The sequence below is a fragment of the Mytilus edulis genome, chromosome 4 (genome assembly GCF_963676685.1).
Source record: "Mytilus edulis chromosome 4, xbMytEdul2.2, whole genome shotgun sequence".
Lineage (NCBI taxonomy): Eukaryota > Metazoa > Mollusca > Bivalvia > Mytilida > Mytilidae > Mytilus > Mytilus edulis.
In genome coordinates this window covers 55,464,483-55,731,730 of record NC_092347.1, presented here as the reverse complement: position 1 = coordinate 55,731,730, position 267,248 = coordinate 55,464,483, and the positions used below count along the sequence as shown (strand labels likewise).

The following is a 267,248-nucleotide window of genomic DNA, read 5'->3' as shown; positions in this document are numbered from 1 at the left end:
TGAATAAAGCCCACGTTTAAGGTTAATTTCTCTTTCATGTACACGAAGCGCTTTCGTGCACACATGAAAGCGCTTACAAGACCGCACGGAGGGACACATGGTCGTACAGACGATAGGAAGGACGCCCGGTATTTGTATTTTTATTCATTTAATAATAATAAGCATCCCCAAGAAAGGTACTGACGGATGAGGGACACATTAGATCTATTTGAAAACTGTTTTTGCATTTGTTGTACATGGTTTTCTGACAATAAAAAGAACTAAGAAACTGTTCTGTATTTTAAGCAGTTATACATCAACATGATCCGTTACTTAACGAAAAACTTACACTATTTGGATTATAAATGATGACAAAAGAACAACAGACGCAATTGTAATGACTGAGCTTGTGCTTCCAAGCATCAGGACACATTTGTATTATATATTAGATAAGATGTGGTATGTATGAGTGTCAATAAGACCAAAACAGTTTGAATGGATCTGATTTTTTAAGATTTATTTCAAACTAATTTCTGCTACAGTTTAAATTCAGTTAATACTGGTATGTCCAAACACAAATAAAAAAAAATGATTATAGCATGAAAGCTTATTTTATCCAATATATATAATAACTTACGGAATATTTCAAAATACTAATACACGGCTGGTAATCTACACACGCAGAACATTCGGTTCTGCAATGAAAACCGTGAGAGGATTTTCCGGTTGTGCTTGAGTGGAGTAATTGTCACCGCTTCAAAAGGTATGTACATTTCTAAATCTCAATTTTCTTATTCAACTGATCAAAATATTAAAAATCAGAGAATGCTATGCTGTGGTGAATACTTTAACGAAGAAATACATGTATCATTTACTGTTGTACGTAGAGTTGAACTCTTACAAAATCAGTTGCCCCACGAGAAATCGCCTAAAAAAGTGACATTTTAATTTTAAAATGGTTCTATTTACAGACCTACAAGTTCAAATTTAGTTTTTTTTAGGGCAATGGGTATGAATGTTGTTTTTGGCGGCGCGTACGCTGTCCGGTGTTGATAGACGTCTTAATAATTCCAAAAACTACATTTTTTCATTAAGTCATGCGTGAGGGGATCGGTTCTGATTGAGGACATCGTGAATGCGTGAGGGGAAGTACAGATTTTTTTTTTAATCTTTGGCTTTGTGACTTTTGTTGACTCAATAAATGTGATCAATGCTGATTAAAAATCATCACAAATTTGTCCTTATACTTTAACAGATGTAAACTGATCACTGATTCAATGAAATCAAACTATATAAAATTGTTTGCTCAAATTCAGAAAATGCCATTATTCAAAGGTAAAAGGAAAAGAGGACTAAAATTGACTCTCTACAAAAAGCCATGGAGATAAAAGTTTATCCCCGCCCTCGAAGCGAACTAAACCCTGTGGGAGTAGTCCTGTCGTCAAATATACGTCACAGAGATCACCACATATATTAAAGAAAAGTATATCGCCGATCAAAACTTCAACACTTATATATATATTAGACGTAATATGTTCACCCAAAATCACGAAATTTCCGAGATATACAGAATTTATTATTCACGAACATCGATGTAAGCCAAGATAATCTCGAGGAAGACCATAAAGAAGAGCATGTATTAGACAACGAAGAAGACATAGAAGAAGTCACAGAAGAAGACCACGTAGTAGACCACGAGAAAGACCACATGGAAGACATTGAGGAAGAACATAAAGTTTTTCAAAGTGCTTTAGATAAACTCTCAGACGAAGGGAAAAGGGAAAGATTTTTGATTTTTTTTTTCATTAGTGGACGTTTTCCTTTAAAACAACATTGCATTCGACCTGTTTTTGGACATTGTTGAGTGGTGTGAAAAGGACGAATCAAGACGAATGAGATACTCCCCAACATCTCTGCAGTATTTTTGGTTATCGTTGACAACATTTTTTGTTTTTATTCTTCGTGAAACATATTATTAAACCCTAGGTTCCAACAATTTATTTCAATATCAATCTCAGTGATTTTTTTAGCACACATTATGTGTTTTTTCATTAACAATGTAGCCTTATTTAGGTAAGTTTCAACGACTCATAGCTTGAATATAAAGATATGATTTGTACTTTCCCTCACGCATTCACGATGTCCTCAATCAGAACCGATCCCCTCACGCATGACTTAATGAAAACATGTAGTTTTTGGAATTATTAAGCCGTCTATCAACACCGGACAGCGTACACGCCGCCAAAAACAACATTCATACCCATTGCCCTAAAAAAAAAACTAAATTTGAACTTGTAGGTCTGTAAATAGAACCATTTTAAAATTAAAATGTCACTTTTTTAGGCGATTTCTCGTGGGGCAACTGATTTTGTAAGAGTTCAACTCTACGAACAACAGTAAATGATACATGTATTTCTTCGTTAAAGTATTCACCACAGCATAGCATTCTTTGATTTTTAATATTTTGATCAGTTGAATAAGAAAGTTGAGATTTAGAAATGTACATACCTTTTGAAGCGGTGACAATTACTCCACTCAAGCACAACCGGAAAATCCTCTCACGGTTTTCATTGCAGAACCAAATGTTCTGCGTGTGTAGATTACCAGCCGTGAATATTGACATACAATCCAGCGTTGCATTTAAATATCGGGAAGTTTGGCTAAATATTATTTTGTCGATGATTGCTTTAGTAAAATTGACCAATGACCGCATCAAAAATACAACACTCGTATATCATTTACTGCATATTCAATCTTTCCAGTATTACATTGCTCTGTAGTTCATTTGTGCATTTCCTTATTCTTCAAATCTATTATTTTAAATTGCTACAAAACATTTACATTTGGCTCTCTTAAGCAAACAATGTATATGTATAAATCATATGTAGTAGACCATTTTTTTAACGAATTTTCTAGTTAATTAATTGAATTAGAAATAGGAATGTGGTTTTTAAAACGTTTCACAGCCTTGCTTGTTCTTGGTAAGTTTATTTTTTCTTGGTAAAATAACATTTTAACACAGTAACTTTATTCAATTGTTTATATGCTGGAGCATTGGTCATTGTGATTTAAAAGCAGCGGTTTTTGCACACATCTTTAAACTTAAAAAAACTCTTTAATGAAATCAAATCGAATGTTAATGAACATCCCTTTTGATAATCGGTTCAATTTTACAGATATGTCAGCGGAGAATATTTGAAAAAAAGATTTGATAATTAATACCCTTCGACTAGCGGCTCAAGGAATTATTACTTTCTCTCGACTGATATTTATGTTGCAAATATCTCTCCTTAACATAAAATATCTGTTCAATATTTTGGGGAAAAAAAACGTTGGAATACGAAAAAGTACGATGGTTAAATTTTATATTCCATAGTCGATTCCCTGTCATTAAATTATACGAAAAACTCAAAATACATGTATGCTTTCAGGTTCAGTAACATGCCAAGATTATACACTACAAGGTATGGTGAACAATTCTTTTTATTTGTAGTAATGTTTCTGAATTGAACAGTCGTCTGAAACACTTCGCTGGTCAGCTTTTCATATCTGGATTTTTTTCATGTCAAGAGACTTAAAATGTAGTCCAGGAATGTCAAGAGACTTAAAATGTAGTCCAGGAATGGTTCCGGAAAAGTTGTTGTTCTACTTAGGCAGTAGTTAGTGCTTTGGTAATTGATTTTGACTGTTATACTCTTTGTTTTGTTTGTCTTACTGTTTTATAATACTTCATAGTTTCAAATCTACTGTGGAAAACTTGTTTAAAAAATATATTTTCATGCTTTTTACTTACAGCTTTTAATTCTGTTCTCCTGTTGATGCATCTTTTTCTGTGTTACAAACTTGTGTGTTCGCTGATATGCTTACCTTATTTTAGTAAAGTTGCTACATTGCTGCTGTTTTGAGATATGAAAAGCTGACCAGCGAATTGGTAATTGGGCTGATTTATAGGACCCGAATGCTCTTGAGTATTGTGCATATTTGTTGGCGATTTGTGATATCTTTATTGATTCCACATTATACTATTATATCTTACGGGTTTTTAGATTCCGAGTCGAGTAAATGTATATTATTTAGCGTTGTTTTTGAGAATTAAAAAAAATAAATTCAGATATAGTGATTAAGTTCAAAATCATTATATATAGTTTACATTTGTATGCTATCTTTTACTGTGACAAAATAACCTTATTATTAACGACAGTCATGCCCTAAAAATGGTGTATTCCGTTTTAATGTATGACTTTTACGCGGGAAAGAATTCAATTGACCTTCCATTCCCCATTCCTATAGACAACTTTCGAGTTCGTTGCAAATCCGTCAAAAACTTTGGTTTTAGCAGAGACATATAATACAATTATGTGTCTCTGGTTTTAGTGAACAGCATTCGTACGTTCATGGGCGTCGTCACTTCCGTTCCTTTGTTGAGCGATTGGTGGAAAAAATCATAATGCTATATTGAACGAATTATTCGGCAAATTAAATTCTTTTAATTGATATTCAGCACTGCTATCATAAGGAAATTGTAATTAGGTACTTACGGAACAAATGTTATTTCTAGTTTATCCTGCACAACCGATAAGAGAGGGGGGATAGGACCTTTATCGGGACTCCGGGATCAGGTGTTTTTAAGCTCGGGATTTCGGGATTGACCCTTTCGGGATCTGGGAATCCTTTTTTTCGGATTTCGGGATGTCGGGATTTGCTTTATTTAAATTCGGGACCTCGGGATTTCGTTTTTTTATGTCCGGGATTTCGGGATCAAGACCCCTCCTATCCCCCTCATAAGACGCTTGACGAACGTTACTAGTGCAGGGATACAGGCGATCCCCTACATCTGGTAAATGACGTCATAAAGGCACGATTTATTTTAAATTGTTTTTGGAGTACAATTTACCGACTGTCCACCATCTAATTTGATCTTTTATAGTCATGGTATCAAAACAGAATCAACATTTGACGTCGGGTTTGTATTTTAAGAATTGAATGCTTCTTTTTGTAACTTCATTGGGGTGTAAAAGCGTTGACCTAAGTACATTTTGTATGAAGCGCAGAAAAGCGCTTCATTCTAAAAATATGCGCACGGTCAACGCTTTTACAACACTATGAAGTTACAAATACTTATAATTACATTTTTTAGCTATGATCATGAAAACACGAATTTTACATTTTTTATATTTTTTTTATTTAAATCACCTGTGCACTTTATTGTGGGACCACGTGTTATCATGAAAGAAAAGTTTTATTAAATAATACAATTGCTTAAGTAAGCCAATCATAATAAAGTATTATAATGAAACATACATCTAATGTAATTATATATATATATATATTAGATTAATTTGTAGGATCCTTTACTATAGATAATTTAGCTGATCTGTAACAATAACATCTTCATGCCTTATATATCATGTACTGTAGTACGCCACTAGATTAAAACTGACGAGGAAAGGTAACACACGGCCAGCGAAAGCTCTTTCTTTGAGAGTCCAGGTGGTCGTGTGGTCTAGCGGGACGGCTGCAGTGCAGGCGATTTGGTGTCACGATATCACAGTAGCATGGGTTCGAATCCCGGCGAGGGAAGAACCAAAAATTTGCGAAAGCAAATTTACAGATCTAACATTGTTGGGTTGATGTTTAGACGAGTTGTATATATATATATATGTATTTGTGAATATTCATGGACTTCAATCGTCTTTTATATTATTAAAAATAAGTGGATCCCTCTTTTAGAAAAGTTATTCCAGATATTATATAATTGATTTTCGCCCTTTTAGCATGTTGGGATCGAACCCTCTATATAGTGTTTATACCTGTATAGAGGGATGATCCTTCTATAGAGAGATACACTTAAATCCTTCTTTAAAACAGGAAGATTGCAAAATATAAAAATCAAAAACTCAATACTGCAAAACTATTGATGATAATGATTGTAATTATTCTGATAATCATGAGTGTCATCATTAGCAAATACCGTGAATATTTGTTGATGTTAAAAAGGAACAACTCAATTTAATGTTACTCAACGACCATGGAAGGGAATATCCGCCAACATTATACAATTCTTAATTTGTGAAATGCAATTTCTTAATTCGTTACATGCAATTTCTTTATTTGTAAAATGTAATTTCTTAATTTGTAACATGTATTTTTTCCATCCGTTACATGAATTTCTACATTTCTTGATTTGTAAACACAATTTTTTACTGATTTGTTAACGTATTTTCTTCATTCGTTACATGAATTTCTACATTTTTTAATTTGTGAAATTTAGTTACTTTGTTTGAGTCACGTTTTGTGAGATGGAAAATATTGGGTACGAGTTTACATAGCTCCACAGCGACCTCGTGTTGAATAATGTGAAACTATTTTAATATTCTAGATTTGTAATACTTCTAGACTTGTCAAACTTCTTGATTTGTAACATCTTGATTTGTAACTTGTATTTTTTCTTTAGAAACGGAACTTCTCATTGGCTGGCAGTGGTAACAAAACGTGACTCAAGCAAAGTAACTTCATTTCACAAATCAAGAAATGGAGAAATTCATGTAACGGATATGGCACGCCGTTATTATATTTATTCAATTTCGAGATATGTTATTTAGTTAAATAAGATATCTTATAAACTAATTAAGATATCTTAATAACAAAATGAGATATCTTATATATTAATTGAGATATCTGATTTATTAAATAAGATATCTTATTTATTAAATAAGATATCTTATATATTAAATAAGATATCTTATTAAAATGTTTTTAAAGATATCTTATTAAATATATAAGATATCTTATTTAAAATATAAGATATCTCTATTAATTTATAAGATATCTTATTAACTATATAAGATATCTTTTATATAGTTTATAATAGAGATATCTTATTTACTTAATAAGATATCTCCATAAGTTAATAAGATATCTCTATTAGTTTATAAGATATCTCTATTAATTAATAAGATATCTCTATTAGTTTATAAGATATCTCTATTAATTATTAAGATATCTTATAAAGTATGTATTTAACAGATATCTTTATAAAGAAGTAAGATATCTTATATACTTTATAAGATATCTTATTAAATAATAGAGATATCTAATAAACTAATAGAGATATCTTATAAACTTTTAGAGATATCTTATTAACTTATAGAGATATCTTATTAACTTATAGAGATATCTTATAAACTAATAGAGATATCTTATAAACTTTTAGAGATATCTTATTAACTTATAGAGATATCTTATTTAATTGGTTATAAAGATATCTTATTTAAGATATAAGATATCTCCATCAGTTAATAAGATATCTCTATTAGTTTATAAGATATCTCTATTAATTAATAAGATATCTTATAAAGTATGTATTTAAAAGATATCTTTATAAAGAAGTAAGATATCTTATAAACTAATAGAGATATCTTATTAACTGATGGAGATATCTTATAAACTAATAGAGATATCTTATAAACTAATAGAGATATCTTATTTACTTTCAAATTAAATAAGATATCTTATAAAAATTAAAGATATCTTAATACTTAATAAGATATCTTGTTAAATAAATAAGATATCTTCAAATTTGAATAAATATAAAAACGGCGTGCCATAAACGGATGGAAAAAATACATGTTACATATTAAAAGAAATTGCATGTTTCTTATTTAGAAATTGCATTCACAAATTAAGAATTGTATAATTATGGCGGATATTCCCTTCCATAAATGACCTCAATGTATTTTCATCTTAAAATAAAAATAAAAAGATGCGGTATGATTGCTAATAGACAACTATTCATCAGAGATCAACTATAATACGTCATTGAACGTCTTTTAATAAATTTGAATTTGAATTTGAATTCGAATAAGAGAAATCCAATGAAGTTCCCAACATGGCAAAATGTAAACCAAAAATGCCAATAGCTGATTTATGTACAAAACAATAAACAAAAAGCAAATATGGAAGACAGCCCCAAAAACAACCACTGAATGACTGGCGACTGACTCGAGTGAGGCACATAATGTAGTAGGATTAGACATATTAGCGAGTGCTCAACCCTCCTTCAAACAAAAGTGTAACATAAAAAATGTATTAACAAATTGTAAAAACCATTTTCTCTTAGTCTGAAAAATTATACAAAGAGGGTATAATATGTCAAATTGAAGAAAATAAATATTTTAAAACTCTTGCCGTTTAGTACATTTTATATTGAAGTGTGACTCATCATCGAGTCGACTGTAGATTTCTATAGACGGCATTATCTGTTTTCTACAGCCTGTCCCTTTCAATTATCAAACTACTATTATCATGTTCTGTGAGACTAACAAAGTTAGAAGTATCAAATATGTCAACATCTCATTTCAAAAAAGTTTTCTAAGCTTGATTTATTTTCTTTCAATTTGTTTTCCTTTTCTCCATTAATGTTTACAAATGATTCTTTTCCCAATTTTATGAATTCAGTTCCGCGGTTTTTTTTAATATCAAAAGATAACGAGTTGAAACAAATGAACTTTCATTTTTCCAAGACAAGCTTAAATCGAACGATTTCAAAAGACTTCATATTTTTACTGGAATAAAAATACTCGAGACTACATTCTGATATTGTTTTTTCAACTGAGTATCCGTACATAAAAAATTCTACGATAATAAAGAAAAAAAGATTTAACCCATGAATCAAATAGTTTAAGCTGGTGAGATATCCAATTCGTTCAATGTTACTGCTTTGCAACTGTCAAATCATGCTTTTCGAACATTTCATACACAACTATTCATTTGCTTTGGTGTTAGAACTATGTTCCAAGATATATCTACTCATAAGTTAATTCTAGTTGAATACTATAAACTTAGATGTGTTACAAAAAAAGTCATGTTTGATTACTAATTTTAGATATGGATCCATGCAACATCCACACAGAAAACAAGGGTGATATGAGAGATGAATTCTTGTTGTTATACAAACAGTTGTCCGACAATGTATTAAACACCACAAATCGATCATTTATGAATTTTATGATAAAAGCTTGTAGTAATGTTTACGTACAGCACTGAGTGAAACACAAAACTTTAATGCACCAATAAACTACTACAAAGTTGTTATTGGTTTACTTAATGATGGCGTTTCCCTAAGGAACCTGAGAAACAGGGGTGAAGTTTTTTTTAATAGAACGAACTCACAGCTCATGGACTGTTTAAAATACCGACAGTTCTGGATAAGTTGGAAAAACGGACATTTAAAACTAGGTGGAGGCATATATCTAGACAAATATATATTAGCAGACTGGATCGATCAGCGCCCATTCACAGTAAATGCTATTGGCTTAATGACTAAACATGGATCTGTAGGAGATTGGAAGATATTTGATGGTAGGTCTATATATTGTAAATAATACTAACATTTATGGTAAACGTCAATGACACTACAGAGAAACACCAAAAACACAGAATAAATCTACAGATGTGTCCAAAGTATAACCTACAAATAGAAGCAATTACTTAGAACAACAAATAGAATGTAAAAAAAATCAAGACAATTAAATGTTGATCGCTTCGTGAACCCTGATGAATGGAAAGAGACGACAGTTGATTAAAAAATGCCAGCAATAACGAACATGGTTTATAACCAGTGAATAACAGCGTCATGTCGGCAGAGGAAAAGACCTGTCGCCAAATATTGTTTTTTTCATTTTTTGCATTCAAATGTCAATTTATATAATTTTTCGCTACGTTAAAAGGATGTTAGTTAGCCAACGTTTAAACTGATTTTTGTAAAAAGTTTATGCATTTGCATTTATCAAATATGTAGCTTCATAAGAGGGACCGGGCCCCTGTCCCCCTTTTAACATGCCTCTGACATACACACTAAAGCAAATTGTAAATAGAAATTACAGATGAAACCACTTCAAGCTTTTATATTGACACATGTACGTTTAACTTAAAATTGGGACCAATAACCATACTTCCATTTCAGTTGCAGGCACCTTTGTTGGACACTTCAGCACGTGTAATACAAAAGATATCAGGGCAGTTGAAACAATACTTTTGGCTACTGTCGTTAGATCTAGACTTCAATGCACTGACAAATGTAGTACCCTTGCGGAATGTACCGGTTTTAACTACAACGCCAACACAAAAGAATGTGAACTTATTTCTTCTAGTTATAATTTTAAATTGTCAACATCAAATGGATCAAACTTCTATCGAAAATGTTTTCCTAGTAGTTGTGGCAGCTGTCCGGCATGTTTGATGTAATTTCAACTCAATTGGTTACGATTTACAAAATAGGTTTAGCAGATACATGTATGAGCCAATGGTATGCTCTAAAATATATTTGCACTCAGTTTTTGGGAATAAATGGATAATAACTTTTCACAAAAAGATTTTCAAGCAGTATATAACAGTCGGAAACCAGGTTGAAATAGAACAAAAGAATCGCAGCTCTCTATTAGAGAAGGCGATAAATGTTTACTGTATTGTTTACTATAGTGACAAATTTTTAAAAAGTTAATAGAAACAAACAAAACTGCAATTTTCTTCTCAATTATGAGGTGTTTTATTTCAAAAACACCATTTGCATAAGTTTTCAATTTATCTAGTACATAGTTAAGCAGAACAATTAGATATCAAGTCGACGACATGGGTATCTTTCAAGTTGGATGACAAAAATGCATTACCTCCGATTTTTTTGAAAAAATTACCACGGACGGAAAAGATATCAATCTATTAGTTCAGTAATTTTCGTGTCTGCCCTTCCATTATATGACTGAAGAAAAAATTCCAAAAAATAGGTAACAATTGTATCGAAAAGAGAAAATCGAGTGCACCCTTTTATGTTAGGGCGTGTTTGAGTTGAGTATTTTGTCTTGATATCGTTCAAAGTAAGAATATTTCATACATCGTCTCGCTTCAGATTCTATCATTTTTATATATTAAAGCTACTGGTTGACTTTATAACACAAAAAAATAACAGTACTAAAAGATGAAATATATGGGTCAAGTGAAATACCTATCTAATGAGTCACAAAAACAGGGAAGGTGTGTTCGAATAGCTATTTTTTTACTGAAAGTACTTGACGACAGTCTTACAAGTTGGATGATGAAAATGTATATCTTCGAAAAATTCTAATTTTTTGTGTGTGATAACTAGGGTTTATAGTCTTCAACCACTAAAAAAATCTAGTCTGCCCTTCCACGAAATATTTAATTAGATTTTTTTTAAATGTTTATGATTTTTCGAAAATTCCACCTAACAACCGATCAGACAATAGTTTTAAGTTGAATCAATGCAGACAATATCATTAACTGATGCTCATTAGCTAGTTGATACATTTGTCTTTTAAAATATAACTGACATATAAGGATCGTATTGGTGCAATGTGGATAAATTTATCGGTTTCCAAGAGCAAAATTGGTATCGCGTCATCGCTACAATGGCTTCCATTTTTACGATTGTGAAAATGAACTGGCGTAATGGGGAGATAATTTTGACGAAGTAGGATCCTGACTGATAAGGGCAACAGTAATATACCACTGTTCGGAGGTCATAAATCAATTGAGAGAAAACAAATCCGGGTTACAAATTAAAACCGAGAGAAACTCATCAACTATTAGAGGAAAACAACGAAACAACAGACGTACTAAAGTGGAATAGAATAGAATGTCTGGCTGGAATGTACAAAAAGATACGAGAAGTTAATTAATAAACTACCAGTAATTGTATGATAACTTCACCTCAACAGTTCACAATTAATTTTTCGATAAAGAAAATGAAGTAAATGACGTGACAATTTCAGCACACTTGATTCGGGAATTTGAACGGGTCTTTATAGATAAATAAAAAGAAATCAGGACGACAAACCAAGCCAGATTATGACTATAAGAAATGAATACAGTTTTATAAGGAAGTTTGTTGTTGAATATGAAAAACAACGAATTAACCGATGTGCTATATTATTAGTTACATAGTGTGTTAGTGACCTAACATGATATATACAGGGTAAGTAAATTCCATAAGCTCGAACCCCATATGGAATTTACTTACCCTGTTTATATCATATTAGGTCACTAACACACTATGTAACGAATTTATCTCACCGACTATCTTTATTTGTTGAATTTGGACTCAAGTTGTCTTATTTGCTATCATAACACATCTTCTTGTTTCTGTATTAAAGTGTTCAAGTGTTCAATTTTAAGAACCTTCTTCAAATGGTCTGCACTAAAAAAAACTAATGTAAACGATCTATTATCAATAACCTTGATATAACAATATTAAACAGAAACTATCAATATTTTTAAATAATCAAACAGTGCCTAAGTCGTAAATCCCCTACTATTGAAATAAGCCCCGCCTCCCTACTAACCTAATATTGAATATACACGGTCTTCACGAGGTCGCTTTTAATCAATCATATTCCTAGAAATGAATAGGAGGTAAGATAAATTGAAATACATTGGCTTTAGATAATATTTAAAAGAACAAAACACATAACATTATAACGAAGAATTCCGCGCCATTTAATACAATTGTAATGACATATCTGAATGAAGTTATATATTTTAAAAATAAGTTAAAACATTGTAAATTTCATCTACTATTCTTTCGGAGAACAATGAAGAATATAAGAAACAAACAACGTATATTTATAAAAAAAAAACAAAAAAAAACATAACCAATAAAGATGAACGATCAGTGCCATAATCTCTCTTTTTGGGAGCAATAAAGCTGATGATAATACTGATTAAAAAGACTTTCAAGTCCAAATAACACAAGTTTATGAAAAAACCTATACGAAACTTTGGTACACATATACCGTGAACGACGAAAGGTCATCAAAAGAACAGGCGTACAGTGAAAATGACGAAAAGAACATATGAAAAATTATAACCAATTATGAATCAGTATTTGAATGATGCATTTATAACAATATTTACCTTGTATTGCAAAGTTTTAAATAATTGATTGTTAAAAACCACAACTTAAAACACTACCAAGGAGTCGAAATGACATCCGTTATTCTATACATTTGATTGGTAAGAATTACTAGGGGTAGACACAATTTACTCGGGACAATTAAGAGATTGGCATATAATATACATCTATCTATTGTTCATTTAACATGTCCTCAACAGTGGACTAATTTTTTGATAGAAATAATGCAAATAAGGTGACAATAATTTTTGCACACTCGACTATGTAATTTGAGCGTTTCATTAGAATAATCCACGGAACAATAAAAAGAGAATTATTATATACAAACCGCTACAAGATAGAAACAAATATTTAATTTTCAGTTAGTTTAATTGTAATCGTTTAAGATTGTTCACATATAAACCCGTAATAATTTCCACACGCTCGATCGTTCCATAACCCCTGTTCCATTTCTGATGTTGTCAAACAGTCTTCATTTCCTGTGAACTCGTCAGGTTCACCGTGGTTCCAAAATGTTTCATTCACAACTTCATTGGACGGCTGCCATCTCCAATCCCCCTCAATAGCATCATCTTTCCCACCAAGCCAGTATATTCCTACAAATAAAATGAACAAAACTGTAAATGGAAGTTAGCTCGTTAGTTTGATAATAGAAAAATGTGATACTTGCTATAGATGCGATGTTATTTATTATTTGAGCATTTGATAACATAAGAACAAACCAAAAACAAAAATGCAAAATAAAAATATCTCCCAAAACCTGTTTTGATCAAGTAATGGTCAAATTAAGTACACTGTACACTGCTAATATCATTGAAAGGGAGGCTATTATGTACCCAGTGAAAATCAATTGATAATCAATAATTGAAGGTTAACTTTATTAAAGGGTTTTCTAACCGATGCCTACAAAATGTCGTTACGCCAACAGCGTTCTTTTTTATTAATATTTACATAGATATAGGAAGATGTGGTGTGAGTGCCAATGAGACAACTCTCCATCCAAATAACAATTTATAAAAGTAAACCATTATAGGTCAATGTACGGCCTTCAACATGGAGCCTTGGATCACACCGAACAACAAGCTATTAAATCCAAACGTTAACAAAATAGGTATAAAAGTAAGCTGGCAGTTTTATCTTCAGTCTTAGAATACATTACATTTGGATAATACTAATAATATAAAACCATTCAAACGTGAAAACCAACGGTATAATCTATATAAAAAAAAAACAAGAAACGAGAAACACGTATAAATTACATAAACCAACGACAACTACTGTACATCAGATTCCTGACTTAGGACATGTGCAAACATTTTGCAGCAGGATTAAAAGTTTTAATGGTACCAAACCTTCTCCTTTTTTCTGAAACAATAGCATAACATCACAACATAGAAAAACAAACCTTTATGCAAATAGTGTTAATGAAATTATGATCCTATAAATAACAATTATGTTTTATTTCGCACTTTAGTCAGTGCGTCAGAAGTAACAAATTTAGTAATTAATTAGTGCTTTATCGGTATGTTAATGTGAAGACCTTGAGTTAAACATAAAAAACAAAGAAGCGTATCATTCACTGATCCACTGATCAAATGAACCGACCTATGGTCGTTCAAAATTAATTTGAATGATTGTATATTCTATTCCGACAGCACCAAACGATGAGCTTTAATCAGATCATAATATCAAAATTCTAAAGTGCAAATTGCATTACCAGGCAAATCTTGTTCAATTATATTCTGGATCAGACTTCTTTCTTGTTCTGTTTCTATTTTTACAAGATGTGCTCTACGAGATCGACAATAAACCTGAAAAGTAATTTCAATGTTATAAAAACAGTGGCGGATCCAGAAATTTTCATAAGTGGGGGCCCACTGACTGCCTAAGAGGGGGCCCGCTTCAGTCAGGCTTCAGTGGTTCCCTATATTAGCATACAATTTTCCCAAAAAGGGGGGCCCGGGCCCCTGCCCCCCCCTAAAATCGCCTCTGAAAAAAGCAGCTGCCTTCAAACCTTAATTAACTCGACAAGTCTGTTTGGTGGGATTTTGATTTATTATATATTCGTGTATCTAACTGATTTAGAAGAGTGCGTAGTTTTGTCATTGTAAAGGAGCACCGCGATATTTGTAATGTATTAACAATGTAGATTTAAATGGAAAATGTAAGTGAAGTCCTAATGTAGTAAATTGATCAGCAAATGCAAGTTCAATTACAAATTTTTAAAATAAAGTCAACAGGATAACTTGAAAACACAAAATCAACACACACAAAATTGATTGATTAATATGAATTGCTGTTGTTCGCCTTACGCCCATCGTATTTTCGAAAGCTCTTGCGCAATTACATTCAATACTTTTTTTTTTTTATCTTATATCAACAAAAGGGGTACTTTATTTCCCGTTCTCGTTCTCTTTAATTTGTCTATAAAATAAAGCTAGAATGAGCTATAGACTTGCACCGTGAAGCTGCACTTTCAATGCTAGTTGACATATATATGGTATTAAAGTCTGGTTGAATATGATACGGACTACATATTTGTCATATTTTGGACTTCTCCAATTTTCTTATCTTAATTCTTTGATTCTTAAATATTTAGTTGCATTCATTATAATTTCTGCCTTGGTAACCTGCTCTTTGAACTTTAATTTCCAACGTAAATGATGAAAAGATATACTTATATATGAATACACAATACTGTTTTTTGTACCATACCATTGCATCTTGCCATGTTAAAGGATTTTGGTGAAACAGGTAGCATTCGTCGTACCCTACAATCCAGCCAACTGGACAATCAGGAGCACAGAAAACATAAGCTGCAATCATAAAACCTTCAAAGCTGTGAGAATACTCAAGCAACGTTTGTACACTTACATTACATTCCACCGAATATGTTTTCCTAAATTTGTTTGTATGTAAGTGTGTGTATGGTCATTATAATTGATTAACTGTATGCTGGCTATTGTCAAAGACTGATGTTTCTTTAAAAGAGGAGACTCTTAAAAACCAGAATCGCTCCGCTGAAATTGCATATCTGATCATTTTAGCTTCTGCCTGTTTATTAAATTTTTCAAGATTATATAGGCAAAAACTCAAAAATTAGACAAAATATCTATTTTAACGTAACAACTCTATGGCTTTAAGGAGTCGTCCAATGACGTTTGTCATTTGACATTTTTTGCAGATATTGTATTACTGATCAAATATGCTTATTACAGTTTCTCCATATCTATAATAGTTTTCTAGACTATAGACAAAATATAAAACAAATTGTGTATCATAGATTTTGAGGTAAAAGGAACAATTCAAAGTTAATCAAAATTTGAATAATTTAAGGACAATATTTCCAGTGATGAGTCATGAAATGTTATCCGTCATCATAGAATTTTATAATATTTTTAAGGCAAAGTGTCTACTTTTGGGTTATATATTTCGATATTATAAGCATCAATTAAGATCATAAAATTTAAAATCCTCTATGAAGGAGCCAACCAATGTTGTTCGTCATATTTAAATGTTTGTAGCTCTTGCATATTTTATTTTATTTTTAGTTTTACCCTTTCTATCCTAAATTAAATGTTTTTGTATTTAAAGACAAACATTTATCTACGAACTCATTCAATGATTTCCGTCATTTGAATTTTGTGTACATCTTGTATTTTATATCAATTTTGCTGTGTAAAGTTTTAATCTTTCCATGAAAGTCTTCGATAAAATAAGCAAAGAATTGAGGGGAAAATAGCCAACAGCATTGTATCATGATCATTTAGTATTACCCCTCGCGCCAATGTTTGTTGTCTGGAATAAAAGAAATAAACCTACACACTTTATACTGAAGGAGGATAATCTATCCATAGTTTGATTGGATTTGATTCATTAGTTCTCATTAATTTAGGGGGATATCTTTGGGAAAGTAAATACGACGACACAAACGACAACGACTGTCACAATGGATGACGAAGTGATGGCAACAACTCAAGTGGGCCCTTGGACAAGATGAACTATAAAAAAGGAATGAAAGTTCCTCATGTTTGTGGAGTTTTTTTAAACGAGGAGAATATGATAGTTTATCAAGTAATGAAAATATATAGTTATGAAAACACAGCATACTTACAAATACAAATCAACAGATACAATGTAAACAATGATGAATTCGAGGATACACTCATCGCTGCACTTATGCGTGTACCTAAACAGTAGATCATAGACAGCAAAATTGCGTAATAATCAAAATCTTATCATCATTAAACTGACCTTTGTCGTCTTTGAAATTCATGGGGTTACACAACTTTGATGATAGTATAGTACAGTGATCATTTATTATGAACTTAAAAAGACACTGAATGAACTTGTTCTAGACATTTAAGTTAGACTAAACTAATAAGCATACATAGGATAGATTCCCACTTTCTTACTGCCAACAATTTAAAAACTAAAGGATCTGAGGAGCCTGGCCTACGAGTAACAAAAGGTCGAATGACCTACGATCAGTCGTTAACCTAAAATACCGTCATTCACTTTATATTGATCGTTAAATCTGCAAGACATTTTTAATAATACTATATATCTAATGTTACTTATAGATTGCATGAAAAATCTAGATAAATGCAAGCTTTTACAAAGACGCCAAACAATTTTTATTTATCAAATGCTTCCATGCTCTTAAACTTCGTACTTTATTTGGACTTTTTAACTTTTTTGGATTCGAGCATCGCTGATGAGTCTTTTGTAGACAAAACGCGCGTCTGGCGTAAATACAAAATATAATCCTGGTATCTATGATGAGATTATTTCCATACCTAAAACATGTTTACATTCCGTAATTGTGACATATTCTTCATTCTCCACTACAAACTGAAAATTTATGATCATTTGCGAAAATGTTAGATGTTCCTTTGATAAGATAAACAGCCTTTTAATAGCAGTTTTTTATTTTCGTACCGATCTATTTCTTTGAGCTTATTGCAACACATTGGTATAGGTTGGTCTAATGATGTGCTGTTACACTATTGTCACAGGTTAGTGTGGCTTGAGCGTTTACAAACATGTTCAACGGTAAGACATTCAATGTTGAGAATGCATACCGTATAGTCGGTTATAAAAGATTCAAATTTTATACAATTCAAACGAGAAAACTAAAGACAAAAATATTACAAAAATGATAGAAATGAACAAACGACAACAAATGAAAATCCAAGATCATGACTGGTAAAAAACTACTACCGCTTGTAAAATGCAGACATGAAACGACACATACTAATGAAAAGTCATACAAGACATTAATTCACTTTATTGATATATTGATCCTTACCAAAATAAATAGTATAATATTAATATCTGATTTGAAATCATCGACCTCCAATTTCATCTAGTTCGTCCTTAGTGAATTGTGTCTGCATTTTCACACATAACAACACATAATTTATTATTTGACACTAATAGTTATCAAAGGTACCAGGATTATAATTTAGTACGCCAGACGCGCGTTTCGTCTACATAAGACTCATCAGTGACGCTCATATCAAAATATTTATAAAGCCAAACAAGTACGAAGTTGAAGAGCATTGAGGATCCAAAATTCCAAAAAGTTGTGCCAAATACGGCTAAGGTAATCTATTCCTGGGATAAGAAAATCCTTAGGTTTTACAAATATTTAAAGTTTTATATTCAGGAAATTTATAAAAATGACCACATAATTGATATTCATGTCAACACCGAAGTGCTGACTACTGGGCTGGTGATACCCTCGGGGACGAAACGTCCACCAGCAGTGGCATCGACCCAGTGGTGTAAATAGTTATCAAAGGTACTAAAACAGCACAAATTTCTCTCATTGCCTTCGATAAAATATATATAAGGGAATGCGTAACTTTCAGTTTGCACGGAGTCTGTTTATGTTATACACTTTATTTTATCACAAATGCACGGCTGTGTTAACCTTTACCAATATTTTATCCGGGAACACAGTTATCGTCCTTTGATTTTAATTGTCTGAATAAAGTCCCTAGTGTGGACAGTGTGTTACTTGCAAATATTTTGGATACCCCTTCGAAATTGATTTCTTTATGTTTATTATCTCAAATAGCTAGTAGGGGAGTGTAATTACACTGTAAAAATGATTGGGCCATGAATTTCAAAGTAAAGTAGTGATTTGGTGTAACTGGTTAAAAGTTATCCTTTTGGAAGCTGTCAAAAGATTTCATGACCCCCTTAACATAAATATGTCCATATTTTGAGTTAGAGCTGATGAAGATTAATGTAATTATGATATAATTTGTCAATCATAAATCGAAAATAAACTGACAACGGCATGGCTAAAAATGAAAAGGACAAACACACAAACAATAGTACACATGACACAACATAGAAAACTAAAGAATAAGCAACACGAACCCCGCGACAAACTAGAGTGATTTCAGGTGCTCCGGAAGGGTAGGCAGATCCTGCTCCACATGTGGCACCCGTCGTGTTGCTCATGAGGTAGCAATACACAGTTAGGAGTTTAGTTTCGCATTTTGGCCCCTGTGGATTTTTCAAATAGGAAAGTTATTGTGTAATAAAATTCATTTTTAGATAGATGAGTGCTAATTTAGCCTTCAAAGATGGTTTATAAGTGCATCAAGACTATTTTTTACCTGTTTTATGGGCTGTTTTCTGTTTGACAATCCGTATTTTCATAGCTAGACCGGCCATCGGTCCAGAAATTAATGTACTGTTTACAAACACTCTTTTTCTACACGAAGTTTTTGACGCAATTTTACAAAAAAATGAGATGAAAGACATATGATTTTCATTGGATTTGCTGAATGATATATGTACACAGTTTCAGAAAAGGTATTACTTCAAGCGATTGAAATTCTACTTTTAGCCAAATTTTGGGGAAATATGTGACATCTTTCCCCCCCTTTTTGCAATATTTTATAACAAAAAAATGCAGATTGTTGCCATGGATACACCAAAAAGAAATTATATTTTACCATTTTATATACTGGATATAAAATCTATGGAAGATTCTGATTACATACATATGCCCATATATGACACAAACAGTAAGCTTGATATTGCAAGAAAGCAAAGAAAAGGGGAGGGTAAAATTCATGAGCGCAAATTTTAGTATTTTTTCCTAACTGTTTATTGCTACCTTATGGCATACTTACCAAGCTCAGAATTGTATAATTTAAGACTTTTCATGCCACAAATCTATTGATATTTAGATTTTAAATCAACTTCTGAGTAAATTAAGTGTTTAAGAATGACAATATATGTCAATTTTATTGTTTACAGTCCTTAGCAACCAAAATTAGACATTTTGACACCAGGCGTATATTTGTACTCTATCGGCTTAACTCTTGCTTCTGATGGATTGGGCTGCATGTAGTAGCCTAAGTATTGAACGCGTTGTTTTTTTTCTTGCGAATATATCAAATTATTGTTTTTATCCAGATTTCATGTTACATTTTGGCATATATTAAATGTATACTTAAATCAGATGTAAGAAATTGATTCCCTATCACCAAGTTTTTTAATCAAGTCTTTGGTATGCAATAAGCATAAAGATTAACATTTTTATGCTTGAAATTGCTAAATTTTATACAATTTTGCATCATCAGAGATCTTATTATGATATGCAACATTAAAAACCTGACAAATTTTATACAGTTTTAAAGATTTGGCTAAAAATTGAGGTAGAGACAAGATTTTACACTTTGACTTGGCAACTTTCTTTAAAATCAGTTTTTGTCGCGTTTCAGTGTCAACTGCTAACCTTCATAAAATATTCATTACTCAACCAATTTTCAAAAATAAAAGGCCATTTTACTCGTATTAGCTAGCAGAACTCAGAAAATAAGTTAAAAGGGAGAATTTGAAAAAAATATTTACTATTAAGGTAGCAATACACAGTTAGGAGTTTAGTTTCGCATTTTGGCCCCTGTGGATTTTTCAAATAGGAAAGTTATTGTGTAATAAAATTCATTTTTAGATAGATGAGTGCTAATTTAGCCTTCAAAGATGGTTTATAAGTGCATCAAGACTATTTTTTACCTGTTTTATGGGCTGTTTTCTGTTTGACAATCCGTATTTTCATAGCTAGACCGGCCATCGGTCCAGAAATTAATGTACTGTTTACAAACACTCTTTTTCTACACGAAGTTTTTGACGCAATTTTACAAAAAAATGAGATGAAAGACATATGATTTTCATTGGATTTGCTGAATGATATATGTACACAGTTTCAGAAAAGGTATTACTTCAAGCGATTGAAATTCTACTTTTAGCCAAATTTTGGGGAAATATGTGACATCTTTCCCCCCCTTTTTGCAATATTTTATAACAAAAAAATGCAGATGGTTGCCATGGATACACCAAAAAGAAATTATATTTTACCATTTTATATACTGGATATAAAATCTATGGAAGATTCTGATTACATACATATGCCCATATATGACACAAACAGTAAGCTTGATATTGCAAGAAAGCAAAGAAAAGGGGAGGGTAAAATTCATGAGCGCAAATTTTAGTATTTTTTCCTAACTGTTTATTGCTACCTGAGATAGCAAATCCGGTAAATAGTATAATTCGGTAGGTCACATTCATGAAAGGGAAGGGGATTGTAGTTACGACATAAGGAATATATCCGATATCATTTGTGAAACGGTTATTCCATAACGGTCAACCAACTCGTGATGGCGTCCGTAAATTTTACGAAGTGATGATTTCAACTTCACCATTTGGAACTCTTGATTTAATAGCTTCCTTGTGAGCAACAGCCCTCTATCAAGAAAATCATGATAGGAAATGCAAGCACGGGAATATCATATCAATTTGGAGATATATATACCGTATGCAGGTGCTGCTGGTATGTATCTACTTAGAAATGAAATAGTACAACACACTGTTAAAATATAAATGAGAAAGCGCAGGTGGATTTTGTTTTAACATAAATATATAATTTTCATTTATTGTCTAAAAGAAATGCACCACGAAATAACTGTGTTATTGGACCAGAATGCACGCATGTGTTTCTGTGTTAAACTTTATCACGAATGCACTGCATGTGTATGTCTTAACCGTTATCACGAATGCACAGGTAACATTTTGGTTTCATTTATAACTTAAATCACGAACGCTGGGATTTATGAAGACATATACACAAACCATTTGTTAGTTTCAAATCCAAACGTTAACAAAATAGGTATAACAGTAAGCTGGCAGTTTTATCTTTAGTCTTAGAATACATAACGTTTGGATAAACACCCATCGTAACATCAATTTTCGATCATTCAAATAGTACCACAACATAATGTTACAAACATAACATTCTTTGTTGCTCATATCAAGTCTTATCTGACATCACTGCTATTACAGTTTTTAACATCTACAATGTACATTTGAGCACTAAGGAAGAAAAAAGAATTCTTGTTTTATAAAACAAAGTTTACCACAAAGAAGGGATAACTATTTAGACAAAAAGATTTGGTGTATTGATTCTAGCAGACAAATATGAGTATACGTATTCTGCAAATATACATGGTGGTTATAGTTTTTTAAAGACTAATCCTATAACGAAGTTGACCGCGATTGATTTTTGAAAAGAAAGGTTGAATGTATATTTACATTTTAAATTCTACACCGCTGTAAATAAATTCATCATAGATACCAGGATCAAACTTTTGTATACCAGACGCGTGTTTCGTCTACAAACAACTCATCAGCGACGCTTGAATACAAAAAGTTTCAAATCCCAAATAAAGTACGAAATTGATGAATATTTACCAAAAGGTAAATACAAAGAGTTAAGTACTAGGAAATAATTCTAAAAAAGACAGAGGCGAAGGATACAAAAGGGAAAGTAAACTCATTTTTTTTATATAAATAAGGCCGTTAGTTTTCTCGTTTGAATTGTTTTACATTGTCTTATCGGGGCCTTTTATAGCTGACTATGCGGCATGGGCTTTGCTCATTGTTGAAGGCCGTACGGTGACCTATAGTTGTAAATGTCTGTGTCATGTTGGTCTTTTGTGGATAGTTGTCTCATTGGCAATCATACCACATCTTCTTTTTTATATCATCAGTCAAAAACACACTGGCGATAATATGGCGATAATATGGCAAAAACCTAGGAAAAACGACGTAAAGACAAACAGTGCACAAAACATAACAAAGAAAACTAACGTCTTCGAAATGTTTATATTCCCTTCAAATTGACTTTAATGTGTAGGAATTATGTTTGAGGAAGTCACGAACTAAATAACTCAGGGAAAATTAAAGCGCGGCATACAGCAATAAAAACAGTTCAATAAATAGAGGTAAATGAAGTTTATAAATGGTTTTCTCTAATTCTTTGTCAATTTATCCCTTTCTGCACCCATTGTATAAAAGAAAAATTAATCAACGTGTGGTTCGTTTGATCTCAGTACTTCATTGGTTAAAATCCGATTATGACGTCGAATTTTCTTGCTTTCCTCTGAAATTCCTATTGTGACGGCATGAAAAAAGGCGACCATGCCTGATGACGTCACATTGAAAGAACACATTTTTTTGCAGATCATTGGAAAAGAAGGTATAAGTTTACCTGCATAATGTTAGAAAATCATTAGAGAAACAGATTCTACCACCAATTCTCGTGTAATACGATATTTATCCACTCTCCACAGTTAAATTTTAAATATTTAAAATGCTCGGGCAAGCATCGCGTTTTAAATTTAAAAATTTAACTGTCTCGAGTGGATAAATATCGTATTACACTCGATGCAGTGGTAGAATCTATATATATATATATATATAGTAGTGTAGATACTCAATCAACGGTTTGTCTGCGATAGACTTCTTCTAGCCATTCTGCATAAAATGGATTATTTCCCTTACAACATGCATGTCAGCAGACAACAACTATATAATATATTAAGCTGTTTTATTTGCAATAAATAAATATCCTAAATGATAACACTATTTACAATGATTATACTATAATTATAATTTATGCAAAACACACTCCAAACCATTCTGTACATCTTAATACTGTTCCCGGTAAAAGCATGGTGAATCTGCAACTCTGCAGAATCGATCCATACCCAATTTGATTGGTCACACACACTCAAAATGATGTAATAATACCACTCATGTGCATGCAGAACCTAAACTATTGTGAATTATTTACAACGCTTTAAATTAAATACAACAATTAATAAATAATAAATTCTTGAAAAAGAAAAAAAATAACTACACATACGATTAAGATAAGACTAGACATAAAGTGTAAATAGAAACTTAACAGTACAAGTTTTAGAAAGCCATCTTGGATGGTCTAATGATTGCACCAATGAGAACTAATGAAAAAAAATCATGCAAAAGCTTCAACAATTATTCAACATACAGGCAGCAGAATTATAAAAATTCTATTTTTTTTTATGTTCTTAACATTTTAGTATCATCGTTTACAGATGGGCATGATGAAATACTTTTCTTAATTTTTAAAATTAAAAGGCTTGTGTTGCTCTAAAACATTATGCATTCAGCTTTTTGAAAATAAACTTCTCTACATTAAATTTATTTATAGAGGTAACTTCTGAGGCTGAGTTATCGAAAAACGAAATTATGCAATACTAGACATTGGAGACTCGGAAGTAGTATCATTTATTTACATGCCCAATCTTCCTTTCAGAAGACAAATTACCATAGGTACTTGACATGTATAATTTTTAGAACTTTACAAACCAATATTAAATGTATATGCGTATCACTGACACTCTCCATACATACTGTTCAATAAACTAGAAGAAAATGGACGGATTGTTTGAAAGACTGTTTTGGTGAAACACCATATTGGTACATCTTTGTACATATATAAATTATAAACACGCATTGAGCAATTTTTTGCCTCATCATACATGGCAGTTTCATACATGATTGTTCGTAATTCAAATAAGACTATTGTGCATAGTTTCATGCATTTACCAGTAGTGATTTCACTATTATTGTTTTGTATTTTGGAATTAATATAATATATCTGATATATATGTAAATTTTGAAAATATTTGATTTTTCAACAGATTTTGTGTTTCCAAGAGAACAATATGTTTACTCTTTGGCTAATGCCCTTAAAGCAAATGATAATTTTATAACTTTTTGTACTTAGCTCTACAAAAATGTAGTTGTACAACAATATTTAAATAGGCATGATAACTAAAAATCAGATAAAACGGTGGTTTTTGATTTTGCAATAAATTATTGATTAACGTTCTAGATTTCATGCGGAGTTCCATAACGTAGTCCATTTCTTGAATTTCCATTCTTCTTTGAAGCAAAAAGCTTTCGTTTCCCCGATCGCTCAGAAACCCAATCAGGGTGGATTATGAAGTGGCCTGTACATGATGGCTGTGTAGTCTAAAAAAAATTAATTAGTTGTTAGAAAGAAAAAAAATGTATAAGTAATACTGAGTAATAATTCAGATCATACATCATATAACAAACATGAAGTTATAAAAAGGTTTCTAAACAACATATGTATAATTGGATTATGATTATTATTTTCCCAGTCAGTTTGTTATAACTGTCCATTTTAACTCTAGATATGCCTTGTGTTACAAGGCAATACCACGACTATGACGATTGAAGTGGTTTTTTTTATATAGCGGGTGTGAACGAGTGGTCTAGATCGCTAAGCGATTGGTGCTGGGGTGTATCATAGGTGAAAGTTCAGATCCCGTTGAAGGACAAAAAATAGTATCAGCATAACAATCTATAAGTCTAACACTGTTTGGTTTTATTTTCAACCTATACTAGAATATATATATATATATTGTTTTGAATATTTTATGACTGTTGTAATTTCTATCCTATACATTATTAGTAAGTGATACTTAGTTTATCGTACAATCCGATTTCTATTCAAAGATGTAAGGTGAGCTACTAATCATATCACACAGCTGTGGAGACAAGTACAGGTGAAAGTACATACCGACAGAGGTAAACCAGTATATCCCTCATTTAATTTGATTTGATTTGATTTTTGGTGTTTTAACGTCACTTTTAAGCACAAATTTTGAGCTATTTCGTGGCCATTTTATAGTATTGGATGAAGCCTGAGTGCCCGGAGAAAACAGCCGACCTTCGATATGAAATCTGACAATCCTAGTCAATTAAGATTGGAATCGAGTGCACCCGCACCGGCGGGGTTAGAACTCACATCCTCAGTTATTACAATATTAACTACTAACACCACACGGCCACCGAAGCCCCTACCCCTCATTTAAAGTTGTTAGTATAATTACTAAACAATTGCCATAGTATAGTTTTTTTCTTACCATAAACATGCTTCTTTCATGTACATAATCATCCCCGGCAGGATAACGTATTGTTCTACGTTTCATTGGTTGAAGGTCGGTTTTACTTCTCTGTAGTCCTGGTATCTGAGGAAACGATGGAACACTAAAAAGAAAGCATATAAACTGTTAAATCCTTCGTAAAATCGTTTTTGTTGTTTTTGTTGAATTCTGAGATAGATAAAGAGGGGCGAAAGTTACCAGAGGGACAATCAAACTCATAGATCGAAAATAAACTGACAACGCCATGGCTAAAGATGAAAAAGACAAACAGACAAATAATAGTACACGTGACACAACATAGAAAACTAAAGACTAAGCAACACGAACCCCATCAAAAACGGGGGGTGATCTCAGGTGCTCCAGAAGGGTAAGTAGATCCTGCTTCACATGTGGCACCCGTCGTATTGCTCATGTTATTACAAGCCCGGTAAATAGTCTAATTTGGTAGGTCACATTCATGAAAAAGGATGGGAATTGTAGTTACGACGTAAGGAACATATCCGATATCATCTGTGAAACGGTTATTCCATAACGGTCAACCAACTCATAACGGTCAACCAACTCGTGATGGCGTCCGTAAAATTAACGAAGGGATGATTTCAACATCACCATTTGAAACTCTTGGTTCAATAGCTTTCTTTTGAGCAGCAACCCTCTATCAAGAAACCTTTTGAACCTGTTTCATTACACAAAACGGATTCCTTTTTCAGATTATTTTGAATGCTTTTGAATTTTTCTGGATAGGGAAAACGTAAAAACCTAAACAACAAACAAACAAAATGTGATTTTTAAATTAACAAAACAAACACTTTTTTCAAAAGACCATCCAAAAAACTTTATGTATAACAATATCGCTTAATGTAATCTGCAACGGAATACGCATGTTTTGATCGACTCAACACGTAGTGGTCCTTGTAAAGACTATTCACACCACATAACTTCAATGTAATGAATCCTCAATGACATAGCTAAGGTAAGTTAAATAAAGGCAACAGTAGTATACTGCTGTTCGAAAGTCATAAATCAAGAGAGAAAACAAATCTGGGTTACAAACTAAAACTGAGGTAAACACATCAACTTTATGAGGAAAACAACGAAACAACAGAAACACTGAAGTCCAACACAAAACCAAAACGACAATGCAACACACACAGAAACGAATTATAAGACAACAACCGAGAGTTCACAAACACGCACGTATATCAGTGATATTAATATTTCTCATAGGACGTATTTTGTAGTATGGATATTATTTAAAGTTATGCTTTTGTTCTGACTAATAGCAGTATGATCGACATTTCAAATTCCCGTTAATCATACCGTGCTGACAAAGGGAATTTGGAAGGTAAAACAAAATCATTCAATCGTATTTTAATCCTTAGGTATCTTTACTTACATTTCATGTCTGCTTGGTGGTCCTCTTCTGTCTTCATATACAGGTCGCCAACTTTGAGAATAATGAGTCAAAGGATCTGGCATCGAATTGTACATAGCGTTATTTGATCTTCGACCGCCATATGAAAATGTCATCTGTCTTTTTGGTCGGAGAGCTTCGGCTGGCAGTGGTGGGGCGAGACTAGAATACATGGTATTCATTATATTCTGAGCGATGTCTTTATCTGTAATTAAAACAAATGAATAACTCACTACACAAGTCTTTGTATATAATACACTATTAAAGATCAACTAGTTTTGAATTTAACACTGTTAAATGTTACTAATCCGATTCGATCAAAGATTATTTGTACTCCATAGCAATTGTACTTAACTACAACTTAGTATTGTAAAGGGATCGTTTAAATACGAAAACAAAAACTTTCATTTGCTTGCAATGCATTTTTAAATTCCGTTATTAAAAGAAGTTAAAATAATCCCATTTATATCTCTTCGTGTAACTTGATCTGCCAATAGAAATTAAGAAACTTGTTTACTGCAAATGTTTAATGATGCAATGCAGCGTAAATAAAAGAAATGTTTTTGAAGGGGTTCTTTGTCGTTTCGTAATTGATTCTTGATACCAGTAAGTTCGGTCAATATCTCTGCTAGAGCGTAATAGCCAGTATTTGCATTAAAATTGTGTTGCTGAAATTTGCTATTAGAAAAAAAATATTATTTAAAATAAAAAAAAATATATTTCCATCATGCTAATTCCAATTTATTGTGCTTCTGTGATTGTCCTCTTTTTTTTTTTTTTTTTTTTTTGGTTTATAAGCTCTTCATTTTATTTCTTTTTAAATTTTGGATTTTCAAAGATTTTGGCCTCGAGCATCACTTAACAGACATTTATTATCGAAATTTGAACATGGTGCAGAATAATTGGTACCATATATTATTATTAATTTGAAAATTTAAAAAAAGGATTCTTTAAAACTTTTTAAACAAAAATATGAAAAATGTAGAGGTCGAAAACTGTACTCACTGAAAACAAAAAAAATGTATCTAGAAAGCTATGTTTAAAAACAACACTTCAAAATTCCATCTTGAACTTTTTTTTAAATTTCTAATGAATACCTTCAATATTATAAGTTCCCCTTATTATTCAGTAATACTTTTTTTTTACTTGTTGATCGGTTCAATTTTTTTTAATACAATATCTTCATACATTGCAATTTAACTGAAATTTATGGATAACGTAGTGGACCAGACCAATTGAAAACAAGATATTTTTAACCATTTCCCAGTGAAATAAGTAACGAAAACATTGCAATAAAAAAAATAATTCTGTACATACATGTGAAGTAACGCACAAACAATTTTCTAATAGAGAAGCGTGAAAATACTTCATAATAAAACTGTTTAAACAAAAAAAAATGTATAAACAGAAGAAGTGCGTAGATCATAAATGCGAAACCACCAACAACAATGCAAAACAATCTTACCTAGGTCTATACCTACATTTACAAAAGACCACAATTTAAAACATACAAAACAAAAAAGCCCAACGAAACATGCGAATACATCAAGACAGACAATTGAGAGAGACAGTAATAAGACAAATTAAATTCAGATGTTTTTCTAGTAACGTTAGGTAATTGTCTATATGTTTGAACCAAGATTACCTATTGTCTATATTTTTGTAGATTACCTGTGTTTCCAGAAATCACAGAATGAAAATTCGAAAATCATTGTCTTTTGAATGATGATCTAACATTTGTTTTAAAGAAATGTAATCTATCATGATTTCAACAATACAATCCAAATGAAAGTAAAAGTTTAAGATTGAAATTGTTTGTTTATCTGTTGTTAACTGCAACATTCATTAACGGAACACAGCTAAAATTGTGATGCAGTTGTTAATCCCTCTAGTATGAATTTGGAAAATTCGGCCCATATTTGAAAGAAATAGTAAAATCTTTATAAACCAAAAACATGCTTAAATATTATATTTCAATTTAAAAAAAAACTTCACAAGAAGAGAAAGACAAACATATATTCTCTATCACAGTTTTTGTGGAATGATATTATAAATATTGCAAAATGATGAAGCATTGCAATATACTTTCGTTAAATATTAAAATACATTAATACATTAGCTCAATTAAGCTATTCAGTTAGGTTGCCTTTTAGTCATATAGTGTCTTACGCTTTAAAGTTCTTTACATACTGGCTTTAAGATGTTTAGCTAGTGCATTCTGCTGGATGACGATAAGTCCATATAGCGCATTGGACGCACGAATTTATTTTGTGCTATTTTCAATTTCTTGAAGTACATTTTTCAATTTTGAATTTCATATACAAGTTTTCAGGAAACAATTTCTTTAATATTCCATATGGCTGAGGTATTTGAACTTGTTTTTTAATTGAATATTAATTCAAATGCAATTTATATGTAACTATTTTTTTCATTGGCTAAAAGTTGCCGTCAAATCCACAGTTGACCAGGCGTTACTAAGGAGGGACAACCATTTTGAAATGATTGAATCTCCAAGTGTTCGATTACTACTATATAATCCAAAATAAAACAACACCTACCTCGAATTCGCCGTTTTAAAGTTACTTTTTCCGAATTTGAAGCGTACAGGTAACGTAATAACCCCCAGTTTGTACGTTTTCATATGTATGACGACACGTTTACCCATGACGTCTTTGCGCCAAAATCATTCATGAATTTTCGCGGATTTTTTTTTATTTGTCAAATTTAGACATTTTTCGTATTATTATTTTTGAAATGCATAAGAATCGGAATAACAGTACTGTAGTTGAAGAGTTGCCATCGTCAATTTTGATTTGACGGTGGCAACTCTTCAACAACAGTACTGTTATTCCTTAAATATCCCGTCTTTGAATTGCATTGTGATATCATATATTCTGTATTTCATGTAAACGTTGCTGAATAAATGATTCATTGACATTACCCGACAATAGTATACACTTAAGAAAATAATGACAAAATATAACTAAGTATTACGCAAATGTTTACTTCAAACCAATATTTGGATTTCATTGTTATGTATGCATAGGAATGGCAGTACATCTAATTTAGACACCCGAACATAACAGTGATAATTTTTTGTATCAACAGCTAATAGAAAAGAAAAAAGAAACCGGCCGTGTGAGCTTTTACACAATTTTGAAAAACACTCTATTCTTGGTGTGATTTTTATTTTCATGGTGAAGATGAAAAGTAAAACTATCGTTTTCTGTTCTGAAGGTATTAACATCAGACATTAAAAGCTAGAACTGTCATCTCGACTGAGTTTAAATGAAATCTGGCAAAAAAGTCTTTGAGAAAACGCAAGAAAAACACTGCAATCATAGATAAGGATGACAGATAGAAAACTAATATAAATAAGCTTTTCTTTATTTACTTTCATTGGGTACAGGCGGCATATGCATCATATCAATACCTTTAATATTGATATTTAAAAGAAATAGAGGTGGGTTTTCATCTTTAATTTTCGACTTATTGAAATAAAAGCATAATATATTAATATAGTAAAATTAAATTATTAAAAAGGGAACATAAAATTGATTCAAAGAGTTGCCTAATCCTTTTTTTCCAAATTTTTGACATCTATTTACAGCAATCATTTGACTTACCGTATTCGTTTGAAGAATTAACCCAAGATTTTAACTCCGGCACATATGTCATAGGAGGTCCACGTGTTATGTCCTACAAAAGATTAACAGAAAGGTATCACAAATTGAACAGGTACAGAACAATTTCTATATTTGGGTGTCACATCTCACTGGGACAAGCATCATATCTCGTTGACAATTACACTTCAATCGGACATTTCAAACATTCATAAGTGTATGAGTTAAATGATAAGTTAGTACGTTGTCTAATTAAGGATGAATTGAAATGGTATTTAATTGGCCTTGTCGTAGTCACTTCAAATACCGTTTTAAAAAATACCAATGAAAAACATTCTAACAGTAGTGCTACAAAACCATATTCTAATTCCTCGAAGTTAAATCATGGACAGTTTTTCATATATATATTTAGTGTCTAAAAATATTTATAAAAATAAGTGTTTTCACTGCACATATCAATAGTGTACAGTAGAACCTTTCCACAGTGCGATATAATAAAACGAATAGTCTATAATAAACATATATCGACACTGAAACATGAAATGATATAAAATCATCTTTTTTTTCCCGAATATTACTTTCTAAAAATTTACTTTAATAGAATCAGAGCATTCGAATTTAAAGAAATAAAACAGCTGAATTATTTTTCTTTTGATTTGTTTTCCAAAGGTCTTTTGAATCTGCAGCACCAATATTTTATATAGATATGAAATACACATGAACATGTATTATCTTTTGTATTCGAAATCTAAAATGTGCTATTGACCAAACTTTGAAATATTTGAAAGCGAAATATATTTATTATTTTTCTCTATATGGGCTAATAACGCGTAGGTTATTCTTCAATTATGATTATGTAAATTAAGGCAACAATAGTTTACCGATGTTAAAATCTCATAGATCGAATAAGAAAATATAAATCAAGGTTGCAAACAAACCGACGTAAAAATGAAAGTCATTATTATATCGGTTAATTGAATCAATTAGATTATAAAGTATACAACGCTAGTAACACGAAACCATGAATTAATTTTTATTTACCCACTATCAATTTTAAATTGCTGATTTAACAACAACTATATCCTTCATTAACCTACCGTTAGCATAAAAGGCTCCTCTCCAGTACTGGTAAAACCGTCATCCATGTCAAATTATTATGAAAATTATTCCTTTTTAAGAAATATTGTATCATGCATCTTATGTAGGTAGACAATATTAAATCCACAGTTCTTTATACGCAGTCATGATAACTTTTGAATACCGTAGTTCACAAATGTGATATTCCATTCAATCTCATTTGAGCGTTTGTTATTTAGGTCTTGAACAATTGATACGATAACCCTTTAAAAGGACCTTTGTCTTCCGGGTCACAGACGATATAGTAATTTAATTATCCAGACGAGCTTAGTACAATGAACTTGTTCATACATAGTGACATAAAGAATATATCTATCAATATTATAAAAATCCTACTTATTTTCGTTTCAATTATACTTGTACTTTTAATTTTGTATTGTAACTGAAATTTGAGCGCATAGATACGAGCTGTACAATACAAAATTCAAACTTCACCTATTTTTCTGATTGAAACCGGAAACACGTGTATTACAACTTAGCAAATTGAAATCACTCCATGGTTTGATAAAGTCATAACACCAAGGTCAAAAATGAATGATGATTACACATATAACAAAATATATAAAAATCAAATCAGTCTTCGTCGCAGAACGAATGAAAGCGATACTACACAAATTTTGAGATTGCCATTATAAATTCGTTGACCGATACGATGTGTCTGTGACTCCACCCACAAGTTACATTTTGTCGCAGTCGTAGATCTATCGATATCAGAATAGTCGTCTGATATGTAAATTTACATGTTATGACTTATTCATAAAGATTGAGTTTGCATGTTTTGACGGAATTAGGCCTCCAAGAGTTCTTAAATATTTCCAACAAAAATGGCGGTTGAATTTATGTCGTTTTGACACGTTTCGTTCTACATATTAATATACTATGCAATGAATTGAATGGTTGTTCAATATCATATATCAACTTAAAAACATCGTTATGCAAAAAAAAAACAGACCTCTATGCAAACCTGTATGCTAGATATAAATATTATAAGATAAAATAATGCGACTCAATTACTAATAAATAAATAAGAACTCGTGGCAATCAATGTTATCGTTAATCATTTATTATTTTAAACAGTAATGAACATAACATATACAAGTTAAGGTACACTTAAATAATTCAACTAGTTGTATATTATGTTTTAGTAATACTATCTTTAAACTTTATTCAGGCTTGAAATTTGATCCGGCCAATGATGACAATTTGATGAAAAAAACAATAAAAGGTCATATCAATATACATTTATTGTAAATAAGCCTATTTTAAGATATTTCTGTAAATTGGTCACTATGTTTGATCCAAATATTCTGCCATAATGTACTATGGAAAAGTAATAAGAGCAAAGGTAGGAATTTTCTATTATTTTGACTTAAAAAATTGAAAATGATATGTTTATTTTTACTGTTTTGAGATATTGAATTTGACCATACTTTATTGTCATTCATATCTATATACCTTCATATATGCTGTTCAAACAGATTAATAATGATATATAGTTAAAAATGGTATTTGTTATCCAAGTTTAACCAATAACACACGATTGCTGTCCCATAATGTGCATTAAATTTACATAATGCAACAACATACATATAACATGAACTTGAGTGTAACCCTTGCTTTTCGTTCAAGAAGTTGGTTCAATATATTATTTTAAAAATGTTTCAATCTTTAATTTTCTTATATTCAAAAGTATAACAACAACAAAATACAGCCATACTATAAGTTACATGCTAATGATAAAAATGAATGAATTCATCACTGTTTAACGCAATCATTATTTGGCTGACTTTTACTTTCAATGAATAACGAAAGTCTAATCGGTCGTACTTCTTTTCCAATTGATCAGTGCCTTGCCTTTTAAATTAACCCTGGCTCCTTCTGGAGTTCAAGAGATTCCCCCAGTCTCTATTTGATACCTAGATTTGTCTCTTCTGATTATAATAGATTTACAAGCTTTGAACACTGATGTCACCTATATCTACCAACAAGTATTTTCTTTTTTGACATTTTATTTAGGAAACTTTAGCCTAAATCGTATAACTTTATATATCACAATAATTTCAAAATAAAACTAATGAAGAGCAATATCTATCAGGTAATTTGAAAAATGAAATAATTTTGTTTTTAAAGGAAGCATACTAAGTGACAACGAAATGCACCCAAAACAAAACAGCAAATAAAATTGTATATTTTAAAACCTGTTTCAGTCGGATTTACATACACCTATATATAACATACAGTATTAGTATTTTTCTTATAGCATTATGTACATCGAAAACCAATTGAAGGGAAAAGACTGCATATCATAATGAATAAGAACTCGATATTCAGACATTGCTTATAGTTGATATCAAAACGTTATTATATCGGTTTAATATCCCTTTTATCACTGATAAAAATATATATATTCTCACAAATGACATTGAGTAATTGTGAGTTTCTTTTCAGTATTATATAAAATAATGACACGTTTATATAGTATTTAGTGCATGTCTTTGAAATCCGATTACATAATAGTTTTCAAATCCGTTTCAATATCTGATATTTGATTTGATTAAGTACTGGCAATCACCCTTATGACATTGATACAGATTTGCTGTAGATTGTAAGCACTTAAATTGTACATTTTCCAGAACCTACGCTTATCCATTTGCTACACGTCTAGACATCGGTCGTGATTTGTTTTCATTTTCATAAAAGTTTGCTCTCTCAATCTATCAAATAAGAGCTGCAGTTCAAAAAGTGCAATACGTGTTGGTTTTGATTTAAAAATATCTGTTAATTAATAATTGCTTTCTGCAATGCCGAAATCCTAGTTTTGTAAATGTTGTGTTGATTTACTTAAATGGTTTGTGTATGTTACTTCAAACATTTTGGCACTGAGTGTTCTTGAAGAAAGTTTACTCAGCATATATGTCGAAGGTATCATATTACATTTAAATTGATATTGGCAAAAATCATCCCTTTGTTTAGATTAATGTGTCTATTGACAATAGGTACACAAATACTTTTTTCTGTGCAAAACTTTGTTGAAGGGAATTAAGTAAGAACAAGTGTTAATTCTTACTTATATACACAAATGTAAGTGCTTTACAATATTGCCATATTGGACGCAATCTTCAGAAGTATTATACATGTATTTGAAAGATTAAACCTATCTCTTCCCTATCCATGAGGCTTTTTTTGAAGTCAGTCAATTTAATATGTTAAAGTGTTATGAGATTTTTTTTTGCCATATAGGTCAGTTAATTATTTCCTTTTAATTGAAATCTAAGCTTTCCCGAATCATTAATCTCAACTACACGATGACTAGAGCTATATCAATTATTCAAAATATGTAGTTACAAGATTAATCAGTTTCCTCTGCTATATCGCACAGACTACAGTAATTGTCGTTAAATGATTTCTATGAACAATTGAAATATAAATTACATTTTAATATGTTCTGAAATTAAAATATCTATTTTCCCCAACATTTGTTTGTAATCATTGTTATCTTATCATTTGTTCCTATCTCAAAATTGACGTTTATTTATGATGACATTTATGTAGAAATCTAATTTTCACACAATAAAAAAATATTGTATTGTTTTTTACTTGTTTTGTTATTTCAAACTTGATTTACGCGATTTGAACATTTGTTATCTATTGTACCCATTTGTTTCTGATTGTAATTTCAGAAGATGCGTATTCATTTATGCCAGTACATAAAAAGTAAAATCACAAAAATACTGAACTCCGAGGAAAATTCAATTTATATGATTGGTTTCAAATGCATTTCTTATATATGTAGATTCATAAATATACTTGATTGAACAATTTATTACCAAAACACGTGACAAAAAGAATTTGATTTTGTAAACCTTAATGTGTATTATAAGTTATTATAAAAACGGTAATTTAACTTGCTATATACAGCTATTGATTGATCCATTGGTATCCCCACTTCTTTTTTATATATATTATAATGTAGGTATCAAAATGGGATTATAAAGTCTTGGAGGAATTCATATAAATATATCACGTGCTTCGCATGAAATGAAATTAAAGCATTCAACATATTTTAAAAAACTTAATGTCACAGTGCATGTTTCTTCTATGAGACATCTTATAGAATAAAGGTCCTCAAAAACCTGCAGAAAAAATTAATGACTGCAAAAGCTAAAATACACGTTGTTAAAATGGCAATTCCGTATAACGATGATGACTAAGGAACACCTAAAATTCCGAAAATGTGCCAAATCTGTCTTCCATCAGCTGTGTCTGGGTAGAAACCCTTTATATTTTAAAAGTTATAAAGATTCAATGATCAATTAATTTAGTGAACAGTAGAAAAACAAAAATACCGAACTGCTAGGAATTTTCAAAAGATGGTAATTCTCTCATCAAAAGCTCAAAATCAAAAGCTCAAACACATCAAACGAATCGACAATTATTGTCAAATCTTGATTGGAACCGCTGGTCTAAACCTGGTTTCATCGTAAGTTAACTAAAAAAAAATAATAGTATGGCAGTTGCATATAATTGTATTATATTCATAACACTATGTGAGCGAAACAAACAGACATAATAGGTGAAAAGGCTGAAAATTGTGGTAGAGCAGTCAACATAGTGGTATATTTGTAATCAGTCAACAAAAAAAACCACAATTATATCAAAAAGAAGAACAAACAAAAGTCATCAATCATATCAAAAAGAAAAACCAAATTAGCATAACGACACTCACGACAAAGCACAGAGGCAAACATTTAAGACTAGAACACAAACAAAATGACCATAGCACAACTACCCAATAGAGGGATGTTTATTTACCACGACAAAAGGATATTAACAAAAATAGACTAAACAGTAAAAGTTAACAGCATACCAATGAAAAGAAGACTATAACACTTAGTTAAGATGATAAACAACATCATAACCTAGAATCTATACTGAAAACAACCGCATCATGGGCATTTCATGTCGGTTCCAAGTATATACAATTGGACTATTGAACGAGAACTTGTGTGTGAACGTGTTCTTAAAAATGTTACTGATCTCCCAGTATTTTTTGCCTAGATTTGTATCTTCTTAACCGATTTATGAATGAGATTTGAATATCGGTAAAAAGTAAGATAACAAAAATACCGAACATCGAGGAAAATTCTCAACGAAAAGTCCTTTAGCAAACGGAAAAAATAAAAAGCTCAAACACATCAAACGAATGGATAACATTTGTCATATTCTTGATTCGGTACAGGAATTTTCTTATATGGAAAATGGTTGATTAAACATCGTTTTATAGCTGGCGTAAGTTAACTTCTGTTGTCTAAATTTATAAGAACTTACCTCGGAGTCTCCAAAAGCATAACCTGGAATGGTACTACTAGGTCGATCTTCTATATCGTCACCTGGTACTCCTCCGTATGGTGTCAGAGCTCTATGTATACCTAGTGATGTATGGGGTCTTAGTGGTGGTTCGTCCTTTGGTTTAGGCTCTGGCCAACACAACCAATGGTAATCCTTAGGCTTGTCAGTTAGTGCGTCTGGTACTGGTGTAGCTACAGTTGGTATTTCGTCTACAAAACAAAATTATATTTTTATGGATAATGTCTTTCATAGAGATATTCGGCTTGCGTCTAAGCAGCGTTGTAATCAAGAATCACTTCACATTCCAACTTTGTTGGGAATTTTATAAATTGTTCTTCTAGAAGCTCCAAATGACGTATAACAGCATGGTACAGATTGACTTTAAGATGTCGTACGAGATTTTGTGTACCCTGTCTATCAAGGTATTCAACGTATTTGCAATGGTTCTAAGAAAGATTATATCAAAGTGTTTGCATTTTAATTTACATTGGTAGTAGATATTAAATCAATTTATATCTAAAACTGTGGTGACAAGCAAGGTTCATCAATTTAACCTCATTTCATGTGGATATAGACTCATGATATTTGGTTGTCAAACTATTTTTGGGCAAACATAGTCTTTCAAATCAATTTTAAACGATGAGTGGACTAAATAAAATACTTCAAAGTATGGTTTAAATTTCTTATTGTTTGACAGGTGTAAGATATTAACAATTACAGGGATAATAAGATTTTTGAAAGGTATATTCGTCGCATAGAACATCACAAATAAGACATTTAAACAGTATTAACCACTACTTTGGTAAAAAAGATTTTAGATAAAATGATTTAAAAGGTTAAAATGTGATTAACAGATTTACCCGATGAAATTTTAAACAAATATTTAAAATTGAAAGGCAATTAAACTGTAGTGAATATAACGTTATTCCAATTACTACTCAATCATCTAGGGATAATACTATAATTTGGATCCATTATAAAATATATTTTAATTTTCAAAACACAAGTAGTTGACTTCAAGATTTATTGAAGTTACTTTTTGAGAAAAAAAAATCACTTTCTGTATAACCCACTTAAAGGAATGCAGGCATCCATGTCTTGTTCTTAACTGATTAAATTTGAATATCTGGTTTCTTAAAATTCTAACATGACCACAGCATAAAAGTTTTTCTAAACACTGCAATTATTTAGAAAATAGCTGGACAAACTTAAGTAGCTTTACATTAGACTTTATTAATAAACAATTGCAGTTAGCCCTTATACAACTTTCCATATTTGATAATAAATAATTAAACATAAGATTCTAACTGAATTGAAATTATAACAATGCTTAATAAAAATTTCATAATGCATTTTTAACACATTCGCATGCACCCTTAATTTTGATAGAAATACAATTTAGAATAGAAAGGGGGACAACTCTACCAAAGAGCAGATAAGCATGAAATGAAAGTTAACGATCACAAGAGGGAGTACCAAGTTGTTTAAAGACATATTAAAACATCCTAAAAGAGCTATAAAATTCTGCGTATTTCCATGATTTTTCAGTTAATACGAAAACCACGAGATTTTCTAAAAGGCACTTTAAAATAACATGTTCGTGAAATTGAAAGTTTTCAAATATTCAATGAAAACGACTAATAGTCTATTAATTTTTCGTAAACATGGTTTAAGCTGGGTCCATAACTCGTCATAATTTATGCACAATTCTGCAAATCTTAACCATGACATTATCATTTCAACAATTCAAAGTTTATTCATCACGTTAACTCAATTCATACCTTACCCAGTATATTTGTCGAAAGTATTCGTGTGCATTAATTCTGACTTTGGTACATAACAATATCTTATCAAATAATAACCAAAACTGAAAATATCCAATGAATATTAGAAACATCTGCTGTAGGGATTGAAATCGATAAAGTATGTATAGATATTGTAGAGATTGCATATACTAGTGTTGTCGCATAAGTTGACTGTCATAATCCTCATCTAATACGCATATTATATCTTTAACCATTGCGAGATGGTATTTATTCTGAATCAGTATAAATAAAATGATTGTAACTTAGGTAGACTGTCATAATCTAGACTTGTTTAAAACTTTATATCTTGTTGACTTCGGTTATGGTTTGGTAGAATGTTATAATCCGGGCTAGGTACATTTATACTTATCATGTCATATATAGGTAATTTAATAGGTGGATAATCACAAAATATTCGTTAGATAGAGTTTTCGTATACTTTGTCAAAATGACGATTTTACCTTGCGCTTTTTGTTGTTTTCTGAATAATAAAAAGTCTGGGTCCCTGTGCTATTTGTCGAGCTACTACTTGTGCTAAAATGGCCATATTTTGCAAAAAGTATTGCTGGACATTTTTGTGAACAATTAACAATTATATATATGTTACAAGTAAAAATTCAAAATGAAGATTGATTTATAAAGAAATAAATATAAAAGTTATCTCTTTTACATTAAAGGGTCTGGATGGGGGGGGGGTCTGTTATTCTGTAAACATTTAACTTTCACCCCTTTTTTCTCTAATCTTTAAAAAAATTAACCCTTTTTTTTCTCTAATCTTCAAAAAATTAACCCCTTTTTTCTCTAAACTTCATTTTTTTTGCCCGTTATTCTCTAATCTTCATTTTTAAGGGCATTATTCTTTAATCATTTAACCCCATCCAAACCCTCATGGATAAGTTGAAAAAGCAAACATCGAAAACATAAACAAACATTTAGTATTTAAAAAAGCAATCTTAATATAACGATAAATCACATATTTTTCTTTAAACTAATAAAAAAAAGTCATTCGGTCACAAAAAATTTGCAGATTCCAGAAAATTAATACTGCTATTTTACGATCAAAGATAGTGAAATACAAGTAATCTACCTTTAAAGTTCTGTCGTTTATTCCTTCCAATATACACCTTTTCAATATACTAAAATTTATTATCAGTTTTGAAATTTAAATAGTAGTAATACTGCACTCAATCAAAAACCCACATTTTTACATTTGAATATAAACATAAAGATGGTTTAACCTAAAATATGAATATACATTACGCTGCGAAAAAAAAAGGATCTGAAGTGGAACTCTTAAAATAATCTTTTTATATTTATCATTTCAATATTGCCATATACTTTTATAATATATAGTCGCTTACTTAACTATATCGACTTATTCGGTTGTGTACACACATAATTTGTAATTATTACAAACAGAAACAGTCAAGAAAATGAAAAATTTGGCAAAAAACATCAACATTATAAATGTGTAGTCCTTTTGAAATTGTGTGTTTCCAAAACTTGATCTTAAATGTGCATTTTAAACGGAACAGTTGGTTTCAATTTTTAAAAAAAGTACTTCATGCCTTTATGACAAATTTTGAGAACTCAATACTACTTTCACTACCTAACCAAAGCCTCAATATATAGAACTCCGCCGCAATTTTGCGCCTGTCCCAAGTCAGGAGCCTCTGGCCTTTGTTCGTCTTGTATGATTTTTAATTTTAGTTTCTTGTGTATAATTCGGAGTTAAGTATGACGTCCATTATCACTGTACTAGTATACATATTTTAGGGGCCAGCTGAAGGACACCTACGGGTGCGGGAATTCTCGCTACATTGAAAACCCATTGGTGGCCTTCGGCTGTTGTCTGCTCTATGGTCGGGTTGTTGTCGCTTTGACACATTCCCCATTTCCTTTCTCAATTTTATATAGAACATTGCTGAATGGTAACCCTTTTAATATATGTATAAACACGAATTAAGTAAACAATAAAAGATATGATATGTTGTAAAGTAGTTTCAAGCATGACCACAAGAATAGAGAATGGCATCATAAAAAAATTGTCCAGTCCTGTACATCAATAAAATACTTTGTATGCCAACGTCCATGCAAGCAGTGTATCCGGATAAATACTATAAATTAATTCTTTATATAAAAAGGCTTAACTTATTAGTTTTAATCATAATAGAGTTATCATTGCCCTTTCCTTACATACAATCGTTCTGCTGTTTAGAACAAAATATTTTTTGATACATTTACTGTAATAAAAATCAATTGTATGCATTTGCACTTTAAGTCTTTTGTTTCAAAAATTGATTGTGTGTACACAAATAAAATGTAAGCAGAAAATGTCTGAAATATTCTATAATACCATTCAAGTGGTGGAGAATGATCAACATTAGTTGTCGGTTTATTTAAAATTCATTGATTTTTTTAAGGGGTTTTAAGTTCAAGTTTTAATACTGTGATAAACAATTTGCAATTAAATGTAGTTATTCTGGTACAAATCGAAAAAATGTATTAAAGGTACAAATCTTTTGAAAGATTATGCTTTAATCTGCTCGAAAACGATCTAGATTAGCGATAAAAATATATCTGACCAATTATCGTACGAAAGACAACTAAGAGCGAAAAAAATTGTGATTTTTTAATAAATGTCGATTGGGTATTTTTTACAACAAGTTTTACCAAATTACATCCTACTTTACTGAAATCAAAAATTAAGAATATCGAGGTCAGTTGAAATAGCGTAAAGTTTATCGATGTTAGTTGAAATATAGTAAAGATTATCAATCTCAATTAAAATATCGTAAAAGATATCGATGTCAGTTGAAATACTGTAAAGTATATCGAGTTTAAGCATAGTAAAGATTATCAATGTCAGATCTAAATATTGATGCTATGCTTCAACAAATACGCTGGAAGAAAACAATAAGCGTAGTAATTTACAGACAAATATGGGAGTGATAACACATGAATTGTGTTGACTCTAAACGGACTAAGACAAAGTTTGACGACAAGAGCATTCTCGCATGTGGTTGCATAACTCGGCAACTACATATCCATTGTCCATTATGAAAGCGAGGAGTAATGATGCCAATAGCATCATGTACTATACAAACGTGGACTGATATAGTCGTTATTGTAGTTATTGTAGACGTTGATAAGTTAAGTGCAATTTGTTGACAACTGTAACGAATTTTTGATGTTTATCATCTTTATGTATATGATAAGAAACCAATTCTTTCATTTCCAAAAAATATAAACTATAAGAAGTGAATGTAAGGAATAAAGGCAACAATAGTATACCGGTGTTTAAAAGTCATAAATCGAGTAAGAATCAAAACAAATCCGGGTTACAAACCAAATCCGAGGGAAACACATTAAATAAGAGAAATCAAAGAAACAACAACGAAGTGCAACACATATAATTGCTCAACACACATAGAATCGAACTATTTGATAACAACTGCCTTATTCCTGAATTGGAACAAGTCATTTTAAGATGGAAAAAGGTATATTGTTTGTTCCTGTTGTCAATGGGAAGTTGACTATAGTGAAATTAAAACCATCGATCTACAAATAGATACGACATAGAAGGGGCATTATTTTCGTTATTTATTTTAATTCTGTTTTTATTGATGTGGAGCATGATTAAAATGCAATTAACCCTTAACGAACTGTTTTATTATGCGTTCCTGTCATGAGTTAAGAATTATTGCTACTTTGCCGAAAATCAATTGTTCAAGTTCAGAGTTGTTATACGAAATAAGAGTAGGTTGAAAGGCTAGCGTGGTTCATTAATATGCCTTCTAACACTACAATTGCTTCATCATACCCGATTTTGAACAGTCAAAAATTATATTTGATGAGTTATAATGTAACAGTAATTACATTTGTTTTACAGACCATAAAACCATAAATTACAATTTACAGTGAAATAACTGGTAAATCCTATATATGTAGGAGATAATAAAATGAAATTGGGTTTTTTCAAATCTTATAGACTAAATCATTTTTATTTTTTATTATGCTTAGGAGTTATTATTAGATATTCATTTCTAGGTTAACCTGAGACATATTTCAGTCTACCTTTCAATCGATTTATGACCTTTGAACACCGGTATACTACTGTTGTGCTTATTTGTCATGATTTTGATTCATAACATTTACACAAATATATGTTTTGACCGAGTGACTTTAAAATCAACACGTACTTTCATGATATACATCAATTAAGCAACACAAACGCAACCTAAATAACAAGACTGCATTTAGGTACTTCTAAAGGTAATATACCTCATGAAAATGAATGCTATGGAATTAACAAATATGTTCAGTATAACTAAGAAAGCATGTGTTTTTGTGTACGCCGGTCTTACTCCTCTATGAGTTCGTGTGATTCACTCGGTTTACTGATAAACGCCATTTGGCCATCGGTAGACTACTGACCTCTGAGTTTATCGTGTGTTGTATTGTATCGAACTTTTGAATTCAATTTGTTTTAGAATTTCTTTTGTCTCCATATAAGTATTCTGATCAACTGAATTTAGCTTTGACCTATACTTTTCTGGGTGCGTCCTGTTTATCTATGGTTCTTGGTGGGGAAATAATTTCAGTGACCTGAAAATGAAATATTGTCTTGACCTACATCTTATCAAAGTGCTGATTGTTTTGCTTCATGTCTTGCTTAGGACTCCTTTGTGACGTCGCAATAACACTGATTTATAGATTTAGAAAATAATCCAGAAGATATTTGCAATAAAAAAAATTAATTTCAATGACTTCCTCTGTAGTTTCATATTAAAAAAAATGAATTAATATATACTAATGAACATTTATTGAAAATTATTTCATTATAAACATACCTGTTTATTTGCTAAGTGCTACCTGAACAATGAGGCACAGTTTTAACAATCCTTAGTTACTTGTCTGGAATTAGCAACTGCACGATGGGTCTGTCTGAATCGCTGACCCTAACCCAGTGGGTGAAAGTGGGATAAACTATGTATGCAGGTAATATAAAATCGATTCCCAGTCATTTATATGTAAATCTTTCACAGATTTTTTTTATTGTTATGTGAATTGAATGGTATATTAAGTTTCTTTTTGATTGCTTTATTGTTACATTTAATCAGGTAACAGATTGGGCACAGGGTCACAGCAGGGGCGCAAGTACGTTTTATTTCATGCTTTCGACTAAAACAAATAAACAACCAATTTTAGCTCGTTGTCAAGTTTCAGATAAGGTATATGAAGTATAAAAAACGATAATAAGAAAAAATAAAAGTCTTTGTTTGACATCGGGAAATAATCTTAACGAGCTTGTAGAAAATATTGGGAAATATATAATTATTTTCCCTAAAGGCACTCAACGAAAGGGTGTTTGAATTAATAATTGACCAGACACAATACAATACCGGGTTTCCCTTCTAATGAAACTAACAAACATTATAAATGTTTGATTATTAATGGGTAATACTTTATATTGATACAGTTCTTTGTACGAAAAACGTCAAACTTCGTGTGGGCCAGAATGAAATGAAGAATTCTAAAGTTTATAAGTGTGGATTTCTGATAACAGCAAACTTTCAATTGCAAACTTTTATATGATTGAAATCTATTCTATCAGCTAACCTAATTTTTATTCAATTTTAAAAGTAAAATTTAATTTGATTTTACTCCATTCTCTTCGTCGTATAATAATAAGTGAAGTACTTTAACAATGTTTCAAGGTCGATATTTTTCTGACATAAATTTGATGATCTCAAGTAGGATAAGCTATGTGACAAATATTGTGTTTTTTTTCTAAAAATAAAGATTTTGTTCAACTTTTTTTTTTATTAAAATGATTATTATTTTTAAGCGTAGGATTTTGTTTAATTTACACTAGAAGAGGGACGAAAGATACCAAAGGGACAGTCAAACTCATAAATCTAAAACAAACTGACAACGCCATGGCTAAAAATGAAAAGGCCAAACAGAAAAACAATAGTACACATGACACAACATAGAAAACTAAAGAATAAACAACACGAACCCCACCAAAAACTGGTGGTGATCTCAGGTGCTCCGGAAGGGTAAACAGATCCTGCTCCACATGTGGCACCCGTCGTGTTGCTTATGTGATTACAAATCCGGTAAATAGTCGGTAGGTCACATTCATGAAAGGGAAGCGGATTGTAGTTACGACGTAAGGAACATATACAATATCATTTGTGAAACGGTTATTCAATAACGGTCAACCAACTCGTGATGGCGTCCGTAAAATTTACGAAGGGGTGATTTCAACTTCACCATTTGGAACTCTTGGTTTAATAGCTTCCTTGTGAGCAGTAACCCTCTATCAAGAAAATCATGATAGGAAATACAAGCACGGGAATATCGTATCAATTGGGAGATATATACCCCGTATGCAGGTGCTGCTGGAATGTTGCTACTTAGAAATGGAAAGTTCACAATTGGAAAGCTGAAATCATCTCTTTTGTCGTAAAGTTTCGTTTTCAACCGACCCTCAATGTCAATTTCTAGATGTAAGTCAAGATATGAAGCAAGATATAGAACCGTGATACATATCCAGTTACATTTTATATCACCAAATATATCAGTCGAAAGTTACAAAATAATACCCTATACCGAAATGATGACTTGTTCATATGCTCTTCAACTTTGTACTTTTTGGCTTTATACCTGTTTTGATCTGAGCGTCACAGATGCGTCTTATGTAGATAAACCGCGCGTCTGGCGTATTAAATTATAATCCTAGAACCTTTGATAACTATTTACACCTCTGGGTCGATGCTACTGCTTGTGGACGTTTCTTCCCCGAGATTATCACCAGCCCAGTAGTCAGTACGTCGGTGCTGACAGTAATATCAATTATTTAGTCAATTTTTATAAATTTCCTGTTAACAAAACTTTGAATTTTTCGAAAAACTAAGGATTTTCTTATCACAGGAATTACCTTAGCCGTATTTGGCACAACTTTCTTGAATTTTGGGTCCTCAATGCTCTTCAACTTTGTACTTGTTTGGCTTTATAACTATTTTGATCTGAGCGTCACTGGTGAGTCTTATGTAGACGAAACGCGCGTCTGGCTTATTAAATTATAATCCTGGTACCTTTGATAACTATCATATATGCGAAAAATGAACTGGACAAACGTGGTAATGATTACACAGGCGCTATATGAAATGAAGCACAACCTAATCTCAGACTTTTAGGCTTGAAAAATTGAGAATGGAAATTGGGAATATGTCGAAGAGATTAAACCCCGTCCAAAGGGCGGAAAACAGCCGAAAGCCACCTATGGATATTATGATATAGCACACAAAATATCACATACATAACTGTTAGGGTTTTTTTTCAGTTTCCTTTTCAAAGTAACAATATATGTTGTATTAAAAAAAGTTTTCACTGTAGTCATTAGCATGATCAAATCTCATTAATCGATTTAAAAGATATAAACCAAGGGGGAAAAAACTAAGAAAATCGCATGAACTGAAAAAGAAGTGCGATCATTAGCCAAAAAAAGAAGAATTTGGAAATTGTTAGCTCCTTTAACCCTCTAAATTCAGTTGAAAATTCAATTTTAATTAATTTGTGAGTCAATATTTATCCTTAAGAACTCAAAGAAATGGAAACAGCACACATAGCCAATCTTGTTTTATAACTTGACACATTAATGGAATTTAACAAACAAAAGACATGATTTTATTTCATTTATTGTGAATATGCATAGCAACAATCAAGTGACTTCTGGATATTGTATTTACATGTATGAGCTGACATGCATTTTTAGTGGGGCTTTGTTTCACATCTGGATTTCTGTTGATGGCTGTTGACAATTATTTTAATCCTCCATTTTCTACATCAAAAGATGCGTGTACCAAGTCAGGAATATGACAGTTGTTATCCATTCGTTTGGTGTGTTTGATTTTTTTATTTTTCCATTTGATTAGGGACTTTCCATTTTGAATTTTCCTCGTAGTTTAGTATTTTTGTGATTTTACTTTTTATTTTAATATAGAGGTAAATGTCAAATGTGAAACTGCTACCTCCTATCTGTGAACTGTTTTCACAGGATATGTCGAATCAAAACCTCATTCCAATTTCTTTTTTAAACCAATTATTATTTAGATCATTTTTAACGTTTAGATAAACAGGCCTTCCTAATTTTTCTGACATTAAAAGGAAACGTCATGTTCATGACCCCTCCCCTAGTTGGAGGCAATTGATGTTCATTCGACTGTTCCTTTGGTTGTCAATTATCCTGTTTGTTTTTTGTATACCATATTCAAATACACAACTATTTTATAGGACCAAAATCTATGAATTAAAATTTCTACTTAACTACTTAACTACTGATCAGTGTATAGCCTTCAATAATGGCAAACCAAATATTAAACGATTAGTTGTTATGGAAATTAAACAAATGATACAATGTCAAGAGAGAACCGCCGTCATTTCGACGTTGGTAAGATATGACGAAGACAATGAAGAAAAGAATATCCACAGGTTTATGATTTAATAGGTATATAAAGTATGTAATGCTGTAATACAAATACTAGTAGGACACTGAAAAATAGTGATAAAGTCAAAATTTTCATCTTCAGCTACTATGGCAACGCATGACTTAGTAGAAGAAGTATCTTTTCCAACTTAAACATCAAGTAAAATTTAGAATGGAAATAGGGAATATGTTTAAAAAGAGACATCGACCCGATCAAAGAGCAGATAACAGCAGGATTACTTAATATGTTCTTAAAGAATAGTGTCGTGTACGTAAGATTTTCAGCTACATAGTTGTTTAGTCTCTTTAAATGGCATAAAACAAACAACTATTCATAAAAGTAAAATCACAAAAATACTGAACACCGAGGAAAATTCAAAACGAAAAGTCCCCATTCAAATGACAAAATCAAATGATAAAACACATCAAGCGAATGGACAACAACTATATATGACAAATAGATAAAGGTGATAGAAGATTTTATTTTAATCTAAACATAGATAATGAGTAGGTGTATATCAATACACGTCTCGATGATAATGCCACATTATTGAATATTTGATGTACCCATAACAATTCTATCATTCATTTAATTGATTTTCAAAATGACAAATATATTGCTTATTTATGAATGTATAATTGCATACAATACCATTTAACATTCATCTAGTTTAATATTTTCTTGCACCTATAATGTAATCTTTATTTGAATTACACTATATATAGAAACGCATATTTTTGTCAGATATATTGCTTGCACGTATTTTTAAATATATTTCATTTCAACAACTGAAAGTTCTATGCATGCTTAACATTTTACTTATTTTCATATTGCTGTTAAAATATATTCCTTAATTAAAGGTGATCAATGGTAGCTTGTTGGCAAATTGATATCGGAGTTCGGTATCTTTGTGATTTTACTTTTTACTTTTTACTTATTTATATAAAGGCTTCAAAATTATAATTCATTTTAACTTAAAGTTCTATGCATAATAAATATAACACATATGTTTATATGATCGATGACGAGAGATATAAACCTGTATATGTTCAGAAATAGGTATACATTGCAAAATACAAAAACATTTGAATTGCTGAAATTTACCATGTTTAAATGTTTTCCCTACCTTAATTTAGCTTGGTGGCAAATTGATATAAAGACATGTTATGATTTTATAATAATCACAGGCACTTATAGATTTTAAACATTTTAATGCATTCTAATTGGTTCAAGTTGCTGACATGAAGATGATTTATTTTCCATTTCCCCTGTTAAAAGTTCAAATCAACGGGATGAAAATTGCTAGAATTATAATAATTATCTAATTCAATGTTATATCTTTGTCCATTATGTGATATCTTGAAATATTGAAATCTTGATAACTGGTCTAGAAATTATACAATAAAAAAGGATAACTAAACATTTAAACATTTATTTTGCCAAAAAAAATGAACACATGTAGACCAAAGAATAGCATATTTAGTCATCAACTGATGTAGTATTAATTTCATATCTTTTAATTGATCTTTAAACAATAAATCACTTGTTTATTGTCAGAAAACCTTTAAATGAGATGCCTTCATCAAGTATTTAATGTAATTCTAATTTATCGTTCAGTAGGCTTTAGATTTTTTATGCAGCGGCCGTCAAGAGTTCAGAATGCAGCTTTACATCGCTGTATCAAATTTTGAACCCGTTAAATAAACTTATCATAGATACCAGGACTAAATTTCATATATACGCCAGACGCGCGTTTCGTCTACAAAAGACTCATCAGTGACGCTCGAATCCAAAAAAAAATAAAGTTGGAGAGCATTGAGATAAAATTTCTAAAAGTGTTGCCAAATACAGCTAAAGTAATATATGCCTGAGGTAGAAAAGCCTTAGTATTTCAAAAAAAAAATCAAAATTTAAAGGGGAACTAGCTGTCAAATTCATTCTCACCGATTTGACTAAAATTATCATACTAATATTTGATATATAACCATGTAAAACATTTATTCAAATTATAAATAGTCTAGAATAAACAATTTACAGTGCATGGTGTCGATAATATGTAGCTTTCGCTTCGTGTGTATATATAAACTCATAATAGATACCAGGATTGAAATTTTATATTTACGCCAGACGCGAGTTTCGTCTACAAAAGACTCATTAGTGACGCTCGAATAAAAATAAAAGTTACAGAAGCCAAAATATGTATAAAGTATTTTAGTCTTGTCGATATCAACTATCGAGTTGATCTCCAAAGACCTCCGATGGTCATATAAACGGTATAAACATAAATATAGATATCAATAGAAAGCGAACTCGAACGATTGGATTTTTCTATGTCTGTTTAATTTCATTTTATTGGGGAAAAAAATATGTTGATTATCGTCTCTACCTGTATGAGATTGCTTTGTTTGTACTCAAATCAGTCAATATGTAACCGGACACGCACACTTCATGCGTTATTCGTCTCTTTCATGTTATGAACAGGGGTTAAATTGAAGTTCACATGAAGACGGATTCAATGAGGTTACCATTAATATTTCTTAGTTTAATTTGACAAAAAAATAAAACCATACTGTCTGCTAAAAGCGAATTATTATTTCACTGTTTCACTTTCATTGATGATTGAACCAAAACAAATAGTACTTTAGTTCTTTATATATCTAGTAGCTAGTGCCCCTTCAAAGAATACTGTATATAAATATAAATACGTGAGGCAAATGAAAATCAATCCTTTTCAAACAAACATACTAGTTAACGAGCACACATTTTATGGCAAAAATATTTCTTGAATTCCCTTTGGTTGATGCTTAATGCAGTTTATTAGTTTGGTTTCCAAAACTTTGTCCTTGGTGACAAGGGCTATTCTATAGACATGGCGTGCTTACGAACATAGGTATGTAATTGCTTGGTTTTGTGATTAGCGCCCATTGTTTACAATGTATGTTATTTCACACAAACAAAGGTAGTTATTCGCCAAGAAAAGTATAACCTTTTAGTTTTAAGTTTTTTAAAAACAGGGATGATGCCATGGGGCAATTGAAATGAACTAAGAGAATTTGGTATCATTAGTATGTTCATATGACGTATTATATACATATATTACCTACTCTCTATAGACTAGTAGTCCAAGACAACCGGCAATGCTTTTGATCTGGCATGTTTGTATTTAAAATTATGGATAAGAAATTATGTAATTTTAATTTAACCCCTTCTGACTTACTCACTTTATAAAACAGGATTTGCTTGTTCGATACTTTATGTTTTATGTTCTGTAATCATTTATGTTTTGACTACCTATTAAAGTCATAAGAAACGATTGACCGGTGAAAAATAATGTTCTTCCAATTCTTGAACCAATGCATACAAACATCATAAACTTAGTGCACGAATTTATCATTTTTTTCGCATAAATTTCGTATGATCGTCATTTTTTTTTTCAATCGGTCAGTGTTGTTGTGAAAATATGGTAGGTAATTAAAGTTCGTGTTTTGAAGCCGAAGTTTAACGATTGTCACCTGTTTGTCAACGATCAACAAAAAATCAACAAAAAAGCATGGAAATTGAGCACGTGTTCAACATGTAAATTCAGATAATAGTTTATTTTAAGGACATTCATGCGTATTGCGATCACCGGATTTTTACGAGATGGGTCACACTGAGGTCACTTTGCATACGGAAAATATGTCGGGGGAATTGCTTCCTGGAAAGGAAGCAATTAAAATAAAGTAAACTTCTTCTGAATATGAATATATTAAAGAATTTTCTTTAGAAAAAAGTATATGTACATAAGTTTTATAATGATAACTATTCATTGAGTTATAAAAAAACCATATGCATTATTTTTTTTAAATTGAGGTTTCTTACACAGTAGTATACAGCTGTTCGAAATTCACAATTCGATTGAGAAAAAAAAACAAATGCGGGTTTCAAAATAAAACTGAGGGAATCACATCAAAAGTAAGAGGAGAACTACGAAACAACAGAAACACACCACTAAAATGTAACACACACAGAAAAGAACTATAATATAACAATGGCCATTTTCCGGACTTTGTACATGACATTTAAAAAACAAGTTGGGTTGAACCTGGACTCTGCTTACCTATTAAAGTTTGTGATTCAGAGTGAAAATATATATACGTAGTTCAAATTGAGTCAAAGTCATATTTCTCAAGAATAACATTTAAGCGGAGAAAGATCATTTTTTCGTGGATGATACATGATGCTCTCATGAATTCAATTAGAAATTAGCTAAATGGGCAACAGTTTCCCCATATCTTACCATAAGTGTATATATCACTTCATCTCATCTTAAAACCAAACACTCCTAATAAAACGTTGACACTTTTTACGATAACTAGTTTTTGCATGTATGATAGATTTTCACCCACTGTACTATAGTAGTTTACGTTTTCGGATTAATAATTAAAACTCTTAGAATAATGTGGTAATTTTTATCAATTTCCTGTTTACAAAACTTTGAATTTTCGAAAACAATAAGGATTTTCTTATCCCAGGCATAGATTACCTTAGCCGTATTTGGCACAACTTTTTGGAATTTTGGATCCTCAATGTTTTTCAACTTTGTTTTTGCTTGGCTTTATAAATATTTTGATTTGAGCGTCACTGATGAGTCATGTGTAGATGAAACGCGCGTCTGGCGTACTAAATTATAATCCTGGTACCATTGATAACTAATTAGAATAGAATCGTGCCTTGAACAATTTTTTACGACTGAAATGAGCAGTCATTACGAGAGTCTTCTAACATTAATTCATTGCAAAAACAATAGCCATCTTTAGTTTATCACCGACTTGTTGTTTCCGGTAAAGTGTAAATGAACAAAAAGTAAAATCACTAAATACTGAACTCCGAGGAAAAAATTCAAAACGGAAGGTCCATAAACAAATGGGAAAATCAAACGATAAAACACATCCAACGAATGTAAACCAACTGTCATATTCCTTACTTGGTATAGACATTTTCAAATGTAGAAAATGGTGGATTGGACCTGGTTTTATAGCGTTAAAGCTCTCACTTGTATAACAGCCGCATCAAATTCCATTACATTTATCACGATGCGTGAACAAATGTGCAAAACAAAAAAGTACCAAATAGTAGTTTTTGTTCTTTGTGTATCAGCTTATTAGACTGTGAAGAGGAAAATTTGACGTGTAAAATTATTGCATTGTTTATAATTTAGATATATGACCCTTAACGTATTATTTTCCAAGTACTATAACCAATATTATCTTTTTCGTCCGACAGTTTTGTTCAAAAGTAATATTTTCTCAATTGTAAATGTCATTCTTAAAGTCTTTACATGGTTTTACAAATATGTATTGAAATATTTTCTTAACTGTTTAAAAGATTACAGATATATTGTATTTATAAAATGATAACAATTCCGTTGTTACAATGACAGGCTAAATATTTCCCGTATCAAATACCTTCCGCCTGACAATTTATATATATATATATATATGTCCTAAGTCAGGAGCCTGTAACTAAATGGTTATCGGTTGGTATCTATAATACTACATGGATTCATTATTATTCGTTGGATACCAATTTTCGTGGGTTTCATGGTCCACGAATTCAAATGTTCAACGAATAACATATTTTCAATAGGCTTTGTATACAGAAATTGGCAAAACCACTAAAATCCAGATGTTTGTTGTGTCTTACGGGCTCTTGTGTACAACCTTTAAGGATTTTGCTCATTGTTGAAGAACGTACTTACACATGCAAGAATTTTCATTCAGCATCTTTTTTTATATAATCTGTATTTTCATTTTTTATTAAACATTTAAATAACATTAACGGTACCAATTTTACTGTACCTGGTGCGGATTTCGACAACTCGTGTCTCCTCGTTAATGCTTTATACAAACGTTAAATATTTTTTTCCCTCTGCATTGAACATTATCAAAATTACAGCTCTGAAATTTTCTAATCACAAAGAGGTCTTCATGCTTAAAATGTCTGCTTCGAGATTTCCATTTTTCTTCATAGAAAAGAAGGTCGCTTTTTAAATTTAAACTTTTCCTGTATTTTTTTGTCTTTGTATGTTTCGACATGCATGCTTGTATCACCATTACCGTGAAATAGACTATTATTTTTAATCTTAAAGAAAAAAAATATGGGACAAGTTTTATGGTGTCAATTTAATCCAATTACTAGCAATTTTGTCTGAAAATTGCGTCACAACTAACATATAAAAAGAGATAATTTTAAATGCTCGAATAAATCAATAAATTATACAATTGTCACTTTAATTTAATATGTTTTAAATTTGAATGCCATTGACGGGAAGCCTATTGATGTTAAGATAGTTATCCAGATGTACGAACTATATTGAATTGAAATTGAAGATTCGAATGAATAACTCATATTATAAAGTTGTAATACTAAGAAATCAGCTGGGAATGATGTTTGAAATCTTCCAGAAGGGTATAAACCAATAGAATATATTAGTATTATCCACATTAACACGTTTCGCATTATTATAAAATTGAGAATGGAAATGGGGAATATTTCAAAGAGACGACAACCCGACCAAAGAGAAGTCAAACAGGTTGATAATAGGTGCAAAACATGTTTTACCCATTCTGTACTCACCTATCCAATGTCAGGAGCTTAGCTAAAATCTAGTGGTTATCGTTGGATGCTGTCTTTCTTAATTTTTTTCTTTTATTGCTAGCACATAAATCTGGCTGTTGTGTATTTTCCTTTAAATTGCTTTACATTTATGTCATGTCGAGGACAGTTATATCTTATTGTAAAGTGTAGGTTTTGGTCATTGATAAAGGTCGCCGTATGTTGACCTATAGTTGCTTGGATCACGTCTTTAGCCTCTGGTGATGTTGTCGTATGCATCGTCAATCATACCTCTTATTTTAATATGTACAGGTAGTTGTGTGATATAAAAAAAAAAAGAGTTACAAATCTGATGCAAAATTGCATTTGATTTAAATAAAACAAGAATGTGTCCATAGTACACGGATGCCCCATCTGCATTTTTATTTTGCAAGTTTAGTGGACCGTGAAAATGGGATAAAAACTCTAATTTTGGCATAAGAATCAGAAAGACTATATCAAAGGGAACTTGTGAACTAAGTTTCAATTTGATTGGACTTCAACTTCATCAAAGTCTACCTCGACCAAAAACTTTAACCTGCATGAAGCGGGACAGACGGACGAAAGGATGGACGCAAAGAACAGAACACATAATGCTCATATAAAAATGAAAAAAGGATTTATCAAAGTAAAAAAGCGACAAAGCCAAAAATGCCGCATCTACATATTGCACTAACAAGTACTCGTCTAGGTAAATCGAAAATAGAAAGATAATACATACATAAACATATGAGTAGGTGGTTAAGTCTGTTTGGTAACAGTATATTTTGAATATAGTAGGTTTTATCAAAGTTACGACAATGTATAAAATTGTACTTACAAAGTTCGGCTAGTACAGGATAATAAACGTCTGGATCTTGGCGCTTAAGAATAGATTTCCTGTTCGGTTTGTCTGGAATCTTTACCGGGTGAATATGCATAATGTCCAGTACTTAGCAGACGTTCGTTATAAAGACGTCATACTGTCGTCTGCAGAATTGCAAACAATGTTGCTTAGTTCCATGATAACTCCAAAGTATCAAAATCTATTGTAGAAGTTTTGAAACTGTTCAACCTAGGTCTAATTTACAAAATCTTAATAAAAGAGCCCGTTTATGTGTATTGACTAGTCGAATGTAGACATTACGTATCTCTTGTTTGTATTTTATCAATTATCAACACAAGCAAACTTGAGCAATTCTTTTTTTCACACTGTGGTATTGTAGAATAACAATTTCACTGAGTACTTTATCAATAAGTCATTCTTTCAAGTTGTCAAAGTATGTCAATAATTCACCAAAGACCCCTTACGACCTTACAAATAAATAAATTTAGATCCTTTCATTTGGGTTATACAAATACTTTCGTGTATAGAAATTAAAAGAAAGTTGATAAAATTAATGTTATGTCGGGTTTATTTTTCTTACGTATAAAATTCTATTAAATGTTTTGGCGACTCAATCTTTTGTGTCTCGTAGTTCTTTATTTACCATTAACTTGTATTTACTAAATTTCAATGGATCAACAAGTTTTTTTAGTCTTATGAAATGATCAATACAATTGAATATCATTTCAATCGCATTATAAATGTAATTTAATAAGCTGGTATAACAAATTATGTATAAGAGAATAAACTAATATCATAACATTTAAGCTGTCTTATTCAATGTTTTGAACTGAAGAACAGTAAGTCTTTATTCAATTTGATATTAAATGTAGCAAACTATTTTTATAATAAAGTAGAAATAAAAGGATTAAGCAGATGTTTTTTACATTATTATAAAGGATACACTTATTATTGGCTTTGTATTAGCTGTTTTTAATACTTCAAACAAATATCGTATATTTCCATATAAATAAAATCTACTCCGAAGTACTGCAGCTGATATTATATTGTTGAACGATGTGTCATCACATCAGCAAGTAAACCATTATTTTTAAGTAACACGTAGTACGGTGTTTTGATTAACGGATTTATTATCCACTATCGTTATATATATAGATACGATATAGGAACATATATATATTATACCAACACTATATAATGGAATAAAGCACTGAACTGATGTTATTGTAAATTTTCTATTTACATTTTGTTATTTCAGTTATCTAGAGTAAAAGGGGAGAATTTGTGTTTGAATACAAGTTACTTTCTAACATAAGTTCCAAAATGGAATAAATATCATATCTTGGAATATTATTTCTTTTGGAAGAATGTTTCAGTATGTTTTCCTTAGGATTATTAAACATTTTCAAACTACAAAGCATTGTTTATAACAAAGTTTCTAGGGGAACTTCTCTTTAGATGAGCGAATATATGTTATGGAAAGCTAGTTCAAGGTCAACTATTTGTCTTCCCCAGTACCACAACCTTGTCAGTTGTTGTTAAATAGGACAATTCTTTATTCTAAAACTTACATTGTAGCTGTGCATTCATTATTCTATTTTTCTTTCAACATTGTAACATGTCAATTTGTGATAATTTAAAACAAAACATCAAACACTTAATTTCATTGATTTCCATTCGCATTTCCTTTTTCAGAGATTACAAATATCAGGTTAGAAATTTTTATATTGAATATGATCAAACACTTAAACATCTGTGATTCGAATAATTTACTCATGTAGTCAAAAGAAATGCCGATCAAAATACATAATGATATGGATTTATATACTTTATATAAAAAAAGAAGGTATGATTGTCAATGAGAACTCTCCACAAGAGACCAAATGACACAGAAATGTATACCTATAGGACACCGTACGGCCTTCAACAATGAGCAAAGCCCATACTGCATAGTAAGCTATAAAAAGCCCCGAAATGACAATCAGTGTAAAACTATTCAAACGAGAAGATTGTTTGTTGTTTAACGTCCAGTAAGAACTATTTGATGCATGTCCAGGACGGTATATAGGCTTCAGAAATAGTTATAAGATTTAATAAAAGATACTCTACAATGATATTACAGGAAAGCTATTTAACCAAAGGTTCGGATTTCCAAGTGGTAAAGTTAAAGTAAAATAAATTCTTTCAAAAGTAAGGCCGCTATCAATAGTTGGCGGATATCATCTAATCATTGTAATCAGAATGATGAAAATTCTGTACTTTTTATTTAAAAAGGTCTTTTCATTCCTTCTGAATTAATGAGAGTTTTCATTAATGAGAATTTTCAACATATCCGTACTTTATGGTCTGATAACAAATTACAAAAAGTGCCTATTTTTCATAACTAACGTTATCAAATGAATAAGCATATAAAAAGAATATTTTGAATGACGACATTATAACTATTCTATATAAAACTGCATCAATTAACTTGTTTAAATCTCGTTGTACAAAATGTGATGGTTAAGCTAAAACAAATGGAAGTTTTTAATGACCTTGACTGGCTATACAGCCCTTGCACGGTCGGCCCTGGCTTGCGCCTTTTTGGGCATTAAATAATTTAATTTTTACCATATGGTAATTGACATAATTTATTAAGCTAAAATTCTGTTTGACCTCATACATATAGTAAAGGGGAAATAACTCTGATCAAATTTTTATACTCGTTTCTTTTCTTCTTCTTTATTAATTTAAGTTTTTGATAATAAAAATTTGGCATCTGGTTGTTGAGCAATGTATTTGTGAAGCGATAAATTCTGCAAACATTTTTTTAAGCATGGCGATTAATTGAATTGTAAACTTATCACTAAAATTGTCGGAATCGTCAAATTAAGACATATATTGCAGTTATAAAATATTTATACACTTCAACCAATGACTATATAGATTATTACTAGTATTTTTCGAAACAAATGCAAAAACATTTACTACACTATCCTGTTACAACAGTCACAAGAATTATTGTCATTGTGTTCTACTATACTCATAGTTAAATTGAAGAAATGAAATAGAATATCACAAATGAAAGTTTTATAACCAGCTTATTAATATCAATAGCAAGCACTTTTAATCGGGTGCTCAAGGGATTGCTGAATTGGGTTTTCTCTCTCGTTTTTTTCTCGTTATTTATAAAATAAAGTCATAAAAGGACAGTTCCAACTCCAGGAAACCTCTACCTTTTCTTAGAACCAAAAAATAAGTAATTTATGTTACCAGAATTTATATGCTATTCCGAGTTAAAGCATACATGTACTTCTAATTAAAAATTATACAAATATCGTTGTTATACCATTATCATGAGAGTAGTGCAGAGTAGAATTCGGAAAGAAATTTGGAACCGTTGGTTTCTTTTTTTAAGATGGACTAATACGTACTAAGTTCTCTATAGCTACGCTAAGTTTTGTTCCCAGCCCATTCGACAAGTTGGCTTTTTGTATTGAAATTCTGCCACACACAATTGGGTAAATGCTGCGCAGAGGTTAAATGATAAACAGATATGCCGACACCACAACATTTCGCGATAATATGTTTTCGGTGATGGCGCATTTGAGTGAATTTTGGAAATTCTCATATATTGACTATTTAAGCAGTGAACCAATTGAACCGTCAAAATAATCATGTCGCGTATAATTAAGCTAACTAAAGTATTAACTCAATTTCTCAAATATTGTTTCTATAATTTGAGGTTAGTTGTATACTTATAGACTTCTTATGTAACGTTTGGCTTGCATTTCTTAAATCTGTACACAAAGATATGAATGATCAAAGTGTTGTACGAATCACACATATAAGAATTTTATAGTTTCTGAATTATCATATGATAGTTAAAGGTCCTACCATGCAAATTCTTCCATGAGGTCAATTATTACAATATATTCGAATCCAATATGCTTTCAAAGTTTCTTACCTTGAAGACTTCAAATGTCTCGTTATAAACAACTGGTTCCTTCAGAGAAAAGCAGTGTGACTTTACATTATGTTTAACTAGCTTTTACGATAGCAATTCACATGCGTCTAAACGAAATTGTAGATTTGTCTTTTCTAAAAATATGCAACAATCCGATAAGACCAAATCAATCAAATCTCAAACTTAATTACAAATTTGGATGAAAGCCTCAACTACATGTAATGATTGATTGCCTTTTGCGGTACAATTTGTCTTTCAAAACTTTAAATGGACTACTTTTGAGTATCTGTATCTTCTAATAAGGACAAGACATAAATGTGTTTGTTCATCCGAATATATCACTATACAAACTGCCTCATTCAGTCTTTTCAATTCTTCATTTAAACCAGTTTTATCGCATATGTTGTTAATTTGTTTGTTATTGTCTTTAACTTCAAACCTTACAGATATTTTAATTTATTGCAACTACTGATAAATGTATACTAATATGTTTTATGTAAGAGTTCATCCTTGGTCAACCTTGTATTGGGGGTAATAGTTAACATATATTACCAAGGACGTCTACAGTAGTGATGAAGTGATAAAAATGTACTTTACTTGGCACCTCGAGAAGTATTATAACTATTTAAATGTTTTACATTATTTATAACACTCTATTGTTCATCGAGGTATATTCTTATCTGAGTGTTCATCGGCCTACTTGGTTGTCCACTTCTTCTTAGCGAGTAAAATGATTTACACGAAAGTCTAAGAGACCGTTGTTGTGACCTTCTATTACATAATATTATAGCAATAATGTTTGTACTTTCTTGTTCCAATACATTGACTTAAAATGTTTTTGAAATATTGGTTCTCAAACTCATCTTCAATAATTTCTAAACAATAAATAAACTCGTCTGCAAAAAAATCATTAGTGATGATGGAAAAAAAAAAGACTGAATAAAGTACGAAGTTGAGAAGCATTTAGGACCCAAAACTCAAAAATGTTAAAAGTTTTGAAGTCTAAAGATATATTAATCAGTGGGTCGAAATATTTAATTCAAAAGAGCTTACTTAAGGGTACTCATAACTTAGTTGGATCCGTAAAGCCAACTTTGCCGAAGAAGATTCACTTTTTTGTGTCAAATGGAAATTAACTAATATGTATTTTGAACTTTGAAACAGATGGTCAAATGCCGGTAGCTAAATTTCTAACGGGCCAAGAACGGATTGAGAAGAACGCGATTGGTAGACTATTTAATAAATAACAATAATATTCAACTTTTTTTTTTTTTAATAAATTGCTTGTTGAATATGCTTTTAAACATACTATACTGTTTTAGTTCATATTACTAACTTCTGGAGTTACACAACGAATTAGAGTTATCTTTCTTTTAAATACAAAAAATAATATGGTTTACAAGGACAAATTACTATACAAATCCTTGGGGTACGAAATAAGAACTATTTGCAACTTGTATATAGATTTGTGCGTCCTCTATCTTTTACTTACTTTAATAATATTATAATTACAGTAACTGTTAAATCAAAGATATAAATCTTTAATAATCTCTTTAGGTAGCGATACTCCAGATAAACGATTCTAAACAACATGAGGGTGATGAAATATGCTTGTTGTTGCACTCGGATTTGTATGTCTTACCTGGTTTATCCACATTGTCGGTGTTTTCTTCCTCTTCGTCATTCTTTTTCTCTTCTTCTTCTTCTTCTTTCTTTTCGAAATTTAAGTCAGTTTTCGGGAGACTATCAGCAGCATCTAGGATCGGTTGCATATAATGGTTTTTATTTTCTCCTAAAATTTTATATGAAGTATTACAGATAGCTTGTATTGGTAGGGAATTCAATAAGACTGTTATGCTTTGTTTTTCTATGTTTTCGCTTCTTCATTTATAGATAGATAACTGTTATGGAATATTTATCTCACATGAATAAAATATTGTGTTTTCTTAGTAAAAGTAATATGTTTCTGTTGTATTGTTATGATTATGAACTGTTACTACGGGAAGATACAAATGTTTATGTAGCTATACTGTATTTTTCTATACCTTATCGTTTTATTTGCACAGTTTGGTCAAAGCAACTTTCTGTTTACCTATTTCCGCAAGATATTACAAGATATTGTGTTTGATAGAGTTATAGTAATGACAACCAACGGCAAAGGAAACCCCATATTGTTTTACAAATAACTTTGTTCAATATCTTTATTTCTTTTATAACAAAAAAGTTGTTTACAAGAGTGTGGCAGGTGTTATTTAAATTTTAATATCATCTGTTTTAATTAAAATATTGACATTAATTTTACAAAACAAATTAACTGGAGAGGAATTTTATCGCGGTTATTAAACATTTCATTGTAGTTGACATTACATGCAACGCAGAACAAAGATGTTCAATATACCATCTATTTATTTGAATGCTTCAAATAATGAATTTTATTGCAGTTATGGTTTCTCGGTGAAATTTTAGTGTTCGATCAAATGAATTCTTAACTATGTATTTTGTATTATGTATTCTGTCAATAAATTAAAAATGCCTTTCATTTCTTAAAAGACATTCAAAAGTAACGTATTTACTGTTTATATGAGACACAAGCACAATATTTCAACATGGTCAACGTCTAAGCTTTATGTGAAGTAAAGTAAGTTTCTGGGCTCAGATCTTGTCCTTTGGCCATTTCTATTTTTTTTCTGATTGAAATGCGTTGATGTCAATTTTGTAGATTTCACTTCAAATTTTGTACATATATGTTGAGTAAATTTTGAAGATTTATGTATTTTTAGAAAAATTGCTTATCATGTAACTCACAATCTGATAGCTGCACATGTGTTGAGTTGAATTTTAAGATGTAAATATATCATGGTCCAACATTTGCTTATTTATGTAACTCACACTTTGGTGGTTGCAAAGTTTTAATAAATTTTGAAGATTTGTGTATTTTTTTTTAGAAAAATTGCTTTTGTTTATTTACGAAACTTACTCTCTGATAATTGCACATGCTTTCCTTGTACTCCAATGTTAACTTCTGGTGGACAACTATATGGATGAACAACGTATCCATTACTATCAAATCTTAGCTGGGTAAATTGTTTGTTAAATTCATCAAATGATACAACTGGTTGAGTTTTTTCGTTGTAAGAAGTCTTTTGTTCTTGTACTACTGAAGCTGTTTTTGGACGGGCTGGTGTTTTCGGTCGTGCTAAAAATTCCTGAAAGAAGAAGAATGTTTTTTACTCTTTCAATAATTACATTGTATTACGCTCAATGGCATTTAAATTCTCATAGGTTGGAGATCTGGAAAAGAAAAAAATATAAATGTCCATTTTGACTTGCAAACGAATCCAATATTGCAAAAAAAAAGTAAAATCACAAAAATACTGAAATCCAAGGAAAATTCAAAACGGAAAGTCCCTAATCAAATGGCAATATCAAATGATAAAAAACATTAAACGAATGGACAACAACTGTCATATTCCTGACTTGGTACAGACATTTTCAAATGTAGAAAATGATGGAATAAACCTTATTTTATCACGCTAATCCTCTCACTTGTATGACAGTCGCATCAAATTTCATTATATTTACAACGATGCATGAAGCAAAAAAGAATCTGCGTAGAGATTCACAAAAACACAATGAACCAAAGACTCAAGAGGAAAGGTTTCGCATATTGTTTCTTAAACAATGGGGAATGGTCTATACTGAACGTTTCAATATAAAGATGGAAGAAATTGTAAATGGTAGGAAACTTAGATATTCAATATTAAACTCCATAATTGAAGTTGTAAAACCAGTGGGTTTGAAGATCGTTCTGATCAGTTCAAAACAAAAATAGGTAACATCTTTAAAAAATGTTCCTATTATTGAATTATAAAGAAACCAAATGTAAACAATGCTTTAAACACTACCAAACAGCAGGTTAAAATGTGCGTTGTTAAGTTATAATAATTGTGTGTTTCTCTTGTTATATCGATATTATTTAGTTAGACTTCGACTGATTGTTTTTTTAAAGTTTGTTGCCGCTCCTCGGGTGAATCAACTAAAAGAGAAAAATGAAGGTTTTATTGATTGTTTCTTTTATGCTGTAATATGCAGTTGCAAATATTACATTTCTAACGTCATCAAGACGAGATCCATTTAACTTAATTGACTTAAAATTGAAAGTCATCAGAGATACTACCAAATTTATTATACCGGAAGATAAGATTTGCAGTGTTATATCAGAGGGAAGACCAACAATGATACTACAACCAGAAAAAGAGGCAAATAATGAAAATATTTGGTAGAAAAATATGTTTTGCATAGGAACAGATCACTTGTATACCACCGGAATATTGCTGAAAGGAGGGTTTTATTAAACAGGAAATGTTAAGTCCTAAAGCGTTTCGACAAACACTGTCTTTTAGTATCACAAGGAACAAATATTTGTTCATCAAAATCCGAATACAAACGTTACAAGAGGTGATAAAAACAACGAGGATCGAAAGTTGTGTCAAAGCAAGGCAAAAAAAATCAGAAAATGCACTAGACTGATGCATTCCTTAGCCTAAATGATTTCTGAAGTTTTACGACGGCATGAATGGTGACACCTATGTATTAACTAACATAAATGTAACTTAGCATATTGAAAGAGTCTCAAATGTAAACACAAAATACAGGAGCTTAACGATGAGATAATTGTGTTTGAAAAGAGAAATACATATTACATGCTTAAACAACTTCTCATAAATGTCGGCACATGTTTGTTTATTCCTAAGGTAAAACGAACAAATATTTATTCTTAAGGGTATGAATAATCGCATGGGGCTTAATTCTATAGCTTTTTGTAAAATTAATTGAATTAAACGATTTTAAAGCTGAAATTCAAACAGGAAAATTACTCGCAATTGAAAATTTAATTAATTTTCAACTATTTGCGCTGATTTTGATATAAATGGATTAAATTTTAATTTTGAAAGAACATTTAATATGTGTCGTTTTATTTGATTCTTACTGATAAACAACATAATTTTCGATTTAATTGCATATCTACATGTATTCTTATATTGGTAACCATACATTTCACGCATCAGCGTAAGAACAATTATTTGTTCAGGGCGATGAAATGTTTTGATATGATGAGATAAAATTAGTAAGAATTTTTGTGACTTTTTTAATGCGGCTAAAGACGCCTATAACTGTTATCACAACCACATACTAATAAGTATTGCATATGAAAGCAAAGTTGTCTACAACTTTACTGAATTTTTCCTTTTTAACTTAGTTTCACGGAGTGCATGCAACCCGTGTTGAAGAGCAACCTTTTGGAAATGCGGGAAGTATAAATACACAGCCACGTCTGGACGAAATGTAGACGGTATCTCCAATAACTCACGTTTTATGCACGTCAGAAGTCTCTTGATTTCCTTTTTTAAGAGGGTTGCCATTGCAAGACAATAGTTCTGCCCAACATTTGCGAATAACAGTGGTAATTTCCGACCATATTGCAGAACCTACTTCAATGATACATTGATATGATTGAATTTCCGTGATATTTGAAATTTGATGTAAAGTGCGCAACAATCGATTAGTTATCCAAAAGTTGATAGACTCCCGTACATGTGGCTTTCTAAATGACATGGTCTAAAATTATAACACATGTTACCTTATATGTGGTGATCATATTACTTGTTTGTTATTAGGAACTTTCTTAAACTTATATTTTAGGATTATGATAAAGTTGTGATCGTGATAAATTACCCGTGTTCCTGAAATATCTATCATCAGGTATGCAAAAGACCAACAGTTTTGAAGAGAACATGCATGCAAAAACATCAAACCCTAAATACAAAATATGATAAAAAGAAGATGATGGCAAATAATTTACAACATTATTTCAAAAATTCTCCTTCGACAAGTTTAGTAACCAAGGTTCCTCCGGGAAAGTTGAACTTCGATTCATTTAGCTATACTTAGTATGCCCCTTCTGGTCATAAAGCTAAAGTATTTCTATGACTTTCACTTTTTGGGGTTGAAAGTTTTTCAAGAAAAGTCTATCAAATTATGAATGTATCTTTTCGTTCATACCAATACAATCATAATTACTGGTCACTGATTCAAAACTAAATTGTTATATTTTTATATTTTTTCAAGTACATGTTTACTAACAAATTTTAAATTCTCACTGTACAGAAGAAATTTTATATATAATAGGTACACATTTTAATTATTTAAAATGATCTAAAGAACCCATCTACTTAGGTAAAACTTTCTTTTACCTCAACAAATTTAGCTTTAATGTGTATTTTATCATATTATTATTTTGCCATAAAGTCTTTATCTTTCAAACCATTTCACAAGCGATATAGATTATTATAAATGGTTTAACGGATGGATGAATTTAACATTACATTATATGTCAATATTCCCATTGATTAAAGGCCATTTAAATTTGATTTTCGTAACACACAAACCAATTACCGACACAGCTACTGAATACTTTAATGTTCGTCTCATAAAAAAAGGTGATAATCTACAAGGGAAACAGAAAGAAAGGTACCAATTATAAGTTGTTCTGCGTACTGACATGGAAATAATGAGCACCCAGGGGGACAATCACAAACAAGGAGCAGAAGAGAGATAGACAAACAACATTAAGAAAAAAGAAGAGTAAAATATACAAATAACAGGTCAATAATTATTTTAGAAAAAATAAAAAATGTCAGGAATAGATCTCGGATTCTTCGGAAGGGTTAGAAGTTCCCGTGCCACCCGCACGTGAGGGTGTTCATTTCATGTAAACATCAGACGATAGTTATAGGCCTTTTGTGATGTATTAAATGAAGAAACAAGTTGAGCATAACCGTTGTCAATAATGAAAAATGTATGCAAAACGGTCAAACAAAACATGATGAAACTAACTAAAATGTCCTCAATATAAACGCTGGATTCAAGTAAATCGATCCTCACTCGGGACCACAAGCTTGGTAACAAAAAAAAGATATAAAACGTTGAAAGCTTAAAAACCAAAAGAGCATTGACATGACAACCAGAACCGTTTAATATCAAGATGGTCATTTAGAGTCCCACTGCTAGTGTTAGTGCAGCTACATATGAAAAGGGGGTTCCAACCAGATGTCCCTATTCAAAAGCATTGATTGTTAAAAAAGGGTACTTCAAACCCCCGAATCCGCCGATGTTGTAATTATGTCAGTATCGTGTTGAGCTCCAACATGTCCCATAATCATTCAGTTTTATAGGTATCAACTTAAAGGCGTTTTAAACGAAAATGTATAGCTTTTTAATGCACATAGTAAGTCCTATTGTATATTTATGCATTTTGAATTAAATCGAAAACGTGGTTTCAAACTATAACTTGCAAAATTTCGCACAATCTTCAGCTATGTTAAATATTAAAGAAGAATCCTCTTATTACTAAACTAATGAATTAAAGAGGGAAAGTTTTTGTAAAGTGTTGTTAACCTTTATTTTTCGTGTGATTGTTAACTAAGCTGACTTACAAAAAGTATGATTCAAGCACGTGAGCGAAATAATCAAAATATTTCAATGAGTACCAATTATTATAAAACTACTGATTTGAAGAAATATTGCTGTTTGGTACGTGTTGCTAACCATCATGTATACTAGTATATACTTTTTATGGCATGGCATAATGTTGAATGTCCTAAGTATTTCAAGTGTTTACTGTTAATTACAATTTAAATATAAGTTGTATATAGTAACAGCTTCGAATAACAATGGTCTATTAGTTGAAACTGTATTTAAATAAATAGGATTAAAGTGTAATTATTTAAAAATATATGAATGAATTGCATTTTCTTACCAAGCGTTCTGATATAGGTTTTCTTTTTGGCGTGTTGTACCTTGAAGTTCCACTAAATTTCCTTGAATATTTCCTGTCTTTGTTGTAACTATCCATATAGTTCGTGATCCACATTTTTTCTCCTAAAGGCGGCATTTTGAATTCTTTGCGTGTGTATGTTAAACTCACTAATTGAAGTTGAACTTAAACTTCCAATACGTGTATATACGTTATTTAGGAAACCTTCAGAATTTAAATTACATTCGATTCAAACTATATATTTAAAAATCGAAATAGGAAAATACTTTTGATATTGTTAAGTATGTAAATTAAGCATATCACATTTATTCAGCTGAGGGGATATTATATCGACGCGATTCATAGCGTAATTGGACGCAATATATACAAACAATATGTACACTGAACACTTTTGGAATTCTATTTCAACCTATCCTTTATATTAATCCGATAGTGAAAAACTTACATTTCATAAACAAAATATTTTCACAAGCTTTGATATCCTTTTCAAAAAGTAATATATGTTTTTGAAAGTATTATATAAATTTTATCCCTCAAGCTACTTGTTAAAAACTCTGGAATCCTTTTGTGTCAGTTTGATCCCATTGTGAATGGAATTATCTATCGATACACAATGCCAGTAAATAAAGATTGAAATGGATTAGACAGTATTGATTTTAAACATTGTCAAATTAATGCAGTAGAAAATGAGTTTACACAGGTATTTGGTTTAAACATTTGACATAAATAGAGTTTATTGTCCCTGTCACGTCCGGTATTAGGGAATTCAATGTTTCTTTTCGGTATTGAACTGTACCAGATAATGTCGATATGCCATGTTAACAAATGGTTGAATGTTACATGTAGACGATGATAGAGTGTTGTCATTTTCAGTCAAACAATAAATTATTGACTGGTTCAAGGTTTCAGTGATTTCTATTGTTATGCTCTAGAATAGACATTAACGGGCTTTAGTGCAATTTGTTAATACATGTATATATATATATATTATAGATTAATGAAAGATTAATATAAATCCGTCTAACGGAACAGATAATGTATGCAGTTACTGCTGTACATGACATATATATGAAAATATTGATAAATGCAATTCATTAACAGTGACAGAAGAGATCAAGTAATAAGGAAAAGTCAAAATTTGGATTTGACCTTGACCTTTGATCTTGACCTAGTTTTCTTTGGACCAAGGTCCTCAAATCAACAGACCCTAGGTATCTATTACCATGATTACATAGGTTTACCAGTTACAAATGTATAGCACACATAAATGCATTAAGGGAAATAACTCTCAAATGAAGTCTTCGTATTGATTCCGTCAAAATTGGACAAAAATCCCGAGGATTTAGCAAGCAATTTGGTAAATAAATGTTCCGCTTTTTCTTCTTTCTTCTTCCAAGTGAGGAACTGCATAAAATAACTGAATGTATTAGGTCCCGCGAAAACTTTTGGCAGTGTCGGCAACCCCAACACAGAAAGTTTTCTCGTGGCTATTTACATTTAAAACGTTCTGTATATATACACAAATAAAACTATGTGCAGGATGTTACTGTCTAGGCCTTAGTAGAACATGCCTTCAGGGCAGCTCTGGATACTTCGACTATGTCTGATGCTGTCGCTGATGTTGGCAGTTGGTTCCAGTCCCTGATAGCCTTTGGAAAGAAGGATTGGTCGTCTGTTGTGACCCTTTTCTGGTAGAATCAGTTTTCGTCTATCGTTTGGCGTCAGATATTGGTGCTGATCTATGTCGATTATATTGTGTTGTATTTTGAACAGCATGCATATCCTGTTTTGTTCCCTGCAGTCTTCACGGCTTTCCCATTTTAATAATTTTACCATATTTGATACACAGCTTACTTTTACGGTTACGGAGGAGATCTCATAACAAAGAAACCAGTTTTTGGGGAGATAACTCTTACAATAAAACGTCTTCAAGTAAACAGGTGATTTTTATTTTATCAGAACATGGATTACAGTTGAAATACTATTGTAAAATAACGTTGAAAATTCTAACTGTGTAACTTAATTCTTGACATGAGAATGCATGTCAATATTGACTTCAGTTATTGCCTTCGAGTGATGAGCCTGGATTCCAGGATACAAAAAAATGATATGCTGTCTAACCAAATGGGTCAATGTTATCATTATGTGGACGTTTGTAGAAGGTTTTCATTTGGTCCTATTTTTTAAACAGGTGATTTTTATTTTATCAGAACATGGATTACAGTTGAAATACTATTGTAAAATAACGTTGAAAATTCTAACTGTGTAACTTAATTCTTGACATGAGAATGCATGTCAATATTGACTTCAGTTATTGCCTTCGAGTGATGAGCCTGGATTCCAGGATACAAAAAAATGATATGCTGTCTAACCAAATGGGTCAATGTTATCATTATGTGGACGTTTGTAGAAGGTTTTCATTTGGTCCTATTTTTTACGGGAGGAATGTTTCAAGCCGTACGATCCCTTCCGTTGGAACAAATCCATCTAACATTTCGTATGAACAGTGGTAAACTTTGGCGGCAATTGCTTTAAACTGTTGCTTTAAACTGTTGCTTTCATTTTCTTATGTTCATATTGACTTATTTCGTATTTTGTCAACCTTTTTCTACTAGCAATCTGGGCTACTATTTCCATTAAAGATTGTAAGAATGAAAAGTGACATTTTGTTTCTAATCTGTTAGGTTAATACACATAGATTTTAATGTTATATATAATAACTCCGTCGTTATGCTTATTTTTAAATGATATTGTTCCAAGGCATTGATGTCAAACATTACAAGTGAAAAGGGAGAAATTGTCATTTCAACGCATCAATATGAGGGTGAATGAATCTTTATATTACCACTACCCTTTCAAGGCGGAAATGTATAAGGGGATGTATGTGAAGTGATCGCAGATAAGGCAACCATTCACAAAGGATGCAACGATTGACAAACGTGCGGCCTTCACATGTATATTTACCTACCTATACAATTTAACCTTTTTGTGATGAAGGGGATCGTCAAAATATTTCGCCTTTTAGAGAAAAAAAATGACCAAGGCTTAACAAGTATTTCACGCTCCCACTGTATTTGCATGATTTACTTGGTTGGTAATATGTAAGATATGCCCAGATTTAAAGAAATTACCAGAAGCAAACAAAATTATTAATTGCAATGAATTAACACTGAAAAACGATGGCGTGAATACATAGGATTGGTACTTTATAATCGTATGGGATAAAGTTTCCCTTTCTTTTCACCAACTTGTCTACGAGAAAAATACCTACTTATAGGACAAATAAATTTAAGATATTTTATGGAATATTTAATAACAGCTATAATTTTTCTAGGCACGCCCTCTAAGCTAGTAAAGAAACTTTCAACGGGCTCTCGCAGGTGACACGAGTATTTCTACAAGTAAAGTCTTAAAAGAGGAACGAAAGATACCAAAGGGACAGTCAAACTCATAAATCGAAAATAAACTGCCATAAACGCCATGGCTAAAAATGAAAAGGACAAAAGGACAAACATTAGTACACATAACGCAACATAGAAAACTAAAGAATAAACAACACGAACCCCACCAAAAACTAGGGGTGATCTCCAGTGCTCCGGAAGGGTAAGCTGATCCTGCTCTAAATGTGGCACCAGTCGTGTTGCTAATGAGATAACAAATCCGGTAAATAGTCTCATTCGGTAGGTTACATTTATGACTTTTAAGACTTTACTTGTAGAAATACTCGTGTAACCTGTGAGAGCCCGGTGAAAGTTTCTTTACTGGCTTAGAGGGCATTCTTCGATTTATGAGTTTGACTGTCCCTCTGGTATCTTTCGTCCCTCTTCTGTATAGAGTTAAAGGATATTGCTAACTTCTTATCTTTCTTCATAAGAAGTTCCTGTATGAAGTCGGCCTCATAATAATAAAGAAACAAGTCTGCAAGAAGAGGGACACAATTCGTTCCTATTGGAATAGTCTGTTGAAAAACACAACCTCCGAACGTAACAAATATATTGTCAATCAAGAAATCAAGCATATTGATAATGTCAGTTTCAGAGATTTTTTTGTTTGAATCAGAGTTATCCTTAACAAAGTAGGATTCCTTCCTAAAACAAGATACTTGTATCTTCGTTGGCCATTCTTTTTTATGAAACAAAGCAATACAAATTCTTTTAATTGCTCGTCTTTTAGTTGGGAATGTTAACCGAGACCGTTTGGGAACGTACTGAAAACGGAAATGCGGTTCCTATTTAACAAATGAGGAATATCATTGCTTGTCAGTAGAACATACTCTGATCTGATCGTCGCTATGTACCATATGGTATGTGGATGTTCTTCTTTTTTTCACTTTTGTGTTTTCAGGAAATATCTTTGATATGTTCATTTTCTGTAAATACTGTGTGGCTACATGCTGAAAGTTTCTGAAACAATGAGGTTTTCCTACCATAAGGAAAGATTGCATATTAAGTCGTTTTACGTACAACTAATCGGAACTTTCAATTTTCAATACTTTAACTAAAACTTCGTGTTTGATTTTCCTTTTTAATAGTTTTGATTGAAGCGACATTGATGAGGCTTATGTAGACGAAATCCTGATATCTTTGATGAGCTTTTGACATTTATGCTTACGTATCATATATGTTTACGTTATTTGCAGAGCACCTAGAAACATATAGCTTGCAAAATTAATGAAAAAAGTTATTTATAAATCATAAATCTCTGGTGCACTAAAGCTGTCATCAGTCTACCTGTATTTTACGTAATTTATCTATGTATACAAACTGTCTCAAGTATACACCTACGGTACATGTACTTGTCTATCTTAAGTAGTAAGCAAATATCATTATATGATATTTACATTAGAATATAATTTTGTATTGAAAGAGAAATTTATAACTATTATATATAAAGATTAAAGAAAATATACAAACTGGGCGTCTAAACAATATTAATGGTTCCTTTATTAAGATATTTTGAACAAATATTTTAAATTGTTAGTTTTGTTTTTAATGAGACTTAAATGTTGGAATAGATTCATCATGATCTCAGTGGAGGTATTCCGTGTCATTAAGCATGGTTAAAGTCCACTTGAACTCTCTTCATATGATAGATAATTAGTCTGTAACATTTAAAATATGAAATAAAGTTTTGGTTTCATTGCGTATGTTTTCTTTCTCTTCAATATCATTTGCACTGATGTAAACCAAGTAGAAACACTTCAATACTAGTTTTTCAAAACTGTTGCAGATTCCAATAATGATTTTCAAAGAGGCTGACTTCTTTACTAGATATATATATTATTTAATCTCCTAAGTTTTATTTAGAAGTACCTCTCTATAAGTTTTATTTAAGTACAGGAAAGGCTATTCAAAGTTGTATTAACGAACATAAATATGTTGCTGCTGGGATGTTGCTGCATATTAACAACGGTTGATGTATAAATTCATAAAAGATTTAAAGGAGCCACCGAGATTGAATGAAGGGGGAGTCAAACAGACACTACACAATACACAGAACATATCATAGAACACCATCGAACCAGATGAAAACTTTTTCGTTTAATTTAAGATAGGTTATAATTATTATTCTGTGTTTTCATTACATTCAATTTGTGACTTGCTAGATCAATTTTATCACTTCTTAATATCAAATTGTATGAACTTTTCGTTGTATTCTCCTTTTGTAATGTCGCTAATTATTTTTTTTGAAACTATGTTGTCTTTGTGACGTTATTTATTTTCTTTATTTAAAGTATTTGATATGTTCAAATAACAGTACATGAGTACCTGAAAGATTTATTTCATATTCATTTCTTCTATCTTCACCTTTCCCGATAAAATATCAAAATTTAATGGTATAGAGTTGTCTCTCCTGTTGTATCAATTTCGTAGTAACAATTCTCTAAAACTGACATTATCAAGATGCTTGATTTCTTGATTGACAAAATATTTGTTCCGTTTGGAGGACGTGTTTTTCAACAGACTGTCGGAATTCCAATTGGAACTAATTGTGCTCCTCTTCTTGCCGACTTGTTTCTTTATTATCATGAGGCTGAATTCATACAGGAATTTCTTAGGAAAATGATCAGAAGTTAGCGATTTCCTTTAACTTTACGTTCCGCTATTCAACTAAATAATTCAAAATTTGGTGACTATGTTGAACGAATCTACTGATCGAACTATTGATAAAGGATACTACAGATACAGTTAAGTCTGCCTCATATCTTGACTTACATCTAGAAATTGACAATGAGGGTCGATTGAAAACAAAACTTGACGACAAAAGGGATGATTTCAGCTTCCCAATTGGGAATTCTGCATTTCTATGTAGCAACATTCCAGCAGCACCTGCATACGGAGTATATATCTCCCAATTGATACGATATTCCCGGGTTTGTATTTCCTATCATGATTTCCTTGATAGAGGATTGCTACTCACAAGGAAGCTATTAAACCAAGAGTTCCAAACGTTGAAGTTGAAATCATCCCTTTGTAAATTTGACGGACGCCATCACGAGTTGGTTGACCGTTATGGAATAACCGTTTCACAGATGATATCGGATATGTTCCTACTGTCGTAACTACAATACCCTTCCCTCTTCACGAATGTGACCTGCCGAATTAGACTATTTACCGGATTTGTAATAACATAAGCAACACGAAGGGTGCCACATGTGGAGCAGGATCTGCTTAACCTTCAGGAGCACCTGATATCACTCTCAGTTTTTGGTGGGGTTCGTGTTGCTTAGTCTTCAGTTTTCTATTTTGTATCCTTTGTACTATTATTTGTCTGTTTGTCTTTTTATTTTTCGGCCATGGCGTTGTCAGATTATTTTCAATCTATGAGTTTGACTATCCCTCTGGTATCTCACCCTCTTTTAGGTATTTGTCAACCGTTTAAAAAGTGAAGTTGATACAATAATTTGGTATTTTAGCACATGGGGAAATGATACGAGTAGCCAATTTTGACGCAATATTACTGGAGCTTTTGTATTGCATCACTGACAACTTTAAGAGCTTTCAGCAAAGGCCCCGTAGTATCGAACTACCCAGCCCATCCACTGTTAGAAGAACTGCTGGTTATTGAACTGCAGGTTACTGATGGATACAACAAATTGTTACGGCCAGAAATCGCCTTTAAATTGTAGCCAACAAAAGACACAAATCAATAGTAAAATTTAACAATATTTAATATACAAAAGTTTACAAAAGGTATTACACAAATATTACTGTTAACTTAACTGTCAAAATATGAGTCCAATCTGTTATCTTTATCTGTATCCGGAAATCTTTCGGAATCCAATTTGAATATTATGTTCACTACTAATGTCACAATCCAGTATGATGTTGTTTGTAGAATAAAAGTGTCAATCCAAATGCTGTGAATACTAATGTCTATCAATGTCTATGTCCAAGTTTAATTATGAGAGTTTAACTTTAGTGTCTGTATATATAGTGTTGTCATGGAAAATTCTAGAACACTCTATAATGGAACATTGTGGAAAATCCTGGAAAGTTACAACGGAAGTTTCTGGAATAACGTAGAAGTTTAAATTACGCATCTTTTATAAGGATCATTCTAGAAAGTTCCAATCATTCTGTGATTGTTCCAGTGATTCCTAAACTGCACAGTTATAAGATTATTTGGTAAACAACTATCAGGCCATACAACACAAATTAGGCCAACATAAATAAACATAATAATTACAATATCATAACACCTCCCCCCTTAAAAGAAGTTTTAGTGTAACAAAAACTTATCATGAATAATATGAACAAAAATACATAATATATACAAAGTGATTTAATAAGCTCTAGATAAAGCATCAGCTATTACATTATCTTTACCCTTAATATGTTTTACAATTACATCATATGTAATGACTTGGCCAAGCGAAATTCCTTGGAAAACATGTGTATTTTCGTGTCGAGCACCTGTTATCGCCTATGATTCGATGTTTGGCTATTTTAAAGTTTGACACCGGTTCTCACCTTTTTAATTCAATTCATTATGTTTTCAGTGTTCTATGTAATCCGTTTTCCAAGTGTAAAACCATTTTTATTGTTGTATAAACGAGATAACTTTTGTAGTAAACTTTCACTTTCACTTCAGTCGCCATTTCCGGCACAATGATTTTTGTGTATTGATTATGCAAATGAGGTGATCTGTGTGTAACCTCAGTGAACTTTATGTACCACTAGCGTAAAACAGTGTATGAATACTATAGCGGCTGTAGATTGATTATTCCAGGATTATTGTATTAAAACGATATTGTTTGTGATTGTAAATGATACTAAGATGATTTTTCTGTTCCGTAAACATGTTGTTTACGTTTTTATGTACTTAATTCTAGCAATCGGGGATTATTTTCGTTCTTGTCAGGCCCGTTCACAGTTCCCCGTTCGTTTCCCCGTTAAGAACCGTTCGTTACCCCGATAGCTTCGTCGGGTATATAAAGCTTGCACCTGTTTGTCAGGGGCTCTTCCTACTTTGTCAGACCTACGGATATGTTGCCAGATTTTCGGTCAGTTGATAGCTGAAGTTTATCATATTTCTATCATGATTTTCATGTAGTTTAAGCAGTTTTACTGCAGTTTAGAACATTTTGGACGTTTTCTGTTCATTATAAGTCTTTGTATTCTAAGACTTAGATCAGAATCAAAAATGGATTTAATATAATTGTACACGTACATGTACATATAAATAGCTGGTCTATTTATTCAGGCTAGATTTTATTTGCTAACCTGTTTCTTTAAGATAAAAGGATTAAAGTTACATGCCTTCCCCATTCCCACTCCCATTGTGTTAAGGACATTTTGTTAAGTATCCTGTTTGCTGAGTTTTCCAGCATTCAGAGAGAATATTTGTAAATCCTGAATATTTGTTAGGTTAGGAATTGTAAGAAGCTAGAATAATTAGATTTCTCTTAAATAATCTCAATCTCAGCGATTGAAGTTGTCTTCCTGTGCTTACTCCAGGAGGCTGAAGTCATAGTATTAAATATAACAAGTTAAGGTTATTTGTAATATATAATTTATTAGAAGATAGCATAGATATAATATATGTTAATGTTATAGCATATTTAATAGTTTATTGAACACTGTAGCAAATAATTTAGATAGAAACTGTGTAATATTGTTTACTGAACAATCTGTGAATTTACTGATAAAACATCTTTATGCTCACATTTATCTTACTTTTCCTTGCTGAAAACACACAATACGCCATTGTTGTCCAACTGGTCTCTGGTTGTTGTCCTTAGACTGTCTCATGAGAGAATAGATCTTCTTGTTAGACTGAGACAAGAGACTATTCGATTGTCAGATAGATAATATTCATTTGTGGAATAGTCTGATGGTACTGTCCTGGAAGTTTCCACTTCTTGAGTGTTAGTTTATATGCGATTCCAGGTTATAGAGGTGCAGCCTCTATTTTACAGTGTAATGCTGTTCTATAAACTACACGATAGAAAGTGCGTTTAGATACACAGACTATTACGTATTTGAGTATTCTTTACCCCTATTGTTCTCGCTATTTGAGTTTCTTGTTAAATATAAAGTAAAGTTAATGTGTCAGAAGTATTTTAACCCTGTTGGTCTAGTGATATAAAGTACACCCGCGTTTAAACCATTCTCTGTTTTAGACTAGCTTATTCTAGTCTATTGAGGTCCCTGTGTACCTGAAACACAGGTGGTGGCAGCAAAGTAAAAAGACACCCGTTTGGCCAGTTATTACATTGGTGGCAGCGGTGGGATACTCAACAGTTACACGAGTATCCAGTGATACGAACCCATACCTAGAAATAGTAATACGAATAAACAGAGATGGTGAAAACAAGATCAACCAGAGACCACAGTGGTGAAGACACCTACGACACAGAGATAAATACTGAATATAGTGAAGATTTTGAGTCATCTGATGAGTGTACAGAAGATACCACAGTCATTCAAAGACCAACCACAAGCCAGAGTGCTCCTATGCTGAGTTTGAGAAAGAAAACGAGAACAGCCAGAAATCTGAGGTTGCAGTCCACAACACTTAGAGAAGCTAGACCACCCTCCCCTACCCTACACGGTGTACCGGAGAGCCCAGACCGATCCAAGAGAACTGAAAGTATGGAGCTCCTGGAAGGCCTCACCAGTGTCATGAGAGGTATGATGACAGAAAACATGCAGGTCATGAGAAACATGACTGAAACAATAATTTCTAGTTTGCAGGGTCAAGCAAGATCCCCAGTAAGGCAACTGACGAGGAAGAGCCACAGAGGTAGGCCCTCTTTCCCATCAGCTATAAAATCCACAAAAAGAAGTAATCGAAACCGACATATTAAGCCGTCCAGTAGTAGTTCTAGCGACAGTGAATCCGAGTCCAGCGGTGATGAAGATAGGAGTCCAAGGGTCTCCAAAAGTAAACAACAGAATAGTAACAGATTACCCATTTTTACAGGAAAAGAAAAGTGGAAAGTTTGGTTTAACAGGTTTGAAGCTGTTGCCCACCTGTTCAGCTGGTCCAAGAAAGAAAAGTTGGCCGAATTATTACCTAGATTGCAGGGGACAGCCGGTGACTTTGTCTATGACCAGTTGTCTAGCAAAGTTACCCAATCTTACAGAAGACTGGTTAAAGAATTAGAAAATAGATTTGGAGAGATAGATACGACTAAAATTTATATTTCTAGGTTCTATGGTAGACGGCAGCATAATGATGAGTCAGTACAGAATTTTGCTGCTGAATTGAAAATGCTTTATGACAAAGGTTACCCCCACAGAGACAAAAGGACCAGACAGGAAGACTTACTAAGGACTTTCCTTTTAGGGCTTCTAGATGAGAATGCCAGGATACATGTTGAACTGAATAAAGAGCCCAGCTCCATAGAAGAAGCCGTGTATTTTACTGTACACTACCAAGAAACTTGTCGCTACCCTAACGAAGACTTTAATTTCTCCAAAGGTTTCAACCAGGTTAACCGAAAGCCCATTCGTCAGATCCAGCTGCAAGATTTTGTACAGAGGCAATTTGATTCCAGGCCTCTGAAAGACAAGAGATGTTATAATTGTGATCAAGTTGGTCATTTTGCCAGGCAATGTCCCCTGCCCAGGAGATTTAGGAATGACCCTGACCAAAATGGAAACAACAGAACTGTATCTTTTAACCAGAATGTACCTGCGCCTTTTCGGCCAAGTACAAGAAATAATGATTTTGGAACTGATACCAGTTTGAATCTGAATGCCCCTGATTTTGAGAATGGTCCAGATCCTTTAAACTGAAGACGGTCAATTCTATGTGCCGAGAGGAGACCCATGATGAACATGAAAATGGCCAGAATATTTATTTTGTTGATGTTAATGAATCAAGTGAGATTTCTTTTGTTGATGAAGGACTCAAGAAACCCCAAATTAAAATGTATGATGATCATAATGTATTGACGCATCAAGTTGAGAATTCTATGGCAGAGACCCAGCCTGAAATGGCCCATATAAAAGTATTGGACCATATCCCTAGTATTGAAATTGATAAATATATGGCAGAGACCCAGCCTGAAATGGCCCATATTAAAGTATTGGACCATATCCGTAGTATTAAAGTTCAGAATTGTATGGCAGAGACCCAGCCTGAAATGGACCATATTGAAGTATTGGACCATACCCCTAGTACCATATCCAATGATTTTTTGGAGGAGAAACAGTTTATTTTAGTGGAGTTATGTCCACCAATAGAGTTAGAAAGTACAGCTGAGATTGTTAATACAGCTGAACCAAGTATTGAGATCCAAGAGGAGATAATTTTGCCTCAAGTCCTTGAAGATATTGATATTCCTGAAATTTTTGAAGATTCTGAAATGCAGAGGTTATTCAGAACAGAAGAACCTAGAGGTAAACCAGTTTTTAAGATTGAAAAGAAGTCCAGACAGGATGGAATTTATATAGATGGGATAATAAATAATGTAACCACTATTTTTACTGTGGATACTGGAGCGGCCAGAACCGTTATATCTGAAGAGTTATATCTAAGAATACCTGAAGAAGTCAGGCCACCTTTGGTGCAGTCGCACTCGCTTTTTGGAGCTGATGGAAACCCACTCAGGGAGTTGGGAACAGCTGATTTTGGAGTGAGACTTGGAAATTTCCGTTTTAATATGGAGCTTGTGGTAGCGCATATTGCGGACTGCGTTTTGCTAGGATTGGATATCCTTGTTATGGGCAAAAAGGGTCCTGCTGAAATAAGGTTGGCTGACCAAGTTTTATATTGGAATGAACAAAATATTCCATTTAAATTTATTGGTGAATTTAGTAGAGTTAGAAAGGTTGTGGCAGCTGACAGTACAGTTGTACCAGGATACAATGAGCTTATCTTGGAGGCATATATAGAGAAAACAGATTTAGACGGTTGGTTGTCTCATCAAGAATTTTTGATAGAACCTTCTGCTGATTTTATGGAGAAGTCATCCCTAATAATTACTACCTGTTTGGTTGATCTTGCTGGTCATGTGATGAGTAAAATTACACTTGTGAACCCTTTTATGAATGAGGTGACCATACATCAAAACACCGTTATTGGTACTGCACGTTTAATGGAATTTGAAGTTATACATTTGGTGAATGTCAAAGATAACTCTAAGTATGAAACTTCCACAAACTTGAGTGTTCGATGGTTATCTTCACTAGATCAGCATAAAGATACCATGTCTGTTGCTAAGATTCCAGCATTTAGTGAATCAGTAACTAGAGCAAGGCCTGAGCCTGAACCTCCTCCATTGCAGATTAGCCTTTTAGTTCTGCTGGCAGCTTTAACATGTTTAACATGACATCATATTTCCACATTTAATATCCTATTTACCACTATTCACCTCCGACATTGTCCGCTGTATCTTCCATTTACTACTAGATTTTGTGCTGCCGGCTCTTTGTGATGATGAGAACTTGATTTGGTACTTCAATTACTTGGAGTTAGTTGGACAGTATCTCAACATAAACCTCATGCTGACCTATTTTTCCAGTCAATACCTATAGACGTCCCTGTTTCCCGCTGATGTAGAAGTTCGTCCCCAGGAGAACTGTATCCTTGTACAGAAAAGTAAAGCTCAGCATTCGAAGACCCCTACAGAAGAAAACCAAAAGATAGATTATATTTTTGTTTTAATTGTATTGATTGTTATATATGTTTTTATGTATTTTAAATTTCAATTACTGCAGTAATTGTTTTGGTACTGTAATACTGAGATTGTCCAGTATTAATAGTTGCCATTTTTAGTGCTAGTAAAAATCTAACACTAGTTAGTCTGTATTTTAAGTGTTTTGTAGGATTAGACATTATGAAAATGTGAATCTTCAGATGGGTAGATTTTTGAATTAATATTGATATTGTTATATGAATGTTGATAGCGACATTAATGTGTTGCTATATTTTTACAAGTTGTATCTTGTAATTTAATTGTGCTTTGCCAAAGTACTCTTCTAGAGATTAAATTATCTGTGTGTAAATGCTGTTGCTTACAAGTAACTTGTTTATTGTTAAATAATTCTAGTTAACCATGTCAACAATGGTCAAGGTTGAAGTTTTAAAGTTTAAAGTTTGTTATTGTTGAAATTATATTTTCTTTATAGTATAAGCATAATGATTCACGATAGTTTTGTATTTTCGTGAGGACACTGAAAACTAAAGTGGGGAGCCAATGTAATGACTTGGCCAAGCGAAATTCCTTGGAAAACATGTGTATTTTCGTGTCGAGCACCTGTTATCGCCTATGATTCGATGTTTGGCTATTTTAAAGTTTGACACCGGTTCTCACCTTTTTAATTCAATTCATTATGTTTTCAGTGTTCTATGTAATCCGTTTTCCAAGTGTAAAACCATTTTTATTGTTGTATAAACGAGATAACTTTTGTAGTAAACTTTCACTTTCACTTCAGTCGCCATTTCCGGCACAATGATTTTTGTGTATTGATTATGCAAATGAGGTGATCTGTGTGTAACCTCAGTGAACTTTATGTACCACTAGCGTAAAACAGTGTATGAATACTATAGCGGCTGTAGATTGATTATTCCAGGATTATTGTATTAAAACGATATTGTTTGTGATTGTAAATGATACTAAGATGATTTTTCTGTTCCGTAAACATGTTGTTTACGTTTTTATGTACTTAATTCTAGCAATCGGGGATTATTTTCGTTCTTGTCAGGCCCGTTCACAGTTCCCCGTTCGTTTCCCCGTTAAGAACCGTTCGTTACCCCGATAGCTTCGTCGGGTATATAAAGCTTGCACCTGTTTGTCAGGGGCTCTTCCTACTTTGTCAGACCTACGGATATGTTGCCAGATTTTCGGTCAGTTGATAGCTGAAGTTTATCATATTTCTATCATGATTTTCATGTAGTTTAAGCAGTTTTACTGCAGTTTAGAACATTTTGGACGTTTTCTGTTCATTATAAGTCTTTGTATTCTAAGACTTAGATCAGAATCAAAAATGGATTTAATATAATTGTACACGTACATGTACATATAAATAGCTGGTCTATTTATTCAGGCTAGATTTTATTTGCTAACCTGTTTCTTTAAGATAAAAGGATTAAAGTTACATGCCTTCCCCATTCCCACTCCCATTGTGTTAAGGACATTTTGTTAAGTATCCTGTTTGCTGAGTTTTCCAGCATTCAGAGAGAATATTTGTAAATCCTGAATATTTGTTAGGTTAGGAATTGTAAGAAGCTAGAATAATTAGATTTCTCTTAAATAATCTCAATCTCAGCGATTGAAGTTGTCTTCCTGTGCTTACTCCAGGAGGCTGAAGTCATAGTATTAAATATAACAAGTTAAGGTTATTTGTAATATATAATTTATTAGAAGATAGCATAGATATAATATATGTTAATGTTATAGCATATTTAATAGTTTATTGAACACTGTAGCAAATAATTTAGATAGAAACTGTGTAATATTGTTTACTGAACAATCTGTGAATTTACTGATAAAACATCTTTATGCTCACATTTATCTTACTTTTCCTTGCTGAAAACACACAATACGCCATTGTTGTCCAACTGGTCTCTGGTTGTTGTCCTTAGACTGTCTCATGAGAGAATAGATCTTCTTGTTAGACTGAGACAAGAGACTATTCGATTGTCAGATAGATAATATTCATTTGTGGAATAGTCTGATGGTACTGTCCTGGAAGTTTCCACTTCTTGAGTGTTAGTTTATATGCGATTCCAGGTTATAGAGGTGCAGCCTCTATTTTACAGTGTAATGCTGTTCTATAAACTACACGATAGAAAGTGCGTTTAGATACACAGACTATTACGTATTTGAGTATTCTTTACCCCTATTGTTCTCACTATTTGAGTTTCTTGTTAAATATAAAGTAAAGTTAATGTGTCAGAAGTATTTTAACCCTGTTGGTCTAGTGATATAAAGTACACCCGCGTTTAAACCATTCTCTGTTTTAGACTAGCTTATTCTAGTCTATTGAGGTCCCTGTGTACCTGAAACACAGGTGGTGGCAGCAAAGTAAAAAGACACCCGTTTGGCCAGTTATTACACATATTCCTGTAACAATAAACTCCACCTAGTCAACCTCTGATTCTTGTTTCTCATTTTATGCATGAAGGTGAGAGGATTATGATCAGTATAAACAAGAATAGGATATACAGTGGGATTCAAATATACATCAAAATGTTGAAGTGCTGACAACATTGCAAAACACTCTTTTTCAATAGTTGAATAATTTTTCTGATGTTTATCTAATTTCTTAGAAAAATATGATATAGGTTTTTCAACATTATCATCTGTCTCTTGATATAAAACAGCTCCAATTCCTACATCGCTTGCATCAACGGCAAGTTTAAATTGTTTTTCAAAGTCTGGAGTAATCAGAACTGGACTATTAATTAAAAGTGATTTGCTATTTTCAAAAGCGTTTTGACAAGTTTCACTCCAGATAAATTTAGAATCTTTTCGTAAAAGATGAGTCAGTGGTTGAACCACAGTAGCAAAATTTGAACAAAATTTTCTGTAAAATCCAATCATGCCTAAATATCTCATAAGTTGTTTTCTATTTGTAGGAGGTGGGAATTTGGAAATAGCTTCCACTTTAGCCATAATAGGTTTTACTTGACCTTGGCCAACTGTATGCCCTAAATAATCAACAGTGGCCTGACAAAATTCACTTTTACCAAGATTAACAGTCAAATTTGATTTTGACAATCTATCAAAAGTATCATATAAATGTGTTAAATGCTGTTCCCAGCTATCACTACATACAATAAGATCATCAATATAAGCATAACAACAGTCTAAATCTTTTATAACATTATTGATCATTCTTTGAAATGTAGCTGGAGCACTTTTCATGCCAAATGGCATTACAGTATATTGAAATAAGCCATCTGGTGTAACAAAAGCTGATATTTCACGAGCTCTCTGTGTCAATGGAACTTGCCAATAACCTTTCAATAAATCAAATTTGCTCACAAATTTTGATTGACCAATATTGTCAATACTATCGTCTATCCTTGGAATCGGATAGGAATCAGATTTTGAGACTGAATTTACTTTCCTGAAATCAGTCACGAAACGAAAAGTTTTATCTGGTTTTGGCACAAGGAGACAAGGAGAGCTCCATTCACTGTTACTCGGCTCAATAATATCATTGTCAAGCATATACTTAATTTCTTTTCTCATAACTTCAAGTTTGAGTGGATTGAGCCTGTAAGGATGTTGCTTAATTGGAGAAGCATCTCCTACATCAACATCATGACAAACAGCAGTGGTTTTGTTTGGCACATCTGGAAAAAGATTTTTAAAAGAAAATACCAAAGTTTTTATTTCTTCTCTACGATCAAAAGACAGATGTGCAAGTTTTGAATCTAAATTTGACAAAAATTCTGAATTTTTCAATCTAACTGTCTCTTCCATAGTTTTACAACTAAAAGTTGGTTCAATTACATCTGGTTTGTCATGATTGTTCTCAAATTTAACCATGCCTAAAGTGGCAACTGGTTTACTATCACATAGTACATTAGTACGCTCAAAATATGGTTTTAACATATTAATATGACACACTCTATTTTGTTTGCGCCGACCTGGAGTTTTTACAATATAATTCAAATCATTAATTTTACTCTCTATTGTATAAGGACCACAATATTTAGCCTGTAAAGGATGTCCAGGGACTGGCAAAAATACAAGTACCTTATCACCAGGCTCAAAAACTCTATCCCTGGCATCTTTATCATACCAAATTTTCATCTTGTTCTGTACATTTTTTAAGTTTTTCTGAGCAATTTGACAAGCAGTATACAATTTTTCTTTAAATCTAGATACATAGTCTAAAAGATTCAAGTCAGTATGTTCAGTAAGCCACTTTTCCTTAATCAATTTTAACGGTCCCCTTACAGTATGGCCAAATACCAACTCAAAGGGACTAAATCCAAGGGATTCTTGAACAGCCTCTCGGACTGCAAAAAGTAGAAAGTGAACTCCATCATCCCAATCTCTGTCAAATTGAAGACAAAAAGTTCTAATCATGTTCTTCAATGTTTGATGAAAATGTTCTAAGGCACCTTGAGATTCTGGATGGTACGCACTTGATCTATACTGAGCAATCCCTAACTGGTACACGACTTGCTGGAATAAACCTGACATGAAATTTGATCCCTGGTCGGACTGTATAGACTTAGGAAGTCCTACTAATGTGAAAAATTTGATCAAAGCTTTGACGATAGTAGGTGTCTTGATATTTCTGAGCGGAATAGCTTCAGGAAAGCGGGTAGATGTACACATGATTGTCAATAAATATGCATTTCCAGTCTTGGTCTTTGGTAAAGGTCCAACACAGTCAATTAGAACTCTGCTGAAAGGTTCGTCAAAGGCTGGAATAGGCAGAAGTGGTGCTGGTGGTATTTTATGGTTAGGTTTACCAACAACCTGGCATGTATGACATGATTTGCAGTATTCTGCAACATCATTTCTAAGTTTAGGCCAGTAAAAATGCTGCAAGATCTTAAGGCAAGTCTTCCATATACCTAAGTGTCCAGCCAAGGGGGTGTCATGGGCAAGACCAATAATTTCTTGTCTATAAACTTTAGGCACCACCACTTGGTACACCACTCTCCATTCCTCCTCTGGGGTAGCATCAGGAGGCCTCCACTTCCTCATTAAAATACTGTCCTGATGGTAATAGCATTCGGCCACTTTGTCTGCTTCCTCCTGTGGTTGAGCCCTCTGGCTGAGCTGAAGAACCTCAGGGTCTTTATGTTGTTCTTCGAGTAAATTATTTCGGTCTAATGAATGGCTGTTTACATCTGGCCATGGCATAATAACATTTTTGTTAACACTAGGTGGTTTTATAATTGCCTTTTCTGAGTTACCAGGACCTTCAATGTCAGCTATGAAAGTGTCAGAAAGGTCCATGTAATCAAACTTGTCTGTTTGCAATTTCTCATCTTGTTGTTTTCTAGCCATCGCCCTAGTAACAACACAAGCTTGATATAATTCAGCATCATCTTCAGGTGATTTAACATCCACCACCGGTTCACTGGTAACAATTGGTTCAGCAACCACTTTGTTCCTAGCTAGATCATTTCCTAGCAATAAGGTAACACCCTCAACAGGGAGATTAGGACGAACACCTACAACAACTGGTCCAGTTATTAAATCTGACTTCAGATAAATACGATGGAGAGGAACATCTATACAACCCAACTCTACACCTTGTAACAAAACGGAGGCACCAACAGAAGTCTTCTCGGACAAAGGCAACACACCTTCTAACAATAAAGACTGAGAAGCTCCAGTGTCCCGTAAAATTTTAATAGGCTGAAGAGTGGTATCATCAACAATAGCAACAAACCCATCAGACATAAAGGGTTTATATTCCTCCATATAATCACAAAAACTGGACTTAAAAGCCTGATTCGCAGGACATTCCAATGTACTGGTAATATAAGGTGTCGTACAAGCACTGGTCTTCGGCTTATTATCTCGTTCATTCTTCTTCTGGAGTCTAAAACAATCAGCCATCAGGTGACCAATCTGCTTACAATAAGCACAAGTCAGTGACTTCTTCTCAAAAGTATCAAATTTTGGACTAGACATATTATAACTGGACTGACTCTTATTCTGTGGAACAGGCTTACTATAAGTATGCTCAGTGCTTTGATTTTTGTAATTTCCACTGGAAGTATTAACATTTTGACCCTTGAAACTTCTTTTATGTGAAAGAGTATAATTATCTGAAATTACAGCCGCATCATGTATTGACTCAACAGTTTTGTCGTCTAAATGTGTTTTTAATTCTGAATGAACACATTGTTTAAACTCTTCTAATAACATCAATTGTCTTAGTTGATCAAAATTGTTTTTTGTTTTCTTTGAAGTAAGCCATTTATCAAATAGATCTTCTTTTTCCCGAGCAAATTCCACATAGGTTTGCGAATCAAACTTTTCATAAGATCTAAATTTCTGTCTATATGCTTCTGGTACTAGCTCATATGCTTTCAAAATTTCCTGTTTCACAGTGTCATAATCAGAACTTTTTCTGATGGAAGTGCGGAGTATATTTCAGCTGCCTTACCCTCAAAAACACTTTGCAGCATCGTAGTCCAATACGGCATTGGCCATTTCAAATTATTAGCAATTTTCTCAAACTGTGGAAAATATTTATCAACTGTTTTTTCACAAAATTTCGGAACCAAACGTATATTTTTTGCTGCATCAAAATAATCTGATTTCGACTGGACTTTAGTGTTGCTTTCTTCTTTGACCATTTCAATTTTCAGTTTTTCCATCTCTAGCCTTTCTCTCATTTCAAGTTCTTTTAATTTTAATTCATCTTCTTTTATTTTCTCCCTCTCCTTCATTTCCAGTTCTTTTAATTTAAATTCATCTTCTTTTTCTTTTCTCTCTATTTCCAACCTTTCCTTCATTTCCAGTTCTGCTTGTTTTAATTTAAATTCATCTTCTTTTCTTTTCTCCATCTCCTTCATTTCCAATTCTTTTAATTTGAGTTCATGTTCTAATTCAAGCTGTTTTAATTTAAAGGCGTCAATATTTTCGACCTTAAGTTCAAGAGCCTCTTCACCTAAAATTTCTGCGTCAACTAATTTGTCTATAACCAAATTTTTTATAATTTGTTTTCTCATAGATACTTTAAAATCTAATTTCAGATGTTTAGCAAGCAACACTAATTCCTCTTTCTTTAAATTATCAAAACTCTCCAGGTCTGGCGTTTTCAAATATTTACCGGCATCAAATGCCATTTTGTAGAATTTTGTTGGCTAGTTATAATAAAAATATTGAATAAATTTTGAATAAAATATTTTTAAGATCTCCCGGACGAGCCCCCAATTTCTGTTACGGCCAGAAATCGCCTTTAAATTGTAGCCAACAAAAGACACAAATCAATAGTAAAATTTAACAATATTTAATATACAAAAGTTTACAAAAGGTATTACACAAATATTACTGTTAACTTAACTGTCAAAATATGAGTCCAATCTGTTATCTTTATCTGTATCCGGAAATCTTTCGGAATCCAATTTGAATATTATGTTCACTACTAATGTCACAATCCAGTATGATGTTGTTTGTAGAATAAAAGTGTCAATCCAAATGCTGTGAATACTAATGTCTATCAATGTCTATGTCCAAGTTTAATTATGAGAGTTTAACTTTAGTGTCTGTATATATAGTGTTGTCATGGAAAATTCTAGAACACTCTATAATGGAACATTGTGGAAAATCCTGGAAAGTTACAACGGAAGTTTCTGGAATAACGTAGAAGTTTAAATTACGCATCTTTTATAAGGATCATTCTAGAAAGTTCCAATCATTCTGTGATTGTTCCAGTGATTCCTAAACTGCACAGTTATAAGATTATTTGGTAAACAACTATCAGGCCATACAACACAAATTAGGCCAACATAAATAAACATAATAATTACAATATCATAACAAAATGAATATGTCAGAAAAGGTCAATACAGACCTACCAATACTGAACACTATATCGGAATGGATCATAACCAGCAATACGGTCCAGAAGTTCATTCAAAATCAAAGTGTACCACGGACACATTATTAAATAAACGAGATTTATGTGGATACTCTATCATCCTCTCTCTACGACAAATTTATTGTTGTTCTAGCAGAAAAAGCCTAGATAACAAAAGAAGTTAAAGATGTGAAAATAATTTTATTCGCAATGTTCCAACAAAGAATTCAAAGCAAAACAAAGAATCCCACTCATACCCTTCATCATTGAAATGAGATTTTAGAAAATCACAAATCACTACATTGGTATTAAATACATAAAAAAAAGGAAAATATCCCGTATTTATACTGAATACAAAATAAATTCGTCAAGATGTTCCACCAAATAGCTTTTCAAATGTCTTTCAACTTGACTTTTTACAGTTACTATTGTGATGAGCTTTTCCAGCAGTGTTTTCCGTCAATCAAAATCTACAATTTTTAATGACACTTTTAATTTGTTCATGCTTTACAATACTGTTCCCCATCAATTTATAGACCAATGCATAGTCTCACTAAACTATTGATTTTATTCTGCAAAAAAATGGAATCGTAGATATTTTTGTGGACAAACAAATATTAGAATGTTGGTCTCTTTTTGTCGACGACTTGTGTGTTGAGCTTGGTAGATTTGTGTGCGTTTTCATATGAAGCAGAAATTATACTAAACTATGCCGAACATGATAATTCAACTTTTGAATGGCAACTTCCCATTCTCAGCAGTATTATACCCTCTGTCACAACTTGTGGCGTTTATATATCTCCATTGATCTTCTTGCTCGTGCATGTTCACACTATACGGACTTCATTAGCACCTGAGTAATTAGGAAGAATGACTTAAAATTGAAACTACAAAAGTTTTACGGTCACATGCACGAACTTGATGACATATACGAAGTGTCTGTGTCTTAACTTACTTGCGTCGTGTTCTGCAAGATCTTCTTATAGGTAATTTTACTGATTATGTCCTAATGCCGAGTGTGTCATTTTGACTAAGTGTGGATGCGTATGGCGGATATTAAATCCATAGCAGGTACTGATTACTCTGTGTCGCATCCAGTTTTATCCTTTTATAGTTCATGAAATCCCTCGGGGTTTTGTTTGTTGCCTTGATTTTTTTTCTTCAAAATCGGTTTATGAGATTTGATCATTGTTAAAATATTGTTGCCTGAATTAACAATAAAATTGTATTTCTATATTCGTCATTTGCGTTTTAATATTTTACTTATATGTAATATAAGTTTTGTTTATACAAACAAGAGTATAAATAATATCTGGTGAAAGATGCTGACATCATTGATACTTTTAACATCATTAACCACCTGTTTTAGCTTGAGAATAATTTCTATGGTATTTGACACTTTGAGGTTATGAAGTCTCAACAGGGAAACATTAATCTTTTTCTAATCAGATATATGTCACAAGCAAATTCTCTTGGTGAGGAAATGCAGATTATGAAAACAGATCTTATAAATTTATTGCACAGCAATTAGTATATCATTCTGAAGGCCAAGTGAGGTCAGTCTCCTCCCCTATATGATTGACATACCCAATCTGTGTGTGAAGCCATATGCATGGTCTTTGTATAATCACTTTCTAGGTTCATAGCAGTCTGACTAGTTGATATAGTTTACAGCGCTATTATTTAATTTATTTATTTAAAGTATACTTGGATTATTTATCTCTGCAAAAATTATGCCTGGCAGAGGAAAAGGTGTTCGTTCTAAAAGGACTCGAGCTTCTCCGTATGGAAATTCAAGTAATTCTGATAGACAATGGGACTTACACAATCCTTCTAACTAGACTATACAAACTTTCAGAGAAGAGTTGGAGAAAAAAGGTATAAAAACTCCAACTTCCTTATCTAAATCAGTGCTTAAACAGTTGTATTTGGGAAATGTGAGTACAAGTGGAATAGCTCCTCAAAACAGGACTAATTCTGACAGTATTGATACATCAGGTCATTTGTGTGCTGAACCTGATGTTCCTCCACAGAGTACAATGAATGGACAACCCTCATCTTCAGTGGATATCAACAATATTTCCTCTACAGAACAGGACACAATTAATGTTGATCAACAAGCGAGAAGCAGTAATCCAGGTGAACTTCACAGTGCAATTCCAATGCAAAACTCTAACTTTAACAGTATGAATCGAATGTCCACCATGTTGGCACATTCAATTGTTTTAGTGGTTTTCAACAAAGTTTAAATCAGCATAACCAGAATTTGAACAAAGGGACTAATACTGACAGCAGTGGTTTCAACCTTCAGCAGTGGTATAAAGCACAAAGTTCTACAACTAATCCTATGGATCGGAATATTAATCCAATGTTTCAAACAGGATCACAACAGGATTCAGTGTATCCATCTTCCAGCATACAGCAATTTGATTCGCGAGCCTCATCTTTTCAACATCGATCCCAAGGAGTGCGTTCAGATTCTTTTTCTAATGTGGATATAATTTCTCCTATGATTCAAAAACAGATCATTGAGGGTAAAGATATTAACTTGGCATCTCTGTTAATACCAAAATATGAATGTCCCCAAACAAATAGTATTTTGGCAAATGGTGTAGAATTAAATGTTTCAGGTAGACCCGATCCACGTTTAAACAGAAAGTTGTCTTTGCAGGAATTCATTAGGGCTTACCAAAATATAAAAGGCTCATGACAACCGCCTTTCCAGATAGGCTTGCCGAATTGGACGCCTATCAAGATGACATCATTGATATCTGCAACTTTTTTGGAGATACATTTTATGATTACCACAAAAGAGGGACAAAAGATACCAAAGGGACAGTCAAACTCATAAATCTAAAACAAACTGACAACGCCATGGCTAAAAATGAAAAAGACAAACAGAAAAACAATAGTACACATGACACAACATAGAAAACTAAAGAATAAACAACACGAACCCCACCAAAACCTGGGGGTGATCTCAGGTGCTCCGGAAGGGTAAGCAGATCCTGCTCCACATGTGGCACCCGTCGTGTTGCTTATGTGATTACAAATCCGGTAAATAGTCTAATTCGGTAGGTCACATTCATGAAAGGGAAGGGTATTGAAGTTACGACGTAAGGAACATATCCGATATCATTTGTTAAACGATTATTCCATAACGGTCAACCAACTCGTGATGGCGTCCGTAAAATTTACGAAGGGATGATTTCAACTTCACCATTTGGAACTCTTGGTTTAATAGCTTCCTTATGAGCAGTAACCCTCTATCAAGAAAATCATGATAGGAAATGCAAGCACGGGAATATCGTATCAATTGGGAGATATATACCCCGTATGCAGGTGCTGCTGGAATGTTGCTACTTAGAAATGGAAAGTTCACAATTGGAAAGCTGAAACCATCTCTTTTGTCGTAAAGTTTTGTTTTCAACCGACCCTCATTGTCAATTTCTAGATGTAAGTCAAGATATGAAGCCGACTTAACTGTATCTGTAGTATCCTTTATCTCCAATTCGATGGGATAGATGCGTTCCACATAGTCACCAAATTTTGAATTGTTTAGTGAAAGAACGTCATCTATATAGCGGAAAGTAGAGTTAAAGGATATTGCTAACTTCTTATCTTTCTTCCTAAGAAGTTCCTGCATGAAGTCAGCCTCATAATAATAAAGAAACAAGTCGGCAAGTAGAGGGGCACAATTTGTTCCCATTGGGATGCCGACAGTCTGTTGAAAAACACGTCCTCCGAACGTTACAAATATGTTCTCTGCAAAAGTTGAAACCTTGTTGAGAGAAAAATTTGTAAAAGTAGATTGGGGCAAGAGGGATCGCGATATATTAAATTTGGTTACAGCTGGGGCTATTATAAACATCTGTAAAAGCTGTAATATGGCAGATCATACAACAGCTTTCTGTTCACTACAAACATCGGTCACATACCAGCCTCAATCTAACAAAAATTCAAGGCAGTTTGAAGCTTCCATTGATTCAGGTCCTATTGCTGATAATACGGACAGAGTTGGGAAAAAGCGTTTATATTCCAAGGGTGAAGAGATCTGCAACCGTTTTAATAGTGTGAGGGGGTGTTCTAGATCTAGATGCCCCTTTAAGCATATTTGTTCTAAGTGCAACTCGTATACCCATTCCCAACAGAATTGCAGAGTTACATCCCCTGCATCCTTCAACAAAAGTGGAGAACAGAATAAAATTCCTACATCCCATTTACCAAGTACTTCCATCAGTAATGTGAAACCTGTTAAAAAATGACTAGTTTTAGAGGACTTTCCAAAGAACGCTACTTCCCCGGTTTATGTAAATAAGCTTGAAATTGAGTTGTTTAGTTATCCGGACAAAGATTTTGTTAGTTACCTATGCAATGGTTTACGGTATGGTTTTGATACAATGATATCCGAAACAAAATTACCTACAAAGGAATGCAGAAATAGTTTTTCAGCAAGGTCTCATCCCGAAGCTACAAATGATTTAATATCAATCGAGGTAGAAAGAGGATACCTGTATGGGCCCTTTAACACACCACCTTTTCAGAATTACAGGGTACGTCCAATTGGTGTAGCAGAAGGGAAATACTCAAACAAAAAACGATTAATTTTAGATTTGCCTTCCCCTCACAATGATGATGAACATGAAAGCATAATTGATTTAATTGATAAAAATGATTGTTCAATGTCTTATGTCAAGATTGATGATGCCATAGATATCATTTTGGGTCTAGGAAGGAACTCATGGCTTTGTAAATCCGACGCATTTAAAATTTGTCCTATTTCTCCTAGTCAATGGCCACTTTTCTGTATAAAATGGGGAGAGATGTATTATTTCTTTGTTAGGTTAACTTTTGGTTGTCGTTCCAGTCCCAAAATTTTTGATCATGTGTCACAAGCTGTTTGCCACATTGCAAAACATAACTACAAAATTTCAAACATATTACATTTGCTTGATGATTTTTTAACTATTGATTCACCATCAGGAGATGGTGAAAGAACAATGGCTATAATGATGATGATTTTTAAGAGACTTAACATACCGGTAGCTAGTCATGAAACATTAGGTCCAGTAAAATGTTTGGAATATCTAGGTATTATTTTGGACACCGAAAAAATAGAAGCTCGTCTGCCTACTAAAAAAGTTGATCACATTTGTGAGTTTATATCAAAAATGTATAGGAAAAGGAAATGCACTAAAAGGGAACTTTTACAGCTTTTAGGTCATTAAAATTATGCCTCAAGGGTGGTTCTTCCTGGCCGCTCTTTTGTTTTATATCTAATTTATCTGTCCACTACCGTCAATGATCTGCACCATTATGTTTACCTTAGTATGGCTTCAATCCCAATCACTATAATGGTCATATCCTACGCATTGGAGCTGCCACTACTGCAGGTAAAGCACATATTAAAGACCATTTGGTCAAAGTACTAGAACGCTGGTCCTCTGATAGTTACTGCAGGTATATAAGAGTGTCATCTTCTTCAATTAAGTATGCACAAAATATTTTAGGTAATTCTTAACACTAAGCATTATGATATCATTGCAAAATGTATTTTTTATTATTATGATTTTATATGTCAACATATGTATTTTATCATTATATTATTTTTATTTTTTTTTTTTATTTTTACTTTCTCATGACTTAATTGAAGGTGAATAAGTCCACTCTCCTAAATCCTTGGGGCACTCAGCTGTTCCATCTGTGTTTTTGGACCTTGATGGAATTTTATCACTGGTCATTTATAAAATTTCATTCATCCCCAAGCATTTCGGGGACAAATTTGATCAAAATTATTCCAGCGCCAGTTTGATAGACCCTGCTACTTACTACTTGTAATAGCACCACATGGGCTATCCCCTGAAGCAGACCTTGCACAAACCGGCCGCAGATGAGATGTCTATTCTCATCTTCTCTGTGGAGACACTCCACTTCCTGCCTGGCGCTTTGTCGGGCAGTCAGGTTCTTCCTTACACTGAAGGTTGCAAGCTGACCTGCTCAGGCAGGAACTCAAAATTTTCTCAAGGGCCAAACTGATTTGATTGTTTATAATAAAATTATTATTATACATATCTTCCTGCTTTAGGCAGTGTGATTTGCAAGAACTATGTTTTGGTTAACACACAGATATCCCTTATGTAAAATTTGGTTGGAGTAGGTCATTGATTACAATGCTAAAATATGTAGGTTGCTGTCTTGACTTTAATTGAGATTTGCTCAACCAGTAGAGTTACTTGAACTAAATATTGGACATTTAGGACTTCTCATCAATACACACAGGAAATAATCAGAACTTCTTATCGATACACACAGAAAATAATTTACCTAAATTACAGCTGTAAAAAACAGGTTGATGTGATTATTAAACTTTTCATTTCATCAATGGAAGGCTTACATTATGAAACCTTTGCTCTTTGGAATAGGTAAATACAAATAACTCAAAATATTTAGTAAGCCTGCCATTGGTGACCTACAATGTTTTGTTCACTGACGAAAAAAAAAGAAAACGAATACCGAGGTGAACTACTAGTATACATTGAATAATTTTTCAACAGCAAAATGTTTTTTGTTTTCGTTTAAATACTTTGTCAGGACACGATCATTCAAAATTGAAGCTATTTGATTTCATGGACAATAATTTGCCATCAGCATACAGCTGACGGGTACGAAAACAGTCGCACATTTGGGTGATCTTCTCTTGAATTATTCTATTCAAATACAAAAGAAAACTATATTTGCATGCTTTAAACAGTTCCATCAAAAGCTTCTTTTTTTTATTAAACCTTCATAATTTAAATTTTACAAATACAGTCTTTGCGTTTTTCGTGAATATCTAATTAATAAGGCATTTATTTTAAAATGTTTATTCCGTAAAAATTTTCTTGTGTTATTATTTTGCACAATAAATTTCAATTATCAATAATTGATTTTATGTACTGAACATTTTCGATTTCGATATTCCGTAAATCAATTATTTCTGTAATCAGTTATATTAACCATATTTCATTATTCAATTTTTTTTCTCAAATTCTTCTTTCCAAATTTACTCTGGGGTATTCAGACATTCATTTGTACGTGTTCTATTGTTAACTGAATTGAATGGGTTCCAGACAAATTTAAAGAAATCTTTCAAATATTTAACGGAGTTGTCTTTCTTTTAGTGTTACACTTTTCTGTTCATATCTGTCAGCATTACTTCTGATTAATGAACTTTACATCAAATATGATGAACCTATTTGTGTATCAAAATTGATGGTTTAAGAAAATCCCATAAGAACAGTACTTCGTTACTGTGAAAAAAGAAGCGAAAGATACCAAGGTTGAAAATATTCCGACAACACCATTGTAACAAAAGAAAAGGGACAACAAACAAATAGACAGACAAACAACAGTGCAAAAACACAAGATAGAAAACAAATGACTGAGCAACACCAACGGCACAAAAATTTGGGAGTGATCTCAGGTGCTCCGAAAAGGTAAGCAGATCCTGCTCCTGATGTGGAACCCGTCATGTTGCTAATGTAAGTGCAAACCCGGTGATAAGTCTATAAGACGGGTGTGTATAGTAACTACAATTGGAACATTTCAGTCGTCAGAAGTATGTTAATGCAATGTGTGTAATTTGATTTGAAACAAAATGACCGACTCATTCTGAATGTGTTCAACAAGATGAATCATCAACACAAATACATTCTAATATGATATAAATAAAGTTTGACATTAAATTTTCATAAATGCTAACAAAAAAGCTAGATATTGGACCATTTTATAATTGGTATTGGATTATATTGAAACTTATATACTTGATACTAGTATATTCCCTTACTAAATAGTTATGCATTATATTTACACCTTTAGCTCCGAACATTATACGAATATTTTTTTTCTCTTTTAAATGAAGTTATTGATAAACATTTTGCGATCAATGTTGAATTCGTTCTGAATTCATACGTAACATTTGCCCTTAGACAATCTGCCCAGAATTCGTAACTCAGAAAAATGAGAATAAAGACTCCCTTTTAGAAAGTGAAAATGTTTTGGTTTAATGAGACGAAACAACAAATAGCAATCTACAAAACAGTACACAAAAACTTAAGACTGAGTGACAAGAACATAAACAAATCTGGATGATATCTAGTCACTTAAAGCAAATTATGTCCCTCTATAGTTGCATGCGGCAATAAGGCGCATGTTCCTCTTTGCAATTCGGTGATACATCTTATTCAGTAATTCGATGATCTCACAATTGAAGAGTACGGAATTATGGCTATGCCAATTCAGACATATTCATGGTCATCTCTGTAACTGATATTATGTAACGGTCACCTAAATAAGATGGCGTCTATAAAACCTTTTGATGAGGTAACTTCGAATACACATTTAGGAACCCGTCGTTCTACTGCTTTCCTTGCAAGCATAAAATCTCTATTAAATACATTATAATAGTAAACGCAAGTTCTTACATATTCAGGCGCTGGTTGAATGTAGCTGCATATTAATAGATATTTGAAATAGTGAAGTCATCTTTTTGTCATTAAGTTTACCGCTCAAACGACTCATTATCAATCTCTAAACGAAAGCCCAGTTGCGTCTGTGTCTATGTTTTCCTTTTTTAAAGGTTTGAATGAATATTTCCGTTAAACATAGCCTCTTGACTTTGTGAATTATTTAATGACAGGACATCATATGATATACAGCAACGACAACAACTGAGTTTCTTACTTTGGACATGCACATACAGAATGTGGCGGGGTTTAACTGTCTCATTGAAATAAAGGAAACAAGCCGACAAGAAAAAGAGCACAGTTTGTGCGTAAATGCCGACTGTTTGATGAAATAAAAAAACGTCATTAAATAGTTATCAAAGGTACCATGATTATAATTTTATACGCACGCCAGACTCGCGTTTCGTCTACATAAGACTCATCAGTGACGCTCAAATCTAAATAGTTATAAAGCCAAACAAGTACAAAGTTGAAGAGCATTGACAACCCAAATTTCAAAAAGTTGTGCCAAATACGACAAAGTCAATCTACTAGTATGCCTGTGATAGGAAAATCCTTAGTTTTCGAAAAATTCAAAGTTTTGTAAACAGGAACTTTATAAAAATTACCATATAATTGATATTCATGTCAACACCGAAGTGCTGACTACTGGGCTGGTGATACCCTCGGGGATGAAACGTCCACCAGCAGTGGCATCGACCCAGTGGTGTAAATAGTTATCAAAGGTACGAGGATAATAATTTATACGCCAGACGCATCAAAACATGACAATATGTGTCCATGAATATAAAGCATTTTTATTTCGTATTTCTTAAGTAAACTGTCTCAGTTATTTCCAAAATAAGCCGTGTATTAAGATAACGCTATGTCATTGCCTTGATTTTGGATTTTTCCCATTAATGGTTTTGGTTTCCCTTTCAAATATTTTATATAGTTTCTTGGAACAAATATCACTTTGGAATTTGCCTCACTTTTTTCTTTCAATGTTTTAAATTTAGATGATAAGTCATCGCATTGACTCTTTATGTTATCAAAATGCAAACAAAAATTTAAACCCTTATCAATATTTTCCAGTTCACTCTTTGTTTTTTCCACTTTACATGTTAGTGTCCCTATTTCTTTATCCGCAGAATTGTCTATTATATATGGAACATGTGCAAGCACTTTTTCCATTTGATCAATCTCAGCCAAAGCATTTTGGTAAAACGATCTTAAGTACCACTTAATATTGTGTAAATCGAGTTTAGTTTTCTGAATACTTTCCTGATGAATTTTCATTTTATGTGATAATGATACAACTTCATCCATTTCTTTTATCTGATTCACAAGTTCCTGTCTCATTTCCTCAACTTTGTCTTTTTTCTTATTGAAACCCTCCTTTAAAGTCACTATCTCGCACTTTTGATACCTATGATTCTCAATCAAGCAGTGTGAACACAAAACTGAATGATCCGTAAAACAATAGAATTCCATTAGTCGTTTGTCGTGAATCCCACAAGACATTTCTGGCGATTCATATAGGTTCACTGCTTGGTTAATAGCTTCTAAGAAAGTACTGACGGGAAATGTTTTCGCCACACCGTCACTGTCCATGTTAGGGTCAATTTCATATCTATTTTTACATACTGGGCACATAAATGAATCAAAAGTTCCCAAACGTCTACGTGCTTCTGCTATGTATTCAGTCAAACATTCCAGACATAAGGTGTGTTCGCAAGGCAATATCCGTGGATTAGTATATGGATCCAAGCATATGGGACACTTCAATACGTCTTCCTTCACATTTTTTATTGCTCGTTGAGCCATATCAGAGTAATTTGAGTGTTCAGTTGATTCGGTTGAATGTACACAAAAACTTGTTTCACAACAAAAAAAATAACTTCCTTGTTTTGATGAATCAATATACAGAAAGTGCGAATCTTGAAATGTATATTTGATGAAAACAAGCAATTAAACTGTGAAAATTTGAATTATTTGCGAACTTATTAATCATGGAATGCTTTTCATTAATGGTACACACGCTATTTGTTTCAGTGGATGGCAAAACAATCGCTTTATTTATTTGCATTCAACAATGTTCAACATTTATCAATTTATCGATTTACGCTGTACGTCACGAGTTATGTAACCTTCTTTACAGCCAACATACATATTGATTATATAGATGGATGTAATTGGTTTAATTGAATTCAAAGTACATTGAATTCTCTGAATGATGGATAAATTCGAAGCATTATGTGAGATTTCCACGTTAAAGCTGTAATTTTAACAAACTATCGTGTTCTTTTTATGCATATAACTAAAACAATAATTTGCATACTTTTAATACGATAATATATTTATCAGTTAAACTGCACATCTTTCATATTTCATGATTAGTAAAATATAAAATTTGAGCATGCCATGTTTTTGTTCCTTTGAATTTCTAAATAAGATAGTATTATAAATCTGTCATTTACATCATACTTCAGATGTTCGCAAAATATTAGTATGTAAGATGCCAGTATTTTTAGGGTATTTGCTTTAAGGATTCTTCTCGTTGCATTTCATGAAAAATTTTATAATTGTGAATAAATCTTTATATTGAGATTTAGATCACAAGGTTTCCCAAAAAGATGTTTTGCTACACGATGTCTAATATACAGATATGATGAAAAAGAGAGATGAAAGATACCAAAGAGTTATCCAAACTAATAAGTCAAAAATATAGTGACAAAGCTAAAAAAAAAAAAAAAAAAAAAAGAATACAAACAGACAAACAACAGTGCACAAAACACAACATATAAAAACTAAAGCAGGAGCAAAACGAACCCCACCAAAATATTAACTGTTGGTCTGCATTAACAGAAAATTGTAGTCAAGCGGTTGCTATTATTATTTTTTGATTTAATACATAAATTAAACTACAAAGGTTTACCGATGTTCAAATCTCATAAATCGACTTAAATAATACGCCAAGCCAACATATAAATCAAATTAAAATTCCAGTCAAAAAGTCATATTCGGACATAAAATAACGATACATTTATATAATAGACAATTATTCCGGTGAGAATCTTAAGACCTCGAAATCATATCGTTGTGGGTGGAGTCACAGATTAAACTCTGATGGTGACATTAAAACTTGCGTAGAGCCGATTCAGTCATTCTTACTCATAAGTTGACATAACTCAGTTTTTTGTGTAAGGAGTCTACTCCAGCTTATGAAATCTGTATAGTGTGAACATGCACAAAAGTAATGTATTAATGAATCATATAAATATGAAACATCCATTTTTTTCTCTTAAAATTGATGCATCCTGAAATCTCTTTAGGTATATGTGCTCGTATTTAATATTACCTAAAACTATGCATACATTTACCAAGTTTGTTAAATTGTAGTTTGTTATGTTATGTATTCATCGTGAAATCCTAATTCACAACATTACGCCGACAGATTATCATTTTATCCTTTAAATGCTTGAAATAGGATGTACTAACTGGATTTTTTTTCTCTTTTTGAGCCACATTACTGCTTTAAAAATTTGGTCAAACCCCTTCACATACAAAGTAAATTCTGAAAATTTAAACTTTCCAATGATTATGGATATATCTTCAGCGCTTTGATGTGTTTCATCATTTAAGGTAGCACAATACTAAGATTTTATAACTCCAACTCCCAAGTTTTAAAATGCTGTAACTTTCTTAATAATGTTTGTAAATTTATAAAAGTGGTAGTTTTAGATAGCTAGCAGATTACTCTTTCAAATAAATGCAATTGTTAGTATCATGCAACAATTATGTAACCAATTATAATGTTAACTGTGTCTAAAATATTTTTCACCAACTTTCCACTTTCAAATGAAATTAGCTTCTGCATAGGTATCCCTAGAGGGTTGATTTTATTATATGTTGTTCCTATGGCCATTATCTACAAAAGGGTTTCTCAGATTTCAGATAGAATGTATAGAACAAATTTTACACCTAATTAAACATTAACTTCTTTTATGTGGTTAGGATGTTTACACTAATTAGAGATTAATGAGAGACTGGAATACAATAGAGACAATCTGAGACACACTTTTGAAGCCCATGATGTGTTGCTTAAGATTTCGTTAAAATTTTCTGTGTAGTTAAAGAGATGATAGAGCTAAATTCATTCAAGTGAACTTACGCAGATTTCCCCACTAATTACATAATAATTGATTACATAATGATTGCATAATGAAAATATTGCATTCATTTAAAAGATTAATCTTTTATCTATCTATATATACCTCTTTTATTATTTTCTATGCATTCGTAAGAAAGTTACAACATTTCAAAGGTTAGTGATTGGAAGTAAAACAATCTTTGTATTGTGCTACCTTAATTTTGTCATTTGACTCTAGGACTTTTCACTTTGAATTTTCCTCGGAGTTCAGTATTTTTGTGATTTTACTTTTTTCAATGAAAACCTAACCACATGCATCATTTATACCTGTTTTAGTTCAATGCAGTACATTCTTTTTATTTAGTGATCTCAGTGATGCTCATCTTTAAACTGGAAGTCCCAAAAACTTAAATCATAAAAACTTCTTTTTAATCATAATGCGATGATTTAAACTGATATAATGAGTTTTGAAACGTGCTCGTCATTACAGCTGGAAAATCCTCTCAGATCTACCAGTGAACTAATACCTCTAATTATAATGAATATCATCAAAAGAATATTTAGCAAGAATGTCAACAGTCTTATTCCAACTTATCAAAAGAAAAAAATAACTGAATAATTTCATTAAAAACTACGAATTCCAAATATCACTGGACTTTGGTGAGATATAAACTATCCTATTAGTTACACAGTGTGCAATTGTCTTTATACGAGAATTCATATCGGGTGGGGCGAAGATAGCGAGAAATTACTATAAATCGGGATAATTTTATTTATCCTTCAAAAATATATGAGATCATCCCATTTTTTATGTGGCTCAGTCTTTATCTTTCGGTTTATTGTCATTGTATTGTCAGTTCATTTTCGACTTAAGATTTCATCAAGCATCTTGCGAAATTCTTTAATTTTACTTTCCGATATATTGATGATGTTCTATCATTGAATAACCCATATTTCAGCCAATACCTACATCTCATATATCCCAGTGAACTTGAAATTAAGGATACCACTGATACTAGAAGGACTGCTTCACACCTTGATCTTTTCCTCAATATTGACGTAGATGGACGACTTCACACGAAAATCTATGATAAACAGGACAATTTCATCTTCCCAATTATCAATTTCCCATTTCTCAGCAGTAACATACCCTCTGCCCTTTCGTATGGTGTTTACATATCACAATTGATACGTTATTCTCGTGCTTGTGCACACTATACGGACTTTATATACAGGAGTGTGCTCCTTACGCAGAAACTCCTCCTACAAAGTTATGAGGAGGACAGATTAAAATTGACACTCCCTAAATTTTATGGACACCATCACGAATTGGTGGATCCATACGATGTGTCTTTAACTAAACCAGCTAAGGACATTTTTACCACATGGTAGATTGTGGTTTGTCATTATGTCGTCTAATCTTTTAATTACCAAACGTGACTTATTCCCGATTGTGACTGTTTTGCGGAGTGTGAATTCGCATTACTATAAGACGTGTTACGGTACTTGTCTATCCCAAATTCATGTATTTAGTTTAAATGTTTAATGTTATATTTGTAATTCTTATCGGATTTTGTCAAATGTGTTAACGTCTTTTCTATTATATTTATGTGTTATGGTAAAGAAAATTAATCACCGCATTCATTTATTAGGTTTTTCCACTTTTCTGTGGAAAGACCTATTGTTTTTCTTCTGATTATTTTTTTTTCTTTCTTCCGCCTAATTTTGTTCTTGTGATAAATATTTGTTTCGCAATATGTCGCTTAGATATTTGGTATATGATATCAAACAGTTTATGCGCTTTTGAAATTTACCCTGCATAACCGAATACTTTTCTTTGTAGGAGTTATCTCCCCAAACACTGTTTTCCTTGTGTCCACGACTCCTTCGCAACCGTAAAAGATTACGACAAATTTATTTTATAAAATTGCTCGTTATATCCTTCGCATGATTTGTCCAATTTCAACCGAAGCAATATGAATGCTCCATATGAGAGTTATTTCCCCTTTCGTATTTGAAATTTTGAAATGTATTTTAAACTGGAACACCATAAGTGATAGAGACCTAGGATCTTTTGATTTGAGGTCCTTGGTCCAAAAAAATGAAAACTATGTCAAGTTCAAAGGTCAAGGTCATCTTCTAATTTTTGAATTAGGCTTATTTCCACTCAATTCCAGAAACCGTAAAAGATATCAACAAATTATTTTCACTAAATTGTTAGTTGTGACATGTCGTAACTTAATAATTTTAGTTGAACGGGTGCGTAGACAATGAATGGGAGTTTTTGCCCCTATCATATCTAAAATTATATGTAAAGTGATATAACTTATTAACCATACATATTAGAGACATAGGGTCTTTTGATTTGAGATCCTCAGTTTGTGACCTTGAAATTGAGGTCAAGGTCATATGTTAATTTGACGTTCTAGATTTTGACCTTTGCTTTAAATTCATATCTATACATCATAAAGCCATATGAACTGACATTTTAGACTGATTTTTAATATTCTAATATCAAAATAGATATTAACTGGTGGAAAGACCTTCAATTGTTCTCTGAAATTGGTTTTTAATTAGATTTGATTTTGTTCAACGTAATCAGTACGATATTTTACGTTTGAAGTTAGATTCAAAACAAACCGGACATAGCTTTATAATAAATAGTTAATTGCTACCTTAGTTTGCTATTTATAAGTATTAAAATATGCATTGTTATTAAATGCAATATCAGTATTTAGTTCAAATATAATCTTGAATTATTTTTCTATCTTATTCATTCAAATGTGACGTCATTTTTCATTTTTTGATGATCTGTTTTCAAATTTCATAAATTCAAATGTGACGTAATTTTTGCGCTTTTTCATCATCGTATGTGACGTCATTTTTATGTTTTATTGCGTTGGGCCTGGACTGAGTCGGGTGTGTCTATTCTGTGTTGGTCTTTGCATTATTTATTCGTGTTTGTTTTCTGTAATCAGTTAATACTTCAATTTCATTATGTATATCTATTATATTCATTTAATAAAATTTACTGTTTGCAATAGCATTAATTGTTCTGAATGATAAGGATGTTCTTATCCCAAGCTTAAAAACATAGCCGTATTTGACGCAACCTTTTTCAACTTTTGATCTTCAGTGCTGTACAACTTTGTACTTTTTTTCACTTTCGTTCTTTTATATCTGGTCACTGGTGAGTCTTGTGCGGACGAGGCGCGTTTTTGGCGTATTGAATTTTAAACCTGATGTTTTTTGTTATCCATTAATCATGCGTTTCTTTGTCTAATACGTTCTCCTATTTATGTGTATTGTAGTCCTGTAATATTATGTTGTCATTTCAATGTTATATTTAACATGGCCATTAAAGTGCGAGGTTTGGCATGCCACAAAACCAGGTTCAACCAACCATTTTTTCTTTTAAAAATGTCCTGTACCAAGTCAGGAATATGGCCATTGTTATATTATAGTTCGTTTCTGTGTGTGTTACATTTTAACGTTGCGTCGTTTGTTTTCTCTTATTTTTTAGTGTAAATTCACATTGCGATAAGACTTGTCACGGTACTTGTCTATCCCAAATTCATGTATTTGGTTCTGATGTTATATTTGAAATTCTCGTGGGATTTTGTCTGATGCTTGGTCCGTTTCTGTGTGTGTTACATTGTAGTGTGTCATTGTTCTCCTCTTATGTTTGGTGCGTTTCCCTCAGTTTTAGTTTGTTACCCCGATTTTGTTTTTGTCCATGGATTTGTGAGTTTGAACAGCGGTATACTACTGTTGCCTTTATTCGTCAAACTTGTGGAACGATGCTGGTTATGTTAGAATTCACATGTCAATGAATGATAAGTTGATACACGAAGACACAATCAACCAATGCGTAATTACGACAATCGAATTTGTAATGAGTTATTTCATTCTTTTCTTTTCTTTTTTTCTCAGAAAAAAAGTTGTGACATTGTATTAGAATGGATGTATTTATAAAAATCGTTTTAGTTACATATTATTTTGATACATCGTTACAGCAACACGGCCGACACTCGGCTAACCGAGAGATTGGTCGGTTAATCTATTTTGAGTATGTGGCTATATGGGCGATTGGTCTGTTAATCGGGTTGGTTATACAATGTACGTCTGTTAAGAGTAAAACGCACAATTTAATGTTAAACTCTATTAAATATACATATTTTTGGCATATTATAAGAACCAAATCAAAAAAAAGAAAAGTGTCTGACAAAACGATATCTATCATAGAACATTTTCCACCTGTAAAAACATTTCATAGTCTGTGCAGTTTTCATTATAAACTAAAAGGCGTCGCGCAAGTATGTAGTATTTATGCTTATACGCATAGCAATTTTTTTATAACAGGCGAAACAAACAATTTTAGATATCATTTAAAGGACACAAAATAGTACTTTGGTTCTAAAAATAAATTGACATTAGTAAATATTTCATAATCGTAATATAACGTGAATAATACCACGTTTTAGTGAAAATTATCGGAATAAAGTCTGTTAATGGGTTGGACAATTGAAATTGTGTCAGTTCAGAGTTATTTAGCCACGACAATAGTTTTGCTACCTTTATATTTTCTTATTGAAAAAGTTAAAAATGAGATCTTCTTGAGTAAAAAAAATGACAATACTTCTAGTAAATATTAATAAAACTAAAACAATGATTCTGCAGCAAAATAATAAAAAAGTAGAAACATCTTTTACAAAATATAAAAATGAAAATTTGTCAAATGTCTCTGAGTATTCATTTCTTGGAATTCTTATGAAATCAAATGGAAACTTATTGCATAGCTCTGAAGAGCTTGTAAATAAAGCAAGGAAAGTGATGTTTTCCATTAAAACTTATACTGGTTCCTTAAATAATCTGCCAGTTAAAGTAGCTTGCAGTCTTTTTGATTTTATAGTTAAACCAATATCCACTTATAATTCAGAAATTACTTATATGGATACTTATGTTTCAAAATTTAGAGCAGAAAAACGTGAAAATATTTCCAAAACAAATAGTTATCAAAAGTACCAGGATTATAATTTTATACGCCAGACGCGCGTTTCGTCTACATAAGACTCATCAGTGACGCTCAGATCAAAATAGTTAAAAAGCCAAACAAATACAAAGTTGAAGAGCATTGAGGACCCAAAATTCCGAAAGTTGTGCCGAATACGGCTAAGGTAATCTACTCCTGGGGTAAGAAAATCCCTAGTTTTTCGAAAAATTTATAGTTTTGTAAACAGAAAATTTATAACAATGACCATATAATTGATATTCATGTCAACACCGAAGTGCTGACTACTGGGCTGGTGATACCCTCGGGGACGAAACGTCCACCAGCAATGGCGTCGACCCAGTGGTGTAAATAGTTATCAAAAGTACCAGGATTATAATTTTATACGCCAGACGCGCGTTTCGTCTACATAAGACTCATCAGTGACGCTCAGATCAAAATAGTTAAAAAGCCAAACAAATACAAAGTTGAAGAGCATTGAGGACCCAAAATTCCAAAAAGTTGTGCCAAATACGGCTAAGGTAATCTACTCCTGGGGTAAGAAAATCCCTAGTTTTTCGAAAAATTTATAGTTTTGTAAACAGAAAATTTATAAAAATGACCATATAATTGATATTCATGTCAACACCGAAGTGCTGACTATACCCCCTTAATTTTACTGATAAATCAAGTTTAGAAATTTACATTTGTCTTTCTGTAAATATATCCTCGGAACAAGAAAATCCTCATCAAACATAGCTGTGAGAACAGAGCTAGGGAGATACCCACTAGAGATGCATATAAAAACTCAAAGTATGCTTTACTTATCAAGAGTACTAAATTCTGAAACGAATCCTTTTTACTTTCTAAAAGTTTAGATAATTCAGGTTGCTATACCTGGTTTACATATGTTAAAAATATTTTGAAAGAGGTAAACATGGACGTATCCATTCTTGAGGGAAACAAAAGAAAGAAATACTCAAAGTTGTTAAAAAAAAACCTTAAAACATCAATTCTTAAATTTCTACACAAATGTATTTGAACAAAAATTTGAAAAAATAGATAAAAAAAAGTAAATTGTATTTATATAAAAGTTTAAAGCAAAATTTAGTTATGGAAAACTACTTAAACTGTAAATCTTTTGAAAAGAGAAGTAACATAACAAAAATGAGAATTAGCGATCATAATTTAATGATAGAAAAAGGAAGACATTTAAAAATTCCTACAGAAAAAAGACTATGCATATCCTGTAATACAATGGAGGATGAAGCACATTTTATTTTATACTGCAAAAAGATTGCTTAACTAAGAGATAACTTTATAGGAAATGTAATTAAACATATTCCAGATTTTATGTCCTGGCAAGAAAAAGAAAAAATTAAATATCTGCTTTGTCCATCAACCCCAAAAGAAGTAGAAAGCTTAGGGTCCTATTTTAAACAGGCATTAGAACTGAGGAAAGGGACTTAATTTATTTATAAAATATATTTATATATCATATAGATATATTGTTTTGCTTTTTTGCTTTTTTTGTTTTCATGGTTTTGTTTGTTAAATGTATTTTGTGTATGTTTATATTATTTGTCACAAACTTATTGTTCAGAGTTTATATGACAATAAATATTTGAATTGAATTGAAAAAAAGTAAAAGCATTTTTATTTTGACTTTCTTTGAATTTTATTGAAGGGTGTGTCACTTCAATATGACGTGATATGGATTAGCCGCTGGAATATGCATGAATTTATTATTAACGTTTTCAATCAGCCCTAATTTTTGTGTCTGTTCAAAGTAACACGTTTTCAAATCGGACTGAATGTGTCTTTCTTATACAACACAGGGTACATAGTACAAATTAAATGGTTCGCTACTGACCCCCTACGGATCCATAGAGGGTTAGTAAAATCCATAGGGGTTGAGGCCGGAGGGCCAATACAGAAAAAAAGCGAGGAAAAAGTCGTATTGGCCCTGTATTGATAACGGTTTTTAATTTTTTTTTTATTAAACAACTAAGTACATTATTGCCAAAAATGACTGTTTATTATAAACCCTAACTGGGATTAATACAGAGAAACTAGACATTAATACAGGGCCATTACATAAAAACAGGACCATTACAGAAAAACAGGGCAATTACAGAAAAAAGAGGGCCATTACATAAAAACAGGGCCATTACAGAAAAACAGTGTTAATAGCAAATATGATAAATTTAACATGGCCGCCGATTTTCAAATATAGGGATCACTGTTCATCCTGTTTTTCAACACATAACTTCTGTCAACTTAATATCTTGGATATTTGGTATATTATAAGCTTTATGATGATGAAGTACAAACATTTTTTTTTAAACTAAACTGTCATTAAAAGAGTAGAGTACATCAAGTTGGCAGCAACACATACACTTTTTGTTCAGTTGGTTAATAAATGTATAAAGAAATTGGTGTTTATAATGGCCCTGTTATATGTCCTCGGTCAGTAATAATGGCCTCGGCGTTGCCTCGGGCCATAACAGACTTCCTGGACCATTATTACAGACCTTGGACATATAACAGGGCCATTATAAAACACCCATTCATTAATACTATAATAATCATTTAATAAAAGTGTTATGAACTGGCTGTTTCTGTACCAGTGCTAATACAGAAACAGCCAGTTAATAACACTATAGTATTCTTAAACAATTATATTTTTTTCTGTCTTTTTTTAGCAATGCAACACTCTCTACTGTACTTATCTATTATTCTATATTCTGCGTCTCCATCCAGATTCTCGTGTATACCATGAGGGTCCGGATTAGGGGTGTTGTTTATTTCTGTATTCTTTAAACTGTTATGTCACTTTTCTCTACATTTTATTTATCTTACTCATTTTTCTTTCTCTATTCTTTATATTTTAGCATCCCAATATATTTTACTTACTGAAATTTAGTTACATTACGACGTTTATCTCTGATTTATATACTGGTTACCAATGTAGATGACAATTTGGTGTCATTCATGACAATTAAATGAATCCACATGATATATGCGACCGTTCTTGGATGAATTCAATATTACTTTCATATTACACTTTTTGAAACCATTTTTATCAATTTTCAATTTCCATTGTCTAATTTTTTCATTGTTCATGTGTTGTTTCCGTATATTTTATGTTTCATTGCTCATGTGTGGTTTCCGTATATTTTAGCCGCTCGTCTTGAGCCTACACATTTGTTCCGATAACACCCCATATTGCAATAAAATTATACTTTTATTACCATTCGTAACTCTTAACAGACCAATTAACAGACCGGGTTTTATACATCCGACCCAATGACAGACCAGGTTTTAAAAAAATATTGATTTATGTCACCAAAATACAGATTTTCGTGTAGATTTTTCACACAATGATATCAATATGGTTAACAAATATAATGCCTGTCTTTTTTCGATGTTCAAAATATTGCATGCAAGTAAACTCAACCAACGTGTCATTTTGTGTACATTTTGTGTGTGTAAAATGTGTATAAATTTATTGCCGATGAGTAACCCGCCTTTTCATTTTATAGATCGTGCATCGAAGCTAGAAAAATAATAATTACACCACTGGATTCAGTACATTGAATTGTTTTGTTAGACATGAATAATTTTTATGATAAACATATATCTAAAAAAGTTATACAATGAAACATGCTAAACTTTCAATGATTTTCTCGATAACACCTGATTAATAGACTTTAGCCAACCCGATTAACAGACCAACCGCCGATATAGCCGCATACTCAATACAGATTAACCGACCAATCTCTCGCTTAGCCGAGTGTCGGCCGTGAGCAAAGATACGGATATTTAATTGGCTGAGATAAAATATTGATGTTGCCAAAGGTATACCGAAATAATCGTGATTTTTACAAAAAGATAAACGTGACTATCTTGATGTTATAGTAAATATAATCATGATGTCTTAGTATAAAAAATATTGATGTCATGCAATAAATAATCTTGATGTGATATTTGAAATAATCGTCAGGTTACAGTAGATTTTAAAATCTTAATGTAAGGGAAACTTCATAAACACCACTTGATTCATTTGGTTAACGACACCCACAGATATTTAAATGATATATTCTTTGCGAACAGATTTTTTCTGAATATAAAAATAAAAGATATCAACATGAACTTATTCTTACTAGATCAAACATTATATAAAATTCACAGACAACCTTTTTGGACCTTTTTTTAAAGATTCAAGTGTTTATATCAATACAAATTTATGATAGGCGGGTTGCATTGAAATGACAGTTGATTGTCACAGTAATTTTATCCTTTTTTACCTTTCCCGGTCCCTCATTAAGTAATTGAAAAAATCAGAATACTTATAGATAATACCGAAGAAGATAACAAGTGTAGCCTACCATATTATATTTCACGGCATCGATACGAATGAAAGAGATTATTTTCAATTAATTCCATACTCTTGATGGGCGTTTCTTGTAAAGTATTCCTTTTATTTCCAGCAGATTAACACGATAATGGATAGCATGTACAGTTGCTATCTGGAACTAACAATATAAAAATAGAAGTATTGACCAGGTCTGATTTTAGTAATATAATGTGAATAAAACGCTAACCTATTTGAAGAAGCAAATGCATATGCAACGAAACAGTTGGTTGTAAGTGGTACCATTATAACATGCTACTAGCAGATGGTTACTGGCTTTGTCAAGGTAAATACCATGCGGTTGATATAAACCATCATCTTTCCCCTCAAGACGTTTGGCGTGTTTTCCTTCTGGTGATATAACGACGATATTGTTATTTCCATAGGATGCAACATAAACATTGGCATCCTTGTCTGTAGTAACACCACATGTGTCCTGCAGAACTGATTTATCGTTGCATTCCCATACCTTCTCCCCCGTGGTGGTATAACATGTTATGGTGTCATTTGTAAAATTGGTATGGTACAATTTACCTCCAGAGGCTGTAACGTGATTCAAACCGGACATTTCTGGTTGCTCCACTACAGTGCAAGCATTATTACCAGTAAAATTAACTGACTGAATACCGTTTCCTATTGAGCAATATATTAGCCTTGCTTGTACATTTGTGATACCATGAGACAGATTTGAAATTTCGATTTGTTTCACTATTTGCTCAGAAAATATGTCTATCATCACGATTTCGAATGGTGCATGATCTCCATGGGAAACCGTAATATTTTGTTCACCAATACAGACGACATCATTAGGCGGTTTTCGCGTTTTTATTTTACACTTTAATGACCAATTTTTATTTGAGATTGCACACTCTGTGAAAACATGTTGTCCATATCCCCCCGGGAATTTAACCTTCTTATGTGAAGAAAAGTGTACACTATTGATTGTTTTCGTTCCTATAGAAGGGGCAACCAAGTTTTGGGCTTGCTTATTTTTTTCGGTCTTTATGGTAACTATAGGGGAACAAGTAAAGCTGGATGTCTTACCATATCCTGCAATGGTCAATATGTCGGACATTTGTCGATCCCTTTCAAAGTCGAGATCAACCTGTTGTAGACTTCCATTTTCCAACAATGACATCATAAATTTTTCTGCATCATTTATATCACTCTCAACCTTCTTCATTCCAACAAAAATCTGTACTAGATCAGATGCATACTTCTTAATAGCAGAAACATTTATATCTAGCTCTTCTGCGATTTTCGTGTGATTGAGAAGTTTTGTACGAATACAACGTATCTCTGAACAAACTTCCTTTTTCAAATCATCCAATTCCTGTAATATCTTTTGTTCGACAGTATCTAGATGTTGATTTATTGATTCGCGCATCGTCTGTATTTCAGACTGTATTTTCATTTTTTGCTGTTGTACTTTTGTTAAGTTGTTATCTCGGTCAGCTATAATTCTTTTCAAATTATTCTTTATGTCGTTCAGACTTTGTTTCACATCATCAAACAATGCGGATGTTTTAGAAATTTTAACCATTTCATCTAGTGACTCTAAGTCGCATTTTTTGTGGTTGGTTGTTAAACAAAGGGGGTAACATGGACTTTCGTGTTGTCAACAGTAAAGCTGGTATTTTTTATCATGCTCGGAACAGCACTGATGCACACTAGCGACAAAAGACGAAAGCTTCCTGTAGTTATCGACAGAGATGGTCTTGTGGTTTTTCAACAGTTTCGAAGCATTGTGATACTTTAAACATGTTGAACACAAACCTTCATCACATTCAGGGCACCAAAAGGTAGTGTTTGTCGTTAAGTGCTGTGATTCACAAACACCACATAGTGTACCACTTGATGTTTCCATAACCTGTAAAACAAAACATTTAAACTGGAACTTTCTGAAATATGTTTTTTTATATCAACGTTAAAATCTTTAACATGAGTCGAGATGAACAACAGCAAAAAAGAACCGTTCTTCTGACATATTGAGTAGTCATTCCTTTATTCCCTTTTCAAGGAGGAATTGTCTCGTGTATATTGGTCTAGATATTTCCTCTAATATAGTCTAGTGAAAAGGTACGTTTGCACAGTGATATCGCGAATTATCATCAACAGATAAAGTTCCTGGAACTTATTCATTACTTGATGGCACTTTTTGGTCAAGTATTGACATATATGTAGAACTCTATGAACTGATATTTGCATCAAAGCTACTCCTGACTTGATTTCTACTTTGTATTTTTATTAGATTGAAAACTGAATGTGGATTTGAAAGATGAAAAATAACAAGCAAAAATTAAACTTTAATAATTCATAGATTTATGCAACGAATTACATAATCATATAATTGGTCTTATTTTGATCACTTGATAAAAATATGACACGTAGATTTTTATGTTAAAATCACGAATATATATTATAGTATAAAATGAGTACTTGCGGTCGTCTTGGAATCATCTTAACTTAATTTCTTTATTTTGAATTGATAGAAGGAAAATTTTAGAAAAGTTTGTTATATATAAATCATGTAAGAACAGAAGAACTAACAACTTAACTGGTGATAATCGGACAAGATGGTCTGCAAGCAGTAGTGGTGGGACGTATGTCGAAAGATGAAAGGGAATGGGGATGTGGAATGGGATACATAGAGATAAATGAATAAAAATACAAAACAATAACACTAACAAAATAAAATGAAAAATTTAATAACAACAAAGTGTTCATTTATAATACAATGTTAAAGAGGTTTTTGAATTTCGAAAAAAAATTTGTGTTGTATAAGATTTAGAGTATTTCGATTTTTTTTAAATCTTTATTGATAGATATAACTGTGCATCGTTTCTCTAGTCGACGGGTATATGTTATCAACTTCGTTAATCCAATTCGGGTTCCTCCAATATACCCCAACAGTACTAGATCTATTCAAACAACAACAACAAAATGATTGAGGTCACAAGTAAAAACGTCTTTTATGTACAGAAATATTGTATATATATGTTATGATAAAAAGTCGTTATATTGCTTTCATAATATTATGAAAGATTACTTAAGTGTAGACTTGTATGCTCGTTATAATAGAGTGACACACAACAATGTATTTTACCTAGATAAATCGAGTCAGTATGAAACCAAGATGAGTATAGCATGTATAGGAAAACAACAGTATAACTGCAAATTAAGAAATTACCTGCTTCTACCACAAGGAAGTTAAAAGAACCATATACACTATTAGTATTTCACACAATCACACAATCACCGGGTCACTTTATAGGTTGATATACTGAATATAAAAAATAATAAATGATATCTAAACAGTTGCATATATTATATTTCGTTCTTTTCTCATTACAATTAGGATCAACATATATAATATATAATGATGCAATCAATTGAATATAACGCATCTTACAAAATGATACCAGCAAGATATCGTCAAGTAACAAGCAGAATCTTACACAAAATGTACATGCACGAGTCTTGAACTAGGTTTCAACCGAAGCATTTACAACAATCCTAAGCAGTTTGACAAGCCAGAGATTAAAAGAGCACAACGGATAAATAATCATTTTTTTTGTATTGTTATAAAAAGTAACAACTGTTGCTGCTGTTCTACATCAAATATAATAAATAAACGTGTAGATTTTTTCCAGTTTACACTGGTTTCTGGCAAAAAAAGACCAAACTGTACGTTCATGCGAAAACTTATTTTATTTCGCTTAAATCAATACAATAGGACAGAATATTATCAAATTGAAATAGTGCACTTCAGTACATGAGTGTTTGCATATTGTAATTGTAGAATGTTCCTTTGACATCTCAAGTATGTGAACTTGCTAATATTAAAACTTCCGTTGTATGTTTTGAATTGCAGGTGCAATAAATTTAAAATACAATGCCGTGTGATACAGAAATTATTTATTGTTTAAACAACTTTGCTGCATAAGTTTTGGCGGTCTCATGATTATTATTTTTATTGATGTTCCACATTTCTAATATTTTGGTATTTCAATGTTTTTGAATACAGTTATTATAAACAGATGAATTTTGAGACCGTAAAATGAATCTTTTTTCACATTGGTTACATCAAGGATTTGCTAGATTACTATACGAAGCATTGGTTCCATCTATATATTTTTTTAAATACATCGCTATAATAAAAACCAAGGTAAATGTGAGAAAAGCAAATTGAAGCAGTCAAATTATGTCCGTGTTGTAAAAAGTAAAATCCCCAAAATACTGAACTTAGAGGAAAATCAATTCGGAAAGTCCATAATCACATGGCAAAATCAAATAACAAAACGCATCAAAATCGAATGGACAAGAACTGTCATATTCCTGACTTGGTACAGGCATTTTCAAATGTAGAAAATGGTGGATTAAACCTGGTTTTATAGCGCAAAACCTCTCACTTTAATGACAGCATACATTGATGCGTTAACTAAACAGACACAATAAATAAAATAGTCAAAAGTAGGTAAATTCGACCTAATGACGGAGATGTGCCTGATCTCTGTGTACGTCCGTTTTGATGTTCCTAAAAAAAATAGTTATTAATTAAACTAATTATTTAATTTTTGAACATAAGTGTAGGTGTTGTTTCGATGAAATGAATATGTTTTGTCATTTATATCATAATGGATGTTCAAAATGTATCTGCCATTACATCCCAGCTCCTTTGTTCTAACAGGGGTGATCTGAGCCGGATCACCCCTGCCAGATCACCCTAGTTTGAGTTTCTTTGTTATGCATGCTTTCCTTTGTTCTGTAACATTTTGGCGGGAATGTCAAATCCACTATAAAACTTATAATTAATTTTACGGAAAAGACTATCTATCAAAATTCACGTAGAAAAAATCCAGTAGATATGCTGGGATTCGAACTCAAGACCTTTAGCATATCAAGCCACGACACATACCACTACACCAGGACGACTTGATACGAAATAATAGTAATTTGACATACTTAAAGGAAGCAAGATATTTTTATTAGTGGGGCGAGTTGTCAAACCTTTATTCTGTGGGGTTTTAACCTTTTATGTTAATTTGTGAGTTTTCAGACTGATTGTTCAATTTGATTTTACACTTTTTCAAAGTGGGGCAAGTCGGTAAACAAGATTGGGACGATATTTTCATAAAGTGGCGATATAGCGTGGGCCGATTGGCAAGTGGGGCGAGTTGACATTGTTTGATATCTACTCATCGTGTTTGGGGGTCAAAAAGGGTATACATCATATAGTAATATATAAAGTATATAATTATGGTTGTGTGGCGTTCTAAACTAGATTATATGAATTGTAAATGGTTTTTCGTCTAATCTAAAACAGCTGGGATGTAAAATAGTTATCCCAGTCGGACTTGGTGTGTCAGTGTTAGATCACCCTCTGGCCTCCGGCCATCGGGGTGATCTTACACTGACACACCGCGTCCTTATGGGATAACTATTAAGTCTTTGTTCACACAAAAAGTGATAATGATATTAAACAATTTGACTTAATCTGAATATATACTCACGGTTGGCCTACAAAATTGTACATTTAGGTAAACCAGTTATTATTGTTTAGTTAAAAAAAATGAATAAAGCAACAGTAGTTTACTAATGTTCAAATCTCATAAACACCTGCAGGTGATACAAATCAAGATATAAACCCTAAAATTTAAAAAAGGGGTGCGAGATCAGGTATGTCGATAAGGTAAGTGTTGTTTGCTGTCCATGCACTATCCGCAATGTGAAAACACACTCAGTCACAATCGGGAATAGGACACATTCGGTAAATTTACATAACAGACGATAATTCTGGTGCAGAAATAAGTCCAAGAAATCATATTGCTAAGAATTGAGATACAGTTATTTCTATGTAATCTGGTCTGTTGTGGAGAGTTGTCTCATTGGCAATCATACTATATTTTCTTTTTATATATACTTCATACCGGTTAACTAGTCTCTGATATTGACCTGAAAACTTTTAAGATGTTGATTTCAGTAGTTAACTCTGTTTCATTCGCTTTTTTATTGTTTTTTGTGTAAGGAGCATACTCCTGTTTGTGAAGTCTATATAGTGTGAATATGCACGAATATGATGTTTTATTCTCAAAATAGATTGTATTTTGAAATCTTGTTTTGGTAAATATGTTGTTCGTATTTTAAAGTATTACATATCACTATGGCTTAATTGATTACGTTTGTTAAAAATGCATTTTGTTGATTGGGTCATCGTGGAATAATAAGTTGACAGATTATCGTATTATCTTTTTGCAATTTTATAGGAAGTAGTAGATATATTTTAGCCACATAACTGCTCTGGTCACACCTCTAAAAAATAAACCAAGTAAATCGTCAAAATTGAAAGTTTCATTTCAATATAGAAATATGTAGAGCGCTTCAATGAAAACCTAATCACATGCATCCATTATCCGGTCTTCTCAGTTCATTTATACCAGTGTTAGTGCATGTAGTACATTCTTTTCATTTAATGAACTCGGTGGTGCTCATCCATTAACTGGAAGTCCCAAAAACTTAATTTATTCTAACATAAATCATAATAAAGTAATCATATTTCAATGATTCACCTTATATATAACTTTTGAAATCTGCTCGTCATTATAACTGGTAAATCCACTCACTACAATGGCCAATATTATCACCCACAAAATAATACTGAGTAAGAATGTTAATATCCTTAGTGAGCAACATCTCAAATGTTCGGCAACTATACTTGACGCACTAAAAGCCCTATCATAAATTAGTCTTTTTTTAAGTAAATGATTTCATTAAAAACCACGTATCCCAAATACCACTGGAACGTTGTAAAAATCTCGCGTATAAAGTCAGTTGTCCGGGGGACGGTAACGGGTAATAAACTTTAAAATACTATGAAAATAACTAACAAAAATCCAGAGAATGTCATTAATAGCTGTGTATAGAAATTTATGAAGAGAGAAAAATAAAACAAGGAAAAGACTATACAACCAAATGAGCCCTTACAGGTAACAAACATCCAGTCAACGTACATTAAAGCTGCAACTTTGTGCTGTTAGCATATACATATTGGGAAATAAAATATTCTATTCTATTCTGAAATATGCTATTCTTTACAAGGGAGTTTGTAACCAGTTATATTTAGTACTCCTACATAACGCTTAGTTCACATATACGGAACCAAGGCGAAGGATTTTCCTTTGCTATTTGTAGCAAATTAAGTATGTACTTTTTTTTCTTTAAATATTATACAAGTAAATAAATAGGAGCTTACTGCTCTGAATATGTACAGACTGAATCTGAATCAGATACTCAAGTCTGTCTAACTGATAATTTTAATTGAATGCATAAATATATAAGGAAATCTAGATACATAGATCTCACTTCAATCATGGAAGTGAACATTCGAAATCACATATTCTCCAAACGGATTCTGACCAACGTCCACAAGGTAGGTTCATCTGCTTTGCATGTATCAGACATTTCCAGAGGTATTTGTGTCTTGTCCAAGATAATCAAAATACGGGTTATATGTTAAGATGTCTTGTACCAAGTCAGGAATATGGCAGTTTTTATCAAACAGTTCGTTTCTATGTGTGTTTGGCGTTTGTTTTTTGTTGCATTTCACAGTCATTCCCAAAAAATGGGTACAATTCGAATGTAGACACTGTTAAAAAATAAATTTTAACTGAGCAGAGAGAGAGTGTTGTTTTCTTCTGTGTCTATATCTAGTCTGTCATTTTTTAATTTTTACTTACACCATTTTAGTTGTTTTCTAGTTTTAGCATTTTTTGTAAGACAAGGTAAGTATGAACGTATCGGAGGTTAGTGTTGTATAAAGTCATCTTAAAAATTGCATTAGAGAAAAACACAAGATTTAAATCCAGGCTCATGTGAAATGGGTTACTTTTATCACCATAGCAAACTGATTTATACGTATTATTCTGTATATATTGAAAGCAAATACCAATTTTAAGGTCTGAATTAACATAGTGTTTTAAAAATAATTCAAATAAGTAGTTTTTACAACTTATTTAGTAATAAATTTAAACTAATGAAATGTTATGCTGTATAATATTTTTGTTTCATAATACAGCTTTCCAGGAAAAACCCTATTATTTATGTTTTGAATCACTTGTATGTATTTTTTATGCTTGTATTAATCCACACCCCCATCTTTGTTACGGAGGTTGATATCAAACCAGCATCTGAATGCTGATACATAGCAACACTTAACTCTTTAATGCTAGCTTTTCTAAACAATTTATTGACATTACAAACTAAAAAACTGTTTTCTATCAAGTCATATGTTTCTTTTAGTCAAATGGACTTGTTCTTGTCAAAATCTCCGTAACGATTCATGAACTTTCACTCAAAAATATGTTTTACCTAAAACGAATACTGTTCAACTTCATTTTATTAGCTCTATACAGATAATGTCATCTTCCTTCACACCATAATGTATGTATTATACTCAACTATGAAGTTTTGGAGTCAAAATAGTTTCATTTCGAAAATTTCTATCCTCCGTAACGACATTTAAAACCTCCATAACGGACAATTCCAGTTCTTACCAACAGCAAAGATATAAATGAATGTAAATATTGGAATTAAATGACAAACAAGACAACAGAATTAAACATTTTTCTTAGTAAATCGTTATCTAAAAAGAGTAAAGTTCTGTTAGAGAAAAAAAAACTTTTTTTCCTTAAATTTCTATCCTCCGTAACGTAAATCAATGATGTCGTCTGTGATTGACATCACCTTTTGATTCTTATTAGTGATAATTGATAAACTGATTTGGTATCTATAGCAATGTACAAGAATTTCAATTGGTATGATCGTGTTTTCATGCATCTTTAGATTTTTTTTATTTGCATAACCTCCGTTACATTGATGAGTCCTAAATAATCTTGAAAATGTTTGCCGTAAACCGCTGTTAAAGTTATGATTGTCGTCGTAATTACACAAGTTGTGTTGAAGACTATTTTAAATCTAAGAAAATGGCTGATATAACGTTTATTAAACGTTATAATGTTGCTCACATAATAGGGAAAAACAAGTTAACCTACCTTTCTCAAAACAACATTTTTTTTCTCAAAATCTGTATTTTGTTTGTCTGTTTTCTTTATAATAAATGATGTCTGCTACAAAAATGACTTTCGGCAGTGTCGGCAGCCGCTGATACTGATAAAAAAGTCTGACAACTTAACTGTAAATAACTGTGTCACGGAGGTTATTTAAACGGAGGTTAGTTTTATTTACATTATACATGGAAATATGTAACAATATTGTTGAGTTGCTTTCTCAAAACTGATTATTGAGAAGCTGTATGGGTGCTTTCAATGAAATAATCATCATTTTGATTAGTTCTTGGTTAGTGCGTTCCAAAATACGCGTTACGTAGGTTGGATTCTTATATGCGACAATCAAAAAAAAAGAGAAAGATAAGATCTTTTTTTATTTTTCGTTTCATTGCAATAAAAATTAAAGGCAGGATTTTAAAATTTGATGTATCAACTTTCCTTAAAGTCACTTTGGGCATGATTTCCAATCATATAAATATGTTTTGACTGTACCTAAAGATACGTTACGGTAGGTTATACGTTTATCGGCGACATTGGTTTAATGGGTAAATCAAAGTGTATATTATAACTTTTGATTCTAAAATATCTTTGTGGATAAAAATCAATATAGTGTCAAATAAAAAAAAGCAAATCTAATCATGATTTAGATGAAATAAAGTTTTTTAATTCACACCGATATTTGGAGTTTTTCTTGGCGACATTCGGAATTCGTGTGATTTCCGTATATTGAATAGAAAATCACACAAATTTATTTACGATATACATCACAAAAGAATATAATTTTATTTTAGTATACATATTAATCACATAGAACACGAAAAAGATTATCTGTGACATATGTTAAGCTTGCATTTTGTGGTTATTTGTCGGCGACACTGACATTTTGTAATTGTACCCATTTTTTGGGAATGACTGTTCAGTGTTCCCGTTGTTCCTTTGTTTTCCTCTTATAGTTATGTGTTTTCCTTGTTTTTGGTTTGTGACCCGGAATTTTTTTTCTCAATCGATTTATGACTTTTGAACACGTTCAACATTTTTTTGAAAGTGTCCGTCAAATGAGTGTTACCTTGACATGATGGACTTATTGAAAAAGGTAATAACTCTATTGTTGTTGTTCGCGGTGTCTCGTTGTTTGGGAAGATAAATATTAATTTACTTATTTACAGCTTGAATCAATATTAAATGTATCATTTTTTTTCTGTATAGCTTATATTGGGCATTGCACAATATCATGTACTTCTAATGACTTTGCGTTGTGAAATATGCAAAACATTTTTAAAAGCCAAATAAAGTCAGCATTGGGAACTAAGTTTCGAAATTTTTGCAAAATACATATAAGGTAGACTATTCCTGGGGTAGAAAATCCTTGACTTATGAACAGTTAATTTCTTATTATGACCATATCAATCTTTATAATGATTAAGACGGCGTGGTTTCTAACCGGAAGGGGGATTGCTTTTAGCACGTGCGATCATTGTTTAAAAGGATTTAATTTGTTATCTATTTATGATTTTGTCAGTTATTATACATACCGTACAGTTGTTTGAGGTAAGGCGAAAGTAGTTTACCGATGTTCAAATCCCGTTAAACGATTAAGAAAACTCATATCAAGGCAACAAACACAATCCGAGGGAATCGCATGACCTCCATAAGTATTTGAATTATTTTTAAGATGACTTTCCAGTACTGGGTTTATTGTATAATCTTCTATAAATCTTCTATAAACGTTGTTAAATCACTGATCAAGATTAAAACAAAAACGTTTAAATCAAAACAAACGATTTTAACCCCGCCACTTTTTCGTGTGCTTGCATCAAATCAAGAACCTTGTAAATATAGTGGTTTTATCATATCTTAATATGTATCGTGATTTTTTAGAATTAGGTTTTAATGGCATAAATGTGGCTGGTCATATTAAACCTGTTTACAACTTTTTTGCGCCCGGAACGATTTAGAACTTTGTGCAGACACGTTGTCCGTTGTCCGTTGTCCGTTGGTTATGTTAGTCATTGGCTTGCTTTCTTATTGACGTATTCTCCATATCTCTTATTATTAAAGTTATATGGTTTTAGATTTTTGTCAAGTTATCTTCCCCAATTCAGATCTAATGTTTGTGTCCATAAATTGCATGTACATTTTCTAATTAGACTTTATAGTTATAGTTTGAATATTTTAAACTGCTAAAATATTATTGTATTTTATTTCCTACTTTTCCTGTTTCTTCTAGTAAATATTCAAACTATAATCAATGGGAGGAAACTCTACTTACAATCTGAATATGTTTTGATTAATTTTTAACTAACCTCCAGTATTAAATATTTTAAGCATATATAGGACAAAAATAAATGAGATGATAAACCTATTGTGTAGGTGGGTAAAGGTAAAGGGTGTCACTGGAACAAGAGACATTCTTGGTAAGGGCAGAAATTCTGATTTTGCAAAATAGAAAATATAAAAGGGCTAAGACAGCAGGCACCTACAGTCGGCATTACATATATAAGTTATGCCAGTCTGTATTATCAACTATCAATTAAAAGTAAACTAGCAAATATAATAACTGGACTTAAACCCCGCATCTTTGATTGACGTTTGAATTTGCTATGGTATATTTCATACATTTAGAGTGTTTTCTAATGTTTAATTTGATATAGTCTCAGACCCTTTAATGAACATTTTTAGTCTGAATTGCTGTGTTTTTTGCTATGAAAAATATCATACCTTCTTGCAAATCTGCATATTATAATCTATAGCTAATACTACACCAAGATATGAAAAGTCATGTATAGAATGAGTTTCTATTACAAGATCAGCCAAAATTATAAGTTCAAGGGGGCATAACTAAGGAAACTCAAGGGATGAAAACAACCTACCACACATGCTTTCCTGTATATTAGGATCTTACAATGTAGTAAATCTAATTTTGATATTACAAACCATGTAGGAGGAGTTGCGATAACAAGGTTCTATCAAAATTTGTAAGATGAAAGGGCATAACTAAATAACCAATGGATCGGAAAATCCTATTCAAATACACATCGACTACATATTAGAAAAAGCAATGAAGTAATTGCATTTCAAACTGATAAATCATGCAGGAGGATTTGCGATGATAAGGTTGGTTCTGAAAAGGGTGATCATTTCTAAAGTGAAAGGGGTACAATTATGGATAAACCGACTGAACAAAATAAAATTCCTTATCATTGAATCAAAATAAGATACAAATCGTGCTCCAGATAGACAGACAGACAGACTAGCTGATTTCTATATACCCCCTCCCCAAAAATATTGTGTAATAGGTATATATTTTCCAACAATAAAAAAACAAATTGGACAAGTCTGTGTTTTGAAACATTGAATAATTGATTGATTGGTATTTAACGCCACTTTCAGTACTTTTAGCTATTTCGTGGCAGTCAGTTTTAAATGGTGTAGGAAGTTGAAGTGCCTGGAGAGAACCACCGACCTTCGGCATGAAAATTGACAATATTAGTCAATTAAGATTGGAGTTGAGCGGGTTGGAACTCCAAACATGAGTGTTGACAGGCAAAATTAGAGTTGTTTTGCTTTTGAGACCATTCATCAATCGATACTGATCATGAATGATTATAAGCTGTCTAGAACTCTGTTAAGTTGTATCATTCCTTAAATAATCCTTTGGATAGAAATTCAACAATCATTGGTATTTCGCTCATATCAGCGAAATTTTACATACAATCTTATTTTCTCGCCAAAATTTTATTACATAATCAAGTAAAAGATAGCTTTAACTAGTTAGCTTTGAACTATGTGTCTAGGTATATACCTGTCTACGAACCTTTTAAAGTCGGATACGTTGAATAATTAGTTAACAAGATCGAGCGATTAAACTATTTGTCATGCTAAAATTGTACTTATTAATTTTCCGAACACTTTAGTCGAAAATGCTAATTAAACTTCTAAATATTTGTATATCAAATAAGACATGTCCCCATAAATATAAACATCGAAATGGATTTTAAATGAATAAGTTTCAACAAAGAAACTTCTAACGGTTATATACCTAATCAATATCCAAACTTTTGAGTTATAAAGGAAAGTTTTGTTATACGTTATACTTGCAATATACATGTGCAAACTGTCTTTATTTATCACATGAAATATTGATTTCGTTCTTTGAATGTAATCTTAATTTTTGAGACTATCATTGTCTAACAAAATGGATGGTTGTGTTGAAATGTCTTTTCCGCCTCTGTTATGCAGGGATAGATATTCAAAATGGCTTGAACAATTGAAAGTGGTAAGACAATTAATTGTATTCTTCTTGTTCTATTAACGAGACAAACTATTACTGTATGTTGTAGCGCTAAAAGACTAAAAGATTATCTGCCATTTTCGATCATTTTCCTAGTGTAGAAAAACGGCACTATTTTTTGCACCGAAAAATATGAATTGCATCTTGTTTTTAATATTTTTATCTTTAGGATAAAGTTAGTTTGAGGATTAAATCTTGTGAAATTATCATACATGTATATATGATCAGGGGTAAAAAGTATAGTATCCGGTTATTCTAATGCTTTTAACTTACATAGGGAGAATGGAACTGAGAAAAAATAATCATTTTGAAATTATAAATACATTTATCTTAATTTTATGTCAATTTTGTTTAAAGTATTTAAACCTAATCTTCAAAGAGTATAGTTTATTCAAAATACACTCAGACGCAGATTTCCTGCGTAACAGGAGCGACAAATATACATACATTTACAAATAACATAGAAGTGAAATGAGTAGAATACATACAATGAAACATTTTTACAAAGCTAAATGTATACTAAATCTATTGACCATACCACAAAAGATTGACTTTTCCGAAAGCTAAACTACCATATGTAGTAATTATTAATACATACAAATGTAACTCGATTCGGTTCTAATATTCATGGAAATTAGAATTGAGATTTAAACCCAAACCATCCTTCAAATAATGTTCTCTGAGCAGCCTATTAAGTTTCTGTGGATGTACTTCTGGGATTTCGCTTTCTGGTGGTTGTTTTGATTTGTTGTCTCAAATATCCCTACGTAGGGTATGTTGTCTCAAATATCCCTACGTAGGGTATGTTGTCTCAAATATCCTCTACGTAAACTAAAGCACAAAAAACCATGTATATATACATGTATTTAAATAATAAATTAATGCTCTCATAATAAATCGATGCAGTTCTTATTTTAAAAAGCTATCTGTTAAATTACTCGCGATACTATAGTTTTTTTTCTGCAATCCATTGATTATAAATAGACTAAAGTATTAAAAATACCAAATTAATGTTCTTATCAGAATGATATACGTCAGAAGCCTTTCAAATATTGTTGAACAAATTATTGAAGGAAAGATTAAAAAATGTAATAAAAAGTAAAGAGGATGTCATCTTCCTTTATTTTCAAACAAATCCATTAGGTATAAAATGAAACTTGGTAAATATTGTTTTAGGCGTCAGTGTGGTAGCCCTACGTATGAGTACCGTATACATCAGCATTTGGTAGTTCTTTCCTTTTCGAAATAAAAGTAAAACTTCCCAAAAAATGATTGACTGGTTAAATGGTGTGTGCTCGGCAGGCAATACACAATATACTTCTACATCGTTATTATTCAGAAGTTGAACGGTTGTGATGCCAAATTTTAAGTGAAAAAAGAACACATTGGTGAAATGATTTATTAAAATTGTTTTGTAAAATCTGTATGCAAGTTATCTATAGGGTGAACCGTTATCTAGATTCTTTAATTTTTCAATTCCACCATATTTCAACAACTTTCTGTTTGTTTGTTTTTTGTTTTTTTTTATTATTTGAGATAGGTACTAGTTTATACAGAGAAACATGTCAACTGTTTCTATACCCATATTATCAAAGAGTAAATAAGTGGTATATATAACCGCTCCCAAATAAAAGAAATAAAAAGATACGCTGAAATGATAGCTCGACTTGATTGGACATTTTATTGAAAATACTAAGAAAATTGCTCCGTGATACTTGGCAATGGCTATAAGCTCCAATTATTTTATCGTAAATCGTCGCTACAAAATATCGTTTAGAAATTTTTCTGGATTAAGTATTTCCACTGAAAATCAAAATTCATATTTATTTTATAAGAATTGATGTCGACATTACTTTCAAACTAAAAACAAGTATTCTGATATGACTACTTTCCCTCGAAGTCGGAGGTCACAATCGTTAACCTTTTGTAAAATAAAATAATTGACTGTTTTGACACTTTTCACATGCAAATGAAAACCAGCGTACTTATTAAAAACTGATGTTCTTAACATATAATTATTACAATAGAGGTTCAATATGTAGCAAGCTGACACATTCAGCAAAGATAGTTCATTAAATACAAAACTTGATGATCATCTAAACCGTGAATTAAAATTCAATCAGTATTTTTCTCCTAACTTTTGATGTAGAATTTAGTGTTCTCAACTCTTTAGCTGTATACTTCATATCAGTTTCAAATTGAAAACGATCCTTTTCAATACATTCATATCTGGTTTTTTAATTTGTTCGTTTATAATGAACTAAAAAAACTGACAGTTGTGTTGAGTATACAATTAAAACTTCAATTAAATGATAAAGATGAAAAATCGTATTAATGTTTTTCATATTTCTACCAAGCCTGCTTATTAAATTTGACGATAATGCTATACCAGATACTAATACTAAATCTATATATATATATATATATATGACTGTAGACTATGTAACGTGAAATTCTTGTAGACCCTTTTTATTACCTGTCATTCTAGATTAATTTCAATTTTGTAGAACCTAAACCATGTAATGCCATTGTGCATCTCTTTTCTGTCTTTGGTCCAAATTATTATTTGGATTTCCCTTTGAAAATCACGGACTTCTCCATGACCTGAGATGTCATTTTGCGAACTTTGCCCGCAGTACCTCTAGTTAATCTAAAATGATTAAACCAATTTCAAGAACAAACCGTTATAAGCTTTTATGTGTCACAGAAAAGCTGGTTTCTAAACATTGTTCGGCATGATTTTAGACACAGTATAATTATATTCCAATTAGTATTCACCACTGTGTATCATCGCCACCGGAAATTGGGTACTAACGAAGCGGAGAGAAATAGAAAAAAAGTAAACAAGTTAAGAATTCATTCATTTTAAAGCATTTCCACTCATTTGATGAGGGTACCGTTTAAGAAATTATTTTCTGATATATAATTCTTTAAATTATTAGGCCGATAAGTACAAAATTAATACAAGATTTTGTGTAATACTCCAAAACTTGCTACTTAGTACCGGAAAATTTCGAGGTCGATCGTCCTCTGTCGACCCATTCTCAAGATATTGAACTGTTTTTCATTATTTTTCCAGACACTTTTTTAGATTATTATAGTGTGGCATCATATTTACTGAAATTTGTTGTCAAAAACATGTATTTTAAAGAATATAGACCATAAAAAATAAAGTCTAGGGTACGGCAACTTGCTCGTGTTGACAAATTTACTGTATGGCAACTTGTTTTCAACTGTATGGCAACTTGCTAATTTTAGAATAGTTATTTACCGTCCTTTCAAAGAAAATAAAGTATTAAGTTCAAATATCTAAGGTGGGGGGTACCCTTTTATTTATAAACTGTTTTTGTCTTTTCAAGGTTTTAATTTGTTTAAAACTGTTATTTGACTGATAAATTTTAAAAACTGTTAACTGTTGTCGACCCACTGTTTGTAATCTGTTTTGTTAAAATTTGCAATGTTGTTAACTGCTTATTAGAAATTGAGATTCCTGTTATCTGTTACTTAATACTTAAAGTGTTCACTGTTTTTGACATTATTTTCTCTGTTAACTGATCTTAACTGTTATTTACAAGAATCACATTATAATTTGCTGTCCATCTCTTTCTTTACGTTGCTTCCGCAAAGGAGTGACATAAACAGCATATATGTAACTGTACATGTCTTTCAAAAATCTTTGAGTATAGTAAATCCTTGATAAAATTGAGAATGGAAATGAGGAAAATGTCAAAGAAACAGAAGTCCGACCAAATAGAAGAAACAACCCAACGGAACTAGAAAAATATGCACTAGGGTGCATGGGGTGTCAATTCACAGATAGGAAAAAAACTTAGAATTGACACTCATAATTTTTAAACACTCTCTTTCCCTTCCTTCCTAAAAAATAAGGCTTACTATTTGAGTTATGCATGTGTATATTTATGGAAAGAGAATCGTCCATAGATTTGATTTCCAATAGTAATAATGGTGAAATATAATCTTTTTTTTTGTGTGTAACCATGGCAACAATCAGCATTTATTTAATACCAAATATTGCAAAATAGGGGGTTGAACATGTCACAAAGATCTCAAAAATTTGGTCCAAAGGAAAATTTCAATCAATAAGAGTGATACATTTCCTGAAACCATAGACATATATCTATCAAAAGGTAAAACAAATCATATGCATTTCTGCTGTTTTTTTCCATAAATTGAAATGAAAAGATCGAGCGTCAAATCTTTGTTGAAAAACAATACAAAATTTCTAAATCTATGGCGGTACGGATAGGAACGTATGGACGTTCAAACTGACGAATGGCTTATAAAACATGCTAAAAACAATCTAAATGTTCATATAAACCCACTAGGAAGGCTATATTATTATTCAACTATCTAAAAATCAATTCAATTGTACAAAAACTTTCATATTTAGAAAATTCACCATGGCTATAATGCGAAACTAAACTTGTAACTGTGTATTGGTATACCTGAAGCTGTCTCCTAAGTGAGCAATCATTTAACTACAAAAAGGGGGTAGAAGTTCAATGTTTGTTTCTTGGAACATATAAATGAACCAAAATTTAAAAAATGAAATAAATACAAGACTATATACAAATGTAGCAAAGTTTACGGACTCAAGTTGGGTCATGCAGGTGCAACAAATGCGGCAGTGTTAAACATGTTTAGGGATGTCTCATGCCCCTCTTTATACGTCTAACCAATGTAGTTATATCTGCCTTCTATTTGTAATGTATCCAGCTAAAACCCTGGTCAGTCCTATAATGAAAATAATTCAGATGTATATGGAATGTTTGATAAGTTTTATTGACCCAGAGTACCTGGACGGAATTGTGAAAAATAAAGTACCTTTTCAATTTACAATTCGTGAAATAACTGAGCAGTGTGGCCTGGTAGAAGAGGCCGAAAAATGAGGACTTGGTTCTCAAATTGATGTCAACTTTGCTAGTCTAAGACTTCAGAAATGTAAAGATGGACCAAGGCTTTTTTTTTATATCAGCTCAAAGTTCTTAATTGGGACTTGGAGATGAAAGAGCGCTTCAACTTGTGACACCTTACATGTTACTTTCCGATTTATACACTGGTTTTGATGAAAAATAAAAATCAGTAAACCTTCGTAATTCCTTTTAATATATAATCATGTAAGCAATGAGTCGCATGAATACCCTGACTGAGATGTAACCATAATTTATAAGAGCCCCCGCCATAAAAAAAAATAATGTTCGCGCCCTATATAGTATTCACTCATTCTATCTGTTTGTTACACTTTCCTACGTCATGACGATAACCCAAGTTTGCTACAACTTATTGACATAAAACATTTACTCAACAATATACATAACCAGAAGAAGCCTCCCTTTTGCTGTTTGAAGCATTTTCGATTATTCATGACATAGTCCTTTGAGTCAATCACTCCGTCTGCTTTTACATCCGTTCAATTGTCTGTCCATGTGTCAATAAAAAAATATGGTAATTGCGTGTGTCTTCTGAAAATTAGTCAGCTTTATAAAAGATTCCTTATGGAGCTTGGCATTTCTGCGACTTTGTACAGTGGTTTTCAAACTTTTGAATACATTGAAGATATGCACTTCCCATTTTCATTGCTTTTGGGTTCGTTTGGAAAAAAAGGGTAAATTAAAGTTGATGTTAACTCTTATCAGCATTTAAAATTTGTTGTTAACTGTTTTTGCCAAAATCGAGGTGTTGTTGACATGTTAACGGACCCCCCTCCCCCCATCTAATTATGCATTAGATAAAATGCATTGGATAGAAATATCATTTGCTTGACAGCATTTAAGATGTATACAAATTATATATTTTCAAAAAGAAACTGACAAGAAAATAAATTCGAAATGCAATTCACGATTTGTTTCTCATTACTTTCGATGAAAACAAAGTATTTTCTGAATTTTGTCTGTCCGAATTCTCGATCCTGTGGTTTCGTGGTTGTCGTTGCTTCATCTCTATCTTATTTGTTGTTTTCATAAATTGTTTTGTTACACTGTATATGAGTTAGGCCGTTAGTTTTCTTGTTGAGTCCTTCCACATTTTTCTGTCGGTGCTTTTTATAGCCGACTATAAGGTACGAGTTTTCGTTGTTGAATGCCGTACTATAGCTTATAATTGCTTGCATACACTTTATTTTATCCTGATGGATAGTTTTCATATTTGCTATCATACCACATCTCCACTGTTTTTATCTAAAAAGAAGCTAGCACCAACAAAAGATGAATGGACGGTTTATGTTATTGAACTTACACAATTTCAACCTAACAACAAATTAGATAACAGCCGTTAGTAGTACAACGATATATAAATGTATTTAGGATAATATGGTTGAAAAAAACCTTTTTGTACAAAAACGAAAAGCGGTACGCAACATGGCCTTCTGAACTGAAATAACGGCATATATTTAATAATATTTGATAAATTAGACATTTTGTATATTTGTAAGCCTGTAAAGCTTTGATATCAACAAAATATCGTCACTTGATATTATCTAAACAGACTCTTAAAATTATAATAAATTGCAAGACGCCGTACAGACAAAAGTTGTTATTTTGCAATTCGCCGTACAACGTCCTGCAATTCGCCGTACAACAAACAAACAATGTTTTTGTCCATATTCTTTAAAAAACATGTTTTTGACAACAAATTTCAGTAAATATGATGCCACACTATAATAATCTAAAAACGTGTCTGGAAAAAAAATGAAAAACAGTTCAATATCTTGAGAATGGGGCGACAGAGGACGATCGATCTCGAAATTTTCCGGTACTAAGTGGCAAGTTTTGGAGTATTACACAAAATCTTGTATGAATTTTGTACTTATCGGCCTAATAATTTAAAGAATTATATATCAGAAAATCATTTCTTAAACGGTACCCTCATCAAATGAGTGGAAATGCTTTAAAATGAATGAATTCTTAACTTGTTTACTTTTTTTTTTATTTCTCTCCGCTTCGTTAGTACCCAATTTCCGGTGGCGATGATACACAGTGTTCACACTTAAATAATAAATACACAACGTCTAGATGATAAAATGTACTTCAGCTTTCTAAAAACTCAAACTTTTAGTGGTACAAATGATTTGAATTTTAATTATTTCAAACGGTAAGAAAGAACACAGCTACGTGATATTTAAGATTTAATAAACATATACACTGAGAATTGTTATATTTACTCACTCTGTCTAACCGTGAGAATAATCCCGTCCATTTTCTGTACTTTGACACCACGAATTGATACTCATCACCAAATTTCTAATTACAATGGGTAGCACAACTTGTGTCACTCAGTAGTGGTGAATGATATGCCTACCCTCCCGAATCAACTGGGATCATCCCCACTTTGGTAGGGTGTGTGCGGTTCAGTCTTTAGTTTTCTATGTGTTGTGGATTTGTTTGTCTTTGCGTCGTCTGTCGTTAATTTGCCATAGTAGTATTGTTAGTTTATATCTTTTTTTGTTAGTTTAGATTATAAAGGAGATGTGCATGGTATAATATTGCCAATGATACAACTATCTACTAAAGTTCCAGCCAGATATGTCCTCTTTAATTCTCCCGTAAATTCTTTTATAGCGTTAATGCAAACCCAAGAGGTTTTCTCTTATTTCATCGGGGTCATCTGATTGGTCAGTTAATTGTTGTTATTTTATCGAGAAATAAATAAATTATTAAGTAATAAATTGTAGGAAACAGGAAATTTGAATATTGTCCAAACGAGCCTTTCATATTGGGTCACGTGTATTCAAATATATTGATGTTTCATGCATCTTCTCTTATTAATACGTAACCGTTAATGCACCATTGTAACTTTGGCAATCGTTTATCCAAGATTTATACCTCACCGGTTTTTATGACCTATTTTTTTCAATTAAATTAATGAACATATAAGTCTATCTTTAAGGATGTTCGCTACTCGGTTTTAAAATAACAAGCTTTTTTAAAGACTGTTATAAATTTATAGTATTTAAATGGGACAACATCCCTAATGCGCCTCGAAATGAGGAACTCAAAAGTCACGTGTAAAGAAAAAATCTCTGTGTAGTGATATTGGACATGTTTCTATTTTTAACAAATGACTGAACTTAATTATTTGTGGTGATTAGGAAAGTAAAGGAACATAGAATAAATGTGTAAAAACTATGGAGCTATTGAATGTGTTCAAAGTATTAAATTTTCAAAGAACTTATTGTGTTTAAAAGGGTATATTTTACCACAAGGAGCCGCATCACAAAAGGATGTTCGGGGTTTTCTAATTTACGGAAAAAGTAATCTCACTTCGTACCCCGAAAATTTTAACCACATATGTGAAAATGTCACAGCTTCGAAACGAGCTATCATACATATCCAAGTTTACGATATGGACTGAGCTACAGGAAAAAACGTTACCATTACCGCCTATGTAAAAACAATTAAAGATATAGAGAAATTAAATAAGCAGAAAAAAATGGAGGGTCCGTGTGCTTGTTTTCGAGATATAATCCATTGAAAATTTGGCGGGAAAGAATTCTCTCTAGATTTTTCTTTCACTTAACATTGGCACTTTTTTTTAAAAAAACTATGAAAAAATAACAAGGATTTCATAAGATTTTGAAATATGGCTTTTTAAACAACATGTAATAAAATATGAAAAGAAAAGTAGGGGTTAGTGGGCAAATTTTTTTAATGTTAATACATGGATAAAACCAGAGGATTCCGAAAATCTAGCAAAAATTAAAAAAAATAGAGGAGCAAACATCCTTAATCATAAATCCAATTGCAATGTGAACTTTCGCTCTTATTTAGATAATTTGCCAATAAATAAAGCAGTTAGAAATATAACAGAACAAAAACTATTGTAGAAAGTTAATAAGATATTCTTGTATTTTGAATTTTCAACATCAAAGTTTATGTTATCTGAAGGTTTCTCATATATTTGGGAAACACAAAAATTTTCATTAATAAAGAAGGGTTAAAATCTGTTATAAAACAGAGATTATTAAATCAATAACTTCAGAATTAGTATTCGCTAATAAAAATTCGTCAAAAGCTATTAACTACAAAATTGTTAAGAAAAACTAGGAATTTGAGGAATATTTTAATATTTTGGACTTTAAAGATGCTGTTGAAGGACACCTACGGGTGCGGGAATTCTCGCTACATTGAAGACCCATTTGTGGCCTTCGGGTGTTGTCTGCTCTATGGTCGGGTTGTTGTCGCTTTGACACATTCCCCATTTCCTTTCTCAATTTTATTGTTGTTCTTTGAAGATTTCGAACGACTAATAACAAGTTGCCGATTGAAACAGGAAGGTGGCAAAACGTATTAAGAGAAACCATGTTTGCCATCGATGTAACAACTGACAAATTGGAGACGAATACCACTATATATTTGAATGTACTACTTTCGATCAAAAACGTACAAAGTATTTATCCTCCTATTTTGTACAACGACATAATACAGATAAATTCTCTGAACTTATGTCGAGTACACGAAACCCAGTCCTGAAAAAGCTTTGTTTATTTATAAAAATTATTAATACTTTTGTTTGTCCTCCTGGCTAGTGACTTTTGTAACCTCTCTCCATATTTTGTATATTTGCTGTATACAGTTATTGTTGTTATCTCTGTACTGATGTCATGCATTGGCTGTGTAAGAATAAACTTGATAAAAGTATTTTTTTAAATAAGTTTCAAGCTTTGAACGAAAACAAGGTCACATGAAACCTGATGTTTAAAATATATCGGTATATCATTTATGAATGGCACTTATATTTTTACTTTTAAAGTGCTAAAGTTTCAAGTGACTTTTAATAACACAAATATTGGCCAGATTGTTGTGAAATCAGATATATAGAAACTGAAGTATTGGTTAAATCTGAAATCATACCTTTTAAAAAATATAAAAGATTTGAAGTTGTCAAAGTGTTATCTTTAAAATTAATTTCTGCTAACGAAACGCGATAAAAATCAGTTATTGTTTGAATGGTAATTATTTTCTATTTATCAAAAATACTGATGCTGTTTTGATAAACTAGTAAATCCTATTTATTTTCCTTTAGAGAATGTCAATACCATGTCAGGAACATGACATTCATTTTATTTTTTTATGAATTTCTTTCGACATGTCAAAGTTATTCGCTTTTTTAATTATTGATTATAACGTGTGTTTTTTTGTTTTTTTTGCCCATGACTTTTCAACAGCGTTTACCATACCGGTATGTTTATGTTATATTTACATGATGAATTAAAAAATTTAAAAATGTGGACAACTAGAGTAAGTGACCCATATTCGCCGCATAGTTCGTTCATTTCCACTTATATCCGACCTACATTCGAATATTTGGAACTTTTTATGTAGGTTTCAGAAATTTTACTATATGAAAAAAATGTTTGATAAAGGAATAATCTACAAAACATTGGTTAATTGTTCTAAAAATGAATGTAAACTCAAGAGGATATGAAGTTGTTCGTGTACCATGGGGGGCACATTTTCGCCGCAATGTATGATATGACCATCCTCATTATCCTGGTATACATGTATTATAAAAACGAAGGTTTGTGATAGAATGATCCTACACAGCTACTTTTGCAAAGGTACTATTGTTGTACTTAAAATCTATAGTACTGGAAAATATTTGTAATATTAAGTACTATTTCTTTACTTTAGAATTATTGTAATATTTAGGTACTTGTATTTTTCAGTATTTGATTTGTACTTAAAATATTGGTACAAAAATAGTACCAACAATGATCACAGTATTTCATGTTTGAACATCATAACTTTATGAGATTTGAAAAAGACAAACATTTAAAATGCTGAAAATGTAACAGTGCAACCTAAAATCTGTAGTACTTGAATTTCTTGTACAAATCAAGTTCTGTAAAATACAGGTACTAAAATATTACAATAATTCTTAAGTAACAAAATAGTACTGAATATTAAAAGTGGATATCCAGTACTACAGAGTTTTGGTACATAAATAGTACCTATGCAAAAGTAGCTGTGTATGCGAGTTTTCTCACAAACATTTAGTTTTAGACTTCGCATGATTGCCATATAAATCTTACATAAAAACTAAAAATTGTTTAAAAACATCTGCATATTTCTTTATATATGCGAACAACCTTGGAAATCGGATACAGTCTTTACCATCTAGTAAGCTAAGTCCTGGGTAAAGGCAAACCAATTTAAAGGGAAAAAAAGAAAAACGGCGAAAATATATCCATGCAGCGAATATGCGCCACCCACTCTATTAAGATATATTTGAAAATAAATGTTGGGTTTTTTTTTCTGTCGAAAATTTGTTTGTTGATCTTCAAGGAGCACATACGTGCATATTCAACGACATAACAAATTAAACACTTTCAATCAATAATTTGGGTTCTAGAAAGTTATACGGAAGGTTGGGAGTTTTCATTGTAATTAGGACTGCCATATGGTGTATAATGGGCGTATTACGTTTCCCCAATTTTAGCAAAAATCCAATTTCACGTTTCCGCATTTTCGTGCATTATTTTTCCGAAATAAATAGTTACCACCTTTCCGCATTTTTGCCTGTACTTCGCCTGTTAAAAATGGTAATAATGATATATAAGACTTTATTTTCGGTCTTAATCAGCAATAGCCGACCAGTTCGTAAAAATGACCGAGAACGAATTGATTTGTTCAAGTTTGTCAAGAATTATGGTAGAGAAGAGATAACTTCATAAAGTCAGTCGGCTACACGTTTTCCGCTTTGAAAAATATATAAACTGTGCTACATTTCCTGTATAATAGTATACTGACGTTTACTGTTTTATCTGTATATCATAAACTTTTAGTGCTGAACATTGACTTCTAATTGATATATGACCATGTATTATCTGCATATATAAACTTTTTGTGTTGAACATTGAATTTTAATTGACATGTATGATTTTTTATTATTTTAAGTTGATGGTGGTGTCATTTTAATCATAAAGACTTATCCTGCTCGAAGTTCTACTTCCGTTTGTGAAAAGGGGGCAACTGATTTACCTGGCAAACACAAGATTCATACATTAAAAATAAAATGCGGAAACCTAAACAACCTTTAACTAATCAATGTAATAAATAATGCGGAAAAGAGTACTATAAATATGCGGAAACGTAGGAACGCCGGTGTATAATGCGACATGCAGGTATAAGAAAAAAATATAAATAAGTGGTTGTAGAATAGAATAAAGTATACTAGTAGTTCAATAAACCTATCTCAACACGGTTGTCGGATTTTATGTTCTTTACTCCAAATTAATGGGAATAGTATTTATACATCAAAAAGCCTACCTGACCAGATGGGTCAAAGGTATCGAACTCCTAGGAAAATTCAAAACGGAAAGTCACCAATCAAATAGCAAAATCAAAAGCTCAAACACACTCAACGAATGAATAACAACTGTCATATTCCTAACTTGGTACAGATATTTTTTATGTAAAAAATGGTGGATGAAACCTTGTTTTATAGCTAGGTTGTGGTGTGTTCTAGCTCCTCACTTGACGACCGTTTTCTTGGCTATAATCATCATTCGTGTAGCTAGTTCTAAAAGAGGGACGAAAGATACCAAAGGGACAGTCAAACTCATAAATCTAAAACAAACTGACAACGCCATGGCTAAAAATGAAAAAGACAAACAAACAACTGCACACATGACACAACATAGAAAACTAAAGAATAAACAACACGAACCCCACTAAAAAACTAGGGGTGATCTCAGGTGCTCCGGAAGGGTAAGCAGATCCTGCTCCACATGTGGCATCCGTCGTGTTGCTTATGCTTAAATTCGGTAAATAGTCTAATTCGGTAGGTCACATTCATGAAAGGGAAGGGGATTGTAGTTACGACGTAAGGAACATATCCGATATCATTTGTGAAACGGTTATTCCATAACGGTCAACCAACTTGTGATGGTGTCCGTAAAATTTACGAAGGGATGATTTCAACTTCACTATTTGGAACTCTTGGTTTAATAGCTTCCTTGTGAGCAGCAACCCTCTATCAAGAAAATCATGATAAGAAATGCAAGCACGGGAATATCGTATCAATTGGAAGATATATACCCCGTATGCAGGTGCTGCTGGAATGTTGCTACTTAGAAATGGAAAGTTAATAATTGGAAAGCTGAAATCATCTCTTTTGTCGTAAATTTTTGTTTTCAACCGACTCTCGTTGTCAATTTCTAGATGTAAGTCAAGATATGAGGCCGACTTAAATGTATCTGTAGTATCCTTTATCTCTAGCTCGATGGGATAGATGCTTTCCACATAGTCACCAAATTTTGAATTATTTAGTGAAAGAACATCATCTAATATGTTTCTGAAAATAACTTGATTTTGGTCAACATGGCCAAAATCATTAGTTGATTTGTTTTTAGAGGCAATTGCCGTTAAATTAAAAAAATTGCTTTTGCTTGCGTTATTGCCTATAATTTTTAAAGTATAATATATAAAGTGAAACTTGAAAAGCATAAATGATCCGCAAGACAAGATCTAAAAATGAGTCAATATTAACAAAATGACAAGCATGAGAAGACTATCTAAAAAAAATTACATTGCCTAAATCGACAGTCAATTTTCGATTTTTTGCATTTTTCGCGCAATTGTAGTGGATTAAGAAAAAGTGTAAGTTAATATAAAAGTATAAGTCAACAGTCCCTAAACTTTCAGTTGAATACTTATTTGAGTCATTGCCTTTAAATTACGAGTTTGTCCTTTTCATATTGGTAAAAAATTATAAAAAAGAGAGAAATTATAATGGTAATAATCATAGTAAGAGGCGGTCAACAAAAAGATATTTAAGTTATGAATTATGTTCTAGTTTCAATGTTGGACATTGTTGAATATGCTTACAGATGCTTATTAATGTCGGTGATCGACACAGGCTCTTTTTTTACATATAGCCTCTAGTTTCAATTCTGATTTGCAGCCACAATGGAAAGTATCCATTTTTATATACCCCAATGACTCTTTGGGTTAAGGACTAATGTTGAGACATTGAAGCAGGTTTTCGTTCCATGAGACAGACTAATTCAAATGTATTTATGATTTAGATACCAAAATGTATAATGATCAAAACGATAAACGAGTAAAGTATGATTTACAATATTGTGATGTTATAATTATTTCATACTACGAAAATGAAAAAAAATGCTGATCAAATGCAGTTTTCCATCGATCTTTCGGTTTTTGACAACATGAAAGTCACTTTTAAGGGGTATCTATGTTACAGGTTTAAAGTCTTGCATGAAATCAAGGACTAAATCGATAAAAATGACATTTTTTTAAGGTCAGATCGTGTAGAGAAGGTTTTATGATGTGAGATTAATTTCAAAATAGACAATTACAAAATTTCGTATAATAACTTCAACAAAGAAACAGAAAGATTAAAAATAATAAATAGGAATAAGATTATGTAATAGTTATAATGACGTTATACTTGAATATATCATGTTTCTTCCATCATATTCCTGTTTATTTTTAAGAACTTGAATTTTAAAACTAATTATACTTAAATACAAATGCTAAAAATTCTAAACCGTAAATTTGTCAGTGATTTCTCGAAAACAGTTATTACAAAATTAAGCGCAATTTTTTACCAATATGTCGGTTCTGTATAAGCATATTTTTACAAGTAGTTATTCCAACATGAAGGGATGTGTAGTGATCTTTTGATATAGAAATGATGGCCGAAAGTGTCTCAGTCTTTTTAATTGCTTATAGACATGCTTGTCTCTTAAAGGGACAAGTAGATCGTGCTTCAACTTCTTACTTGCTTTGGCCTTTTGACTGTTTTGATTCGAGTGACATGGAAAGTCTGATGGAGATTAGGTCACCAATCGCAACTGAACGTTTGATTTTGAATAAATAAATATTAAATTGTGCTAATAATGATAATTCGAATTGTAGGAGTAGATAGAATAAGCTACACCGAATACTTATGTATTAAAAAAAGATGTATTTAAAAAAAAAAGATGTATTAAAAAAAAATAGCAAACAAAAAGTTCGAACTAGGAAAAATGGTTTAAAATGAATATCTGTAGTCTTGAAAAAATGTCACGTTTTGATTTGTTTTGACACCAAATTCCCTCCAATTGATAAATTGATTGCGTTTTGCTAAAACGCTCAGTGAGAACAGTTTAATACTTTTTTTCAGTAAGTAGTTTCTAATACTGTTGCTTATTCGTTAGTTTTCTATGTTGTGCCATGTGTTCTATTGTTTGTCTTTTTGAATTTTTACATTTTTAGCCAGGCGTTGTCAGTTTATTTTCGATTTATGAGTTTGACTGTCCCTCTGGTATCTTTCGTCCCTCTTTTCTATAAACTGGGTCATCTGGGATAAAATGCAGGAAATTAGCACCAACTGGGAAACGAGGGTATTTCAGACAGGGGAGACAATTTGCCTTGCAACTGGCAATGTACCTTCAGAGCTCTTTTTGATACAAAAGTTGTTAACGTGTGAAAATTGTAGTACTCTCCTTGCCCTATGCATAAGATTTGACTGTTTCATTCCATTTAGATGTATCTTCGATTATATACATTCCGCACAGTCAAACGGACGTTCTTTGATAATGTGGATTTTCCTGTTTGGGAATGAAAAGAGACCACATTTCTTTACCCATCCAGTCGGCCCTTAGGCTTGCTACAAAACAAATAGAAAACAATATGTATGCATTGTACAAGTTAAATTCAATTAACAATCTTGAGAGGTCGTTTTAGGGACAGAAAATGTCGTCTTATAACTTATGAGCCCTTGTCATTTATACTTTAAACATAAAAAATCCAGTAGCGGATCAAGAAACTTTAAGGGGGGGGGGGGGCACTGACTGCCTAAGAGGGGGCCCGCTTCGGTCATGCTTCAGTGATTCCCTATATAATCAACCAATTATTTCCCACAAAAAGGGGTAGGTCCCCTGACAAAAACCTCAAAATCCGCCTCTGAAGTCTATCTATCCGACTAACATTGTGATCGAATACTGTAGGAACAAAGTGTTTGTCCTAGATATGGTAAAAAAACAAATGTTCTATTAAACAATCACTGGCGGCTGTGTCCAGAAGTATTATTCTATCAAGCATTTAAAATCCATCCTAGCGTAACTTTACAAACCGTTTCAATATGATTAACTCCTTCAGTAGATCTTGACGATAAATTTTGATTAATTTTCGACTCTTTAATCTTACAGAAAATTAATATATATCTGTAAACAAAACCGAATCGATTTGTTATGTGAAGGGCGTTTTGTCATCGGTAAAAGTTTCTATCCTATTTTGATAATCTCACAAAACTGAACCATGCGTAATGACGTTTTAAGTTATATACATTTTATGTCAATACGGTGATTTAAAATTAAGATCAAATGAATAAGTCTATACGATTTTGAATCCTAACATAAATAGGATAGTTTGTAATTAGTATTCTGGATGGATATACATAAAATTTAACATGCTTTGAAAAAGAAATACATTTTTACATATATTTAAAAATAGTTATTAAACTTGCAAGGCAAACGGAGCATTTTGACTTTGTTGATATCTGAATTGCATTGACGTTTACAAAGTCTTGCAACAGTAAATAATTATCTGTTTGTGTGTTGGATTACTTAAAATCAGAAGAACAAAAAGGAAGTATATGAAAAAATGAAACAAAATTGATCAAAATATGATGTCGGTGTATCGTCTGGCAGAGGAATACCGTGATGTGGAGGTAAATTGATATGCATTTAATGGGGGTGGGGGAGGGGAAGTTCCCAAAGGGGGCATTCAAATCCCACAAGATTATTTTCTGTTTTTATAACGTTTTGTGTATATGTGTCAGTATATGATTGTCCTTTCTCTTGGGACTTTCCTTTTAATCATGTTGGTCATTTGATTTTTTCCTGGTCATTGATACACTTTCTGTAACTTTCATTTGATTGTTAGTAGTCGAACTATTACTTAGTATCAGTCGAAATATTTATAGTATAACTAATCGCCGTATTTTATATCAAAAATAAGACAACGCGTGACCGAACGACGCATGGATTAAACGAGTGCGCAGCACGAGTTTAATCCATAGCGGCGTTCGGTCACAAGTTGTCTTATTTTATATATTCAAATACGGCGATTAGTTATTCTTTTTATTACATTGGCAAATGGCTTTTTTTTTTATGAAATTAATGTAGAAAATGTAAGGAACTATATCTTTTTCCTACGCATTGACAATTTGTTTTGATCTGACGTTATCGTATCAGTCGAAATATTACTTAGTATCGGTCGAAATATTACTTAGTATCAGTCGAAATATTACTTAGTATCAGTCGAAATATTACTTAGTATCGGTCGAAATATTACTTAGTATCAGTCGAAATATTACTTAGCATCAGTCGAAATATTACTTAGTATCAGTCGAAATATACTTAGTATCAGTTTATTCATTTTTCATTTTAAGCCATGGCGTTGTCAGTTTATTTTCGATTTATGAGTTTGACTGTCCCTCTGGTATCTTTCGTCCCTCTTTTATTCGGTATTCTTTCTGGTTTGTGTCTATCCATGCCATCTCCAGTTCAATTTGTGCTGTGATTGCTAATGAGATGACTGTCCACCCTAATCCAAAGAACGTAGATGTTTAACACTACAAATCACAGTATGTGTACTTGCCTCTAAAATTGTGTTACCTATATATACTTTAATGTGACATTTGATTATGCGTGTCATAAAAGCTAAGCATATTAATACCTCTCGTAGCATTATTATGGTAGCTTGTTTATCTTGTACTAAACAAGTTAAACGCGAAATTAGCCCTTTCATTTTTAATAAAAAATTGAAAAAATAACAAAAAAGACCTAAGTTCTTCTTTAACCATTTATCAACTTTTTATTAAAAATCAAATGTTAACAATAATTGAAGCTGCATGGGGTTATTATTTTTCTTCTTCTAACATGTAACAATTGTAAAAGAAAAATAGACAAACAAATAAAGAATAAAAAATAACGGGACGTGGATAGGTGAAGAATAGTGAATAATCGGCAAATATATATACCTCTTTGTACTGTATAAGTAAGTAAGTAATATTTAGGTTTAGAAATCAATAGCAGAGTATCTTAACATATACAAAGGTTCAAATCAACACAGTTTTACCTGATAAAAACTTTAATAACTAGATGTAAGGAATTATATTCTGCAAATAACTTCACAAGTTGTCGCCGTATATTTCCCAATATTAAATGAAACAAGATCCCCAATCAATATGCTATTTGATCTGGTATCAGCTTTATTTGGTATTCTTCTTTGAAAAGTTAATACTAAAACTAACACTACCTGCCAGTTCAAATATTACTGTGCAAAAAGCACAGCAAATTTAACGCAGGATTAAGACCGTCTTTTAGTTTATGACTTTTGCAATTTAAAGTGTCGACTTGTTTGTATACATTTATGATATATACCCTTTAAAAGATATTTTAGATCTCAATTCTAAACCTTTCGAAAGTTGCTACTGGTCATATCATTTTCTAAGTTAAATAATACAGCTGGGAGACTTAACTTCCTTGTTCGGGTTATAAAGGTTTCATGCTCGGTTATAAACGTAGATCTGCATAACTCCTTTTAGTCTGTATGAAGCTGCATTAGTTCTGTACATCAGTATTTCGTTCGGACCTTCTCTTTCGCTTGTCTTATACGTATTTATGAATAAGTCTTCAAATATACTTAATTCCTCTCAACCAATTTATTTCTTAAATTGCCATAACAATGGAATATTGAAGGCCGTACTTTGACCAATAATTGTTGACATCTTATAAATTGTGACTTGGATGGAGAGTTGTCTCATTGGCACTCAAACCACGTCTTCTTATTTATATAAATCAGTTGATGATGGTGGATTTATGTTTAATGTCCATTAGCAATTATTAAAGGCATATTAGGATGAGATAGCATAAAAGCGTAATGAAAACGAACAACTTTTTGACGAGAACATTAGCCCTTCGTTACTGAAAGATTGTGATTTTAGGAGGTTTAAGGGTATTTTTCGCAGTCCGTAGTGTTGTGTTGTGTCATATGGAGTGAGTATCTCGAAGGTAGAAACTAATCATATATATTAAGGAAGGTCTTGGATTTCCAATACATTATTGCGACATCTCTATAACATTTAACAAAATTTTATATAATTAACTTCTGTATTCAAGTTGAGCAATGATTTCAAATTTGAAGGTATAAATCAGTCTTGTGTCAAATTTATAAGTATCCAATTAAAATTATTCTGAAGTTGAAAGTGCTCTCCAAATTACAATATACATAATTGTAAATCTTTTACTCGTGCATTTCATATTAATACATTGAAAATATGTATATGTTTTAAATATTTTATAGTATGATAATGAAGTATGCATTCAATAAATGAACATGAGGTATAACGTTAAGCTTTTGTAAGTTGTCGCATATTGAAAAGAAAATTTAATTTATACTTAATACTTTTCAGAATAAGTGTCTAAGCAACAAGCTGTTTTGTTGTGGTATATGAGATAAAATTGAAATAAAAAGACTTCGATTTATATCCTTTAGCAAAATCAATAGCATATCAAATTTCATATCAAATTCATTTGTCGTTCTTTGTCAAATTAATATCAAAACTAACACTCCGAAACAATGCGATTTGTTCAGTATACATTCAAACTGAAAAACGTACAAGCACGAATATAATATAATATGTTAATTTTGATAAACTTTTATTCCATGAATTTTGTATTTGTATGTATATAAATGACACGACATCTTTAAGTGACTAATCTCAGGTTATTCAAATCAGTATTATAAGCTTATCTTAAAAAATCAATGTTGCAAAGGCTTAAGCAGATGGTCTAAAATTATAATCTACAACCGAAATAATGACAAAAGAGTATTTTTAGCGGTAATGAACATATGACTGTGAAGGAGCAATTCTAAGACACACGAACTCACACATAAACTGAAACTGAACAAAACGGACGTCACAAGACCGTTAATAAAACATTTATTTCGTCATCACGATATCATATACCATCTTCCAAATTCTTAATCGTCGAAATACTAGTCAAGTTGTGTATACATTTAACATACAGTCAGCAGTTTCACCAAACATATGATGTTTTTGACTCATTTCGATAAGAAAATTGACTATATTATTAACTATTGATGAAAACTCTTGTTAACGAAAGTCGGTAAATAACATGGCACCTTAGATTGATTTGTTGATTGAAAATGTACATTTCATACACTGAAACGAACAGTTGCTTGAAAGAGATCCATGAAAGTAGCGATATTCCTACATAATCGTTGGTCATCTGATGCTGGGGGTTAAATACAACCACGATTTTTAATTACCTCAGATAAGCCCCGGAATTTACAATACCTACGAGAAAAAGGTACAATGGAAATTTTCACCAGTGTGTTTAATTATTAAAATCTTGTAATTAATAGTAGTTCGTGTTTGTTCTTTGCCAAGTTTCTATACACTTGAAGAGCTAAGTCAACAACTTATAGTCATTCACAGTGTGGTGTTTTTTTACATGTACTTTTTGGATGCTATTTAAATATTTATTTTAACAATTTTGTGATTTAAAACAGTTTGATTAACGTATTTTACATGAAATGATGGTTTATCCATCTTATGATTGTTGGTCACAATGGGGAAAACGATTGCCAAAGAAGTGGGTAAGTTCTTTTCTATTTGGTTTTTTTATTGTTCAGCAGACTAATTTTGTTTCTTTCCTGTCGTATATCGTTTCCTTGATTTTTATTTTATAAAAGAAAAATTCACGCACTAACTGTCCATCGTTCAATTCTTAATATCGACTCCTAGGAGTCGATAATAAGTTAAAAATGAGAGAAACGGATTCTGCAACTGCATAATTGGAAATAAAGAAATTTTCGAAAAATTAAATAATTAAATAAAAAAAACAAGCCTGAATTTAAAACTTACAATCTTGAATACAGAAATATTGGTTCTCACTGAATTCAATTTCAATATATTTCCATACAGTTCTTTAATTTGTTTTAAAATGCAAAGAAATCAGTGTAAGTTTAGCTAAGTACCATCCTAAAAAAAATAGGTTTGGATATCTAAAAACTATACATTCAAGTTCAAGTTCACGGATGCCCATTGAAACCCCATATTGCGACTTCAGTCGGAATTTATGGCCCTCAAAAATTATTTCAACCCGTTTAGCTGATATATTTGCAACCCCTTCAGAGCTATTAATTGGTACAAAAATGACAAACAATCTTCGACAATGCGATCTCCTAAAAATATAGAAAATAGATAGACATGCTATTCTAGGATTTATTTCCTGGCTTATGCATCACTATTCTTTTAATGTTATCTTGGCTCAGAAGAAGGAAATTGCAAATTAACCAGAAATTGCTCTCGCTGTCTGTAAAAGCGTTCCAGTTCCAAAAGTATCGACAAACTGGAAGTCGATTTGTGACACGTTACAATTGATCAATGTCAAGCTAATGGCAAAATAAAGGGTTATTCTGTTAAGTTTTTCCTGAGAATCATCTGACGAAAGTGTGAGTTACCATTCAACATATCTAAAATTCAAAGTGTCAGCTAACAGGACGCAAATGTCTTACAGATTCGAAAAGTACGCACTTGTAATAACTCAGCTATGCAAAGCTTCTGGCCAAATATGAATTTATTCTGTTTTCTAGTGTGACGAAAATATTTATCGGATCGTGAAAAAACGGACAGACTAGCTGGTTGAATACTATAAGCACTACATTAGTTTATTACGTGTACACTAGTTGTACTGGCGGTAGAATTCATAAACAATGTAGCATTAACTCGTGTATCTTGTACAAGTTCACAGACATATGTGAAACCAGAGAAAAATAGTTTATGTAATTCAGGGAATAGGTGATTCTCTTCTAGATTTCAGTGGAGTATTTATGGTAAAGCAATAACAATATCTGCTATGCAATAAAATTATTTCCGTAAGAAGAAAAAAACTCTGCCATGCCATAAAACTTATTTCCGTATTAGCATCGATTCGTGAATTCTCCACAGAAACCCATACATTTCTGTATTCCCCAACAGCTGCATGGTTAAAAAAAAGTAGAAGGTGTAAAACTTAAAAGATGTATACAAACAAGTACAAAATTTGTAAGAATGTGTTCCAAACAACACAATTATATATTAGATTCATTTTTATCCTATATTTATAAATAAACAAAAATGCCATAGGCGAATCCAGCCCCCCCCCCCTTTCGTGGGAAAAATTTGGTTGATTATATAGGGAATCATTGAAGCATGACTGGAGCGGGCCCCCCTTAGGTCAGTCAGCGCCCCCCCCCCCCCCCCCCCTAAAAGGAAAAGTTCTGGATCCGCCACTGACATTATGCTATATGTACTTTTGTAAATAAGAGTACAACTCATTATTTGTGTATATTATTAAGATTTCGATCTTCGCGAGGCATAACTGGTGTTTAGTTCCTCCAAAACCTACTCAAATATATACACTTCGTGATGAAATCTAATTTTATTACTTGTTTACGATCCTTCAATTGTAATATTGAAAATAGCTCTGTAATTTAAATGAAAATTTGAACAGGTACATTCATTTCAAGTTATACTCCTTAATGTTTTAAAGGTCGTGGTAAATTGGCTAACCTCGGTATTTAATTATTAAATAAACCAAAATCTACCTTTGATAAAGTTAAAAAGCCTACTCCTGGTGATTAAGACATGTCAATTGTTATAATACAGAACATTTTATTTGAAAATGTAAATGAAAATATACAAAGTCATATACGTGAACAAACTAATATGCTCTTTCTTTCTCTCTCTGGATCAAGATAAATTGATTGGCTGATTGATTGATTGATTGATTGTTTGTTTGGTTGATTGGAGAAATTAAAATTATATGTCTACACACTCTATAAGAAATTGGATAACAGAAGAGTGAAAAGGTCTAGTTTGTTATTAGCTTTAACTAATCACCATTTCAATATCGCGATGACCGTGAGGGCATTCCGATATATTGCTATCGGCTAGATTTCCATTACGTAACTTTCGTTTCGGGTTTTTAACCGATTTATAAACATGATAAATACGCGGATATTAACAAATGTAAAATAACATTCCTTATTAATATTATATATAACAGCAAACCAGTGTATACTGATTTGTATCACCACAATATAATAGTTTTTACGATGAGGTTAAATTTCCTGTCATTTATTCATCATCCCAGCACGAACTTGTCTCAAAAAAATATCTCTGTACATTAACCTTAGTTTCAGGTAAAGAGATGTGACACGTGCTTTTGACCATCCACAAGAACTTGCAGTCATCCGATGTCAGTACTTCAGTACTTTGATCTCTCTTGTTTACATACTGAATGATTGATTTCCAGCAGCAACTATTAAATTTATATCAAGGACGTCGAAATGTTAATGAAATATAATTGTAGTACCCTGCTTTGTATTAGAACGACTTTTAGATTCTGATTATAACGAGTTAGCTTACAAGATAACAGTCTGCACAAAAACACATCGCCATTCTGGCTCCATAATTCTGATTTAGTGCTGGCTAATGTTTGTTCTTCTTCGTCGATGCCTCATGAAATGAGTACCGGGTGTGGGCAGCACTCTCATGAGAGATACAATGTTGAATCAAAATACCTGCCAACATTTCAAAATGCCTATGGGGGTTTTGTGTGCACGATGGCTTGTATAGTCCTACAAAACCTCCAAGGAGGCCTTCAAATGTATTCTAATGTTTATTTTTTGCTTTTTGATACTTTCACAATCCTATAGCCATGGTATAAAATGATTTTTTTGTTTTAAGTTGTACCACAGTATTGCTCTTTCAAAATTTCCATTTGAGAGCTTTCGCAAAATAGAGCGAGTTGGCAGGTTTATGGACTAACCAGGAATATTTTTTTTCAAAATTGTTCTTGATATAGACGAATTTAAATTACAAAGGAGGTAATCATTGTTCATAAATAAACGACTGACCTACATACAGCACAATGGACAATAGAAAATAAGAAAAATATGCAATTGACCTCAAATATCCTAAACGGTGTTACTACACCACGGCGAACTGGATTATTTTCTCACAAATTCGATGGAGGGAGTGGGAAATAATTTTTACAGGCAGCCAATTTAATCTCAAACCCCTTACAAAACGAATCTCCTCAACTTGAAACAATATGCAATACAACATTTTAATCGTGGTAATTTGAAATATTCTGCATTTTCTTCACTGTAATTTTGCTGAATATTCACATTATCCAAATCTAACCAAGGGGTCTCTATATTTACAAACTGTCTGATAAGTATGTATATTTATTTACTTGAAGTCTATGTTTTATCATATGATTATGCTAATTTGTCAGCGTTCTAGTTTTAATCGCATTTAAAAACCAAATTAATAACCCTCCCGTTACCATGAAATGTACATTATTAATCCTTTTGCATCGTAAATCAAGTTATTAATTGAATGCATACCAAATATGTTTGTTCTCTTGTAATCAATTACAATTGTGTTCTACGTAGTAAGCCTTTCTTTCGGAATTTAAGCGAACAGAATTATATCAATTTCAATTGTTTTGCAAAGAATTGGAAAGAATCCGAGCAAATATTTGATTGTGTGCGGACTGTGTGTGTTGATATCAACACTCGTAGTTATAAGTTGAAGTCTTTTAAGAATCAAGATTTGCACTTCATGCTTAAGTTTTTAAGTATTGAAATATCAAGCCTACTCAAAACCTTATTTCAATATGACATTTTTCAAACTGGTACTTTAAAGGAAATGCATGTAATTCAAAGCGAATTAATAATTTTGATGATCTTTATGTGCGTGATGTTTTCAAGATAAAGACATTTTTTGATGTAATATACTTTGTTACTTGAGTGAAGTTTTATAGTGTGGGACTAGAGATTTGACACAAGGAATTTGTCATAAACAACGAAGTAGAATGAGGTTAATTTCATACAGACCTACTTCATATTTATTTATTATTTTTATAAATACAAAAATTTCTGATTTTATACATTTTAGTCCGGTAATTTTGACTTGATCCAGTACAATTTTTGCTCGGCTTCCATTCGACTAAAGTGACCGTCTCTTTAATTGAATTTAAGAAGAGAGCTACCAATGACTAAAATTGAAGAAATTCAAAAAAGGTCATGAATTTGTGTTTGTTTTTCTCTCTCTCAAGTAGACAGCAAATAAATCAATATTTTATAGCTGAGTATGCGGTATGGGCTTTGCTCATTGTTGAAGGTCGCACGGTGAACTATATAGCTGTTAATTTGGTCTCTTGTAAAGAGTTGTCTCATTGGCAATCATACCACATCTTCTTTTTATATAGACTTCAATAAATCAATCTTATTGATACTATAAACATTTTCAGGTAAAAGGTTTAACATTCTAAGGTAATTTTCTTCATTAGTATTTTGAACTGGTTATAGGGTCAATTGATATATTGTCTTTTATATTGATAAAAGGTGAAGGTTTATAAAATGGCGATGATCTTTGGAATTATCAAATAAGATGGTTAGTGCCGTTTGGTGTGTTTTTTTTGTCAGTTACAGGTTTCATGCCATTGCGACACGTCTTCGTGGTGATGTATGCAATGATTAAAGTTCATGCTGTGCATGGAAGGTTTCAAAACTTGTCCTTTTTTGAATTAACAATTATTATTTTTGTTTTTTTAGACTCCTGAAGGACTCCAGATCGGACCAATTCGATTACCGGTAGCCCATACTTATGGTATGTGTTTTAACTGAAAAATAATGAAAGAAAATCATTCGGGCAATTTTCCGAAAATCACACATAATGGGTTAAATACTCACAATAACAACATATTTCGACGTAAAATTGAGAATGGAAATGGGGAATGTGTCAAAGAGATAACAACCCGACAAAGGAGCAGATAAAGCCGAAGGCCACCAATGGGTCTGCAATGCGTGGGAAAATTCCCGCATCCAGAGGCGTGCTTCAGCTGGCCCCGAAACAAATATGTATACTAGTTCACAATTTATGTAAATGGATGTTTTTTTTCAAAATTTACCACTAGATTAAGATGTTGTGTTTCTTTTATCTTTTTTTATTTAGTTTCTAATCTTTATCATTAATTGCATCTAATTATATAAAGTTATAGCCCCTGCTGAATCAATGTTTGAAATATTCATTAAGTTCTGTCCGAAAACATTAAGTTCCTTTTACTATATTTAGGTCAAATACGAGGTGTAGAAGGAATCAAACTGTACTCTCCTTCAAAAGCATTGATGTCATGTGATATTCGAGAACCGCCACCGTCTCCGCCAAATAGTCTCGGTAACAGTCTTGCCTTTCGAGCTCGCCTAAAAAAAATCAAACAAGCTTGCTTTTTAAAGACAATTAATTGCTGTTTTACCATGCATGCTAGACTAGATAACCTAACCTTGTGCTATAGAATTTTAGTGAGTTTTGTTGAATTACCGACATATTTTTTTTTACCACTATTTTGGGGTCGCACCTGGAAATATTTCAGATATCAACCTTTCTGTAACGCGTTGTCTGTTTCTGACCTGTCTTATCAGACACAATAGAAGTTCAAATTTCCATTAAGAGACGCGCTTTCGCCTAAAAGGGACCTTAAACATTAATGAAATTTATAGCTGAACATTTTTTCTTCAAAGTTCTTCAAAATTTCTATTATATAATTATAATATATCAATGTTCTTCCCTCACAAGGCCAACTTTCAGTATATTTAGTGTTAATTTCCGGTCATCAAAGATATTGGGCTTATAATTGAGTACGCCAACACGTGTTTCGTTTAAAATAGTTGGACATCTGTGATCATGGCCAAACAAAAAGTTCAGTAAAAAAAATCGAGTAGCTTTACTAATTGATAATGAGAGTTTTAACATGTATATTTAGGGCTTACCTTATAATTTTGACAATATACTTAAAATGATATACCGGGTTTAACTAAAAAAATCTTTTAATGTAAGTGAACATTAATTATAAGTATATTTACATTTCGTGGCAAAAAGAAATGCATGCAAATAATAACAAAAACCCATTACCAGAAATTCGGCTGTTGTGTGCTTTCCTTAAAATAATAATATCCAGTGTCTAGTAAGTCTTTACAAAAATAGAGCTTTTGAAAGGGATTCAGATAGTCTTTCAGATTCTTCAGCATGTCTTGATTATAAATTACCATCAGTTATAGAAATCAAATAGAAACTCATTACAGGTTTTCATCTAATCAGATTGCACAAAGCAGTAAAAAATGTCGATATCCACATCAAAACACGCCATAAAACGTTAAATTATGATGATGTGATCGGTTGTGATGGATTTTCTCTTATTATCGATTTGTTCCTTACCAAACTGTCATGGCTGCCTTGTCGCAGACGATACAGTAGAAAAGCGTCTTCCCTGCACACTTCCATTACTGGTAAGTCTTTATAATGAAAGAATATATAATTGTAGATTTGGACAATGAGCATGATTATATTATGAACAAGGCTCTCCGATCATACAAACTCCATAGAGATAAGGAAAAGGCGGAAAATAGGCAAATGCATTTAAGATCTGCCTGCTTGAAACGATGGAAGACCCCTGAGCAGCCAAGAAATATTCAATCTGCAGGATCAGAAAGGACGAGAACAGTCCTTGTACCAAAAGATGCTATAAATGAAGTTAGGGATGCAAATATATCTGAAGAAGATATGAAGTATGTCTAATTTATTCTAAACTAATTTATTTAGATTCAGATGGTAATATGTATTAATACAATTCGGCATAATTCTATGTAAACTGCAATTCTTCTTATGACAGATTATGTTTAATGTGATGAAGCATAACATTGAACGAATTGATTACTGATGTTGCATCGATCTATTGTATACTTTAACCAGTCAGATGTAGATCCAGGATTTTGAAAAAGGGGGTCCCAATTAAGGGCCTTGAACTAGACAACATAGACAACATTAAGTGAAACAAGAGAAAAACCTGCGGTAACTATGACTGTAACTCCATAAGAGGACCGGGTAACCCCCATAAATCCGGCACTGTAAGTGAAACAGGTAAACACACACAAAAAAAGTGTATACCGTTTTAAAAGTTTTGAAGACGGACTGACATAATTTCGTCAACCCAAAAGATAAGCTGAAACAGAAAAGAACGTACAAATCAATTCGTGCAAATGTTTATTCGCTGAAGATAAGTCGACAACCATTTCATTTTCCAAGTGGACCCGTAGGATTTGGCTATATACTGTCCTGAAATAAACACCTTTTAAGAGGAATATTACGTTCCACATATATGTAATGCAGAGAAAATTGTGTACAAAATTGAAAATAATTAGCCACTTAGCCTAGCAAAAGGTGAAAAACTCCCTCTATAATCAAATGGCTGTCCCAATATAGAGATGTAGATCAACGGAAATAATTTAAACTTAATTATAATTTAATATTTATGTATTAATATCAAATAATTCTTTTTTTTTAGGGTGAACAACAAGAAGTCACTTGACTTAAACAAAGTAAACGTTGGGAGAATATTTGAATTGAATCGAATAACTGTAGGAGGTTCTCGAATGGCCGAAAAATCAAATCGGATAGGAGGTTCTAGAAAGGCCGACCAATCGCCTTCACCGACAAAAAGTGCCTCCTTTCAAAGACGTAACAATACTAGTCAACAATGGTATAGCCAAAGTGTTCCGAATACAAGCTACATTAACAATCACATGAGACTCGTCAATGGACATCAAAGTAGACATTCCCATAATTCCAAAGTGCCTAGGTCGGCCTCATCAGCACGTAGTGACACTTCGAGTAGACCGGAAACGGAAACTCATTTTAATTCAAATGACGGTGGAATATTTCTACCAAATAGACCAAAACATGAATATTTTGTAATTCATCCAGAATGGGTTTCTGAATCTATGACAATACAAAAACTTAGTTTAAGTGAACGAAAACCCACCTATGCTTCTAAGACAATGACATGGCCTGGCAGACGATGCAAAAGTGCTCCGCCGACAAAATTCAGGAATCCAATTACATGGAATGTTGTAGATTCGGAAACATAGTAACATCTAAAAATATAATGAATAATATTCCACATGTAAGATTGCAGGAATTCATGGGAAATCCTGGTATCTTGCATTGTTCGGCGTTAAAACAAAATACCGTGGATGAATGAGAATGTTGACTAAACGTGCATGTCCGATGTATTTTTGTGTGCCTAGAGACAACTATATCTTGAAACATATAATTTGCTATTTTAATATTCAAAATGGTGAAGAATACCACAAAGCTGCTGATTATTTTCTCCACCAAATTGCCGGCTTTATATGTAATAACACGAGCGAACTATTTATTTGGCGCAACGTAGATATTCACATTGCAATGCAATTCTTACGTATTTAATCTAACTCAAAAATATATTCAAGCAAATGTGTTGTGCCATGTATAAACCATACATTAAAAACCTTAGGTTCGACCATTCTCCAGGGAATGTGACATTCATTTATATGCACATAGAATTGTCACACAATTCTTCCTCAATTAGCAACCATAAAAATAAAATATTGATTTCAACACGCTTGTTATGATATTTTATTAATACTGATCTTTTTTATGTTATTGGAATTTCGAAAAATAATCAAACAAAACCTCTGAAGCATGTTTATAAAGATGTGAAAAATAATAATTTCTGATGAAGCTAACATAATTTTTGTATAATGAAAAGACGATGTGGTATGGTTGCGAATGCGATCACTATCCACCAGAGAACAATGTGCTTTAAATAAAGTTTAGCTGCCAAATTTATGGTCACCGATTTGACTCAAATTCTCATATTTTATTTATAACAATGTAAAACATTTCTCAAACTATCAAAAGTATAAAATAAATTTTGTGGTGTAAAGAAAACTTGAAAAAATCATCTAGATTCAGTTGAATAATTTCGTTGTTCAATCTTTGAAATGCACTTGAAATAACAAAATAAAATTGAATATAAGAGTGGCGATCTCTCCTTCAGGTACACAGCATATCTTTCCTGTGGTATGAATAACATATGTGGGTTATGTCAATGGGACAACACAACGGCACAAACCAGTACAAGACTTGGGACAACATAGTCTTCGGCAATGGAAACGTGTTTATATGTCAGTCTCTAAATAGTCCCTAGTTTAAATATTCTTGTGTATAAAAGACCAGACAACACATTGACCAAATAAAAACAAAAATCTACATAACACTTCAGACATAACTTCCTAGTGTAATGCACCTATCCAACAAATAAAACAGTGAACTTTGGTGTTCCGACAGGGTGACGGACCTCGTGTAACTAGTGATATCTCTCCTGTTTCAAGTAAAACTCTGATGATCGGTAGATTTCAGGGATCTTCACAAACGTTGAAAGGACTCGTACTCTGAGGACTCGTAGGACTGTGGCAAATTGAACATACTGTAACAAAACAGTCAACCTGATCATGATGGCGAGGACTACAACTTTATGATTAAGAATATCCTTTAAAGTTCAATAACTTCTCAATTCATATAACAAATTCACGAAAAACTAAAGGGACTTAATCTTAATAGATATAAACCAGAGTTTTCACGATAACTGCTCAAAGCATTGTTAGAATACTGGAAAATCACCCTTTTTTATGAAAAAAATCACTAAAACTCCAAAACGTAAAAATCTTAAATTTACAAAAATAACGGGAGCTCACGTCAATAGAGATAAACAATTCACCAAAGTTTCATGAAAATTTTGAAAGCATTTTTGAAAAACTGGAAAATCCACTTTTTTTTAATGAATACAACCAGGTAACTCTGAAACATAAAATATACATTTTAATAACAACCACCCCCCTTTTTAGAAAGATAATTTAATCAATTGTGAACATGATTTGTATTTAGTGGTAAAAAAAACAACATTTCAAATGCTTTGGTAAAGGCTTTCATCTGTACACCTATTTTGAAACACACTACATCCCAGAGTAAACCATATACTGTGGATTCATTTATTTTCATGGGTATCAACTTTCGTGGATTGAGAAAAACTATTTCATGGATATTTGATTTCGTGGTTTTGCCTACAAAACCTATAAGTTTTGTAATTCTAAATGCTAAACCTATTTGTAAAGCTAAAGATGTTTCAGAATATTGAAAAAAAAAATAAAACTGAAGTTTAATGTAAAATTTGTAAGGGTTCTGCGGAACCCAGTGTCTTGCCTATTGTTAATCATAGGCTCAACAAAAATGAGGGGAAACAAATTTAAAAATATTCCTCTCAATACTATCTTTTGATTGTAAGAACCTTCTGTCCTAGTTTGGTTAAAATCCAGGATGGTTTATGCATATAATAAATGTTTTAAAAACATTAAACTGCGACTGTATGTAATGTTAACTGGAAGAAAAACTAAGTCCATTTATAAGTAAAATACGGGAAAACAGGTACAAGAAAATTTCCTTCTAGATACTAGCTTTTGATCATAAACAAGCTTCTGTCCACATTTGTTACAATTTCAGGATAGTTTAAGAAAGATATTGAAATTTCAAAAACTTTAACCACAGAGTGAATATTTGTGGACGCCACCGAAATGTAGGATCGCTTTGTCTCACTTATTCCACAAAAGATAAAGGCTTGACAAAAAGAGTGATTTATACTATGTTAAATTGTGGGTTAGGTCATAGGCCATTTTTTTTTAATGTTGGTTGCTTAACTTTATAAAATTGTTTAAAGAGATCTCAATTGCCTTTTATTTTTAAAGTTTGGCGGTAAATATGTTGACCATAACGGAAAGTTTTCATGTTAGTCATAGAGTTAGGGGGATGGTTTGGTAACTATAAACTAGTTTACCCCTGCAGCATTCTGTATGTCCTTTCCCAAGTCAGGAACTTGTAATTCAGTGGTTCTTGTTTGTTGCTGTTACATATTTTTTAGTGTATTATTTTGTTCATAAATTATTGTGTAAGTTTTGTTTTTTTAATTGTTTTATAGCCGACTATGCGGTATGGGCACTGCTCATTGTTGAAGGCCACAGTGACCTACAGTTGTTAACTTCTGTGTCATTTGGTATCTTGTGAAAGTTGTCTCATTGGCAATCATACCAGAACTTCTTTTTATATCAGATACAATTATATATTTATTACAAGTTAACCCACTAGAGTGCATAATTGACTCCAAATGACGGTAATAGCTCACACCTGTAAATTTTTCTTTTGAAAAATTCTTTGAATAAAAAAGAAGTAAATAACATTCAGTATTTTATTCACAAAAATGATTGTATAAATAAATGTTTATATTAAGTACAAAATCTGGTTATCTTTAGGTTTCATAACAAATATTTGTTCTAGTGCAATCTATGTAAAAAGATAAAAACTGAATATATACCAAATGTTAAGGATTCTGAAAAAGTCTTAGTTGTGTTTAATTCTGTAAATCAGAGTCCTTATATTGGTGTACTTATCTCACATTATAGCATCAAAAACACTGGTATTGTCTGCTGCAATTTGATGCTTAATTTTTTTTAATTGTTTTACTTCTAACTGTCATTTCTACCAATTACATGTATACCCTGAGTTTAGAAGTCAAAGACTTAACTAATTTTGAATTTAAAGTTGTGATTCTACCAATTACATGTATACCATGAGTTTAGAAGTCAAAGACTTAACTAATTTTGAATTTAAAGTTGTGAAATCCTTTCCATGATTTTTTTTTTCTTCCAACTTCCTCAGTTTTCTTCAATGGTCCTTGATGATAAACAACTCTTTCAGAAAAATTGTTTAATCAAAGCTTAAGATAAATATGATGGTGTTTTTTTTTTGTTGGGGAAATCTTATATGTGCTCTCAAAAGAATTAACAAGGACCCAGTTTTCATCTTTTTACTTTCAAAACGAACACATTTCCTGATACACAGGAGGATGAACTTTCTCATTTACAACAGAAATTGTAACTTAACATGAAAAATTACATTTTGACTTTAAACTATTATCAAAAGTCCAGTACATCTGGTATCAAGACTATCGACTTTCTTAAATTGACTTTTTGAAAAACTGTCAAGAAAAACTGTCAAGAAATACATTTAAAAACATAAAATATTTGTAAAACTTTCATCCTGTTTTATTTATTTTTTTCAAACTTTTTTCTTCTTTTGTTTAAAAATTTAAAATATATATATAATCAATTTTTGTTTTAGAAGGAAGAATTTCAACAATGATCTCTTTTGTATGAAAATAAATACCTTTCAGAAATATATTTTCAAGCAATCAAAAAAAATTGGTTAGTATGGTTATTGTATTATCATGTATGTAAAACTTAAAGAAAATGGATTTCATTTTGTATTTATTAAAACATGCATATACATAGTTAAGGTACCATACTTATTTGACAGAATATTCTACAAATGTTCATAAAAAATATGCTTCTTTAGATGTCATCTCATATTTTGAAAATGTAATTTTGCAAGTTATATATAAACATAACATAGACGTCTTTCTTTAAAATGGCAACTGTAGTACGCAACTTAAACTACAAAAAAACTCAGTCAAAAAATTTAAAAGACACACATTCCTTCCTGATATATAAAATATAAATACACAGATTTTACATTTTTACAACAAAATGCACCAAGACCATAGACATTTGTTCAGTTATTGCATAATATTCACAAAATATGAGCTTCTTTTGGAACAAACAACAATTCTTTGGAATTCACAACATATTTTTGTGTTGTTTATGTAGTATTCTGTACAGCTTTTTCAACATAACTGCAAAAGAAAATACAAAATGTTATTCCTATGTAACCTTTCATTACACCTTATTGTTATTTGTCTGCCATTACTGGACATCACACGGGTTCCCGTAAAATTTTGATGTCATAATATAACATATCTGATGCCACAATGGAAAGGTGATTGTTGTATGACATCAATAATTCAAGCTGGATAGATTCTATGGTTAGTCAGGAATAGGGATAAGGTGTATGGAAAAGGTATGAAAAGACCATGATATCAGCAATTTTAATGAAATAAACTGACAAGAATATGAATCTATAAAAATTCCAATTATATATATTTCCTTTAAGCCTTATCTTTTCCTGAAATCAAGATGCGAAATTTTTTTGTAGAAACCACCAAAAACAGCCTTTTTTTATTTTATCATGAGCATTATCCTTAGCTAGAGGTAAATTGTCACCATATGTCTTACACAAAGATGTTGATTTAAGTCAAATATCATTTTGTGATGAAGGTAATGATCTTATTTACAATTTTCAAAATATGTACACATTGCAACTGTTTTTTTCTCTAATATGTTTGAAATTACATTACAATAGAGTGGTTCATACTCTCTTTCATCAAAAACACAATTTCTAAACCTTCCAGCATGCATTATTCAAAATGCAATTTTCAGTCGAGGAAACGAAAAGAAAATGGGTAAGAGATTCACAACTAATAATATTTACCCAAATTTTGAGGCTAAGTAACTTGTTTTTAGAAAGGACTTAAAATATTATAATTAAAATTTCAAAAGGTGAGTTTCTGTTCTTGATAACAAAATATGACATCACCCATGTTAATCTCACAAGTGTCAAATATAAGATATTTTTAAATAAATCAGGAATGAATATGGTGAAGGTATACTTACAATAAATCCTTTCTCATTGCACTTTGGTTTTTCTAGGAATTGAAAACTTCTGTAAGATGAGGTATACATAGCTGAAATTCTGAAAAATAAAATTGAATCAAAGGTTTACTGTTGACATGTCTTCAAGCAGCACATTGAGATAATACTAGCTCTTCTAAGCACTGGGATTACAACTGATCAATTTAAAAAGATGGTGCTTATAAAAGAATTAATTTAGCTGATGAAAAAATGCTAACAATTATAAATATATATAAAAAGTGCCTAGAAAATCAACCTAACGATGTTAGAGTAGATTTGATTCGTAACTTCCTCCCCAGCGCCGGGGCTTGAACCTGTACTTTTTATTTCTAACTTCTACGACAACACCCCCTAGCATTGCGCAGAGACCTTATCCCCTCCTCTAACTCTAGCTTATTAAAATAAGCTTTCCTTTATATATATATATAAGTACGTCTGAGTCAGTGACAACCCTACAACAGATGTATCCATCGGATCGCCATCAATGATGGTGATACATGGCTGTGTACATAATGTATATAAAACTCGTCTAAACATCAACCCAACAATGTTAGATCTGTAAATTTGCTTTTGCAAATTTTTGGTTCTTCCCTCGCCGGGATTCGAACCCATATATGTGTATGTGTGTATGCATTGTAAACTTAACGAGTTACACAATATTATTTTCAAAATTTTCTAACTTTTCTTCTACAATCTCCAAATTTAGTGTTGGTTTAGAGGAAACCATGAGTGGCGGTGCTAGAATTCCAAGGGTGGTGCAAAAAAATCAAGATGGGGGGAGTATCACCTTTAAATTGTCTGTGTCAACCACTGCAAGCATTTTGTTGATTGTTAATTTTCAGATAGAGCTATAGCTTTTCAGAAGTATGGTTAATTCATTTTCAAAATTCAGCCTGATATTGACAATTTTCAGCTCAAGGATCCCATAAAAATCTTTTGATTTGCATCCAGACTGGAATTCATAAATAGTTGATCAACATCAAACTAAGAACACATCATTGAAATAAATGTCACTCACATTAAAAACTAGTCTAAATCATACATGTATTAAATGTCAGAGTAAAATGTTTACATAATGCTTTTTTATAAATAAATGTTATCATCAAACTTGTCTTTATGTCAACATCAAGTTGCCTTTTTTGTAATTTTAATTTGACCTTGTCTTCATATTTCATCTGGTGGTATCCCAAAGTTTAAAGAAAAGTAATGATACTAATTTTTAGATCATTATATAAAATCTAATTTTAATGCCATTTCACTACTGATGAACAAATTATCAACATAACTTTTGGAGAACTGCTGTGATGTTCAAAAGTAAATCTTCAAAGCTCTAAAGAGTTCTGTTAAAACAGAAACTGACAATAATCACTCAACAAGTAAAATACATACCTGTACAACAAGATAAACAATTCCTAAGTAAGCTACAATTCCTGCTGCTAAGAAAAGATCAAATATTGCTGGTTTCACACTGAAATAAAAGTAAAATGCCATTATTACATATTTTTCTAAATCTGCTTGTAACATTTTGACACATTGTTCCCCAGATAAATCCAAAGTGTTATGTTTCAGTCTGCAACTGGCAACAACAAAAATCAAACTATAACATTAGCCTTGGTGCCTTTTCTCATAAATGTTAAAGTTATAAAACTGCTAAAAATTTGCTTTGAAACTTTGTTTTTAAAACCATATGAGCGTACCATATTACATAAGGCAATGCTTATTTTTGGAGGCAGAAATGATTTTTAACTATTAATGTTGTTCCAATTATGTTTCCTGAACTGTCTCATTTACCATTGCACACATACTTTAATCTAATATCAATTTCGATATGCATGAAATACTTAACACTGGACACATAGCAACCTCAATTTTTTTTATGCCCCACCTACGATAGTAGAGGGGCATTATGTTTTCTGGTCTGTGGGTCCATTTGTTCGACCGTCCGTCCTTCGGTCCGTCTCTCCTGCTTCAGGTTAAAGTTTTTGGTCAAGGTATTTTTTGACGAAGTTAAAGTGCAACTTGAAACTTAGTACACATGTTCCCTATGATATGATCTTTCTAATTTAAATGCCAAATTAGAGTTTTTAACCCAATTTCACGGTCCATTAAACATAGAAAATGATAGTGCATGTGGGGCATCCGTGTACTATGAACACATTCTTGTTCTTCATATATTCAATTGAGCAATTGTTTGTAACTTTGTCTAGGCCTAGAGAGTTCAGACACATCAGGAATAAAACATCACTTTATCAAATTAGCCTCCTCAGAATCTGCAGATTTTTTTGTTTTTTCATTGATTGCACTACAGAAAGAAAATAAAAGTACACCATTGGTTGGTAAAACCTTGTTGAGGACTTCATTGACTCATCATGTACCTTTTGAAAATATTACCCAGAATGCATTAAGATTCAGAAATCACAAATTCTAAGTTGTAAAATTTGCTAGAGCCAGTCCTTAGATTTATATCTTTAAAGCATAAAATCTAATACAAACTTACTTGTAGGCACTCATTACATACTGAGATCCATCATAAAATATAAACTCTGGGTCCCTGTAAAAAACAATTACTACATGAAAAGATACATATGGGAATAAAATAACATAATAGCAGTCATAATTCTTTTGAAATTCAAATTTTAAAAATAGATTTCATGTTATAGATTAAAACCAAAAGATATGTATAGTATTTACCAGTAAAGGAATGTTTTTTTGTGGATCCAGTCAAGTCAACAAAATGGTTCACCTTTGTTTTACTTTCAATGTTGAAATTCATTTCCTTTTAATTAATTAACATGACAAATTCATGCATAACCAATCTACCGGTATAGCTTATGGGTTAAATTGAAGGTCACATGTATACTGATTCAATGAGGTCAAACTATTCACTTGCAAGTGAATAATTTACCAGAGATGTTTCATTGCTTATTTAGACAAAATTGGCTGCTAAAAGCGAATTATTTCATTTTTTAACTTTTTTAATGATTGAATCCAACAAAATCACATTCTATTTTTTTTCATATCTCGTAGCTAGTGCCCCTCTCAAGAGAGAAAATAATCTTGCAATGAAAGATTATTCTCTTATGTATATAATATCAAAATTTAATAAATAGACTTTAATATTATTTTCCTTTTTCTTGGTTCTGTACTAATAAAAAAAAAAAATATTCAGAGGGAGCAATGTCAATTTATTAGTAAGAGTAACACATGATAGTGAAAAAAAATTCATGCAACATGAATTTTGATTTAGAGTTTTAAAACAGACTAGGTAATAAAGATCATGAAATTATTTCAACAAAATGCATATTTCTACCAAAATCAAATGTGACAATGCTTGAAATGTGTCCTTTTTTAAAGATCTTATGGTAATACCTTTTATCTGCTTTCAGAGTAGACCTTTTAACATCCTTGAGATATCTATTCATGGTTTCTTCTAGTGTGCTCAATAAATGGTGATCTTTATGCAGTAATTGTGTGGCTCTTGATTTAGCTGTGAGCTGTGTTAACCATGCAGACACCAAGTCTTTCTGTACCTCCTGCCAATAAAATATAGGTGTATTATTAGTATGTGAATAGTTATCGAATAAATTGTTTTTATTTTTAGTTTATTGTTTATGGCAGTATCAAAGAAGACTGGAAACTGTTCAGGCAGTTGTGCTAATGAATTGAAAACCACTAGTTTGTCAACTAAATGTTGCTGTGACCTCTGTTTTTAATCTTGTGACCTCAAAATCAATAATCCTTTTTTCTAAATTTGATTAAAAAACATTTCATTCTTTTTATAGATGACTTTACCTTTGACCTACTGAAAATCAAAGAGTCCTGACTTTTTTAAATGTGAATTTTTTAGCAAGATTTGGTGGAGCTTAGACATTTTGGTACAAAAAATATAATCTAGAAACTCAAAATTTTGCCCAACATTAGTTTACAAAATGGTGTTGTGAAGTTGTTTTATTTGGTGATGTAAAAAAAAATGAATCGTAGTCTTTTTCTTCAAATGGGCATTTATCCATCCAAGTAAGTTAAAACTAGGACATGCAGTTCAAAAGATATCCTGAAGCTAGACGATTGTTAAATTTCTATCTAACAATAGCTATTGAGACCTTCACCTTTTCACTAGTGATTAGAGTATTCTTCATCCCAAAGGGCAAAATAAAAAAATAAATATTACAAATATTACTAATGACTCTAAAGACTTTGTATGGAAATTGAATTGTTAAAGTCCAAAATAAACTCATCAAATAACAAATCATTCAACTACATGTCAACAATGCGAAGTATATGGTGATACAAATATATAGAAGTATTTTCATTGCAATTAATAGTCTCTTATTTCCAAAACGCGCGTCTGGCATATATACTAAATTTAGTCCTGGTATCTATGATCAGTTTATTTACAACCACTGGGTCGATGCCACTGCTGGTGAAGATTTATTTCCCCGAGGGTATCACAAGCCCAGTAGTCAGCACTTTTTGTGCTAACATGAATTGTCATTGATATGGTTATATTTATAAATTTACTGTTTACAAGATTTTGAATTTGTTGAAATACTAAGGCTTTTCTACCTCAGGCATACATTACCTAAGCTGTATTTGGCAAAACTTTTAGGAATTTTGGTCCTCAATGCTCTTCAACTTCGTACTTTATTTGGCCCTTTTAACTTTTTTGGATTCGAGCGTCACTGATGAGTCTTTTGTAGACGAAACGCGCGTCTGGCGTATATACTTAATTTAGTCCTGGTATCTATGATGAGTTTATTTATTTCCAAATATGTAATATTTTACAATTTCCATGGTTTAAGAACTATATCATAATAAATTTATAATTTGAACTTAAAATTAGAAAAAAAGTAAATACTTCTGTGGTATGCCTTCCAACTTAAATTTGACTCACCAATCCTTCTGAGAACAGACGAAGGTTTCCCTGACTAGTTAAGTTATATACATGTTTAGCTAATGCTTCTGCTAGGATCTGTATGTTTCTGGTTAATTTTGAAACTTCTACTGAATCTCTGTAAAAAAAGACCACAAAATAAGAATCATTTTTGCAATGAAATTATGTTTATTAAATTTCAATAGACACCACAAGAAACAATACAATTGTACTTGAAAACTCGGGAAAACTTATTAAATTGTGATAAAATTTCTGTCTTTCTTCCATATTTTTTGTTGATTATGTGGGTATAAACCATATTTAAAGTATTCATTTAAGTATAAATGCAGACTTTGACAAAACCACAATATCAAGTATCAACTAAAATAAAACTCCATTGATTGGCAAAAGAAAGATATATATACCAACAACATAAATAAATGAATCCGCAATGTTTATTTTTATGTTGTGTAAAAAAATCTTGTGCTATAAATTTCACTGCCTTCCTTGTAGGCTACATGATTTCACTTAGAAGTAATTCCTACGTGCTCCAAGTTTGTTTTAATTGGGTAGGCATTATATTTGTAGATATTTTACATTAGTTACATTGGCATAGTCTAGAATGATGACATTGACAAAGCACCTTGTATACCTTTTATCTAATATAGATGTTCTGTCTGGGTTTTTATGTGATTCCAGACTTGAGATGACATTAACATTGACAAAGCACCTTGTATACCTTTTATCTAATATAGATGTTCTGTCTGGGTTTTTATGAGATTCCAGACTTGACATTGTGAAGGCAGGTAATCTTTTGATACTAAATCTCTCATGCTCCCAAGCTAACATGTCCTCAGCAAGGTTGATCTTCTTATGGTTCATCTTGAATTTAACTTCTTCAAAGAATGATTTACTCACTTCTTCTATGTTCTATAATAAATATTAAATATATTTCTTAAAAAAAGGTTATTTGACATCTTTTCATTTCTGTGATAAATTTTGAACAGCATAATTCTTTTCAAAGAAATTCTAAAACACTTCATGAATGACAAAGTGTATACACCGTTTAGCTAGACAAAAGTTTGTTATTACAATATATTCTACTGAATGTTCACAATCTCTTGCATTTATGGTTCAATTTCTTAAATTTGCAGTAAATTGTATTCCATAATACCAAGACAATTTTCAATATGATTTGGATATCTCTGACAATTGTCCAACACAGTACCTGTAGTAAAGTATGTCCTGCTGTTCCTTCTTTTGGTGGTTTTGATACATGTAAGAATAGATTGTCTGACCTTCCAAGGCTGTCCAAACACAAAACATATGCTACATCTGTCAACAGACTCGACTCTGTAAAAGATTAAATTACAACTATTCACAACTTTTCTGTTGTTGCAAGATGAGTTTTTTTATTTTAAGAAATATAATTGAGAATGGAAATGGGGAATGTGTCAAAGAGACAAAAAACTGACCATAGAGCTGACAACAGCTGAAGACAACAATGGGTCTCCAATGCAGCGAGAAACTCATGCACTCAGAGGAGTCCTTCAGCTGGCCCCTAAACAAATATGTATACTGAAACTATTTCTTTACCGTTGTTTGATTCTTAAAATTCAGGATATTTGATATTTCTCAATGGCTTCATTTTCAAGGAAGTATAATTGTGTAAAGATAATTCAGAAAACATATAATCCTCTAGAGTGGGGTGCTCATTTTCGCCACATCTTTCCATGTTTTCTACAGTTTATGTTCAGGTCTAAATGTTTTTGAAGTATACTGATATTTCTATATGAAGATAACTTCAAATGCAAAATAAACTTAAGCTTGAAAAGCGGTTTGTTTTAAGAAAATCATCTGAAAAGTTAGATTAAAGGGTGTTTGAAATTTCTGGATGTTTTGTCAATGGGGGACACATATTCGCCGTTTTTACACATCTATTTAAAACCAAATAACCGCAGCTTTTAATAATTTTTATCAAATCAATTGCATTATACATGAATAGCAGACATTTCAAAGGTATAAAGAATACAAAATTAGGGCTTTCAGTCAAATATTTACTTTAATAGAAATACTTCTTTGAAATCGTGTTTTTTATTCAGGAAATTGTCTGAAAATCGTTGTCCATTTTTCGGTCATTTTCGGTAGGAGCCGCAATTTTGTCTCAGTTTAAAAAAATATTATATTTGTTATAAAAATATAATTTACGGGTACATTTCTTCCATTTCAGCCATCCTTTGAAATTTTTACACCTCAAAATCCTTAAACAGCGAAATTGTGTCAATGGCGAAAATGGGCACCCCACTATATCGCTATTTTTTTAATATGTATAAAATATTATCTCATGTATCTATTATATTTTCATATTAAATTTTCTAATACATGTCTGACTATAAATGTTTATAGTATGATTTTATTGACTCGTGTAGGTTCTTAAAGAGTCGCTGTTCTCATTTGAATGCCTTTGTGAATAAACCGTACTTATTGTCATTCCAATACCTATGTGAATAAGCAGTCAATATGTTGGCCACTTTCTACTATCAAGTACAAAATTTTTTAAGGTTTTATTTCATTGTTTTTTTGTTGTGTTGGTGGTGGCAGAGTTATAACCTTTTAATATAGATTTTTGTTGAATTCTATTGTAGGTTATGTGGCATCTTGTAGATGCTTACATTCTTACTTGAAAATTAATTTTAACCAACTACATACCTCTGCATGTATGCTACTAGGGGTTTCTTCATTAGTCTTGAATGCAGCATCAGATTAAATAATTTCTAATGATGGTTTTATTCCTATTGTAACCCAGTGCTATCCTTATTTTAATCTTTTATATACTATAGTGTAGACACTTCTTTCATTAGAACATATTTGCTTTATTCTGAATCAATACACTTACCCTGATTTTCAATATTATCTTCAATCCACCTCTTTGTTCCTTGGTAGTTAAATTTACCTCCACCAGACAGCAGGAAAATGAGGTTATATCTTACACAGGTTAAAGAAAAAGTGATAAGTGTGTACCTATTTGTCTATGGAAAGACGTAATAAATTTAATTCATACCTATGATTAACATCATCTTTAAACTGATGTATCTATATTTGAATACTGTGGATTCATAATTATTCGTTGGATGCCAATTTTCGTGGATTTCATGGTTACAGTTGAACCCTCATTTAAATGTTCAACGAATTACAAATTTTCAAAGAGCTTTGTAAACAGAAATTTCAAAACCACGAAATCAAATATCCACGAAAAGTGATACCCTCAAAAATAAATGAATCCACAGTAATTTCTTTTCAAATTTAGTGTCAGAACTAGTTTTAGAATCTTGATCATAATTTTGAAGCAAGGATACTTTGCATGAGTTCTGGAGTTTGTGTAAAGTTTAGAAAACAGTCTAGCTAACTCCAACAAAGCTATTACACCACTACCATTTGAATCTGCACCAACTGACATACCCTAAAATAAAAATTAATTGATTAACAACATCTAAAACAGAATATGTAAAAGTATATATTTATATGGGTGAAAATTGCATTTTCACAATTGTTTATGGTATAAATGACAATTAAAATGTTACATTACTTTTACATCATAAATCATATATATATATCTTAATGAGCCTGGTTGCTTAATAATTGTCCAAGATAGCTTGTTGATAAAATTAAAGACTTAACTGGCAAGTTGCTAGAGAACTTGAACACCTGTATGGTGCATGGAGTAATATGCATTTGCAAACCAGAATTATTTCTTATATCACTGATATACAATTTTTTTCACAAAGACAGTTTATCATCCATTTGAAATAAATTTTAAGAGCACTCTTTAATATGGTACTTTCAATAGTGATTTTGTACAATCCCACTTTTGTTGTCTTGCTCAAAATGTTTTTTTTTTTTTTCGAGATTTTCAGTTTAAATGAATAGATGCCTCTTATTAAATTGTTTGTATATATAAATGTATAAACATTTTGATAAACTTACAGGAGCCACACCAAATGCATCATAGTGAGCCACAACAGCTATTGTAGGTAACTGTTCTTCTATACCAAACCCAGACAGATGGCCCTGCAATTCAAATTTATTGTTATAAGCATTATAAAATAGAAATAGGCCACGCCTAAACTATAGTGTGTATGTCTTTTCCTGAGCCTCCTTTTTTTCTCTTGATAAAAATATGTACCATTGTGTGCAGATATGACTAAATCTATGTTACCCAAAAGAAAATCCTAAAAATCTTTCCATTGAAAAATGAAAAAGTAGGTGCAAAATGTGAGTAATAAGCTGTCCAGTGTGTTTCAAAAATACAAAAGTGAAGTTGAAGTTACAAAATTATCAATAAATAAACACTCATCATAAGGGTTACTGCAGAAAAAAAATATGTGGGAAGGTTAGAAGGCAGTTTGTTTCAGAACTTGCCACACTGGCAATTGAGACTGAGAATAGTCATGCATCTTATTGTGGTGAAATTGCTGTGGTACCCATGTACCCATATTTTAATAATATATTTGATTTTAAGTAGTTTAGTCTTTTTTTTTCCAATTTTACAAATAATTTTGTTGGTCTCTAATTAGATTTATGAGTTCAGATTTTCATTTTGGTATCTTCTAAACCTTTATTTTTTCCATATAGACTAAAGCTTTATATTGAGTTCAGATTTTCATTTTGGTACCTTCCAAACCTTTATTTTTCCATATTGACTAAAGCTTTATATTGTACCTGAATATTAGTTATCTGGAAATCTGGTAGACTTTTTGACTGAGGTCCACCTACTACCATCTGAAAACCATTAGCACTCGCCCCACTCATCAAGGCTAAAAAAAAAAAAATGCTCATTCAATACTGATTATGAATAAGGACACCATTACAATACAAAGAAACAATTTTATAAATACTTATACAAAGAAACAATTTTAAATACTTATCTTGTTTGAATTCTTACTCCTTTTTTTAAAAGAAACGAACTGATTCCAACCTGAAATCAGTTAATTGTTATTCAGAGAACTTGCAATATGAAGACAATATCAGTGCAAATTTCAGAGGTGAAAATTGAAATTCATCAAGAACTTTACAATCACTTTTAAGTGCATTTCTGATACTACTTTGATTTTTATTGTTATACTCCCATAAAATTTAAAATGCTATTCAAATAAGTTATTTTTTGTGTTCTGAGTACACAGTGTTCTCCCCAGGCCGATATGACGCTGCGGTGCCGCAGCGCATTCATAATATTTTCAAAGATCCCGCAGCGTCTTAATTGTCCGCTGTCCCTTAATACTTGATCCCGCAGCGTGTTAATTTTCACAATTTCATTATAAATGTTGGTTAAAATTGTCTAGTTGCTGATCACCGCTGAGAGATCGGTCAGTGTTACGCAACAACTGATAATTAGTTTTACCTGAGCCACGCTTATCTCAGCCTTATCGGACTACGTTATCATGTAATAGCGTACATGATCATCAAGAAGATAGATATTTGTAGAAGAAAATTAAAAAAAATAAAAACTTCAGTGCAGAAACTGAAGAAATAGATCGCAAATACATTGTATTTATGCATTGTGTGTGTGATCACTTGACCATTTAAATAACGAATTTTTTCATTGGTCGAGAAGAAGTATCTATTTTAACACGACCAATGAACGTGATGAATACACGTGATAAATTTGAATACACATTGCTTAAGATATTTACGATGAAAATTATGAATGAGAGTATTTGTAATTGAAAAAAATAAAATAAACTTTGATTAAAGATAAAGAGAAGTGATTTATTTTACTATAAAGTGAAAAAATGTTACTTGCAAGGTAAATTGTCTCAAACTGTTGTGTTTTTAGAAATAAAATGATCATTGAACATCAATCGTAAAATTCCGTTCGTCGGCAAATATGTGACAATCAACACGGGTACGGAATTGCTGAAGCTTCTATATAATGTCACTAGTTGATAATTTCAATATGGTCTTAACTTTAAAAAACTTGCAAAGTTTCGTTTATATCTGCCAGAGATAGGTTTTAACAATAATACACACGGAAGCGTAATGTAAAACTATGGAAACTTGTCAGCTGTTCATTAACATATTGCTGTTTTAAAAAGTTGTATACCAAATATGATCAAATATCTTAACCATATTCGATTTTATTAATTCTGAATGAACATGTTCTCTGCAAATAACAAAAGGGTGACTTCTAAGCAAAGGCAGATGATGGAGGTAGAAGTTTTTTTCTCTCAGCCTAATGACTTCTAATGAAAAGGGGAATACACCTTCCTCTTCACTGTCAGTATAAGGCCACATTTAAAAGAATGTCTGTTTCCCCTCCCCCCGGGTCTACCCTTTGTAAACAGACCAGGAAGGCAGGTTCTTTTTTTTTCTTTTTTTTAACTGGATGTGATTGTCATAGCATGGTCACATGAATGGTTTGACTTGTCCAGTCCAGGCCACTTATCAGTTGTTTATGCTCAATTTGAGTGTATTTATTTAGATTATCAATCCTACTGCTTTCAAGCACTTTCCAAAAATGGAAACAAAATATTTTCAGGAAAAAATAATTTCGATTTTTTTTGTGGAAAATAATTTTTTGACCCGGGGGCTTATTTTTGACCCGGTTGGGGGAGGGAAAACAAACATATTTTTAATTTTGGCCTAAGCAGATGTCATTGCTTCTCCTAATCCCAACCTAGCTAAAGTTTTAGCAAGTGATAACAGCAAGCACCATGTTTCTGGTTTCAATGACAAGTGGCTGACTGAGTTTTCATGGCTTACAAATGTTAAAGGGGGTATAAGCAAAAGTTATTGTGAGAGGGGGTTTTCAACCCTAAAGAGGATAAAGACAAAATTGAGGAACAGACTGTCCAACAAAATAACACTATCTTGAAACTTTATCCCTAGAAGGAGCAGAGAGTACAGAGATGAATATTTATATTTTGACTTATAAATAACTTTTGTGTTTAAAATCAATTTATTTCATATATATATATATATATATTCTTGTAATTCATTATTAAATACTCTGCATTCTCAAACACATAACACAAAGCATTATAATTCATATTGCATGTCATGGATTAATGACTGATTGCTTCAGATCACAAAAGTTCACTCTAAAAAAAAGAGTTACGCGTCCTTGAATTTTGCACCTTAAAAAAATCCTGGGGAGAACACTGGAACATGCTCAAATAAATTAGCTGTAATCTGAGCAATATTTCAAGTAAAACGTTAACTGAATCAACAAATGAATGTATAAAATACTGTAAATTCAGTAATATAGATTTTTTTGGGAGAAAAATGTGACAGGGTTACAACCACAATAATATAGACTTGTATTTTGAACTTTTTTTATATATGATTGAATTAAACAGGATTTTTCTCAATATCACAAAAATTAAAATCACTTTTTAGTCTTAAATGTCAAAATGTCAAAAATAAAGGCACTCAATAATTTCTGAATTTACAGTACATGATACATAGTAGTCTAACACTGAGGTTTTACCTTCCAGAGCTGATGCTGCTTGGTCTCCAGTATTACCAAGCTGTATAGCATCATAAACCTGTAGTAACTCATCTGTTTCTTCAGCAAAGTAAACCGGAATACTAACGCTCCCTTCCTCTGCTAAATCTTTCTCTACTGTCTGTAAGTGCTAGAATTACAAATATCAACAAGTAATTGAGTAATGAATTTACACATAATAGATTCTGAGTTCATTTAAGTAATAAAGTTTAAATCTATTTTAAGCATTTATTTGTGTTTATTCATTCAGTTTTAGCATGATTGAATCCATGAAACAATGGCCACATGTATTTAAACCACCTGTGTTTTGTTTTGTTGGATATCTTACCAACATAAGTCCTTTTTGTAAAAATTAATTTAGGCTGAAGGGCGAAATGAAAACATTTTTTTTTTCAGAATGCAAATGTGACAAAAATTGGTATAAATTAATATCATAATTTTGTACCTGCCAACATTGACTTAACCCTTTCACCGATAGCTGCTCGACAGACCCTATTCTGAGATGATGGCTTCCCTGGCTATTGTGACACAAGTGAGAGATTTTCATTTTTTATATCAATAAAAAGTTGCCTAGTTATATATATTTTTATTTTATTCACTTACACCATAGACAGTTTTGTTCAGGTTAATTTTGTCACTAAACAGCAAATTTTTTAACAAGGTTGAACAAAATTCTTCACTGTCAGAATGATGTCTATTCCAAGTGTTTTGTACATAAAACAGCATTTTTTGTCAAAAAAGTATACTAGTCTGGCTTCAATTCTTTCAAAATAATTGTTCCCTCATTTCAAATTGAAGTAAAATCCATAAATTTCATGTGATTTTGACACGGTTTTCAACAAATGGAAGCCCCATGTTTTCACTTTCATCCAGGTATTCAACGAAGAAAAATAACTTGTGTTTTCAATGTTTTTCAGCAGGATATATAAAAGAGGTATTTCAATCCAGGTAAACCGGGACTCATCTTCAGCTGTCTAACCTGTCAATCCTGGGAAACTGGGATTTGTCAGCGAAAAGAGTTAAACAAACAGAAAACATTTTATTTCACCTACTTTGCTTTTGTAGATCCTAATTAGTTTGTTTTCAGACTTTACTTTAGTTCATCAAATGAAATGCTAGTTACCTGTCTGTCATCTTCTGATAGTGACGTGAGATTTCTTGGCAGTATGATAAGTAATGCACCAGCATTTTCCTGTATCAAGTCACGATACTTGGCCATAGTGAACTCTTTCATTTTTGTAACAATGCATCTTCTTGTGATCATTTTTGCATCAATTGGTCTGGCTTCCATGTTTACCTGTGCTGCTTGACATCCTGCAAAATTAATAAAAGGGACATAACAATAGTTGTAGAGTAAAATTCATAACAGTACAACATTTTTCAAAGATACCCATTAAAAGTACTGTTGCCCAATTTTTTTTGATTTTGCGATATACCATTTATAGTCCACTTCGCTGCTATTAAATTTCAAAGTTTTATAATTTTAATACTTCATGTAGTTTAAAAAGGAAAGATCAAAGTTTTACAAACGGGACAATTTATATAAAAGTTGTTTTTCTACTTGGGAAAGTCACAATAATAAATCGATTGCGATAATAAGTTGTTTTACAGTTGAGTTGCAAGTCTGATCTCATTTTTTATCTTCTGAAATTGACATGATCAGCAAAAACTTTTGTACAGTCCAAGTTCAAACTTATCATTTGGCAAAATATCTGCTCAAACATTGTTCTACAAAGACGTATTTAGAGTTTTTGCATTTTACCGTAAATTTCTTTCCTCACAATGTCATATATATATATGTTAAAATGAATCAGCTGTAAGATCTGATTGTTCAATGGCTTTTTTTGTTGATTAACCTTTACAACTCATTCAAAAATTTACGTAAAATGTGTCACAGGGAAACAGATGATGCCACTGCTTGCATATCATATATATAAGTTATAAAAGGACATAACTATAGAAAGGACAGTCCAAGTTAAAAGTGTACTTGATCTAAGTTTTGTGGTAATAAGCATTGTGTATATATAAGTATCATAAACTTTGTTGGAGATGAGCCTAAGTTTGAGAATAGAAACGAAAAATTCAGCCATTTTTCCATTTGTAAAGGGACACAACTTTAGAACAGGAAAAGTGACACCATCAAAATTCTTTTTGTGGGAATAAGCATTGTGTAATTGTTTCATAAAATTTGGTTGATGCAAATTAAAGCAGGGGTTTGTCTGGGCCTTAAGGAAAAAAAGATTCTGGACAGTTTTGGAATTTTTTTCACATGATTTTCATTGAAATTGAGAAAACAACAAATATACAAGAAATAAGTTTTATTAAGTGTGTAAAGTTCATGAAAAGTTATCTTTTTTTGATGAAAATAAAGTAAGAAACTATGATTGCTATAATTTAAAAAAAAAAAATTCTTTTCTTTTTGTTTTTAAACTAAACAAGGCACTCAACTTTCTTAAAGCACACATGTTATAAAAATTTACCACCTTTTATTATCTTCAAAGGCAGGAACAGTTAACCTGGTTAAATTGATAAATGCTTTAGGCCCTGAATTATTTTGAGTGTCTGAATAAAATATCTCCTATTTCTTCTTTCTTTTTCTTACAATCTTTTGGTTTTCAATTCTAGTGTTTACAATTCATAGTTGTATTTAATCATCTGCTTGGATTCCAGTTTTTGGAGAAAAAAATAATTTGTTTTTGATTCTGAGAAAAAAAAATTGTTTGTTTCACTCTCAGCTGCCACTATATGTAATGCTAAAATTGAAAGAAAAAAATTGTTTTCGACTTGTCGCGAAAAAAACCGATTGGTTTTCGCCGCAGGTGAAAAAAAAAGTTTGCACAGAAAAAAAACCATAGCCCCCCCCAGAAAATCAAATGGTTGCTGCCTTAGAGTATGGACTCCAAGATGAAATGAAAGGGTAAATCTTTTTATGACCCATCTACACACCCGGGCATAAAAATGACATCTGTAAGCTCAAAATATTTCATTAGAGGATTTTCCTGATCAAACAATATAAAAAGAACGTCTTACCCTTGAAGGTAAACCCAAAGCACGTTAAAGGGTCACATAATTTAAATGAATTTGTTTACCATGATGCGTTCCATGAAGATCGTACTGCTGCATCCGAAACGCTGAGAACTCATGTGCTGTGTTTACGGGTGAAATCAATACAAGAATCGGGACAAAAAATAGGAAAGAGAGGGGGAAACTGTGCTTGAACATTTCTAACAACTCTCCCATCTCTTCTAGCACCATGATTGCTAGAGGTTTTGGAATTATTTGCAAAACAAGTGAACAGAAAACCGGCGTCCCTTTTTGCTGTCCAAACGTGATTCGTGAAATCGAGGCAATAAACAAAAGAGTTTAACCAAGGGAAGTAATCAAAATTAAGTTGCACTCATAAATAAAGCAACACGTGAACAATAGAATCTCAATAGAACTACTCATTTAGGCCTAAAAAGATCAAGCAAAAAGGAAAATGAAGTAAATATAGAAGACCGTATAAAATCTGCACGAAGAACGAAATATGCCCTTATGAATTCAGGACTGCATGGTACAAATGGATTAAGCCCTAAAATCTCCTACACAATATATAGGACATATGTGCTACCAAGACTTCTATATGGTCTTGAAATCCTTTGTTTAACAAAGACCCAGATTCAGACTTTGGAGAGGTTCCATATTGGTACACTGCGTGCAATACAAACTCTTGCCACAAGAACAGCAAAACCTGCGGTATACTTACTTCTCGGAGTTCTCCCGGTAGAAGCAGAAATTCACAAGAGAAAATTGACATTCTTACATTCTCTTACAACCTGCTCCAACAATAAAATAAAAGAAATCATCAACAGACAAATAGCAGTGAACTTTGACAACAACAACAGCTTCTTCTTCCAAACTGCATTATTATTAGCAAAATATAATCTACCAGATATCTTTGACAAAAACATCTCAATTCCATCAAAACTATCCTGGAAGAAACTAGTAAAAACAGAAATCACATCCCTCTGGACCCTCAAACTCAAAGAGGAAGCTCAACAAATGTCCTCTTTAAAATTTCTAAACCTCAACTTTGGCAATGCAGACTCAACTCATCCAGTATGGGACTCAGTAGAGCAGAATCTGATAGAAATTCGAAAAGCCTCAACTAAAGTAAGGATGCTCACAGGGACTTACATGGTGCAAGCCGATAAGCACAAGTTCAGCCAATATACAATTGACCCCATCTGCCTGCTATGCCACAGGGAAATAGAGGATATACTGCATATTCTTACACAGTGTCCAGTTCTATGCAATGAGAGAAAAGAATACTTCACTCCCATTAAACAACTTGTGACTGAAAACTCTCCCCCTGGAACTTGGGAGCTGCTATTTAACAATAAACTAGCAGTTACACAACTGGTATTGGATTGTACAAAATATACGAAACAACTTGGATTCAAAGAAGAGTTAATTCTTAAACTGGAATCGCTTTCAAGACACTTCTGTTTCAAGCTTCATTACAAGAGGATATCTCTACTGAAAAAGCTAGACGAATGACAGTTACCATTAAGATACAGATACTGAAATATAGACAATGGAAAATTCAAATAAAAGACTAAATTTTATAAACTAATGTTATAGTATATATAGTTATTTCACTATATTTTATAACAAATATTCAGTGTTGTTATAAAACTATAAGAACCTTTTTACTGGTAAAATGATTGACTAATTGTTTGATTTAAATGACTTCTGTAGATCGGTTTATCATTTTTATGTAAATAATTTTATATTTTATATGATATGATTTTGTTTTCTATGCAATTCACTGTCTATGTATAGTGCACCACCTCTGGATTTTACCTTAATGTAATATATTTTATCCTTGTTTCTTCCCCCTTTTTAAATATTTTGATATTTTAATATTACCCGTTAAGGGGTGTTCCTTATAATAGGAAGCTTATACGAAGAAAAGAAAAGAAGAAAAGATAGAACTCTGACAGGTCATTGACAAATTGTTCCTGATTTTTATTGTGATAAAACGAGGTACTGCCGTACTAATGATGTAATAACAACTTTATTGAAATCATTTAATCAATACATATCGATATTTCATTTCTTTTTTATTGACACATTGAATTATATGATCATAAATTAACTACAATGTATGTCCACATTTGTGTTTTTGTTAGATGTATTTCTATCTGTATCCACCTGATGATTAATTTCTGTTTCATTTGGTCTCTTGTGGAGAGTTGTCTCATTTGCAATCATACAACATCTTCTTTTTCATATGTGCAAATATCTGTTTCTAATAATCTCATTGTATTGTAATGTATATGCAAGAACCTCACGGTAGTTAAGTTTATTGTAACTTATTGTGCTTGCCCTCTTTAAATAAAGAATTAATGATTGTTATTATCTTTAACAGTGGCAAGTTTGACTGATCAACCTGGATTCCAATTACATCTTATAAAGTTGACATCTAATATATATGTGAAAAAACTTTTGCTTCAAATCATTAATTTGATGCATATTCAGAGAAGATTTTTATAGAAAAGTTTATAGAAGGGGGACAATATTATAAAGCTCAAGTGCCTCTTTGGACCAGGTGAGCTAAAACTGAGCAGTTTGCTTTGGGTAATGTGATCTTGAAGTGAGCAGATAGTCTGATATAAGTTTTTAAGGTACATAGCTGTAACTATGAAATCATATGATTGGAGATGTATGCAAAGTAAGAGATGCTTATCCACACAATCCATGTGGCCCAATTTTGTTTTGCATTCAAATTCTCTCCCAAATGTTTGTGTTTATAAATGGACAGATGAACTGACATGTTTGTTTATTTAAGTCCTTTGCCATCAAATATAGGCAAATCATTATCCTTCATGTAACATTTAGATATTTTCACTGACAATATCTCACATCTACTGCAAATACAAATACAATAAAGAGGCTGTTGAAATGACAACTATTATAAACCAGATTCTTATTACATTTATTATAAGCACTATTCTTATATCAAATCTGCCTGTCCTCAAACTTGTTCTTAATCATAAATGAACAATTTTATAACTACATGTATTTATTTTATACCATATCTGTGGTCAACGTTTAATATATGGACCCCAGATTGAACTTGTATAATCTAAATGTGTCTTATAATGGTTTACTTTAACAAATTGTGATTTGGATGGAGAGTTGTCTCATTGGCACTCATACCACATCTTATATCTCTTCACTAAAGTCTTGTACAATGGAGGGAAAGAAGGTAAAAGATATGACAATGCATCTCACTTTACAATTCCACTCATCTCTGGAAATGATTTTTAATTGAGGAATATATATCATGCTTTCTCTGTTTTTTGGTTCCAGGTTTGGTTTGCCTATTGGTCCTTTTTTGTTTGTCAGCTCTTTTATGTTTTTTATTAGCTTTTGGACTTTGAATATTTTATCCAAGTGTCACTGACATTAAATGTTGAAATGTGCATCTGTTGCAATAAAAATGTTACTGTTAACGTTTTTCTTGCTTACTACTAACCAATAATAGCTCCGAATTATTGGAATATAAGCTTGTTCAAAAGTTTACCACTACATTATGATGAAGTCATTGATGATGGAAAGGAGACCAAGATTGAGATGCTCAGTATGAAAGCCGAAGTCTCAGCCATTTGAATCATAATAAATCAAACATTTCAAATAGTTTATTCAATCCTAAAACTCCAGCACTTACTTGCATACAATTTAATATTAAATGAAATATTAAAATGAATTCATAAATTGCATACAAAAAATATATTTCATGTAATCTTTTTAAAACTTCAATGAGAGAATGCAAAAATAAAATATCTAGACTGCTTATTTTTCATACCCATAAGAGCCAGTTTAGATACTGGAACTTATTCCGAACCACTTCTAATGCTTTTAGGTACACTAAAACGGATTCAAAATGAAAAAAAATGTAAAAAATCCAAACAAGGATATTGTTATCCACTAGATTTATTAAAGCAGAAAACATTTAACTGAAAAATGTTTTTGATAGTTCCTGTTAGTAATACCCGTTATATGTTCTATTTGCTAACAGTTTTCAGCAGATATTTATCAAACTTATTTTGAGAATAAGGGTTGTTTGAAACAGACTTTTCAATTTTGATGGAAAAAGGAAACAACCAATGTAAAAGGAAGACTTCAAACAGAAGTTTCAAAAGATGTAAAATTATTTGAGTTTGAGTTGTTTCCCTTGTTTACCATTATTATGGAGGGATAATAGGTCTATTTTCTTATCTCCCTTGTTTACCATTATGGAGGAATAATAGGTTGATTTTCTTACTGCCCTTGTTTACCATTATGGAGGAATAATAGGTTGATTTTCTTATCTCCCTTGTTTATCATTATGGAGGAATAATAGGTTGATTTTCTTATCTCCCTTGTTTACCATTATGGAGGAATAATAGGTTGATTTTCTTATCTCCCTTGTTTATCATTATGGAGGAATAATAGGTTGATTTTCTTATCTAATATAGTTTTGATATTCAGCAACATACAAAAAGTTTGAAGTATGAAAAAGCAACAACTGGTTTAAATATGTTTTGAATACATACAACATACCCTACTGGTAATCATTACATACTGTATATATTTCATTATTTGCAATGTACAAACAACCATTAATGTTTCAAATAAATATCTTTTTTTGTTTATAATCACTTATACCCCGCCACATTATTTAAGTATGTGCCTGTCCCAAGTCAGGAGCCTGTAATTCAGTGGTTGTTGTTTGCTTATGTGTTACATATTTGTTTTTCGTTCATTTTTTTATATAAATAAGGCCTTTAGTTTTCTTGTTTGAATTGTTTTACATTGTCTTATCGGGGCCTTTTATAGCTGACTATGTGGTATGAGCTTTGCTCATTGTTGAAGGCGGTACAATGACCTATAGTTGTTAATGTCTGTGTCATTTTGGTCTCTTGTGGACAGTTGTCTCATTGGCAATCATACCACATCTTCTTTTTTATACATTTATTAACAAATAACCTAACATACACTTAAAACATTAACTTATCATAACAAACTGTATTAAGATAAAAATATACATCATGTGTATTTATTACTGCAAATATTAGACAACCAAAGACAATGTAAAATTAAGTATTGCAATTACCGGTATTGAAATTTGATTCAGAATTATATAAAACATCAGAAGAATGTAATTCTTGTAAGTCAACAATTTTTTTTTTAACACTTTTCAAAATTATTGTGGATATAAAAAATTCAGTAACAACAAAAGTCAAAAAAATTAATCAAATTACTTTTACTATTTACTTATTAGATAGTAAGAAAGGAATCTATTGGCTCGGTTGTAAAAGGAAAAAAAATCAGTTAAGTTGTACCATTTAAGTCATGATGTTTTACTTAGATAAAACTTTGTACCTTGAAAGATCAGAATAGAAATTGATGGGTTATTTCACATGTTTACATGTCTGTCTTAACATGAGTTAATCACTTTCATGTAAATATGGAAAACGATGCAGGGGTATTTTGGACAAGGTTCTTTGGGGGTAGGTTGGGCCTGGGTAAGAACAATACACACTTGTTCTAAAATAGACTCCACTGCAGTCTTCTAAAATAAGAAATCAGATAAATTGTAGTATTTAAACTATACGAACTACTATAACAAGAGTGTAATGAATTAAAATCTATTAGGAAGACAAATTTAATAAGAGGTAATTTTGCTGAAGATTATTTTAATAAACTCCTATTTTTCTTCCTCTTATTATTCTATTACATTTTATAAATACTTATACATATAGTTGCACTAACTTATCATTTTAAACACAGCTAAAAAAGGATTCAATACATTAAATTAAACAATTCATACATTCAAGCTTAAAAATAATTTAATACTGCGAGACAGGCTATACATTAAAATCTGAACTAATTTTCTTGGCAACCTCTTTAAGTTGTTGCATTCTAGTTCGTATATCATTACTATTGTTTGTAGGTACTTCGTTTATATTCTGAAGTGACCTAGATTTTAAAGGTGTTCCACCTTCAAATAAAACACCACCTTTCAGAGGTACAAATGAATCGTCTAAATTATCAATTAAATCGGAATCATCTTTTGAATCAGGATTTAGAAACTCATTCGAACTAATTTCCAGTAATTTTCCTTCAAGTTCTCCAATAGATTTTTCTAACTCTTTCAATTGTGTTTTATTCTCTGTCAACTGTTGTTTTGTCTCTGCTTGACGAATGTTTTCCACCCTTAATGGAAGACTTTGACTAAATATTTCATCTAAATCATGTTTTGCCTCCTCTAATTTTTTCACATCATAAGTTTGAAATAAATTCTCCTCTGATTTTGGTGTGAACGACATCAAATCAAAACCTACACTTTCACGATTAATAGCTTTGTTAGAATAATTTGAAGTGTCATTCGGCATTTCTGCACCATAACTTTCACAGAAAGAATCTTCTAATGGCATATCAGGCATTTCTATGTCTTCTAGACCAATTCCATCACCTGCTCCCTGCAAATCAAAGCTATTACCTGTAAAAAGAATAAATAAATATATAATTAATAATATAATCAATATAAACTGCAATTGCACATGATGTTCATAAATGTTTCTTGTTTCTCATTTTTATAATGACTGTTTGTTTCCTGTCTAAATTGTTTTACACTAGTCATTTTGAGGCCCCTTATAACTTGTTATTCAGTGCGAGCCTTGAGGCTCTGTGTTTAAGGACGTACTTATAATTGTTTTAATTTTTTCTCATTGTGACTTGGATGGAGAGTTGTCTCATTGGCACTCATACTTCATATTCTTTTATCTATAAACAGGCTTGCAGTTCTGAAAATCCCTTACATGGTACCACTTAACATTTATAAGTTCCAGAACAAATATCTTTCCTAAATAGAGAATACGAGTAATAAGAAGAGAAAAATATTCAATACTCTGTGCCTATAATGAAAATTGTAAAGAGTTCCAATGAATCGTGTGTCTTGACTACTATAGCTGCTGTCAGTATAAAAGTGTAAAGTGGACTGTAGAAAACTTTTTTATTTTAAATGAAGTATAAATGATTTTCATCTATTATTAAATATTATGGATTCATTTATTTTCCTTGATTGAGGGGGAAATGCATATTAATGGATATTTGAGATTATGCATTTACCAAAATCTGCACACAAGCCTATAGAAAATGAAAACTTTGTTAAACATTTTAGGTCCTGGTTTACCATAACTAATGAAATCCATGAAAATTTGTACCCCATGAATAATAATAATTCATACGAACAGGTAAACCTTGCAAGGATCCAATATGCCAAATATTGTCCTGAAAATTACATGTATGTGTCTTAAGTCTTAAGAACTTTGTCACAAGTTGTATCTAAATGATTTCAATATTTGGATAATTGGATGTTTACAACAGTATAACTCAACAAGGTCTAATGTTGAAGACTATATATTGCTTCTAGATGATTTTGAATATTATTTTTGTTGGATCACTTTCTTATTGACCTATACCCCAATTTGGTGAACTATACAGGTACATATAAATCAGTTATGAATAATTCATGATCACATACAATTGTGTTTGCTAGAAAAACAAATATACCTGCTTGCAGGTCATAAAAACTATCATCAATACCTGCTGCTCTCCCTTTACTGTTATTTGACCTTGAAAAGTTATCTGAGTGAGGCTTATTACTACCTAAAGAAATATAACAATATGTCAATATTCTACATACATGCAGGAAGGTCAAACCTTTAGATTTTTCACATTTTTTTTTTAATTTTTAACTGCCTCAAATCTAATAAAATTTTCTAATTAGTATAATTATCATTTAACTAATTTGAACAAGATTTTCTTTATATAAAAACAACTTCGTATAAATTTTATATCAATAGAATGGAAATTTCAATATCCATCAGATACTATACTTAATAGGCTTTGCTCATTGCTGAAGGTCGTACAGTGACACACTTTGCTCATTGCTAAAAGTTATACAATAACCTATAGTTGTTAATTTCTGTGTCATTTTGGTCTCTTGAGGAAAGTGCTTTCATTGGCAATCTTACCACATCTTCTTTTTTATATTGATGAAAAATTATTGGACAAATTTTAGAAAAAACAAATTATTCAGTTTACATATCACAAAAGAGTTTATAGTGTGTTCAGTTGTATAGAAAATATAACCAGATTCCACAAATATAATAATAATTACTTTTATGTAACGGTGAATCCTCTACATCAGACATTGCTTCTTTAAACATTCGTCTTATTTCATCCTTCAGAGGACTTCTTGGAATGACCTCTTGTGTAATGAAAGCTTTTTGTTCTGAAATGTTAAATATGAATTTAATCATATAATAATATTCTGATGTACTGTGAAAGTAGTTTTATTCGTGTTGTTATAATTTCATGGTCGTAATGGAACTTTTTAAAAGTCTCTTATGGAATACAATAACTATTTTCCAAATCAAGACATGGAAAGATTCCTAAGCAGGTTTGACTAAAACCAACAAGAATACAGGCATATTATCTAGACCATACATAGAATATCAGCAAACACATTGTAACATATACATACAACTTCAGACAGGATTTTTACCATTTTATTCTTACAAAAACCTAAACTGTATGACATTTTAACCTTTTAATTATGGTGAAAAACTATTATATTAAAAGACAACTGAGGATGATATGCAATGATGACACCTTTTCAAGTAAAAAAATCTTTGCAACTCAAAATTCAACAGGTGCTTTCCCTATCACAAGGTCACGTTTCATCTACTGAAAGGATTTCTTCAAAAGACAGAAAAAAGTCATAAATTGAAAACAAAAAAACAGTAAATTCATTTTCTTCAGCAACCCTACAGCATTCTCACAGCAGCAGTTACTGCTAAATATTCAGTACTATAAATTCAGAAATTATTGCGTGAATTTATTATTGCGATTATGCCATTTTAATTTTTTTTCGATATTCAGAAAAATCCTGTTTGATTCAAACGAAAAATTTCAAAATATAAGTTTTAATTATTGCGCATTTTTGGCAATAATAAAAACATCGCAATAATTTCTGAATTTACAGTATATTTTCAAATAATGGCATGGAATGAATCAAAAAGTTGTTCCACACACTATAGATTAATTACCTTCAAATTTTTTGGATAAGGTTTCATATTGTGTGTCCTCCTCTGCCTCCTCTGAGGAGAGTAAACCTTCGGGTTGTTCTAAGTAGAAATCATCCTCTTCGTCTTTTGGAAAAACTTCCTCCTCCAACATTTTGTCTGATTCCTCTTTTTCAGAATCAAAACTTTCCAATAACTCAGCCACAGGAGACGGCGGTCTTTGTATTTGAAAACTGTTCTCTATTGATTTAAATTTAGATGTTGTAGAATTATCTTCTGGGTCAGTCTCAATATCATCTAAAGTTTCTCCTACAGGAGATTTTGGACGATTTTCTACTAAATATTTGTCTTTTTGCAACTCTGAACCATTACTTATTTTTCCCTCATTATAATTGTTAATGGCATCACTTGACAACACCCTGTCATTCTGAAGTGCCATTTGGTTTGAACTTGAAGTTGTATTTTTGGATCTATTTAAAGTTTTCGAAACATTCTGATAACCAAAGGTTGGATTGTCCTTTTGAATGTGTAAGCCATGATCACTCATGTTGAAACTATGTTCAGCTGACTTTTGACCTCTAGAAGACCTTGACCTGTCAGACTGGGGACTACTTTCATTGGACATTGCCTCTCTAAACATCATTTTAACTTCAACACTAATAGGACTTCTTGGGATTTCTGCTTTTGTTCGAAATGCATCTGCACCTGAAAGTAAGACATTTACAGTATTATCAGCATGCAAAACCTCATTCTTAAATAAACTGAGCTAAAGATATGTACAAATTCTAATTTTAAATATTAATCATATAAAACAGATTAATCATACAAATCATAACAGGCTAATTCCTGGCTACTTTGTTGTCAAGTGTGCAAAACCTAGAGACCTTTTGTTTTGTGATATTTACAAACTACTTCAAAACGATCAAAAAGTTCAAAATGATCAATTCACATAAACAATAAAAGTATTAAAATGAAATTTGAAGTTGTAAATAATTGTTTATTCATAGTTCAAAAATTGTATTGTTTAACACAACAAATATTAGCAGAGGATTTTTCAAAGTTATCTTGCCTACCTTTTCCCCCTTTTATTTTTAGAATAGAAGTCAATCAGTAAGTCTGTTTTCTTTAAAAGACTTCTCTTTATAGACAATAATTAATCAATATCTATCATTCCTTGTATTATCCTACTGAAATGAAAACTAACATTCTATAATGTTTAAAAAACTATAACCATTTAATAATTTGTAAAAGAACCTCCAAATTTCAAAATTTATAAATACATATCTCACACAATTAAAACACATTAATTATTTAATTTACCCGACATCCCAGGAGACATAACCATTCCAAATCCCATAACTTCATCTACTATCATGTCTGATGGTGACCTATGACCTTGTCTTGGTGTGACCTCTGCTGACCTTTCTCCTTGTCTGGGTGACACAAATGGAGAACTTTTGTTCCTAGGGGTTACAGGCTCAGAGTCAGATCGTGGAGACAGCTTAGGAGTTATGGTCCCTGACGTTTGAGTTATATTACTCTTGTTTATGTTTCTGACGCTGTGAAAAGATTGCTCACTGTGGGGTGGTGAATTTTTCAGCTGTGATATTAATGTCTCTGGCTGTTGTATCATTCCTTCCCAATCTAAATTACAATGCAAATATACAAACTATCAATAGTTAATGAGTTCATCAAAATAAAAAAGTATAACAGTTCTCATTATTATATACTAAGCATCAGAAAACTTCTGGATAGTAAACTAGAGCCTCTCAAGAGCCTGTATCGCTCACCTGACTCTACTTGGGTTTTTAAAATCATATAAAAAAAGATAAAGTTTGGTTTAATATTGCATTCTGTTCAGTGGTTCTCTTAGAAGAAAACTTTTGTATGCACTTCCCATAGGGTCCTATGTCAAACTAAGTCCCCCACTGGCGGCCATCTTGAATGATGGATTGGCTACAAAGTAACAACACTTGGTCAGCACCTCATAAAGAACATTCATGCCATGTTTGGTGTCATTCCATTTAGTGGTTCTCTAGAAGAAGTTCAAAATGTAAAAAGTTAACGATGATGACGGACGACGGACGCCAAGTGATGAGAAACGCTCACGAGCTTAAAAAGGGTTATGTACGGCAAAAATGCTTTTATTTCAGGCGTCACCCTTATCTCTCTTCTTTGACAACAAAAAAACATTTTAACTTAGATTATTTTTATGTTTAATTTCTATCTAGTCATTTTTATTGTGTTGTTCATCTCTTACTTGAATGTAAGCACAAACGAAATAAAACTATCAGAGTTTTCATCAGTAGCATTCCTCTAACAGGGATATTTTTTCTTACTTTGGTAAAAAAAATACAGACTATCAGAGATTTTATCCGAATATTTTTCACTTTTTCTTTAAATGAAATTGAATTAATATATGTAGACTGTGATATGAAGCATTGCTTTCAAACATTACTGTGTTATTTTACATGACTAATGCAGAATTTTATATATATCCATACCACAATGATTTCCTGTTGGTCTAGCAGCTCGTGTTGGTGTAGAATGCAAGTGACCTCTAACATCTACTGTCCTAGAATTTGAACTTTCTGTTTTTGTTTTCTTTGGTAATTTTGTATTGACCCTACAATAGATTGGATTCAATTGAATAAGAAACATACACAAATTTATTGTCTTTTTCTGCATGTTTCTGTTTGATTTATTTCTATCACTTTCTAATAAAAATAAAAGTTCTGGCTGCTTTTTTATAATACAAACATTGATATAATATAAAGGTCAATTCTGAAATGAAATGGACACTTCAGCAGATACATCGAAATTTAAGTGCTCCCATTTTTTTGGACAAGGATACATTTGTATAAATATGTCATTCATAACACTGTATGAAAATGCATGAATTTGAATGTTTCTTCTTTCAACATTCTTATTTTGAAATAAACTATGGACCTGTAAAATAAACCTCAAGATTGCTAGCATTATGAATAAAGACCTGTACTTGTACTAATACAAATCACACTGTTTCATACATAAATCTTCAAACGTGCCAGATTATATATATCGAAATTTTGTGGGTCTTACACTTCATCATTCAGAGATTAGCTTGTAACCAACAGCATCAGCAATGCCTTATTTTTAGTTAGATAATATCCATCAAATTTTGGTGAAAAACTGCTCTATTTCTTCCTTGCCTAGTCTACATACTTCTTTTCAATTGAAAAGCCTCAATAAATTTTTTAATGTATCTCAGAACAAGTCGCATGTTTAAATAATCAAACTCATTTTAAGATGTTTCATATGTGTCAGATACAAGAATTCAAGTTTGAAGATGTTGATTATGTGCTTCAATAATGAAGAAAAATCTTCTAGTACTGGTAGTTGTAGTTTATACCTTCCTATTTTTCTTGCATCCTGTTTAACAGATCCAGCATACATTGGGGTACCTTGGAAAAGATTATGTGGACCCTTTCTAACAGTCCCAGTAACATTATCTGCAATTCTAGACACTGCCTCTGGTGTGGTCACTGTAATAAATTTCAAACTATCAGTAGTGGCCATGAGTAGTACAAATCATAAAATTTAAACCAAAATTGTCATGAATCTAATCATTTTCATATTAGCTTTTGAAAATATCACTGAGAATGCCTTTTATACTGAAAATGCAAATTGGATTCATGCTCTGAATTAGGCTTTGCAGTAATTCTATGTTTTTATGTTTTACAATTAAAAGTATGTTTTTGATTAATTTGAATGTCTATACACAATATTACTCAAGTGTGATGTCAGATGTGGTTTCAAACTGTTCTCACTAATAATGTTAATACATCTTTATATCTTAATTCCACTTCAAGGTCTGGATTTTTGTAATTTTTGACCTTTTTTATTGATAATTTTATTTCTAAATATGTCAATGCTTTTCTATATGATATTAATCTCCTTCCCTGGTGGAGATGTATGATTGTGTGACAAAATTTTCCCAAACCACAAATAGCTTCTGTCATACGTATCCTTCAATTGAAATTCTAACTTTTTACTATATCGGTATATCCCGGTGTACCTGTAAGCACTGAAGGGAATAGAATGCTTTAATGTATCAGTGTGAAGTAAAATCAATAAATATTGCATTAATAAAGCATCGGTTGTAGTTGATAATACAATAATCATTACAATTCTGGATAATGGGAGATAACTCCAATTCTTAAAGATAAATTTAACAATGTCATCATTTATATTTTTAGAACAGATATTAGATTCCTGTACCTTGCAAAAGTTATGCAACTTTCTTGACCGGTGTAGCATTATTTTGTGACAATCTGAGCATATACTACATTGATAAATTTCTGAAAATGTTCATGGATAGGATGTATAGAATGTTATGACTAATGCACTATATTTTGTGTATCAAAAATGTAATGATAAGCTTTGGAAGATTATTGCAATCTTTAACCAAAAACTAAAAGAAGAATGTGTCTGAGGACACCAATGCTCCCACTCAAGCTTGCTTTTCAATCAAAAGAGTAACGGACAAAAGAACAGATGGATAGATGGTCAAGGGTAACACTTAATGCCTCATTTGGCTTGCACTGCTTGCAGCAAGGGCATAAAAACACTGACAAAAGTCCACAAACCTTTTCTTTATAACTTTGAACTGTTGAAAAACTAACCAACATATTTCAAATCAAGATATTAAATGAACTTGATGTGTAGTTTTGGTTGCTGTTTCATTGACATTATAAATCTCCTTTTATTCCATTTCTAATTTTATCTATATATGAATAAGGTCAAGAGTCCTTGGTGGTCGAGATGTGTCTCTTTGTGACATGGTGATAACTGCTGTACCCCTATTTTGACAATTTTAACCTATTATGTCTGTTTTTTTCTCGCATCGTTGTGTGTGTATATAATTGAGTTTGATGTGACCGTCAAGTGAGAGGTTTAGCACTATGAAACCAGGTTTGGTCCATTATTTTCTACATTTGAAAATGCCTGTACCAAGTCAGGAATGTTATACTGTAAACTCATCAATTAATGCGAGGTTTTTATTATTGTTAAAACTGCTAAAAAAGACTTGCATTTTGAAATATATTATATGAATTAAACAGGATTTTTCTCAAAAATTGTAAAAATTAAAATCGCATTTAAGTCTAAAATGACAAATTTGAAATAATAAATGCATGCAATAATTTCTGAATTTACAGTAGTTGTTGTCCATTCATTTGATGTTTCATCGTTTGATTTTGCCATTTGGTTGAGACAACCTGTATTGGATTTTCATTGGAGTTCCTTGGAGTTCAGTACTTTTGTGATTCTGCATTTTGCAGCACATTTAGCTTTTGACAACATTAACCATTAACCTGTGTTTTACATTTTGCTACAATGACTGTCAAAGATAAACATCAGTATGTTTAGATCCTATCACTGTTAAAACAAGACCAATACCGTGTCAAGACCGGTGTTGATGCATGTAATTAATTAAAGTAACATGTATACTGAAGCATAACTGATTATTATAAAATCATTCTCTATCATAAAAGCCAAGAAAAGTTTGACAAAGGTTTTCTACACAAAGTTTTTTTGACAGAAGGACGGACAGATGGACTCAAAAGGTGACTAAACCTGCTCTCAACTTCGACGACGAAGGTAAAAACCGGACACATTTATCTTCTTATACATGATGGGAGTCCTCAGACAAATCCTGAATATCTGTTCTTTCTCTCATCATACATAGCCATGACTTAGTAAAAATTAACTGTAAAATTATATTAAACCCAAACAATGTTTTATGTACATACCATCATCAGGAGAAAGTTTAATTGCAGTGCCCTCTGGTGTGACTTCGGTTGTTTTTCTTGGTGTGAAAGATACAGGTGGAGAAGGTTCCATCAAACCCATACCTACAGACTAATAACAAACATGGCTGACAAATAAAGTTTACAAATATGACATTCATTCAGAAATGATAATTGAGTGAAGATTTATGGTCTGAATTTATTATCATTTCATGGCTTTTTCACCAATGTAAAAAAATATCTAATATAAATATACAATCATAGATTCCATATTCATTTTTACAAATAAAGAGAAATTTCGAAAAACTTGATGTTACAGACATGTGGTATAATTGATTGCAAATGAGACAACAATCCACCAGAGTTCAAATGACATGAGAGTAAGCAATTATGTCTATATAAATAATGTTCTGCTTTGAATCAAGTGTTATATCAGTGTTTTCCCTAGGCTATTCAAGCATGGCGGTACCGCTACGCATAAAATTTCGGCCGCCATGCATTTATCATACCCGCTATGCATCCCGCTATGTGTGAAATTTTTATTATCTTATAATACGAAGTGACAATTGACAAAACTCTACAGGTGTTTCAAACTCACTGTACTGATAATTGATCGTAATTAGATGCAACGCTCTGATTTTACAACCACGTTATAATTCGATGTAGAACAACATTCAAGTTTTCGATTGCATAATAGAAATCGGGAGTTCAAATTGTTTTAATGATAAATATTATAGCCTGATACAGCTTCCAAATATCCTTCCGTGAACAAATAAAAAGTAAACCTTTTGCAGTATAAATTTTACGTTTTGAAATCATAAGTCTGACATCGAAAATTATATTTATATCAAACGCAGTTGATTAGTTGTAACAGAGAATACACATCATTGGGTTGAAACATGATGTAACTTTGACCTCCGTAGCAGAGTTCAAAAAATTTATGGGTCACTGAATATTCACAATTCAGATCGTTTTTGTTTTGAAGTTTTTATTTTTGAAACTGATCTTTCAAACTAGTTTTAATCCAGAAGAAAGTAAAAACATTGCTTGACTGTACCTTAAGTTGAATATCTATATCCAAATTAAATTAATTAAAACTGTAATCCATGATCACAAATTGAATGCTTTGTTTACAATTGTTGAAAGCCATGTGCTTTTTGGCGGGAAAATTCGGAAAACCCCTTATTAACAGGAAACAGTTACATTTCATTGTTATTTATAGACAGTAGGAATTTCATTTTGGAAATCCATTTTGATTAACTGCTAAGATTTATTCATGAAAAATTAATAATTTCTTGGGGTGAAACTGATAATACTTTTTTTATTAAAATAATTTACATCTAGGGGTATGGAAAGGGGGGCTGTTTTTTTTCAATAGTATTACAAATATATAAAGTTCACCAGTCTGAAAATACATGGTTAAATGGATTTTAATTCTGAAAAACTCATGTTTATTTCATTCCTTTATTATTTCCATCATAATCAGAAACAAGCTACATATGTATAAGGTATTTCAAACATATATTTTTGGCTTTTATTCAAGAACATTCAAGACTATTAATATGTATGTGCCTGTAGTAAAAACAAACCTGGTAGAGCCTTAAAAAATTCTACAGGGCCCTTGAAAAAAAACTTTTGGATCCAGGCTGGTCTTGAGAGAAAATGTTAAGTATTGTTCCTGACTGTATTGCAGATTTATGTGAAGTTTTTAAACTGACATGCACAATTCATTTCACAAGTGAAGTGTAATAAAAATAATTCTACAAAACAACGCCGCGCATCGCGTTGCAAATTCATCTTAGACCCACCATGCATCAAGAATTTTCTAGGGAAGACACTGTATATACTAAAGTTTTGTAATAGAAAATATGAAAATCAATCATATAGTTTTTGTTTATCATAATTCATCTAAAATGAGGATCCATCCAAATGATAATTCTTAATAATAACTATAAATAGAAAATAGAAAATTGCTTGTAAACAAATTTGGGAATTCTACTGCTTGAAATAATTTGAATATAAAAAAGAAAACAGAAGCCAAAATTCTAAAATTTTATTCGCAAAAAAGTTATTAAATTTGTATAAATTGCACAAATCTATAGAAAACCAAATTATTTAAAATTTACAAACATCTAAATTAAAAGAAATGCAGGAGCAGTGTCAGTTTCTTCCTACCACAATTTGAACAAAACTTTGACGACTTACAGTAGTTCGTAAACTCCGTGGAGTACTGGAGATAGTCACTTCCTTATCAACTTTATTCCTCAGATAGTCTATCGATTCCTTGAGCTCAGGCAAGATACTTGCTATTTGCTCCTTTAATGATTGTGTATTGAATAGATAAGCTGTACTTGTATGCACTTTATCTGTTACGGCTTTCACTTCCTCCTCAAATTTTGGAACACCAGCTGAAAAAGGAATTAACTTTTAGTCAAACATAGAACTAATGATATAGAAAAAAAACCAACATTATCTCATGCAAACTAATTTTCTTCTTGAAAAAACCCACTAGTGATACTACATTGATACGTTTTGCTAGAACCTGAATGTTTTGCTACAAACATGTGCTATTATATTTCAATTCCCAGTCAGAAAAACAGTTTAATGCAAATATCATGTTTAGAAATAAAGTTCTGATATTTTTTGGCTGTCAATTGATGATGATGGATGAAGACAAAGGCAAAGGCGACGATGATGATGATGATGAATAGCTGTTCAGTCCAGGTAGCAAATAAATTTTTGTCTAAATTTATGTTTGCCCAAAACAGCTATTTTTTCTGATTCAGTAAAGGTGTTACTAACATCTAAAAAATAATTCTCTTTTATTCAGAACATTCTATAAGGTATATCATAAGACATGGTTTACAGTTTTTACATTAATGCTAGCAAGACAAATCTTTGTTTGGCTTGCTTGCTTTGTGTGTATCAATGTTTGCTCAAGCATGGCAATTAAGATAGGCGGGGCTTTAGCTTGTATACATCATACTTAAATTTTATTGGACGTTACGTTTGAGGTTTAGGACAGTTAATTTTAAAACATCACATGACAAATATTCTCACATGTTTCCTCACCTGTAAAAATAAAATAATTGGTCAATGAAAGAAAAATATAAACTTAATATTGTTTTTTTTTTTATAACATATCAATCTATTAGTTCAGTTGTTTCCGTGTCTGCCCTTTCATTTATGTAACTCAAGAAAAAATTCCAATAAATGGGCAAAATGAGAAAATCGAGTGCACCTTTTTATGTTAGGGTGTGTTTGAGATGAATATTTTGTCTTGAAAACGTACAAAGGAAGAGTATTTGATACATCATCTCGCTTCATATTCTATCATTTTTATATAGCAAAGCTACAGGTTGACTTTATAACATAAAAAAATCACAATACTAAAAGATGAAATGTAGGGGTCAAGTGAAATACCTATCCAATGAATCACAAAATCAGAGTAGGTGTGTTCGAATAGCTATTTTACTAAAAGTATTTGACAATCTTTAAGTTGGATGTAAGTTTAAGTAAAATGCATATCTTCGAAAAAATTTTGGTTTCCATTTCTACGATTGTGAAAATGAACTGCCGTAATGGGAAGATAATTTTGACGAAGTAGAATCCTGACTGTATTGTATATTTACAGGTAAGGAAGCATGTGAGAATATTTGTCATGTGATGTTTTAAAATTTAGTGTCCTTAACCTCAAACATAACGTCCAATAAAATTTAAGTATGATCTATACAAGCTGAAACCCCGCCTATCTTAATTGCCATGCTTGACCAAACATTGATACAAACAAAGCAAGCAAGCCAAACAAAGATTTGTCTTGCTAGCATTAATGTAAAAGCTGTAAAACCAAGTTCAACCATTACTTTTATCTGACAGACTACTGGATGAGATTTTGACAAACATATCCATTTACTCACCTTGATGTATTTTTTCTATATACAAATGAAGACATAAATTCCATAGCTGTATTATACTAACAAGGTTCAGCTTTCCATGGTGGAAATTACTGTCTACATGTCTCTGAAATATACAAAATACTTCTATCATAGCATAACTGTACAGAGTTCGCGAAAATGGTCGGTCCTGTCAGTCAAAATAAGGCTCGGACCAGTATTTTGAAAGCTAGTGCCGGTCTTGATGACCGATGTAAAAACGGCCATTGCAGTTCTTTTTTTCGGTAGTTAGTTGTACCGCAACTAATTCCAATACGTGTTTACATCAGTCATCAAATGAACCTACTGCTAATTTCTGGTACTGGTTTCCTTATATAAACAAACAGAAATCAAAGTGGCTATCTACACGTGTCTTGCTAAATTTGTTCATGTAGCCATCCCAGGCAAACAATTGGCGATTGAATCCTTCATGGGGATAACAAATTTTGAGAAAGTGATTCAGATGATGAAATGGATAGCTAAGATGACTTTAAATAAGAACAATCAAAAGAACAGAACTGGCCCTTTATTGTTAATTTGTCTGTCGCTGTAAAAAATAAAACTGTAATATTTATAAAGTTATTTTTCGATAAAATATGTTATAATTTTTACTTCAGTATCAAATTGACAGTATTTTTAGGACTTGTTAAAATTTTGTAGGACTGACAAATAATCTGGCTTTCTCTGTCCCATGACCGACTGGTCAAAAATCCTTTTCACGAACTTTGATAACATTAATCACATACAATCACACATGGCTTAATCAAATCTAATTTCACGCCTGTACTAGGCCAGATTACCTGGACTGTATGTTGTTTTGTTTTTGTTTGTGCATCAGTTTTCTAGGAGGTGAAGTCTGTTGTGTGGTTATTCCTGTTCTCCTTTTTTATGTGATAAATGCACTGCCTGGTTGTACTTGTAGTCTTAAAATTATCAGCATTCCATACAAATTGGGGATATCAAAATAAGGTGATCACAGTCTGCACTGTTAGCTACTAGTCCAATGCCCCTGACTAGCAAATATTGATTTAGGACGTGAAAATTTTCAAAATTTTATATCGTCATATAAGGAGTTTTGATATTAAGTTTAAGAATGATGAAAAAGTTTTTGGCGCAGACTGTAATCAAACAACAAAAGTTATATATGCTACACAAGACTCACAGTGTTACATCATTTTTAGCATCATTTTCTACACATAAATTATGTTTGATATATATGGAACCTGTCTAGTTGAAAGCCAATGGTTGTTATAAATTTAGAAAGTTTGAGCACCTTTTGACTTTAAACTATGTATGTAAAATAAATCATTTTTATCAACATCATTTCTAAGGTATAAGAGTTTGGAAAAACTGACTCCATTAAAAAAAGAAATTAGAAAAAAAATGAAATTAAGTACCATACAAATGTTAATTTTCCTATCCTTTGTATTAGGATAGACTGAGGTTGAAATGTTCAGGCAAGTATGCTTCTTTACAAGTGGGTGTAACATACCGTATGTTTTTTTTGTGTTTTTTTTTATGTTTTTTTTTAAATAATGACATGATTGGCAATATAAAATGACTATGTAAAATTTTGTATGTTTATTTTTTTTTTTATCAAAAAAGGTTGTCATAGAGTTTAGACAGTACCATATAAAATAAATGGTGGTATTGCATTATTTATACCTTTCTTATTTCATCTTCACATTCTGTTAGTAATAGATCAGGAACTTTAATGTTGACATCAGAAGCATTTATTTTACATTTGTTCATTGTTTTATCTACTATGGATTCAATAACTTCCCTCTCTGCGGCCTCTCTAATACAGAAATCGTCAAACTGCTTCCATAAGTCACGGACCTATTAAAAATAGATATTCGTTGTTTAATATGTAAATATTTTTTAATCATATTAATTTATTCTTCTAAATAATTAGTACTGAAATTACTTTGAACATTGCTTTTTTTTTTATCAAAAGAGTAAATTATCAAACATAGAAAGCTCACTTTAATTTATCCTAGAATTCAATTCACTTTTCTTCATATATATCTGAATCTGAATCTGAACAAGAGGCTCTCAAGAGCCTGAATCACTCACCTTAATTTTTTTGGTTAAATCTCTCATCAATGATTATTTTGGCTTTTCAATTTATTTAAATGTTCTTTGAATCGTCCTATTTTCTTCAAAAGCAAAAAAATGTTCTATTTTAGCTATAGGAGCTATGTTTCTGACATGCAAGGAAATGAAATATAAAATTTATACTAGATACTCTGAAACTCATTTAGCCTAAGTTTGGCTGAAATTGATACAGCAGTTTCAAAGGAGAAGATTTTTAAAAGTAAGTCAACATGATGAACAAATTGTGAAAAAAGTCTTTAAAGGGCAATAACTCCTTAAGGGGTCAATTGACAATTTTGGTCAAATTGACTTATTTGTAGATCTTACTTTGCTTAACATTTTGCTATAAACAGTTTATCTGTATCTATAATAATATTCAAGATAATAACCAAAAACTGCAAAATTTCTTTAAAATCATCAATTCAGGGGCATTATACCTGAAAAACCAGTTACCCAATTCGGCTGAAAATTTCAGGACAGGTAGACCTTGACCTAATAAATACTTTAACTTTCTTGTCTTATTTGCTCTAAATGCTGGAGTTTTTGAGATATAAGCCAAAAACTGCATTTTACCCTGTGTTCTATTTTTAGCCATGACAGCCATGTTTTTTGACGAAATAAAAAATAAAGCACAAACTTTATTTTATACACCCTTCTAATCATTCAGTTGAAGTTTGGTTGAATTTGAAGTTTGGTTGAATTTGGTTTAGTAGTTTTAGAGGAGAAGATTTTTTAAAGTTAGCAAATATGATGAACAAATTGTGAAAAATTGTCATTAAAGGACAATAACCCCTTAAGGGGTCAATTGACAATTTTGGTCACATTAACTTATTTGTAGATCTTACTTTGCTGATCATTTTTGCTGTTTACAGTTTAATTTTATCTATAATAATATTCAAGATAATGACCAAAAACTGCAAAATTTCCTTAAAATTACCAATTAAGTGGCAGCAACCCAACAATGGTTTGTTTGATTCATCTGAAAATTTCAGGGCTGATAGATCTTGACCTAATGAACATTTTTACCCCATGTCAGATTTGCTCTAAATGCTTTCGTTTTTGAGATATAAGCCAAAAACTGCATTTGACCCCTATGTTCTATTTTAAGTAACGGCGGCCATGTTTTTTGACGGATCAAAAATCGAAGCACACACTTTGAGCAGGATATTCTAAGGAACAATCATGCTAAGTTTCATCCAAATCCATTCAGTAGTTTCAGAGGAGAAGATTTTTTAAAGTTAGCAAATGTGATGAACAAATTGTGAAAAATTGTCATTAAAGGACAATAACCCCTTTAGGGGTCAATTGACAATTTTGGTCATATTAACTTATTTGTAGATCTTACTTTGCTGATCATTTTTGCTGTTTACAGTTTATCTTTATCTATAATAATATTCAAGATAATGACCAAAAACTGCAAAATTTCCTTAAAATTACCAATTAAGTGGCAGCAACCCAACAATGGTTTGTTTGATTCATCTGAAAATTTCAGGGCTGATAGATCTTGACCTAATGAACATTTTTACCCATGTCAGATTAGCTCTAAATGCTTTCGTTTTTGAGATATAAGCCAAAAACTGCATTTGACCCCTATGTTCTATTTTAAGTAACGGCGGCCATGTTTTTTGACGGATCAAAAATCGAAGCACACACTTTGTGCAGGATAATCTAAGGAACAATCATGCTAAGTTTCATCCAAATCCATTCAGTAGTTTCAGAGGAGAAGATTTTTTAAAGTTAGCAAATGTGATGAACAAATTGTGAAAAATTGTCATTAAAGGACAATAACCCCTTAAGGGGTCAATTGACAATTTTGGTCATATTAACTTATTTGTAGATCTTACTTTGCTGATCATTTTTGCTGTTTACAGTTTATCTTTATCTATAATAATATTCAAGATAATGACCAAAAACTGCAAAATTTCCTTAAAATTACCAATTAAGTGGCAGCAACCCAACAATGGTTTGTTTGATTCATCTGAAAATTTCAGGGCTGATAGATCTTGACCTAATGAACATTTTTACCCCACGTCAGATTAGCTCTAAATGCTTTCGTTTTTGAGATATAAGCCAAAAACTGCATTTGACCCCTATGTTCTATTTTAAGTAACGGCGGCCATGTTTTTTGACGGATCAAAAATCAAAGCACACACTTTGTGCAGGATAATCTAAGGAACAATCATGCTAAGTTTCATCCAAATCCATTCAGTAGTTTCAGAGGAGAAGATGTTTGAAAAATTGTTAACGACGACAGACGACTACGACGGACGCCAAGTGATGAGAAAAGCTCACATGGCCTTTTAGGCCAGGTGAGCTAAAAACATTTGAAATAAATGCTTACTAATAAGTATTTTCAGTAAATGATATTTCACCAAATAGCAAACCAATAAAGTTACCTCTTGAACTCTCTGAGCTCTCTTAATTGACTGAGGATCAAAATCATATTCATATGCATTTGTTGAACGCCTTTTCCTAACCATGGGACTACAATAGAATAACATAAAATTAGTCAAAAACACTTTCACAAGCATACAAATAACTTCAAGGTTAAGTAATATATATATCTGTGTAAAATATTTTCAAATCATAATGCTCAGAACTGTTTACATCTATTCTAAATTTCATTCATCTTGAGCATAATGATGTTCCTTATACTCAACTGAAACATAGTTATTTTTAGTAAATATGGTTATATCATATCATAATTTGAATCTCTAATTTAAATAAAAGCATATATCTTATTGATAAATTGCCTAACATGTATATGAACATGTAGATGGATAAGATGTTCAAAATGTTGACCTCATTGCATAATTTTTTTAACTTTTAAATTAGTGATTAGGTCTGGAAACTATAACTAGCAATCTGGTCCCGCTCATGTTTTGATTGCATGAATTCAATCTTTACCCCTAATATCTGTTTTCCTGATATAAAAAAAGAACAATTTCAAGCTTAAACACACATAGATCTTTTGCATGCATTACAGTGGTGTTTGTATGCACTACAAAATAGTAAATAGCAATTACAACATACCTCCCTCTTTCTGCTCCTCTCTCTGTAGTTTTCTGTATCTCTTCCCTAATCTTATGGTCTTTTTCTCTTGCCAATTTGGATAGCTTCCTATAATCTTTAACTAGCTCACTAAAAGAAATAACCTGATGTATTCATATCTTAATAAGATATAATGTGTCAATGAAAATAAATATTTTCATGATAATTTATGTGGCAATGTGCAAACTGAATACTGACTCAATCTGACATATTTTGTGGCGGTGGTTTGTATGATAATGAACAAAAATAGAGCATTATTACCCTTAACAATATTTTTAATACCTTAACAGATTTTCAATAATAAATGTAATATTCAAATTAGAATCTCAATATGTCTTTATACACTTTCTGTATCACTTGAAATGAGTTTTGTATTGTCCATAAAACGTCTGATTATTACTAGTACTAATACTTGTCTGTTCAAATTTAGTACCAAATGAGTGCATCCATTTATATTAAAATAGACTTTCATTTCTATATTTAACATAAACCTCCAACACGAAGAAATATATATTATCTGATAATAATACTACTCAGTAAATATAAAAATCTCACAATAAAAAATTAATAAGAAATTACAATGAAAAATTTTATGACTGGATATTTTTCCTTGTAAGACTTTAGATGAAATTGAAAATAATTTGCAGAATTTTATGTCTAAAAATTTATTCTTACTTGGAATATTCTTTCCATTCCCTATTCAGAGCCAGTATAATTTGAGATTCCTCCAGTAAATGTTTCCTGTTCCTAACGATGGAACATTGGACAGAATTCCCAACAGCCTCACCAAGGGAAGCTGTTTGCTGTGTTAATTCTGGGTAGCGTAGATGGTCTTTATCTTTTCCCCCTAGAAAAAAATAAAATTTTGTAATCTTCCTAAGAGAGTTTTACAATTTTGTAACAGGAAACTATCTAATAATTACATCAAATAGATATTTAATAAAATTTTGTATTTTTATCAGCTGAGGCATTCCAAAAGTTGTAATTAATTTCCTTATAAAAAGTTTCATCTATGACGGCACATGCCCTTGTGACATTAAAATATTGCAGAGTTAAACAAATGAAAGGCTTTTTATCTCTAGATATCTCTTGGTTGTAGCATAAAAATGTAAGTACTAAGAATTTCAGACAAGTACAAGATTATATTTTAATCTCACAATCTAAATAGTGAAATAAATATTTATTAGCACTAGGCATTGACATGATATATACCCATTCTTTCAATATCCTGTTGCAGAACATATCTGGAAAAATGAAGTAACAACTGGATAAACTTTTCTCCACCAGGTGACAGGAACAGTGACCCAGTTATCCTGGGTAAATGGGAGTCGGGTTCATTCTGAAACATGTGAAATACATATGATACTACCAATCTCATGTATCTTGAGTAACTATGTTTTCATTGATAAAACATTTTAAAAAAAACACAAATTTAGGCTTTAAAAGTTTTTCAAGGAATGACAAGCTGACAGCCTCTCATAATTATCCCAAATGTTAGCAAACAATTGACAGTCAAGTTCATTTTGCATAAAATTATGGTTGCACTTTAAAATTTTCAATGATTATAAAAAAAAAAGACAGGAAACATTAAGGTAAACATAGATTTACTTATTGTAAGAATTAAAGATGTATTTTGCCTGCCTTAGCACATGTTAATAGTTGATGGAGGTTAAGTTTAGATGTGTGGATCTATGTATTGATTGGACAGTACTGGAATGGATTGTTTCAAGGAAGTTCAATCAAGGCATATGTCAAATTAACTAACAAGCTGTCACTTATTTTTGTATTCTTAAACACTGCACTACTTATAATGATCCTGCTATACCTTATACCTATAGCTGAGTATTTGTATGTATGCATACCTTTGATATATTATTCAACCAGTTATTACAAGTCCTTCTGTACTGAGCTTCTTGTTGCTTGTCAATTATGGGCCAACAATGTCTAAAGTAAACAAAAAATTAAATTAAAAACATTATTCTATTAAAGATAAAACTATACATTAAATATTTGCAAATATTAAAGTTTAAAACACATAGTTATAATTTTCTCACATTCCCCAAACACATGTTTAAGAACAGAAACTAGTAGACGGCAATTTTTATAAGTTATCTTCATGACAATTGAAATGGTCTCAATTCTTCAATTTATAGCTAAATTCCATCAATATGCATGTACGTTCTCAACTCTATACTAGAAGAATGATATTTATCACTGGACGTTGAACACTCATCAATCATGATTTTCTTTATTATTTTATAAAATCTGATTTTTTGTTTTGAAGTATATATTCACCTAAACTCCTCTCTGCACATGACTGGGTTTAATTTCTCAAACAGGAAATGTAAAACAACTTCACTGCCCCTCTTATTTGGCAAATCAAACATGTTTCTGTAAAATAAAAAGTAGAAATCAACATTTTACACAACCAAAAATTTTTATAAGATACATTGCGGTATAATTTTTCAATGTCGAATTGCAAACTTTACTATATTTTAAAGGTTTATTGACTTTCTTTAGTGGTTTAGAATACTGATGGATATAACTACAACTAGTTTAGTTTTGTTGGATTGTCTTCCACATTGTTTATGTACAAAATTAAAATTGAGCATGAAACAAACTATTCAAATAAAATTGAACACATATAACAAGAATATCACTAATTAATTATCCTCTTTAACATATTTTTTCTCAAATAAATGTATCTGTATGATCGCCATTCTTAATGTTTAATTTCTACCTAAAAATTAGGAAGCAATACAAAAATATACATGTAAGACATAAAATGTGCAAAGCTTGCAAGTCTTACACTATACCATTTTCGCCAAAATCTTAACAAAATTCCATATAAGTTACTCTTCTCCCATCATTCTCAGTGGTGGATCTCAAAATTTTCGTAAGAGGGAGCCTATTTAATACCTTAGAGGGGGCCTGCTCCAGTCATGCCTCAGTGACTCCATATGTAATCAACCAATTTTTTCCCCCCAAAAAAGGGGGGGGCGGATATCCTGGCCTCCCCCATGAATCTGCCTCTAATTCTAAAAGTACTTTTTCTTGGTCGCTATTGTGGGTAGATATATACATTTTATGTATTATGTACTTGTAATTTTTAATACATGCATACTTATTAAAGGGAATTTTGTTGTCTTGTCCCTCTGCAGCTGCATCAAATCCCAGCACTTGCAGATTGGTGAAGAAAATCTGCTTCATGTCAAGTGGATCACCCATCATTGCAATTGGTCAACTAACAGCTCTGAAAAATCCAACACAATAAACATATTTTAATAAATATTTTACTAGCTTGCAACAATGAATAAACACCTGTGCCATGAGCATGACGAGCGCATGATACTCCCATCGATTTTTCAAAGAATAAAATTCAATAACTTCTTAATGTCATATCAGAAACTCATGAAAAACTAAAGGGAGGTTATCTAAATAGATATAAACCAGTCATCAAAGTTTCATGATAGCTGCTCAAAGCATTGACCGAAAAAATCCACACTTCATCACAAATAAAATCACATAACTCTGAAAACGTAAACTCTAAAATTTATGAAAATCGAAAAGGAGCTTATGTCAATAGATATTATAAACAATTCACCAGTTTCATGAAAACTGCATTTTTGAGTTATTGTCTGAAAATTGGAAAATCCCTCTTTTTTTAATAAATAAATATAACCCCATAACTCGAAAAGGTAAAATCTAAATTTTTTAAATGTCAATAGATATATAACCAATTTACCAGTTTCTTGCAAATTAATGACAGGGTTCTGAGTTATTGTCTGAAAACTGGAAAAATCCCCCTTTTTTTAAGGAATAAAACCTTAACTCTGAAACTTAAAATCTAAAATTTATAAAAAACAAAAGAGAGTTCACGTAAATAGATATAATCAATTCACCAAAGTTCAATGTCAATTGGATCATAAGTTTTTGAGTTATTGTCAGACATGTTGAAGAAAGACAGATGGACAGACAACAGTATACCATAATCATGATAATACATCCGGTAAACAAACGTATAAAAAGAGAAATACAGATATAGATCTTTTATTTAAAAGGGTAAAAAAAAATCAAAATTATATATTCAATCATAGATATCATAACAGTCAATGGATTAAATGTACCTTTTCTTAGGAAGAAACTATTATTACAACATATTCCATCTAATTAATTTCTAATTATGCAATAGCATTATCTCATAAAATAATGAACATACAACATCATGTATTTGTATGTATATTTCTAATAATCATGTTTAACAAATACTTTAAAATGTCTGATTATTTTTTAGAAATAACTTTTTATAAGTCTCATCATTGGTATAACTTTACTATAGATTTTTAATCCTTTTTCATAAGAAGAGTGAATTTTCTATTGTTCTTGCACCATTGGTATAGCCACTGCATATATAGAAAGACAATTCTTACATGAAGTCAGGTAAAAAAGTGATCTGATATGACTTAGCATTTTAAAAAAAGTGAAGGATGCAAATATCAACATTTATATTTTAAAAGTTTGTAAGGGTTCCGCAGAACCCAGTGTCTTGCCTACTTTTGCTGTTAATCACAAGCTCAACTAAAACGAGAAAAAAAATTAATAAAAAAATTCCTCTCGATGCTATCTTTTGATTGTAAGAAGCTTCTGTCCAAGTTTGGTAAAAATCCAGGATAGTTTATGAATCTAATAAATGTTTTAAAAACTTTAACTGCACACTGTATGTAATGATAACTGGAAGAAAAACTAAGTCCATCTATAAGTAAATACAGAAAGCAGGAACAAAATTTTAACAAAATGTCCTTCTAGATATTAGCTTTTTGATCACAAACAAGCTTCTGCCCAAGTTTGGTAGAAATCCAAGATAGTTTAAGAAAGTTATTAAAATTTTAAAAATTTAACCACAGAGTGAATGTTATGATTCCTAGCAAAAAAATGAAGTCAATTTAAAAATAAAATACAAAAAACAGGATTATTTTTTTTTACAAAATTTGCTTCTGGATACCATCTTTAACCCTTTCAACGCTACACAAAAAAATAGAAAAATGGCTGCTGCTGCTGCATTTTTTTTTAGTACATTCATTAGAACAGTATTTTCCTTTTCAGACTGCTGTATCTTTTTTATTATATGAGATACAGAGAAAGTTATTGCATGAAAAATGCTCAGGAGAGCATGAACTGTAATGTTAGGCAATTATTTTACTGAAATTTTTATCAGGTTACCTGCGTTTTCAGGTAATTAACAGGTAAAAGGTGTAATTTATTACATTTGTGTTGAATTTTGAATAAAAACTACTTTTAGTCTTCATTTATTTTGTTGTTTTATCTGCCATATTGTAAAGAAGACACCAGTTGCCCGATTCCGTAGCGTATTGTACCATACATAAAGTTTTATGTAATCATGGCACAAATAAATAGCTCCGTCCTAAAAAATTTCAGTCAACCTCCGTTTTCCCCCCTTTTTCTACGTCTCGTAATGATCGATCAAATCATATTTCCCACACGAATTTTATGTAATAAACACATTGAGATAACAAGAAACCTTTTAACTAATCCTCGTTGTAAGTTTCGCCATGGAAATGCTGAAATTTTTCCATATTTACAGCTTCGTTTCCGATTTCCGCCATTTGCATTTGTCAAAATATTTGTTTTTATTTTCCTTCTATTTTCCTTCTACTGCATGATTTTACTATAAAAATTGTCGGGATTTCAAGCGCAAATGAGACCTTGCATATCCTAGATTCAAACGAGGAAAAATTAGAGAGAACCCGAATGAAAACCGAATGGTTTAAGAGTCCTTATGAAAAATCCTTTTTCATCGCGGCATATGCCGCGAATAGCAGTGGCGAACGGCGTACGTCATCGCGGCATATGCCGTGTATAGCGTTGAAAGGGTTAATATGATCACAAACAAGCTTCTGTCCAAGTTTGGTGGAAATCCAGGATAATTTTTAAAAGTTACTAAAATTTTAAAACTTTAACAACAGAGTGAATGTTTAATACGTTTCCTGGGAGAAAAAATAAGTCCATTAATAAGTAAAATATGGAAAAACATGATTTTTTTTACAAAATCTTCTTCTGGATACTATCTTATGATCACACAAAGTCTTGTCCAAATTCGGTAGAAATCCAGGATACAATGTAGTTTAAGAAAGTTATTAAAATTTTGAAAAGTTGGCAGGTATGCGTACTTTGTACATGTATATACATGTATATATATATATACGTCGTACTATGTAGATATATATACAAAAGAAAGCTGTTTAATATCATGAATATATATGGTGGACATATCTTAATATTACTATATTGACAGGATGTGTAGTGCCTGTGAATACATCTTATCACTATTTGGAAATCTGCAACGGTTGACTAGAGAACCAATGCCACTTAAACTGTTGACATCTTACAACAATCACTTTATTGGGGCATCAGTGATTCTGTTTTATGACGTCAACCTTTGTGATGCCTGGTGATGGTGGACAAATAGCGACAAGGTGCATGTTTCCTAATGTGCCAAACAGGGAATTACCTAGTCCAAATAATTATGACGTCTTGAAAGGCTATTATGTATTTTTTGACGCGACGTAAGGCGTCAAAGAAAAAAATATAATAGCCTTTCAAGACGTCATAATTATTTGGACTAGGAATTACCTAAAAAAAAAGGCAGGTCTATTTGTCTGTTTGTTAGTAGTTTTTGATAAATTATGATTATTGTCATATTACACAATTATGGGTAAGGTTCATAGACCTTCAAACATCCTCATTGATAAAACAAGCACAAAAATAGACAGATTAGAAAGTTGAGAATTTTGGATGTTGCAGGCACAGGCATGTCATGTGTATATCAACAAAATCACTTGCTTGTGATGCATGCGGATTTGCATTTCGTAATTTAAATGGTTTAGCTTTTTACCTTACTCTTTTAGCTTCATATGAGTGAAATAAATTGCTTAGCTCTTATCCTGTTGTCATGTTTAAATTGGACGTAAAAGCAGGTAGTCTTTCGAACGAGCCGCCACAAAAAAATATTACCGGAAGTAAAAATGTAACACGATTTGATGCACGCCATGTAAAATAAATAACATTGTTTTCATTCATATTTTTTGTAAACTATTAAATTTAACTTAAATGTTAAGATTTTGAATTCAAGTTGTCATTTAATTATTAGATATCTTTTATTTATAGTCGATATTTTTTTATTTTTTTTGGTGGACTGTGTATAGTGTCAATAGAAACATGTAAACAACATTTTTGACAAATCGTCAAATGAGAGACTGATCCATCACTAAACCTGTCTTTCTTAGTGTTTGTCTGATTTAGCAGATTTATTTTGGAATGGAAGGTGCAATGTTATGTCCGGGCTAAAGAGATAAATCCACATAATATTTTTTTTATGAAAAACACAACTAAATAAAGAAAATTAAAAAATTAAAAAAATAAAAACATGTCAATGTGAGTCCTTAACTTATGCATTAATTCAAATTGCATGCCCTTTGCTAGTCCAAGTAATTATGACGTCTTGAAAGTCTCTATCTCCAACTTTATTGATACATCACTAAATCAATGTGCACATAAAAGAGGCTGGTATAGGGGGGATACTGAACACGGAAACATATGAAATAAAAATAGCAAAAACGTTTCATGAAAACTAAAAATCAGGAAAAACGAAGCACAAGAAATAAAATCTTAAAGATTAAGATAAAGTACCAGAAGTTATTACTCAGCCTTTCTAGGAGATTATGCATCCATTAGACATGAAGACCTTGGGGTCACCTTTTTATCGTCCGCTACTTGCATCTTATTTGGAAAAAAAATGTTCGTCTGTTAATCATAGTTCATTATACCATACATATTGCAAAAGTAGAATGGTAACAATATACATCAATTTCTATTAGATTACACAAGTTTCAGAAGGTATTATAACACATTGACTTTTTAATGCAAGACATGCACGAGAAATTAAGAGCACCAACACGAAACACGGAAATAAATAAGGGGAAACACGAGAAAACGAGAAATAAAACGTCAAAACACGAAAAAACTTGAAATAAAAAGGCCAAAAACGTGACATGAAAATGACCCTTTACCACCTCATAAAAATGTGAAAAACATGAGAAAAGGATTACATTTTTCGCGATTTAATCGATTTTGTTGTTTTTTATGGCCCTGCAACAAAGTTGTAAAAAATAGCCAAAAATCTAGTTGTTTGCTATTTTTTGTCTGATTTGAGGTTATATCTCATAATCTGACATAAATGCGTGGCTTTCACACTTTTAATTGACACACTATTTTCAGACATGTTTTGAAATAATAATGTAAATACAATTTACTTTTTACTTGGATGGAGAGTTGTCTCATTGGCACTCATACTACATGTACATCTTTCTATATCTATGACATATTTTATGAAAACTGTCAGACCTTTATTAAATTGTTCTTCTTTTATTTTATAATAGATGGAAGAATAACAAAAGTTTTACTGAAGACAAGAAGTGGTGAATTTGACTTGGAGAGTATTCATTCTTTAAATTTGAGAGAACTAGGTAAGACAGCGATAAAAACTTAGAAACAATGACTATAAAATGATCCAAATAAGGAATAAATCTGTGTGTTAAAGCATGAACCAGTATATTTTTAAAATACTAAACATTTTCTTTGTTTTATAGAACCATATTACATCTTTTGCTATCAATTACCCATTTAAACTGGTATATGTATAAATAGATCCGATCATCATGTTAAACAATCTTCTTTAATTTCTGACACAGATCAGTTAGTACTTAAGGATGTACTTAGGTGAGGTTTTGGAATTTGTGTCAAATGTTCGGACTCGTTAGTGTTTTTCCATACAAACAATGTAAAATATTTTGCCCTATAACACCCATTTATTTTTTCATATAAGACTTAATAGCTAATGAAAGGTCATTTACCAAAATTAAAGAAGATTCTTGATTTTCTTTCTGTTGTTTTGAGACCCAAATAATACCAATGCAAATATAAGGTAAAAGTCAGAGTTAGCCTTTTTCCGCCATATGTTAAATCTCAAATATTTCCATGACCTATCAATAGTCCCCTCAATATTTTTAGCTTATTTTCATCCTTAACTAATGCTCTACCAGCTCAAAGTATCAATTTTAAATTCTTAATTTATTAATTTTTACCTAACCTCACCTAAGTACATCCTTAGGCATGATCCTTGGTTTTGATAAATATTCACATTGAAACAAAACATTTGAGATGCCAATGTTTGTACTTGATAGTTTCACTTATACAATTTAGTCCATTGACACATAAACATTTAACAAAATCAAAAAGTATATTTATTTTTTAGATTAATATTTGGTATTTAGACAGCAATTGAACAACACAAGTTAACCAAAATAAACATTTAGAGTTCACAATACATTCTTTAATAATAAAGGAACCACATCACATGAAAAACTCTTAATGACATCATCATCATCTGATCATCATCTACTTTGGCCTTACTGTTTATCTTCTTTTGTAGGCATTTCAGATTTAGGTTGCATAAGTGAATGTACATCCCTTGAAAGACTTAATTTGGCCAGAAATGACATATCAAAATTGACCAAATTGGCAGGACTGAACAACCTTACACAGTTAAACTTGTCTGCTAATAGAATTGTCTCCCTTGGTAAGTAAAACCAAAAGCATAACACCAGGTTCACAAAGCTTAGTTTACTTATTAATACAATGTGTTTTTAAGTTTTCTTTCATGATCTGCTACTTGATATTAATGGCATGACCACTCTGTTATATGCTGCTGAATTTACCTACTCTTATGGAGCACTTGATATCCCTTCATATACCATTCTTCTCCTTCATCAGACAATGCCTTTTCTATAACAAAAGTTAGCCTTTAACACAAACTGAACCTTCCTGAATGTTTTTTCTAAAGCTGTTAAATAGTACTAAGGTTATAAACCGGTTTTGCTTTATAATAAAAAATGGATTCTGATACTGCACAACATGATTTACGATAATGGAATGAAGATTTGTGTATTGGTCAATTAAGAATGTGAAATCACAAATTCCTGTTTCAAGCGTGTTCAAACAAAAAGCAATTGATAGATTCACAATGTTTAAAGGCTAAGTCATATCATTTATAGATGGTGTTTAAGTATAGAAAGAAAATTACTAAATTTGAAAAATGTAACATTACTTTGGAGACAAATTGGAAAAATCATCATTTCTTTACTAATCAAACGACATGCATACATGAATATCTAAGATTATGTTACCTCTCTGAAGTCTTTCATTAAAATGTAAATATAGCTGCACTTTTCAGATAGGTAAACATAAACAAAGAATACCATGTGGAAATTTAGGGGTGAGGGTGTGTATACGGTATATACCTGTATGTGAATGTTTTTTTACTTTTCAGAAGGACTACAAGCATTAGACAGTTTGCAACATTTGAATCTTGTCGGAAATTTAATCGGCAGGTAATTTACTTTTTTTTTAAACATATACTTTATTTCATTAAAGTGCAGGAAAGCATCAAAGCAAAAATTTAAAATAGCCTTCCAAGGCGTCATAATTATTTGGACTACAAGTTACGTTATTATACTTGGCAGGTAATCTTCAACCTTTTTTTCCCCTGATAGCATTGAATAAATTTCTTTACTGACCAATGACAGAAATATGTAATTCTACTTTTACTTACCTAGAAAGTAAAACTTTTCTCATTTATGCAATAATACATGTATATTAAACCACTAAATCTGATTGTACAAACTTCTCTTAATTGTGACAAGGGAGATAATTCTGTATTTACAACAAACTTTTCTCATTTTTGCAATAATATCAAAACACTAAATCTTGATTGTACAAACTTCTCTTAATTGTGACAAGGGAGATAATTCTGTATTTACAAAAAACTTTTCTCATTTTTGCAATAATATCAAAACACTAAATCTTAATTGTACAAACTTCTCTTAATTGTGACAAGGGAGATAATTCTGTATTTACAACAAACTTTTCTCATTTATGCAATAATATATCAAACCCTTAAATCTTGATTGTACAAACTTCTCTTAATTGTGACAAGGGAGGTAATTCTGTATTTATAACAAATTTTGTTTCACTAAATTTTTTTCTATATACATGAAGTGTTGTATGTAAGAATAAATTTTGAAAAACACAATAAGACAGTCATGAGGTTTGTATACACACTATAAAAACAAGTACAATGTGTTGGTAAACTCTTGAATTTACTGTTGCAAGAATACAATAATTTAGATTTTAATTATATAAAAACTGGTTAAGACATGTAATGAATATGTCTGATAGACATCACACCAGGATGTATGGACATTTTATTGAAATAGATTAATAATGTGATGTCTTTGAAGGCTGTTAAGCGTACTTGAAATATTTGCAATTAAATCCTGGACTTATGGATATTACATGATCAATTGTGCTATAGATCCTGAATAATTACATTCAGAAATTGTACTGCAATGGTATGAAGTAATTATATCAGACTCTTAGCGACCATATTAATTTATTTTTTCAATATAAAAAAGAAGATGTGGTATGATTGCCAATGAGACAACTATCCTCAAAAGACCAAAATGACACAGACATTAACAACTATAGGTACTGTACGGCCTTCAACAATGAGCAAAGCCCATATCGCATAGTCAGCTATAAAAGGCCCTGATAAGACAATGTAAAACAATTCAAACAAGAAAACTAACGGCCTTATTTATGTAAAAAAATGAACAAAAAACAAATATGTAACACATAAACAAACGACAACCACTGAATATACAGGCTCCTGACTTGGGACAGGCACATACATAAATAATGTGGTGGGGTTAAACATGTAAGCGGGATCCCAAATCTCCCCCTAACCTGGGACAGTGGTATAACAGTACAACATAAGAACGAACTATAAAAATCAGTTGAAAAAGGCTTAACTCATCAGATGGACAAAAATATAAGTGGACGTGGCCGGGTAATATCTGCTTGAACAGGAATGAAGTTTACTGTTTTTTTCAATATATCTACACAAAATATGAAACTATTGTAACTGTTATCGTTCTAATTTTTTCAGCATTGATAGTTTAAGATGTCTTACTGGACTAGACAAACTGAAAACTCTGAGACTATGTGATAGGACTCATGATTTGTCTAATCCTGTATGTATGAACAGGAATTACAGAACAGACATGATCAGCATGTTCCCAAACCTGGAATGGCTTGATGGTAATGCAGAAACAAAAACATTTATTTACAGTAACAATAAAAATGAAATACATTACATTTTCATCATTTATTAAAATGACAACTGTTGCACTGATGATTAATTTATTTTTTAATAAACAAGATAAAATATAGAAAGATTAATGGAAATCACAAATAATACTGGACAGTACATCAGACAGTATTAACAACAAAGAAAAATAATAACAAATAACACATGATCCAGATACACATGATCCAGATACACATGATCCAGATACACATGATCCAGATACACATGATCCAGATACACATGATCTAGATACACATGATCCAGAGACTTGGTATAGGCACAATAGTGATGGGGATTAAACCAGTCTGGAGCTAATTGCCTAATTCTTGAAGATTAAGACTTTGGTTGGCTTGCTTGCTTTGTTTGTATTAAGGTTTGCTCAATCATTATAATAAAGACTGACATCTGCAATATTTTTTATTTATTGAAAGTTATATTTTTTTTTTATATTTTTTAAATGACATTTTGATAAAGTTTACAAATTTATATTCATTTTTATGTTTTTTAGGTGAGAAACTGATAGGACGAGGCAGTGAAGTATTTCAGCTGTGTCAGAAGATTGAAGATGCTCTTGAAGGTTTGTAATGTATTTATTTGATTGTTTTTTAAGGTTTATTTGAGTCACTCCAACACATTTTGACATGGTTTTTTTTGCAGTCAGTGTATTGAAAAGATAGTATTCTGCATTCTTTATATTATTTTATTTTTGTCCTCACTGAGCTATAGCCTTTTTTGTGTCATAAAATGCCATGGCCATGTCACTGTAAACCAAGTGTGAATTAATGGTGACTTTGTTTAATTCATTCACTTACGAAATTAGAAAAAATACAAAATTAACATTGATTGATTGGTGATTGCTAGAAACTGTAACATGTTTCATGATTATTTATATTATTTGTTGCCATTCTCCACCAATGATTCAATGGAACAAACTGTTTGTAATTGTAAAACAGATATATAATAATTTACAGATGCTATTATATTTTTATATAGGTAAATTCTATAAGCTGTATTGCTTTTGAATAAATTACTATTATTATGACCAAATCTGTTTTATTTCTGTTTGTTCAAAAAGTCATTTTGGTATTTGATCAGTTGAAAATGATTAAATAATGTAGATTGCTTCCCTTTTTGTAGCAAGACAAGAAAGTGAGTCACTGAGCCACTTGCCAAAACCATCAAAATGGGTACCAGATGAATATTGGGAACCATCAAATAAATTTGAAGAATCTATATTGTCTGATGCCTCAGAAGAATTGGAAGGTATGTTATTTTTGCCAGTGTAAAATTTCGCGATTTTCATTCAATAAGGTATATGAAATATTTTGGCAGTTATTATTTTGGCAAATTCAAAACTTTTATCAAAAACTTTGCATGTACACATTTAATTTGGCGAAAATTTATTTTGGCAGTTTTGTAATATCCACGAAAATAAGCGAAAATTTGCACCCCACGAAAATAACCTGCTATACGGTATTATGAAGTCATCACTGAAAATTAAGATGATATGGTGAGATTCTCATTGGAACAAAACAATCAGTAACAACATTAGAATAAAAATATCGAAAATGTTTTCTTAAAACTCTTGTCAATTAGCACAAGCAAATGCCACAGAGTAAGCTCAAAAGACCTTTATAAAGTGATAATGATTAAGATAGATATTTTAGAAATTTCATTGATAACAAAAGAGTAAACATTTTGTGCATTTTCAGACCTAACACATCAGGAAACACAAGCCTGCAACCTACAATCCAAAAAGATATCAATTATGATATTGAATCCATACACACAAAAATCTCTTGGATCATGGGTGGCAGCCAAAGATTATTTTGCTAAAAACTGTTAAGAATTATTGAATAATTTGACCAAAACTGAGCTTTTATAATAAATATAGTAATATCACATCTATTTCTAAGTGAAATTTGTAGTATTTAAGCCAGATTAAAGGAGAGATAAAAATCTTAGGGCAGATTTTTACCCTTCGTGAATATGAATTCAGAATATGAACAAAAGAAGATCAATGTATGGTATATATATTTATTATATACTTAGTAGTAAATACAGATAAATTGTATGTGTAATACAATCAATGGCAAGCGTGCTGTATCAGCCACCCGTGATGATATCGATATCAGCACGGTTGCAAAAGCTTTATAACACCTTTAATCTGTATGACGTCACGTCATCGATTGCATCACTTTTGCAAAGGCTTTATCAAATCCCTAATCTATATGATGTCATGTCAAACCTATAATCTGTATGACGTTATTTCAAACCTCCTTATCTGTATGACGTCATGTCACATAAAAAACCTCTACTTGAGGTGTATGTATATAATAAAGTGTATTTGATACGGCTTTTTCAATATCACACACCGTATCAACCCTCAACCAATATAATCCCTCAAGCAGAGCTCTTGGGATTATATTGGTGTCTCGGGTTGATATGGATGCGATATTGAAAAAGCCATAGGATATTCTCTATTTATGAGACAGCAACTGGAACAAAAAATAAATTGTTATTGGGTTCTAGTGTTACAAATTTAATCAATCAAACAGCTAAAAACAATCCACACACATATTTTGTTAAACCAGTGTTTTCACCTGATATCAAAGAATACTATAAATTGGGAATCTATATTTTTATTACTGGTACATAATAATATTTACATACTTTTTAAAAGCTGTTTTTTGTTAGCAGGTATTTTAAAAAGGGCTATAATTTTATATAGTAAAATTGTGTCTTGTTTTCTTTGCAGCCCTGCTTATGTCTTGTAAATATACTGTGAACAAGTCTGAAGACACTCTGAACACTCTGAAAGAATCATCAAAATCATGACATAAGGCAGTCAAAGATAATCTTATCACATCTCTGTATTTTTATAATGATGATTATGTAATAATGAAATAAAGTCTCGTAATATCATAAATACAAGATGTTTAAATTCTTACTTTTGTGTAAATCTCAAGAAATTGGGAATCGTAAAAAAAAACCTAAGATTATTGTATGGAATATATCTTCATTTGCATTTTTTGTTGTTCAAGTTTATGAAAACTGAGGATGTACACCTCTGAGGATCCAAAAATTTCTAGAATTAAACTTTTTTTCTTAACCTGACTTTTTGGTTTATAAGACCGAAAAGATAATTGGTGAAGAAAAAGAATTACTGAATTACTGGTATGTGAAATAATTTGTGTGACAAAACCTTTGTTAAAAACCTGTTGAAAAAAGTATTTTTTTCTTTTTTGTAATAATTTGTATGATTTTTCATCTCAGAAATGAAAGGGATTCATCAAAATGTAAACAACATTCAAGTTAAAAGTACACGACATCCACAAACAATTTTGAATTTTCTTGTTCTTTGATGTTTGTCCAGTTTTGATATCAATAAGGTGATTGCATGACCAAGCATAAAACCCACTGGGCACATACTGGTCATTCTGTTGGATAAGTCTACTTTGTTTTCAACAAGGATGGTAAAATTTTATTATCGTGCAACATATTATTAGTTTTTGTCGTGCTTGAAGCTCATTATTCAGCATTCTCTTGAAAAATGACAAAAATCAATATATATAGCTGTTTTATTCATAATCATGAAATTACATAAAAACAGAAATTATCAATACATCCAAAACAACATTTTTTATTCTTTGAAAAAAGCGATTGAGATAATTTGAGTGCTTAAGATAGCAAGGAGTTATTAGATTTATGTATATGTATATAATACTTAAACATACTGACTATGACTTCTAAACATAAATGATATCCCCCAAGATCTGCCATAACAGCTAAATTTGTTGCCCTTTTATATACTCCCATCAAAGGTGATTCCCTTTAGGAATTATAGAGTATAAACAACAACCATCAAAGGTGATTCCCTTCAGGAATTATAGTTTATAAATAATACCAATAAAGGTGATTTCCTTTTGGAAATATAGTTTATAAACAACCACCATCAAAGGGGATTCCCTTTAGTGATTATATAGTTCATAAACAACCACCATCAAATGTGATTCCCTTTAGGAATTATAGTTCATAAACAACCACCACCAAAGTTGATTCCCTTTAAGAATTATAGTTCATAAACAACCACCACCAAAGGTGATTCCCTTGAGGAATTATAGTTCATAAACAACCACCATCAAAGGTGATTTCCTTGAGGAATTATAGTTCATAAACAACCACCATCAAAGGTGATTCCCTTGAGTAATAATAGTTCATAAACAACCACCACCAAAGGTGATTCCCTTGAGGAATTATAGTTCATAAACAATCACCACCAAAGGTGATTCCCTTGAGGAGTTATAGTTCATAAACATTTATGAATTATAGTTTATCAACAACCACCATCAAAGGTGATTCCATCTATGAATTATAGTTTATTAACATCACCATCAAAGGTGATTCCCTTGAGAAATTATATTTCATAAACCACCACCATCAAAGGTGATTCCCTTTATGAATTATAGTTTATCAACAACCACCATCAGAGGTGATTCCCTTTATGAAATATAGTTTATTAACAATACCATCAAAGGTGATTCCTTTGAGGAATTATATTTCATAAACAACCACCATCAAAGGGGATTCCCTTTATGAATTATAGTTTATAAACAACCACCATCAAATGTGAATTCCTTAAGGAATTATAGTTTATCAACAACCACCATCAAAGTTGAATTATCAAAACCACCATCAAAAGTTATTCCCTTTGGGGACTATTGTTTATCACAACAATCAAAATCAAATGTGATTCCTTTCAGGAATTATAGTTTATTAGAACCACCATTATATGTGATTCCCTTTAATTTAATCAATTTCAATGGCAAATATTGGTAATATTAAACATTTAGTCAAAATGATGCACTGATCAGTATCCAAGAAAAATCCAGACTTAAAAGTACACCGTTTTTTACAAAACTACAAAAAGCAGACTGCTCTTTGAAATTTTAAAGAAATAAAAATGTAAACAAACATTATGTTTTTTGAACTTTCAAATGTATAAAAAGTAAATTCACAAAAATACTGAAATCCGAGGAAATTTCAAAAAGGAAAATCCCTATTCAAATGACAAAATCAAAAGCTCAAACACATCAAACGAATGGATAACAGCTGTCATATTCCTGACTTGGTACAGGCATTTTCTTACGTAGAAAATGGGGGATTGAATCTGATTTTATAGCTAGCTAAACCTCTCACTTGTATGACAGTCGCATCAAATTCCATTACATTGTCAGCGATGCGTGAACAAAACAAACATAAACTACTTTTCTCATAGAAATATTGATCGGTTTTACTGAATAAAATAGTTCTAAAACGTTATTTTGGTTTAATCAGAACCTTTAACATTTCTGAAAGATCGGGTACCACATTTTGGTGAGGAACATTGCCTGTTCCAAGTCAGAAGCCTGAAATTCAGAGGTTGTCATTTGTTGTTGAATATATATCATATTTATTTTTCGTTCATCAAGTTATTTTTTTACACATTAGTGCACACGCTGGAATGTCTCACCTGCTTTACTGCCAATTGAGTTAATATTGAAAGTCTTAAAGATAATTCTTGCCAGATAGACACATCCACCTTAAAACCATTCCATTCACCAAATATAGTTGACCTATTGCTTTTAAGTACTTGAAAAACAAATCAAAAACACAACAAGAGTGCATACGCTGAAATGTCTCGCCTTCTATACTAATCATTGATATTATGTTGATAGTCCTAAATATAAAGCTAAGCTTTAATACAACTGTCACATAAACTTAACATTAACCAAAAGACCAATGAACCTTGAAAATGAGGTCAAGGTCAGATGAACCATGCCAGGCAGACTTGTACAGCTAACAATGCTTCTATACAACATATATACTTGACGTATTACTTATAGTTTAAGAAAAATAGACCAAAACACAAAAACTTAATACTGTGCAAAGAACCGTGAAATGAGGTCCCGGTCAAATAAAACCTGCGCGACTGACATAAAGATCATGAAATATTTCCATACACCAAATATAGATGACCTATGGCATATAGTATTAGATAAAAAGACCAAAACTCAAAAACTTAACTTTGACCACTGAACCATGAAAATGAGGTCAAGGTCAGATGACATCTTCCCGCTAGATAGGTACACCTTACAAACATTCCATACAACAAATATAGTAGACCTATTGCATATAGTATGAGAAAAACAGACCAAAACACAAAAATTTAACTATAACCACTGAACCATGAAAATGAGGTTAAGGTCAGATGACACCTGCCAGTTGGACATGTACACCTTACAGTCCTTCCATACACCGAATATACTAGCCCTAGTACTTGTAGTATCTGAGATATGGACTTGACCACCAAAACTTAACCTTGTTCACTGATCCATGAAATGAGGTCGAGGTCAAGTGAAAACTGTCTGACAGACATGAGGACCTTTCAAGGTACGCACATATCAAATATAGTTATCCTATTACTTATAATAAGAGAAAATTCAACATTACAAAAAATCTGAACTTTTTTTCAAGTGGTCACTGAACCATGAAAATGAGGTCAAGGACATTGGACATGTGACTGACGGAAACTTCGTAACATGAGGCATCTATATACAAAGTATGAAGCATCTAGGTCTTCCACCTTCTAAAATATAAAGCTCTTAAGAAGTTAGCTAACACCGCCACTGCCGCCGCCGGATCACTATCCCTATGTCGAGCTTTCTGCAACAAAAGTTGCAGGCTCGACAAAACTTAGCATTGATTAATGAACTTGAATGAGGTCAAGGTCTGATGAAACCTGCCAAACTGACATGTACCCATTACAGTATTCTATTTACAGTTGAGAGAAACGGGCCTAATCACGGTAAGTTTAACCTTGGTCTCTGATCCATGAAATGAGGTTGAGGTCAGGTGAACCCTGTTTGACGGACTGTAAACGTTGCATGGAAACCCATAAACCAAATACGATTATCCTATTACTCATAATAAGTGAGAAATTCTCATGGCAATTTTTTTTTCAAGCAGCCGCTGAACCATGAAAATGAGGTCAAGAACATTTGACATATGATAGACGGAAACTTCGTAACACCAGAGACAGACATATAATACAAAATGGTATTATATGTCCCTGGTTACATAAGGTATCTGCATACAAGATATACAAAACATGAAGCATCAAGGTCTTCTACATTCTGAAATATAAAGTTTTAAACATACAGTTTACGCCGACGCCGCCGCAGGATATTAATACCTATGTCTCGCATAATGGAATAAAAAGGGGTTCCCACCAATTGGATGAAGATGAACTTATAATAAACAGTCTGAATAGACATATTTCTATGTTCTCCTATAACAGGATATCATTTTTGTTTTATCGCTCTTGTTAAAATATGTTTTGTTTTTACATAAAATGAATTTTTTTCACGATGCTTTAATATAATAACAGTAAGTCATTTATTGTGTATAGTTCGGGTTTACTCCTCGATTTACTGCTAATCAAACGTCAACAGTAGTATTTTATGACTCATTTTAACAATATAAATAGTTTGAGTTTTATAGTAATAAAAGTTTCTGTAATAAAAACTTTATTTAATTCAAAAGATTCCAGTACCAATTTAGGATGCTGACACCAACCATCCAGCAAATGATGATCGCGAGAGGTCGGTACTGTAAATAGTTCCAGCTGTTGTGTATGATGCACTAGTTCTAATAAAACAGGAATCTCCTTTGCTTAATGAAACAACTATTGTAGATGAAACAGTTGGATTTGTATCGACTGAACCAGAGGCTGCAAATAAATCTATTGCTCCTAGGATTTCATTGTTTCGAGTAAACTGAAGTGGAATTTGTGATGATGGTGACCCAGAAAGGGTAATCGTTAGAACATAAAGTCCTGTGACCGGAACAGTGAATATCCCGGTGTACTTGTTGTAGGCACTTGCAATATTTGTAACTACGTGGTCGAAGGCCATAGTCTGGTGTTGCCCTGGATTTTGCTCACCAGATGACATATACGCATAAAAGGCAACGGGTTCAGATGGTGCTCTTTTTTGGACTGAAATGATAAAAATGAACCATATCATAAGAGAAAGTGTTAAACTTCGAAAATGTTGATAGCACGTTGAATAGATGGCATCATGTGCCCGAAACAAAATTGGTATTATCTTCATTCCAAGAGGGAAAATATGTTGAAATCTTTATATCTTTATCTCGAATTCTGTTAATTGTTCGATCTTCAATTTTAAAACTTTCAGAATAACAGTATTTGGTTTCAAGTCTAGTTCAGTGCCAAACATTTTCCAAATGTTCACATTGTGAAATAACTAAGCATCCAGTCTTACGTTAGAGTCTTTACAAAGGTTGTTTGCTCAGTGTTTGTTGGTAATTTTATTTATTTCTTTTGTTTTGGAAGGAGAGGTCTGGTCTAACTATTTATAGCATCTGAAATTTGCCCTCTAAGATGGCTCATTTCATGTTAATTTTTGGGAGTTGCTGTCTCATCGACGTCTTTTTTCTCTCATATCAATGTCTGATGGGAGTGTCTGGTTAGAACCAATTAAATTAAACCATCAACTATAGATAAATGATATTCTTTTGTAACCGTGTTAGATGACTGGTTCATATCATTTACGATATATCTTTCAGTTGTATTTACAAACATGACTTTGGATTTTCCTATTGTGAATCTGCCCTTTATTTATAAAAAGAGTCAGAAGATACCATGGGGGCATTAAAAATCCGATGGATATAGATAAACGGACAACGCCATGGCAAAAATCGAAAGACGAAAAAGAAAACTTAATAAAAACATTACGACTGAGGAACACGAACTCTAAATATGTTTTTCATCTTCGATGATTTGAAAGAGCAAGTAAATCAAGCTGTACTGTGACACAAGCCGTGGTGCATTCTCATTGTGAGAACTCTTTTGTGATAAGTCTCATCTGGGGATGCAGTGGCGGATCCAGAAACTTTCATAAGGTGGGCTGCTCCCGGCATGCTTTAGTGATTCCCTATATACTCAGTCAAATTTTCCGCACCAATAGGGGCCGGGCATGCAGGGTCCCCTGGATCCGCCTATTCGTTGACATATTCCAGGAAATAGGACGGTATTGTGGTGAACGACAATTTGAACATATCCATGGTAATAGGTGACACAGATATCAAAAAGTAAAATCACAAAAATACCGAACCCAGAGGAAAGTCCATAATCACATGGCAAAATCAAATGACAAAACACATCAAAAACAAATGGACAAGAACTGTCATATTCCTGACTTGGTACAGGCAATTTCAGTTCGGCCAAGCTTCATTTAAACTGTTAATATTATACTAAGTAGTGGGCGTCTGGGCTGTAATGCTTCAAGAAATTTGATTTTTTTTTACAACACACAACGATAAGATCAATGTTAAACTTTCGACCTATTTCCATAAATATTATCTGCATATTTAAAATTACCCAGTTGAGGTTACATCTTAAAATAAATAAAATTGAGAATTGAAATGGAAATTGGGAATGTGTCAAAGAGACAACAACGTACCCGACCATAGAGCAGACAACAGCCGAAGGTCACCAATGGATATTTTACTCATTCAAGCAGTTTCCTTAGAAAGGGTGGTCATCTTGAACCATTCCAAAGTCAAAGGATCAACTTCACATATGGGTCCTCATTATAGAAAAGTTTCATCAACATTTGTCCATTCAAAGCCGACAACTAGCACGGACAGAAAAAGTGGAAGAAAATAATTATTAGAAAAAAAAGTGACGTACGTAGAATAACAATGTGCCATAATATTTCATGAATATTTGATGTTTCGTCTCTTTAATACTTAAACGCAAAACATGAATTTTAAAGATTAGAAGCAATGTGAAAGTTTTGAGTATATACTGCTCGATGCAGTCTTAAAATTTATTACCTGTAACAGACAAACTTTGGTTTTCTAAGTCCCTTTCTTTCAAGGCATGTTTATGCTCCAAATTCTGAATCCTTTGTAAGAGATTTCGTTCATTTTCTTTAAGTTGTCGTAACTCCTGGTTCTGAGAGGTAATTATGTTTTCGAGTTCACTCAACTTTTCCAAGACCTTTCCTATTGAAACTGTTTCATCTTTTGCATAGGCCTGGTAACAAAATAAAACAAACAACTCTAAAATAAATAACAACATTACTGTAACAGAATTCTAGAATAACATGATCTAGAATACACAATTGGCGACCTGGCACAATAGATAAGATGAAAATCGTTAGAATTGGGTTAAGTACTTACTATGTTAGTGTGAAACTCTCATGTCAAGTTGATATTCTGTATGTGCTCGTCCCCAGTCGGGAACACGTTATTTCAGTAGTTGTCGTTGGTTTATGTCTGTTACATACGTTTTTTCTAACATTGTTTTGTAGTGCCTGTGCAGATTGCCTTTTACCTCTACGTCGTTTGACATCACTAGCAGTTACGCCTGGATTATGCTGACAGCAGAATCCAGGCGTAACTACAATGATATTTTTGTTCTATCACATCCATGTATTTTTGCGCACGTTGCGACATGTTCAATCAATACTTTTAATCTAAGATTTACTCTTTTTTATCGGTTTATATTATCATGACTAAGTGCTTGTGCATAATAAAAATAAATCAACATGCACACATCTTATACGTTCAGATATTTCACATCCAATCTATTATGGCAATATTCTATACAAAGCACAAAAATGTTGTCAGTCACCTCAAAATCAAACCAAACCTTTAAACAGACTTATACGGAAAGTATATAGTTACGATATTGTAGTATTGATTCACTCATAGGGTCTTTGCATCGGAAATACACACATCTAGTCTAAAACAAGTTGTTTGCATAATACAATACCGTGGTTATGTTCTTGAACAACTCATATATTTTATGGTTATATGATACTACTCCTTTACGGATCCCTTACGGGAGGGATTGTTATGGAACGCCATGACTGCCTTATGTTGATGATCAGCATTATATGCAGTGGTCACACCATTATATGCAGTGGTCACACCATTATATGCAGTGGTCACACCATTATATGCAGTTGTCACACCATTATATGCAGAGCTTACAACATTATATACAGTGGTCACACCATTATATGCAGTGGTCACACCATTATATGCAGTTGTCACACCATTATATGCAGTTGTCACACCATTATATGCAGTGCCCACAACATTATATGCAGTGATCACAACATTATATGCAGTGGTCCCAACATTATATGCATTGCTCTTAACATTATATGCAGTGATCACAACTTTATATGTAGCAGTCACAACATTATACGTTTTTTGTTGATGAAGGTGATGATCAGTGATGGTGGTGGTTCATATTAAGTAAAAATAGTTTGTGAAGAGTCACAAAGCAGGATAAAGGTTAAGCGTAAACAAAAATATCTTACTTTACCGGCATACCTCAGTGGTGGATCCAGAAATTTTCATAAGTGGGGCCCACTGGCTGCCTATGAGGGGGCCCGATTTCGTCACTCTTCAGTGATTCCCTATATATGCAACTTTTTTTCTCAAAAGGGGGGCCCGGCCCCCTCCCCCTCCCCTAAATCCGCATCTGCACCTAATCTAACAGTCTTGTTTATAACCGTATTCAAAATATTTCTGGTGCTTATTTATTGAAATGTAACAAAAATCTAAGAAGTGGTGGATTCTAGAGAAGTTCATTGCATCAAGGATTTGTATACTGATTGCATACTGGAAAATTGTCCCTTTCTGCATAAAATGGATCCAAAAATTTTTGGCTTTGCTCCGCTGGGCAGACTGCCTCTCCTTACAGGGCAGGCAACTTTCGGCCCTATAATGGTGTGGCAACTGCATATAATGCTGGGACCACTGCATATAATTCTGATAAACATGCGTTCCATTATATTTATCAAGAAACTATAAACTTTCATTTAGTTAGATGCATGTACACTTTTGTTATTAGTAACCTGTCTAGGTTCTGTATATTGTATTTGATTTGGAATTTGTCCTCATGTATCACATAATTTGTGTCTTAGTGAAAATAAAGAATTGAATTGAATCAAGAGACGTATATATATGTAAAACACTCTGGACAATAACTTTAGTTTACAATAGACAATAGACAATAGACAATATTTTATTCGCACAAACACATTTACATTAAATGGTTATGGCATTCAAAATTAAGACAATAAACTGACAATAGTTAAATTGATTATAATTATATTAGAGTGACAGTGGTATTCACAGCGAAGAAGAAAAAGGCTATAAATATCAACAGTTAACACATTGTTAATGTTCATGAACAATTAAAAAAAGAACACAAACAAAAATTAGGTTGCATATTAAAAAAAGTTATACAGATGTTCTTAATAAAAGACAATCATTAATATACTTTTTTATTAAGATTTTTATTAATATTTTGTATATAGGTATCCCTTAATGATTTATAGCATGAACAGATTTAGAAGAAATGGTATTCATCCTCAATTTCTTGTCTGTTACAGGATAAGCAAATGCGTTTACCTCTTTCAATGTTGGTATAACGCCCTCTTCCAATTGCTAGGGAATGCGCACCTAGTTTAAATTTACTGAAAACTGATCGGTCGGTTTTGAATTTACATATATCAATATATGGGGGCCTTTTTCTAATTCTTTTAGTATGACAAAAGAAATTTAATTTTTCACATTTATTGATAGAACAATTCATAATTTGATAAGCCTGGTCATAGATTCTTTGTTGGATACTATTTATGTGATATTTTAAATTAAAAGTATTAAAAGTGAGATGACCAAAACCTAATTTATTTAACCAGTCTTTTACAATGTTAACCCATTCACTTGTTTTCTCTACATTATATTTTATGGACTAAAGTGTTAGGCGAGTTTACAATGTGGTTTAGAAATTTTATAGCTGAAAGGTGAATTTTAAAGTACAAAGGGATTCTGTTTGTCTCAGTTAAACAGGCTACATTTGTTGTTTTGCACTGTACTCCTAAAATTAATGGATCTCTTTGAAATTTAATCAAAAGGTTAATTAAGGTTGGGGTTGATTTTGGGGAATAGGTCCCAACCGTTTAGGAATTATGGGCCCAAAACAAGCATTTTCTACTTTCAGGATCATAACTTATAAAATTGAGAATGGAAATGGGGAATTTGCCAAAGAGACAACAACCCGACCATAGCAAAAACACAACAGCAGAAGGTCACCAACAGGTTTTCAATGTAGTGAGAAATTCCTGCACCCGATCGAGGCGTCCTTCAGCTGGCCCCTAAACAAATATATACTAGTTCAGTGATAATAAACGCCATACTAATTTCCAAATTGTACACAAGAAACTAAAATTAAAATAATACAAGACTAACAAAGGCCAGAGGCTCCTGACTTGGGACAGGCGCAAAAATCGGGGGGGGGGGGGGGGGGGGTGAGATCTCAACCCTCCCCTATACCTCTAGCCAATGTAGAAAGTAAACGCATAACAATACGCACATTAAAATTCAGTTCAAGAGAAGCACGAGTCTGATGTCAGAAGATGTAACCAAAGAAAATAAACAAAATGACAATAATACATAAATAACAACAGACAACTAGCAGTTAACTGACATGCCAGCTCCAGACTTCAATTAAACTGACTGAAAGATTATGATTTCATCATATGAACATCAGGCACAATCCTTCCCGTTAGGGGTTTAGTATCATACCATCATAACATATATATGAGAACATAACCCGTGTCATGCCAACAACTGGTTTTTGAATAAATGTGTTTAGTTCCGATGCAAAGACCCTATAAGTGAATCAATATTAACGCCAAAATATGCAATCTTTAATGACTTGACAACAGTATCGTAACTATATCCCTTCTTAATAAGTCTAATGATTCAAAGGATTTGTTAGTTTTTGAGGTGAATACTGACACCTTTGTGCTTTATAAAGAATATTTCCATAAAAAATTCGATGTGAAATACCTGAACGTATAAGAAGTCTGCATGTTGAGCTATATTTACGAATGATGTCCTTATACCGATGATAAAATTTAGTAAATGTTTTGACAAGTTTGTGATATCGAAAACCCTGGTGTAATAATTTTTCAGTAATACATACATTTCTCTCGTTAAAATCTAAAACATTGTTACATACACGAGCGAATAGTACAAGTTGAGATATATAAACACCGTAAGATGGTGACAAGGGAACGTCACCATCTAAAAATTGATTGTCTATAAGTATTATAAGTATGGTGCCAGCAGTTTAGGAATTAAGGGCCAAAAAGGGGTCAAAAACAAGCATTTTTGTAGTTTCTGGACAATAACTTGTATGTAAGAGTATGGATCTATCTTACATTGTACCACAAGGTTCCATATCACAAAAGGAAGGCTGGGATTGAGTTTGGGGTTATTGCCCCATTCATATAGGAATTAGGAGCCAAAAAGGGCTAAAAATGAGCATATATCTAGTTTCCAGATAATAACTTGTGTTTAAGTGTATGGATCTCTATGAAATTGTACTACAAGGTTCCATACTACAAAGGAAAGGCAGGGATCAAGTTTTTGGTAATTGCGCCAAAGGGGGATTCAAAAAGTTTTTGGGGGTTCCAATTTTTTTAAGGGGTTCAATTTTTTGTCAATAAAGTTTCAAGAAGAAATCTTTAATTAGACGGTATTGCGCAATAGATTTGTAAGATCTTGATTTTTTGTGTGTGTCAGAAACCTATATGTTATGTTTACCAAAAATTTGATAACAATCCAAATTCAGATAGTATCAGACTTGAATATTGTGTCCAAATTTGGACCAACTGTTCAGAGTTCAACCTCTGCAGTCGTATCAGGCTGCGCTCAGCGAAGCATTTTATTATAGTTTGTTCTTATGTTGTACTGTAACACCATTGCCCAAGGTTAGGGAGGGATTTGATCCCCCTAACATGTTTATTTACCCTGCCACATTCTGTATCGTTGTATGCGCCTGTCCCAAGTCAGCAGCCTGTAATTCAGTGGTTGTCGTTTGTTGATGTGTTACATATTTGTTTTCCCTTCATTTTTTTTTGTAAATAGATTAGGCCATTTACTTTGTATTCTCGTCTGAATTGTATTACATCTGTCATTCTGGGGCCTGTTATAGCTGTCTATGTGATATGGGTTTTGCTCGTTATTGACGGCCGTACGGTGACCTATAGCCCAACTGGGCAAGTCAAAGTGAACAGCAGTTCTTAAGCAGTTTATTAGCATTCAGAGTTTGTACTTGATAGCTGTTCATTAGCATTCACAGTTTACAAAATTCAAGGCAATGATTAATTTGCATATAGGCATTCAAATAGCATTCCATAGCTGTTTCTTGGCAGTTTATTTAGCCATCACAGTTATTTAGCAGTTATTGTTGACGAAAAATTTAAATGAGATATCCAGAATCTGATGTCATCTTTGAATATTCATGAGAACTGCTATGCTCACAAACATTGCTAAACTTTTCATTAGTACATAGGGATGGATGGACATGTGCATCTGCCATCACTATATACTGCTCTTTATAGCAGGGGTATTAACATAGGTTTTGTCAAATTAATTTTATTTATGAGTCTATTCACACAAATAAAATATAAACAAGTCTAAATTGAAAACAAATTTCAAACATGATTGCGTTGGATAAAAACCGCAATTTTTATACGACTTTATGTGTGCATGCAAAACAAATTTCTTGGCAGAGGGATCTCAATACAGCACAAACAGCATTTTCCAAAAGACCAAAAAAGTGAAAAAGTATATTTTAACAAAATGCATTTGACTAGCAGGTTGAACAAGGCATGTTCTTAAACCCCCACTGACATTTGCAATTGCCAAATAAACAGCTCGATCACTAGACGTAATAAAATGGACCTTAATTAACAGAAAACAATAAACAAAAGATGGTATACATATACGCACATCTGGCGTATAAAATTATAAGCCTGCAGGTACCTTTGATACCTATATATATATATATATATAACCTTAACTTCTTACCCTCAAATATATATAAAGACTGACTATGTGGTATGGGCTTTGCTCATTGTTGAAGGCCGTACAGTGGCCTATAGTTGTTAATTTTTGGGTCTCTTGTGGAGAGTTGTCCCATTGGCAATCATACCACATCTTCTTTTTTATATTAACACAAGAGTGCACACACAGAAATGTCTCGCCTTCTTTACTAATCATTGATATTATGTTGATACTCCTAAATCTAAAGCTTTATTACGACTGTCACATAGACTTAACATGAACCATGAAAATGAGGTCAAGGTCAGGCAGACATGTACAGCTAACAATGCTTCCATACAACAAATATAGTTGACCTATAATTGCTTATAGTTTAAGAAAATAGACCAAAACACAAAAACTTAACACTGAGCAATGAACCTTGAAAACCAGGTCAAGGTCAAATAAAACCTGCACAACTGACATATAGATCATAAAATATTTCCATACACCAAATATAGTTGACCTATGACATATAGTATTAGATAAAAAGACCAAAACTCAAAAACTTAACTTTGACCACTGAACCATGAAAATGAGGTCAAGGTCAGATGACACCTGCCCGCTAGACATCTACACCTTACAATCATTCCATACAATAAATTTAGTAGACCTATTGCATAAAGTATGAGAAAAACAGACCAAAACACAAAAACTTAACTATAACCACTGAACCATGAAAATGAGGTCAAGGTCAGATGACACCTGCCAGTTGGACATGTACACCTTACAGTCCTTCCATACACTGAATATACTAGACCTATTGCTTATAGCATCTGAGATATGGACTTGACCACCACAACTTAACCTTGTTCACTGATCCATGAAATGAGGTTGAGGTCAAGTGAAAACTGTCTGACAGGCATGAGGACCTTGCAAAGTACGCACATACTAAATATAGTTATCCTATTACTTACAGTAAGAGAGAATTTAACATTGCAAAGAATCTGAACTTTTTTTTCAAGTGGTCACTGAACCATGAAAATGAGGTCAAGGACAATGGACATGTGACGGACGGAAACTTCGTAACATGAGGCATCTATATACAAAATATGAAGCATCCAGGTCTTCCACCTTCTAAAATATATAGCTTTTAAGAAGTGATCTAACACCGCCGCCGCCGGATCACTATCCCTATGTCGAGCTTTCTGCAACAAAAGTTGCAGGCTCGACAAAAACAAATGTTTGAATTGTTTTACATTTGTCATTTCAAGGCCTTTAATAGCTGACTATAGGTTTTACTCATTATTGAAGGCTGTACCGTGACCCTATGATTGCTAATTTCAGTGTCATTTGGTCTCTTGTGGAGAGTTGAGTCTAAATGGCAATCATACCACCTCTTATTTTTATCAACAACTCAGACAGCTTGAAGGACATAGGATCTTAATATTAGTCTTCTTTCCACTAAATACATTTAACCTTTAACGCCTCAAAGAAAAACACAACACAAACTTATGTTTGTTGACTAGCTCGAGTACTGCATATTGTGAGCTGCCGATTTAATAAGACAAATTATCAATATAAACATACATTATACAATATGAATTCAAATTATAACTTGTACCGGTACTAGAAAAATAATCTGATGTGAACCTTTTGCAAACTATATTTGTCAATGCGAGCGAAACTCTAGTGTTGGACCTCACTTAGGGAAATGAGAAAAAGAAAACATAATTTTGTTTGTAAATGTGTAAGTAAAAAAGAAATCTTATCATTAGGACAAGGATTTGTATAGTAAGATGCTACTATACAAATCCTTGATTAGGACTACAGCTATAAAATATTTGGTACAAAAGTCAAAATATGATTACTTTTGTATAGACATTGCACCTACATAAAAATTAATTTAATATCCAAATGCAAAATTATGCAAATCTTTCTTTAAAAAAATACAATATTTAAAGTTCAGGCTAGAACTAAATACATTAAGATGTCACTTAACAATCCCAATTTTTTGGTGCTAAAATTCCTACGCCTACATGTACATGTATTACACATACGCAAGAAGATAATCAATTCTTGTTATACTTTTATGCCTAGGGAATTATTACATACAATATACATGAATACAACTCAAAAGCATAAACATATACACATAAAGAAATTCATTATAATGATAATCAATTTTGGCCAACTAAATTAGACTCAACTCAAATATGCAGTTTGCAGTGCAGACAGACTGGAAACCAGCATTTAATCAAAGGAGAAGGCTCACGAAGGCTTAAATTGGCCCTGAATTTGTTTGTTAAATCGGGCCAAAATATTACAAATTTCACATAGAAATACTTGTGATAATACTATCCAGACAAAAATATTTTGTCTAGCACTTTTCTTTACAATTTATGGAGCTATGACCCCTTAAATAAACATAATTTTGGTACTTTTTTCTATAATTTTTAATTGTTTTTGGCATAATTAACCTTGGCTGCCATCTACGATCCAAAAAGTTTTTATATTGATGAAATCTATATCAAAATTGGAATCTTTTGGTTACAACACATTTTGGATCATAGGTGGCGGCCAAAGTGTTTTTAAAGTTTTTAGGTCTGAAAAATGCACAAACTCATCATATTTTGACAAAATCTCCAAAATGGGCTTACTTTGGTCTTATGAAAAAAAACTGATATATTTAGCATTTAGACTTTTGAAATAGACCCATTTACGAATCAAATTGAGACCTTTGTGGTGTTTTATGATAAAGTTGATATTTTAGGCCATTTTGTGCCATAAGTGAACCTTGTTCTTTGTAATGCAATACAATACAATAATCTCATATACATATGCAAACATCATATAACACAGTAATAGTATATATATACTAGTTAGTAGTTTACACACAGCTTGGTGAACAAACAAAATATACTTCCAGCAACAATAGTAATAAATTTATTAACGTTCAAGAATATTCCAAATGTTAAATATCATATTTTGAATACCCGTCATAAACAGACACTCGCCGCCCAGGAAAAACCAAATAGTTTGGAAACCTGCGTCACGGAGCAATGCAAGAACCGTCTCTGGGTAATGATGCCGTACTCCATCATGATTATAATTATACAAAAAGAAAAATTTTTATACATAAAAGGAAGTTTTAACTGTACGATGTCTACGGCTAGAATGACCACCTAGACAGTTTTTTCACAAACCAGTGAAAAACAAATAAGCATAACAAAACATTAGGTCACCTGACAGATCAAATCATACATCATTGACACATACAAAATATGATAGAAACTTTAAGACAGTATTTTTTCGCTATACTGCGAAACGCTGAAAAGTATATAATTACTTGTAAACTTTATTTAAAACGAGATTAAATGAATATTACTATTGGAAAAATGTTGGAAACCTGCTTTGAAACTAATTGCTTGGAAGAACTGTTAGGAGGTATACTTTGGACAATATAAAAAAAATAGAGGCTCTAAAGAGCCTGTCGCTCACCTTGGTATATGTGAATATTAAACAAAGGACGCAGATAGATTCATGACAAAATTGTGTTTTGGTGATGGTGATGTGTTTGTACATCTTACTTTACTGAACATTCTTGCTGCTTACAATAATCCTTTTAGGAAAGGTTAGCTAAAAAGGAGAAAATCAAAACAAAATACACGATCATGTTGAAATATATAATTTAGAGTATATAAGAAACTTGACACCCTGGGTAGCGCTATATAGAAAGTGAAGGTTTTCAAAATATTTTCAACCATAATTCTTTGAAACACAAGCAAAATTTAATTATAATACATCATGCTACAAAATACCTAAATAACTAATCTGCTTCTGCTATATTAAAAAATATCAAAATGCAACTACATTTTTTGCCACTGTAGTATATCATCTTACAATTAATTTAGGAAGAAAAGGATTTAATTACACCAAGGATAAGGTCACTTAGGTATTATTAGGAAAATATTAGTTGTACAAAATACATTGCAGGATTATTGATTCATTCTTATTTGCTGCATTGCAGCACTCAGTCTGGTTGTTGGAAAAAAGCTAGAAAATGACAGTTTCAGGCTGGGCAAGCACATTTTGTGTGGCACATGTCACATAAGCAAATAAATAATTTTGATACATTACAAACAAAGCTATACATTTAAAAGGGTTTCAATGCATCAACAAAACCTACTTCTACACATTGTGTTTGTTATAACAAATGAATTATATAGTTTGTGGAACCCTAATCTCTTTATTTCCTTGGCCTCATATAGTGGTTGAAATTAAGTTTCACAAAAAAAACCAACTATTTTCAACATAATTAGGATGCTACTGGCTAAGTTTTAATAGTATTTCACTTTCTGGCACATAAGCATCAACTAAAAACACTTTTCATCTTAAGGGATCAAAACTTTAATTTGGCATTAAAATTAGAAAGATCATATCATGGGGAGCATGTGTACTAAATTTCAAATTGAATGGACTTCGAATGAATGAATGAATTTTATTTCTCATAAACTACAAATTACATAGTTACAGACAATATATAAACAATTACATTAAATATTGAAGCACTTCAACTACATCAAAAACTACCTTGACCAAAAACTTAACCTGAACTTTGCACTTTCATTTTCTATACTCAGTGGCCGGTGAAATTGGGGTCAAAACTTTAATTTGGAGTTAAAATTTGAAAGATTATATCATTTGGGACCAGGGGTTTTAAGTTTCAAGTTGATTGGACTTCAACTACACCAAAAACTACCTTGACCAAAAACTTAAACCTAAAGTGGGACAGACGGATGAACAGACAAATGGGCTAACAGACAATATACTTAACTTTTTTGTTTTAAAAGATAAACACAAGCGGAGTTTGGGGACAAAAAAAACTGGAATATCATCTCTACATATTAAGAGTATTTAAATTTGCGAATGGACAATTCCTTTGAAATAATTCATTTTCATGTTTTCATTATTTTAGTAAAACAAAAACATCATTTTGGATGTTTAAATTATCTAATTTAGAATATATCATTGGTGATTTTTTCAAATTGGCACAAATGATCTATAGACCGGATTTTAGTAAAAGAAAAAACACATCATTTTTGGCTGTATATTTATCTTATTTAAAAATTTTCCATTGGTGTTTTCTTCAAATTGGCACAAATAATCTTGATACATTTTCAAGCCTAATGTCATAATAAAAAGAGGGGTTCATGAACTCATTTTCAAGTTAAATCAGTCTGAATGATAAAAATCAGTCAAAGAAGGAATCTTTTCTTAATATGTAACTATTTGAAATGGCGAAAAGTAACATTGGACATTAGCGACATCATTACCTCCCCTGTTACTGTATCATATGGCCTTGACAGCAAACTTATATCAGCCTCCCTATAGATTTTGAGGAACCTTGGCTGTCAAAAAGTTACAGTAAGTTAAGTTATCATTTAAAGGTGCATAAACTAAAATTATGCACCTTTGACTTAAAAAAAATTGGCCCTTATTTATAACAATACTTAAAGATATGCTGTAGTAATTTAAAAAGATCTACGTGTTTCTGTTTCTAGTGCATCTTCATCAGGATAAAAACCACAGGCCAGTACAAAATGGTGAAGTGATAGTTTGCACTTCACAATGTCAACAAGGGGAGTAATTATAAATAGAAAAGGAGAGTTGGTATGAAATCAAACTTTAATAAAAAGAATGTTCAATAAAATTTGTTGAATAATGTTTGATCAAATTTTGCAGAGGTACATGCTTCCAATTGGCTTCCCTCAGAGTTACATGCTTCTAATTGGGACCGCTCTGCCAGGGGTACTACTTCTAATTAGTTTTTGCAGACACAGGTATATATGTACTGCTTCCAATCAGCTTCACAACAAGACAGAGGGTGTGCTCCCAATTAGCTTCACTAAGAGGTACGTACTTCCAATTGGCTTCGCTCAGACAACCATACTACTTCCTGTGATGTAATGGTATGGATTTGCAAGTCTATACTACTTCTATTGTTGAAATGGTACATAATTGCAATTAATTGTTGTCCAAATTTGCAGAACATATTTCATTCAACATTCTTGATCCAGTTTACTATCTATATTTTTGTAGATTTTGCATTTACAAAAATTATAGACCGTTGGACAAAGTGAATACTGTAGGGCTCCCACATCCTCACAAGGGAGTCCTTATGATGTCCCTTTTGAGATATTGAATTTTTGATGAATTCTGTTTCTATAAAAGTAGAAGAGTATTTTATATCAAAACGATAACTGAAATAGCAAATCTTTTCGATTTGTTTGTAAACACACCACTTTTAATTGGCAGAGAAAACTAGTGTATCTTTTTGGTTTGGATTCAATAGTGTAAAGAAAAGAAGTTCAAGCCTCAAAAGCCAACTTTCAGGAAATCCATTTTTTGATACATGACGGGAAGACTTAAAATAAAAATCCTCTTTTTGTCAAGTAAACAAATACCAATTTCTAGTATGCAGCTATAAACATAGGAAAACTTTGAATTCATTCTAAAATTATTAATCCTTTCACTGCTAGTACACTTTTTTTCTTTTTCTTTTTCCAGATTTTCTTATCTAAAGCTTACTAGGGAGTTGTTTAGAAAAATAAAAAAATGTGTAATTTATCATGTCAAATCTACAATTTGAATTTAAACTAAAAATTATCACAACTTTTTTCTTCATTTATTAAAATCAAATTTTTAAAGTATATATGAGGTTCATAATTCAAAACTGTTCAAAGAAATAATAAGGGTTTCCTGTTTCACTTAAACTACTTCATAACAAAATAATTTCTAATAAAATCTATTTGGCGCAATGAGTAGTTATTTTATTTTCAAAGATATCATGATTTTTCAAGACCACAAATATTCATTAACTGATATGCTTACAGAGTCTGTTCTCATGAATTCATTAACAAGAAATTAAGAACCAATGATTCTACCCTATTCTCTGGCAATTTAACTTAAAAAAAAAACCAAGAATGTGTGCATTGTACACAGATGCCCAACTCACAATATAATTTTCCATGTTCAGTGGACCGTGAAATTGGGATCAAAACTTTAATTTGGCATTAAAATTAGAAAGATCATATCATGGGGAGCATGTGTACTAAGTTTCAAGTTGAATGGACTTCAACTTCATCAAAAACTACCTTGACCAAAAACTTTAGCCTGAACTTCCCCACTTTATTTTCTATGTTCAGTGGCCAGTGAAATTGGGGTCAAAACTTTAATTCGGCATTAAAATTTGAAAGATTAGATCAATGTGGACTAGGGGCACTAAGTTTCAAGTTGATTGGACTTCAACTACATCAAAAACTACCTTGACCAAAAACTTAAACCTAAAGCGGGACAGACGGACGAACGGACGAACAGACAAACGAATGAACAGACAAATGGGCGAATGGACACACAGACCAGAAAACATAATGCCCCTCTACTACATAGGTGGGGCATAAAAATTAATTTATTGTATTTTACATTTAAATACAATTTATTGAAAATAAAAAACCCAAAGTTTTATATTACTGTGCTTACAAGCTATTTATTCACCTAGTCAATTCAATTAGGTAATAATAAATGTACCTTCATGTGCTACTTTTATAGACAAACAGGGTCAAATTTTTAGACATTTCCCTCTAAAGGAAAAAAAATATTCAATTTTTTTGTTTTAAAAGAATAACACAAGCGGAGTTTTGGAAAGAAAAAAAAAATTGAATATCATCTCTACATATTAAAGAGTATTTTGAGTTAAATTTGTGTACTGACAATTCTTTTGAAATAATTCATTTTCATGTTTTCATTATTTAGTAAAATAAAAACGTCATGTTTTTATGTTTAAATTATTTAATTTAAAATATATCATTGGTGATTTCTTCAAATTGGCACAAATAATCTTGATAAATTTTCAATCCTAATGTCATTTTTAAAAGGGGGTTCATGAACTCATTTTCAAGTTAAATCAGTCTGAATGATAAAAATCAGTCAAAGAAACAATCTTTTCTTTATATGTAACTATTTGACATAGCGAAAAGTAACATCAGACATAAGTGACATCATTTAACCTCCCTTGTTACTGTATCATATGGCCTTGACAGCAAACTTATATCAGCCTCCCTATAGATCTTGAGGAACCTTGGCTGTCAAAAAGTTACAGTAAGTTAAGTTATCATTTAAAGGTGCATAAACTAAAATTATGCACCTTTGACTTTTAAAAATTTGGCCCTTAATTATAACAATACTTAAGGATGTGCTGTAGTAATTTAAAAAGATCTAGGTGTTTCTGTTTCTAGTGCATCTTTATCAGGATAAAAACTACAGGCCAGTACAAAATGGTTAAGTGATAATTTGCACGTCACAATGTCAACAAGGGGAGTAATTACAAATAGAAAATGAGAGTTGGTATGAAATTAAACTTTAAAAACAATGTTAAATAAAATTTGTTGAATAATGTTTGATCAAATTTTGCAGAGGTACATGCTTCCAATTGGCTTCCCTCAGAGTTACATGCTTCTAATTGGGACCGCTCTGCCAGGGGTACTACTTCTAATTAGTTTTTGCAGACAGAGGTATATATGTACTGCTTCCAATCAGCTTCGCAACAAGACAGAGGGTGTGCTCCCAATTAGCTTCACTAAGAGGTACGTACTTCCAATTGGCTTCGCTCAGACAACCATACTACTTCCTGTGATGTAATGGTATGGATTTGCAAGTCTATACTACTTCTATTGTTGAAATGATACATAATTGCAATTAATTGTCGTCCAAATTTGCAAAAACATATTTTATTTAACATTCTTGATCCAGTTTACTTTCATACCTACTTACATTCTCTATTTATAATTTCTTCTTATGGTGACAAATAGTGAAGTGCACATTATCACTTGGGAATTTTGTACTCTTCTGTTTTAACTTATTGAGGTTATGCAAGAACCAAATGCATAAAAAATATTTCTCAAAAGATCAAGTTAACATCAAAATCAGGAAACCTCTAATTCATTCTTCAATTAACAATAACTTTCGAAATTTACGCTATTTTGTAAATTTTCAATTCAAAATAAACCTAGCTAGCATGCTGTTTTGGAAAATAATATGGAAATTTTCATATTAATCTACTACTTTTGCAGTCAGGATTCTAATTTCTACTATGTCAAAATTATCTCCCCTTTATACCCCCTTATTTTTTTCAATTATAACAAGAATGTGTCCTCAGTACACAAATGCCCCACTCGCACTATCATTTTCTATGTTCAGTGGACCGTGAAATTGGGGTAAAATCTCTAATTTGGCATTAAAAATTAGAAAGATCATATCATAGGGAACATGTGTACCAAGTTTGAAGTCGATTGGACTTCAACTTCATCAAAAACTACCTCGACCAAAAACTTTAACCTGAAGCGGGACAGACGGACGAACGGACGAACGAACAGACGGACGGACGGACAGACCAGAAAACATAATGCCCCTCTACTATCGTAGGTGGGGCATAAAAATGAAAGCCATTTTACGGACTTTTTCTGAAATAAAATCAGATAACCTTTGCATTTGTTGATTACTGTATACCCCTTTTTGTTATATTCAAATTTTTTGGATCAAAGAAACAATTGTTCATCATTTAATGACTTTCTTTACAGTTATCCCATTTGTAGAGGACATGGGGCATTGACCAGCATATTTCAACTGTTCTGCTAAGTTTAAAACAAGGTGTTTTTAAAGACTTGAAGCTGATAATCATGATGATTTGATAACTCTAATTTATATATGTATTACTGTTTGTCACCAATGTCTGAGCAAAACAAAATTATATGAAATATGAAAAGGCTGAAATTAAGATTTTATCATAGCTGTTATGTGTTTTATTTGAACCGTTAACAGAAAATTCAATTTGACGTTACTAAGAAAATTTAGAGCCTCTTGATTTTTACCTAATTTTAATATTTTATGGAGATTTTGGCAACATAATGCAATAAGAAATACGCAAATGTCACTATATTAGCAATACTATGCCCCCTTTTTTATATATGCCTTAATACATACAAAGAGAAATGACTAAAGACAAGGTCCTTGACAGAATACTGGTTCTTACAGTGATTCCTACCCCTTGAACATAAGAATAAAAAAAACAGTAAAAACTTGATATAGACTACCGGTATTTGTTCATGATGATCAGCAATTTTCTTCTGATACAGTTTACTACCTAGTAGCTTATTAATTTACCTATCCTAATTCTAATAGATCTTGAAAAATATAGTGATGTGCCAGAAATTGTTATTTCGCTTTGTTTAAATGAATTAATTATTTACATGGGCAACAATGATAGCCTTTTTGGGTTTTGCATTTTCACTATAAAAGATTTCTTAAAATATCTTATCAAATTCTGAATTTTTAACACTTTTGGGTGTAAATAAAATTGCAAAACACATGTGGAACACAGAATAATTTTGCTCATCATCGAGAGTTTCCTCCAGTGTTCACGCTATTTCTAGTTTACAGGGAAGCAGAAATTAAATTTACTTCTACCTATTATCTTGGGTGTAAAAATATGTGGCACCAATCATTTTAATTACTTGCTTTTAACATAAGGATGACATGTTGTCAAGTTTACTCTTGAAAACTGATAAATTTATTCACATGGCATAAGTATGCTTTTAAAAGATCAATCTTATCTTTTTATGGATATTTTTTTAGTGGAATTTATGCTTAGGCATCTTCAAGATCCTGAAGTATTTTCACTCAATATATATAAAAAGATGATGTGCTATGATTTTGACACATCTCTCCAAAAGAGATCAAATGACACAGAAATTAACAACTATAGGTCAATGTTTAGCCTTTAACAATGAGCAAAGCCCATACTATAGTACGCTATAAAAAGCCTAAGTGTACATCGTGTAAAACAATTCGCTTTTGTTTTGTGAAATTTTTTCTCAATTAAGAAGTTTACAGATATATCTAAGCTGCATACTATAATTCTAGTACAAACATGTTTACAAACAAGATGCAAAAAATCATAAATCAGTGTTTGCATTTGCTAAAAGTAGGTCACGTGAATTCCAATCACTGGGTAATTAATTGTCAATAAAAGTGCAAATTTACGTCATCTTTAATTGAAAAGCATGATATTTCTGTAAGGATAATAAATAAGAGAAGTTCTGATGGTCAACATTATATAGCGATCAAATACTCTGTTCAGTTTTGGCTTCAAGAAAGCGAGGAGAGTGGGAGAATATGACAATAGTGGGTTATGATATAATATCAGTCAAAGAATAGAAAGTGAAATATATAATATTGTAGTGAATCTGAAAAACAGCAACAAAATTACTTATGAAAATTTGGGAGTGAGGGGGGGGTTGCTTATAAAAAAATTGGGGATTGGGGGTGTTGCTTATAAAAAATTGTGGGATTTATTTCAACCGAATTAAAATTTGAAAAGCAATTTTGCCATAAATATTTCTTTCTTATATATTTAATGTGCTTTAACTGGAATGAAAAGTTACAAATAGCACACAACACAGTTATAAAAGTAACATCAGACATAAGTGACATCATTTAACCTCCCTTGTTACTGTATCATATGCCCTTGACAGCAAACTTATATCAGCCTCCCTATACATCTTGAGGAACCTTGGCTGTCAAAAAGTTACAGTAAGTTAAGTTATCATTTAAAGGTGCATAAACTAAAATTATGCACCTTTGACTTTAAAAAAATTGGCCCTTAATTATAACAATACTTAAGGATGTGCTGTAGTAATTTAAAAAGATCTACGTGTTTCTGTTTCTAGTGCATCTTCATCAGGATAAAAACCACAGGTCAGTACAAAATGGAGAAGTGATAGTTTGCACGTCACAATGTTAACAAGGGGAGTAATTATAAATAGAAAAGGAGAGTTGGTATGAAATCAAACTTTAATAAAAAGAATGTTGGGGTCAAAACTTTAATTTGGAGTTAAAATTTGAAAGATTATATCATTTGGGACCAGGTGTACTAAGTTTCAAGTTGATTGGACTTCAACTACACCAAAAACTACCTTGACCAAAAACTTAAACCTAAAGTGGGACAGACGGATGAACAGACAAATGGGCTAACAGACAATATACTTAACTTTTTTGTTTTAAAAGATAAACACAAGCGGAGTTTGGGGACAAAAAAAACTGGAATATCATCTCTACATATTAAGAGTATTTAACTTTGCGAATGGACAATTCCTTTGAAATAATTCATTTTCATGTTTTCATTATTTTAGTAAAACAAAAACATCATTTTGGATGTTTAAATTATCTAATTTAAAATATATCATTGGTGATTTCTTCAAATTGGCACAAATGATCTATAGACCGGATTTTAGTAAAAGAAAAAACACATCATTTTTGGCTGTATATTTATCTTATTTAAAAATTTTCCATTGGTATTTTCTTCAAATTGGCACAAATAATCTTGATACATTTTCAAGCCTAATGTCATTTTTAAAAAGAGGGGTTCATGAACTCATTTTCAAGTTAAATCAGTCTGAATGATAAAAATCAGTCAAAGAAGGAATCTTTTCTTAATACGTAACTATTTGACATAGCGAAAGTAACATTGGACATTAGCAACATCATTACCTCCCCTGTTACTGTATCATATGGCCTTGACAGCAAACTTATATCAGCCTCCCTATAGATTTTGAGGAACCTTGGCTGTCAAAAAGTTACAGTAAGTAAGTTATCATTTAAAGGTGCATAAACTAAAATTATGCACCTTTGACTTAAAAAAAAATTGGCCCTTATTTATAACAATACTTAAGAATGTGCTGTAGTAATTTAAAAAGATCTACGTGTTTCTGTTTCTAGTGCATCTTTATCAGGATAAAAACTACAGGCCAGTACAAAATGGTGAAGTGATAATTTGCACGTCACAATGTCAACAAGGGGAGTAATTACAAATAGAAATGAGAGTTGGTATGAAATTAAACTTTAAAAACAATGTTAAATAAAATTTGTTGAATAATGTTTGATCAAATTTTGCAGAGGTACATGCTTCCAATTGGCTTCCCTCAGAGTTACATGCTTCTAATTGGGACCGCTCTGCCAGGGGTACTACTTCTAATTAGTTTTTGCAGACAGAGGTATATATGTACTGCTTCCAATCAGCTTCGCAACAAGACAGAGGGTGTGCTCCCAATTAGCTTCACTAAGAGGTACGTACTTCCAATTGGCTTCGCTCAGACAACCATACTACTACCTGTGATGTAATGGTATGGATTTGCAAGTCTATACTACTTCTATTGTTGAAATGATACATAATTGCAATTAATTGTCGTCCAAATTTGCAAAAACATATTTTATTTAACATTCTTGATCTTGAAACAGCAACTAAATTACTTATGAAAATTTGGGAGTGAGGGGGGGTTTGCTTATAAAAAAATTGGGGAGTGGGGGTGTTGCTTATAAAAAATTGTGGGATTTATTTCAACCGAATTAAAATTTGAAAAGCAATTTTGCCATAAATATTTCTTTCTTATATATTTAATGTGCTTTTTTTTTAACTGGAATGAAAAGTTACAAATAGCACACCACACAGTTATTACATGGTCCTAGACTAAAAATAAGTTGGGGTCAATTTAGGCCGTAACACATATTTACAAACAAAAGTGCATAAAGAAGCTATAGGAAAGAGAAATTTGTTTCTTTTTGGTAATTTCTATGCTTAATTGACACGATACAAAAAGTCTGAGACTTGCATTGAACCTTTTGTAAAACAGTTCCAGTACTCTGGTACTGCGCAAATTACAGAAGAGAATGTCTAAGTTATATTGGTAAACTGTGCACTAAAGAAACTTCAAGTATGAGGCATTAAACGGTGCATTACCTCCCCTTGACCCTGTTAAGACTTAGATCAATTACAACTGAGTCGAGTACCTGTAGCAATAGGCTTGATATTTAGAAATGGCTGTGACTAGAAGTAAATAAGGATAATTTACATATTGCTACATGTAATCTCTTGAATGTATCATTACACCAATTTTTACAATAATATTTTTGATTTCTATCCATTGCTATACTAAAAATATTTACAATATTTTTGTTATTTTTAGATTCTCCATTCTTAACCAATGTAAATGTTAACTTAATAAGAACCATTTTATCTGTTGAGCCACAAGTAATATAAATCCATAGCATTTAATGGTAGAGAGGAAAAGAAAGTTGAGTGAAAAACACAATACACTAACCTTAATTAAAACTTCCACTATTGTTGAAAATGGAGAATCTTTACATTAATTATTTTAGAATTTATCAACTACATTCTTTCTCTTGTTTATGCAAGATTTATATGAACCGTTCATATTGGAAACTGTTCCATAGAGTAAGAAAGACTGCAAAGGGAAATATGGTCACTCTTGGTCTTCTTCAGACTGGCAGCAAAATCCTTGCAAAAGTGAGGCATCTGTTTGGTAGTGCAGGATGTACAAATTGGCAGCCATGTCCAGTGTCAGAATGAGGATGTTAAATCTGATGTCTTGTGAAGAGAGTGCTCAGCTGTCAACATGTTAAGAACATTCACATAATCTCTAAGGAGTAATTAATCACATAATTATATCCTTCAGCCACAGTAATTGTTATCTGAAAAAGAAATACACTTTTAAATTTTCTGTCATATTTTAAGACACTGAAATAGGCAAAAAATAGCAAACTGGGAATAACAATTTAAGCAGAGAAACTTTTGAAAACAATTATTTTTCCCTTCCTAAAACTTGACAGGTCATTCCAGAAAATAATAAATTGTAAAAAGATTATAAAAATCACATGATCTTAATTCGAAAATTTTATAAATCTATAAAATAGTTCTTTCTTACCTTTAAAAGTATACTCTAATAGTCATTTCCAACATCAAACTGTAAGGACAAGCTGTAATGCTAACCTGAAAAATAAAATGCTTAGTCATTGAAAACAGTAAAAAAGTAATCACTGTTGGTATACTTATGTACATTATATAGAAATATGTGATATATAACATATCTAGGTGAAAGAAGATGCAGAGAAAACATCAATGTGACAACATCCCAACAACACTAACAAATATGACATACTTTCCAACCTCTGAAACCTCAAACAGTGAGAATCCCTCTTTAGGGGAAAATTTTGCGTTAATGACATTTTGAAGTTAAATATAGGACCTGTACATGCACTAACTTATCTACAAAACACCAATAAAACCAGACAAAGATCTCTATCTAGTTGGAGTTGACATAGCAAAAATGATTTTCAATTACCAGTACTAATAAATTAAACATTAAAACTACTGACCAAAAGTTTTCAAGCCCAGTGATAGCTGATTGTTTGTTTCTTTTTATTGACAGTATGATACAATTTGTTTAAATAAAGGAATAATATACGTACTTGTATTTAAGATATCTTATACCACAAGTCTTACTCCCCTTCATGAAAACATTGGCACTGTTTTATAACCTAAAAAGGAATTAAAATTGACACAAATTATATATTTTACAAATTTGTTAAATTGCCAGCCTAAATTTTTATTAATCTATTCTGTATTCTGATTGTGTAATAGTGAGTTATCTCCCACTGAAAGAAACATTCTTGCTGTTTATTGTACTAATCTCCCTTGAAGTAAAAATTCTATCAGGATTGACTTTTCATGGCATTAAATTTTATTCTTGTACCGGAAAAACATTTATCAAACTGATAAATATATTTTTTTGTGTGTTGTAAATGTGCAAAATAACAAAAATGTGTGTTGCCTTATAGATAATCCTTATAGACTTTATCACATTTTTCCTGATAATGTACAGAGTTAATTAGCTTGAATATACTTGCATTATTTCTTTCATGACAAAGCCTCAGACTTGGTTGAAGATCAATGTAATAATTAATCTTCATTCCAGCTGCTATCCTTGCTGCTTGATTGCTTACATGGCAAAGCCTCTAACTTGGTTGAAGATCTAAGTAAACATCATTCATGGAGTTGCTTCTAATCTGCCATCTGGACTGAAACTTGGGACTGGCTGGTGAAACAAAACTAAAATTATAAATTAGATTATATTTATAAGACTGTTGTTGGTCAATATAAATGAAATAGACATATATTCCTTCAAGCTTCATATCCTGACCTGCATCAATGGAGCCATTTTCAGTGTCTTATTTGGTGAACAATTGTAATTTTGTTGGTACTTCATTTCGTGGTTTAGCCAAAGCCTGCATACAAGTCCTTACTGTCTGACATCAGTGTGATCAATTCAAAATTTTAGAACCTTAAGTCAACAACAAAAAAACATTTGACCTCTTACAACTTTAAGCCTAGTGCACATTTTTCTCTGTAAACTTATTTTATGATGATAAAATTTGTTTAAATAGCGGAATTATATACGTACTTGTATTTAAGATATCTTATACCACAAGTCTTACTCCCCTTCATGAAAACATTGGCACTGTTTTATAACCTAAAGAGGAATTAAAATTGACACAAATTATATATTTTACAAATTTGTTAAATTGCCAGCCTAAATTTTTATTAATCTATTCTGTATTCTGATTGTGTAATAGTGAGTTATCTCCCACTGAAAGAAACATTCTTGCTGTTATTGTACTAATCTCCCTTGAAGTAAAAATTCTATCAGGATTGACTTTTCATGGCATTAAATTTTATTCTTGTACCGGAAAAACATTTATCAAACTGATAAATATATTTTTTTGTGTGTTGTAAATGTGCAAAATAACAAAAATGTGTGTTGCCTTATAGATAATCCTTATAGACTTTATCACATTTTTCCTGATAATGTACAGAGTTAATTAGCTTGAATATACTTGCATTATTTCTTTCATGACAAAGCCTCAGACTTGGTTGAAGATCAATGTAATAATTAATCTTCATTCCAGCTGCTATCCTTGCTGCTTGATTGCTTACATGGCAAAGCCTCTAACTTGGTTGAAGATCTAAGTAAACATCATTCATGGAGTTGCTTCTAATCTGCCATCTGGACTGAAACTTGGGACTGGCTGGTGAAACAAAACTAAAATTATAAATTAGATTATATTTATAAGACTGTTGTTGGTCAATATAAATGAAATAGACATATATTCCTTCAAGCTTCATATCCTGACCTGCATCAATGGAGCCATTTTCAGTGTCTTATTTGGTGAACAATTGTAATTTTGTTGGTACTTCATTTCGTGGTTTAGCCAAAGCCTGCATACAAGTCCTTACTGTCTGACATCAGTGTGATCAATTCAAAATTTTAGAACCTTAAGTCAACAACAAAAAAACATTTGACCTCTTACAACTTTAAGCCTAGTGCACATTTTTCTCTGTAAACTTATTTTATGATGATAAAATTTGTTTAAATAGCGGAATTATATACGTACTTGTATTTAAGATATCTTATACCACAAGTCTTACTCCCCTTCATGAAAACATTGGCACTGTTTTATAACCTAAAAAGGAATTAAAATTGACACAAATTATATATTTTACAAATTTGTTAAATTGCCAGCCTAAATTTTTATTAATCTATTCTGTATTCTGATTGTGTAATAGTGAGTTATCTCCCACTGAAAGAAACATTCTTGCTGTTTATTGTACTAATCTCCCTTGAAGTAAAAATTCTATCAGGATTGACTTTTCATGGCATTAAATTTTATTCTTGTACCGGAAAAACATTTATCAAACTGATAAATATATTTTTTTGTGTGTTGTAAATGTGCAAAATAACAAAAATGTGTGTTGCCTTATAGATAATCCTTATAGACTTTATCACATTTTTCCTGATAATGTACAGAGTTAATTAGCTTGAATATACTTGCATTATTTCTTTCATGACAAAGCCTCAGACTTGGTTGAAGATCAATGTAATAATTAATCTTCATTCCAGCTGCTATCCTTGCTGCTTGATTGCTTACATGGCAAAGCCTCTAACTTGGTTGAAGATCTAAGTAAACATCATTCATGGAGTTGCTTCTAATCTGCCATCTGGACTGAAACTTGGGACTGGCTGGTGAAACAAAACTAAAATTATAAATTAGATTATATTTATAAGACTGTTGTTGGTCAATATAAATGAAATAGACATATATTCCTTCAAGCTTCATATCCTGACCTGCATCAATGGAGCCATTTTCAGTGTCTTATTTGGTGAACAATTGTAATTTTGTTGGTACTTCATTTCGTGGTTTAGCCAAAGCCTGCATACAAGTCCTTACTGTCTGACATCAGTGGGATCAATTCAAAATTTTAGAACCTTAAGTCAACAACAAAAAAACATTTGACCTCTTACAACTTTAAGCCTAGTGCACATTTTTCTCTGTAAACTTATTTTATGATGATAAAATTTGTTTAAATAGCGGAATTATATACGTACTTGTATTTAAGATATCTTATACCACAAGTCTTACTCCCCTTCATGAAAACATTGGCACTGTTTTATAACCTAAAAAGGAATTAAAATTGACACAAATTATATATTTTACAAATTTGTTAAATTGCCAGCCTAAATTTTTATTAATCTATTCTGTATTCTGATTGTGTAATAGTGAGTTATCTCCCACTGAAAGAAACATTCTTGCTGTTTATTGTACTAATCTCCCTTGAAGTAAAAATTCTATCAGGATTGACTTTTCATGGCATTAAATTTTATTCTTGTACCGGAAAAACATTTATCAAACTGATAAATATATTTTTTTGTGTGTTGTAAATGTGCAAAATAACAAAAATGTGTGTTGCCTTATAGATAATCCTTATAGACTTTATCACATTTTTCCTGATAATGTACAGAGTTAATTAGCTTGAATATACTTGCATTATTTCTTTCATGACAAAGCCTCAGACTTGGTTGAAGATCAATGTAATAATTAATCTTCATTCCAGCTGCTATCCTTGCTGCTTGATTGCTTACATGGCAAAGCCTCTAACTTGGTTGAAGATCTAAGTAAACATCATTCATGGAGTTGCTTCTAATCTGCCATCTGGACTGAAACTTGGGACTGGCTGGTGAAACAAAACTAAAATTATAAATTAGATTATATTTATAAGACTGTTGTTGGTCAATATAAATGAAATAGACATATATTCCTTCAAGCTTCATATCCTGACCTGCATCAATGGAGCCATTTTCAGTGTCTTATTTGGTGAACAATTGTAATTTTGTTGGTACTTCATTTCGTGGTTTAGCCAAAGCCTGCATACAAGTCCTTACTGTCTGACATCAGTGTGATCAATTCAAAATTTTAGAACCTTAAGTCAACAACAAAAAAACATTTGACCTCTTACAACTTTAAGCCTAGTGCACATTTTTCTCTGTAAACTTATTTTATGATGATAAAATTTGTTTAAATAGCGGAATTATATACGTACTTGTATTTAAGATATCTTATACCACAAGTCTTACTCCCCTTCATGAAAACATTGGCACTGTTTTATAACCTAAAAAGGAATTAAAATTGACACAAATTATATATTTTACAAATTTGTTAAATTGCCAGCCTAAATTTTTATTAATCTATTCTGTATTCTGATTGTGTAATAGTGAGTTATCTCCCACTGAAAGAAACATTCTTGCTGTTTATTGTACTAATCTCCCTTGAAGTAAAAATTCTATCAGGATTGACTTTTCATGGCATTAAATTTTATTCTTGTACCGGAAAAAACATTTATCAAACTGATAAATATATTTTTTTGTGTGTTGTAAATGTGCAAAATAACAAAAATGTGTGTTGCCTTATAGATAATCCTTATAGACTTTATCACATTTTTCCTGATAATGTACAGAGTTAATTAGCTTGAATATACTTGCATTATTTCTTTCATGACAAAGCCTCAGACTTAATAATTAATCTTCATCATCTGCTATCCTTGCTGCTTGATTGCGTACATGGCAAAGCCTCAGACTTGGTTGAAGATCTTAGTAAACATCTTCCATGGAGTTGCTACTCATCTGCCATCTCGACTGAAACTTGGTCCTTTAAGCTTCTTTCCAGATCTGTGTCAATGGCGCAATTTTCTGTGTCTATGCTCTTTTTGCCTATAATTCATTAACCATTTTCATTTTAACTTTTAATCAGTATTATGAAGACTGTTTAATGATACCATCATTATTTCTGAAATTACTGTATGCAGATAATTATCCAAAAACAATCTGATGTATACATTTTGAACAAACAATCTAAACAAAGTCGTATTTTCCCAATTAAAATGTAAATAATTATGTAAATATCCATATTTTCAATATTAAGAGTGTATTTGTTTTAATAACTCAGAAATTAATGTGATGCATGTTTAAAAATTGTTTAATTCTAAATTGGGGATCAGTCTATTTATAATTACAATAATTCTTTTAAAATTATATTTCAATAATTTAATTTTGGATGTAACGCATCTTCTGATTGGCTGACGTTATTTTGTTGTCAGACCGTAGACATAATTTAGTCATGTGACCGTGACGTCATCAACATTTTTTCATGGTTTTCTACGGTTTAAAATGGACTTTAGAATTAAATTATCAGAAATGACTAATATTTTTTCTTTTTATTCGAAATAACATAAAAAATGTGGTGCACACTGTTCAACAACCCACTACGCATCAGTCATTTCTTAATAAGGGAATAAATTTGAACAAGAAGTTATGGATAATTTTGTAATAAAATTTTAAGCAGTTTTTCAAAGGAAAAACTAATTTCTATTACCCAAGCTTTAAAAAAAATAGTTTTAAGCCCAATTGTAATGACCAAATACTTACATCATCATTATCTGGCAACTAAAACGAAACAATTTTCCTTCAGGTCTAGGACTGAACTTTCATCTGGGCTCCTCCATCTGAAAATCCTCAATCTGCCAGAAAAAAAGGAAAAGACAACATTAGACATACACAAAGGTCTTAACAGAAAACATACCTGGGAATCCTCAATCTGCGTCGTGCCCTGCTAAAAAAAAAAAGGCGAAATTAGACATATACAAAGGTCTTAACAGAAAACATACCTGGGAATCCTCAATCTGCGTCGCGCCCTGCTAGAAAAAAAAGAAAAGGCGAAATTAGACATACACAAAGGTCTTAACAGAAAACATACCTGGGAATCCTCAATATGGTCGCGCCCTGCTAGAAAAAAAGAAAAGGCGAAATTAGACATACACAAAGGTCTTAACAGAAAACATACCTGGGAATCCTCAATCTGCGTCTCGCCCTGCTAGAAAAAAAGAAAAGGCGCAATTAGACATACACAAAGGTCTTAACAGAAAACATACCTGGGAATCCTCAATATGGTCGCGCCCTGCTAGAAAAAAAGAAAAGGCGAAATTAGACATACACAAAGGTCTTAACAGAAAACATACCTAGGAATCCTCAATCTGCGTCTCGCCCTGCTAGAAAAAAAAGAAAAGGCGAAATTAGACATACACGAAGGTCTTAACAGAAAACATACCTGGGAATCCTCAATATGGTCGCGCCCTGCTAGAAAAAAAGAAAAGGCAAAATTAGACATACACAAAGGTCTTAACAGAAAACATACCTGGGAATCCTCAATCTGCGTCGCGCCCTGCTAGAAAAACAGAAAAGGCGAAATTAGACATACACAAAGCTCTTAACAGAAAACATACCTGAAAATCCTCAATCTGCGTCGCGCCCTGCCAGAAAAAAGGAAAAGACAACATTAGACATACACAAAGGTCTTAACAGAAAACATACCTGGGAATCCTCAATCTGCGTCCCGCCCTGCTAAAAAAAAAGAAAAGGCGAAATTAGACATACACAAAGGTCTTAACAGAAAACATACCTGGGAATCCTCAATCTGTGTCGCGCCCTGCTAGAAAAAAAGAAAAGGCGAAATTAGACATACACAAAGGTCTTAACAGAAAACATACCTGGGAATCCTCAATCTGCGTCTCGCCCTGCTATATAAAAAAGAAAAGGCGAAATTAGACATACACAAAGGTCTTAACAGAAAACATACCTGAAAATCCTCAATCTGCGTCACGCCCTGCTAGAAAAAAAGAAAAGGCAAAATTAGACATTCACAAAGGTCTTAACAGAAAACATACCTGGGAATCTTCAATCTGCGTCGCGCCCTGCTAGAAAAAAAAGAAAAGGCCACATTAGACATACACAAAGGTCTTAACAGAAAACATACCTGAAAATCCTTAATCTGCGTCGCGCCCTGCTAGAAAAAAGGAAAGGCGAAATTAGACATACACAAAGGTCTTAACAGAAAACATACCTTGGAATCCTCAATCTGCGTCGCGCCCTGCTAGAAAAAAAGAAAAGGCGAAATTAGAATTACACAAAGGCCTTAACAGAAAACATACCTGAAAATCCTCAATCTGCGTTGCGCCCTGCTAGAAAAAAAGAAAAGACAACATTAGACATACACAAAGGTCTTAACAGAAAACATACCTGGGAATCCTCAATCTGCGTCGTGCCCTGCTAGAAAAAAAGAAAAGGTGAAATTAGACATACACAAAGGTCTTAAAAGAAAACATACCTGGGAATACTCAATCTGCGTCGCGCCCTGCTAGAAAAAAAGAAAAGGCGAAATTAGACATACACAAAGGTCTTAACAGAAAACATACCTGAAAATCCTCAATCTGCGTCACGCCCTGCAAAAAAAAAAAGTCCACACGACCTAAAGGAAAAAAAAAGGAACCATTAGACATACACAAAGGTCTTAACAGAAAACATACCTGGGAATCCTCAATCTGCGTGAAGCCCTGCCAGAAAAAAGGAAAAGACAACATTAGACATACACAAAGGTCTTAACAGAAAACATACCTGGGAATCCTCAATCTGCGTCGCGCCCTGCTAGAAAAAAAGAAAAGGCGAAATTAGACATACACACAGGTCTTAACAGAAAACATACCTAAATCCTCAATCTGCGTTGCGCCCTGCTAGAAAAAAAGAAAAGGCGAAATTAGACATACACAAAGGTCTTAACAGAAAACATACCTGGGAATCCTCAATCTGCGTCGCGCCCTGCTAGAAAAAAAGAAAAGGCGAAATTAGACATACAAAGGTCTTAACAGAAAACATACCTAAATCCTCAATCTGCGTTGGGCCCTGCTAGAAAAAAAGAAAAGGCAACATTAGACATACACAAAGGTCTTAACAGAAAACATACCTAAGACCTCAATCTGCGTCGCGCCCTGCTAGAAAAAAAGAAAAGGCAACATTAGACATACACAAAGGTCTTAACAGAAAACATACCTGAAAATCCTCAATCTGCGTCACGCCCTGCTAGAAAAAAAGAAAAGGCGAAATTAGACATTCACAAAGGTATTAACAGAAAACATACCTGAAAATCCTCAATCTGCGTACCCAGATTCCCAAAATATATTGTTTCGATACAAAAAAAATATAAAAAAGGGAGATTTTTTTTTACTTGAAAAATGTCACTTCCGGTATTGTTTGATAGTTTACTCGACATTGATTTCAAAAATATATGGTTCTATATACAGTTAACTCTCGTTGTCTCGAACTCGGTTGACTCTAAATTTCCGATGAGTCTAAGTTTTCACATGGTCACGAACTTTGTTCCATATAAATCTATGTATTTTGACTCCAGATGAGTCGAAATTGGATGAGTCAAAATTTCGGTTGAGTCTAACTAAATTTACGGTCCCAAGGTTAACAAAAGCATTCAAAATTCATTATTTATCTCAAACTAATAGAAATATTTCAAGACATGACCTCCGGGATTTGAATGGATTGAAGAAATAATCTGACAATACATGTGTTATTAAATTTCCGGTTTCTGACCACTGTAATTGATTTATGACATGCTATTTCCAGGAGTGTTTACCTACGATTATCTTTTATAGAATTTTCATAAATAATTAGTGATACATTGTTAATGTTTGTGACCAATGTATTTAAAATGTTTACAAAACAATTAATCATGATTTACACTAATGAGCTTGGGTGTGTATAAAGTGAGGATTAAGACTTCCGTTGATGATCACCTAAAACTACTCAATTGCTGTCTTTTATCTTGTATTTTCTATTGAAAAGAAAGAGCGAGATGACGACGAGAGTTGACTGTACTTTTACATTAATTTAGTGAAAAAAATTGCTACTTCCAGTTTAGAAAAGGTCACTTGCGGTTGGTTTTTTTTAAAGGTTAAATGGATTGCAACCTAATACAAAAAGTCCCATGACTTTATTATGTATACACATGAGTTATAAAAAGCAAAGGTAAAATTATAGAACGTAAGAAGGTCCGAAACAAGGGCCTCAAATCAAAAGACCCTATGTTTTAATTATATACGATAAATGAGTTATATAACCATACAAGTAATTTTAGATATTATAGGGGAGAAAACTCTCATTAAATGACTCTGTACTCTTTCAACTGAAATTTATGTATTAGGACATGTCGCAAATAATAATTCTTAAAAATGTTTTGTTGATATCTTATAACTAAGATTTCTGAAAGTGAGTGAGGCCAAAAAAAAAAGGATGTGTGGTTCCAGTTACATCTGAAAGTTAGGGAAGGTAGGTAGGGAATTTTCTTTTTATTTTATGTTTTTTTTTTACATCGAGTCTATGGGAGCAACATTCTGACTTTAACAGTGCTTAATGAAAAATGACAATAAAATCTTAAGGGTAGGCTACTTTTAAGCCAAAAAAGTAGGGATGGTAGGGTTACTGGAACCACACATATATTTTTATTTGGCTGATAACAAGCCAAAATCAAAATTTTAAACATGACCTTGACCTCATATTCACTTTTATGGACCAAGGATCTCAAATTAAATGACCCTATGTCTATTACTTATGGTTTTCCGGTATAAATACATTTCACTTATATCAAATGCAAAAGGGGAAACAACTCTCATATAGAATCTTTATACGGCTTTGGTCAGAATTAAACGAAACATCCTGAGGATATAACGAGCAAATTGGAAAAATAAGTTTGTCAGTTTCTTATACAGTTGCGATGTTTTCGAAATAACAAGAGAAACAGTGTTTGGGGAGATAACTCTTACATGGAAAAGTATTTGGTTACGCAGTAGTAGTTACAAAAGTGTACAAACTGTACGATATCATATTCCAAATATCTAAGCAACAACTTGCGAAACAACACAACAGCTAAGGAAAAAAATAGGCAGAAGAAAAACTAGAGGCTCTTAAGAGCCTGTGTCGCTCACCTTGGTATATATGCATATCAAACAAAGAAAACAGATCGTCAGATGGATTCATGACAAAATTGTGTTTTGGTGATGGTGATGTGTTTTGAGATCTTGCTTTACTGAACATTCTTGCTTCTTACAATTTTGTCTATCTATAATGAACTTGGCCCTTTAGTTCCAGAGGAAAATATTTTGTAAAAACTAATAAAAATAGTTAAAAATTGACTATAAAGGGCAATAACTCCTTAAGAGGTCAACTGATCATTTTGGTCATGTTCACTTAATTGTAGATCTTACTTTGCTGAACATGATTGCAGTTTACAGTTTATCTATAATAGTATTCAAGATAATAACCAAAAACGTCAAAATTTCCTTAAAATTACCAATTGGGGGGGGGGGGGGGGGGGGGGGGGGGGGTGGAGGGGGGAGGGGCGCAACACAACAACCAGTTGCCAAATTCAGCTGTGAATTTCAGCGCAGATAGATATTGACTTGATAAACAATTTAACAGTTTGTCAGATTTGCTCTAAATGCTTTGGTTTCAAAGTTATAAGTCAAAATCTACATTTTACCCCGATGTTCTATTTATAGCCATGGTGGCCATCTTGATTGGTTGGCCAGGTCAGCAGACACATTTTTTCAAAGTAGATACCCTAATAATGATGGTGGCTAAGTTTGGTTAAGTTTGGCCCAGTAGTTTCAGGAGAAGATTTTTGTAAAAGATTACAAAAATTTACAAAAAATTGGTCAAAAATGTCTATAAAGGGCACTAACTCCTTCAGGGTCATGTTGACTTATTCGTAGATCTTACTTTGCTGAACATTATTGCTGTTTACAGTTTATCTCTATCTATAATAATATTCAAGGTAGTAACCAAAAACTGCAAAATTTCCTTAAAACTACCAATTTAGGGGCAGCATCCCAACAAACGGTTGTCCAATTCATTTGAAAATTTCAGGGCAGATAGATTTACACTTGATTATCAATTTTACCCCTTGTCAGATTTGCTCTAAATGCTTTGGTTTCAGAGTTAAAAGCCAAAATCTACATTTTACCCCTATGTTCTATTTTTAGCCATGGCGGCCATCTTGGTTGGTTGGCCGGGTCAAGCCACACATTTATTCAACTAGATACCCCAATGATGATTCAACAGTAGCCAAGTTTGGTTTAATTTGGCACAATAGTTTCAGGAGAATATTTTTGTAAAAGTTAACGACTCTGGACGCAAAGTGATGAGAAAAGCTCAAGCTAAAAAAGAAAAAATAATCAGAAGATAACCAATAGGTCTTTCCACACAACCATACACATGAAAACATATAAAACGAAATAGATAAACCAACCTCCATATTAATTATTTGAAGTAACCTATAGAATATAAAGGAAAAAAACAACCATACACATGAAAACATATAAAAGGTTATAGATAAACATTATTATTAATTACCTGGTGCTGGAATCTGAAAAAAAACAAAATAAGTTCAAAAATATCAAACAAAATATAAAACTTTCAGAAATTCTTGTATTGTAAATCCTACGAAAAAAGTGACGAAATTTCAACTTTGCTATCAGATGTAAAATGATACACTTTATGAAGTTGCTGAGTGGTAAATCTGAAAACGCATTACACGGTAAATTAGTCGATATATATAAACCCAGAAAAAAATTCAAAAATCCTTGTATTGTAGTTCCTGAGAAAAATGTGACGAAAAATATTCATTGGGCGGACTGATGGATGGATGGACAGACAGAGGTATAACAGTATTACCTTACCCCCCCTTTTTCAAAGCGGGGGTATAATGAGTAGAAATTATGAGAACATATATTATCATGATTATAGACATAAAGTAAACTATAAAGAATTGAATTACTGTATATATTTTATATAAATTATAAAATATATTTCATTCAAGTATAAATTTGAAAAAGAAATTTAGGACCAATTTGTAATGATTTTTCAAGCTGTTTCTCCAACTAATTTGAAAACTAATTTTCAAGCTGTTTCTCCAACCAATTTGAAAACTAATTTTCAAGCTGTTTCTCCAACCAATTTGAAAACTATTTTTTATTATCTAACAAATTTTAACATAGTTTCAAATACAATTGTAACAAGCAAATACTTACATGTACATCATCATTATCTGGCAACTAAAATGAAACCATCTTCCTTCAGGTGTAGGACTGAACTTTCATCTGGGCTCATCCATCTGTAATACAAAATAAAATTATTCTTATATAAAGTTATATTTATGAGACAACAGTTAGTAAATTGAAATAAAAATATACTTAAATCAAAGTTATGTGGAAGATATCCAAATTGACAATCTTCATTCAGTTAGTCTAAATTAGAGAAAAGGTTTCAAAATTGTCAATGGTTAGATAATTAAGAGCTGACTGCCATGAGTGCATGATACGCTGGAGCTATTTAAAGAATAAAGTTCCATAAGTCCTCAATATTATAAATTTATAAATAAAACAAGAGTCTGTCACAACGACAGCAAACCGGATTTATTAATATTTATTTGTGTCCTGGCAATATCACAAGAACTATTACTGATGAATGGTGAAAGTGAAAATCTTCAATATCAAATTTGACCTCCATTTTGTCATCAGTATCAACATCTTAAAATTTGAAAAGCTTAGATTGAATGGTTCATGAGTAAATGCAACAACATGACTGGAAACACCATTTTTCAATCTTTCAAGAACCATAACCCCTGAACAGTAAAAGTCAAAATCGCCATTATTGAACTTGACCTCTATTTTGTCATCAGTAACAACATATTAAAATTTGGGAAGCTTTGGTAAAACAGTTCATGCGTAAATGCACAGACACGACTGGAAACACCATTTTTCAATCTTTCAAGAACCATAACTCCTGAACGGTAAAAGTCAAAATCGACATTATTGAACTTGACCTCTATTTTGTCATCAGTAACAACATATTAAAATTTGGGAAGCTTAGGTAGAACAGTTCATGCGTAAATGCACGGACACGACTGGAAACTCCATTTTTCAATCTTTCAAGAACCATAACTCCTGAACGGTAAAAGTCAAAATCGACATTATTGAACTTGACCTCCATTTTGTCATCAGCAACAACATATTAAAATTTGGGAAGCTTAGGTAGAACAGTTCATGCGTAAATGCACGGACACGACTGGAAACTCCATTTTTCAATCTTTCAAGAACCATAACTCCTGAACGGTAAAAGTCAAAATCGCAATTATTGAACTTGACCTTCATTTAGTTGTCAGTAACAACATATTAAAATTTTAAAAGCTTTGGTTGAACGGTTCATGAGTTAATGCACGGACAACATTTGATTGCCGCCCACCCGCCCGCCTTACATCCCCAAATCAATAACCGACCATTTTTGTCACAAACATCCGGTTAAAAAGAATTAAAGAAGGTTTAATTTAATAGGTAGAGACCCGTCACCAAAGTATCATGAAAACTGCTCAAAGCACTTGAGTTATTGTCTGAAAAACAGGAAAATCCCCAATTTTTTATGAAAAAAATCTCTGGACTTAACACTAAATTTAAAATTTATAAAAATTGAAAGGGAGATTGCATCAATAGATTTTTAAAATAATTCAAAGTTTTAATGCAAATTGGTTAAAGCATTTTGGAGTTATTGTTATTATACCATAATATGTCCCTTAAATGGGTGTATAAAAATAAACAGATGCGGGTATGATGAGACAACTCTCCACAAGAGACCAAATGACACAGAAATTAACAACTATAAGACAGCCTGCGTAATGACAATATGTCTGGAGGATGTGGTATTTCAATAAACCTTCTGATCATCACAAGCCAATGAAAGTTCAGACCCTGCATGCACAGTGATATGAATGCCCCATTCTGTCAAGGGTTTTACTTCCAGTTTGAAAAAGTCCTATGATGACCTGATAATTCTAGTCTCCAGTCAACCAAAGGGAGGGGGCAGAAAAATTTAATAACAATCAAATCTTTATGTAAAATTGAGAATGGAAATGGGGAATGTGTCAAAGAGACAACAACCCGACCAAATAAAAAACAACAGCAGTGGGTCACCAACAGGTCTTCAATGTAGCGAGAAATTCCCGCACCCGGAGGCGTCCTTTAGCTGGCCCCTAAACAAATATATACTAGTCCAGTGATAATGAACGCCATACTAATTTCCAAATTGTACACAAGAAACTAAAATTAAAATAATACAAGACTAACAAAGGCCAGAGGCTCCTGACTTGGGACAGGCGCAAAAATGCGGCGGGGTTAAACATGTTTGTGAGATCTCAACCCTCCCCCTATACCTCTAACCAATGTAGTAAAGTAAACGCATAACAATACGCACATTAAAATTCAGTTCAAGGGAAATCCGAGTCTGATGTCAGAAGATGTAACCAAAGAAAATAAACAAAATGACAATAATACATAAATAACAACAGACTACTAGCAGTTAACTGACATGCCAGCTCCAGACTTCAATTAAACTGACTGAAAGATTATGATTTCATCATATGAACATCAGGCACAATCCTTCCCGTTAGGGGTTTAGTATCATACCATCATAACATATATGAGAAGAACATAACCCGTGTCATGCCAACAACTGTTTTTAGAATAAATGTGTTTAGTTCCGATGCAAAGACCTTATCAGTGACTCAATATTAACGCCAAAATATGCAATCTTTAATGACTTGACAACAGTATCGTAATTATATCCCTTCTTAATAAGTCTATTCAAAGGTTTTGTAAGTTTCTGAGGTGAATACTGACACCTTTGTGCTTTATAAAGAATATTACCATAAAAAATTGGATGTGAAATACCTGAACGTATTAGAAGTCTGCATGTTGAGCTATATTTACGAATGATGTCTTTATACCGATGATAAAATTTAGTAAATGTTTTGACTAGTTTGTGATATCGAAAACCCTGGTGTAATAATTTTTCAGTAATACATAAATTTCTCTAGTTAAAATCTAAAACATTGTTACATACACGAGCGAATCGTACAAGTTGAGATATATAAACACCGTAAGATGGTGCTACATTGCTCTGTGGTCTCTGGTGAAAGTTTGTCTCATTGACAATCATACAAATTATTTTTAATAGATTAAGTACATTGTTCAGTTGGATTGAAGTGCTATTTCAATTACCACAAACACTTGCTTATCAAATTCCAGGCTTTTTAACTGTGTAATGATACTAAAAAATATAAATTAAAGTTTGGAGAGAAAAAAAACTTTTAAAAGATTAACAAGAGTGCACATGCTGAAATGTCAGGCCTTCTTTACTAATCATTGATATTATGTTGATGGTCTTAAATATAAAGCTTTATTACAACTGTTACATAAACTTAACATTAATCAAGAAAACTAAACTTGACCAATGAACCATGAAAAATGAGATCAAGGTCAGATGAACCATGCCAGACAGACATGACGTACAGCTAACAATTCTTCCATACAACAAATATAGTTGACCTATTGCTTATACATGCAGTTCAAGAAAAACAGATCAAAACGCAAAAACTTAACAATGAGCAATGGACTGTGAACATGAGGTCAAGGTCAAATAAAACCTGTGCGGCTGACATATAGGTCATAAAATATTTTCATACACCAAATATAGTTGACCATTGCATATAGTATTAAAAAAAAAAGACTAAAACTCAAAAACTTAACTTTGACCACTGAACCATGAAAATGAGGTCAAGGACATATGACACCTGCCAGCAAGACATGTACACCTTACAATTATTCAATACACCAAATGAAGTAGACCTATTGCAAACAGTATAAGAAACTGAATCATGAAAATGAGGTCAAGGTCAGATGTTACCTGCCAGTTGGACATATACACCTTACAGTCCTTTCATACATTTAATATATTAAATTCAACACCTATTGCTTATAGTATCAGAGATGTGGACTTAACCATCAAAACTTCACCTTGTTCACTGATCGATGAAATGAGGTCAAGGTCATGTGAAAACTGTCTGACGAGCATGAGGACCTTGCAAGGTACTCACATACCAAATATAGTTATCCTATTACTTATAATAAGAGAAAATCTAACATTACAAAAATCTTAACTTTTTATTCCAGTAGTCACTGAACAATAAACATTAGGTCAAGGACATTGGACATGTGACGGACAGAAACCTCGTAACATAAGGCATCCATATACAAAGTAAGAAGCATCCAAGCCTTCTAAAATATAAAGCTTTTAAGAAGTCAGTTAATGCTGCCGCTGGATCGATCACTATCACTTTGTAGAGCTTTCTGCAACAAAAGTCGCAGGCAGGGCTAAACAAGAATGTGTCCAAAATTCATGGATTTGTACTATCATTTTCCATGTTCAGTGGACTGTGAAATTGGGGTCAAAACTTTAATTTTGCATTAAATATAATATCAAAGGGAACATGTGTACTAAGTTTCAAGTTGATTGGACTTCCAACTTCATCAAAAACTACCTTGACCAAAAACTTTAACCTGAAGCGAGACAGATGGACGGAAGAACAAACAGACTGGTGAACGAACGGAAAGATGAACGGATGAATGAAGGAACAGAAGTACAAAATGGATGCACAGACCAGGAAACATAATGAACCACTACTATTGTAGGTGGTGCACAAAACTAAAGGCTCTTAAGAGCCTGTGTCGCTCACCTTGGTCTATGTGCATATTAAACAAAAGACACAGATGGATAAATGACAAAATTGTGTTTTGGTGATGGTGATGTGTTTGTAGATACTGAACATTCTTGCTACTTAAAATAATCTCTATCTATAATGAACTTGGCCAATTAGTTACAGAGGATAATATTTTGTTAAAATTTACAAAAAAATTTTAAAAAATTTAAAAAATTGTTTAAAATAGACTGTAAAGGGCAATAACTCCTTAAGGGGTCAACTGACCAATTTGTTATGTTGACTTATTTGTAGATATTACTTTGAGGAACATAATTGATGTTTAGTTTATCTCTATATATAATAATATTGAAGATAACCAAAAACAGCAAAATTTCTTTAAAAATTACCAATTATGGGGCAGCAACCGAACAACCGGTTGTCCAATTACCCTTACCAAAAAGTGCTAACATGTTGCACATAAGTTGCACATATGATGCTCACGTTAGAAACTAACATGATTGCACACGAGTTTTTTAACATGCAAATTAGGTGAGCATTTTGTGAGCAAAAAAATTGCACATATGAAACTAACCTAATTTGCATGTTAAAAACCTTACGTGCAACTGCTCATATGAGCTTTTGTTTCACATGCGCATTTTATTAGATTGCTCATATGAGCAGTTGCACACATGAATATTATAGTTGACCAAAACAAAATGGCTGCTTCAAAATAGGAATAGTTTTCAAATTTAAATGAAAATCTTAAATATATAATTCAGTTGAAAATAAAATAACTGATACATCATGTTAAAAGAGTTATTATTTAATTATTGTCAGTTAATTATGATTTTCATATCATTTGGTCTTCATACATGTAGTACTAATTTTGAAGCAACCTGCATATATAATATTCCCATAAAGGACTTAAAATTGTAATATATTTCAAAATCTGACACAAAAATGAACATAATGAAATAGAAATGATATAACTTACAAATAATTAACCACAGCCACACTGGTTTTATCAGATTTCAACAATGTTATTTTCTTCAAATAGCACAATGTAGGACTTAATATTTTTCATATCCATCTCCTTCAATTATTGCATGCTTTTCATGAATTTGAATTTACAGGAAGTACATGACTGAGCATGTCATTTTGAAAAAGCTCATATGAGCAATGATGTAGGTTAGTTTTAAATGGTTAGAAGAATGGAAAAACTTTTCAAGGTACAAAACTAACAAAACTAACATGGATGATAAAAGCTCACCTGAGGTTTGAATTGCACATGTGAGCATTATGTTAGATTTTTGTGGGCACATATGAACTACCAAACTGCACATACGAGCAACCTGATTTGCATATAATTCTTACTTGCATCTCATGTGCTTCACATGTGAAACTTATGTGCTTTTGTTAGCAATTTCTGTACGGGCAGTCTGGAAATTTCAGGACAGATAAATTTTGACTTAATAAACATTTGGCCCAGTAGTTTCAGGAGAAGAATTTTGTAAAGATTACAAAAATTTACCAACAATTGATAAAAAATGACTATAAAGGGCAATAACTCCTTAAGGGGTCAACTGACCATTTTGGTCATGTCAATTTATTTGTAGATCTTACTTTGCTGAACATTATTGCAGTTTACAGTTTATCTCTATCTATAATAATATCCAAGATAACCAAAAATTGCAAAATTTCCTTAAAATTGACAATTCAGGGGCAGCAACCCAACAACCGGTTGTCCGATTCTTCTGAAAATTTCAGAGCAGATAGATCTTGACTTGATAAACTATTTCAGTTTTTGTTACTGTCAGATTTGCTCTTAATGCTTTGGTTTCAGAGTTATAAGCCAAAATCTACATTTTACCCCTATGTTTTATTTTTAGCCATGGCGGCCATCTTGTTTTGTTGGCCAGGTCACAGCACACATTTTTTAAACTAGATACTCCAATGATGATTGTGGCCAAGTTTGGTTAAATTTGGCCTAAAAGTTTCAGAGAAGATTTTTGTAAAAGTTTAGGCCAGGTGAGCTAAAAAGTTAACAAATATAATAGTATCATTGCGTTACCACTGCAATGCATTGCACTGCCATCATTGGGATTCTCTCTCATCCATGTTATATTGTCATCAAGACATTGGAAAATCTTCCAAATTATTCGGAGGCGTCAGTGCTTAATATAGTGCCAAATTGTGGTCTTCCATGAAGCACTTTAAACATTTTGCATTAAAATTTTGGTTTTATAAATTTGAAGATGCGGGTTTTTTTTATAAAAAAAAAGTATTTTTTTCTACACAGAAACTCCAGCTGTGTAAATAAGTTAACTTAATTATTGAAATTCAGGTGGTTTATATTATCAGAAAAAAAGAATTTCTTTCAGGAAAGTATTAACTTTTGTGAAATATAAAATAATTGAGTTTTGATAAGGCAAGGATTTTTAATTTATTGGTTTATTGATAAACTAATTTAATTCTTTGAAATTTTCATGCTGAAATTTCATTCTTTTTTTATTTCCCAGTGTGAATTAAGTGAGGTAAAAGATGAAATACACTTGGTCTTTCATTGCACCACATTTAACAAGGAACATGTTTAAAACTTTCTCTCATGAAGTCATACATGTAAAATAAACTTATCTAGTTCTCCTGAAAAGTTATTTTTGTTGATTACCTGTTTTGACCTTTTAGTAATTTGTTCCTTTTCATTAGGTTAGATTTATAATTTCATAACTATATAGCTTGCTCGACATTTTTAGACAGAGAGAGCATATGGAAAAAAACATACCAAGTTCATTAATTCAAAACAATTCTTAGCTTACCTCACATATTGTGCATGTAGCACATTTCCATAGGGACCATACAATATGATTTTGTTGTATCATTCATTTTTTGGCAGGACCTACACAAATGTATATACAGATATCCCTTAAATTAGAGACTGTCCATCAGTCAATGGGGTGACATTTTACTGTTGTAGAAAAACTTTGATTTTTTAACTTAAAAGGGGAAAATTAATTTATTTTTGGACATATTTTGACCATATAATACCAGATAGATGTAGAGTTCTCAGTGGCGGATCCAGAACTTTTCATAAGGAGGACACTGACTGTTCTAAGGGGGGCCCTGCCCCAGTCTTGCTTCAGTGATTCCCTATATAATCAACCACTTTTTTCCAAAGAAAGGGGGGCCCAGGTTCTTTGGGTAAAGTTTCTTCAAATAATATAAATATGTGATTGTGTACTAAGTGGTTATTACAAAAAAATTGAATATGACTTGAAGTGTACCCCTCAGGCTCACAATAGGGATAGTCATTACATTGATAGGTTACCCCTCATTTGAGGGGTTGTTCCCAACCTGAAATGATTAATATAGTTGTCAGTACAACAAAAATGATAGACTCCAACTATACAATCCTGTAAAGCATTGAATATGGTTTATACTACATGATACTTTATACTAGACCTGCTTTTTTTTATTTCTATTTATTTCTATGGCATGTTATCAGTGATATTGTTTGCCTTCAATTAATGGAGAATAGAGGCTTTTTCCCCTGGAGAAGAATCCCAATTTGAAAAAGATGGCTTACAATTATTCCCCATAAGACAACTTTTTTCCCAAACAGTGCAGTTTCAGTAGTAATTGCATGAATTCAAACTGAAAAACACTCATTTATACTTGTTCATGCCTAAAATTACAATATGTGCAGATTTGAGGGTTTATTTATGAATCATCACTGACAAAAAGGGGTCTTATTTCAAAGCAGGGTTTGACTCTTGAAATGGGGTCTGTAAATTGAAGTTTCAGTCAAATTCATGGTTTATTTTAAAGTTCCCAATTTGATGAAAATTACGCATATTTTCCCAATAAAAAAGGGTACAGAAAGTTTTGAAAAAATCCAACAATATCACTTGTTATTTCAAATCGATTTACACAACAAAAAAACTGACATGCATGCCGTGCGGGTCGAGTAGACTCGACAGAGAAAATATAATAGTGTAACAAATTCAAAGCAGAATACTGAATTATGAAATTTGAATATTAAATCTTCTTTCTGGATTGTCTTTTTATAATAAATAAATATAATAAACTTGACATTCATTCAGTGTGCAACACTTTTATTACTTTTCCATTAATTATGTTATCATTAAAGAAAGAATAAAACCTACCTTATGCAAGAGACTTTCCAACCAAAGTGATATTTAACTTAAGTGAACAGCCTGTTTAGTGTAACTATTTATGCGAAATGAATTCCTTCACTTTATCAGTGATAAAGTGTTCACAAATTAGAACAAAAGAACTATCCCGCCAAATCATAGTGCCCAATAAATAGCCGTGAGGTATTTTGTCTAATGAACCATGCAGCCTAAATACAGTATTGTAAAATCTGTTCAAGTTCAAAACACAAGTTTAACCTTTCAAAAGCCGTATCAAAACGATACGCTAACTTCTGTTGGTTTTTTTGGGGGTGATTTTTAGGTGCAAAGGTTAGACACTAGAAAATAAGGATTTTTTTCATCAGTATCAATTAGTTTTCTAGTTTGCAGAACAACAGCATTTTGAACCATTCCAAGACGGTATTATAATTAAGGCTCTTAAATTGAGAAAAACTGTTTTCAGTCCTGAAAAGGTCAGATAGGCTGTTCCCTGTTCCACAGAGTAGCAGCTGCAAATTTAAAACTTTTCTTACCAACTGACTGTGTAGTTTTTACATGTCTTATATCCAGTATATTATTATATCTAAAAGAATATTTACAATCTTTTACATTTTATAAATCATGAAAACAGACAGGTGCTAATTTATTAACTATATTAAGGGTTTTTTTGGGGTTTTTTTTTTTTCCTGTTTGTTTTTTTGTTTTTTTTTATTTGTTTTATTTATTTGTTTGTTTGGTTTTTTTTTGGGTTTTTTTTTGGGAGGGGGTATTGATTGTTTGTTTGCTTTTTCTTTTCCATTTTATCATAGAAACATTTGCATTTAATACCTTGTCCATACTCATTCAAAAAGATTTTTTTTTTAAATTTTTTTTTGTTGTTGTCCAGTACATAAACTGAAAACATATGGAAAGATCCTATACTAAGTTGGATCTTTATAAGTAAACTTAAGTCACATTGGAAGGCCTTAACCAACAACTAAACAAAATTTGTGTATATATGTTTATCTTGTTCTATTTATTTTATTTTGTTTTATATGCCTGTTCTGTGGTTTGCCATGCTTTATGTCTGTTTGAAATTGTTTATTATATTGTTAAAGCCCCACCCTTGTACTCTATACCGTCATTTTTTTATAACTTTAAAATTGAGAATGGAAATGGGGAATGTGTCAAAGAGACAACAACCCGACCAAATAAAAAAACAACAGCAGTATTATATGTCTACTGATATAACTACTTATAGAATAAGGGTGGGGTTAAATTATACGAGGTCAACTCGACTTCATCATAAAAAATGTATTGACATGAATACTGTTGTTCTTGTATTACAGGGGCGTAGCTACCCGGAGGCACGACAGCACGTGCATCCACGTCGTTTTCACAAAAAAAAAAAAAAAAAAAAAAAAAAAAAATCAGAAGAGAGAGAGATGATTTGGTCAATCGGATCGGAGACTGTTGGTGTCTTTTCCGTCTATCCCGGATATTAGTTTGACAACCTAGTTACAAGTGTTGATGAAGCTGTTCATTCAGAAAAAGATCGTAGCTCCAAAGTTGCGTACACATTGATTCGGCATGCAAAAAAAGAAATGGCAAAATAAAAATTTATAGATTGTCAATTTGAATGTTAAAGGAAACACCTATGTTGTCAATTTTTTTAATTGATGAAATATCATTAAATAACGACATATATGGTTTCAAAATAAAAAAATTTTTGGAGATTATGACAAAATCGGAATGTTACTTGTATCTTTTACAAGATTTTTACTTTTGAATTTGTAATACTCAGTCTAAGATATGTAGTTTTGGAGCACATTTTACAGTGTATCGTTCATCAGTTTGGAATGAGATGTACCAATCGGCATTATAATTATCAGATCCCTTCGATATCGTTGAAAATATGCCGAGGCGATGTGGTTGACAGACTACCGGAGCCAATCACCCTGCAACCACGCCAAAACAGTATTGGAAAGTCTCATTATTTTTTGCGTTCATAGACCATATGATAAGGCAACTGGAGAGTGGAGTCGCGTCAAGGTATCAGAAAATCGCTTCTTTGTGCTGTATCTGCTTCATCGTATTGTAGGAAATATCACAAACGAACAAATCTCAATATTGAAACATACGAAACTGACCTAGCATGTAATTTTGAAGAATTCAATGGGGAGGTCGCTCGATGCCAAACACGTACGCTGGTTTATAACATCTCGCGAGTGCTACCATGCCATGATGGCCCTGAGATTTATCAGTCACGGTACTACGTATGTAATTGAAAACAAATGTACGATCAACAATGAACAACGAAAGTTACATAGCATTACTGCATATTCATCGGGATTTCAGTGTGAATGTTGACAAAGTATTAGAGAAGTTTGTTTCTGCCCAGACCCGAAGAGCAGATTTTTGGACAATTTTGAGTAAATTATGTATCACAAATATGTTTTGTTTATGTATTACTATATTCAGAAGATTTATTAATAGTTTTACATTCATAAATTTTTATCTACATATAGCTCCTCTTTTAACCGTTCTATGACCGAAAACCGAAAAAAAAAAAATTCTGCATAATAGGGTCCCAAATTTTTTTCACATCGTTTCGTTCTAGCTATGCCCCTGTATTACTTATGCTTCGATATGGTTATTTAGGTATCACAATTGCTCTATCATATACTGTTATTTTTTAATTAGATCAACTTCCCATAACACCATTTTCAAGTACACGATTAACTACCAAAGTGTGTAAAGACATATCAAGAGGCCTTTTTGTAAAAACTGAGCTTATTTGTTATTTGATATTTCTTGTAGTTTTTATTATATTGCTTTCTGGTGATATTGAAACAAATCCTGGGCCATCATTTGCAAATGATTTTAGCCTAAATGATTCAGTTTCGAATGTAGATCTGCGCGATTTGATCACATTTACTTGCATTAATATTCAAAGTGTTAAGTCAAAACTTGATATTTTGGAGGCAGAGCTTGGGGATAGAGATATAATTCACTGTGTCTAAACCACACCGGCAGAATTTGATCGGACTCGATGGTATCTAACATCCGGCACAATGACGGAACATCAATAGACAAAAGAAAGCTAGGTTTCTCCTTATTTTCTTATTTTTTTAATGATATCGAAGAATATATATATATAAACAACTATTTTCTATTGTGATATGCAATATTTTCTACAACCGTTCTATATTAACGGAGAAATAAGTCAAAATGCATGTCAAAATGACGAATTGAGTGAACCTTGCCTCGAAATTGTTTAATTTCTCTTTAAATTGTTCACATTGTACGGAAAGAAAGGTACAGGAAGATAGATACTGACACAGGGTACGTACTAGTCTCGATAACCCAGACGCATATATATATAGCGTCTGGGGTGATTAACCGGACTGGTCAGAAATTTATAGGGGGCGTAACAAATAATTAAATATAGAACATATCTATAAATAGCACTTCCGTTAACCCCATTATATTTTTAAAAAAAATAATAACAACAGTAAAGATCAGTAAACAGTGTAACGTTACATGTATATCTATTAAAACTGACATTCTTGTAGCTGATCCTGTTGCCCAACTTGCAGATGGGCAATCTTAAAAGAACGATAAAAAATACTGTAATTAGCGGCGATCTTTTTTTCTGAATTTTTGTCACATGTAAAAAAAAATTAAAGACATGATTTTTTTTCGTGGGAAAAATTTGGTTGATTATATCATATAAGGAAACACTGTAGCATGACTGTATAGTGCCCTCCTTATAACAAGTTCTGGATCCGCCACTGGTCGTGTATAGAGGATACCACGCTCTCTGTGCGCTAAGAGAGGGATCTGTAGGTGGACCGTTGTACATAATCCAATATACCTTAATTTTCTGGCGAGTTATAATTTCTCGAACATGTATCCCCAACGGGCTATAATTTAGGACCTCATCTTTATAATTATTGTTATTTTTTTTTCGTCCTGAACATTACCATTATTTACCACAAGACGATAACCAAGCAACCCAACTTGAAGATCTATTTTTATATTTTAACACACCACGTTTAATATTCTCTTATCTTCATACTATAAACTACCATTTTTCTCTATTTTCATATTATAGCACACCACTATATATATTCTCTATTCTTTATATTGTATCACATCGTCCTGAACATGCATGAAATATTTGCCACTTGACGTTAAGCAACCAACAGTCGGTATATTGTAGCCACGTTAGTCTGTATTCCTTAATTTTAATTTTTATCCATTTTTCTTAGTTTTGTCTCATTCTTATTTCTGTAAATTCTTGTTATAATTTATGCTTTCCATTTTATAATAATCTTTCAAATATCTGACGCACTGACCTTACTCGAAAAGCACACATCAAGTTACGTTTATGGAAAGAAAAACAACTCTAAGATTACAATGTAAAATTTAAAAACCCTGTTTAACAACTTATCACTGGCAGATCAGTGAGATCACACAATGAGTCAACTCAATTTGTATTTACAAAAATAACTGATCTTAAAATTGCTAACGACAGAATAGTCTGAATGTTTCACCAATAATCTATATCGCGTAATCCTTTTGGGAAGAAAACATTTGGGGACCAACCTTCACACAATACCACTTTGCCAGTCTCCGTGTCTATGAAGAAATACAGAAGTTAACCAGTCATTCATGAAACCCAATACTCTTTGAATGCATGTTTGAATCAATCACATTGAAAAGGTGGAATGGGATTTATCCCATACTGCATGATAACTTATACAAAAAATAACTGAAAAGTGTATTCTCCTACTACAAACTATTATAATATCCATCATGACTTTTGTATAAAAGGGCAGCTTCACAAAAACAACAACTTCGAATTCTCCTGTACATGTGAACCTTTATATAAAATAAGGAGATTGCTAATGAGGCAACAACCCAGCAGAGTTCAAATGACATAGATATTCGCAAATAGAATCACTGCTCGGCCTCCAATATTAAGAAAACTCCATACCATATAGTTAACTGAGAAGGGCCAGACATGTCAATGAGATACAACGCAAACATGAAAACTGTTAAATTGTTTATATGATTTTTAATTTGTTAATACAAATCTTTAAAATTCTCCGACATATCTGACAACAATGTGTTTCTTGATGTTTGTTTCATTTACTTAATATATGTCTGTGTACCTTTTTTCGCTTTGTGGTTGCTGTCAAAATAATGTTAACCCAACATTTTTGATACTGTGATTTATTTATAATGATTGCTGCTGCAGTAATTAAAAAAAAATCTTTGAATCTTTTTTCTTATAAAATTGAAGCTGTTTATGATACAATGAAAATTCGAATATTTATATAGTTTTTTTTAATTCTTCACATTTTACACATAACAACTGTGTCCCGAAATCATCATTGGTTTGCCTACAAAATAAAGTAAATGTTAAAATCATATTAATTTTTGGTCACCAGCATAGCATATATGAAAAACAAAATGTTTGGAAAAAACATAAATCATATAGAAATATACATTTAGAA

At 31.9% G+C, this 267,248-nt stretch overlaps 8 protein-coding genes and 1 long non-coding RNA gene across 18 annotated transcripts in view; 2 read left to right on the top strand and 7 right to left on the bottom strand.

Annotated features, from left to right (window-relative positions):
* Window positions 1-13,254: 13,254 nt before the first annotated feature.
* On the bottom strand, window positions 13,255-17,172 carry LOC139519984 (perlucin-like protein). The gene is made up of 4 exons (XM_071312319.1): window positions 17,019-17,172; window positions 15,620-15,720; window positions 14,622-14,715; window positions 13,255-13,500 (listed from the first exon to the last, which is right to left on the bottom strand). The coding sequence occupies exons 1-4, from the start codon at window positions 17,107-17,109 to the stop codon at window positions 13,286-13,288; spliced, it is 501 nt and encodes a 166-aa protein (XP_071168420.1). The 5' UTR covers window positions 17,110-17,172; the 3' UTR covers window positions 13,255-13,285.
* A 6,630-nt stretch (window positions 17,173-23,802) lies between these two features.
* LOC139519981 (uncharacterized) lies at window positions 23,803-67,979 on the bottom strand. The gene is made up of 8 exons (XM_071312310.1): window positions 67,286-67,979; window positions 62,444-62,672; window positions 61,109-61,258; window positions 37,735-37,964; window positions 31,273-31,345; window positions 27,629-27,851; window positions 26,212-26,335; window positions 23,803-25,291 (listed from the first exon to the last, which is right to left on the bottom strand). Exons 1-8 carry the CDS (start codon window positions 67,418-67,420, stop codon window positions 25,148-25,150), a joined length of 1,308 nt encoding a protein of 435 aa, XP_071168411.1. The 5' UTR covers window positions 67,421-67,979; the 3' UTR covers window positions 23,803-25,147.
* On the top strand, window positions 33,707-153,218 carry LOC139519982 (uncharacterized). 8 transcript variants are annotated; one of them, XM_071312314.1, is made up of 5 exons: window positions 33,707-33,751; window positions 149,339-149,393; window positions 149,859-149,960; window positions 151,105-151,348; window positions 152,125-153,218. In XM_071312314.1, exons 1-5 carry the CDS (start codon window positions 33,722-33,724, stop codon window positions 152,705-152,707), a joined length of 1,014 nt encoding a protein of 337 aa, XP_071168415.1. In that variant the 5' UTR covers window positions 33,707-33,721; the 3' UTR covers window positions 152,708-153,218. The 8 variants fall into 8 exon arrangements, with proteins under 8 accessions (XP_071168415.1, XP_071168419.1, XP_071168412.1 ...); XM_071312311.1 differs by lacking the exon at window positions 33,707-33,751 and adding an exon at window positions 123,364-123,653; XM_071312313.1 differs by lacking the exon at window positions 33,707-33,751 and adding an exon at window positions 139,983-140,366.
* On the bottom strand, window positions 97,608-98,661 carry LOC139518474 (tripartite motif-containing protein 3-like). The gene has a single exon (XM_071309999.1). The coding sequence runs from the start codon at window positions 98,577-98,579 to the stop codon at window positions 97,626-97,628; it is 954 nt and encodes a 317-aa protein (XP_071166100.1). The 5' UTR covers window positions 98,580-98,661; the 3' UTR covers window positions 97,608-97,625.
* A 2,666-nt stretch (window positions 153,219-155,884) lies between the features above and the next one.
* LOC139519980 (BOS complex subunit ncln-like) lies at window positions 155,885-174,030 on the bottom strand. The gene is made up of 15 exons (XM_071312309.1): window positions 173,760-174,030; window positions 171,794-171,984; window positions 170,653-170,800; window positions 167,886-167,980; window positions 167,151-167,234; window positions 166,523-166,626; window positions 166,063-166,151; window positions 164,395-164,519; window positions 163,906-164,096; window positions 163,188-163,305; window positions 161,666-161,829; window positions 160,794-160,847; window positions 159,686-159,764; window positions 158,279-158,357; window positions 155,885-157,401 (listed from the first exon to the last, which is right to left on the bottom strand). Exons 1-14 carry the CDS (start codon window positions 173,923-173,925, stop codon window positions 158,292-158,294), a joined length of 1,674 nt encoding a protein of 557 aa, XP_071168410.1. The 5' UTR covers window positions 173,926-174,030; the 3' UTR covers window positions 155,885-157,401; window positions 158,279-158,291.
* A 3,311-nt stretch (window positions 174,031-177,341) lies between these two features.
* On the bottom strand, window positions 177,342-204,718 carry LOC139519978 (uncharacterized). 2 transcript variants are annotated; one of them, XM_071312307.1, is made up of 19 exons: window positions 204,575-204,718; window positions 200,786-200,914; window positions 199,957-200,052; window positions 199,524-199,605; window positions 198,874-199,000; window positions 198,337-198,508; window positions 197,644-197,751; window positions 197,007-197,094; window positions 194,179-194,352; window positions 192,499-192,601; window positions 190,787-190,989; window positions 188,585-188,693; window positions 186,184-186,316; window positions 185,297-185,418; window positions 184,113-184,436; window positions 182,817-183,497; window positions 181,886-181,999; window positions 181,309-181,371; window positions 177,342-180,202 (listed from the first exon to the last, which is right to left on the bottom strand). In XM_071312307.1, exons 2-19 carry the CDS (start codon window positions 200,890-200,892, stop codon window positions 179,568-179,570), a joined length of 3,441 nt encoding a protein of 1,146 aa, XP_071168408.1. In that variant the 5' UTR covers window positions 200,893-200,914; window positions 204,575-204,718; the 3' UTR covers window positions 177,342-179,567. The 2 variants fall into 2 exon arrangements, with proteins under 2 accessions (XP_071168408.1, XP_071168407.1); XM_071312306.1 differs by having other exon boundaries at window positions 181,276-181,371; window positions 204,575-204,713.
* A 165-nt stretch (window positions 204,719-204,883) lies between these two features.
* On the top strand, window positions 204,884-212,878 carry LOC139519979 (leucine-rich repeat-containing protein 61-like). The gene is made up of 8 exons (XM_071312308.1): window positions 204,884-205,003; window positions 206,118-206,204; window positions 207,170-207,316; window positions 208,067-208,127; window positions 209,744-209,895; window positions 210,453-210,521; window positions 211,082-211,207; window positions 212,703-212,878. The coding sequence occupies exons 1-8, from the start codon at window positions 204,997-204,999 to the stop codon at window positions 212,780-212,782; spliced, it is 729 nt and encodes a 242-aa protein (XP_071168409.1). The 5' UTR covers window positions 204,884-204,996; the 3' UTR covers window positions 212,783-212,878.
* A 4,617-nt stretch (window positions 212,879-217,495) lies between these two features.
* Window positions 217,496-251,303, bottom strand: LOC139519975 (complement C1q-like protein 3). 2 transcript variants are annotated; one of them, XR_011663776.1, is made up of 15 exons: window positions 246,595-251,303; window positions 245,653-245,880; window positions 245,214-245,282; window positions 244,660-244,861; window positions 244,222-244,290; window positions 243,668-243,869; window positions 243,230-243,298; window positions 242,676-242,877; window positions 242,239-242,307; window positions 241,685-241,886; window positions 241,247-241,315; window positions 240,703-240,767; window positions 231,414-240,469; window positions 219,845-220,046; window positions 217,496-217,982 (listed from the first exon to the last, which is right to left on the bottom strand). XR_011663776.1 is itself a non-coding variant. In XM_071312303.1 (2 exons), exons 1-2 carry the CDS (start codon window positions 220,089-220,091, stop codon window positions 217,543-217,545), a joined length of 687 nt encoding a protein of 228 aa, XP_071168404.1. In that variant the 5' UTR covers window positions 220,092-220,145; the 3' UTR covers window positions 217,496-217,542. The 2 variants fall into 2 exon arrangements, 1 of the variants encoding a protein (XP_071168404.1); XM_071312303.1 differs by lacking the exons at window positions 231,414-240,469; window positions 240,703-240,767; window positions 241,247-241,315; ... (8 more) ...; window positions 245,653-245,880; window positions 246,595-251,303 and having other exon boundaries at window positions 219,845-220,145.
* Window positions 251,304-266,781: 15,478 nt separating this feature from the next.
* The window catches only part of LOC139519974 (uncharacterized), a 1,995-nt gene continuing 1,528 nt past the window's right edge, over window positions 266,782-267,248 (bottom strand). The window contains exon 2 of the long non-coding RNA XR_011663775.1: window positions 266,782-267,134. This is a non-coding gene — a long non-coding RNA (uncharacterized lncRNA). The remainder of the gene's footprint in view (window positions 267,135-267,248) is intronic.

Coding starts and splice junctions, on each gene's coding strand:
- LOC139519975 (XM_071312303.1), bottom strand. CDS start 220,091: ATGTTGTTATTTATTTTAGAGTTGTTTGTTTTATTTTGTTACCAGGCC. Junction 217,983..219,844: donor CCAAAGTTTGTCTGTTACAG/GTAATAAATTTT, acceptor TTATCATTTCAG/TCCAAAAAAGAGCACCATCT.
- LOC139518474 (XM_071309999.1), bottom strand. CDS start 98,579: ATGGCTCAACGAGCAATAAAAAATGTGAAGGAAGACGTATTGAAGTGT.
- LOC139519982 (XM_071312311.1), top strand. CDS start 123,573: ATGGATGGTTGTGTTGAAATGTCTTTTCCGCCTCTGTTATGCAGGGAT. Junction 123,654..149,338: donor GGCTTGAACAATTGAAAGTG/GTAAGACAATTA, acceptor TTGTTTTTTTAG/ACTCCTGAAGGACTCCAGAT. Junction 149,961..151,104: donor GTCTCCGCCAAATAGTCTCG/GTAACAGTCTTG, acceptor ATATAATTGTAG/ATTTGGACAATGAGCATGAT.
- LOC139519978 (XM_071312306.1), bottom strand. CDS start 200,892: ATGATGGGTGATCCACTTGACATGAAGCAGATTTTCTTCACCAATCTG. Junction 192,602..194,178: donor GTGAAGATGAAATAAGAAAG/GTATAAATAATG, acceptor TGTATATTTCAG/AGACATGTAGACAGTAATTT. Junction 185,419..186,183: donor GATGCAAGAAAAATAGGAAG/GTATAAACTACA, acceptor AATCTATTGTAG/GGTCAATACAAAATTACCAA.
- LOC139519984 (XM_071312319.1), bottom strand. CDS start 17,109: ATGATCTACTGTTTAGGTACACGCATAAGTGCAGCGATGAGTGTATCC. Junction 15,721..17,018: donor GTATCTGTTGATTTGTATTT/GTAAGTATGCTG, acceptor TTATGATTGCAG/CTTATGTTTTCTGTGCTCCT. Junction 14,716..15,619: donor TAACATGGCAAGATGCAATG/GTATGGTACAAA, acceptor ATTACTTTTCAG/GTTTATTGTCGATCTCGTAG.
- LOC139519981 (XM_071312310.1), bottom strand. CDS start 67,420: ATGCCGCCTTTAGGAGAAAAAATGTGGATCACGAACTATATGGATAGT. Junction 61,259..62,443: donor GCATGTGCAATTATCAGAGA/GTAAGTTTCGTA, acceptor ATAAAATTTTAG/GAGAAAATAAAAACCATTAT. Junction 26,336..27,628: donor CCACCAAGCAGACATGAAAT/GTAAGTAAAGAT, acceptor CTTTCTTTTTAG/TGTTCCATCGTTTCCTCAGA.
- LOC139519980 (XM_071312309.1), bottom strand. CDS start 173,925: ATGGTGCTAGAAGAGATGGGAGAGTTGTTAGAAATGTTCAAGCACAGT. Junction 171,985..173,759: donor TCTTCATGGAACGCATCATG/GTAAACAAATTC, acceptor TTAATTTTGCAG/GATGTCAAGCAGCACAGGTA. Junction 161,830..163,187: donor GTCTGTTCTCAGAAGGATTG/GTGAGTCAAATT, acceptor TTTTATTGGCAG/GAGGTACAGAAAGACTTGGT.
- LOC139519979 (XM_071312308.1), top strand. Junction 208,128..209,743: donor GTCGGAAATTTAATCGGCAG/GTAATTTACTTT, acceptor TAATTTTTTCAG/CATTGATAGTTTAAGATGTC. Junction 210,522..211,081: donor GATTGAAGATGCTCTTGAAG/GTTTGTAATGTA, acceptor CCCTTTTTGTAG/CAAGACAAGAAAGTGAGTCA.